This window comes from Rana temporaria, chromosome 13 (genome assembly GCF_905171775.1).
Source record: "Rana temporaria chromosome 13, aRanTem1.1, whole genome shotgun sequence".
Classification (NCBI taxonomy): Eukaryota; Metazoa; Chordata; class Amphibia; order Anura; family Ranidae; genus Rana; species Rana temporaria.
In genome coordinates, this window is record NC_053501.1 from 3,079,255 (window position 1) to 3,358,111 (window position 278,857).

The 278,857-nt window shown below is 51.3% G+C and overlaps 6 protein-coding genes across 23 annotated transcripts; 3 read left to right on the plus strand and 3 right to left on the minus strand.

Moving 5' to 3' along the window:
- Positions 1 to 12,687: 12,687 nt before the first annotated feature.
- Positions 12,688 to 17,531, plus strand: SLC25A29 (solute carrier family 25 member 29). The gene is made up of 3 exons (XM_040333046.1): positions 12,688 to 12,790; positions 13,737 to 13,820; positions 16,632 to 17,531. The coding sequence occupies exon 3, from the start codon at positions 16,665 to 16,667 to the stop codon at positions 17,373 to 17,375; it is 711 nt and encodes a 236-aa protein (XP_040188980.1). The 5' UTR covers positions 12,688 to 12,790; positions 13,737 to 13,820; positions 16,632 to 16,664; the 3' UTR covers positions 17,376 to 17,531.
- A 96-nt stretch (positions 17,532 to 17,627) lies between these two features.
- LOC120920753 (uncharacterized transmembrane protein DDB_G0289901-like) lies at positions 17,628 to 20,837 on the plus strand. The gene is made up of 2 exons (XM_040333023.1): positions 17,628 to 20,436; positions 20,554 to 20,837. The coding sequence occupies exons 1-2, from the start codon at positions 18,892 to 18,894 to the stop codon at positions 20,581 to 20,583; spliced, it is 1,575 nt and encodes a 524-aa protein (XP_040188957.1). The 5' UTR covers positions 17,628 to 18,891; the 3' UTR covers positions 20,584 to 20,837.
- An 18,687-nt stretch (positions 20,838 to 39,524) lies between these two features.
- On the minus strand, positions 39,525 to 57,173 carry YY1 (YY1 transcription factor). The gene is made up of 5 exons (XM_040333036.1): positions 56,407 to 57,173; positions 52,169 to 52,331; positions 44,691 to 44,751; positions 43,582 to 43,740; positions 39,525 to 41,896 (listed from the first exon to the last, which is right to left on the minus strand). The coding sequence occupies exons 1-5, from the start codon at positions 57,005 to 57,007 to the stop codon at positions 41,714 to 41,716; spliced, it is 1,167 nt and encodes a 388-aa protein (XP_040188970.1). The 5' UTR covers positions 57,008 to 57,173; the 3' UTR covers positions 39,525 to 41,713.
- Positions 57,174 to 81,039: 23,866 nt separating this feature from the next.
- EVL (Enah/Vasp-like) lies at positions 81,040 to 206,900 on the minus strand. Of its 16 annotated transcripts, none has more exons than XM_040333000.1 (15): positions 206,662 to 206,899; positions 159,245 to 159,413; positions 142,871 to 143,048; positions 129,369 to 129,441; positions 124,723 to 124,781; positions 117,008 to 118,048; positions 109,610 to 109,857; positions 108,670 to 108,851; positions 96,597 to 96,657; positions 95,751 to 95,811; positions 92,728 to 92,812; positions 92,569 to 92,631; positions 84,488 to 84,554; positions 84,155 to 84,212; positions 81,040 to 81,650 (listed from the first exon to the last, which is right to left on the minus strand). In XM_040333000.1, the coding sequence occupies exons 1-15, from the start codon at positions 206,712 to 206,714 to the stop codon at positions 81,613 to 81,615; spliced, it is 2,436 nt and encodes an 811-aa protein (XP_040188934.1). In that variant the 5' UTR covers positions 206,715 to 206,899; the 3' UTR covers positions 81,040 to 81,612. The 16 variants fall into 16 exon arrangements, with proteins under 16 accessions (XP_040188934.1, XP_040188933.1, XP_040188946.1 ...); XM_040332999.1 differs by having other exon boundaries at positions 84,488 to 84,557; XM_040333012.1 differs by having other exon boundaries at positions 108,730 to 108,851; positions 206,662 to 206,898.
- Positions 206,901 to 214,144: 7,244 nt separating this feature from the next.
- On the minus strand, positions 214,145 to 268,377 carry EML1 (EMAP like 1). 3 transcript variants are annotated; one of them, XM_040333018.1, is made up of 23 exons: positions 268,198 to 268,377; positions 265,800 to 265,829; positions 263,359 to 263,491; positions 260,174 to 260,308; positions 255,006 to 255,034; positions 253,563 to 253,589; positions 244,646 to 244,775; positions 242,063 to 242,212; positions 240,053 to 240,122; positions 235,657 to 235,767; positions 234,209 to 234,304; positions 233,833 to 233,967; positions 232,653 to 232,752; positions 231,488 to 231,639; positions 227,004 to 227,129; positions 225,157 to 225,288; positions 225,003 to 225,070; positions 222,248 to 222,336; positions 219,158 to 219,255; positions 218,990 to 219,077; positions 217,886 to 217,981; positions 217,333 to 217,463; positions 214,145 to 215,726 (listed from the first exon to the last, which is right to left on the minus strand). In XM_040333018.1, exons 1-23 carry the CDS (start codon positions 268,352 to 268,354, stop codon positions 215,601 to 215,603), a joined length of 2,409 nt encoding a protein of 802 aa, XP_040188952.1. In that variant the 5' UTR covers positions 268,355 to 268,377; the 3' UTR covers positions 214,145 to 215,600. The 3 variants fall into 3 exon arrangements, with proteins under 3 accessions (XP_040188952.1, XP_040188951.1, XP_040188953.1); XM_040333017.1 differs by lacking the exon at positions 253,563 to 253,589 and adding an exon at positions 261,369 to 261,419; XM_040333019.1 differs by lacking the exon at positions 265,800 to 265,829.
- Positions 219,201 to 221,636, plus strand: LOC120920751 (trichohyalin-like). The gene has a single exon (XM_040333021.1). It carries the CDS (start codon positions 219,227 to 219,229, stop codon positions 221,195 to 221,197), a length of 1,971 nt encoding a protein of 656 aa, XP_040188955.1. The 5' UTR covers positions 219,201 to 219,226; the 3' UTR covers positions 221,198 to 221,636.
- Positions 268,378 to 278,857: the final 10,480 nt, after the last annotated feature.

Genomic DNA, 278,857 nt, shown 5'->3' on the forward strand with positions numbered 1-278,857 from the left:
ATAATCATCCCTACAGACCCCCCCGTACCGTGCGATACAATGGAATCTTCCATAGAGAGATCCCCCTATAGAGAGATCCCGACATCCCATAATAATCTACAGAGACCCCTCCCCCCCATAGAGATCCATAGAAACCTCCCCCCCATAGAGACCCCAAAATCATCACTACAGCCCCCCCCCCCCCCATACCGTGCGATACAATGGAATCTTCCATAGAGAGACACGCCGATACATAAAGACACATTCATCCCATACAATGTATCTTCTATAGAGATCCCGACATCCCATAATAATCCATAGAGACCCCCCCCCCATAGAGATCCATAGAGACCCCCCCCATAGAGATTCATAGAGACCCCCCCATAGAGATACATAGAGACCCCCCCATAGAGATACATAGAGACCCCCCCATAGAGATCCATAGAGACCCCCCCCCCCATAGAGATTCATAGAGACCCCCCCATAGAGATACATAGAGACCCCCCCATAGAGATCCATAGAGACCCCCCCCCCCATAGAGATCCATAGAGACCCCCCCCCCCATAGAGATTCATAGAGACCCCCCCATAGAGATCCATAGAGACCCCCCCCCCATAGAGATCCATAGAGACCCCCCCCCCATAGAGATTCATAGAGACCCCCCCATAGAGATTCATAGAGACCCCCCCATAGAGATCCATCGACCCCCCCATAGAGATCCATAGAGACCCCCCCTATAGAGATCCATAGAGAGACACCGACATCCCATAATAATCTACAGAGAGACGATTTCTGATGATCAGTATTGATCATATTCATTGATACCCCTCATCAGCCAATCACCTTCCTCGTTCCCAACACCCGGTACTTCCTGTGATTGGTCGGGTATTATGGAGGAAGTGTCGGGATCTCCGGTCATATTGGGGATTATCGGGGGAGGGGAAATGGTTGTATCTCATGATGACAATATGGGGGTCACACCGGGGATATCAACGTGGAAAACCAATAAGAGACGTTGTTGTAACAGCTTATGGCGTCTCGCTCCCCCCCCCCTTCCGATTCCACGGCGTCTCATTCCCCCCCCCCTTCCGATTCCACGGCGTCTCATTCCCCCCCCCCTCCGATTCCACGGCGTCTCATTCCCCCCCCCCCTCCGATTCCACGGCGTCTCGTTTCTCCCGATTCCACGGCGTCTCGTCCCCCCCCCCTTCCAATTCCACGGCGTCTCATTCCCCCGCCCCCATTCCACGGCGTCTCATTCCCCCCCTCCGATTCCACGGCGTCTCGTTTCTCCCGATTCCACGGCGTCTCGTCCCCCCCCCCCTTCCAATTCCACGGCGTCTCATTCCCCCGCCCCCATTCCACGGCATCTCATTCCCCCCCTCCGATTCAACGGCGTCTCGTTTCTCCCGATTCCACGGCGTCTCGTCCCCCCCCCTTCCAATTCCACGGCGTCTCATTCCCCCCCTCCGATTCCACGGCGTCTCGTTTCCCCCGATTCCACGGCATCTAATTTCTCCCGATTCCACGGCGTCTCGTCCCGACCCCCCTTCCGATTCCACGGCGTCTCATTCCCCCCCCCATTCCGCGGCGTCTCATTCCCCCCCCCCCCCCCCATTCCGCGGCGTCTCATCCCCCCCATTCCGCGGCGTCTCATCCCCCCCCCCATTCCACGGCGTCTCGTCCCCCCCCCCCTTTCCGATTCCACGGCGTCTCATTCAATCCCCCCATTCCGCGGCGTCTCACCCCCCCCCCCATTCTGCGGCGTCTCATTCCCCCCCCTCCGATATCACGGCGTCTCATTCCCCCCCTCCGATTCCACAGCGTCTCATTCCCGTCCCCCCCCCTTCCGATTCCACGGCGTCTCATTTCCCCCCCCCATTCCACGGCATCTCGTCCCCCCCCCCCTTCCGATTCCACGGCATCTCCTTCCCCCCCCCATTCCGCGGCGTCTCATCCCACCCCCTTCCGATTCCATGGCGCCTCGTCCCCCCCCCTTCCGATTCCACGGTGTCTCATTCCCCCCCCCCCCCATTCCACGGCATCTCATTCCCCCCCTCCGATTCCGCGGTGTCTCGTTTCCCCCCCCCCATTCCGCGGCGTCTCATTCCCCGCCCCCATTCCACGGCGTCTCATTCCCCCCATTCCGCGGCGTCTCATTTCCCCCCCCCTTCCGATTCCATGGCGTCTCATTCCCCCCCCCCCCTCCGATTCCACGGCATCTCGTTCCCCCCCTCCTCCGATTCCACGGCATCTCGTTCCCCCCCTCCTCCGATTCCACGGCATCTCGTCCCCCCCCCCCTCCGATTCCACGGCATCTCGTCCCCCCCCCCTCCGATTCCACGGCATCTCGTTTCCCCCCCCCCTTCGATTCCACAGCATCTTGTTTCCTCCCCCATTCCACGGCGTCTTTGACTGCTGAGTGAGCCGAGATCTCCCCACATTTCTTATATCAAAGAATCGGGGAAACTCGGCACTGAGATCGTGAGGGAGTTCAATCGAGATTAATCTGCTACATATGTATGGCTTGTACTGCGCCCCGGTATAAGGTGTGCCATGTATGTATGGCTTGTACTGCGCCCTGGTATAAGGTGTGCCATGTATGTATGGCTTGTACTGTGCCCTGGTATAAGGTGTGCCATGTATGTATGGCTTGTACTGTGCCCTGGTATAAGGTGTGCCATGCATGTATGGCTTGTACTGTGCCCTGGTATAAGGTGTGCCATGTATGTATGGCTTGTACTGCGCCCCGGTATAAGGTGTGCCATGTATGTATGGCTTGTACTGTGCCCTGGTATAAGGTGTGCCATGTATGTATGGCTTGTACTGCGCCCTGGTATAAGGTGTGCCATGCATGTATGGCTTGTACTGCGCCCTGGTATAAGGTGTGCCATGTATGTATGGCTTGTACTGCGCCCTGGTATAAGGTGTGCCATGCATGTATGGCTTGTACTGCGCCCCGGTATAAGGTGTGCCATGCATGTATGGCTTGTACTGTGCCCTGGTATAAGGTGTGCCATGTATGTATGGCTTGTACTGCGCCCTGGTATAAGGTGTGCCATGTATGTATGGCTTGTACTGCGCCCTGGCATAAGGTGTGCCATGTATGTATGGCTTGTACTGCGCCCTGGCATAAGGTGTGCCATGTATGTATGGCTTGTACTGCGCCCTGGCATAAGGTGTGCCATGTATGTATGGCTTGTACTGCGCCCTGGCATAAGGTGTGCCATGCATGTATGGCTTGTACTGCGCCCTGGTATAAGGTGTGCCATGTATGTATCGCTTGTACTGCGCCCTGGTATAAGGTGTGCCATGTATGTATGGCTTGTACTGCGCCCTGGCATAAGGTGTGCCATGTATGTATCGCTTGTACTGCGCCCTGGTATAAGGTGTGCCATGTATGTATCGCTTGTGCTGCGCCCTGGCATAAGGTGTGCCATGCATGTATCGCTTGTGCTGCGCCCTGGCATAAGGTGTGCCATGCATGTATGGCTTGTACTGCGCCCTGGTATAAGGTGTGCCATGTATGTATCGCTTGTACTGCGCCCTGGTATAAGGTGTGCCATGGATGTATCGCTTGTACTGCGCCCTGGTATAAGGTGTGCCATGTATGTATCGCTTGTGCTGCGCCCTGGCATAAGGTGTGCCATGTATGTATGGCTTGTACTGCGCCCTGGTATAAGGTGTGCCATGTATGTATCGCTTGTACTGCGCCCTGGTATAAGGTGTGCCATGTATGTATCGCTTGTACTGCGCCCTGGTATAAGGTGTGCCATGTATGTATCGCTTGTGCTGCGCCCTGGCATAAGGTGTGCCATGTATGTATGCATGGCTTGTACTGCGCCCTGGCATAAGGTGTGCCATGTATGTATGGCTTGTACTGCGCCCCGGTATAAGGTGTGCCATGCATGTATGGCTTGTACTGCGCCCTGGCATAAGGTGTGCCATGCATGTATGGCTTGTACTGCGCCCTGGTATAAGGTGTGCCATGTATGTATCGCTTGTGCTGCGCCCTGGCATAAGGTGTGCCATGCATGTATGGCTTGTACTGCGCCCTGGTATAAGGTGTGCCATGTATGTATCGCTTGTACTGCGCCCTGGTATAAGGTGTGCCATGTATGTATCGCTTGTACTGCGCCCTGGTATAAGGTGTGCCATGTATGTATCGCTTGTGCTGCCCCCTGGCATAAGGTGTGCCATGTATGTATGCATGGCTTGTACTGCGCCCTGGCATAAGGTGTGCCATGCATGTATGGCTTGTACTGCGCCCTGGTATAAGGTGTGCCATGCATGTATGGCTTGTACTGCGCCCCGGTATAAGGTGTGCCATGCATGTATGGCTTGTACTGCGCCCTGGTATAAGGTGTGCCATGTATGTATCGCTTGTACTGCGCCCTGGCATAAGGTGTGCCATGTATGTGTGTATGGCTTGTACTGCGCCCTGGTATAAGGTGTGCCATGTATGTGTGTATGGCTTGTACTGCGCCCTGGTATAAGGTGTGCCATGTATGTGTGTATGGCTTGTACTGCGCCCTGGTATAAGGTGTGCCATGTATGTGTGTATGGCTTGTACTGCACCCTGGCATAAGGTGTGCCATGTATGTGTGTATGGCTTGTACTGCGCCCTGGCATAAGGTGTGCCATGTATGTGTGTATGGCTTGTACTGCGCCCTGGTATGAGGTGTGCTTTCCCTGTGCTGACATTGGAGCGTATTGATTGATGTGAGAAGTAGGCCGTTGTTCTATAGTGACCAGGCGGTGGCGTCGCTGAGTGCGGGGGAGGATATAATCCTCGGGTGATTAGGTGGTTAATGCTGATTATGTAGGCGGCACGTGGGTTCTGCCAGTCACCGGCGTTGGCACTCTGCTGGTCGCTCTGCCAGTCTGTTTCCTGCAGTGTGATTCCTGCGCCCGCCTGCATGCTGGTTACTGAATGGAGGGGGGGGGGGAGGGGGCGGAGTGTGTATATATATATATATATATATATATATATATTGGAGTTTGTAGGAGAATTTGATAACTAAAGACGATCCTTCGGCATTCCTATTGTGTCATTTATAAAGGTGACCCCAAAACTCACATCACCTCCAGTATACAGTGTGTGTGATATATATATATATATATATATATATATATATATATATATATATATATATATATATATATATATATATATATATGGGGCTCTGTGTATATAATATATATATATATATATATATATATATATATATGGGGCTCTGTGTATATAATATATATATATATATGGGGCTCTGTGTATATAATATATATATATATATATATATATATATGGGGCTCTGTGTATATACTATATATATGGGGCTCTGTGTATATAATATATATATATATATGGGGCTCTGTGTATATAATATATATATATATATATGGGGCTCTGTGTATATAATATATATATATATATGGGGCTCTGTGTATATAATATATATATATATATATATATATATATATATATATAGGGCTCTGTGTATATAATATATATATATATATATATATATATGGGGCTCTGTGTATATAATATATATATATATTATATATGGGGCTCTGTGTATATAATATATATATATATATATGGGGCTCTGTGTATATAGGGGCTCTGTGTATATAGGGGCTCTGTGTATATAATATATATATATATATATATATATATATATATATATATATATATATATATATATATATATATATATATATATATATGGGGCTCTGTGTATATAATATATATATATATATATATATATGGGGCTCTGTGTATATACTATATATATATGGGGCTCTGTGTATATACTATAATATATATATATGGGGCTCTGTGTATATAATATATATATATATATATATGGGGCTCTGTGTATATAATATATATATATATATATATATGGGGCTCTGTGTATATACTATATATATGGGGCTCTGTGTATATACTATATATATGGGGCTCTGTGTATATAATATATATATATATATATATGGGGCTCTGTGTATATAATATATATATATATATATATATATATATATATATATATATATATATATATATATGGGGCTCTGTGTATATAATATATATATATATATATATGGGGCTCTGTGTATATAATATATATATATATATGGGGCTCTGTGTATATAATATATATATATATATGGGGCTCTGTGTATATAATATATATATATATATATGGCTCTGTGTATATAATATATATATATATATATATATATATATATATATATATATATATGGGGCTCTGTGTATATAATATATATATATATATATATGGGGCTCTGTGTATATACTATATATATATGGGGCTCTGTGTATATAATATATATATATATATATATATATATATATATATATATATATATATGGGGCTCTGTGTATATAATATATATATATATATATATGGGGCTCTGTGTATATACTATATATATATGGGGCTCTGTGTATATACTATAATATATATATATGGGGCTCTGTGTATATAATATATATATATATATGGGGCTCTGTGTATATAATATATATATATATATATATATATATATATATGGGGCTCTGTGTATATAATATATATATATATATGGGGCTCTGTGTATATACTATAATATATATATATAGAGATATTTTACCTGCTGGTTTCCATCCAGCCCTGAGGTTTGCACGGCTCCGTCACACAGCACAGCTCTGACAGGAGACCTGGTTTTCCTTTTGCTGCAGTTAACTAACTCTTATAGGTCTTGTCCCGCCCCCAGCCTGTGATTGGACAGTGAAAGGAGAAGCAGAAGACTGATGAGCTCCCCTCAGGCTCTCATTGGACCTCCGGAATAATCAATAACAGATCAATGTGCTTTGTGTTCAGATGAATCTCCAACCAATATAGTCATTCCAGAGCTGAGGAGTACAAGAGCCAATGAGGGAGCTGGGAGCAAAGCTGAGGAATACGAGGGCCAATGAGGGAGCTGGGAGCGCACATGGAGTACAAGGGCCAATAAGGGGGGTTAGAGCGCACCTGAGGGGTACGAGGCCCAATGAGGAGCTGGGAGCACAGCTGAGGAGTAAGAAGGCCAATGAGGGAGCTCCTGAGGAGTACGAGGGCCAATGGGGGAGCTGGGAGCGCTCCTGAGGAGTACGAGGGCCAATGGGGGAGCTGGGAGCGCTCCTGAGGAGTACGAGGGCCAATCATTTATTAGACGATTGTTGGGGAATGGGGGAAGGTATTGTGTCACAGCCGCTCACAAGGTAAAGCTCAGTGATGACGTCACATGATGGTGATGTCACATGGTAGTGATGATGTCACTGCTACTTTTACACGATCATATCTGGGTTTGCACAGCAAGTAGATTTCTATTGGTCAGGAAAATCTGTAGAATAAAGTGTTGGTGGGCGGAGATATCTCTTTATGACATCACACTGATAAGATGTGCAGATCACATTGTCCTCCATGTCCGGGATGAACGGGGATCATTGTTCCCTCCTGGGGAGGGGGGGGGGGCATTTAAAGAATCAAAGAGCTCTGACCTTCCCCCACTGGGGAGGGGGGAGACCCCCATGGAAGGTGTTGGATGGAGGGGGAAGACCCCCTGGCGGGTGTTGGATGGAGGGGGTAGACCCCCTGGAGGGTGTTGGGGGAGGGGGTATACCCCCTGGCGGGTGTTGGATGGAGGGGGTAGACCCCCTGGAGGGTGTTGGGGGGAGGGGGTAGACCCCCCTGGCGGGTGTTGGATGGAGGGGGTAGACCCCCTGGAAGGTGTTGGATGGAGGGGGTAGACCCCCTGGCGGGTGTTGGATGGAAGGGGTAGACCCCCTGGCGGGTGTTGGATGGAGGGGGTAGACCCCCTGGAGGGTGTTGGGGGGAGGGGGTAGACCCCCGGGCGGGTGTTGGATGGAGGGGGTAGACCCCCTGGCGGGTGTTGGATGGAGGGGGGAGGGGGAGAGTCACTGTGACTTCTCATGTGAAAGTAAATCTCATATTTCGGGTTGTCAGCAGAACAGGAAGAGAGGAGAAATGTTCCAATGGGGACACCAGTTGTGGTGAATGAAGCTCCTCCCACAATGTCCTGATTGGGGGTGAGGGGCAGATCATATGATGAACCTCTCTTTTCTCATACTGTCGCCCTCGGGGGGAGGGAGGGGAGGGGGAGGGGAGAGACGCTCCCTATGAATAATGGATGATTGGCGACTCTCGTATGACCGGTTTCTTGTGATGAATGAGGAGAAGGGAGGCGACAACCTGCAGCTCACACCCCCAAATCCACCAATCACAGCCGGCCTGACACGTGGATGTGGAATTCTATAGACGGCTCCGGAGTATTCCAGGTCACCGAGTCCTTCATTCCGGGGAGATCACATTACACAGACTGCTGGAATTCTATACAGACGGGGGAGGGGCTTCCAACAACAGGGCCGAAAAATGACAAAATAATAAAATCTGATGTGACCCCAAAAAACGGCATTCCAGAGACCCTCCCCCCCCTCCCCCGACACCCCAAACCGACAGGAGAGACCTTCCTATCCACCAATCACAATCCATCCTCAGTGATGTCATCGCTCTCTAGTGATTGGATAGGCTGCATTCTCAGTGATGTCACCGCTCTCTAGTGATTGGATAGGCTGCATTCTCAGTGATGTCACCGCTCTCTAGTGATTGGATAGGCTGCACTCTCAGTGATGTCATCGCTCTCTAGTGATTGGATAGGCTGCATTCTCAGTGATGTCACCGCTCTCTAGTGATTGGATAGGCTGCATTCTCAGTGATGTCACCGCTCTCTAGTGATTGGATAGGCTGCATTCTCAGTGATGTCACCGCTCTCTAGTGATTGGATAGGCTGCATTCTCAGTGATGTCACCGCTCTCTAGTGATTGGATAGGCTGCATTCTCAGTGATGTCACCACTCTCTAGTGATTGGATAGGCTGCATTCTCAGTGATGTCACAGCTCTCTAGTGATTGGATAGGCTGCATTCTCAGTGATGTCATCGCTCTCTAGTGATTGGATAGGCTGCATTCTCAGTGATGTCACTGCTCTCTAGTGATTGGATAGGCTGCATTCTCAGTGATGTCATCGCTCTCTAGTGATTGGATAGGCTGCATTCTCAGTGATGTCACCGCTCTCTAGTGATTGGATAGGCTGCATTCTCAGTGATGTCATCGCTCTCTAGTGATTGGATAGGCTGCATTCTCAGTGATGTCATCGCTCTCTAGTGATTGGATAGGCTGCATTCTCAGTGATGTCATCGCTCTCTAGTGATTGGATAGGCTGCATTCTCAGTGATGTCACCGCTCTCTAGTGAATGGATAGGCTGCATTCTCAGTGATGTCATCGCTCTCTAGTGATTGGATAGGCTGCATTCTCAGTGATGTCATCGCTCTCTAGTGATTGGATAGGCTGCATTCTCAGTGATGTCACCGCTCTCTAGTGATTGGATAGGCTGCATTCTCAGTGATGTCACCGCTCTCTAGTGATTGGATAGGCTGCATTCTCAGTGATGTCACCGCTCTCTAGTGATTGGATAGGCTGCATTCTCAGTGATGTCACCACTCTCTAGTGATTGGATAGGCTGCATTCTCAGTGATGTCACAGCTCTCTAGTGATTGGATAGGCTGCATTCTCAGTGATGTCATCGCTCTCTAGTGATTGGATAGGCTGCATTCTCAGTGATGTCACTGCTCTCTAGTGATTGGATAGGCTGCATTCTCAGTGATGTCATCGCTCTCTAGTGATTGGATAGGCTGCATTCTCAGTGATGTCACCGCTCTCTAGTGATTGGATAGGCTGCATTCTCAGTGATGTCATCGCTCTCTAGTGATTGGATAGGCTGCATTCTCAGTGATGTCATCGCTCTCTAGTGATTGGATAGGCTGCATTCTCAGTGATGTCACCGCTCTCTAGTGAATGGATAGGCTGCATTCTCAGTGATGTCATCGCTCTCTAGTGATTGGATAGGCTGCATTCTCAGTGATGTCATCGCTCTCTAGTGATTGGATAGGCTGCATTCTCAGTGATGTCACCGCTCTCTAGTGATTGGATAGGCTGCATTCTCAGTGATGTCACCGCTCTCTAGTGATTGGATAGGCTGCATTCTCAGTGATGTCATCGCTCTCTAGTGATTGGATAGGCTGCATTCTCAGTGATGTCACCGCTCTCTAGTGATGGGATAGGCTGCATTCTCAGTGATGTCATCGCTCTCTAGTGATTGGATAGGCTGCATTCTCAGTGATGTCACTGCTCTCTAGTGATTGGATAGGCTGCATTCTCAGTGATGTCACCGCTCTCTAGTGATGGGATAGGCTGCATTCTCAGTGATGTCATCGCTCTCTAGTGATTGGATAGGCTGCATTCTCAGTGATGTCACCGCTCTCTAGTGATTGGATAGGCTGCATTCTCAGTGATGTCACCGCTCTCTAGTGATTGGATAGGCTGTGCTCTCAGTGATGTCACCGCTCTCTAGTGATTGGATAGGCTGTGCTCTCAGTGATGTCACCGCTCTCTAGTGATTGGATAGGCTGCATTCTCAGTGATGTCACCGCTCTCTAGTGATTGGATAGGCTGCATTCTCAGTGATGTCACCGCTCTCTAGTGATTGGATAGGCTGCATTCTCAGTGATGTCACCGCTCTCTAGTGATTGGATAGGCTGCATTCTCAGTGATGTCACCGCTCTCTAGTGATTGGATAGGCTGCATTCTCAGTGATGTCACCGCTCTCTCCTCACATGGTCGGCGCTCCCTCTTACATAGTCCACATCAATGGAACTACAGATTTATGTGTGTGAATCATAGCTTGAGCTATTGAGCTCTCTAAACACGGTAAGGAAAGTCTGGAAAACATGAAAAGCCGCAGAGAGCAATACTTCATATTTGAATAGTCCCGGAAATCCCCGCCCATTATTATTATTATTATTATTATTATTATTATTATTATTATTATTATTATTATTCGGCGTCTTGCACACTTCAGCTCCGTACAGCTTGTGACGTGTCTGCGCACACAGGAAACGTGAACAAGCGCCGTCTTTTCTTCAGTAAAACAAAAGAAAAACCTGAATTTTTTTTTTTTTGGTCGGTAATTTTACGCCTCGTGTGCGGAAATATCCATCGGCATTCCGTGAAAGCGAAAATCGGACGCAAAGTTGCGTGAAAATCCATGCGGAAAAGAACGTTTAAAACAGGAATATTGCGAGCAAGACGCCTGAACCCGGGATTTATATAAAGGGGGCGGCACTACAGATACAATACAAGAGGGTCAGTTCCCAGGCACAGGACCATCTAACGGGAGGGGGAGGTGTGGGGGATGGGTCAGTGGTATCCTTGGGAAGGAGATAAGCTCAGATCTCTGTATATAGGTGAAGTGTAGGAAGGTTCCGGAATACACGGCGTGCCGCGCTCACGGTCCATGGTCAGAAAGTGGCGCCGGCGTTGCAGATAAGGTGTTGGAGGAGGGGGGGGGGCGCTGAATGGTAATAGAGGGGAAATGTAACACATTCTGGACACATTTATTGTTTTCTTATATTTGAAGTCTGGCGGGGAGCCGATGAGGGGGATTTTGTGGCGGGGGAGTCAGTGATTTTCTCTCGTTCAGTCGGCGGGGTTGTGTAGGTGAAAATTGAGCCGTGTATGACCAGCGTAAGAGTTGTCACCCGGAGACATGAGGGCCGGATTCACGTAGATCAGCGCATCTTTGTTCCGGCGTAGCGCATCTCATATGCGCTGCGCCGACGTATCCCAGAGAGGCAAGCTGAGTATTTACAAAGCACTCGCTCCCTTTGTTGCGCCAGCGTAACGTAAATCTTTCGGCGTAAGCCCGCGTAATTCAAAGTTGGTGGAAGGTGGGCGTGATTCATTTAAATGAACCGTGACCCCATGCAAGTGATGGTCTGAACGAACGGTGCATTCGCCGTACCGTGGACGCATCCCAGTGCGCATGCTCAGAATCACGTCTAAAATACTCCATAATATACATCGAATCACTGCCTACGATGTGATGTAAGCTACGCCCAGCCCTATTCACGTAGTCCTACGTAAACAACGTAAAATTTGACGGCTGTTCCGTCGTCCATACCTTTTGCATGGGATGCGCCTCCTTTAGGTGGAATAACTTTACGCCGGACGTACGCCTATATTACAGCGACAGGCGTAAGTACGTTTGTGAATCGGCGTATCTCGGTCATTTGCATATTCGACGTGTAAATCAATGGAAGCGCCCCTTGCGGCCAGCGTAAATATGCGCCCAAGATACGATGGCGTAGGAAACTTACGTCGGTCGGATGAAGCCAAATTTCAGGCGTATCTTGTATTAAGAATAAGGCGCATAGATACGACGGCGCATCCAAGCACTTACGCGGCGTTTCAGTAGATGCTTTGTGAATCCGGCCCGAAGTGTTTTGTAAAAACAAAAATCCTGAAAATGGAAAACTGAGCAGAAGATGTTGGTGAGGAGGCAATGATGGGGAGACAATGATGGGGAGACAATGATGGGGAGACAATGATGGGGAGACAATGATGGGGAGACAATGATGGGGAGACAATGATGGGGTGTTGATGATGGGGAAGATATGGAGGGAGGGTTGGCCACATCTAAGGATTGGGGGGGGGGGGGTGTACATCTCCATTATATGACACACATGATCCCGGGACACTGTCTGTATTTAGTGACATGATATACCCGTATACTGAACACAAGGATATATACTGGATGTGGGGAGTATTCATGCTGACCCCCCAATCTCTGTCTTTCCAGGTGCAGCCGGTGTTTTGGTTGGACATCCGTTTGACACGGTGAAGGTGAGTTTATTTCGATGATCATTTTTTATTCGTTGTCATTTTGGGGGAGGGGACTTCTGTACTGATTCTGATAATATGATTGCTCAGTGTGTGGCGTTGGTAAAAAAAAAAAAAAAGGGTGGAGTTTTGTGGATAAAGGCGGAGATTTACCCCACCATTGCTGAGTACATACCGGTATAAGGAATATATAACTCATGAGGAACGGATCGCTGGAAAGGTAAAAGCCAATCACCCGCTTGGCTCTGGTGTCTCTTCTTTGCTGGTTTTGGGCAGTGAAAACCGGTGACCCATCCCTTCACTTCCTGTCCTGTAGACTCAACAGGAAGTGACAGGAAATCTCCTCCCCAGAACGAGTGTCCCCATTGGGAGATTTTCCCTCTATTCCTCTTTTGGTGGCAACTCAACATATTGGATTTCCCTTCCCGGTGATCAGATTCCTTCACACTAACAAAAAACATGCAGGGGCTCCAACCCCCTCCCCCCTCCATCCCCCCCATACTTTAGCTCTGGATAGAAATGGCCACTGTGTGGGAATTTCTCTGCCCTGCACAGGATGTCACCATTGGGGGGGAGGGGTGGAGTGCGCAGGACTGACCCCTGTTGGTGGTAATTGTGATTAGACAATGATAAACACAATGGAGGAACCGCATTATCCGCGGCATTGAGGAGGGGCTGATGTTGACACGCATGCGTTGCAGTACAATACATGGTAAGGGCTGCGTCTGCCTAATGCATAGGAGAAATCTCATAGGACAATGAAATCCCGCCCTTGTACCCCATTATATAATAGCAGTGACCTGGTGTCAGGCTCTTGAGGTATCTGTACAGCGGGGGTGGAGTGTGAGAGGAAGAAGCAGCACAAGGAACCAATCAGTTCATGTCCTGACATCACCGTGTTCTAAGGTGACCCCCTCCATCCAATCACTTCATTTCTCTCTTCTTGTAGGTGCGGCTCCAGGTTCAGAGCGTCTCCAAACCCCTCTACAGAGGAACCTACCACTGCTTCCAATCCATCATCAAACAGGAATCTGTAAGTAATACCGATCAATAATGACCCTGATCAATCACTAGAGAGCGGTGACATCACTGAGAATGCAGCCTATCCAATCACTAGAGAGCGGTGACATCACTGAGAATGCAGCCTATCCAATCACTAGAGAGCGATGACATCACTGAGAATGCAGCCTATCCAATCACTAGAGAGCGGTGACATCACTGAGAATGCAGCCTATCCAATCACTAGAGAGCTGTGACATCACTGAGAATGCAGCCTATCCAATCACTAGAGAGCGGTGACATCACTGAGAATGCAGCCTATCCAATCACTAGAGAGCAGTGACATCACTGAGAATGCAGCCTATCCAATCACTAGAGAGCGGTGACATCACTGAGAATGCAGCCTATCCAATCACTAGAGAGCGGTGACATCAGAGAATGCAGCCTATCCAATCACTAGAGAGCGGTGACATCACTGAGAATGCAGCCTATCCCTTCACTAGAGAGCGATGACATCACTGAGAATGTAGCCTATCCAATCACTAGAGAGCGGTGACATCACTGAGAATGCAGCCTATCCAATCACTAGAGAGCGGTGACATCACTGAGAATGCAGCCTATCCAATCACTAGAGAGCGGTGACATCACTGAGAATGCAGCCTATCCAATCACTAGAGAGCGGTGACATCACTGAGAATGCAGCCTATCCAATCACTAGAGAGCGGTGACATCACTGAGAATGCAGCCTATCCAATCACTAGAGAGCGGTGACATCACTGAGAATGCAGCCTATCCATTCACTAGAGAGCGGTGACATCACTGAGAATGCAGCCTATCCAATCACTAGAGAGCGGTGACATCACTGAGAATGCAGCCTATCCAATCACTAGAGAGCGGTGACATCACTGAGAATGCAGCCTATCCAATCACTAGAGAGCGGTGACATCACTGAGAATGCAGCCTATCCAATCACTAGAGAGCGGTGACATCACTGAGAATGTATCCAATCACTAGAGAGAGCGGTGACATCACTGAGAATGTATCCAATCACTAGAGAGCGGTGACATCACTGAGAATGCAGCCTATCCCATCACTAGAGAGCGGTGACATCACTGAGAATGCAGCCTATCCAATCACTAGAGAGCGGTGACATCACTGAGAATGTATCCAATCACTAGAGAGAGCGGTGACATCACTGAGAATGTATCCAATCACTAGAGAGAGCGGTGACATCACTGAGAATGTATCCAATCACTAGAGAGCGGTGACATCACTGAGAATGCAGCCTATCCCATCACTAGAGAGCGGTGACATCACTGAGAATGCAGCCTATCCCATCACTAGAGAGCGGTGACATCACTGAGAATGCAGCCTATCCAATCACTAGAGAGCGGTGACATCACTGAGAATGTATCCAATCACTAGAGAGAGCGGTGACATCACTGAGAATGTATCCAATCACTAGAGAGAGCGGTGACATCACTGAGAATGTATCCAATCACTAGAGAGAGCGGTGACATCACTGAGAATTGAAAACTAAACAGACATCCCCCATTCTGGCCCAAATTAAAAATAATGGTTCTGATTGGATATTGTGGATCCCAAGGTCCTTAGATGTAGTGGATGCATTACTTTTCTTTTTATCCTGGCTTTTTTGCATTATTTGCACCTGGTGATCCTGCCAGTAAATACTTCCTGTCCTGTGGTGACAACACTGATTGTACTGTATCTAAGAAGGAGCAGTGTTGTCACGGTAGGACAGAGCTACAGAACACCTCACCCGTCATTATCTCCATAGGAGGAGGTGTTCCTGCCTGTTGGCAATCTTTGCTGAGCTGTGTTCTCGGCACGCCTATGTGGCGGGATGAATGAACTACGGGCGCACGCTACGGGATTACTTCATCCCACTACAGAATCCAGAGGAGGAGAAAGATCGCAGTGAGGGGAGGCGTCTATATAGTCCAGCTTTGGGGGAGGCGTCTATATAGTCCAGCTTTGGGGGAGGCGTCTATATAGTCCAGCTTTGGGGGAGGCGTCTATATAGTCCAGCTTTGGGGGAGGCGTCTATATAATCCAGCTTTGGGGGAGGCGTCTATATAGTCCAGCTTTGGGGGAGGCGTCTATATAGTCCAGCTTTGGGGGAGGCGTCTATATAGTCCAGCTTTGGGGGAGGCGTCTATATAGTCCAGCTTTGGGGGAGGCGTCTATATAGTCCAGCTTTGGGGGAGGCGTCTATATAGTCCAGCTTTGGGGGAGGCGTCTATATAGTCCAGCTTTGGGGGAGGCGTCTATATAGTCCAGCTTTGGGGGAGGCGTCTATATAGTCCAGCTTTGGGGGAGGCGTCTATATAGTCCAGCTTTGGGGGAGGCGTCTATATAGTCCAGCTTTGGGGGAGGTGTCTATATAGTCCAGCTTTGGGGGAGGCGACTATACGGTGCAGCTTTGGGGGAGGCGACTATCTGGTGCAGCTTTGGGGGAGGCGTCTATATAATCCAGCTTTGGGGGAGGCGTCTATATAGTCCAGCTTTGGGGGAGGCGTCTATATAGTCCAGCTTTGGGGGAGGCGTCTATATAGTCCAGCTTTGGGGGAGGCGTCTATATAGTCCAGCTTTGGGGGAGGCGTCTATATAGTCCAGCTTTGGGGGAGGCGACTATACGGTGCAGCTTTGGGGGGAGGCGTCTATATAATCCAGCTTTGGGGGAGGTGTCTATATAGTCCAGCTTTGGGGGAGGCGACTACACGGTGCCGCTTTGGGGGAGGCGACTATCTAGTGCATCTTTTGGGTTTAAAGTTGATATAAGTGAAGTTTTTGTTCATTAATGTTCTTTTTTCTCTTTCTTTAGGCATGGGGGCTGTACAAAGGGGTGGGCTCCCCCATGATGGGGCTGACGTTCATCAACGCTCTGGTGTTTGGCGTTCAGGGGAACACAATCCGATACCTCGATAACGACACGCCATTGAACCAGTTCCTGGCCGGTGCGGCAGCCGGGTCCATCCAGTGCGTCATCTGCTGTCCCATGGAGTTGGCGAAAACCCGGATGCAGTTGCAAGGCACCGGGGAGTACAAATCCAGATCCAAAACCTACAAGAACTCTCTGGACTGCCTGGTGAAGGTCTACCGGAAAGAGGGCCTGAGGGGCATCAACAGAGGGATGGTGACCACCTTCCTCCGGGAGACCCCCAGCTTCGGCTTTTACTTCCTGACATACGACTATCTCACCCGATACCTCGGCTGTGACATCAACGATAACCTCATCATCCCCAAGCTGCTGTTTGCTGGCGGCATGTCGGGCATCGTGTCTTGGCTGTCCACCTACCCCATCGATGTCATCAAATCTCGCCTTCAAGCCGATGGCTTTGGTGGTGTCAACCAATACAATGGCATCATGGACTGCGTCAGGCAGAGCTACAATAGTGAAGGCCTCAGGTTCTTCAGCCGGGGTTTGACCTCCACCTTGCTGAGAGCGTTCCCCGTCAATGCTGCTACATTCGCCACCGTCACGCTCTTCCTCATGTACATGCGATCCGAGAACCCCATCGGCGACTGCGACGCCGGACCAGCGTTACAACAGCCAACCAGCATGTAGACTTCCCAGCCGACCCATATGAACAAATATCCCTGTAGACTTATTTTTCTATGTGAGTTGTATAAATTTTATGTACAGAAATGAGATGTAAAATTGGATTTTTACGTGTTTTAGGATTTTATCTGAAGTGTATAATAGAGCGTGGCCTTATCTCGTGTCCGTGGTCCTGGAAATTCGTTGCATGAATGTGGAGATTATAAACATGTGGGAGAATCGCCAGTAGATGAGGCTCGGGGCATCCGTCCAGGGCAGGAGGCATCCGGGCGTCCGTCCAGGGCAGGAGGCATCCGGGCGTCCGTCCGGGGCAGGAGGCTCCGTGCGTCCGTCCAGGGCAGGAGGCTCGGGGCGTCCGTCCGGGGCAAGAGGCTCGGGGCGTCCGTCCGGGGCAAGAGGCTCGGGCGTCCGTCCAGGGCAAGAGGCTCGGGGCGTCCGTCCAGGGCAAGAGGCTCGGGGCGTCCGTCCAGGGCAGGAGGCTCGGGGCGTCCGTCCAGGGCAGGAGGCTCGGGGCGTCCGTCCAGGGCAGGAGGCTCGGGGCGTCCGTCCAGGGCAGGAGGCTCGGGGCGTCCGTCCAGGGCAGGAGGCTCGGGGCGTCTGTCCAGGGCAGGAGGATTCCGAGCGTCCGTCCAGGGCAGGAGGCTCGTGGCGTCCGTCCAGGGCAGGAGGCGCCGGGCGTCCGTCCAGGGCAGGAGGCTCCGGGCGTCCGTCCAGGGGAGATCCTGGGTGGGACACTCCTTTATGGGGGGGATCATGGATGGGACACTCCATTATGGGGGTGGGGATCATGGATGGGACACTCCTTCATGGGGGGGATCATGGATTGGACACTCCTTCATGGGAGGGATCATGGATGGGACACTCCTTCATGGGGGGATCATGGATGGGACACTCCTTCATGGGGGGGGTCATGGATGGGACACTCCTTCATGGGGGGGGTCATGGATGGGACACTCCTTCATGGGGGGGGGGATCATGGATGGGATAATCCTACATGGGGGGATCATGGATGGGACACTCCTTCATGGGGGGGAGATCATGGATGGGACACTCCTTCATGGGGGGGATCATGGATGGGACACTCCTTCATGGGGGGAGATCATGGATGGGACACTCCTTCATGGGGGTGGGGATCATGGATGGGACACTCCTTCATGGGGGGAGATCATGGATGGGACACTCCTTCATGGGGGGATCATGGATGGGACACTCCTTCATGGGGGGGAGATCATGGATGGGACACTCCTTCATGGGGGAGATCATGGATGGGATACTCCTTCATGGGGGGAGATCATGGATGGGACACTCCTTCATGGGGGGAGATCATGGTTGGGACACTCCTTCATGGATGGGACACTCCTTCATGGGGGGAGATCATGGATGGGACACTCCTTCATGGGGGGAGATCATGGATGGGACACTCCTACATGGGGGGGGGATTATGGATGGGACACTCCTTCATGGGGGGGATCATGGATGGGACACTCCTTCATGGGGGAGATCATGGATGGGATAATCCTTCATGGGGGGAGATCATGGATGGGACACTCCATTATGGGGGGGATCATGGATGGGACACTCCTTCATGGGAGGGATCATGGATGGGACACTCCTTCATGGGGGGGATCATGGATGGGACAATCCTTCATGGGTGGAGATCATGGATGGGACACTCCTTCATGGGGGGAGATCATGGATGGGACACTCCTTCATGGGGGGATCATGGATGGGACAATCCTTCATGGGGGGGATCATGGATGGGACACTCCTTCATGGGGGGAGATCATGGATGGGACACTCCTTCATGGATGGTACACTCCTTCATGGGGGAGATCATGGATGGGACACTCCTTCATGGGGGGGATCATGGATGGGACACTCCTTCATGGGGGGGATCATGGATGGGACACTCCTTCATGGGGGGGATCATGGATGGGACAATCCTTCATGGGGGGGGGATCATGGATGGGACACTCCTTCATGGATGGTACACTCCTTCATGGGGGAGATCATGGATGGGACACTCCTTCATGGGGGGGGGATCATGGATGGGACACTCTTTCATGGGGGGGATCATGGATGGGACACTCCTTCATGGGGGGGGGATCATGGATGGGACACTCTTTCATGGGGGGGATCATGGATGGGACACTCCTTCATGGGGGGGATCATGGATGGGACACTCCTTCATGGGGGGAGATCATGGATGGGACACTCCTTCATGGGGGGAGATCATGGATGGGACACTCCTTCATGGGGGGGATCATGGATGGGACACTCCTTCATGGGGGGGATCATGGATGGGACACTCTTTCATGGGGGGGATCATGGATGGGACACTCCTTCATGGGGGGATCATGGATGGGACACTCCTTCATGGGGGGAGATCATGGATGGGACACTCCTTCATGGGGGGGGATCATGGATGGGACACTCTTTCATGGGGGGGATCATGGATGGGACACTCCTTCATGGGGGGGGGATCATGGATGGGACACTCCTTCATGGATGGTACACTCCTTCATGGGGGAGATCATGGATGCGACACTCCTTCATGGGGGGGGGATCATGGATGGGACACTCTTTCATGGGGGGGATCATGGATGGGACACTCCTTCATGGATGGGACACTCCTTCATGGGGGGATCATGGATGGGACACTCCTTCATGGGGGAGATCATGGATGGGACACTCCTTCATGGGGGGGATCATGGATGGGACAATCCTTCATGGGGGGGGGATCATGGATGGGACACTCCTTCATGGATGGTACACTCCTTCATGGGGGAGATCATGGATGGGACACTCCTTCATGGGGGGGGATCATGGATGGGACACTCTTTCATGGGGGGGATCATGGATGGGACACTCCTTCATGGGGGGGGGGATCATGGATGGGACACTCCTTCATGGGGGGGATCATGGATGGGACACTCCTTCATGGGGGGAGAGATCATGGATGGGACACTCCTTCATGGGGGGGATCATGGATGGGACACTCCTTCATGGGGGGGATCATGGATGGGACACTCCTTCATGGGGGGGATCATGGATGGGACACTCCTTCATGGGGGGATCATGGATAGTATTCTCTATAATGAGTAAAGCTTGTGATTGGATACGGCGCCATAGCGGGGCGATTGCGCACTTTGAGGAGGTGCGTTGCGTTAGCCGAAGCTTCTCTATGGAGAAAGTTCATCCTCTGAAGTTGTAGCGATCTCTATGATCCGGCGGGGAGATCCCCTCCCTCCTCAGATTCTGAATGCCCAGAATTGGGGGGATGTACTTGTTGGGGTCACAGACAGCGGCAAAGACTGGCCAGGGGACCCCCATCGTCTTCTCACTCCACTAACAGCTAACAAAAAAAAATCCCCAAATCTCTGCACTTCCCACAGGAAATGACTCCTCCTCCTCCTACAAAGTTACAATGTATAGTCTGATCATTGGGGGAGGGGAGACTGAGGAAATGCTTCCTCCTACAAAGTTACAATGTATAGTCTGATCACTGGGGGAGGGGAGACTGAGGAAATGCTTCCTCCTACAAAGTTACAATGTATAGTCTGATCATTGGGGGAGGGGAGACTGAGGAAATGCCTCCTCCTACAAAGTTACAATGTATAGTCTGATCATTGGGGTGCTTACAATGATCAGCTTTTATTTATTGATCCTTTATAAAAATGTTACTGTAACGGATTATAAAGTGTGAGACGGAGTTTGGCTTCAATTTGTTAGTTTATATAAATCCGCTCGTCTATCTATCACTCCCCCCCCCCCCCTCAGACTGACAATGCTGCTGTCCAAATGTACCTCTTGTGCTCCTTCCTCCAGAGTGGGGCTCAGTTAATGGATGGACCGGTGATTGGATGGGACTGGTGATTGGATGGATCGGTGGTTGGATGGATCATGATTGGATGGGACTGGTGATTGGATGGATCGGGGGTTGGATGGATCGGGGATTGGATGGACTGGTGGTTGGATGGACTGGTGATTGGATGGATCGGTGATTGGATGGACTGGTGGTTGGATGGACTGGTGATTGGATGGATCGGTGATTGGATGGACTGGTGATTGGATGGATCGGTGATTGGATGGATCGGTGATTGGATGGACTGGTGATTGGATGGATCGGTGGTTGGATGGACTGGTGGTTGGATGGACTGGTGGTTGGATGGATCGGTGGTTGGATGGACTGGTGATTGGATGGACCGGTGATTAGATGGACCGGTGATTGGATGGACCGGTGATTGGATGGACCGGTGATTAGATGGATCGGTGATTGGATGGATCGGGGGTTGGATGGACTGGTGATTGGATGGATCGGGGGTTGGATGGATCGGGGATTGGATGGACTGGTGGTTGGATGGACTGGTGATTGGATGGATCGGTGATTGGATGGACTGGTGGTTGGATGGACTGGTGATTGGATGGATCAGTGATTGGATGGACTGGTGATTGGATGGATCGGTGATTGGATGGATCGGTGATTGGATGGACTGGTGATTGGATGGATCGGTGGTTGGATGGACTGGTGGTTGGATGGACTGGTGGTTGGATGGATCGGTGGTTGGATGGACTGGTGATTGGATGGACCGGTGATTAGATGGACCGGTGATTGGATGGACCGGTGATTGGATGGACCGGTGATTAGATGGATCGGTGATTGGATGGATCGGGGGTTGGATGGACTGGTGATTGGATGGATTGGTGATTGGATGGATCGGTGATTGGATGGACCGGTGATTAGATGGATCGGTGATTGGATGGATCGGGGGTTGGATGGACTGGTGATTGGATGGATTGGTGATTGGATGGATCGGTGATTGGATGGACCGGTGATTGGATGGGACTGGTGATTGGATGGATCGGTGGTTGAATGGACTGGTGATTGGATGGATTGTGATTGGCTGGATCGGTGATTGGCTGGATCGGTGATTGGATGGATCGGTGATTGGATGGACCGGTGATTGGATGGACCGGTGATTGGATGGACCGGTGATTGGATGGATCGGTGATTGGATGGACCGGTGATTGGATGGATCGGTGATTGGATGGACCGGTGATTGGATGGACTGGTGATTGGATGGATCGGTGATTGGATGGACTGGTGGTTGGATGGATCGATGATTGGATGGACTGGTGGTTGGATGGATCGGTGATTGGATGGGACTGGTGATTGGATGGATCGGTGATTGGATGGACCGGTGATTGGATGGACCGGTGATTGGATGGACCGGTGATTGGAGGATTTGGATTTTGTGGGAATTCCAGAGACCTGGTTCATCAGCTCTCATGATTGGCTGGCAACCATTCAAGGGTATTCCCTTCATCGCAGGGATAAAGAGGGTAAAAAAGGGGGAGGGGCATATCTATATATCAAGAATAATGTACAAGTGAATGTGAGAGATGACATCATTAAGGGAAGTAGGGAGGAGCTGGGATCCTTATGGGTGGAGCTCCAAAGGGATGAAGCTAAAATAATACTGGGAGTATGCTATAGGCCCCCTAACCTGAGGGAGGAGGGGGAGGAGGACCTCCAATCACAATTTGGATCAGCAGCAAGGATGGGAAGTGTTATCATAATGGGGGGGGATCTTAATTATCCAGACATAGACGGGGCGGAGAGAACCGCGCATTCATCGAAGGCTCGCCAGTTCCTAAATGTCTTGCAGGACAATTTCATGGATCTACTGATTACCAACAATACAGACCTGATCACGGATGTGGAAATTCGGGGCAATTTAGGAAACGGCGATCACAGGTCTATTGGCTTCACACAAATGGCAAACATAAGGGGAATACAAAGACACCGAACTTCAAAAGAGCCGACTTCCCTAAACTACGAACCTTCCTAGAAGATATAAATTGGGATAAAATCTTAGGAACAAAGAACACGGAGGAGAGACGGGTTCACTTTAAGAGCCTATTAAACAAGGGCATCCCATTGGGTAATACATTTAAAAGAGCGAACAAAAGTCCTGGATGGCTTAACTCCAATGTAAAAATGCAAATAAAATCAAAGGGAGAAGACCTTCACAAAATACAAGGCTGAGGGATCATCATCAGCATTCAGACTTTACAAAGAATGCAACAAGAAATGGTAAGGGTGCAATCAGGGCGGCTGAGATAGAACATGAAAGACACATAGCGGAGGAGAGCAAAAAGAATCCCAAGAAATTCTTTAAGTAAATAAATAGTAAAAAAAGAGGACAGACCACATTGACCCCATAAAGAATGAGGAAGGACATCTGGTTACAAAGGATGGGGAGACGGCGAAGGTATTGAATTTATTCTTCTCCTCAGTCTTCAGGGGAATCAGTAACCAAAACTGCAGTGTTTATCCAGTCAGCCTAACATCAATAGTATGTAAGCTCTTGGAGGGGATGATAAGGGACAATATACAAGATTTTAGTAATGAGAACGGTATCATTAGCAGTAATCAGCATGGATTCATGAAGAATCGTTCTTGCCAAACCAATCTATTACCTTCTATGAGGAGGTGAGCTGCCATCTAGATAAAGGAAGGTCCGTAGACGTGGTGTATCTAGATAAAGGAAGGCCCGTAGATGTGGTGTATCTGGATAAAGGAAGGCCCGTAGACGTGGTGTATCTGGATTTTGCACACAGTTCCCCATAAACGTTTACTGTACAAAGTAAGGTCCGTTGGCATGGACCATAGGGTGAGTACACGGACCATAGGGGTGAGTACATGGACCATAGGGGTGAGTACACGGACCATAGGGGTGAGTACACGGACCATAGGGGTGAGTACACGGACCATAGGGTGAGTACACGGACCATAGGGGTGAGTACACGGACCATAGGGGTGAGTACACGGACCAAAGGGGTGAGTACACTGACCATAGGGGTGAGTACACGGACCATAGGGGTGAGTACACTGACCATAGGGGTGAGTACACGGACCATAGGGGTGAGTACACGGACCATAGGGGTGAGTACACGGACCATAGGGGTGAGTACACGGACCATAGGGGTGAGTACACGGACCATAGGGGTGAGTACACGGACCATAGGGGTGAGTACACGGACCATAGAGGTGAGTACATGGATTGAAAACTGGCTACAAGGGCGAGTTCAGAGGGTGGTGATAAATGGTTGGGGGTGGGTAGTGGGGTCCCCCACCCATCTCCCCTATCATCTCTTCCATCCCCCAACCTAACACCACCAACCCCCCCGCCCCCCCACAAAGGTTGGGGAACTCTGCTTTAAAACCTTCGTCGGAGAGTTTTGAAATCATCCTTTTTTGGGAAGGGAGTGGGGGACGTCCCCAAATGCCAGTTTGAAAATGTGGTCACCCTAGAGGGCGCGCATGTGCAGGGATATCGGGACATGGAGACGCAACGAGGGGGGTCGCTCTCTGGAGTCTGGAGACTACGGAGTGTAAGCTCTTGTGCACAGTATGTTAGAACATACTTGGGAAGTTCTCATTGGTGGATCCGGATGAATAAAATAATAATAATACTCCTTTCATTGGATGAGAGATGATTGTTGGCGTGTAGTGCCACCTAGAGGTACTACAAGCGATATACATTGCGAATATGTGGATCGCGCTGACTTACAAAAAAATAAATATATGTATAGATACACCACTTACTTTTCCCGTATTATGCCAGAACAATATATAAAATAAAATAAATTACCAAATATTATGAGCCAATTGCTCTATATATATGACTGGCGTATTAATGGCCTGCTATTCGAGTGTTACTACGAAAATATACATTCCATAAGAGCATGTGCCAGGAATGCAAAGTGCATGTGCCAAATAATATGAATGCAAAGCTCAAATCAATATCTAAAATACTGGTGCAGCAAGTAAATACTTCTACCAAAATGTAAATATCACTACAAAAAAATATTATTACTTAACCACTTCCTATCCGGCCACAAGGTGGCTCTACAATGCCGGGAGGCCGTCAATTTACACCCTCTGGCCTTCTCCCGCCGCCGGGAGGCCGGCGCGCGCTTGTCCGCCGCGTCACTCAGGCGCTGATGCGCGTGCCTGGCGGCCAGCGATCTCCGCCAGGTCCCCGCGATCGGCAGTCACGTGGATCGCTGTGTGTGTGTAAACACAGAGATCCACATCCTGTCAGGGAGAGGAGATCGATGGTGTGTCCCTTATACATAGGGACAACCATCGGTCACCTCCCCCAGTCAGTCCCCTCCCCCCCACAGTAAGAATCACTCCCTAGGGAACACATTTAACCCCTTGATCGCCCCCTAGAGTTAACCCCTTCCCTCCCAGTCACATTTATACAGTAATCAGTGCATATTTATAGCACTGTTCTCTGTATAAATGTGAATGGTCCCAAAAATGTGTCAAAAGTGTCCGATGTGTCCGCCGCAATATCGCAGTCCTGACAAAAATCGCAGATCTCCGCCATAACTAGTAAAAAATAATAATAAAAAAAAGTCATAATTCTATCCCCTATTTTGTAGGCGCTATAAATTTAGCACAAACCAATCACTATACGCTTATTGCGTTTTTTTGTTTTTTTTTACCAAAAATATGTAGAAGAATACGTATCGGCCTAAACAAAGAAAAAAAATGGGATATTATAGCAAAAAGTAATATGTAGAAAAATACATATCGGCCTAAACTGAGGAAATTTTTTTTTTTTTTTAATATATTTTTGGGGGATATTTATTATAGAAAAAAGTAAAAAATATTGAATTTTTTTTAAAATTGTCGCTCTATTTTTGTTTATAGCGCAAAAAATAAAAACCGCAGAGGTGATCAAATACCACCAAAAGAAATCTCTATTTGTGGGGAAAAAAGGACGTCAATTTTGTTTGGGAGCCACGTTGCACGACCGCGCAATTGTCAGTTAAAGCGACGCAGTGCCGAATCGCAAAAAGTGGCCTGGTCTTTAAATACTTAAGACCCGGACCTTTAGGCAGCTAAAGGATCCGGACAGTTTTTGCAATTCGGCACTGCGTCGCTTCAACTGACAATTGTGCGGTCGTGCAACGTGGCTACCAAACAAAATTGGCGTCCTTTTTTTCCCCACAAATAGAGCTTTCTTTTGGTGGTATTTGATCACCTCTGCGGTTTTTATTTTTTGCGCTATAAACAAAAATAGAGCGACAATTTTGAAAAACAAATCAATATTTTTTACTTTTTGCTATAATAAATATCCCCCAAAAATATATAAAAAACATTTTTTTCCTCAGTTTAGGCCGATACGTATTCTTCTACACATTTTTGGTTAAAAAAAAAAAAAAATCGCAATAAGCGTTTATCGGTTGGTTTGCGCAAAATTTATAGCGTTTACAAAAAAGGGGGTAGTTTTATTGCATTTTTATTATATATTTTTTTTTTACTACTAATGGCGGCGATCAGCATTTTTTTTCGTGACTGCGACATTATGGTGGACACTTCGGACAATTTTGACACATTTTTGGGACCATTGTCATTTATACAGCAAAAAATGCACTGATTACTGTGAAAATGACAATTGCAGTTTGGGAGTTAACCACAAGGGGGCGCTGAAGGTGTTATGTGTGACCTCATCTGTGTTTACAACTGTAGGGGGGGTGTGGCTGTAGGTGTGACGTCATCAATTGTGATTCCCTATAAAAGGGAACACACAATCAATGACAGCGTGAAGAACAGGGAAGCTGTGTTTACACACAGCTCTCCCCGTTCTTCAGCTCCGGGGACCGATCGTGGGACTCCAGCGGCGATCAGGTCCGCGAGTCCCGCGGCCACGGAGCTTCGGACCGGGTCGCGTGCACGCGCCCGCGGCTGGGGTTAAAGAGCCACGTACGTGGATGTGCCCAGCCATGCCATTCTGCCGACGTATATTGTCAGTAGGGGGTCCTTAAGTGGTTAAGCTGCATAATGGTCCGGGGCTTAAGTGGTTAATACGCCAGTCATATATATATATATAGAGCAATTGGCTCATAATATACGATAATTTTATTTATTTTTCTGGCATAAGGGAAAAGCAAGTGGTATATATATATATATTTTTGTAAGTCAGCGCGATCCACATATCCGCATTTTTCAGGTACGGCATCCAACCCACCCGGCTGCGCGCTATATCATTTTTTGATTGCAGCAGACAGAATTATTAATTATTTAACATTTCCTTGGCGCCGGTGACATCTTTTCTACAAGCGATACGCATTGCAGGATTTCACTCATGGCTACATTAATAGTGTGTATGGGGGGGGAGGGGTTTGTAGAATTGTCCGTCATGTCTCCCTTCCCCCGGAGCTGACGGTGGGAAATGTTGGAGGTCAGAAGATTGGAAGGTCGTGGAATGAGATGATTGGATGGTGAAGTGGATTCAATAAAGATTGTTTCTCCTTTTCAAATATTGTGACGTGTGGTTTTCTGAGAGGGGGGGACACCGGGGGGGGGGGGGGGGGACCCCGGTGATATTACATTTGTATTGGGTGAGGAGGTGTGTCATGCAGGGGGAGGGGGGCGTGGAATATTCCTAGACGGGGGGCTCTTTAGCCCCCTCAGTACCAGCATGTTACACCCCTTACTGTCCAGGCAAGTGTTCAGCATTGATACTTTGACTGACAATGACTCACATAAGAGGGAACACCAATGAATTGATATCATTTTTGGAGGCAGAGTTTTCTCTTGGTGGTATTTTATTATATAAAAGAAAAAAGACAAAAAAAAAATAAACTTTGTGTAAAAAACATAAAAAAAATCAGGACAGTATGAGGCCCGCCCCTCCCCCCAATGACAACAGACACCCCAAGATGAACTCGTTCTTTGAAAATAAAAACCACATTGGCATTGAGGGGGTTAAAACATGTAGCTTTGTAATTGGTGCACTAGATACAATAATGTACGGATCATACACGGGGGGGAGGGGGGCGAGGAAGGGGTTAATGTTCAGGTCATACACTGGGGGGAGGTGAGGGGTTAATGTACGGGTCATATGGGGGGGGGGGGTTGTGTTAATGTTCAGGTCATACACTGGGGGGGGGGGGGGGGGGTTCCAATGGGGACACTAGTTCTGCTAACCTGGGGGGCCCCCCATACGGAGATTGGCTATAGGACGGGAAGTGAAATCTCTGCAATGGAACACGGATGGCAAGTAAAATATCTGACAGAAGTTATAACCCTCCTTTATTCTATCCAATATGGGGGGGGGGGAGTTAGTCTATAGTTCTACTTTAAGGTGAAAAGGGGGGGGGGGGACACCTGAGAAGAAAAGAGGGTCTAAGCCTCAACAGAACCTCATCTTTGTAGAATACACAGGAAGGTTCTTTACAAGATGAGGCTTCTAAATCAGATCCTCACCTCCGGGGGGGGCAATGAGGAAACCACCTTCCCGTAGACAGAGAATGACCTTGATGGGTTCAAAGAGCAGAGAACCCAACAGAGTCAATCGCGGTTTTCCAGGTGAGACTCTACGCATTCCCTCATCCAAAGGCCTTCACCAGCGAATGAGAAGCAAGCAGTCTGACTCATCACAAGAGCCGATCGTTGTTCTTTGATGGCTCTCAAAAACCAAATCCTGGTCCAGAATTCAGAATATTTCCTGAGATTAAATAATTTTGCTTCATCACGAGATAAATATACTTTCCTTGTGTGAATATAGACTTTGCACAATGTGGATTTCCTATTGGGGGGATTTTGAGTCTGGCCATACCAACGATAGATTAGGACCTGGACTTTACCAACTGTGCCATCCCAACCACCAACCGAACAGAAGGATGGTACGATCTGGGAAATTGGTCCCACAGGAACCAGGAGACTGATGAGGTCAGAGAACTATGATCTGCTCTCCGTTCTTTAGTCTGGTGCAACTCAACATTCTGTCTGTCCGGGACAAGAAAGAACAATTGAGCGAATGAAGGAGGCCACCATCACCATTAAACTCAAGAACTCTTTCGTAAAAACAGAGTTGGATGGTTTCTGGATTGCAAGAATTTTTCTTGCGGAAGAAAAACTGAAATGCATGAGAGAGCCTCCATACATCCCGGGTCTAGTTGAACCACCGACCTTACAGAAGCCTTGAGACCCGTACACACGATCGGATATTTCGACAACAATTGTGTGACGGACGTGTTTTGTCCGATAATCCGGCCGTCTGTACGCTCCAATGTATATCTCCAAACTGCGGATGACATGAACAATGTAGCAATATTTCTCACCGATACCAATGATGGGATACTATTCCTCTTACTATGCAGTGGAATAACGTCCTTACCGGATGTCTCCAATTTACAAGCCAACCTCAATGCTCTGTCTGATTGGGCGACTGAGTGGTAGATGAGGTTTAATGTTGATAAATGTAAAGTTATGCACTTGGGGGCTAAGAATATGCAACATACATACTAGGGGGAGTACAACTGGGAATCCGTAGTGGAGAAGGATCTTGGGGGGGATCCGTAGTGGAGAAGGATCTGGGGGGATCCATAGTGGAGAAGAATCTGTAGTGGAGAAGGATCTGGGGGGATCCGTAGTGGAGAAGGATCTGGGGGGGATCCGTAGTGGAGAAGGATCTGGGGGGATCCGTAGTGGAGAAGGATCTGGGGGGATCCGTAGTGGAGAAGGATCTGGGGGGATCCGTAGTGGAGAAGGATCTGGGGGGATCCATAGTGGAGAAGGATCTGGGGGGATCCATAGTGGAGAAGGATCTGTAGTGGAGAAGGATCTGGGGGGATCCGTAGTGGAGAAGGATCTGTAGTGGAGAAGGATCTGGGGGTTTTAGTTGATCATAAGCTCAATAATTAATATTTATTCTCTCTGGAGAAGAGGAGAATTAGGGGGGATATGATCAACATGAACAAATATAAGAGGTCCATATAGTGAACTTGGTGTTGAGTTATTCACTTTACGGTCAACGCAAAGGACAAGGGGGCGCTCTTTACGTCTAGAGGAAAAGAGATTTCACCTCCAAATACGGAAAGGTTTCTTCACAGTAAGAGCTGTGAAAATGTGGAACAGACTCCCTCCAGAGGTGGTTCTGACCAGCTCAGTAGATTGCTATAAGAAAGGCCTGGATACGTTCCTAAATGTACAGAATATAACTGAGTACTAAGATTTGTAGGTAAAGTTGATCCGGGGTAAATCCGATTGCCTCTTGGGGGATCAGGAAGGATTTTTTTCCCTGCTGTAGCAAATTGGATCATGCGCTGCTGTTTTTTTTTGCCTTCCTCTGGATCAACTGTGGGTATGGAGTTAGGTGTATGGGATTGTACTGTACTATTAGATTGTAAGCTCTTCTGAGCAGGGCCCTCTTAATCCTCTTGTATTTTATTGTATTGTAACTGTTTTGTCTCCCTTTATATTGTAAAGTGCTGCGTAAACTGTTGGCGCCATATAAATCCTGTATAATAATAATACTGTGTTTTTTAATTTGTTTATTTTTTTTTGTGGTTGAACTGGATGGACTTGAGTCTTTTTTCAACCTGACTATTAGGGGCATTACTCCTCCTATTGACCACCAACTCTGAGGTCAGATTTATTCTCACTGATGCTGGGTCCAGGACATTTTCTGCTCCCACTGGCAACAATTCGGCCCTCCTAAAGTCTGAAGGACAATAAACTTGCCCCTCTTTAAAATGTTTTGAGACCTCTGCTCTAGAGCAAGCGATTCCAAACTTTAAAAACAAAAAGGGCCAGTATGCCATCCTTCAGACTTGGGGCTGGGACTGTGGCCAGCATAAGTAGAAAATGATCTGGCATCCAAGGGAGCAAACAATTCTCCATCATTGGTATTAGTGTGTGAATATTTTCCCATTTTGGGATCAGTGTCATATCCAGGGCCGTCTTTAAAATGGTTTGGGCCCTGGGCAAACATTTTTTTGGGCCCCCCAGTGCAATTTTGCTCTTCGCCCCCATGCAATGCCATGTGTAAAATAGAAGAACTTTTTAAAACACTGGAGTGAAAGGGATCCAGGGGATGAGGATAGTGACCCTGAGCCCCCCCTCTAAACTTCCCCACCCCCACATAATAGGAGGGATCCAGGGGATACGGATGAAGAGTGACCCTGAGCCCCCCTCCCCACCACAGGAAGAGAAGGGATCCAGGGATAAGGATGGTGACCCTAACCCCCCAGAGAAGGGATCCATCCAGGGTATGAGGATGGAAGTAGAAGTTTTGGAGGAGTTTACTTTTGAATGGGAGAGTTCACCGACCCGCACCATGCTCTGTCTGTTCCTTCTCCACCACAGCCAACTTTACAGCGCCCAAACTATCACAGCAGCTCCAGATATCGGGGGCTGGTACTCGTCATCATCCCCTCCACAATGAACTTCTATCTTCCTGGCTATGCTGAGACAGGACCATCTCCCCTTATCTTAAAAGACTCCAGGACTCTCCCCGGCGAGAACGAGTGGCGGCTTCCGTTTAAAAATGGCGCCAGGCAGTGACATTACTGCGCATGCACTGCCGAGCTTGTATGATCTTTCCAGAGTCCTGCAGGCTTCGGAACGGCGCATGCGCAGTTGCATGGCCGGCCCGCAGCCATCATTCTTCTGGCACCGGCTGTCCGTAACGGACATTCACGGACACCCCAAAAAAGGGGTGAAATTAACGGACGGTTGGCAACACAGGGCAGCACGCGGGCTTAACGGGCGGCTCTGCTTTGGGTCCCTAACAGTGACAGGGCCCTGGGCAGCTGCCCCGTTTTGCCCTGTGGTAAAGACGGCTATGGTCATATCGCTGGAGTCGGTGGGAGGAACAGTACCCATTAGGCCCGTAACAGGGAAGCAAAGGGTCACCCCGGACCATGGTTTGGAGACCATTGCTCTAGAGTGTAACTGGGATTGCCTCAAAGGGGAGGTCACCATCAGAAACAGAACTCTTTTGAAAATGTGGAGAATCCTTTCTGGATTAGAAAGCTCACATTTCATATTTCGGAGATTGAGGTTTCTTTTCTGGAACACACACTGGCTGAGCCGTGTCCAGGACTAGACTCAAGCACTACGAGCGAGAAGTCGGTTCTAGCAACACTTTCTGAAGATTCACAAGGGGGGGCAAGGAATCAAACTCCAAATTATCCATAAATATTAACAATCCCTCAACAAGTGGGTGCAAAGGATTGGGGGCCAAGCTTAAGGGTCTCGTCATGGAGGGTTCAGGAGAAACAAAAAGGATGTTTCTTCACAGATAAGGAAGAAGACATTGGAGTCTGTTCCTGAGGCTTCTTCTGCTGAGGAAGAAGGGTGTTCTTCCCACCAGTAGCATCCTTGATAATGGACCATGGGATGTCCCCAAGCAATGAATGAGAAGGGAGGGCAACAACTAGGTAAACTGAACGGTGTCAACATGCCCAACAAGTATCAACAGACCCAACTTCACTGTGCCGCTGCGAGAACCTTGCAGTCGGAAACCGAATTCCACAGACGATCGGATGTCTACCTGGTATAATAAAAAGTGTTAACAGAGGACCAAAGCAGGGCAACAGAAGTTTGATGTCGGAATGCCCAGGAAACATCCATAAAACTTCAGGACGTCCCTTGCGAGGTCCTGAGGATAACGAATAGGAAGTCTGGCTTCCTCCAGAGGTGGATCTGGCCAGATCAGTAGATGGTTAGAAGAAAGGTCTGGATTCTTTCCTAATGTACAGATTATAACTGGGTACACATTTTTAGAGGCAGTAAAAACGCCAGGGGGGGGGGGGGGGGGGGGGGGGGTAGCTGATCTTGGGAATTTTCTATTAGCTTTTGTAGATCAGAAATAAATATTTCCCCCCTGCTGGAGCAAATTTGACAGCACTTTATGTTGGGATGGGGGGGTTACCTTACTCTAGACTAACTGTAGGTATAGGATTGTGTATATGGAGGTTCGCCATTTGTGTGGGTTTTTTGGCAGACAGAAATTGCAGCAATAGCTGGTTAGAGTTAGACCTGCAAGTGTAGAAGAGCCTTTCCGAGTGGGGGTTGGGTCCAGGTACAGCTTCCAGTGAAGCCCTGCTCCTGTTCTTATTTTGGAGGACTGTGAGGAGTCGATTAGCTGCTTACCAACCGCATAACATATATAGAGTGGCTCTTCTGCACTGGATCACGTACCAAGTACATCATCAGTGCTTCTGGGTAGGGGGCGTGCCCACCCAGCCAGCTGTACTATGATTCGATACAGCCCAAGCCGATCAGAAGGTTCTGGCCAATGATTGGACCACTTGAACCCGCCGATTGGCTCTGTGATTCACAGACAGAACTCTGTATAGCGACAGGAAATCTTGTTATTTTTCATTCCTTGCCAAGCAGGGAACACAGCAACAAGATCCCTTAGTAAAATCAGCACACAGTTCATGCTAGATTGTCCGCCGCAATATTGCAGTCCTGCTAGAAGGTGCTAATTGCTAGTATAAAATAATAAAAATGTATGTATATATTATTCTGTCAATGGTATATATACACACACACACAATCAATATACAATTATTGGGATGTTATTTACCAAAAACAGGTAGCAGAATATATTTTGGCCAAAATTTAAGACATTTCATTTAAAGATTTTAAAGCAAAAAAATAAAACATACACCCCCCATCCGGTGCTTCTCCATGCCATCAGGGGCCCGGAGAGAAGATCGCCGTCCGCTAGATGTGAAGCATAGAGATGACTGGTGACCAGTCATCTCTATGACCATCGGAGGCCAGGGCGTACCCGTACGTAAACAAGCCGCAATTGTGGCTAGCAAGAATGACATCTGTGATTTTTTTTTCACAATTTCATTCTTTCCAGCCTGAAGGAGACATGTGAGGTCTTATTGACCCCCCCCCCCCAATCTCTCCATAAAGAGGACCCTTCACACACTATTCCTATTACAAGGGATGTTTACATTCCTTGTAATAGGAATAAAAACGATCGAAAAAAAAAAAAAAAAGTGTAAAAAAAATAAATACGTAAAATAAATAAAATTGAGGGAGCTGCGGTGGCTCAACGCGATTGGCACTGCGCTGACAAGCCATTCACCTCTGCAGCCAGGGGTTCGGTTCCCGGTCTCGGCTACATGTGAATTGAGTTTGGTGGTCTCAGCCCGGCTCCCGGTGGGTGTGCTATGCGAGGTAAGCCTACGCTTAGTACGCCCACCCCCCTCCCACAAAAACCACCACACCTACACACGCACTCGAAATTGGGTTAACACACATGCACTTTGACCACGCGGTCTCTAAAAAGAGAGGCGAAGGACTAACGGGGCTGGTTGAGTGGGCTAATCCTCTCACTCCCTTATAGGGAGTCCCTCTGCCCCGTTGGGCTTCAAAGCGGAGCAGGTAGGGCAGGTTGTGTGGGAGGATCCCCTCACACACCTGCCATTGCCACCCGGGGCATGGAGAAAGGTGGCAGATTGCCCCTGGGGGAGGCCTGCCTACTCCCAACTCCTGCAGTCCGGCTCCTCTCTCGAGCACATGCACAAAATACACTTTAAAAAAAAAAAAAAAAAAAGAAAGAAAAAAGTAAAATAAATAAAATTAAAACGCCCCTGTCCCCGGTAGCTCACGCTCAGAAGCAAACGCACACGCAAGTCGCGCCCACGTATGTAAACGTCGTTCAAACCACACATGTGAGGTGTCGCCGCGTGGGTTAGAGCGTGTGCAACAATTCTAGCACTAGATCTCCTCTGTAACTCAAAACTGGTAACCTGTAAAAAAAAATTAAAGCGTCGCCTATGAAGATTTTTAAGTAACGAAGTTTGGCGCCATTCCATGAGTGTGCGCAATTTTAAAGCGTGGCACGTTAGGCATCTATTTACTCGGCGTAACATCATCTTTCATATTTTATAAAAAAATGTGGGCTAACTTTACTATTTTGTTATTTTTTAATTCATGAAACCGTTTTTTTCCCCAAAAAAAAAAGCGTTTGAAAAATTATTGCGCAAATACAGTGCAAGATAAAAAGTTGCAATGACCGCCATTTTATTCCCTAGGGTGTCTGCTAAAAAACATATATAATGTTGGGGGGTTCTGAGTAATTTTCTAGCAAAAGAATGACGATTTGTACATGTAGGAGAGAAATGCCAGAATAAGGCCCGGTATGGAGGTGGGTATTAAAGCCCAGTATTGAAGGGGTTAAAGTAACGCAGTGCCTTTGAAAAAGAAAGGAAGAAGTGCCACATTTTCAACAACCAATAATTCATTCAGCTGTCAGCAGGGTTCCCCTGTTATCAGCTGTCAGCGGGGAACCCCCACCAATGGCAGATAACAGCTGAAGTGTAAACAAAGTTCTGGCAACTAGAGCGGTTAGACCTCGTTCACACCGGGGCGCATTTCAGGCGTTTAACCACAAAAAAAATAGCACCTGTAAGGCGTCTCTCACCAGTGTCATATGCTGAGTGCCCGGCGGCTGCGATGTCCACCGGGCACCCGCGATCACGGCAGGAGTGTGGATCTGTGTGTGTAAACAGATCCACCTCCTATCAGAGGTGAGACCAATGTGTGTTCCCAGTACAGAGAAACACAGATCGGTCACCTCCCCTACAGTTAGAACCACTCACTAGGGAACATATTAACCCCTTCAGTGTCCCCTAGTGTGAACCCCTTCCCTGCCAGTCACATTTACACAGTAATCAGTGCTGTTTTACAGCACGAAAAGCTGTATAAATGTGAATGGTGCCAAAAACATGTCAAAAGTGTCCGATGTGTCCGCCGCAATAAAAAAAAAAAAAAAAAAGGAACAAATATTGTTTTTTTTCAAAATTGTCGCTCTTCTTTTGTTTATAGCACACAAAATAAAAACTGCAGAGATGATCAAATACCACCAAAAGAAAGATCTATTTGTGGTGGGACAAAAAATAAATAAATAATAATTTGGGTACAGTGTTGCATGACCGCGCAATTGTCATTCAAAGTGCAACAGCGCTGAAAACTAAAAATTGGTCTGGGCAGGAAGGGGGTGAAAATGCCCGGTATGGAAGGGGTTAAAACCTAAAAATAAAAAACAGCCAGCTGCTGAAACAAATATAAAAAGAAACATTGTTTCATTTTGTATCTTTCTGTTTCTTCATCTACAGAAGGGACGAACTTCCATCTGCAGATGGCCTTTAAAAGGGGTTGTAAAGATACAAATTATTTTTCCCTAAATATCTTCCTTTACCTTAGTGCCGTCCTCCTTCACTTACCTCATCCTTCCATTTTGTTTTTAAATGTCCTTATTTCTTCTGAGAAATCCTCACTTCCTGTTCTTCTGTCTGTAACTCCACACAGTAATGCAAGGCTTTTTCCCCGGTGTGGAGTGTCGTGCTCGCCCCCTCCCTTGGACTACAGGAGAGTCAGGACGCCCACCAACACACAGATCCTTTCTCTATCTGCAACGTAGAGAGCGTCCTGACTCTCCTGTAGTCCAAGGGAGGGGGCGAACACGACACTCCACACCAGGGAGAAAGCCTTGCATTACTGTGTGGAGTTACAGACAGAAGAACAGGAAGTGAGGATTTCTCAGAAGAAATAAGGACGTTTAAAAACAAAATGGAAGGATGAGGTAAGTGAAGGAGGACTGCACTAAGGTAAAGGAAGAGATTTGGGGGGGGGGGGGGGGGGGAGAGATGCATGTCATAAGCCTCGTCCAATGACCTGACAGCAAACAGGAAGTGGGCTGTATAAGGGATTTAAGCCTATTGGTTTAGTTTATAATAGATTGTTATCAGTCCCTATGGACTTTCTTGTTATTTACTGTTAGATTTTCAGTTTGCGCTCATCATCCTTTATTCATACTGTATAAGGGATTTACTGGCAGAAAAAAAAAAAAATATGTTTTACTGTCCAAAAGATAAAAACAAGAAGGGCAGAAGATTTAATAGATGGAAAAATGACTGAAGTTCTGGGAGTCCGCCATGTCAGCTGATCATCGGATCGGCTCCCGGGTGCTGCCGCCGCCATTCCTGGTAAGGGATTTTCGGCAGTGAAGCCTTTTGGCTCCATAGCTGGTTCCCTACTGCACATGTGCGGAGCACGCTGTGCTTTCCAATAGGCCCAGCGGTGGGGGAATGTGGGGGTTGAACTTCCGGGAGGTCGGGCCATGGCCCCAGAAGTGGGGGAGGGGGGGAGATTTGTCAAATACAGGTCCCCGTTTCCCCCTGAAAGGTGGCAAACATGTCACCGGAGGGGGGGGGAGGGTATAAGTGGAACTTTTTTTCACTTCAGGCTGTACCGCTGTGCAGAGCTGAGAGTGCCGTGTCGTTTCCTCAGAAGAAAAAAAAAAATGCGATGTTCGCGCCGTTATTCCAGGCACTAGAGGCCAAAACATTTCTAAAATGGCCACCGACATGCAGAAAAACAGCATGCAGGCTACAAGAAAATGGCCGCCAACATATAGAGCCGCGGCTCCGGCAAAATGGCCGCCGTACACGTGTATACACACAGTGAAATCAGCAGACACAGAACCTTACAGTAAAAGAATACAGCACCAGTACAGAAAAAAAAAATATATAGCACCCCACAGCAGCACAGTCCCCCCAGGCAGTAGCAGAGCCCCCCCAGGTGGACCAGCCGCCACCCAGCAACAGGGAAGGAGGGAGAGGAAAAGGGAGAGAGGAAAGCAGGGCGGACCCTCAGTCGACCTCCCCAGGAATGCACCAGCCGAAATCACCCTGCCGAGGCAAGGGGACACTACTTACCCGTCCTGTGACCACCGGCTGGAGGCATTCCAGACAGAACCAACGTCCGCTAGCAGCATTGGCTGTCGGCCCGGCACACTGTGACACAGCCATATGAGACCCTGGAACATGTAGTTCACCGGCCGCCCCTGGAGCAACGGGGCATGTCGTGGAAGGCCTTGTTAAAGACCGGAACACATGCTCGATGGCCGAACATGGGGGGGGACTACAAGGATTCAAAATCCAGCCCGTCACCCAGTCGGCAGTTGATAGAAATCTCAGGATCCAAAATCAAATAAAGGCGAAAAATAAATAAATAATAATAATAATGCAAAAAAAATCTCCAGAGCACATGGACTCCATAAAAGGCCAAGCTCCCCTGACGCTAGGCAGATTAAAACTGAGGCTGGATGCTTCCAGAGAGAGGGATGTACCCGGGGGACACGCCCCCTGGGAGGTGCTGTACTGAGAGAAGTGTTTAACACTTAAAGTGCTGTTTTTGTTCTGCCTAGTCTCTCCTAGAGCTAAGGTACATAACCCTAAGGTCAATGCTGCTGTGTCCGTCCATAAAAGGAAGAGAAATGGATTTTACGGTGAGTACAAAAATCCTATTTTTTTTTCACTTCTATATCTTATAAAACGATTATTAATTAAAAAAAACTTTATTTTTTTGTTTGCTTTGGTTGTTAATATTTTTACACCTTTAACATATATTTACACGTTTCACATTGAAAAAAAACGCAAAATTAAAAAAATAAAAAATAAAATGCATTTGTAAATCATTTTTTAATGCTTTGTACGATCGATGACAGCTGAAGTGTAAAAAAAAGACAGTTGAGATTAAGAGATCGACGAGTACTATTAAAAAATAAATAAAAATGGGAGAATCCGAATTGTTTTCAAATAAAATGCAAAAGGTGCGACTAGGTAAGAGGGCCGCGGAGTCACTGCTGGGAGGGGGGGGGGGGGATCTGTATTCCTGCACAGTCCGCGGTCACTTACCATAGGAGGCAATGCAATGGATTTACTAAAACTGAAAAGGTTCAGAATCTGGAGCAGCTCTGCAACAAAACCAATCAGATTCCAGGATTTATTGTAACCGAAGAATAAGGACGAGCTCCGGCGTGTTCGCGCACTACACGTGCAGAGCCCGCCAGGAAGTCAGCACCGCGCTTCGCTAATCACAGGCAGGGAGATGTTTCCTGATCTCTGCAGCCGAGCATCGGGACGTCTACCTGGCTGCGATTAGCGCCGCGCGGTGCCAACTTCCTGGCGGGCTCTGCATGTGTAGAGCGCGAACACGCCGGCGCTCGTCCCTACTGGAGAAGCCGATTGGCTGCCATGTAGAGCTGCTCCAGATTCTGCACTCTCCCCCGATGTATCATTCCAATCACCTCCGAGGACCCCACAACATACATAAACCGCAGTCTGTCTATTGGATCCAACAACTGGGGGCGGGCTCTATCCGCAGGCTGCGATTGGATAAGCTGGTTGGGAGAACAAAGGTTATCTATGGATGACCAGATCCCCCGTCACACAACAAAAGGTCCGAAGACGATCGTTCTCAGTACAACACCAACTTCTCAGCAACGCTCGAGTCAAAAAAAATAGAAGCAGAGATTGTTTTTGGGAAATAAATGTATTTACAGTATTAAAATACAAAAAGTACGCCCGGTGTCTGAGAGGAACACAGGAAAGAAACTTTCTTGACCGACAGTCCAGACCAATCCGAAGGATCCGATCTGCAGATTTCATTCTGAATAAAACGCTCAGCGAGGTGGAGAAATGTAAATCGGTAAAACCTTGATGGGGGGATGGGAGGAGAGGAACAGCCTCATGCAGAGTCTCCATGCAGTTGCTTTCTGAATTAGGACCGGATGGGGGCGGGCATATGCCGCCACAGACCGCCTCCCCCAACGCCCATCACCTGCAGCACACCCTCATTATATATCTGTACATTAGTTCCATTATACAGCTACAATAATGTGATAGAAGCATTGCCGGGGACAAGAACCCGCCACCGCCTTGGGGGGGGGGGGGGATACAGACACCTGCCACCGCCTGGGAGGGGGGACAGACACCTGCCACCGCCTGGGGGACAGACAGACACCCGCCACCACCCGGGGGGACAGACACCCGCCACGGTCGAGGAAAGAGAATCAACAATGCATGACTTCTGGGAGGGGCCAGGGGTGTAGGGGAGGGGTTTACAAGCACAGCCCATTCACCTGTGTAGTACAGCCTTCATACCAGTGGCGGGCGCTAGAGGGAGCGGCAGTCTAAAAGCCTTCGATGCAAGCTGCCATTCACAGGAAAGATGGTGAAAGACTTGGGAGGTTTGGCGGTTCCAATCCCAGGAACAGAACGCACAGCGCCGACTGACGTCTCTCATAGCCGATTGATCGATGTGGAAGCTGAAGACGACTGTAGTAGTCCGTGATACTACAAATATAGCAGCTTCCCCTCTGCACACTAACCGCAGGGAGAGGAAAGGCAGTGACATCACAGTCTCCACCTCATCCAATCAGGGAACCCCTTGTATTCCCACACAAGACATTCGGTGAATGAATGACTAGTCCAGTGATTTGCAGCATGCACAGCGATCGATGGGCAGTTTTTATTGGGTGGTTCCGGCCAGTACCAGACTTCCTGTCTGAGGGTGACAACGCACGCTCATCATACATGCAAGAAGCTGTGTGGTCGCCCAGGGCAGGGCTACAAACACCCCCTTCCCCATATCAGAGGGGGGGGATGCTGTAGTTGGGCACAAAGTGACAGCACAGGAAAGATGGTGGGCACAGGATTTCTGGCAGGATCGACAGGCACTGAAAGGGAAGCAGGTTGTTAGGGGGTCACTTACATGAATGGCAGCTCCCATCAAAAGGATTTGTGACCACAAGCCCATTTGTACTCCTCCTGAAATGGGAATAAAGGCACTACAGGGACTACGAGGGAGGGGGGGGGGGATCCGGTAAAGAGCAACCCCCCCGAGGCCGATCACAGAGAAGCAGCTATGCAATGAATGGCGAAAAAACAAACAAAAACCTCCTAAAATCAGATCTATGCCACTCTCCTCCGCAAACAAACCCCGCCCCCCCCCCTCGGCGGCTGACCATCCCCCCCACCCCCAGAAATGCACTAAAATGGATTTAATCAACACTACCTTAAATCACATCTACTACGAGGTGTTACATGATTCATACAGCGATATACGGTACAATTATACAAAAAGGTGGAACATCTAAAAATACAACCAAATGAAGAGCAAACAAAAACCTATTAGAAACTTTTTTTGTTCTTTTTTTTCTATTTTTTTTTTTCTCGTTATTTTCTTGCAGGAAAAAAATACTTTTGAAGTATTGAAGAATGAAGTATGCTTTGAGTACGGTAAGTGTCCGCGTCTACTGCAAGCAAAGTCCTCAATCACATCCGTCCCCAAGAAGTGTACAATATGCACACCGGGAAAATATACAATAAAATAAAAAAATAATTCAAGAGGTGAGCGCCCAGGGGTGACGTCAGGGGGGGAGGGGTACTTACTCTTCTGCAGGATCAGGCCGGGGTGGGGGGGGACTTTACAAAACAAAAACACTCTGAAATGGGGCGGAGGGGGCAGAACCTGATAAGCACAGGATTGTAAAGTCCGCGTCCGTTGAAGAATTCACTACAGAACTTTATCAAAACTGTCTCTGAGACGAAGAACCTCTTAAAATGTATCCTGGGAATTCATATACAAAGGGGGGAGGGGCGTATTCTGATTATACACCAATCACAACGCTGCACTGGGTGACACGTCTTTCCAAAAAGTCTTACTGGTTGTTTTTGGCTTTGGCGTGTGTTAAAATGTGAGATTTCAGATTCGTGGATTGGGCAAATTTCTTGTTGCAGCCGTCAAAGGGACAAACATAGGGCCGGTCCCCGGTGTGAATCCGCACGTGCGTGCGCAAATTGAAGTCCAATGAGAATCGCTTTCCACAGCCTTCAAATGTGCACTGCAAGAGAAAGGGGGGGCAGGGAGCGTTAGACACACACCAAAATCTAATCTACCCATCATATAGGACACAGCCCACCCGCCCGTCAAGAGAACCAGTCAGTGTGACAACAGCTACTCCTCCCAGGGGGGGGCAGGGAGCGTTAGAAAAACACCAAAATCTAACCTACCCGTCATATAGGACGCAAGCCACCCACCCAGCTAGAGAACCAGTCAGTGTGACAACAGCTACTCCTCCCAGGGGGGGCAGGGAGCGTTAGACAAACACCAAAATCTAATCTACCCGTCATATAGGACGCAAGCCACCCACCCAGCTAGAGAACCAGTCAGTGTGACAACAGCTACTCCTCCCAGGGGGGGCAGGGAGCGTTAGACAAACACCAAAATCTAACCTACCCGTCATATAGGACGCAAGCCACCCACCCAGCTAGAGAACCAGTCAGTGTGACAACAGCTACTCCTCCCAGGGGGGGCAGGGAGCGTTAGACAAACACCAAAATCTAATCTACCCGTCATATAGGACGCAACCCACCCGCCCGTCTAGAGAACCAGTCAGTGTGACAACAGCTACTCTTCCCAGTCCCCCTCTAGAGGAAAAAAAAAAAAAAAAGGACCAACAAGAAAGAAAGAAGGACCAACAAGAAAGAAAGAAGGACCAACAAGAAAGAAAGAAGGACCAACAAGAAAGAAAGAAGGACCAACAAGAAAGAAAGAAGGACCAACAAGAAAGAAAGAAGGACCAACAAGAAAGAAAGAAGGACCAACAAGAAAGAAAGAAGGACCAACAAGAAAGAAAGAAGGACCAACAAGAAAGAAAGAAGGAACAAAAAGAAAGAAAGAAGGACCAACAAGAAAGAAAGAAGGAACAAAAAGAAAGAAAGAAAGAACAACACCAGGAAATAAGAAGGGAACAACAAGAACAAGGAGGAAAGAAGAAGAAAACAACAACAACAACAACAACAACGGGAAAGAAAAAGAAGGAACAACAACAACGGAAAAGAAGGAACAACAACAACGGAAAAGAAGGAACAACAACAACGGAAAAGAAGGAACAACAACAACGGAAAAGAAGGAACAACAACAACGGAAAAGAAGGAACAACAACAACGGAAAAAGAAGGAACAACAACAACGGAAAAAGAAGGAACAACAACAACGGAAAAAGAAGGAACAACAACAACGGAAAAGAAGGATCAAACGAACAACAACAAGGAAGGAAGGAAGGGAGGGAGGGAGGGAGGGAGGGAGGAAGGAAGGAACGAACAAGTAACCAACAACAAACAATAAGAAGGAAGAAGAAAGCAGAAAAGAGAGGGAAGAGGGAGGGGGAAGAGGAATGGGACAGACAGAATAAAAGGAGTAGAATATAGTGGGGGGTGTCGGCTTGCTGTTCTAAGAACACCTTGTATAGCTCGGAGTACAGGGTGCTCTTTCATTGGACAATGCGGGGAGAGAGCAGGGGAGGTGGTCATGATCTTCATATCATCAAAAGAACATCTTGAATTCTATGCCAAGTGACCCTCCTTGTGAGGAGGGGGAGGGGGGGTGGGACCCCTGAAAATGGTGACCCCCCAACCACTCCACTTACTTCCATACAAAAAACAGACGATGAATTACAAATCACAGAAATCCCACCCCATAGAAGAACGATCAATGGATGGATGAATGGGGTATACAGGATCATTACCTGAAATGGTTTCTCTCCAGTATGAACCAGTTGATGTCGCTTTAGTTTTGAACTTTCCACAAAGGCTTTCCCGCACTCGGCGCAGACGTGGACCCGCGGCCCGTGGGTGTGTAGGTGTTTCCTCATGGCGGAGTTATCCCTGAACATCTTGGTGCATCCCTGCAAAACGACAGACCAACACACTGCAATCACAGGACAAACCCTTCCCCCCTGCTGCAATCACAGGACAAACCCCCCCACCAATTTACAGGACAACCCCCCCCCCCCAAATCACAGGACAAACCCTTCCCCCCTGCTGCAATCACAGGACAAACCCCCCCCACCAATTTACAGGACAACCCCCCCCCCCCCCCCCCCCCAAATCACAGGACAAATCTTCATTCTCTGTGTCATCTCATCTGTGTATTATACATTTCTTATCTGGCAAAAATCAGATGCTGCTCTGTTGAGGCGTACACTCCGTGCAAAAAAACGATCCCCCCTCCACCGACTAAACATGCTCCCATACCCCCGACCAAACGCGCTCTCTTCCTGCCCACAACCCTTCTATGGCTTGGCCTGAACACACAAAATAATGAACGCCAACGACTTGAATAGACCAGACTCACACTCCGAGTCATCAGAGCACTCGCCATCACCGATATCAGATACCGATTCAGGTCTCTTATCCAAACTCACAGCCATCCCTTTCATAATGGGAAAGGGAGATTAAGTCTCCGAATGATATGGAGCAAAACACTGACACTTTCTTTTATTGGGTGGCTTTTTCAGCCACTGCACCCCCCGCCCCAAAAAACACAGCTGCCCTTGGTGCAGACCCCCCCATATCACAGCTGCCCCTGGTGCAGACCCCCCCCCCCCCCCCCATCAGCTATGACTAAGCATTGTATAACAATGTGAAACGCTTCAGCTATATCATCCCACCGTTTGCTGTTTCTGCAGTGTTTTTTTACTGGATTAAAGGCTTTTATTGTTTACACTTTCTGGAGTGAGGCTGTCCATACCTTTTTGCTTCTATTTACCCTCCCCCCCCCCCCCATCACATATCACAGCCACCCTCGGTGCACACATCGGCCCCCCTGATACACCGGAGACACACAACAACTTACTTTGTGAGGACAAGCGATCGTTCTTGGCGCATCGTCTTCTTTGATTTTTCTAGGCTTCATTCTTCAGGGGAGAAAAAAATAAAATAAAATATGTGCACATTGTATGCGATCCGTGATTGGCGTAAACACCAAGAAATATCTTCACACCAGCAGAAAACCTTCTAGTGTATAATATATACATAAACACACAGTGGATATAAAAAGTCTACACACCCCTGTTGACCCCTTCAATACTCTTCCCCCTCCTTCCTGTCCAGGCCAATTTTCAGCGCTCTCACACTTTGAATGACGATTACCCAGTCATGCAACACTATACACATGACATTTAATCAGCACTGAGGTTTTTTTATTTCTTGCTAAACAAAACGACTGAAAATATTGATAAAAAAAGGGTAGGGTGTTAGCCTTCTATTAGGTTAGGACTAGGCAGAAACATGTTTAAGTGTTAAAGGGGTTGTGAAGGTATTTTTTATTTTAATTTTTCTAAATAGGTTCCTTTAAGCTTGTGCATTGTTAGTTCACTTACCTTTTCCTTCTAAATGTCCCCCCCCCCCCCCCACCCCGTCTGAATTTCTCACTTCCTGTTTCTCCTCAGTAAACTTGCCACCATCATCCGAGCGGTGGTTAGTCAGCCAAAACAGCTTACTGAAGAGGAACAGGAAGTGGAGAAATTCAAACAAAGAAAAAAAAAAAAACCACAACATTTAGAAGGGAAATGGAAGGAAAAAAAGTAAACCAACAATGCACGGGCTTAAAGGAACCCATTTAGAAAATAAAAAATGAACCTTTGCAACCCCTTTAAATCAACATTAAACTGTACAGTACCGCCCAGGGGGCAATCCCTCTGGATACAACCCCTCTCCCTGCATCCGGTAGCTCAGTTCATCAAAAAGCAGTACAAACATAAAAAAGGAGGAGTGTGTGCTGTGTCCGTCCATGAACTCAGAGAAAAAGATTTTACGGGGAGTACAAAAATCCTATTTTCTCTTGTGTTCATGGACGGACACAGCAGCATATTCTTGACAGTAGGGACGTCCCCAAGCAGTGTAATAATAATAATAATAAAAAAAAAAAAAAAAAAAAAACTACACAAGGGGGTGGGAACAGCAAACAAACAGAGCTCAACGGAGGAGTTGCAACTTCAAACAGCCGACTGCAAAACCTTGCGGCCGAAGCAGGCATCTGATGATGCTCTCACATCAACCTTGTAAAATTTAGTGAAGGTGTGAACGGACGACCAGGTCGCCGCCTTACACACCTGTGAGACAGACGCTTCATGTCGGAAACCCACAAGAGGCACCAATCGCCCTGGTTAAATACGCTGTGACAGAAAAGAGGGGCGCCCGCCCCTTTTGGGCATAACCCTGAATCGTGATCTGTCTGATCCACCTAGAGATGGTGGCTGACAAGACCTCCAGGCATTTCTTAGGACCACCCATCGATACAAACAGCGAGTCCGACCTCCGGAACGGAGCAGTAGCAGACAGGTACACCAGCAGAGCTCGGACAACGTCCAAGGAATGCAACGCAGCCTCCTTAGGGTGCGACGGTCGAGGACGGAAGCACGATGTCCTCATTGAGATGGAAAGCCGAAACGACCTTAGGAAGAAACCGCCTTATCCTTGGAGGATCAGATAAGGAGCCTTGCAAGACAAGGCCGCCAGCTAAGAAACCCGTCTGACTTACGCAATAGCCACTAAAACGGCTACTTTCTGAAAGAGCGTCAATAAGGAAATCTCTCTAATGGTTTCAAATGGCGATGCCTGAAGTACTGAGAGGACCAGATTTAAGTCCCACAGAGGAAGCGGAGGACGGACCGGAGGGGCCACATGTCGAACCCCTTGCACAAACGTACTCACCAGGGAGTGAGCCGCCAAAAGGTCGTTGAGGTTAGCTTTTGGTCCACTCCACGCTGCCAAAAACAGCGGGGTCCTGGAAACCGAATAAGCACATGGATGCCACCGCATCTCCACACACGGAAATGTAGGCCTTCCACGTTCGATGATAAATCTTCCGAGGACGATTTCTGTGCCCTCAGCATGGTAGAAATCACTGAATCCGACAGGCCTCGGTGCCTCAACACCTGGCTTTCAATAGCCATGCCGTTAAAGCCAGCGACTGTAAAGCAGGATGAAGTATGGGACCTTGCAGCAGAAGGTCTTCTCGCATCGGTAGTCGCCAAGGAGCATCCGCCACCAGACACACTAAGGTCGGCATACCAGGGACATCCTGGCCAATCTAGAGCAATTAGGATCATAGGAATCACCTCAGTCTGCACCCTGCGAAGTAGACAAGGGAGAAGCTTTAAGGGAGCCACCAACGCGTCTGCCCAGGGGTCTTTTGACCTGGCCACAAACCTCAACACCTTCCGATTGAGTCGAGAAGCCAGGAGATCCACGTCTGGCGTGCCCAATCTTTGACAAATGAGTTGACACATCTGGATGTAGCGACCACTCTCCCTGGTCCAGCATCTGGCGACTTAGGTAATCCGCTTGCCAGTTTTCTATGCCCGGAATGTATACGGTTGACAGAGCCGACACGCTCTGCTCTGCCCACTGGAGGATGTGAGCGACCTCCGAAGCTGCAGCCAAGCTTCTCATCCCCCCTTGATGGTTGACATACGCCACTGCCGTGGCGTTGTCCGACTGGATCCTGACTGGACGCCCCTGTAGCCTCTGACCATGTGGAGAGGCAATGCCTGATCGCCCGAAGCTCCAGCAGATTGATCGGCAGGCGGGATTCTTCCTGTGTCCAGCGACCTTGTGTCGACTGAACACCACAAACTCTCCCCCCAACCGGTCAGGCTGGTGTCCGTCGTGATCACCGTCCAGTGAAAGGGAAGGAACGACTTCCTGGACCAAAGATCTCAGCCACCAGACCAGGGAAGCACTGACTAGTTGGCTCACCCGGATCTGACAATCCAGGGACAACGGAGATTTGTCCCAGTTGGACAGGATCTCCCTCTGCAAGACACGAGTGTGGAATTGAGCATACAGTACCGCCTTGGAGGCTACCATGAGACCCAGGACTCGCATGCAAAAGCGTAGCAACGACCATCTGCGGGATGCCAACAGCTTCTGTAGAAAGAAATGTTTGGACAGCCGCACTCCGGAAAAACCTTCTCGGTTGCCTTTTATTGATAATAGTTATCAAACACCATACATCACAGCAAAGACAGGGGCATACAGCTGACGTTTCGCACTACAATCAGTGCTTACTTAAAAAAGGTACACCTTCTCTGTGCGGGTCGGCTTACGGAACCCAAAAGGGACCGACATCTCTGTAGATGCGTCCGCCTTATCCTGCAATTTAAGAGTATCCCGCACCGCGGTGATAAAAGTGCTCCAACAAGCGCCCTATAATGCGCTGACCCGGACACAGATTCATCCTCGCTGTCCGAATGGTCGTAGTCCGCATCCTCCGGACACATCAGAACCAGGGCCAGGAGCAGCAGCTGGGCCCGAATCCCAGTCAGAGATGTCCCCGGAAGATGGTTGGGGGGGGGGGGGGGGGGTGGTGTTAGGAGGTTTGGGGGACGCTTTTTACCACCACACCACTTCCACCCTTGCAACAAAAGCCTCCAGAATCGCCAACATAGCGTCCACAGAAACAGCAGGTGCAGGGGCACCAGTTGCTAACACAGGTATGTCTGGGGGAACAAGCATCAGCTTCCGACGCCATGCTGACCCATGCGCCCGACACCCTTAACGACGTAAAGCAAGGCACACAGCCCCCCCTTCTAGCTGCTAGAGATGCCGAGGGGTACCCCCAGAGGACTCACCACCCAAGCCAGGGGCTGTACAGCTGCTGTCCGCACTGTCTAGGAGGTGCGCTCCCCGCACGTGTCACTCTCTCCCTGAAGTGTGCAATAGGCTGTTCGCGCCGTTCAGATACCCATGCCATCGCTAGAGGTCAAAACTCACAAGATAATGGCCTCCGGTCGGCCGCCCTGTAAAAAGAGCGTGCGGGCTACAAGAAAATGGCCGACGAGAGAACCAGTAATATAGCGACAACACCGCCAAAATGGCGGCCGTACACATGGAATAAAAAATAAAGTACACAAAACAGGCAGCGAACAGCCGGGGCCCCCCCACACGACAGCCGGATGGGCCCCCCAGGAGAGCGGACCGACAGCGCAGCCCCCCAGTAGAGAATAGAGCCCCCTTAAGGCGGACCCCCAGCCACACACAGCAAGCCTAGCTCCCAGAGCATAGGGAGGAGGGAAGAAAAGAAAGGAAGGGTGGAAGAGAAAACAGATCCGAGTAGTACGGAAGTAGGTGTCGGCCCGCCACACTGACATGGACAGTAATAGACGGTCCATCCGTGCACCAGGTCACAATTGCGACAAAAAATTGTGACCTGGCGCCCCCCGGTAAATTGAGGCCGCGGCTTTGCGGCCTACAAGGCCGTGGCCTCAACTATCGGCCGCGGTGGGGGTGCACGGAGGCACAGGATCCTGTGTCTCCGTACGCCCCCACCTCCCCTGCCGCGCGATCGAGTTGGCCGGCAATTGAGGCCGCGGCTTTGCGGGTAAAGTGTAAGTCCACCAAGGTCTTCTTAGAAGACTGGTCCACAGACCAACACTTCAGCCAGACAAGGCGGCGCAACACCACGCGGAGGCCCTGGAGAGCAAGGGAAGCGTTTCCATGGCTGACTCACAGACACATTTTAGGCCCTGCATCAACTGGTCGGCCAGCGCCACATAGTCCAGAGGGGCTTGATGCTCCTCCACCTCCTGAAGCAACAACTTTGCCCATTCAGTAAGTGTTTGTGACACTAGAGCCCCGGCCAAGACCGGTTTCATCCCCGACCCCACCACCATGAACATGGAGCAGGCCACAGCCTCAGCTCTCCTATCTGCAGGGTCCTTGAAAGCGGGAGCCTCTTCCACAGGTAACGTGGTAGCCTTGTTCAGTCTGGACACCGGGGGGTCCACTGACGGAGGAGAGGTCCATTTTTTCAGGAAATCCTCCTCAAACGGATAACGGACCGCAACGCATTTTGGAACAGCAAAAACCTTTTGCGGCCGATCCCATTCCTTGTACAAAAACTTTTCCAGATAAGGAACACAAGGAAACACTTTCGCAGTGCGGGCCGGCTTACGGAACCCAAAAGGGACCGACATCTCTGATGTTTCCGCCGAATCCTCAATTTTCTGAGTATCTCGCACCGCAGTGATAAGAGCTCCCACTAACGCCCTATCATGCGCTGACCCTGATGCAGAGTCATCCTCACTGTCCGTGTGGACTAGGCCTGCATCCTCTGACACCTCGGAACCAGGGCCGGGAGCAGTAGCAGGGCCCGATTCAGTGTCAAGAGGCATCCTGTGCCCTTTCTTCTCCAAACGTACCTTTGCTTATTCCGGCCAAAAAGTTCTATTTTAACCTCATCGGTCCACAGAACTTGTTTCCAAAATGCATCAGGCTTGTCTATATGTTCATTTGCAAAGTTCAAACGCTGATTTTTGTGGTGAGGACGTAGAAGAGGTTTTCTTCTGATGACTCTTCCATGAAGACCATATTTGTACAAGTATCTCTTTATAGTGGAATAGTGTACCACAACTCCAGTGTCTGCCAGATCTTTCTGGAGGGATGAATAGTGTACCACAACTCCAGTGTCTGCCAGATCTTTCTGGAGGGATGGTGCAGTCAGACGTGGGTTTTGAATTGCTTTTCTCACAATCCTGCGAGCCGTTCTGTCTGATATTTTTCTTGGTCTTCCAGATCTTGCTTTAACTTCCACTGTTGCTGATGACTGCCATTTCTTAATTACATTCCGAACAGAGGATATTGACATCCAAAAACGCTTTGCTATCTTCTTATAGCTTCTCCAGCTTTGTGAGCGACAACTATTTTTACTTTCAGTTTTCTAGACAACTGCTTAGAAGAAGCCAGGGTGCTGATTGTTGGGGGAGGGTCAGATGAGTCTGGGCATTTACAACCTTTGAGATTGACATCACCCGGTCTTCCCAGACGATGATTGAGAACAATCCATGACACTGGCAGCTCTCAGCTTTGCAAAGGGGGCGGGGCATGCTAGAAATTCTGCAGGGTGCCCAAACTTTTGCAGACGTAATTTTTTTTGTTTTCTGTCATTTTGAAATAAAATGTAACTTTTTTTGACATATTATAAGAATGTCTAATCTGTAATTTGATGCCTTTGAGATTTTTCCTTCTTTCCTTGGCTTCGTTATGCACATTAATACAAATTTTTACCTGGGGTGCCCAAACTTTCCATCCCCACTGTGTGTGGATATAATATCTCACACACACACACACAAGGCCGGATTCAGAAAGACTTACGCCGACGTATCTACTGATACGCCGCGTAAGTTCACGGATGCTCCGTCATATCTCTGCGCCCGATTCTTGAAATAAGATACGCCTGAATTTTGGCTCCATCCGACCGACGCAAGTCTCCTACGCCGTCGTATCTTGGGCGCATATTTACGCTGGCCGCAAGGGGCACTTCCATTGTTTTACGCGTCAAATATGTAAATGAGTGGGATACGCCGATTCATGAACGTACTTACGCCTGTCGCAGTAATCTACGCCGTTTACGTAAGGCTTACGTCCGGTGTAAAGTTATTCCACCACATAGGAGGCGCAAGCCATGCAAAAGGTATGGACGTCGGAACAGCCGTCGTATTTTATGTTGTTTACGTAGAACTACGTGAATAGGGCTGGGCGTAGGTTACGTTCAGTGATTCAACGTATCTTAGGCGTTGGGTCCGACGTGATTCTGAGCATGCGCACTGGGAAGCGTCCACGGGACGGCACATGCGCCGTTCGTTCGGCCATTCATTTGCATAGGGTCACGGTTCATTTAAATGGATCAAACCCACTTCCTTCCTACTTTGAATTAGGCAGGCTTACGCCGGCCAATTTATGTTACGCCGGCGCAAAGTTGGGAGAGAGTGCTTTATGAATACTGTCCTTGCCTCACTGAGTTACGTCAGCGCAGCGCATATGAGATGCGCTACGCCAGTATAAAGATGCGCCGAGCTATGTGAATCCGGCCCATTGTATACAGGGGTGTGCAAACTTATGTTACCAGATTATTATTTTTTTACTTCCCCTGCCTAAAAGATTTCAGTTTGTTGTTCCTCCGAGTTGTATAGTTTATCGGTCACATTAAAGGTGGAAAAAGTTCTGAAATTATTTCTCTTTGTCTCGTTATTTTTTTACATCACAGAAACCTGAAATGTTACCACCCGGGGTGTGTAGACTTTTCATAATATATATATATATATATATATATATATATATATATATATATATATATATATATATATATATATATATATATATATATATATATATATATATATATATATATATTTTTTTTAATAGAAAACCTTTTCTGTAAAGTTGGAACTACCACCATTTTATTCTTCAGGGTCTCTGCTTTCAGGAAATGGATGGGTCAATGGCGGCACTACTACCCCCAACATCGGGCATACATAATCTGGCCCTTACCTGGCAAACTCGGCCAGCTGCTTTGGATCGGAGAGGTCAATGCCCGGGATTCCTCCGGGGGGCAGCTTCTTCCCGGTCATGTACTCGGAATAATCGGGAGGAGAGTTCTCTCCGATGATCTGCTCCTCCACCACCGTCTCATGGTCAATGTCCTTTTTATCATCTACAAGAGAACAAACGTTTCATCACACAATCCACTTCCTTCCTCCTATAGATGGCGCCACTCCTCTACCAAAAGGAAACATTACTGGACTGTCATTGTTAGTGATAAAAAATACGTGAAAGAATAGTAAAAAAAACAACTTCCTGTGAGAGATACAGCAACCAAACATAAAGTTGTGCTAAACAGACAAATAATACAATTCAAATAAAGTCCATCTGATGTGGCACGTTCCGGTGAGGAGACGACGTATCACAATGTACCAAGAAATGAGAGATCATTGGACACGATCATACACGCACCCCAAAGAGAAATAAAAGCCTCCATAGCATAAAATCTTTGTGGTATTTATTGTATTTACAAAAAAACAAGCCGGCCAGATTAGACTTGCATCCCGTCTCTCCAGGACCTGCGTGAACGTGGTGACGTCAGCACGTCACTCCTCCAAACGCGTTTCGTCACAAATGACGTCGTCCAGGGGCACAGGCGGTGTGCCGACTCACCGCAATACACCTCGCTTTTTTTAATTTATTTTTTTTAGGAGAGAGATGTATTTTTTTTCTAGATATTTTTATCACATTTTAATAATCCAGACATGAGTTGGTACAATTGTTTAGCAGTCAGTTAAAACGGAGCTCCACCCAAAAGTGCAACTTCCGCTTTAAAGGAACACTAAAGTAAAAACATTTTTAAAATAACAAACGTGTTATACTTACTTCCACTGTGCGGCTCGTTTTGCACACAGTGGCCCCGATCCTCCTCTTCTGGGGATCACTCGGCTCCCCCCCACCCCCTTCATGCGAGTGAGCTCACATGGTAGAAAGCTCTTGTGAACGCGCTCCTGTGAAATAGCGGCAGCCATAGCCGCCGACTGTATCACTTGGCCCCGCCCCCGGCGTCATTGGATGTGATCGACAGCAGCGTCCGAAGCTCCGTGACCGCGCCCCCAATCGGTCACCGGAGCTGAAGAACGTGGAGAGGTGAGATGACACACCTCGCCCGTTCTTCATTGTGGCGCCGTCACTGATCGTCTGTTCCCTGATATAGGGAAACACAATCAATGACGTCACACGTCTAGCCCCGCCCCCTACAGTTAGAAACATATATGAGGTCACACTTAACCAATACAGCACCCCCTGGTGGTTAACCCCTTCACTGCAATTGTCATTTTCACAGTAATCAGTGCATTTATAGCACTTTTCACTGTGAAAATGACAGTGGTCCCAAATATGTGTCAAAATTGTCTGATGTGTCCGCCGTAATGTCGCAGTCACGAAAAAAAAAAAAAAAAAAACGCAATCGCTGATCGCCGCCATTAGTAGTAAAAAAAAAAAAAAAAGCAAAATTATAAAAAAATGCAATAAAACTATACCCTATTTTGTAAACGCTATAAAAAAATTTTACCAAAAAAATAGGTAGAAGAATACGTATCGGCCTAAACTGAGGAAAAACATTTTTTTTTATATATTTTTTGGGGGATATTTATTATAGCAAAAAGTAGAAAATATTGAATTTTTTTCAAAAATTGGCACTCTATTTTTGTTTATAGCGCAAAAAATAAAAACCGCAGAGGTGATCAAATACCACCAAAAGAAATCTCTATTTGTGGAAAAAAAAAAAAAAAAAAAAACGCCAATTTTGTTTGGGAGCCACGTCGCACGACCGCGCAATGGTCACTTAAAGCAACACAGTGCCGAAACGCAAAAAGGGGCAAGGTCCTTAACCTGCATAATGGTCCGGGTCTTAAGTGGTTAAATATTACCCTTGATATCATCCTTGAGCACAATTAGCTGTGAAATTCTCTATTTGCTGTAATAGGTGTGGGCAATTGCCCTTTTTCAAAATGGAGTTTTGTTTGAAACCGCTATTCAAAGCTCAGAACGAGGTGTTGGTTGTGTTTTAGAGATGTACCGGTATATATTGCGGTGTGTGTGCCCACACACCGCCTGTGCCCCTGGACGACGTCATTTGTGACTAAACGCGTTTGGATGAGTGGCGTGATGAAGTCACCGCATTCGCGCAGGTCCCGAAGAGACCGGAAGTCTAAGCTGGCTTGTTTTTATATACCAGTAACTACAATAAACACCACAAAGATTTTATGCTATGGAGGCTTTTATTTCCCTTTGGGGTGCGTGTATGATCGTGTCCAATCGGGGGGATGGAATTTTACGGACCTGTGATTGGCCCCCGGCTGGGTGTGAGAGATCTCTCGTTATAGGAGGTGGAATTTATCTTTCTGAACATTTCTAGGTGCATTGTGATACATTCTCTCTTCTCCGGACCGTCTTTATTTGAATTGCATTATTTTTCTGTAGCTCGACTCGCATGTCAACCTTCTAGAGCTGGGCCATTTTTTAGAAAAAAAAAATAAAACTTGATTCACGATTCAAAAAAATATTTTGATGGACACCGCACCGGTCCTGAGCAGCTGCGGGCAGGAGTTTTTAGGCGAGGCCGCGGCTTCGGCCTAGTCTGCGGCGGACTAGGCCGAAGCGGCGGCCTCGCCTAAAAACTCCTGCCCGCAGCAGCTCCTGAGAGAATTTTTTTTTAACAAATCTAGTTTTTTACAATATGAATCGATTTGACCTACCAACTCTATTTTAAAATCAAATCGATTTTTTTTCCCCAGCCCTAGAATGTTCCACAGTGTGGGGGGGGGGGTCAGGTATGACACCAGACATCCCCCCCCTCTGACAACACACAACAAATTCTTCCAATGATATTTCCCGTTCCCACGGTGAGTTATGGGGGGGGGAGAAAGAGATCCACGTCTCACTATGGATGGTGATCATCTGAGTCCCTGACTTCCTATTGCAAACTGACCACACTAGGCTAGAGAGCTCATCCATCCCAGCATGGTCAGTTTTCTGGCTGTACTGGGATCTCAGCCTGTCCTATTCCAAGATTGGAAATAAATGTGGAAGCTGCATTGGGGGGGGGGGGGGGGGGGGGGGGGGGGGGGGGGGGGGGGGGGGGGTTGGGCGTGTGTATAATATATATATGGGGGGCTCTGGGTGTACATGTATATATACATATATGGGGGGGGCTCTGTGTGTATATATATATATATATATTTTGGGGGGTCACATTTTCTATATTGTCCCCTTCATATTACACACAGAACCCCCATCTACTCCTCATATAGAGTGGGGGGGGGGGCTCTGTGTATATATATGGGGGGGGCTCTGTGTGTGTGTATATATATATATGGGGGGGCTCTGTTTGTGTATATATGGGGGGGGTCACACATTTTCTATATTGCCCCCTTCATATTACACACAGAACCCCCATCTTCTCCTCATATAGAGTGGGGGGAGGCTCTCTGTGTGTGTATATGGGGGGGCCCTGTGTGTGTGTGTGTATATATATATATATATATATATATATATGGGGGCTCTGTATATATATATATATATATATATATATATATATATATTGGGGGGGTCACACATTTGCCCCTTCATATTACACACAGAACCCCCATCTTCTCATATAGAGTGGGGGGCTCTGTGTATATATATATGGGGGGCTCTGTGTATATATATGGGGGGGGGCTCTGTGTATATATACATATATATTGGGGGGTCACACATTTGCCCCTTCCTATTACACACAGAACCCCCACCTTCTCCTCATAGAGAGTGGGGGTTCTGTGTATATATATGTGGGGCTCTCTGTGTGTGTGTATATATATGGGGGGCTCTGTGTATATATATATATATATATATATATATATATATGGGGGGGCTCTGTATATATATATAGGGGGTCACATTTGCCCCCTTCCTATTACACACAGAACCCCCATCTTCTCCTCATATAGAGGGTGGGGGGCGTTGTCTCCCCCCTCATACCTTTGCATTATCCCCCCTCCCGGTATTTCCGGTCCCCGGTGTGTGAAGTACGCCATCGCGGCCTCCTCTCCCCTCCCCCTCCTGTGTCCGCCATCTTCTCGGTTCGCCATGTTTTTTCGGGCGGCCATACTGGGTGAAGATGGCGGCGCCCAGGAGCGGCTGTGAGGACGGCGGAGAGTGTCGGTGTGCTGTACCGGCCCGTTTCCCGCCCCTTCCCCTCTTACCGGAGGCCCACATGGTGACGGAGAATTCGCCCTCCAGGGTTTTGATCTGGACTTGTTTTTGCTCCCATTTCCGGGGCTCGGTGCCGGTGAGATATCCGCTCTTCTTCCCGGTCCTCTTCCCTCCCCCGCTCCTCTTCCCCCGGTGCGTCCCGCTCCTCCCGGCGGAGGTCAGCAGGCTGTGCTCCATATAATCCTCATCTCCGGTACCGGGAGCCGGGATCAGAATCTGATCGTCGTAGCCGTCCTCCGGGCGGAGATCCTCGGAACCGACCACCTCCTCCCGGGTCTGGACGAGGATCACCTCCTGGTGGTGAGGGGCTTCGTCCAGAGGCTGGAGGGCGATCATCGGCGGGTGATGGAGCGGAGGGCCCCCGCCGCCCCCTCCTCCGGTACTCTCCTCATCATCGTCCTCATCTTCATCGTCATCATCGTCCTCATCATCATCCTCGTCCTCCATCATTATCTCCTCCCCTCCCCCCACCACCGTCGTCTCTATCGTCTCCACCGGGATCGATTCCACTTCTATCTCATGGAGCTCCACCAACTCCGCCGGCATCTCCGAGCCGTCCGCCGCGATGTACAGCGTGTCCCCGGAGGCCATAGCCACAAAACCCGCCACCGTCTGTCCGGTACAAGCCCCTCCCCCCTCCGGTCTACAGCAATGGCGGCTCTCCGCACACAATCCCCGCTCTCCGGGCTCCAAATCCCGTCACCGCGCGCCGTCCGCCGTATTCTCGCGAGAAGCAGACATTTCAACGGCCGGAGGGGCGGGGCCCCCACCACACTGGGTGTCACGTGGGAAGGGACTCCTTCGTCCGCGCCCCCGATACCAACACACACAGGGAGCGCGCTTCAAGTCACACAGCGCCGCGAGAATTTCCTCAGAGATCCCCCCCGACCTCTCTGACTGAGGAGAGACCCCCCCAACACCTGAGAGACTACTGACAGACCGAGAATTTCCTCAGAGATCCCCCCCGACCTCTCTGACTGAGGAGACACCCCCTCCAACACCTGAGAGACCACCGACTACTGACAGACCCCAGACCGAGAATTTCCTCAGAGATCCCCACCCCTCTGACTGAGGAGACACCCCCTCCAACACCTGAGAGACCACTGACTGAGGAGAGACCCCCCCCCCCCCCAACACCTGAGAGACTACTGACAGACCGAGAATTTCCTCAGCGACCCCCCCCCCCTCCCACCCCTCTGACTGAGGAGAGACCCCCCAACACCTGAGAGACTACTGACAGACCGAGAATTTCCTCAGAGACCCCCGAGCCCTGACTGAGGAGAGACCCCCCCCCCCCCCCAACACCTGAGAGACCACCGGCTACTGACAGACCGAGAATTCCCTCAGAGATCCCCCCCGACCTCTCTGACTGAGGAGAGAACCCCCCGACACCTGAGAGACCACCGACTACTGACAGACCGAGAATTTCCTCAGAGATCCCCCTGACTGAGGAGAGACCCCCCCCCCTAACACCTGAGAGACCACCGACTACTGACAGACCAAGAATTTCCTCAGAGACCCCCTCGACCCCTCTGACTGAGAGACCCCCCCCCCCCAACACCTGAGAGACTACTGACAGAACGAGAATTTCCTCAGAGACCCCCTCGACCCCTCTGACTGAGGAGAGCCCCCCCCCCAACACCTGAGAGACCACCGACTACTGACAGACCGAGAATTTCCTCAGAGACCCCCCCGACCCCTCTGACTGAGGAGAGACCCCCCCAACACCTGAGAGACCACTGACAGACCGAGAATTTCCTCAGAGATCCCCCCGACCCCTCTGACTGAGGAGACACCCCCTCCAACACCTGAGAGACCACCGACTACTGACAGACCGAGAATTTCCTCAGAGATCCCCCCCCCCCCCCCGACCCCTCTGACTGAGGAGAGACGACCCCCCCCCCCCCCAACACCTAAGAGATTATAGACAGACCGAGAATTTCCTCAGAGATCCCCCCTGACTGAGGAGAGATCCCCACAACACCTGAGAGACCACCGACTACTGACAGACCCCAGACCGAGAATTTCCTCAGAGATCCTCTGACTGAGGAGAGACCCCCCCAACACCTGAGAGACTACTGACAGACCGAGAATTTCCTCAGAGATCTCCCCTGACTGAGGAGAGATGCCCCCCAACACCTGAGAGACCACCGACTACTGACAGACCCCAGACCGAGAATTTCCTCAGAGATCCTCTGACTGAGGAGAGACCCCCCCCAACACCTGAGAGACCACTGACTGAGGAGAGACCCCCCCAACACCTGAGAGACCACTGACTGAGGAGAGACCCCAGACTGAGAATTACCTCAGAGATCCTCTGACTGAGGAGAGACCCCCCCCCAACACCTGACAGACCGAGAATTTCCTCAGAGATCCCCCCTGACCCCTCTGACTGAGGAGAGACCACCGACTACTGACAGACCGAGAATTTCCTTAGAGATCCCCTCTGACTGAGGAGAGACCCCCCCAACACCTGAGAGACCACTGACTGAGGAGAGACCCCAGACCGAGAATTACCTCAGAGATCCTCTGACTGAGGAGAGACCCCCCCCCCAACACCTGAGAGACCGAGAATTTCCTCAGAGATCCCCCCAGACCCCTCTGACTGAGAGACCCCCCCCCCCAAAACCTGAGAGACCACCGACTACTGACAGACCAAGAATTTCCTCAGAGGTCCCCCCCGACCCCTGACTGAGGAGAGACCCCCCCCCCAAACACCTGAGAGACCACCGACTACTGACAGACCGAGAATTTCCTCAGAGATCCCCCCCCCCGACCTCTCTGACTGAGGAGGGACCCCTCCAACACCTGAGAGACCACCGACTACTGACAGACCGAGAATTTCCTCAGAGATCTGACCTCTCTGACTGAGGAGAGACCCCCCCCAAACACCTGAGAGACCACCGACTACTGACAGACCGAGAATTCCCTCAGAGATCCCCCCGACCCCTCTGACTGAGGAGAGACCCCCCCAACACCTGAGAGACCACCGACTACTGACAGACCGAGAATTTCCTCAGAGATCCCCCCCGACCCTTTCTGACTGAGGCGAGACCCCCGACTACTGACAGACCCCAGACCGAGAATTACCTCAGAGATCCCCTGACTGAGGAGAGACCACCGACTTCTGACAGACCCCAGACCGAGAATTTCTTCAGAGATCCCCCGACCCCTCTGAGGAGAGACCCCCCAACCCCTAAAAGCCCCCCACCCTTCTGATTGAGGAGAGACCCCTCCAACACCTGAGAGACCACCAACTACTGACAGACCGAGAATTACCTCAGAGATCCCCTCCCCGACCCCTCTGACTGAGGAGAGACCCCCGCCCCTCAGAGACCACGACTACTCACAGACCCCAGACTGATAATTACCTCAGAGATCACCAACCTCTGACTAAGTAGAGACCCAACCCCTGAGAGACCACCGACTCCTCTGAGACCCTGACCTCTGTCTGAAGAGCAACCCCTGACAGAGAACCGACCCCTGACAGACCCCGGCCCGAGAATTACTTTAGAGATCCGTCCCAGAGACCACCGATACACGACTGACACCTGAGAGGCCATCGACACCTGACAGAGGACCGACCCCTGAGAGACCATCGAATCCTGACAGACCCCGGACTGAGAATTACCTCAGAGACCACCGACACCTGAGAGACCCCCAACACCTGACAGACCCTAGACCGAGAATTACCTCAGAGATCCATCCCAGAGATCACGACTCCTGAGAGACCTCCGAAACCTGCCTGACCCCTGAGAGACCCCCAACACCTGACAGACCCACCCTAGGCTGAGAATTACCTCAGAGATCACAGACTCCTGACAGACCCTAGACTAAGAATTACCTCAGAGACCACCGACTTCTCTGAGACCCCCAATCCTGGACAGAGAATTTCTTCAGAGACCCTCCAGACCTCTGACTAAGGAGCAACCCCTGAGAGACCACCGACACCTCTGAGATCACCGACTCCTGACAGACCCCAGACCGAGAATTACCTCAGAGACCACAGACGAGACCATGACTCCTCTAAAACCCCCAACCCCTGACAGAGGACCGACCCCCCAACACCTGACAGACACCCTACCAACACCTGAGAGACAACCAACTCCTGACTGACTCCTGAGAGACCAACTCCTGACAGAACCCAGACTGAGAATTACCTCAGAGGTCCATCCCAGAGACCACGACTCCTGACAGAGGACTGACCCCAACACCTGAGAGACCCCCAACACCTGACTGACTCCTGAGAGACCACCAACTCCTGACAGACCCCAGACTGAAAATTACCTCAGAGATCCATCCCAGAGACCACCGACTCCTGACTGACCCCCAACCCCTGACAGAGGACCGACCCCCCCCCCCCCCCCCCCAACACCCTGATAGACCTCCGACCAACACCTGACTGACTCCTGAAAGACCACCGACTTCTGAAAGACCACCGACACCTGACTGACCCCAGACTGAGAATTTCCTCAGATATCCATCCCGGAGTCCACCAATTCCTGACTGAATCCTGAGAGACCAACTCCTGATGGAGGACTGACACCTGAGATACCACCAACTGAGAATTACCTCAGAGATTCGTCCCAGAGACCAACACCCGACTGACTCCTGAGAGACCACCAACATCTGACTGACCCCAGACAGAAAATTTCCTTAGAGATCCATTCCACAGACCCCAGAATTACCTCTGAGATACATCCCTGAGACCACTAACCCCTGAGAGATCACCAACTCCTGACTGACCCTGGACTGAGAATTACCTCAGCGATCCGTCCCAGAGAACCCCAATACCTGACAGAGGGCTGACACATGAGAGACCACCAACTCCAGAGAGAGGAGAGTGACACCCAGCAGAGGACACCTGATTGACCGGACCGACACCTGATAGAACCGACCCCGACAGAGGACACCTGACCGAACGGACATCTGACAGAACCAACACCCGATGGACAGAACCGACACCTGACAGACAGGACCGACACCCAACATGGATGGAGAACTGACACCGGATGGGAATGGACACCGATCATCCCGCACATGTGAGGTATCATCGGGAACGTCAGATCATGGGGCAGTAATTCTATCACCTCTGTACATATGTAGCACTACCCCCGAAGGAGCTGCTGGTTTGTTTTGGGCGGCATGTTACTTCTAATTCTTCGCCGTCTAGGGCAAGGGTGTCAAACTCAATTTCACTGTTGGCCGCATCGGCATTATGATTGCCCTCAAAAGGGCCGGTTGTATATGTAAGATTAGATGTCCAGTGCATCCCCTCCCCTTACATTAGATGTCAAGAGCCACCCCACCACCAGAAGTTGAGTCCTCCACTCTCCCTTACATCACAGTGCACCCCCCTTTTCTTATGGTGCTGCTGCTGGGAAGAAGCTGGATGCATTGCTTGAAAGTAGGGGTCTGGAGGAGGACTGGAGCTCTCCTGCAGCTGCAGGAGAGGTGCGAGGGCCACATGAAATTGCCTGGAGGGCCGGATTCGGCCTGCGGGCCTTGTGTTTGACACCAGTGGTTTAGGGCAGGGACCTCCAAACGAATGGCCTCCAGCTGTTGCGGAACTACACATCCCATGAGGCATTGTAAAACTCTGACATTCACAGACATGGCTAGGCATGATGGGAATTGTAGTTCCTGAACAACTGGAGGGCCGTAGTTTGGAGACCCCTGGTCTAGGGTATCAGATGAGAGTTGAGAAAAACTTCAATGTCCACACTTTAGGCTTCTTTTTCTTTGCTTTGTTTATCCAACGTGGTAAAAGAATAGAAGTAGTAGTTGAAGAGGTGGAAGGGTAATAGGTTCAGGTGTATAACTTTTGTCCGGAAGCACTCCTGCTTCCAGCAACGTAGCGTTCTAGCCAGAGTGGGTACTGTGCTCCTGGATATGAGTCTCTCACTAACCTAGCAGCCAGGACGTCACACGGAAATTTAACAAAGTCTCTGCCACAGACCTTCCCAAAGGTGGAGATATATTCGGTCCAGAATCCTCTCAGCACAGGATTAACCACTTAAGCCCCGGACCATTTTGCAGCTAAATGCCCAGGCCATGTTGTGCGATTCGGCACTGCGTCGATTTAACTGACAATTGCGCGGTCGTGCGACGTGGCTCCCAAAGAAAATTGGCGTCCTTTTTTCCCCACAAATAGAGCTTTCTTTTGGTGGTATTTGATCACCTCTGCGGTTTTTATTTTTTGCGCTATAAACAAAAATAGAGCGACAATTTTGAAAAAAATGCAATATTTTTTACTTTTTGCTATAATAAATATCCCCCAAAAACATATATAAAAAAAAAATTTCCTCAGTTTAGGCCGATACGTATTCTTCTACCTATTTTTGGTAAAAAAAAAATCGCAATAAGCGTTTATCGATTGGTTTGCGCAAAATTTATAGCGTTTACAAAATACGAGATAGTTTTATTGCATTTTTATTAATTTTTTTTTTTTTTACTACTAATGACGGCGATCAGCGATTTTTTTTTCGTGACTGCGACATTATGGCGGACACTTCGGACAATTTTGACACATTTTTGGGACCATTGTAATTTTCACAGCAAAAAATGCATTTAAATTGCATTGTTTATTGTGAAAATGACAGTTGCAGTTTGGGAGTTAACCACAGGGGGCGCTGTAGGAGTTGGTGTTCACCTAGTGTGTGTTTACAACTGTAGGGGGGTGTGGCTGTAGGACTGACGTCATCGATCGAGTCTCCCTTATAAAAGGGATCACTCGATCGATGCGCCGCCATAGTGAAGCACGGGGAAGCCGTGTTTACATACGGCTCTCCCCGTTCTTCAGCTCCGCGGAGCGATCGCGACGGAGCGGCTATAAACGAATAGCCGCGCCGTCGTCCCGGATCGCTCTCCGAGGGAATCCGCCTGCCGCACGCAGCGGGGGGGGGGGGTCCCGATCGGACACCGGACCCGCTAGAAGGCAGGGACGTATATATACGCCCTTCTGCCTGTCCGTGCCATTTTGCGGACGTAAATAGTCGTGCGGCGGGCGTTAAGGGGTTTAGCACCCGGATCTCTCTTGAATAAATTCTTGTGAACTCAGAAGTGACAGGCGACCATCACTCAGCCTTTCAGTAATCGTGCGTCCTTCAATGAAGCTCAAGGCCTCTCCTGAGATACCAGCCTCGTGCTCGGTGCTCTCCAAGACAGGTTCTTCATCGAGTGGCTTCCTCCCTTGGGACGGACAGCACAGGACCACTCTGCAAACGTAGACCCAGTCTGACTACCGGGCCTACTTAGTAGATCACAATTCCGGACCAACGTGGTCCCGGAAAGCCACGAACACGCACCCCCGGCCAGGAGGGCCACGCACGGGGGGGTGGTGGGATGACAACCAGGATCGGCGACGACCCCAAACTAATGACGTCTGTCCCTTAAGTACTCTTCCCCAGCATGCAAAGCGGGACGATCAACTCCCTCTGGCTGCTGAAGGGGAACACCCAAAACACCTTGGGCCAGATTCACAGCTGAGATACTCCGTCGTATCTCTCAGGCCCCGTACACACGACCGAGAAACTCGACGTGCCAAACACATCAAGTTCCTCGTCGAGTTCAGTGTGGAAGCCGCCGAGCAACTCGGCAGGCCGACTTTTCCCATTGACTAACGAGAAAATAGAGAACATGTTCTCTTTTCGGCCCGACGAGTTGCTCGTCGGCTTCCTCGCTGAAAAGTGTACACACGACCGAGTTTCTCGCCAGAATCCAGCTCCGACCGAGTTTCTGGCTGAATTCTGCAGAGAAACTCGGTCGTGTGTACGGGGCCTCAGAGTATCTATGCGGCTGATTCATAGAACCAGTTACGCATAGATAGCCATAAGATCCGATAGGTGTAATTGTTTTACACTGTCGGATCTTAGGATGCAGTACCGCGGCCGCCACTGGGGGGAGTTTGCGTCGTAAACCAGCGTCGGGTATGCAAATTAGGAGTTACGGCGATTAACGACGGATTTTCGCGTTCGCTACGTCGCCGCTAGTCTAGTTTTCCGTCGCAAAGTTAGTCGTCGTTTTTGGTGCCTTAACTTTACACAGCAATCGTATTGCTGTATAAAGTATGGCCGTCGTTCCCGCGTCGAAATTTAAAAATTAACGTCGTTTGCGTAAGCCGTCCGGGAATACGAAATTACGCTACGCGCGTCGCCGTTCGAAAACATGACGGCGCGCAAAGCACGACGGGAATTGCGAAACTGAGCATGCGCAGTCGGTCCGGCGCGGGAGCGCGCCTAATTTAAATGGCACACGCCCATTTGAATTGGCCCGCCTTGCGCCGGAGGCCGCCGGCGTAGGTTTTCATTGCAAGTGCTCTGTGAATCAGGCACTTGTGATGAAAACTTGCGGCGGTGTAACGTATCTACGATACGTTACGCCGCCGCTCACCTACGTGAATCTGGCCCCTTGACCTGACTGCTGCCACCCTCGGCCTGGAGTGATAAAGACACCCCAAAAAACAATAGTGGTCACTCACAGTACAGCCATGGCTGGAACAGAAGCCCAAATTTGGTAAAAAATCATACAGTCTGAGTCAACTAACTCTCATGCCGCGTACACACGATAACTTTTTGGGCTGTAAAAAACATCGTTTTAAAAAAAATGTAATTTAAAATGATGGTGTGTGGGCTTCAGAGCATTTTTCGGGTTCTGAAAAACGGCCAATTTTTTTTTTTTTCGAAAATTCTCTATTTTTTCACGACGTTTTAAACGTTGTCGTTTTTCGGGTTGTAAAAAATTATCGTGTGTGGGCTTTAACGACGTGAAAAACCCGTGCATGCTCAGAAGCAAGTTATGAGACGGGAGCGCTCGTTCTGGTAAAACTAGCGTTCGTAATGGAGTAAGCACATTCATCACGCTGTAACAGACAGAAAAGCGCGAATCGTCTTTTACTAACACGCAATCGGCTAAAGCAGCCCCAAGGGTGGCGTCATCCGCATGGAACTTCCCCTTTATAGTGCCGTTGTACGTGTTGTACGTCACCGCGCTTTGCTAGAGCATTTTTGTTAAACGATCGCGTGTAGGCAACGCCGTTTTAATGATGAAGTTGAAAAAAAATACGTTTTTTTTTTTACAACCCGAAAAATGATCGTGTGTACGCGGCATCAGACTAGCCTCTGAATTGAAAGCAGCGCGGGCTAGAAAGTAGCAGGCTGCTACACATATAATGTGGTGACCTGGAAAAGCTTTTAACCACTTAAGCCCCGGACCAATATGCTGCTAAATGCCCAAAAGCGTTTTTACAATTCGGCACTGCGTCGCTTTAACAGACAATTGCGTGGTCGTGCGACGTGGCTCCCAAACAAAATTGGCGTCCTTTTTTTCCCACAAATAGAGCTTTCTTTTGGTGGTATTTGATCACCTCTGCGGTTTTTATTTTTTGCACTATAAACAAAAATAGAGCGACAATTTTGAAAAAAATGTAATATTTTTTACTTTTTGCTATAATAAATATCCCCCAAAAACATATATAAAAAAAAAAAATTTCCTCAGTTTAGGGCGATACGTATTCTTCTACCTATTTTTGGTAAAAAAAATCGCAATAAGCGTTTATCGATTGGTTTGCGCAAAATTTATAGCGTTTACAAAATATGGGATAGTTTTTTTTTTTTTTTTTTACTACTAATGGCGGCGATCAGCGATTTTTTTCTTGACTGCGACATTACGGCGGACACTTCGGACAATTTTGACACATTTTTGGGACCATTGTCATTTTCACAGCAAAAAATGCATTTAAATTGCATTGTTTATTGTAAAAATGACAGTTGCAGTTTGGGAGTTAACCACAAGGGGCGCTGTAGGAGTTAGGGTTCACCTAGTGTGTGTTTACAACTGTAGGGGGGTGTGGCTGTAGGACTGACGTCGAGTCTCCCTTATATAAGGGATCACTCGATCGATGCGCCGCCACAGTGAAGCACGGGGAAGCCATGTTTATATACGACTCTCCCCGTTCTTCAGCTCCGGGGAGCGATCGCGACGCCCTCGTCCCGGATCGCTCCCCGCTGGAATCCGACCGCCGCGTGTGGCGGGGGGGGGGTCCCGATCGGACCCCCGACCTGCGGAAAGGCAAGGACGTACCTGTACGCCCATCTGCCTGTACGTGCCATTCTGCCGACGTACATATACATGCGGCGGTCGGGAAGTGGTTAAAGCATCTCCTACGGATGGTAACATTTACGTTTGTTGCCGCTGTACGAGTGTGGGCAATTTCAGTGTGACATGTTGGGTATTTATTCACTTGGCGCAACATCATCTTTTATGTTTTACCAAAAACAATTGTGTTATTTTGTATTAAAATAAAAAAAATGCGTGTGAAAAACTGCTGTGCGAATACCACGTGCCATAAATAATTACAAACCCCACCAATTTATTTTAGAGCCTTTACTTTAAAACTATGTGATGTTTGGGGGGTTGTAAGTCATGTCTTCCCTCTTATAACTCCTCCTACTTTCTGTGTCAGGTGATTGCTCAGACTAGTGGGCGGGGCTCTGAAGGAAAACAATCTTTTTGTTTCTATTTCACATTTCCTTTTGATGATATCATCATTGAATTCTGTTAGAAATGTTTGTTTCAGAAATGGTTTCATATTCTGGGGGGGGTGTCAGGTCCGCGATGGTTCTGGATTGCAGCAAAGAGGAAGTGTGAAGGAGCGTCACAGAAACATTTTCTGGTCCATTCCCTCAAAAATTCATCATCCAATGGACGAAGAATTTCCAAGAATTGTACAAATATTCACTCTGCCAGTGTGACATCCGTCCCTGTCTCCATCCATCCCTCTCTCCATCCATGTCTCCATCCCACCCTTCATCCATGTCTCCACCCCTCCTTTCATCCATCCCTCCCTCCCTCCCTCCATGTCTCCACCCCTCCTTCCATCCATCCATGTCTCCATCCCTCCCTCCATGTCTCCATCCCTTCCATCCATCCATGTCTCCACCCCTCCTTCCATCCATGTCTCCATCCCTCCCTCCTTCTATGTCTCCATCTATCCCTCCCTCCATGTCTCCATCCATGTCTCCATCCCTGTTTCCATCCATGTCTCCATCCCTTCCATCCATCCATGTCTCCACCCCTCCTTCCATCCATGTCTCCATCCCTCCCTTCATCCATCCATGTCTCCACCCCTCCTTCCATCCATCCATGTCTCCATCCCTCCCTCCATGTCTCCATCCCTCCCTCCTTCCATGTCTCCATCCCTCCCTCCATGTCTCCATCCCTCCCTCCCTCCATGTCTCCATCCCTTCCATCCATCCATGTCTCCACCCCTCCATCAATCCTTCCCTCCATGTCTCCATCCCTCCCTCCCTCCATGTCTCCATCCCTTCCATCCATCCATGTCTCCACCCCTCCATCAATCCTTCCCTCCATCCCTCCCTCCATGTCTCCATCCCTCCCTCCATCCATGTCTCCATCCCTCCTTCCATCCATGTCTCCATCCCTCCCTTCATCCATGTCTCCACCCCTCCTTCCATCCATCCATGTCTCCATCCCTCCATCCATGTCTCCATCCCTCCCTCCATCCATGTCTCCATCCATCCATGTCTCCATCCCTCCCTCCATCTATGTCTCCATCCCTCCCTCCCTCCCTCCATGTCTCCATCCCTCCCTCCATCTATGTCTCCATCCCTCCCTCCATCTTTGTCTCCATCCCTCCCTTCATCCATGTCTCCATCCCTCCCTTCATCCATGTCTCCATCCCTCCCTCCATCTTTGTCTCCATCCCTCCCTTCATCCATGTCTCCATCCCTCCCTTCATCCATGTCTCCATCCCTCACTTCATCCATGTCTCCATCCCTCCCTTCATCCATGTCTCCATCCCTCCCTCCATCCATGTCTCCATCCCTCCCTCCATCCATGTCTCCATCCCTCCCTCCATGTCTTCATCCCTCCCTCCATGTCTCCATCCCTCCCTCCCTCCATGTCTCCATCCCTCCCTCCATCCATGTCTCCACCCCTCCTTCCATCCATCCCTCCCTCCATGTCTCCATCCCTCCCTCCATGTCTCCATCCATCCCTCCCTCCCTCCTTCCATGTCTCCATCCCTCCCTCCATCCATGTCTCCACCCCTCCTTCCATCCATCCCTCCCTCCATGTCTCCATCCCTCCCTCCATGTCTCCATCCCTCCCTCCATGTCTCCATCCCTCCCTCAATCCATGTCTCCACCCCTCCTTCCATCCCTCCCTCCATGTCTCCATCCCTCCCTCCATCCATGTCTCCATCCCTCCCTTCATCTATGTATCCTTCCATCCATGTCTCCATCCCTCGCTCCATCCATGTCTCCATTCCTTCCTAAATCCATCCATCCCTGTCTCCATCCATCAATGTCTCCATCCCTCCCTCCATTTATGTCTCCATCCATCAATGTCTCCATCCCTCCCTTCATTTATGTCTCCATCCATGTCTCAGCAAGGAGGGTATCGGAATTGGTGGCTCTTTCGTGTAAAGAACAGTATATGATTATTCATGAAGACAGGGTGGTGCTGCGTCCTCACCCAACTTTCTTACCTAAGGTGGTTTAAGGTTTTCATCTGAATCAGGATATAGTCCTAACGTCTTTTTTTCCAGATCCGCAGTCTGCGGAGGAAGAGAGTCTAAGGTTAGAGCGGTAAAGGTTTATCTGCAAGCTACGGATTGTCTATTTATTCTGCCACAAGGCCCAAAGAAGGGTCCAGGCAGCGTCAAAATACACTATTGCTAGGTGGATTCGACAAGTCGTTATTCAGGCCTATGGTTTAGAAGGGAAGATTCCTCCTTTTCAGGTAAAAGCGCACTCGACTAGAGCAGTTGGTGCTTCATGGGCAGTGCATCACCAGGCCTCCATGGCTCAGATCTGAAAGGCTGCTACTTGGTCTTCGGTCCATACATTTACTAAATTCTACCAGGTAGATGTTAGAGGGTACGAGGATGCCGCCTTCGGGCGTGGTGTGCTGCAGGCAGCAGTATAGATCCTCTGGCTCGATGGCGGTCTTATTGTGATCTGTGTCTCCCTCCAATCAAATTCTAGCATTGCTATGGGACTTCCCATTAAGTAATTTAGGATCTGTGTCCCGTGATGTATGAGCAAGAAAAGGATTTTACAGGTAAGGAGCGTGACCTAGGGGATCCCAGGGGTCGCGACCTGCGTCCAGCTGTGGCGAAGGCCATCCTCGCCACTAGAGGCTCTGGTGAACACAAAGCTGGGTCTTAATGCCGCGTACACACGGTCGTTTTTTGTGATGAAAAAAAAGTCATTTTTAAAAACGTCATTTAAAATGACCGTGTGTGTGGGGAAACCGTCGTTTTATGTCTTCTGAAAAACGACAAAAAAAAAAATTCGAGCATGCTTCAATTTTTTATGTCGTTTTTCAAAACGACGTTTTTTGTGTCATAAAAAATGACCGTGTGTAGGCTAAAAACACGTTTAAAATGACGTTTTTAAACCTGCGCATGCTCAGAAGCAAGTTATGACGCGAGCTTGAATGGAACAGAGTGCCGCCGTACGTGCTGAACGTAACCGCGCTTTGCTAGAGCATTTTGAAAAAAACGATGGTGTGTAGGCGACGTCGTTTTTTAAAATGAAGTTTGAAAAACGTTGGGTTTTTTTTCATGAGAAAAAAAGTTTTTTTACAAGACAAAAAACGACCGTGTGTACGCGGCATTAGACTCCGCGCCCTGGGGAATCTTGGGCTCACGCTTCCTCTCTAATCGCAGCAGTCGGCCATAGGGTTCACTACCCTGTGGTGCATCCCTGACCCCAACGGGGTGCACTTGTCACCTGACCAGGTGACCTGACTCTTGTCTCTGTAACTGCCAAACGCGGGTACCTGGCGGACATCGCCCGCGCGCCCCCCAGTGGCCGGGTGGAGCAGATTACGTCAATAGATGGCCTCCCGGCATTGTAGAGCCACCTTGTGGCCGTCATTTTACAATGGCCGGGGTGGCAAGTGCTTAACCACTTAAGCCCCGGACCAATATGCTGCCTAAAGACCCAAGGGGTTTTTACAGTTCGGGACTGCGTCGCTTTAACAGACAATTGCGCGGTCGTGCGAAGTGGCTCCCAAACAAAATTGGCGTTCTTTTTTCCCTACAAATAGAGCTTTCTTTTGGTGGTATTTGATCACCTCTGCGGTTTTTATTTTTTGCGCTATAAACAAAAATAGAGCAACAATTTTGAAAAAAATGCAATATTTTTTACTTTTTGCTATAATAAATATCCCCCAAAAACATATATAATAAAAAAAATTTCCCTCAGTTTAGGCCGATACGTATTCTTCTACATATTTTTGGTAAAAAAAATCGCAATAATTGTTTATTATTATTATTATTATTATTATTATACAGGATTTATAAAGCGCCAACAGTTTGCGCAGCGCTTTACATCAGGGAAGACAGTACAGTCACAATACAATTCAATACAGGAGGGATCAGAGGGCCCTGCTCGTTAGAGCTTACAATCTAGAAGGGAGGGTCAAGTGGAACAATGGGTAGTAGCTGTGGGGGATGATCAGATGGACTCAAATGCAAATACAGTTGTTAGGTGTGGGTAGGATAGGCTTCTCTGAAGAGGAGGGTTTTCAGGGATCCTCTAAAAGCTAATAGAGAAGGAGATAGGCGGATAGATTGGGGTAAGGAGTTCCATAGGCTTGGAGAGGCTCTGGAGAAGTCCTGGAGACGAGCATGGGAGCAGGTGATGAGAGAGCTAGAGAGTAGGAGGTCTTGAGAAGAGCGAAGAGAACGATTAGGTTGGTATTTAGAGACTAGGTCAGTGATGTAGCTGGGGGCAGAGTTGTGGATGGCTTTGTAGGTAGTAGTTAGTAGTTTGAATTTAATTCTTTGGGTGAGTGGAAGCCAATGGAGGGATTGACAGAGAGGGGAAGCAGAGACAGAGCGTTTGGTAAGGTGGATGAGTCTGGCAGCAGCATTCATGATGGACTGAAAGGGGGATAGAGTATGCAGAGGTAAGCCAATGAGAAGGGAATTGCAGTAATCAAGGCGAGAGATGACCAGGGAGTGGATTAAGAGCTTTGTGGTGTCATTGGTTAGAAAGGGGCGTATTTTGGAGATGTTGCGAAGGTTGAGGCGTTTATCGGTTGGTTTGCGCAAAATTTATAGTGTTTACAAAATAGGGGATAGTTTTATTGCATTTTTATTTTTTTTTACTACTAATGGCGGCGATCAGCGATTTTTTTCGTGACTGCGACATTATGGCGGACACTTCGGACAATTTTGACACATTTTTGGGACCATTGTCATTTTCACAGCAAAAAATGCATTTAAATTGCATTGTTTATTGTGAAAATGACAGTTGCAGTTTGGGAGTTAACCACAGGGGGCGCTGTAACATTTAGTGTTCACTTGGTGTGTGTTTACTAGTGTAGGGGGGTGTGGCTGTAGGAATGACATCATCGATCGAGTCTCCCTTATAAAAGGGATCACTCGATCGATGCAGCCGCCACGGGGAAGCTGTGTTTACATACGGCTCTCCCCGTTCTTCAGCTCCGGGGAGCGATCGCGACGGAGCGGCTAGAAAAGAATAGCCGCGCCGTCGTCCCGGATTGCTCCCCGAGGCTTACCGACCGCCGCATGTAGCGGGGGGGTCCCGATCGGACCCCCTACCCACGTCAAGCAGAGGACGTACAGGTACGTTGATGTGCCTGTCTGTGCCATTCTGCTGACGTATATCTACATGAGGAGGTCGGCAAGTGGTTAAACAGGCCGGGGTCTGAACAGGCGGCGGGCGGAGCCAACACTGGTGTGGCGGAGATCAGGAACACTGTTGCCGGCTTCACTATTTGGGTGGCATTGGGACTGGTGTGGCGGCAATCAATAACACTTTTGCTGGCTTACACTGGTCTGGTGACACTGGGGCTAGAGTGGTGGTGACCAGAAAAGCGGTGTAGCGGCAATCGGGAAATCTGTTTCTGGATACACTGATGTGGTGATCAGGGACACGGTGACTGGTGTGTCATTCATACAACAGTCTGGCTTACTACTGTGATTGGTTACAGCATCATATGGTACAGGGCCAAATTCACTGGGCCGGTACTAGGGGTGCAACGGATCACAGTTGATCCGTGATCCGAACGGGTCACCCCCTTCGGATCGGATCACACTGTGATCCGCGGATTGCCACGGCTCCGGAGCTAGGCCGAAGCCGCGGCCTTTCCTAATGTTACGGCGGCGGCTCCGGAGCTAGGCCGAAGCCGCAGCCTTTCCTAATGTTATGGCCGCGGCTTCGGCCTACCTCCGGAGCCGCGACCATAACGCTAGGAAAGGCCGCGGCTTCGGCCTAGCTCCGGAGCCGCCGCCGCCGTAACATTAGGAAAGGCCGCGGCTTCGGCCTAGCTCCGGAGCCGCCGCCGCCGTAACATTAGGAAAGGCCGCGGCTTCGGCCTAGCTCCGGAGCCGCCGCCGCCCTAACATTAGGAAAGGCCGCGGCTTCGGCCTAGCTCCAGAGCCGCGGCCATCTTGGTACACCCGGCGGCGGCCCTCCTCTGTTTACACCCACAGAGGAGGAGCCCGCACTCGGACACACCGCTCGGGGAGTGCCTGTCGGTACTAGCTGAGGGGGGGTCACTGTACTGAGGGGGGGTCACTGTACTGAGGAGGGGTCACTGTACTGAGGGGGGGTCACTGTACTGAGGAGGGGTCACTGTACTGAGGAGGGGGGGTCACTGTACTGAGGGGGGGTCACTGTACTGAGGAGGGGTCACTGTACTGAGGGGGGGTCACTGTACTGAGGAGGGGTCACTGTACTGAGGAGGGGGGGTCACTGTACTGAGGAGGGGTCACTGTACTGAGGGGGGGTCACTGTACTGAGGGGTCACTGTACTGAGGAGGGGGGGTCACTGTACTGAGGAGGGGTCACTGTACTGAGGAGGGGGGGTCACTGTACTGAGGAGGGGTCACTGTACTGAGGAGGGGGGGTCACTGTACTGAGGGGGGGTCACTGTACTGAGGAGGGGTCACTGTACTGAGGGGTCACTGTACTGAGGAGGGGTCACTGTACTGAGGAGGGGGGGTCACTACTGAGGGGGGGTCACTGTACTGAGGGGTCACTGTACTGAGGAGGGGTCACTGTACTGAGGAGGGGGGGTCACTACTGAGGGGGGATCACTTCTACGGAGGGGGATCACTGTGAGGAGGGGGGGGTCACTGTACTGAGAGGAGGGGGGGTGTCTGCACTGAGGGGGTACTATAGTTGGTGGGGGGGGGGGGGACATGTGGATATTACAGTGGGGGAGATTTTTTTTTTTTGCCGATCTGAAAAATGATCCGATCCGTGACTCCTGATCCGAGGAACGATCCGAACCGTGAGTTTTTTGATCCGTTGCACCCCTAGCCGGTACCATGTGATTGCTGTCACCAATCACAGTAGTAACATGGTCTGCATTCATGATTGAATGCGTTCTTTGTTTACTAGTGTGACCACTGCAATTGGTCACAGCGATCACATGGTACAGGACCAATCACAGCGGCCCTTTCCCCCGATCTGTGATGTCCGTCACAGATCGCGCTGCTGAGTGCTCTAGAGATTGCGCAAGCGTGGCAACTGAGAGAGGACGTACGGGTACATCTACCGGCATCACCATCACTCCTGTCTGGCCGGATGGGAGGTTAAAACCTCCTGGATTCAAGCTGAACGCAAACTCCTGAACTTGGTATGATTTTACCCGGCGATTGTCCGTCAGGAAACGTGTTGTGGGCGGATCTAAGAGTCGGAAATTCACCCAAATCCAATGTTGGAAACACGAGGCAATAAAACCCGGTACGCGCGATTGGATTTTCTGCAGACAAAGCGTAGGACTTTTGTGCGAAGGTCGCCGGCCGCGAACTTGTCTTGCATACAAACGGCAAAGAATCGTCAGCCAACAAACACGAAACTGCATCCGGTACGAAGTTTCATGCTCACCCTGTGATCACAGAGAGTACGGGGGACATACCCGAGAGCCGCGGAGTCCACCAACCCGAGGAGAAGGCGTGTCCCGCAGAGGAGAAGGCGTGTCCCGCAGAGGAGAAGGCGTGTCCGGCAGAGGAGAAGGCGTGTCCGGCAGAGGAGAAGGCGTGTCCGGCAGAGGAGAAGGCGTGTCCCGCAGAGAGCAGCACAATGGACACGTCTGGGTTCTTTGTCCCGTCAGAGAACAATGGGGAATAGGAATAATATTTACACTGCGCTTCAATACCTGGAAAATGAAGGCGGGCGTCCGCCATCGCGGGCGGATGTACACAGCGCCACCCGACCCATTAAAGTGGAAATCCTCCCTACAACTAAAATCCTGGCATAAGGGGCGGGGCCACCACTTGGGAAACTCGGGTGCCGCCCACTGCTGTCCCTTCTCTCTGTACAAAGTGACTAAATCTCAGCATCAGCGGGAGGGCGGAGCTTCATTCACACGGAGGGTCCGAGGCGCGGCGGAGGGTGTGTCCCGACTCCCCAATGCATGAAGCAAACATTCCAGGATGGGCGCTGGTGAGGCTGCATTGATGGGTGTTTCGTTAAAAAGGTGGGGTATACATGGACCTGGAAAAAGTATTCATACCCCTCTATACACAGCGCCTGGAAAAAGTATTCATACCCCCTCTATACACAGCACCTGGAAAAAGTATTCATACCCCTCTATAGACAGCGCCTGGAAAAAGTATTCACACCCCTCTATACACAGCACCTGGAAAAAGTATTCATACCCCTCTATACACAGAGCCTGGAAAAAGTATTCATACCCCCTCTATACACAGAGCCTGGAAAAAGTATTCATACCCCTCTATGGACAGCGCCTGGAAAAAGTATTCACACCCCTCTATACACAGCGCCTGGAAAAAGTATTCATACCCCTCTATGGACAGCGCCTGGAAAAAGTATTCACACCCCTCTATACACAGCACCTGGAAAAAGTATTCATACCCCTCTATAGACAGCGCCTGGAAAAAGTATTCATACCCCTCTATAGACAGCACCTGGAAAAAGTATTCATACCCCTCTATAGACAGCGCCTGGAAAAAGTATTCATACCCCTCTATACACAGAGCCTGGAAAAAGTATTCATACCCCCTCTATACACAGAGCCTGGAAAAAGTTTTCATACCCCTCTATACACAGCGCCTGGAAAAAGTATTCATACCCCTCTATACACAGAGCCTGGAAAAAGTATTCACACCCCTCTATAGACAGCGCCTGGAAAAAGTATTCATACCCCTTTATACACAGAGCCTGGAAAAAGTATTCATACCCCTCTATAGACAGCGCCTTGAAAAAGTATTCATACCCCTCTATACACAGCGCCTGGAAAAAGTATTCATACCCCTCTATACACAGAGCCTGGAAAAAGTATTCATACCCCTCTATACACAGAGCCTGGAAAAAGTATTCATACCCCTTTATATACAGCGCCTGGAAAAAGTATTCATACCCCTCTATACACAGCGCCTGGAAAAAGTATTCATACCCCTCTATACACAGCACCTGGAAAAAGTATTCATACCCCTCTATACACAGCGCCTGGAAAAAGTATTCATACCCCTCTATACACAGCTCCTGGAAAAAGTATTCCTACCCCTCTATACACAGCTCCTGGAAAAAGTATTCATACCCCTCTATACACAGAGCCTGGAAAAAGTATTCATACCCCTCTATACACAGAGCCTGGAAAAAGTATTCATACCCCTCTATACACAGAGCCTGGAAAAAGTATTCATACCCCTCTATACACAGAGCCTGGAAAAAGTTTTCATACCCCTCTATACACAGAGCCTGGAAAAAGTATTCATACCCCTCTATACACAGAGCCTGGAAAAAGTATTCATACCCCTCTATACACAGCGCCTGGAAAAAGTATTCATACCCCTCTATACACAGAGCCTGGAAAAAGTATTCATACCCCCTCTATACACAGCGCCTGGAAAAAGTATTCATACCCCTCTATACACAGAGCCTGGAAAAAGTATTCATACCCCTCTATACACAGAGCCTGGAAAAAGTATTCATACCCCTCTATACACAGCGCCTGGAAAAAGTATTCATACCCCTCTATACACAGAGCCTGGAAAAAGTATTCATACCCCTCTATACACAGAGCCTGAAAAAAGTATTCATACCCCTCTATACACAGCGCCTGGAAAAAGTATTCATACCCCTCTATACACAGAGCCTGGAAAAAGTATTCATACCCCCTCTATACACAGCGCCTGGAAAAAGTATTCATACCCCTCTATACACAGAGCCTGGAAAAAGTATTCACACCCCTCTATAGACAGCGCCTGGAAAAAGTATTCATACCCCCTCTATACACAGCGCCTGGAAAAAGTATTCATACCCCTCTATACACAGAGCCTGGAAAAAGTATTCACACCCCTCTATAGACAGCGCCTGGAAAAAGTAGTCATACCCCTCTATACACAGCGCCTGGAAAAAGTATTCATACCCCTCTATACACAGAGCCTGGAAAAAGTATTCATACCCCTCTATACACAGAGCCTGGAAAAAGTATTCATACCCCTCTATACACAGAGCCTGGAAAAAGTATTCATACCCCTCTATAGACAGAGCCTGGAAAAAGTATTTATACCCCTCTATACACAGAGCCTGGAAAAAGTATTCATACCCCTCTATAGACAGAGCCTGGAAAAAGTATTTATACACAGAGCCTGGAAAAAGTATTCATACCCCTCTATACACAGAGCCTGGAAAAAGTATTCATACCCCTCTATATACAGCGCCTGGAAAAAGTATTCATACCCCTCTATACACAGTGCCTGGAAAAAGTATTCATACCCCTCTATACACAGCGCCTGGAAAAAGTATTCATACCCCTCTATACACAGCGCCTGGAAAAAGTATTCATACCCCTCTATAGACAGAGCCTGGAAAAAGTATTCATACCCCTCTATAGACAGTGCCTGGAAAAAGTATTCATACCCCTCTATACACAGCGCCTGGAAAAAGTATTCATACCCCTCTATACACAGAGCCTGGAAAAAGTATTCATACCCCTCTATACACAGAGCCTGGAAAAAGTATTCATACCCCTCTATAGACAGCGCCTGGAAAAAGTATTCATACCCCTCTATAGACAGCGCCTGGAAAAAGTATTCATACCCCTTTATACACAGAGCCTGGAAAAAGTATTCATACCCCTTTATACACAGAGCCTGGAAAAAGTATTCATACCCCTTTATACACAGAGCCTGGAAAAGGTATTCCTGTCTTTACTATTCCTGTACTGAAATCTCACTCAACGGGGGGGGGGGGGGGGCACCCGAACAAACACACTGGGACTGCCTAAAGTCAATCAGCGCCAGTCTGCACCCCTACAGAGACCATTGAGGAAAATCTGAGGACGTTCAAAACTGAGTTGTCCCCAGAAGAAGAATGGAGCCGGCTGATGTTCTTTCTGCACGAAGCGCTTCGGCCGATCCCGCCATCTCCGGATCTTCATTCTGCAATGATGGTTGGCTCGCTTAGAACTTTGATTCTTCGATTATAATCTAATGATTTAGAATAAGAGTATTTTTCTGGTCATTTTGATACTTCTCAGTGATAATGTCTGATGACCGATCTCCAGATTTCTTCCTCCGTCTGGATCTCTGGATAGAAGAAGATCCTGGACTGCCGCACTCCTTAAAACGATGCCTTTATTGTACAAATAAAATCCAAAAAACAACCAAAGCAATGCAGCCAAAACGTAGTGGACAACAGGAAAAAAGTGGCCGACATGTTTCAGTCATTTGATGCTTAGTGGGACGGAAGCAAAGCCAAGGGATCAGCGGTTTTTAGAGCGGTATTATCTCTCACTCCATCTGGATCTCGTTGTGAAGTGAACTTGTTGTAACAAAACGATAAACCAACATTTATAATTGTGCCGTGGCTTTATTTATGTGATAGAGGTGGCATCCCGCGCCCTTCTAGGTGACGATAATAAGGGTTAGAGGAGGACACCCAACATCCCGCAGTCTTCTAGGTTACAGTAATAAGGGTTAGAGGAGGACTCCCGGCATCCTGCGGTCTTCTAGGTTACGATAATAAGGGTTAGTGGAGGATTCCCGGCCTCTTGTGCTCCTGCACATGTGCTCTGCTGCCCCCCTTCTTATCCGGCCAGTGATGACTCCTGCACATGTGCTCTGCTGCCCCCCTCCTTATCCGGCCAGTGATGACCCCTGCACATGTGCTCTACTGTCCCCCCCCCCCCCCCGGCTGAAGGGAATTAAAGTTTCTTCTATCAAAATCTATAACCACATTCTACCTCAGAATATTATTAAAGTGTGATGCAGCTGCTCCTTCCTCAGTACAATGTACCTTGCATGTGCAATGTATTGTGGGTCATTGGTTGGCCCATCCTGAGGTACCCCATGTGTAGTATATACGGCCATGTAAAGGGAGTGACCCCGGTGGAAGAGGGGAGAGTGCCCCTCCCCATCTCCTAGAAGGATGTTGTCCTATATTGCAGGTTTGATTTCAGCAGAGGGGACCCCAAGAGGTACAAGATTCCCACAGGTGTCCCCCCACACTCCGCATATCAGTGATGTTGTCTCCATGTGAGAAACCTCCCCCCCGATACTTCTACTACTTCAAGGACATCGAATGTCAACTTTTACTACCTCTCCTCCCTTCACATTTATGCATGTTGCTTTTGAGTGTTTCTGCAGTGCTTTTTGCTGTGCTTTCTGCGTTTTTGTAACTGCGTTTTTACCTCCATTTGCGTCTTTTTTTTACATTCACTGTATATAGCTGGTTGCTAAGGGTCAAGAAGCCAGCCGCCACGTCCTTAGCAACGGATGAGTCAGCTGTCAGCAGGCTTCACCACTGACAACTGAATGTAAAGAAAAAAAATATTGCTGGGTAAAACAATTCCTGAAAAAACAGCATGGGGTCCGCCCCCATCCATACCAGACCCTTCGATCTGGTATGGATTTGGAGGGGACACCCCCATGCCAAACTGAAAAAAAAAATGACATGGGGGCCCCTAAAAATCCATACCAGACCCTTATCCGAGCATGCAGCCTGGCAGATCAAGAAAGGAAGGGGACAAGCGTGTGCCCCCCCCCCCTTTAACCATACCAGACCGCATGCCCTTAACATGGTGGGTGAATGGGCAGGGGTACGATGTACATGATACCCGTTCACCAAAAAGGCAGTGAAATGTAAAAAAAAAAAACAAGGACCTTTATTAAAAAACACTGCAGTCTTCTCCTGGACCTGCCTTCTTCACATCACAAGGGGCGGGCTCTCTGAGTGACGGCCACGCCCCATGGCTACATACAAAATGTCAGACAACGGAGGAAGGCAGCGTCAGGACAAGAGCGCCCTTTTTTGTTTTTAGCGTGTTACCGGCCGCAGGGAAGAAGACGGCTCGGGGAGAAGACAGACATTTTTTTTAATAAAGGACTTGCCAAAAACTGTCTCTATTTTTTTTTTTTACATTTAACTGCTTTTTTGGTGAATGGGTGGGTGGGCACGATGCCTGATATCCAATCACATGCCTGCTGACAGCTGATGACTCATCCGTTGCTAAGGACGCGGTGGTCGGCTTCCCGGCCTGATCCTTAGCAACCAGCTAAATAGAGGGAATGTAATAAAAAAATTCAAAAAATACACAAATTGGTGCAAGTCGGGGCAAAATGATGGTAAAAACAAAGGGCCAGATTCACAGAAAAAGTACACCGGAGTATCTGCTGATACTCCGGCGTACTTTCAAATTTGCGGCGTCGTATCTTTATTTGTAATTCACAAACAAGATACGACGGCATTTGGCTAAGATCCGACAGGCTTACAGCTTCCTACGCCTTCGGATCTTAGGATGCAATACTTCGGCGGCCGCTGGGTGGAGATCGTGTTGTTTTCCGCGTCGGGTATGCTAATTAGCTGTTTACGGCGATCCACGAAGGTACGCGCGTTCGTCGCATTCTCTTACGTCGTCGCTAGTCGGCTTTTCGCGTCGCAAAGTTACGGCTGCTATTTAGGTGGTGTAACAATAGACAGCCCATGTTAAAGTATGGCCGTCGTTCCCGCGTCGAATTTCTAATTTTTTTTTTCTCCCGGAAGTCGTCCCGGAAGACGAAAGTACGTTACGCACGTCGCCATTCAAAACATTACGTCCGGCGACCTCATTTCGCGCAAAGCACGGCGGGAAATTTCAAAACGGAGCATGCGCAGTACGTTCGGCGCGGGAATGCGCCTAATTTAAATGGTCCCCGCCCCATTTGAATTAGGCGGGCTTGCGCCGGACGGCTTTACGCTATGCCGCCGCAAGTTTACACGCAAGTGCTTTGTGAATCAAGCACTTACGCTGAAAACTTGCGGCGGAGTAACATAAAGGACATACGTTACGCCGCCGGAAATGTCTATGAATCTGGCCCACAGTACTTGCGTTTTGCATGCGGGTCCGTTGAAGTCTATTACATTTTTTTTCCCCCACTTCATTTTGCGGGAGAAAAAGTCCCCGGCCCTTTTTCCAAAAACACAGAGGCACAAAAATGCATTGATGTGAACGTCTTCCATAGGAACCCATGTTAAAAAAAATCCCTGCATTTCTGAAATATGCAAAAAACGCATTAGCGTGAATGGAGCCTTTGAGCTAGTACTGTATGCAGTTTGTGCAGCTTCCATCGGCTCCTTCTCACACAGGACAAGGAAGGAGGAATGCCAGCGGCTTGGACAATAAACAATTTATTACCAATATGAATACAGCTACGGAGGTGCACTGATGTACCATTGTAATATTGTGATGACGTGGAAACTCTCCTTTATTATTTTCATATATATTATTATTATTATTATTTTGTCACCATACGATTTCCGGAAACGTGGCGGATTCTCTCGTGATTCTGAAATAAAATTCCCGTTGGCAAAAAATAAAAAATAAAATAAAAAGGGGGTCCTAACACTGCAGGCTACCGGGAAGTCATCCTAAGAGAAAGCAAATGGCTCACTTCTCTTCTTCTACCAAATGAAAAAAGAAGACATTAAATAAGCAAATCTATCATACAAAAAAAAGGCTGCCGGCGCTGTGTGTGTGCGATGCCAGATGGAGGCGGAAATCAAAAAATGTTTGAAGGTTTTCTCTCATGGTAAGACTTATAAGCGAATCCAAGGCGGCAAGCTTCGAAGTGTCTGCTAAAGGGTCAGAGTGGAAGTGCTGTCCTTCGACCATCCAAGACTCGGCTCAGCGGAGGCTCTCCGACTTCTCTGTACATTCCCACAACGCGTCCTTCTCCGCCATCATTATGTCGTACTGATCCGGCTCAGCTCCTGCCGTATCGCTGGAAGGGAAAGAAAGACCGTCACCAGCGCAGACAATGACACCGTCCCTGAGACACCGTCCCGGACCCACTGTCACCGTCCCAGACACACAGTCACCGTCACCGTCACCGTCCCGGACACACAGTCTCCATCCCTGACACACCGTCACCGTCCCGGACCCACTGTCACCGTCCCGGACCCACTGTCACCGTCCCGGACCCACTGTCACCATCACCGTCCCGGACCCACTGTCACCGTCCCGGACCCACTGTCACCGTCCCGGACCCACTGTCACCGTCACCGTCCCGGACACACAGTGGGCCAGATTCTCAAAGAGATACGACGGTGTATCTCCTGATACACCGTCGTATCTCAGAGTTGCGTCGGTCGTATCAATGCGCCTGATTCATAGAATCAGTTACGCATAGATATGCCTAAGATCCGACAGGTGTAAGTGTGTTACACCGTCGGATCGTAACTGCAATTTAAAAATGTCCGCTGGGGGCATTCTCGCTGATTTACGGCGAGGATATGTAAATCAGCGAGATACGCCAATTCACGAACATACGCGGGCCCGACGCAGTCACTTTACGTCATTTACGTAAGCGTTTTCCCGGCGTATACTTACCCCAGCCAATGTTAAGTATGGCCATCGTTCCCGCGTAAATTTTTTTTTTTTACGTCGTTTGCGTACGTCGATTCACAAAAGCGCTGGACGCTAGTTACGCTCACGCCGAAACCAATGACGTCCTAGCGACGTCATTGGGAGCAATGCACGCCGGGAAAATTTGCGGACGGCGCATGCGCATTTAAATCGGCGCGGGGACGTGCCTGATTTAAATACTACACTCCCCCTAGCCACGGAATTTGAATTCCGCCAGGGGATTTACGATCCGTTGCCGCAAGTTTGGAGGTTGTGTTTTGTGAATTACCCACTTGCCTCTAAAACTTGCGGCGGCGGATCTTAAATCAGATAGATTAGGCGGATCTAAAGATCCGCTGATCTATCTGAATCTGGCCCACAGTCTCCGTCTCGACACACAGTCACTGTCACCGTCCCAGACCCACAATCACTGTCCCGACACACAGCCACTGTCATCATCCCGGACACACAGTCACCGTCCCGGACCCACAATCACTGTCCCGACACACAGCCACTGTCATCATCCCGGACACACAGTCACCGTCCCGGACCCACAATCACTGTCCCGACACACAGCCACTGTCATCATCCCGGACACACAGTCACCGTCCCGGACCCACAATCACTGTCCCGACACACAGCCACTGTCATCATCCCGGACACACAGTCACCGTCCCGGACCCACAATCACTGTCCCGACACACAGCCACTGTCATCATCCCGGACACACAGTCACCGTCCCGGACCCACAATCACTGTCCCGACACACAGCCACTGTCATCATCCCGGACACACAGTCACCGTCCCGGACCCACAATCACTGTCCCGACACACAGTCACTGTCATCATCCCGGACACACTGTCACCGTCACCGACACACAGTCACCGTCCCGGACACACAGACACGGTCATCACTTACTTTGCGTTTCTGAACTTGATGGAAAGAGTCAATTCCAGAGCACCTCATCTACATGAGGGCTGAGGACCAGACACATGAGGATTTTGGATCTGAGGGCTGAGGACAGGGTACCTGAGGGCAGCAGATGGGGATACCTGCGGATGGGACACCTGAGGGCTGAGGCTGGGGGTACCTGAGGGCAGCAGATGGGGGTACCTGGGGGCTGAGGATGGGGTACTTGAGGACTGAGGATGGGGTACCTGAGGGCTGAGGACAAGGACACCTGAGGATGGAGTAGCTGAGGGCGGCAGATGGGGATACCTAAGGATGCGACACCTGAGGCTGGGGGTACCTCAGGGCAGCAGACGAGGATACCTGAGGGCTGAGGAAGGGGATACCTGGGGGCTGAGGAGGGGGTACCTAAGGGCTGAGGACAAGGATACCTGAGGATGGGGAACTGAGGGCTGAGGATGGAGTAGCTGAGGATGGAGTACCTGAGGGCTGAGAATGGGGTACCTGAGGGCTGAGAATGGGGTACCTGAGGGCGGAGGATGGAGTAGCTGAGGATGGGGTACCTGAGGGCTGAGGATGGAGTAGCTGAGGGCTGAGGATGGGGTACCTGAGGGCTGAGGATGGAGTAGCTGAGGATGGGGTACCTGAGGGCTGAGGATGGGGTACCTGAGGGCTGAGGATGGGGTACCTGAGGGCTGAGGATGGGGTACCTGAGGGCTGAGGATGGGGTTTCTATAATTACCGCTGACAAATTACACAGCGCTCTACATACTGCACAGCAGTCTCTGCCCCCAGGAGCTGACACTCTAAAGGTCCCACACACAAGGGACAGCCGTCAATAAACCTTCACTCCTTTCTGTTTTATTATTGAACGAATTGTTTCTCCGATCACAGCTCAGATGTTACTTCAATCGATCGATCACCATGTATCATTTCTCAGGTGAATAGAGGAGGGGAGAGCGGGGACTTACCATCGATGATCTCTTCTTTGACTTTATGTAACTCTCTAACGACTTCCTCTAATATTTCCTGGGGAAGAAGAAGATGATTGGTGAATGGAGAGAAGAGAGAAGGGAGAACCAATCATATGTCCTCAGAGCATCACAGACAGTAAAAACGCAGGAAAAATGTCCTATGGGACTTTTCACCACCACGGCGCTGTGCGATGCGTTTTGGTAAAGTCCTGCATGCCACATCTTTGGTTCAAAAACCTCCATTCAGTGCCAAAAGAGCTGACAATCCAGACATCAAAGGGTTACAAGCATTCCCCTCCCCCGCACTATTAAAGAGACAGACACACTCACTTGTTTCATTCTGTCGAAGTCTAAGGCGTCTGACGATACGTCATTACTGCTATTCACCGGCTTCATCCTGCTTAGAGATCAGACAACGGTGAGAAGAACTCCCAGCAAAGACATAGAACTGACCCCTCCCCCTCCATAGAACTGGCCCCTCCCCCTCCATAGAACTGACCCCTCCATAGAACTGGTCCCTCACAGAACTGACCCCTCCCTTTCACCAAACTGACCCCTCCCTTTCACCAAACTGACCCCTCCCCCTCCATAGAACTGGCCCCTCCCCCTCCATAGAACTGGCCCCTCCCTTTAACTGAACTGACCCCTCCTACTCCATGAGACAGACCCCCTCCCCTTCCATAGAACCAACCCCTCCCACTCCATGAGACAGACCACTCCCCTTCATAGAACTGACCCCTCCCCCTCACAGAACTGACCCCTCCCCCTCACAGAACTGACCCCTCCCTTTCACCAAACTGACCCCCTCCCCTTCCATAGAACCAACCCCTCCCACTCCATGAGACAGACCACTCCCCTTCACAGAACTGACCCCTCCCCTTCCATAGAACTGACCCCTCCCCACTCCATGAGACAGACCCCCTCCCCTTCCATAGAACTGACCCCTCCCCTTTCATAGAACTGACCTCTCCCTCTTCACAGAACTGACCCCTCCCCTTCACAGAACTGACACCTCCTTATTCATAGAACTGACCCCTCCCCTTCATAGAACTGACCCCTCCCCTTCATAGAACTGACCCCTCCCCTTCATAGAACTGACCCCTCCCCCTCCATAAGACTGACCCCTCCCCTTTCATACAACTGACCCCTCCCCTTCCATAGAACTGACCCCTCCCTTTCCATAGAACTGACCCCTCCCTTTCCATAGAACTGACCCCTCCCTTTCCATAGAACTGACCCCTCCCTTTCCATAGAACTGACCCCTCCCTTTCCATAGAACTGACCCCTCCCCTTCCATAGAACTGACCCCTCCCCTTCCATAGAACTGACCCCTTACCTTCCATATAACTGACCCCTCTCCTTCCATATAACTGACCCCTCCCCTTCCATATAACTGACCCCTCCCCCTCCATATAACTGACCCCTCCCTTTCCATATAACTGCCCCCTCTCCTTCCATATAACTGACCCCTCCCCTTCCATATAACTGACCCCTCCCCCTCCATAGAACTGACCCCTCCCACTCCATAGAACTGACCCCTCCCCTTTCATAGAACTGACCCCTCCCTCTTCACAGAACTGACCCCTCCCCTTCACAGAACTGACCCCTCCATAGAACTGACCCCTCTCCTTTCACATAACTGCCCCCCCCCCCCCCACTCCATAACGGATAAATTCTAACCTTAAAGAGGACCTGCCTGCAGGAATATATAGTGGGATGTACTCTGAAAGGGGGAGCAATGGGGCCATATTTGGATACATATGGCTCCATGTTCATGAAACCCCACGGAGCCGCTCTCTCACACATCGGCCACATTTGCAGACAAGTTGCCCTCTGTTAGGGGGGAAGGGAGCACAGAAGGGCCCGGGCTGTGCGGGGCATCCTGGGACCATACAAAAAGTACGCCTTTTTAATGCATTGCATGAATCTATCTATTGTCGCCGCAGCCACCCCCTATTCATGCGTCCGAACCCCTTGTCGGGCGCCGGGCATATGAATTACAGCGGCGGGGGTTTCTTTGGAAGTCCCTGATTAGTGCCGTGGGCTCCAATAAGCTTCCAAAAAGGGTAAACAGCGGGCGCACTGCTGTACGTTCGCCGATTACTCAGTGTTGTGTTAGGAAATCGAATAAATCGCTTTACTAACACTGACCCGCCTCTCAGCCAATCAGATTGCTCGGGTCTGGTTACCTGCCACCCGATTGGCTGAAACAGCAGGCGCCGCTATTGGACGCCTGACGGGAGGAGAAGTGCAGGAGATGCATGAAGGACCCCGCACGTCACCATCACCCGCTGCCCCACCAAGACAGGGTAAGTGCCGGGCAGATGGCGGGGGGGGCACACTGGCAGCATTTGATGGGCACACTGGCTGCAACTGATGTTTTTTTTTGTTTGTTTGCCCCCCCCCCCCCCAAATTTTTTAGCACCAACCGCCACTGGTGGCTGTACTGGGGTAGTCATTAGATGGTGCACATCACTGGGGTGACGAATGATGAAGATTGTCCCATGGTTCAGGGAGTGTGTGTGGGGACTTAGACCCGTAGATGAAGGGATAGATTATCCAGGAGCCGGGCATGCACACCAGCACTGGTAAGAGATGTCTCTATGGTGTGACACGTAACTCTGCCACGTCCTTCCTTCTTCTTAATGGTTTAGAACAGTGGTCTCCAAACTGCGGCCCGAGGGCCAGATGTGGCCCTTTGCTTGCTTTTATCCGGCCCTTGGGGCACTATTTCATTCACTGACACCAACAATGGGGCATAATTCACTGACCCCAATGAAAGAGAACAATTCCTCCCAATGACACCAACGGAGGGGCACAATTCCTCCCAATGACACCAACTAGGGGGCATTGTTTTTTTCCATTGACATCGAGACCTTTTCTACTCCCAATGGCCATAGTCTGGCCCCACAAAAGTCTTAAAGCGGGGGTTCACCCTATTAAAAAAAAAAATTTTTTTTTTTTATTCTAGCATAAAATTCGGCATCGTAGCGCGAGCTTCAGTATGCCGGTCTTACATTTTTTATCCCCGTACTCACTGTTTAATCCTACCTAGACGATTCCGACTGCCCGCGGGGAATGGGCGTGCCTATGGAGACGGAAAGTGATTGACGGCCGGCTCTGGCGCGCCACGCTTCTCCGGAAATAGCCGAAATAGGCTTGGCTCTTCACGGCGCCTGCGCATAGCCTGTGCGCAGGCGCCGTGAAGAGCCGAGACCTACTCCGGCTGTCTTCGGGGAGCGTGACGTGCCAGAGTCGGCCGTCAATCACCCTCTCTCTTGCTAGGAACGCCCATTCCCCGCGGCAGACGGAATCGTCTATGTACGATTAAACAGTGAGTACGGGGATAAAAAATGTAAGACCGGCATACTGTAGCTCGCGCTACGATGCCGAATTGTATGCTGAAATGTTGTTCAGCAGGGTGAACCACCGCTTTAAGGACAATAAAATGGCCCTTTGTTTAGAAAGTTTGGAGACCCCTGGTTTAGAATATCATGGAAGCAAGATTAAATATGGGAACATTTCCTCCACCTTCGGCCTTAATGGCCGAAAATGGGAGAAGCATTGTGAATGTCTCGGTGCCGGTCAGGCGTAGAGTGAAGGAGCTTCTCACTGACCAACTGTATAGTACAAACCATGAACATCATGAAGCACCCCTGTGGCCCTCGATGTCAGCAGTGTTCAGGGGTTCCAGCATCTGCCAGACCCATATTTAATGTAATTGGGCCCCTAAATCCCAGAGGGCCCTTGTCTGCACAGATGGTGTGCCTGCCTCTGGCTGAGGGCCTATCGGAGGTTCTCATGTTGAGTAATCTCAGGACTGGAATGGGAATTTATGAACTTCCTTGTTGTAGAGCAGGGGTCTCCAAACTTTTCAATCAAAGGGCCACTTTTTTTTCTTTTCAGGGCCATATTCTCATAGAAGTTACGATGGAGTATCTCAGGATACTCCATCGTATCTCCCTTTTTTGGCCCGTGTATCTATGCGACTGATTCTTAGAATCATTTTCGCATAGATACACTTAAGATCCGCCATCTGTAAGTCACTTACACTGTCGGATCTTAAATGTAATGACGCCGGCCGCCGCTAGATGGCATTTACGTGAAGGACTCATTTGCGTATGCAAATGATCCTTCTACGCCGATTCCCGAACGAGTTCGCGTCACGTAACCGTCGCTAACGTCGTTTGCGTAAGCGGAAATTTAGTCCTGCTATATGAGGAGTAAATTTCCGCAAGTCCCACGTAGGCCATGTTACGGATGGCGTCGGGTCCGCGTCGTGTTTTTTTCGTCGGGTACGTCGTTTCCGTAAGTCATTCTTGAATACGACTTTACGTCAATGACGCACACGTCGGCGTCATTGACGTTTTCCGCCGAGAACTGGAGCATGCGCACTGGGCTTTTTGAAGCCCGGCGCATGCGCAGTTCATTAGAATCGGGGGCGCGCTTAATTTGAATACAAGCCGCCCCCTTGGAGATCCGCCAGGTTACGCCGGGGCATTTACACTCCGCCGCCCCAAACTACGGAGCAAGTGTTTCGGGAATACAACACCTGCTCCTGTAAGTTGGGACAGCGGAGTGTAAGTGCCTTAAGCGCAGCCCGCGGATTTTTAGAGAGAATATGGGCCACAGACTTTAGGGGGGCCGGATTGTGGCCAGCAGGGGCAGAAAATGTCACAGGCCCAAAATCAGTGAGAATAAATATGGCCTCAGGGTTGGTGGAGTATTCCCCCTATTAGTAGGAGGAATAGTATTCCATCATTGGTATCCGTGGAAGATACAGTGCCCCATTGTTGGTGTTAATGGGAGGAATAGAACCTCAGATCATTGGAAGGCATTGTGACCCAAGGGCCACATAAAGGCTAGCAAAGGGCCACATCTGGCCCTCGGGCCACAGTTTGGAGACCCCTGTTGTAGAGGACTGTAGGCTCTTCCATGATATTTTCTGTGGAGTCGCCCTAATTGATATTCAGAATATACAAGTTCCCTGATCAAAGACTTCAATATTTTCGAAGTCATGGGCCGAGAAGATCCCTACTCCATACTGCCAGTAACTCCAATCCCCCTCTGAGGCTTTATTTCATATTAATTCCCATATACAAATATAAAAAAAACCTCAAACATTGGGGGAGGGGAGCGGGTTCAGAGGGACTGACCCTGTGCAGGAAACGGCTCCTCTAGAATGGGGTGCAGAAGGTCACTTCAATGGATGGGGGGCACCAAGAGGACCCCTTCATGGTAAAAAAGAAAAAGCTGTCCACGCTACAAGAGGTACAAAATAGTCCAAACCTCCAATAAGGAGGCCACAATAGGGCCACAGATATTCCCAGTCTTATCAGCCTTTCTGGAAATTTCCATCTTTACCATTCGGGGGCCTAAAAATGCTTCCAGCATCCAAGTGCGCAAATGGCAGCGGCCTTAAGCGATGAAGCACAGCCAAGTGTAAGCAGCATGGCAAAAAGCTCTACCGATCGGCAGCACAGGCTCTGAAATCATTCAATGAGGCACGGACATTAAAATCGGAGACCTCCAGAGATGGCCACGGAGGCGCCAGAACCACGAGACAACACCATCACGGTACACAACCACACAATCATTGCCAACATACAGTGGAGGGATCTCCTTTTTGGGCTGGACTGGTAGTCACTGCCAGCAGGATCCCCTAGACATTCGGGAAGCTGCCATGTTATATGCACTGGTCTGTACTGGTTTGTACCAGTCTGTCGTGGTCTGTACTAGTCTGTAGTGGTCTGTACTGGTCTGTACTAGTCGGTAGTGGCCTGTACTGGTCTGTAGTGGTCTGTACTAGTCTGTAATAGTCTGTACTAGTCGGTAGTGGCCTGTACTAGTCTGTAGTGGTCTGTACTAGTCTGTAGTGGTCTGTACTAGTCTGTAGTGGCCTGTACTAGTCTGTAGTGGCCTGTACTAGTCTGTAGTGGTCTGTACTAGTCTGTAGTGGTCTGTACTAGTCTGTAGTTGTCTGTAGTGGCCTGTACTAGTCTGTAGTGGTCTGTACTAGTCTGTAGTGGTCTGTACTAGTCTGTAGTGGTCTGTACTAGTCTGTAGTGGTCTGTACTAGTCTGTAGTGGCCTGTACTAGTCTGTAGTGGTCTGTACTAGTCTGTACTAGTCTGTAGTGGCCTGTACTAGTCTGTAGTGGTCTGTACTAGTCTGTAGTGGTCTGTAGTGGTCTGTACTAGTCTGTACTAGTCTGTACTGGTCTGTACTGGTCTGTAGTGGTCTGTACTAGTCTGTAGTGGTCTGTACTGGTCTGTAGTGGTCTGTACTAGTCTGTAGTGGTCTGTACTAGTCTGTAGTGGTCTGTACTAGTCTGTAGTGGTCTGTACTAGTCTGTAGTGGTCTGTACTAGTCTGTAGTGGTCTGTACTAGTCTGTAGTGGTCTGTACTAGTCTGTAGTTGTCTGTAGTGGTCTGTACTAGTCTGTAGTGGTCTGTACTAGTCTGTAGTTGTCTGTAGTGGTCGGTACTAGTCTGTACTGGTCTGTATTGCTCCCATCTTCTAGACCCATCAGTCTTATCTGCCCTGAGTAAAGTGGGCCCACCCCCAGATATATGAAATTTCATTGGAAGTGCACCCTCCATATCTGTACCCAGTGCCCATCATTATCATCGCCCCCCCATCACTTCTTGTGACATCACCAAGGAACCCACCGATGTTCTCTTTGTAAAAGGAATTGTCCTGGTTTTGGTAAAAGGAAGTTCTAATCAAGCAGTGGGGGCCCAAAGACGCCCACCCCACCCCCCGCCCTCAGCCTGGACCCCACTAGGAGCCCCATCCTTAATGATGTGTAAGTCTCTCATCCATATAGTGGTGCCACGTGCACCACCCACCTCTTCTCACCTTCAAGCCTACAACTGGTCCGTAGGTTGGCCAGTCCCTGAATCTTCAAGATGTTCAGCGGCTCTTCCCCCTGCCCAGCACAAAAGCAGGCACAGTCCCCAGCACAGGAGCAGGCACAGTCCCCAGCAGAGGAGCGGGCACAGTCCCCAGCAGAGGAGCGGGCACAGTCCCCAGCACAGAAGCGGGCACAGTCCCCAGCTCAAGAGCGGGCACAGTCCCCAGCACAAGAGCGGGCACAGTCCCCAGCACAGAAGCGGGCACAGTCCCCAGCTCAAGAGCGGGCACAGTCCCCAGCACAGAAGCGGGCACAGTCCCCAGCTCAAGAGCGGGCACAGTCCCCAGCACAGAAGCAGGCACAGTCCCCAGCACAGGAGCGGGCACAGTCCCCAGCACAGAAGCGGGCACAGTCCCCAGCTCAAAAACGGGCACAGTCCCCAGCACAGGAGCGGGCACAGTCCCCAGCACAGGAGCGGACACAGTCCCCAGCACAGGAGCGGGCACAGTCCCCAGCACAGGAGCGGGCACAGTCCCCAGCACAGGAGCGGGCACAGTCCCCAGCACAAGAGAAGGCACAGTGCCCAGCACAGGAGCGGGCACAGTCCCCAGCACAGGAGCGGGCAGAGTCCCCAGCACAAGAGCGGGCACAGTCCCCAGCACAGGAGCGGGCACATCCCCCAGCACAAGAGCGGGCACAGTCCCCAGCACAAGAGTGGGCACAGTCCCCAGCACAAGAGTGGGCACAGTCCCCAGCACAGGAGCGGGCACAGTCCCCAGCATGGGAGCGGGCACAGTCCCCAGCACGGGAGCGGGCACAGTCCCCAGCAGGGGAGCGGGCACAGTCCCCAGCACAGGAGCGGGCACAGTCCCCAGCACGGGAGCGGGCACAGTCCTTCCACAGTTTCCGCTTCCTCCCCCTCCCCCCTATCAATTTTATATACTTTTTTTTGGGGGGGGGGCAGGCACCTGGTCTTAAAAGGTAGCCACTCCCCCTTCCCCTGGGATCGCAGGTCTCAGAAGGCTGTGGGACCATTCACAAAGCGCAGCGCGACCCACGCATGCACAGTGGGAAGTCACAGCCGGCTCATCACAGTAAACATGCCGGTGCCGAGGGGGGCGTGGAAGGACCACCCCGGGTGAGTACGGCGCCGGACCCATGGAGCAGGTAAGTCAGCAGCTCCAGGATTTGTAGAGCATTTGCAGCTGATGACTGAAGTAACACGTTCAGTTCTTGCCCCTCCTCCAGCCTGTGATTGGATAATAAAAAGGGGGAGGAGCTTCATCTTTCTGTCACTCTGCTCTCTCCTCCTATCACCGTGCTGCTCCTTCCTCACCCACTTTGAGCTCTGCTGTACAGAAGTCAAATTCAGGAACTAAATGAAGGGACGGGCTCTGAGGGTCTCCGGGTTCCCCCTCCACTGCTTGTCGGCCTGAAGAACATATAAAAGAGCAAACACGGGAAGGACACCACAGGCACACGAGGTACGGGACACGAGGTACGTGACACACACGAGACAGACAGACGCGTGCACGGAACACGGGCCGCTTTGGTACCTAGAGGGCGGCTGAGATTGTATGGGGCTCTTAGCTTCTGGGCTCTTCACCACTGGAGGGGTTCTATGGCAATGGAATGAGATAGCAGATGAAAAAGAGCGGCAAAAGATCCACGTCATGCAACCAAAAGAAACGCCGGCGGATCCGAGGACCCCTTACCTGGAGAGTAACGAGGGGGCCGGCTTTTCCACCGAGTTACTCCTTTCCCACGGCTTCTTCCCCAAGTCTGCAAGGACGCCATAATCTAAAATTATTAGAACACCCCGTCAGACTCAGTCCCCTCCTCCGCCCGGAGGCAGCACGGCATATACAGTATATAACGATGTACAGTGGAACCTCCGATGACGAGGATAATCCGGTCCGGGAGGACGCTTGTAATCCAAAACGCTCTCATATCAAAGCGAGTTTTCCCATAGAAGTCAATGGAAACAAAGATAATCCGTTCCGGGAGAACGCTTGTAATCCAAAGCGCTCTCATATCAAAGCGAGTTTCCCCATAGAAGTCAATGGAAACAAAGATAATACGTTCCGGGAGAACGCTTGTAATCCAAAGCGCTCTCATATCAAAGCGACTTTCCCCATAGAAGTCAATGGAAACGAAGATAATTCGTTCCGCGTTGACTTCCGTGGCATGCAATACCGCAGGTGGCCAGAGGTTAGGGGGGGCGCCGGAGAGACTCGTAAATAATCAGGGACAGCTCGGCTGATCTCGAAAAACTTCGTAGAGTCTTGGAAACAAAGGGCTAGATTCAGGTAGCTGCGCGCAATATTACGGCGGCGCAGCGTATCGTATTTACGCTGCGCCGCCGTAAGTTAGAGAGGCCAGTGCTGTATTCACAAAGCACTTGCCTCCTAACTTACGGCGGCGCAGCGTAAATGGGGCCGGCGTAAGCGCGCCTAATTTAAATGATGATGAGGGGGGGGCGTGTTTTAATCTAAATTAATGGTGACCCCGCGTATTTTACGTTTTTTACGTGAAAGAATCCCAGTGCGCATGCTCGAAATTCCACCGCAAATCGTCATTGCTTTCGACGTGAACGTCAATTACGTCCAGCCCTATTCGCAAAAACGACTCACGCAAACGACGTAAAAAATTAAAATTCCGAAGCGGGAACGACGTCCATACTTAACATTGGCTGCGCCTCCTAATAGCAGGAGTAACCTTACGCCGAAATAGCCTAACGTAAAAAAAAATTGCGCCGGACACACGTACGTTTGTGAATCGGCGTATCTAGGTCATTTGCATATTCTACGCCGAAAACAATGGAAGCGCCACCTAGCGGCCAGCGTAAGAATTGCACACAATTCTACGCCGCCGTATTCAAGTTACGTCGGCGGAGGAAGCCTATTTTTTCTACGTATCTGCCTTTGAGAATCGGCGTAAAGATACGACGGCGCAGATTTGAAATTACGGCAGCGTATCAGGATTTAATAAAAATAAATAAAGTTGCTCGTCTTTCAAAATGCTTGTTAACCGCGTTACTCGTAAACCGAGGTTCCACTGTATATATATATGATGTAAATATGTATGATATACAGTATCTGACAAAAGTAAGTACACCCCCGAGGCGGCTCTTTAATTCGGCAAATTAGGTGGTCTCCTAAGGCCTCGCACTCACAGGGGCCTCGCGGCCGCCTAATTTGCCTCTGTTTGGTGGCCCCCCCCGTGTCTCATTTTTGCTTAAGGCCTTAAGCAAAACTGAGACACGGAGGGGGGGCCCCACCAAACAGAGGCACACCCCTCGGTGACATGTGTGTGAATCTTTTCTTGTATCTTTTCATGTGACAACACTGAAGAAATTACACTTTGTATCTACAATGTTGTGTAGTGAGTGTACACAGGGGGGGAGGGGTGTACACGGGGGGGGGGGGTTGTGTAGTGAGTGTATACAGGGGGGAGGGGTGTACACGGGAGGGGGGTTGTGTAGTGAGTGTACACAGGGAGGGAGGGGTGTACACGGGGGGGGGGGGGGGGTTGTGTAGTGAGTGTATACAGGATACAGGGGGGAGGGGTGTACACGAGGGGGTTGTGTAGTCAGTGTACACAGGGGGGTGGGGTGTACACGGGGGGGTGTTGTGTAGTGAGTGTACACAGGGGGGGAGGGGTGTACACGGGGAGGGGGGGTTGTGTAGTAAGTGTACACAGGGGGGGAGGGGTGTACACGGGGGGGGGGGGGTTGTGTAGTGAGTGTACAGCTTGTATAACGGTGTAAATTTGCCGTCCCCCCTCAAAATAACTCGACACACAGCCATTAATGTCTAAACCGCTGGCAACAAAAGTCAGTACACCCACCTAAGTGAAAATGTCCAAATTGGGCCCCAAAGTATCAATATTGTGTGTGGCCCCCATTATTTTCCAGCGCCGCCTTCTATTGTAGTGCCCCCCCCCCCCCCCCTCTCTGTGTGCGATTTATAGAAATAAATGCTGCAAATACTTCATTTCACAGCCAAGATTGCGATCACATGACCGGCCAAGCTTTCTCCTCTCCTCCCCCTGAGAGATGCAGTGGGCGGGGCTGAGATTCCTCTGCTGATGTCAGTCTGGAGGAGAGAGAGCTGGCTGGTCATGTGTTCGCAATCTCAGCTCTTAAATGAGGTATTCACAGCAACGGATGGATGGAGGGACAGACGGACAGATATGGATGGATGGACGGACAGATATGGATGGACGGAGGGACGGATATGGAGAAGAGCAGGACAGCGGCTGGATGGATGGATGGACGTACGGACAGATATGGATGGAGGGACGGATGGATGGAGGGACGGACGGACAGATATGGATGGCGGGACAGACGGAGGGACAGACGGACGGATGGATGGACGTACGGACAGATATGGATGGAGGGACGGATGGATGGACGGAGGGACGGACAGATATGGATGGCGGGACAGACGGAGGGACAGACGGACGGATGGATGGATGGAGGGACGGATGGAGGGACGGATGGATGGAGGGACGGATGGATGGAGGGACAGACGGATATGGATGGAGGGACAGACGGACGGATGGATGGACAGATATGGAGAAGAGCGGGACAGCGGCTGGATGGATGGACGGACTGATCGAGGGACGGACGGTCAGATATGGATGGATGGAGGGACGGATGGAGGGACAGACGTACGGATGGATGGACGGATGGAGGGACGGATATGGAGAAGAGCGGGACAGCGTCTGGTCTTACCTGCAGAGTTCTGAGGGGTGGGCCCTCGGGTGTTGGGAGAAGAGGAGAGACTGCTATCGTCCTAAACACAGGAAGAGAAGACATTCCACATTGTAAGATGGCCAGCACCTCCCCCGCCACACACTCTCCGCCCCTCATCATACCTCATAGTGACCGATCTACAGAACCGACCAATCAGACGCCATGCTTCCTTTCCTGATGACAAAGGATACATTGGGGTTGATTTACTAAAGGCGAAAAGACTGAACACTCCGCAAGGGCAGTTCCTCCAGAGTTTAGTGGCTATTCCTTGGAAGCTCCTCCTCCTTTCCTAATCTCCGGAGGACCCGCCCCTGCGGAGCACCCCTGTCTATTTGCCTTTAGTAAATCAGCCCCATTGTATTCCCTTCGGCTCCAATGTAGACACATCAGTCTGAGGAGACGGCTGAACCCACGGGAGCCAATCAGATCCTGCCATTTATAGTCAATCTGGGAAATCTGAGGGGGAGACTTTGACAACCCGAATCGTCCTTACCGGGGTCTTCTATAGACGAGGTCCCCGGGGGGCCCCCCGGAGCCGTACAGCTTATGGGACGGGACAAAACCCAACCTACCGCCCCCCCCCTCCCCTCCCCCACCAATGCTTCTATCTTCACCTCCGTATCACCCGAGACCCTCCCTCCCCTCCCCCTCGTAGGATCGTTCCAAATACTCTAACAAGCAAAATAAAACCATCAATGTTTCTGTAGCCACCAATCAGGAGCTCTGATTGGATTGGCTAGAATGGCCTAGAACTTTCCTGGTGACCATATACAGCGAGATCTCGGGGACATCCAACCAGCAGATCTGATCTGTACATTCACTCACATTTTGGCATTCCTCTTCTTTTTTGTCTCCGGGTTTTTCCGACTGTGAAGCTGCTTTTCTTCTACAACAAGAACACAACACGGGGGGGTCAAAAACCTAAAGCTGAAGTTGAATTTGCTTAGATTTGCCTTCCCTGGTTCCCCCTCCTCCGCCATCAACAAACACAATCATTTCATTTTTACATAAAAACCTTTTCATGACTGGGTCTCTGTGCTTCTCTACGCAATGCAGGCAGATCATGGCTGGTGGGAGGGGCTGTACATATCTTCCTTGTAACATCCCAGCCCCCTCCCTCAGGAGCCCTCAGTCCTGATGCAAGCAGCGGGCACTGGGAGGAGTTATACAAATATTAAACTGAAGTCCAATGAATGAAAGGGACGGGCCAGGGACAGTCATGCTGGGGAGAAAAGAAAGCCCAGCATTGTCCTCCATGATCTAGTGAATAATAAGAAAGCCCAGCATTGTCCCCCGTGATCTAGTGATTAATAAGAAAGCCCAGCATTGTCCCCCATGATCTAGTGATTAATAAGAAAGCCCAGCATTGTTCCCCATGATCTAGTGATTAATAAGAAAGCCCAGCAATGTCCCCCATGATCTAGTGAATAATAAGAAAGCCCAGCCTTGTCCCCCGTGATCTAGTGATTAATAAGAAAGCCCAGCATTGTTCCCCATGATCTAGTGATTAATAAGAAAGCCCAGCATTGTTCCCCATGATCTAGTGATTAATAAGAAAGCCCAGCATTGTCCCCCATGATCTAGTTAAATAATAAGAAAGCCCAGCATTGTCCCCCATGATCTAGTGATTAATAAGAAAGCCCAGCATTGTCCCCCATGATCTAGTGATTAATAAGAAAGCCCAGCATTGTTCCCCATGATCTATGATTAATAAGAAAGCCCAGCATTGTTCCCCATGATCTAGTGATTAATAAGAAAGCCCAGCATTGTCCCCTATGATCAAGTGATTGATAAGAAAGCCCAGCATTGCCCCTCATGATCTAGTGATTAATAAGAAAGCCCAGCATTGTCCCCCATGATCTAGTTAAATAATAAGAAAGCCCAGCATTGTCCCCCATGATCTAGTGATTAATAAGAATGTCCAGCATTGTCCCCCATGATCAAGTGATTAATAAGAAAGCCCAGCATTGTCCCCCATGATCTAGTGATTAATAAGAAAGCCCAGCATTGTCCCCCGTGATCTAGTGATTAATAAGAAAGCCCAGCATTGTCCCCCATGATCTAGTGATTAATAAGAAAGCCCAGCATTGTCCCCCATGATCTAGTGATTAATAAGAAAGCCCAGCAATGTCCCCCATGATCTAGTGAATAATAAGAAAGCCCAGCCTTGTCCCCCGTGATCTAGTGATTAATAAGAAAGCCCAGCATTGTCCCCCATGATCTAGTGATTAATAAGAAAGCCCAGCATTGTTCCCCATGATCTAGTGATTAATAAGAAAGCCCAGCAATGTCCCCCATGATCTAGTGATTAATAAGAAAGCCCAGCATTGTTCCCCATGATCTAGTGATTAATAAGAAAGCCCAGCATTGTTCCCCATGATCTAGTGATTAATAAGAAAGCCCAGCATTGTCCCCCATGATCTAGTTAAATAATAAGAATGTCCAGCATTGTCCCCCATGATCTAGTGATTAATAAGAAAGCCCAGCATTGTCCCCTATGATCAAGTGATTGATAAGAAAGCCCAGCATTGTTCCCCATGATCTAGTGATTAATAAGAAAGCCCAGCATTGTCCCCCATGATCTAGTGATTAATAAGAAAGCCCAGCAATGTCCCCCATGATCTAGTGAATAATAAGAAAGCCCAGCCTTGTCCCCCGTGATCTAGTGATTAATAAGAAAGCCCAGCATTGTCCCCCATGATCTAGTGATTAATAAGAAAGCCCAGCATTGTTCCCCATGATCTAGTGATTAATAAGAAAGCCCAGCAATGTCCCCCATGATCTAGTGATTAATAAGAAAGCCCAGCATTGTTCCCCATGATCTAGTGATTAATAAGAAAGCCCAGCATTGTTCCCCATGATCTAGTGATTAATAAGAAAGCCCAGCATTGTCCCCCATGATCTAGTTAAATAATAAGAATGTCCAGCATTGTCCCCCATGATCTAGTGATTAATAAGAAAGCCCAGCATTGTCCTCCATGATCTAGTGATTAATAAGAAAGCCCAGCATTGTCCTCCATGATCTAGTGAATAATAAGAAAGCCCAGCATTGTCCCCCGTGATCTAGTGATTAATAAGAAAGCCCAGCATTGTCCCCCATGATCTAGTGATTAATAAGAAAGCCCAGCATTGTCCCCCATGATCTAGTTAAATAATAAGAAAGCCCAGCATTGTCCCCCATAATCTAGTGATTAATAAGAAAGCCCAGCATTGTCCCCTATGATCAAGTGATTGATAAGAAAGCCCAGCATTGCCCCTCATGATCTAGTGATTAATAAGAAAGCCCAGCATTGTCCCCCATGATCTAGTTAAATAATAAGAAAGCCCAGCATTGTCCCCCATGATCTAGTGATTAATAAGAATGTCCAGCATTGTCCCCAATGATCAAGTGATCAATAAGGAAGCCCAGCATTGTCCCCCATGATCAAGTGATTAATAAGAAAGCCCAGCATTGTCCCCCATGATCTAGTGATTAATAAGAAAGCCCAGCATTGTCCCCCGTGATCTAGTGATTAATAAGAAAGCCCAGCATTGTCCCCCATGATCTAGTGATTAATAAGAAAGCCCAGCATTGTCCCCCATGATCTAGTGATTAATAAGAAAGCCCAGCAATGTCCCCCATGATCTAGTGAATAATAAGAAAGCCCAGCCTTGTCCCCCGTGATCTAGTGATTAATAAGAAAGCCCAGCATTGTCCCCCATGATCTAGTGATTAATAAGAAAGCCCAGCATTGTTCCCCATGATCTAGTGATTAATAAGAAAGCCCAGCATTGTTCCCCATGATCTAGTGATTAATAAGAAAGCCCAGCAATGTCCCCCATGATCTAGTGAATAATAAGAAAGCCCAGCCTTGTCCCCCGTGATCTAGTGATTAATAAGAAAGCCCAGCATTGTCCCCCATGATCTAGTGATTAATAAGAAAGCCCAGCATTGTTCCCCATGATCTAGTGATTAATAAGAAAGCCCAGCATTGTTCCCCATGATCTAGTGATTAATAAGAAAGCCCAGCATTGTCCCCCATGATCTAGTGATTAATAAGAAAGCCCAGCATTGTTCCCCATGATCTAGTGATTAATAAGAAAGCCCAGCATTGTTCCCCATGATCTAGTGATTAATAAGAAAGCCCAGCAATGTCCCCCATGATCTAGTGAATAATAAGAAAGCCCAGCCTTGTCCCCCGTGATCTAGTGATTAATAAGAAAGCCCAGCATTGTCCCCCATGATCTAGTGATTAATAAGAAAGCCCAGCATTGTTCCCCATGATCTAGTGATTAATAAGAAAGCCCAGCATTGTTCCCCATGATCTAGTGATTAATAAGAAAGCCCAGCATTGTCCCCCATGATCAAGTGATTGATAAGAAAGCCCAGCATTGCCCCTCATGATCTAGTGATTAATAAGAATGTCCAGCATTGTCCCCAATGATCAATTGATTAATAAGAAAGCCCAGCATTGTCCCCCATGATCTAGTGAATAATAAGAAAGCCCGGCATTGTCCCCCATGATCTAGTGATCAATAAGAAAGCCCAGCATTGTCCTCCATGTTCTAGTGATTAATAAGAAAGCCCAGCATGGGCTGCATGGACTTTTCCTTACTGAAGCAAGATATTAAAAACTTGAGAGATAGAGCAGGGGCCAATGAAGAACATGTAAGCGCCCTAGAGGATGTTGTACACCCCTTATCTGCCACTGTGCGGGACCACAAAGGTGAAATGGCGTCTCTCAGCGCTAAAATTGACGATTTGGAAAATCGTTTGCGCAGGAACAATCTCTTTGTGGGGTTTTCCCGAGGGAGCAGAAGGCGCTCACCAGAAAAATTCTTGTACACCTGGCCAAGGGACATTTTTGGTACAGATGCACCCTCTTTCTTGTATGTTATAGAGTGTGAACACTGTACCCGTCCACGTCCCCCTCCTGCAGGAGCCCCCCCCCCGCGTTCCATGATTGCACGGATCCTTAACTTTCAGGATAAGGTTGCCATTTTACGCCTTGCGAGATAGAGAAGGGGCCAATGAAGAACATGTAAGTGCCCTAGAGGATGTTGTACACCCCTTATCTGCCACTGTGCGGGACCACACGAGTGAAATGGCATCTCTCAGCGCTAAAATTGACGATATGGAAAATCGTTTGCGCAGGAACAATATCCACTTTGTGGAGTTTTCTCGAGCGAGCAGAAGGCTCTCACCCAGAAACATTCTTGTACACCTCGCTAAGGGACATTTTTGGTACAGATGAACCCTCTTTCTCCTATGTTATAGAGCGTGCACACCGTACCCGTCTACGTCCCCCTCCTGCAGGACCCCCCCCGCGTTCCATGATTGCACGGATCCTGAACTTTCAGGATAAGGTTGCCATTTTACGCCTTGCGAGATAGAGCAGGGGCCAATGAAGAACATGTAAGCGCCCTAGAGGATGTTGTACACCCCTTATCTGCCACTGTGCGGGACCACACAAGTGAAATGGCATCTCTCAGCGCTAAAATTGACGATATGGAAAATCGTTCGTGCAGGAACAATCTCCCCTTTGTAGAGTTTTCTCGAGCGAGCAGAAGGCTCTCACCCAGAAAAATTCTTGCACACCTCGCTAAGGGACATTTTTGGTACAGATGATCCCTCTTTCTCCTATGTTATAGAGCGTGCACACCGTACCCCTCCACGTCCCCCTCCTTCAGGACCCCCCCCCCCCCCCGCGTTCGATGATTGCACAGATCCTTAACTTTCAGGATAAGGTTGCCATTTTACGCCTTGCCAGAGAGAAAGGTCCTCTAAAAAAAAAAAAACGGCAATACCATCTCAGTCTACCCTGACTTTTCAGCAGACGTCCAACGACAACACATATCGTTTGCGGCAGTGAAGGCCCGCCTACGCACCGAGGGTCTCTCCTACGCCATGCTTTTTCCTGCCAAGCTGCATATCATCCATGATGGCAAAGCCCACTTTTACACCAACCCTAAGGAAGTCATGGAGTGGCTAAACGATCGTTATGGAGTTCTGCCATGGCGCAGGGCTGTACAGGTGACCGGAGCTCTCTGCACGCACACCTATGATACCTACGTGCAACACCCCTACCCCTCACCTCTATAGTCAGGTGGAGGGTGTGCATACTTTGCCTTTAAATATTGTCTATGCTCCTCAGGATGTCTGTTGCCCCGATGTTTACGGAACCGGCACCCTAACATTTCCAGCCCCCCCAGACTGGACCTTTTTAGAATCCTCATGGCCAGACTCCCTATGCCGTAGACAGTATACCGTCATTCACACATTCTTCTAACTATAAATGTTTATTACCCTGTGGCTGGACCTCTTTGATGCTGAAGCACTCTTTCTGCCCCCCTGCTGTGTTGTTCGGGAGCCAAGCCGGATATCATTCACAATATCCCCAATACCAGTTGGCGGCGCGGCCACGGGACACTTTTCACTTCGCTTAAGTGAAGTTTTTACTCGTTTCAAGGATCCAAGGTTTGCTATGTTTGGGACGGCCGAGTGGGGAGGGTGGCACAGGGTTTCTTTTTTCTGGTTGTTTTTTTATATATTTTTTCCTTGTACTTTGGTTTTTCCTGTGTATTTGTCCTTCCTTTACCCTGAATAATGCCTTACGCTTGTTATTATATGCCATACAGAGGAACTTCAGATTGCGAGTAACACAGTTAACTAGCGTTTTGCTAATACAAGCGCTGTAATTTTAAAAATCCTGATTTTGTTTGCGAGTGTTGTCTTGCAATACGAGCAGGATTCAAGCCAAAGCGGTGTGTAGTACCGCGTTTGGCCTGAGGTGGGGGGCTCAGAGCCGCTCGGAATTACTCCGTATCCTAGCCTTTCCAAGGTTTTCCGAGTTCAGCCGAGCTGTCCTCAGGCCTTTCTGAGGCTCTCTGGCGCCCCCCCCCCACCTCTGGCCACATGCGGTATTGCATGCCATTGAAGTCAATGCAGAACCAATTATTTTCGTTTCAATTGACTTCTATGAGGAAACTTGCTTTGATATGCGAGTGCTTTGGATTACGAGCATTCTCCTGGAACGGATTATCCTCGTAACCCGAGGTCCCGCTGTACTCTTATATATCCTGAGTGGCATGACATGCAATGTTATGTCTCTGCCGTCTGCCCCCAGGATGATCGCTATGTTCTGTTTGACTTACTATGGCCAGACCGCTAAAGATAATCTCCTGGAATACTAGAGGGTTGAACTCGCCCCAGAAGCGATCTCTGGTATTCTCGGTCCTGAAAAAATAATCGCCCCCAAATCATTTGTCTCCAGGAAACTCACCTTGTTGATTCTCAAATAAGGTCCCTCAAGCGACCATGGTTACCTCACGCCTATCATGCTACCCATACAGCCTACTCTAGAGGGGTCTCCGTTTTGCTGGCCAAATCTCAGAGGCGGTAGATCTTTCACTTCCTTTACGGACTGGGCCCAGGGTCATGGACTTACTGAGATATGGCGGTGGAAACACCTGGATATGTGTGTCAATATTCTTGCCACTCGGATTCTTTCCACACCATGTCTCGCATTGACCTGGCGCTTGGTACACAAGATACTCTCCCAGTGGCCTCTGCAGTATCCTACTTACTAGGGTTGTCCCAATACCACTTTTTTGAGACCAAGTACAAGTACCGATACTTTTTTTCAAGTACTCGCCGATACCGAATACCGATACCTTTTTTAATGTCACTTGACAGTGGCGTTTTTTTTTTTTTATGTGAATGGACACAGTTAGTAATCACGGACTCTGTCCATTCGGAACAGTAAGGAGCCGGATTTATCGACTCCTACCTCCGCTCTCCATCCTGACAGTTTCAGGGGGTGGAGGAGGAGTACGGAGGGAGAGAGAAACACGGAGGGGGAAACGGAGGAGAAGGAAACATTGAGGGGGACACGGAGGAGAAGGAAACACCGAGGGGGACACGGAGGGAGAAGGAAACACAGAGGGGGACATGGAGGAGAAGGAAACACAGAGGGGGACATGGAGGGAGAAGGAAACACGGAGGGGGAAATGGAGGAGAAGGAAACACAGAGGGGGACATGGGGAGAAGGAAACACCAAGGGGGACACGGAGGGAGAAGGAAACACAGAGGGGGACACGGAGGAGAAGGAAACACCGAGGGGGACACGGAGGAGAAGGAAACACCGAGGGGGACACGGAGGAGAAGGAAACACCGAGGGGGACACGGAGGAGAAGGAAACACCGAGGGGGACACGGAAGGAGAAGGAAACGCAGAGGGGGACACGGAGGGAGAAGGAAACACGGAGGGGGAAATGGAGGAGAAGGAAACACAGAGGGGGACACGGAGGAGAAGGAAACGCAGAGGGGGACACGGAGGAGAAGGAAACACAGAGGGGGACACGGAGGAGAAGGAAACACCGAGGGGGACACGGAGGGAGAAGGAAACACTGAGGGGGACACGGAGGAGAAGGAAACACAGAGTGGGACACGGAGGGAGATGGAAACACCGAGGGGGACACAGAGGGAGAAGGAAACACCGAGGGGGACACGGAGGGAGAAGGAAACACTGAGGGGGACACGAAGGGAGAAGGAAACACCGAGGGGGACACGGAGGGAGAAGGAAACACCAAGGGGGACACGGAGGGAGAGAGACTGCAGCAAAACAGAGGGGGGCTGGAGGAGGACACGGGACAGTCAGCGGTGATCGTGTGTGGGGGAGTTACAAGCACCGATCACCGCTGATTTTAAAGCAGCTGAAAGCCGCGGGGGGTGAAGAGAGAAGCGGAGAAATTACTTTTAAATCTATACAGCAGTGATCCGTGCTTGTAACTTCCCCACGCACGATCACCGCTGACTGTACAAGTATCGGGTGAAGCATCGGGAGAATTTGCCTGAGTACAAGTACTCGGGCAAATGCTTGGTATCAGTCCCGATACCGATACTAGTATCGGGACAACCCTTCTACTTACCTAGGGGTGAATCGGGCCATGCCCCCCTGCCGGTGGATCTCTTTCTTCTTCCAGGCTCAGGCCGAGGGTGTGGCGCCTGAACTCCCACTGGTTGGAGGATGAGATAGTACAGGGGGAATGCAGAAAAGGGGATAGTAGAATACTGGAATAAGAACTCGGGTACAGTGGACCCGCTTACAAAATGGGAGGCCTTTAAGACCATGTTGCGGGGTACTTTTATATCCATCACTAGCATTCTATACATGGGCGTAGCATAAGGGGTTGCAGGGGTCACAATCGCAAACCCCACCCCTAGTTCCAGGGGGCCCCTGCAGCCTCCCTGTCACATTATCATATCCTCCACAAAGTCCAGCTTGGATCTGCCCTACGGCCCCACAGCCACGCTCCAGTACTGGGCTTCTACTTTGCCTTCCACAGTCCACACCCCTCTGTTCTCATTGGCTGGGGAGAAGCTATGAGCCATTTCCTGAATGGAGAGGAGCACAAGGTGAGAACAGCTCAGGATGGGGAATTGTCTGTGCTGTGTCCTGGACACATGGAATGGTAACCAAGCTCAGCAAGGGAAGAGGAGGAGAGCGCCGTCCTGTAGCCACGATGGGACCGATGTCACTGGTGAGGTAAGACACCGCTCAGTGTCTCCCAGTCACCAGCTTGGATTCTCTGTACCCTACACCACCCGGGAATGTCCGCATACCCCACTTCCCTGACAACTGGGGAAACCTCCGGGAGGTGACCTTCCCCCAACACCTTCCAACACTGACAGAGAAACCTTCAGAAATTGCTAAAACAAATCCCTTAACACCTCCTGAGGGGCTGCAGGCTGCAGATTTTGTGTCGCATGGATTTGCCCCCCAGATCTAAGTTGTGACCCCCCTCCCCAAAGCCCCCTGACCACACCCCCCACCCTGGATGGTATGCCCAGCCACTAAGCACGCAGTTATCCCTGTCCTCCGATTCTCCAGTGGTGATCCCCGTCCTCCGATTCTCCAGCGGTGATCCCCGTCCTCCGATTCTCCAGCGGTGATCCCCGTCCTCCGATTCTCCAGCGGTGATCCCCGTCCTCCGATTCTCCAGCGGTGATCCCCGTCCTCCGATTCTCCAGCGGTGATCCCCGTCCTCCGATTCTCCAGCGGTGATCCCCGTCCTCCGATTCTCCAGCGGTGATCCCCGTCCTCCGATTCTCCAGCGGTGATCCCCGTCCTCCGATTCTCCAGCGGTGATCCCTGTCCTCCGATTCTCCAGCGGTGATCCCCGTCCTCCGATTCTCCAGCGGTGATCCCCGTTCTCCGATTCTCCAGCGGTGATCCCTGTCCTCCGATTCTCCAGCGGTGATCCCTGTCCTCCGATTCTCCAGCAGTGATCCCTGTGCTCCGATTCTCCAGCAGTGATCCCTGTCCTCCAATTCTCCAGCGGTGATCCCTGTCCTCCGATTCTCCAGCGGTGATCTCTGTCCTCCAATTCTCCAGCGGTGATCCCCGTCCTCCAATTCTCCAGCGGTGATCCCTGTCCTCCGATGTAAGAAGGAACTCTAGGAACACAAAACTCTTAAGCCACTCTGAGTATCTTGGCGTGCGGAAATGGTGGGGGGTAGTGGGAGGGGGGCCCAGGACACATAAGACCCCAGGCTTAGACGGCTTCCCTGCTGAGTGGTACTCCCAGTTTCAACACTTACTATGCCCATTTCTTCTGTATACTTATAATGAGGCCTTGAACACTGGAGATCTCTCTATGTGGGAGGCTTTGATTATTCTATTATTGAAGCCACGTAATGATCCTCTTAAATACGTCTCATACCGCCCGATTTCTCTTATCAATGTGTATGTTAAAATCCTCGCCAAAGTCTTGACCAATCGCCTGAACACGGTGGTTGCGGAATTGGTCAGAAGCGATCAAGGAGGTTTTATAGCTGGTAGATCCACGAGAATGAAAATCCGCAATCTTCAATATCCCCGTGACTGCCCACCCACCCAGGCCATTGTGTCCCTGGACTTTTAATAGTGTGGAATGGTCTTATCTGTTTCAGGTGTTACAGCGGTATGGCTTCGCCCACACATTATTGCTTGGATAAGGTTCCTTTACACCTCCCCACAGGCGACTTAACGCCCATACTACAGATACTTTTCCCATTACTAGGGGCACTAGGCAGGGGGTGTCCATTGTCACCCGTCCTATGTGCCCTGGCTATGGAGCCTCTAGCTGTGCGTATTCGCTTGGTACTCCAAGTGGTTAAATACCCGGTCATCCGTCACGCTATTAGTGCCCAGTTTGGCACTTTAGAAAACCCGGTCATCATACCTCAGTTAACGAAAATACCACAACACCCCCTGACCCTACTAAACTTATCTCCACATACTATGCTGCCCTTATGACTGACTGTAACCCGAGATTCCGAGTGGCCCCGATGAAATGGGCCTCTATGGACATTACGTTTACAGAAGATGATACAAGTAATTTCCTCCAAAGATCGTATCATAAATTGGCTCCCACAGAGGACGTGGTCAAGTGGCGGACTTCTTACACCGTTTTTGGTCTTGTCCAATAGTCCAAGACTTCTGGATGGAGATCGGGGCCTTCATCTCATCGGCAATAGTTCTCCCGAAACATTCCCCACCCCAAAACCTGCCTTCTAGGTGATCTCCACATTTCATCCCAAGAGACTTCTTCGCATTCTCCATTTCTATGCGAAGAAAGCCATCCTATCGTCCTGGAAAGGATCACAGAAACTTCTACAATCCTTCTGCTTGAAATCGATCATTGAGACTCTTTGCCTCTCTATAGAAACTCACGTCTGAGGTCCGGAAAAGAACCAAAACCTTTCACACAATACGGGGCAGGTGGCTGGCAAGCCCGGTAACCCTCCCCCCATAGTAGATTCACTGCTGTGTGCTGCTCTTCAGGGTACGGGGCACCTGATCGTGTCAACCCCACTGGTGCCTCATGACTAGAAGAATGCACGTCGCTCATTCCCTGTAACATTGCAGTTCATAAACACAAGAGACATGACTATGTATGATGGGAATTGTAGTTCCTGAACAAATGGAGGGCCATAGTTTGGAGACCCCTGGTCTAGTGATTAATAAGAAAGCCCAACATTGTCCCCCATGGTCTAGTGATTAATAAGAAAGCCCAACATTGTCCCCCATGGTCTAGTGATTAATAAGAAAGCCCAGCATTGTCCTCCATGATCTAGTGATTAATAAAAAAAAAAGCCCAGCATTGCCCCCCATGATCGAGTGATTAATAAGAAAGCCCAGCATTGTCCTCCATGATCTAGTGATTAATTAAAAAAAAAGCCCAGCATTGCCCCCCATGATCGAGTGATTAATAAGAAAGCCCAGCATTGCCCCCCATGATCTAGTGATTAATAAGAAAACCCAGCATTGTCCTCCATGATCTAGTGATTAATAAGAAAGCCCAGCATTGTCCTCCATGATCTAGTGATTAATAAGAAAGCCCAGCATTGTCCCCCATGGTCTAGTGATTAATAAGAAAGCCCAGCATTGCCCCCCATGATCTAGTGATTAATAAGAAAGCCCAGCATTGTCCCCCATGATCTAGTGATTAATAAGAAAGCCCAGCATTGCCCCCCATGATCTAGTCGTTAATAAGAAAGCCCAGCATCGTCCCCCATGATCTAGTGATTAATAAGAGAGCCCAGCATTGTCCCCCATGATCTAGTTAACAAGAAGAAAGCCCAGCATTGCCCCCCATGGTCTAGTGATTAATAAGAAAGCCCAGCATTGCCCTCCATGATCTATGATTAATAAGAAAGCCCAGCATTGCCCCCCATGATCTAGTGATTAATAAGAAAGCCCAGCATTGCCCCCCATGATCTAGTGATTAATAAGAAAGCCCAGCATTGCCCCCCATGATCTAGTGATTAATAAGAAAGCCCAGCATTGTCCTCCATGATCTAGTAAACAAGAAGAAAGCCCAGCACTGTCCCCCATGATCTAGTGAATAATAAGAAAGCCCAGCATTGTCCGTACCTCGTTCTACCATCCAGGTTTTCATGATCATTGGATTTTTTCATTGGCGGTTGGACGTACCTCTTGGCTAGCAGTTTGTTCATCTCCTCCATCAGTCCTCCTCCCCCTCCTCCGCTGCTCGTTCGGTTGGCATCGGTTTTGGTCGCCCCGCAGGGACTGGAAGCGCTGGAAACGTCTTCTGGCTTCACATAGAAAAGACGACACAACAAGTGCAAAGAGCAGCCATGATTCAAGAGCCACAGCTCCTACCACGTGACCACCCAATCTCCTCATAAACCGATACATTGTTACCGCTATTCCGGGGGGCGTTTATTATTTAGCGCCAACATTGAGGTTTTATTTTTGTTAAAGATACTTTTAAAAAATCTTTATTGAACAAAAACATTTGACGCACACACACTGCGTAGTCTGCAAAAGGGTTTTCACGTAAAAAAATAAAACTTTGCATGCATGCTTTCCGGCGGACTGTGTAAACTGACTACACCGTGAAAGGGGGTGTGTCCTTCTGAGTCACCTTGCAGTCTGTGTAATCTGATCTTTCCTATTCTATACAAAATGATTACATTTTATATATTTATCTTATTATTTTTTATTTTTTTTGATCAATTTACTACTATTAGGAATAATTAAATATAGGATACTACCCTCTCCCATCCCCCCGTCTCATCACTCCACCCCTGGCATATAACAAAAAGGCAAGACAAACAACAAACAACCAACCTCTATCACTTTCTCATCCTGCCGAAGCCAGCTAATCGTTTAATCATGTGATCTCAGTTTAGGGGGGGGGAGGATCAAAGCTCAGGCAGAGCTGCTGATTGGCTGGATCTGCCTGAGATCGCCCCCTAGATATGGAATGTTGGGAAGCCCAGCCTTGTATACATTTCTTATCAGAATGATGGAAAAATCGATCGTCGCACATTAAAAAGGAAATCCTCACCCGTTGTACTTTCCTCAGTTTGGCACTGGCCAGAGCCGCAGCCAGCCCAGAGGCGGGGCTATCCTCGTACACCACCCCGCCTTGGCTTCCTCCGGCTGGGAGGGGAGGGGCGGGTGGCGGGGTAGCTCCTGTTGGTGGTGGAGGACCCGGTGGCGGTGGAGGCGGGGGCCCACTAGCTGGCGCAGGTAACACCCCGATGGAAGCTACCATAGAAGTTGATGAAGGGTGACCAGGTGGAACCATGGGACCTTAGGAAAGAAGAGAAGAAAAACAGGAACCGTTATATAACCTCTTCAGTAGGAGGACTGGAGAACATTACACCATCAACTGACCAAACTATAAGGACCGTTATATAACCTCTTCAGTAAGAGGACTGGAGAACATTACATCAACTGACCAAACTATAAGGACCGTTATATGACCTCTTCAGTAGGAGGACTGGAGAACATTACATCATCAACTGACCAAACTATAAGGACCATTATATGACCTCTTCAGGAGGAGGACTGGAGAACATTACATCATCAACTGACCAAACTATAAGGATCGTTATATAACCTCTTCAGTATGAGGACTGGAGAACATTACACCATCAACTGACCAAACTATAAGGATCGTTATATAACCTCTTCAGTATGAGGACTGGAGAACATTACACCATCAACTGACCAAACTATAAGGACCGTTATATGACCTCTTCAGTAGGAGGACTGGAGAACATTACACCATCAACTGACCAAACTATAAGGACCGTTATACGACCTCTTCAGTAGGAGGACTGGAGAACATTACACCATCAACTGACCAAACTATAAGGACCGTTATACAACCTCTTCAGTAGGAGGACTGGAGAACATTACACCATCAACTGACCAAACTATAAGGACCGTTATGGATCTGCTGATTACCAACAATACAGACCTGATCACGGATGTGGAAATTCGGGGCAATTTAGGTAACAGCGATCACAGGTCAATTGGCTTCAGTATAAATCACACAGATAGGAAACATAAGGGGAATACAAAGACACCAAATTTCAAAAGAGCCAATTTCCCTAAACTACGAACCTTCCTAGAAGATATAAATTGGGATAAAATCTTAGGAACAAAGAACACGGAGGAGAGATGGGTTCACTTTAAGAGCCTATTAAACAAGGGCATTAGCCAATGCATCCCATTGGGTAATACATTTAAAAAAGAGCCAGCAAAAGTCCTGGATGGCTTAACTCCAATGTAAAAATGCATATAAAATCAAAAGGGAGAAGACCTACAAAAAATACAAGGCTGAGGGATCATCATCAGCATTCAGACTTTACAAAGAATGCAACAAGAAATGTAAGGGTGCAATCGGGGCGGCTGAGAACATGAAAGACACATAGCGGAGGAGAGTAACAATAATCCCAAGAACTTCTTTAAATTTATAAACAGTAAAAAAGGAGGACAGACCACATTGGCCCCATCAAGAACGAGGAAGGACATCTGGTTACAAAGGATGGGTAGATGGTGAAGGTATTGAATTTATTCTTCTCCTCAGTCTTCAGGGGAATGAGGGGCTTCAGTAACCAAAACTGCAGTGTTTATCCTCATGACACATCACAGGAAGCCCCTCCATGGCTAACAGAGGACAGAATTTAAATTAGACTTGGGAAACTCAACATATCATATAATAAATCACAGGGGCCAGATGGCTTGCACCCGAGGGTACTTAGGGAACTCAGTCAAGTAATTGCCAGGCCATTGTTCCTAATTTTACTGACAGTCTACTGACTGGAATGGTACCAGCTGATTGGAGAAAAACCAATGTAGCGCCAATATTTGAAAAGGGGCCCAAAATACATCCCTGGGAATTACAGACCAGTCAGCCTAACACCAATAGTATGTAAGCTTTTGGAGGGAATGATAGGGGACTATATACAAGATTTTAGTAATGAGAACGGTATCATTAGCAGTAAACAGCATGGATTCATGAAGAATCATTCTTGCCAAACCAATCTATTAACCTTCTATGAGGAGGTGATTTGCCATCTAGATAAAGGAAGGCCCGTAGATGTGGTGTATCTAGATAAAGGAAGGCCGGTAGATGTGGTGCATCTAGATAAAGGAAGGCCGGTAGATGTAGTGTATCTAGATAAAGGAAGGTCCGTAGATGTGGTGTATCTAGATAAAGGAAGGCCCGTAGACGTGGTGTATCTAGATAAAGGAAGGCCCGTAGACGTGGTGTATCTAGATAAAGGAAGGCCCATAGACGTGGTGCATCTAGATAAAGGAAGGCCGGTAGATGTAGTGTATCTAGATAAAGGAAGGTCCGTAGATGTGGTGTATCTAGATAAAGGAAGGCCCGTAGACGTGGTGTATCTAGATAAAGGAAGGCCCGTAGACGGGGTGTATCTAGATAAAGGAAGGCCCGTAGACGTGGTGTATCTGGATAAAGGAAGGTCCGTAGACGTGGTGTATCTAGATAAAGGAAGGCCCATAGACGGGGTGTATCTAGATAAAGGAAGGCCCGTAGACGTGGTGTATCTGGATAAAGGAAGGTCCGTAGACGTGGTGTATCTGGATAAAGGAAGGTCCGTAGACGTGGTGCATCTAGATAAAGGAAGGCCCGTAGACGTGGTGTATCTAGATAATGGAAGGCCCGTAGACGTGGTGTATCTAGATAAAGGAAGGTCCGTAGATGTGGTGTAGCTAGATAAAGGAAGGTCCGTAGATGTTGTGTATCTGGATAAAAGAAGGCCCGTAGACATGGTGCATCTGGATAAAGGAAGACTCGTAGACGTGGTGTATCTAGATAAAGGAAAACCCATGGAGGTGGTGCATCTAGATAAAGGAAGGCCCATAGATGTGGTGTATCTAGATAAAGGAAGGCTCGTAGATTTGGTGTATCTAGATAAAGGAAGGCCCGTAGACGTGGTGTATCTAGATAAAGGAAGGCCCGTAGACGTGGTGAATCTGGATAAAGGAAGGCCTGTAGACGTGGTGTATCTAGATAAGGGAAGGTCCGTCCGTAGACGTGGTGTATCTGGAAAAAAGAAAGGTCCATAGACGTGGTGCATCTAGATAAAGGAAGACAAATAGAAGTGGTGTATCTAGATAAAGGAAGGCCCGTAGACCTGGTGCATCTAGATAAAGGAAGGGATAGGGAAAACTGCCGCTCCTGGTGAGCACACCTAAGGCAATCACTGTCCACTCAAGAACCAACGGGTGCCGGCAATGCACGAAGCATGCAAAGGAAGGAAAGTATATGGACAGCCGCACTCCAATGTCTAAAAAAGATGTGCCCTTTATTGGGTAAAAAGAAAATGCACTACAAAAAACAGCATACAGTGGGAAAAAACAGCTGACGCGTTTCACATTGAACAATGACTAAGCATTGAGGTTCAATGTGAAATGCGTCAGCTGTTTTTTCCCCACGATATGCTGTTTTTTGTAGTGCATTTTCTTTTTACCCAATAAAGGGCACGTCTTTTTTAGACATTGGAGTGCGGCTGTCCATATACTTTCCTTCCTTTGCATAGATAATGGAAGGTCTGTAGACGTGGTGTATCTGGAAAAAGGAAGGTCCGTAGACGTGGTGTATCTGGAAAAAGGAAGGTCCGTAGACGTGGTGCATCTAGATAAAGGAAGGTCCGTAGACCTGATGCATCTAGATAAAGGAAGGTCTGTAGACGTGGTGTATCTAGATAAAGGAAGGCCCGTAGACCTGATGCATCTAGATAAAGGAAGGCCCGTAGACGTGGTGTATCTAGATAAAGGAAGGCCCGTAGACGTGGTGTATCTGGATAAAGGAAGGCCCGTAGACGTGGTGTATCTGGATAAAGGAAGGTCTGTAGACGTGGTGTATCTAGATAAAGGAAGGCCCGTAGACGTGATGTATCTAGATAAAGGAAGGCCCGTAGACGTGGTGTATCTGGATAAAGGAAGGTCTGTAGACGTGGTGTATCTAGATAAAGGAAGGCCCGTAGACGTGGTGTATCTGGATAAAGGAAGGCCTGTAGACGTGGTGTATCTAGATAAAGGAAGGCCCGTAGACGTGGTGTATCTGGATTCTGCACACAGTTCCCCATAAATGTTAACTGTACAAAGTAAGGTCCGTTGGCATTAGCCATAGGGGGAGTACATGGACCATAGGGGGAGTACATGGACCATATGTTTACAAGGGACGAGTTCAGAGGGTGGTGATAGATTGGGGAGTACTCGGAATGGTCGGGGGGGGGGGTAGTGGGGTCCCCCAGGATTCTGTGCTGGGACCAATCCTATATAATTTGTTCATAAACGACATGGAGGAGGGGTAAGCAGTGCAATCTCTGTATTTGTGGACAATACTAAGCTAAGCAGAGCAATAACTTCTCCGCAGGATGTGGAAACCTTACAAGAAGATCTGAACAAATTAATGGGGGGAGGGGCAACTACATGGCAAATGAGGTTCAATGTAGAGAAATGTAAAATAATGCATTTGGGTGGTAAAGATCTGAATGCAATCTATACACTGGGGGTAGAACCACCTCTGGGGGGATCTAGGATGGAAAAGGACCTGGGGGTCCTAGTAGGCTCAGCAATAGGGGAGGGAGGAGCTCAGTATGGGGGAGGGAGGAGCTCATGTATGGGGGAGGGAGGAGCTCAGGTATGGGGGAGGAGGACATCTGGGGGAATCTAGGATGGAAAAGGATCTGTGGGAATATTAGTGATGAGGAAAGGTTATGAGCACTGAACTTATTCTCTCTTGCAGAAGAGACGCTTGAGAGGGGAGATGATTTCAATGTACAAAATACCGTACTGGTGACCCCACAATAGGGAGAAAGGGGAGTTTAATAAGACATGTGGCCACTCATTAAAATTAGAAGAAAAGAGGTTTAACCTTAAACTACGTAGAGGGTTCTTTACTGTAAGAGCAGCAAGGATGTGGAATTCCCTTCCACAGAGTAGCCTTGTGAGTCAAGTCAGGGACTGAGCTGGTCAGCAGGGTGAAACTTGAGGAGTATCAGGAGTGCCAAGCTAGGGACCCAGCAGGGAAGCGGGGGAGACGCTTGAGGAGTATCAGGAGTACCAAGCTAGGGACCCAGCAGGGAAGCGGGGGAGACGCTTGAGGAGTATCGGAAGTTCCAAGCTAGGGACCCAGCAGGGAAGCGGGGGAAACGCTTGAGGAGTATCGGGAGTACCAAGCTAGGGACCCAGCAGGGAAGCGGGGGAGACGCTTGAGGAGTATCGGGAGTACCAAGCTAGGGACCCAGCAGGGAAGCGGGGGAGACGCTTGAGGAGTATCGGGAGTACCAAGCTAGGGACCCAGCAGGGAAGCGGGGGAGACGCTTGAGGAAGTTACCACCGCAAAGCTTGGAGGAGCTCCAGGGATAGAGACAGTGAATCAGAGGGTCTAGTGAGAGGTCGGGAGCTCAGTGTTGAAGAACAACAAGGAGTGATTGTAGTCAAGCAGAAGGAACTGTTATGTGTGACTAAGGAACTGTTAAAGACTGTTGCCGTAGGAGACGGCATTCCTGCATGAGCAGATGTGGCGCCTTCCTTGGGCCTTTCCCTGCTGTCCTCCCATTGAAGTCTCGGAGTCTGACAATTGAATGTGCAACTACTTAAAAGGTGTCCTGGCCCTAACCCTCTCTCCCCCAAAAATACAAAAAGAAATAAAACCTCCAAGAAGTGTCTGGCGCCCACCATCTTTGCACCCACTATGCCTCACAACCCCCCACATACAGAAGGAGGTCGGCTGTCTTTGGCCTTAGAGGTCCTCATTAGACTGAAAGAGGCTAAAGACTTTGCCACATTTATTTTCAGGTTTTTGAAGTTACAGAAATGTATTTCCATTGGGATTTTATTACTATTGTGTGGTCATTGGGACAGGAAGTGAGGGGAAATCTCTCCACTGGAAGCACAGACAACGATAACAACCGTCTAGCAGGTAACCCTTTCCTTGCTGTGGCCAAAAAAATTAGGGTTGTCCCGATACCGATACTAGTATCGAGACCGATACCAAGCATTTGCCCGAGTACTTGTACTCTGGCAAATGCTCCCGATGCTTCACCCGATACTTGTACAGTCAGCAGTGATCAGTGCGTGGGGAAGTTACAATCACCGATCACCGCTGTATAGATTTAAAAGTAATTTCTCCGCTTCTCTCTCCCCCCAGCGCACACGGACGCTTGTAACTCCCCCACACACGATCACCGCTGACTGTCCCGTGTCCTCCTCCAGCCCCCCTCCGTTTTGCTGCAGTCTTCCTCCCTCCATGTCCCCCACCGTGTTTCTCTCTCCCTCCGTGTCCCCCCCTGTTTCTCTCTCCCTCCGTGTCCCCCCCTGTTTCTCTCTCCCTCCGTGTCCCCCCTGTGTTTCTCTCTCCCTCCCTGTATCCCTCCGTGTCCCCCCTATGTTTTTCTCTCCCTCCGTGTCCCCCCCATGTTTCTCTCTCCTTCGGTGCTCCTCCTCCACCCCCTGGAACTGTCAGGATTCGCATAACTGAAACATTGTAAACTGTGTTTATGAATGTAGAGAAGCCGCTGTCTTCTCTCCATTCATTTTCAGCGCAACTGAGGCTGCTGAGAAAGAGACTGGGGAACATGTGTCCCTAGTCCCTTTCTCTGTCTCAAAGGGGAGATGTCAGAGGTCTGTTAAGACCCCCGATATCTCACCAAAGCCCCCACAACAGGGCTGAAAAAAAAAGAATAACAACAATTATTATAGAAAATAATAAAATAAATTAAGAAAAAACACACTGACACGGTCCACCCCCCCCCTTTAAAAAAAATAAAGCATTATAAATAAATAAAAAATTGTACAAAATTAAAAAAAAATTGTTAAAGATAAAAAAAAAAAAAATACTGACACATGTGCCGCTGTCACATTAACAAAAAGTATCGGTATTCGGTATCGGCGAGTACTTAAAAAAAAGGATCGGTACTTGTACTCGTTCTTAAAAAAGTGGTATTGGGACAACCCTTAAAAAAAAATGAAGCTAAAATTTTACATTAACAGGAATGAAAAAACATTTTAAAGCCCAAATTGAAATGGGGATGAAGACAGAACACGCAAATTTTTTTGGGAAAAAATATACTTCAATTAATAAAAAAAAAAAAACTAAACAGTAAAGTTAGCCCAATTTGTTTTTGTTTTAATGTGAAAGATGATGTTACGCCGCGAGAATCGTGATCCATGTTCTAAGCAAAAAAAAAAATCATGATTCTCATTTTAGCGCAGAATCGTGCAGCTCTAAGAGATCTACAACAGATAAATGGTAAACCAAATTCCAGAGGTTCCTTGAAGCACATTACAGAAATGGAAGCCAACATCAGCCTGGCTGGACAGACACACAACAGTTTTTTTTGTTATCCCCTCATACCAAAGGTCAAGAAAACATGCCATGCTGTATTAATACACGTACGGAAACACATGTACTTACTTAGGTGGGAAATGGCAGATAAGGTCAAGCAATGCGTGGTCCTCTTGGACAAATGGATGTCAGATACAGCAGCGTAAGGAGGAGGTAGTGCGACAATGTGTGAGGACAGCTGTGGAGCGTGGGAGGAAGGATGGAACGCTTGGGTGGGGGTCAGGGTTCCGGTACGGGTGGTGGTCAGGGTTCCGGTAGGGGTGGCGGTCAGGGTTCCGGTAGGGGTGGCAGTCAGGGTTCCGGTAGGGATGGAAGTCAGGGTTCCGGTACGGGTGGCGGTCAGGTTTCCGGTAGGGGTGGCGGTCAGGTTTCCGGTAGGGGTGGCGGTCAGGTTTCCGGTAGGGATGGAGGTCAGGGTTCCGGTAGGGGTGGCGGTCAGGGTTCCGGTAGGCGTGGCGATGACGGACATTTGAGCTAGAGGTACAGTTTCTAAGCAGGACAGAAAGGAACGCTCGGCGGCTCTAAAGTGGGATCTTGGATTTGGAGGGGCTTGTGGTTCTTCTCCTCGGTCATCTAGGTCTAGTTGAGATAAGTAGGGTTTTTGGAGCGTTTTGTCGGAGCCTCCCTTCCTCCTGACATTCTGAGGATCGGGAATCGGAGAAAGCATCGTCGGAATTGGAGACACACTTTGGTTGAGCGCCGGTGACGCCACTGAGACAGCGGGAGAGGAAGAACGGGAGGAATAGGTCACAGATGGAGACCGGACAGTCTGAAGAGAAGCAAAGGGGGAATGGGTGCCAGAAACAGGGGGTGGGGACAAGGAGATTTGTTTGACGCTTCGCGACAGGGTCCCATTGGTTGGCCGTACTGGAGAAAAGGCGGAGCCTTGGGAAGGCTTGTTTCCGGGAAGGAACTGGGAGGAGTCACCACTGGGGGGGATGTGAGCGGGTTTATAAGTAGCTCCGGGAGCAGCGGGAGAAGCCGTAGAGATGACTTTGGCATAGGAGGGTGGCGGGAAGACACCAGAGGCAGAAGCAGCTCCATAGTTACTATAGTCTGGAGGAGGAGACTGGGAAGGAGAGGAGGACACATTTATCTGAAGGGTGGAAACTAAAAAGAAGAAAGAAAAAAAAATGGGAAAAAAAACAGAAATGAAGAAATAAGACGAGCGGGAACTGAAAGATGGAAACAGAAAATCAAAGATGGCAGCATGCACAATGGTCGTTAGTACAAATTGGATGCAAATTAAACGACTTTCCTCCATAACCAATCACAATGGATCAAAGAATCCCGAAAAATCCAAGAACTTCGACTGGCAGATTACACAATACAAGAGGAATCCGCAATTACCTTAAAGTGGACCCAAACAGTCAACTCCTCGTATTCTTTATCACTCAAAGTGTTTTCTTTATAAAGTGCTAGAAATACCTGTCGATCCTGCCAGGAATCTTGGGAGCTGGCAAGTTTCTGAGAACTTTGCAGTGTTATTATTCCTCTATGAACTACAGAATACCCTCCAGTCCTGCCCCAGGGGGACAATGCTGCCCTCCATAGATACAGTACAGAGGTCTCTCCGACACTACAGAGGGTGGACAGAGGTCTCTTCGACACTACAGAGGATAGACAGAGGTCTCTCTGACACTACAGAGGATGGACAGAGGTCTCTCTGACACTACAGAGGATGGACAGAGGTCTCTCACACACTACAGAGGATGGACAGAGGCCTCTCCGACACTACAAAGGATGGACAGAGGTCTCTCCGACACTACAGAGGATAGACAGAGGTCTCTCTGACACTACAGAGGATGGACAGAGGTCTCTCCGACACTACAGAGGATAGACAGAGGTCTCTCCGACACTACAGAGGATGGACAGAGGTCTCTCACACACTACAGAGGATGGACAGAGGCCTCTCCGACACTACCAAGGATGGACAGAGGTCTCTCCGACACTACAGAGGATGGACAGAGGTCTCTCACACACTACAGAGGATGGACAGAGGCCTCTCCGACACTACCAAGGATGGACAGAGGTCTCTCCGACACTACAGAGGATGGACAGAGGCCTCTCCGACACTACAGAGGATGGACAGAGGTCTCTCACACACTACAGAGGATGGACATAGGTCTCTCACACACTACAGAGGATGGACAGAGGTCTCTCCGACACTACAGAGGATAGACAGAGGCCTCTCCGACACTACAGAGTATGGACAGAGGCCTCTCCGACACTACAGAGGATGGACAGAGGTCTCTGCAACACTACAGAGGATGGACAGAGGTCTCTCCAACACTACAGAGAATGGACAGAGGTCTCTCACACACTACAGAGGATGGACAGAGGTCTCTGCAACACTACAGAGGGTGGACAGAGGTCTCTGACACTACAGAGGGTGGACAGAAGTCTCTCCGACACTACAGAGGATGGACAGAGGTCTCTCCGATACTACAGATCTCCGACACTACAGAGGATGGACATAGGTCTCTGCAACACTACAGAGGATGGACAGAGGCCTCTCCGACACTACAGAGGATGGACAGAGGCCTCTCCGACACTACAGAGGATGGACAGAGGTCTCTCCGACACTACAGATCTCCGACACTACAGAGGATGGACAGAGGTCTCTCTCCGACACTACAGAGGATGGACTGAGGTCTCTCCGACACTACAGAGTATGGACAGAGGCCTCTCCGACACTACAGAGGATGGACAGAGGTCTATGCAACACTACAGAGGATGGACAGAGGCCTCTCCGACACTACAGAGGATGGACAGAGGCCTCTCCGACACTACAGAGGATGGACAGAGGTCTCTCCGACACTACAAAGGATGGACAGAGGTCTCTCTGATACTACAGAGGATGGACAGAGGTCTCTCCGACACTACAAAGGATGGACAGAGGTCTCTCACACACTACAGAGGATAGACAGAGATCTCTCTCCAACACTACAGAGGATGGACAGAGGTCTCTCACACACTACAGAGGATGGACAGAGATCTCTCTCCAACACTACAGAGGATGGACAGAGGTCTCTCCGACACTACAGAGGATGGACAGAGGTCTCTCACACACTACAAAGGATGGACAGAGGCCTCTCCGACACTACAGAGGGTGGACAGAGGCCTATCCGACACTACAGAGGATGGACAGAGGTCTCTCACACACTACAAAGGATGGACAGAGGTCTCTCCGACACTACAGAGGGTGGACAGAGGTCTCTCACACACTACAGAGGATGGACAGAGATCTCTCTCCAACACTACAGAGGGTGGACAGAGGCCTATCCGACACTACAGAGGATGGACAGAGGTCTCTCCAACACTACAGAGGATGGACAGAGGTCTCTCACACACTACAGAGGATGGACAGAGGTCTCTCCGACACTACAGAGGATGGACAGAGGTCTCTCACACACTACAAAGGATGGACAGAGGCCTCTCCGACACTACAGAGGGTGGACAGAGGTCTCTCACACACTACAGAGGATGGACAGAGATCTCTCTCCAACACTACAGAGGGTGGACAGAGGCCTATCCGACACTACAGAGGATGGACAGAGGTCTCTCCAACACTACAGAGGATGGACAGAGGTCTCTCACACACTACAGAGGATGGACAGAGGTCTCTCCGACACTACAGAGGATGGACAGAGGTCTCTCACACACTACAAAGGATGGACAGAGGCCTCTCCGACACTACAGAGGGTGGACAGAGGTCTCTCACACACTACAGAGGATGGACAGAGGCCTCTCCGACACTACAGAGGATGGACAGAGGTCTCTCCGACACTACAGAGTATGGACAGAGGCCTCTCCGACACTACAGAGGATGGACAGAGGTCTCTCTGACACTACAAAGGATGGACAGAGGTCTCTCCGACACTACAGAGGGTGGACAGAGGTCTCTCCTACACTACAGAGGATGGACAGAGGTCTTTCCGACACTACAGAGGGTGGACAGAGGTCTCCCCGACACTACAGAGGATGGACAGGGGCCTCTCCGACACTACAGAGGATGGACAGAGGCCTCTCCGACACTACAAAGGATGGACAGAGGTCTCTCACACACCACAAAGGATGGACAGAGGTCTCTCACACACTACAGAGGGTGGACAGAGGTCTCTACGACACTACAGAGGGTGGACAGAGGTCTCTCCGACACTACAGAGGATGGACAGAGGCCTCTCCGACACTACAAAGGATGGACAGAGGTCTCTCACACACCACAAAGGATGGACAGAGGTCTCTCACACACTACAGAGGGTGGACAGAGGTCTCTACGACACTACAGAGGGTGGACAGAGGTCTCTCCGACACTACAGAGGGTGGACAGAGGTCTCTACGACACTACAGAGGGTGGACAGAGGTCTCTCACACACTACAGAGGGTGGACAGAGGTCTCTACGACACTACAGAGGGTGGACAGAGGTCTCTCCGACACTACAGAGGGAGGACAGAGGTCTCTCTGACACTACAGAGGGTGGACAGAGGTCTCTCACACACTACAGAGGATGGACAGAGGTCTCTCCGACACTACAGAGGATGGACAGAGGTCCCTCCGACACTACAGAGGGTGGACAGAGGTCTCCCCGACACTACAGAGGATGGACAGACATTGGTGGAAGACCATTGGCCATAAAAACCTTCCCGTGGACACGGCAGATCTGTTCGCTCTTTTAGGGATGTTTGTTTTTATGCCTCACCAAGAGACTGGCCACTTCATGGCGACTGCATTTAATGACTCCGAGCGAACAGATCTGTGTACATGGGAACTATGGAATAACTATACTAACATGATGGCCCACTGAGCCATGATAGAGTTATGGATCGCGTCATTGGTCGCCGTGGGATGGTGCGCACGCGCGGTCACGTACAGAGCCATCTTTGTAGTGTTCAAATTGTCTCACAGAAAGCATGGCTCTGCACATGGCCGTTTGCACACGTCACTACTGATATTCTATTTGAATGTATACATGTCTGTGATTGGTTCTTTTGAAAGAGTACAAATGTCTGATTGGCTGTTTTGTGAAGACACCGCCTTCTTTTGTTACTCATGTTGACAGTATAAATAAAAGCAGCTGCTGATGCTAAAGAGGACTCTGCTAAAGCTCAACATGATACCAGGGTCTGTGTTACCGAGAGATACCCCAGCATTATACAAGAGAGCAATATTTTCTATTGTGAATAAAATAGGATTCCTCCATATAGACCCTTTATTACTAGAGGGGTCTTCATCAGGAGGAAGGAGGTCCTGATTCATCTATATAGATCTTTATATCACTAGAGGGGTCTTCATCAGGAGGAAGGAGGTCCTGATTCCTCTGTATAGATCTTGCTATCACTAGAGGGGTCTTCATTAGGAGGAAGGAGGTCCTGATTCCTCTATATAGATCTTTATATCACTAGAGGGGGTCTTCATCAGGGGGAAGGAGGTCCTGATCACCCTATATAGATCTTTATATCACTAGAGGGGTCTTCATCAGGAGGAAGGAGGTCCTGATTCCTCTATATAGATCTTTATATCACTAGAGGGGTCTTCATCAGGAGGAAGGAGGTCCTGATTCCTCTATATAGATCTTTATATCACTAGAGGGGTCTTCATCAGGAGAAAGGAGGTCCTGATTCCTCTATATAGATCTTTATATCACTAGAGGGGTCTTCATCAGGGGGAAGGAGGTCCTGATTCCTCTATGTAGATCTTTATATCACTAGAGGGGTCTTCATCAGGAGGAAGGATGTCCTAAATCCTCTGTATAGATCTTTATATCACTAGAGGGGTCTTCATCAGGAGGTCCCGATTCCTCTATATAGATCTTTATATAGATCTTTATATCACTAGAGGGGTCACCAGATCTATATAGATCCTTAGTGAGACCTCATATAGAATACGGTGTCCAGTTCTGGAGATCTCACTTACAGAAAGCTATTGATAAGGGAAAACGAGTCCAGAGACGGGGAACAAAAATGGTGAAAGGTTTTGGGGGATAAAACATATTGACAGCGACTTGAGGAAGTTACTATGAACAGTCTGGAGGGAAGAAGGGAAAGGATGGACACAAGTGAAAACTTTAAACCCAAGGAAAGGGGTGATGGAAGTTCTGGTTGGTGGAATTTTCAATATGAAGATAAAATGAAGAATACAACTAGAGAAGGAAAGTTCAAACCTAACTGTAGAAAGTGATCTGCAATATATGAAAATCCTCTTCTCGGGATTTTGGACATTTTCATATAGAAGTTCTTCCTGGGAGCCGATAACAGATAACCGATCGATCGATACCGATCGATACCCCTAATCATGATAAAGCCGACCTCCCCGTGCCTCTTTGGTTCAGTTTGACTGGTGACTGACCTCTGAGCTAATTCCCAAATGTCCCCCCCTGTCTGGTCAGAAATATCTCTTGTTGGACAGGTGCAGGTGGGTGGGGCTTAGAAGTCAAGGTGATCGGAGGTGGGGAGTAAAGGTAATAGCAGAGACATCCTCCTCTTAGTGACCTCTGACAATGAAGAGTTAACCTCTGAGTAAAGCTAAATCAGTATCCAGGAGACAGAATATTCAGATTCTTCCCCAAAAATGATTGTTACCCTTTTATCAAGCCCCGCCCTCAATAATCCCCAAATACTGTGTCCAGAGTAAGCCGTGTGTACTGCGCTTGGGTGAAGTCACCCCCTCGTCCTCTCAGCCTCTCGCCCCCTCGTCCTCTCACCCTCTCATCTTTTCACCCCCTCGTCCTCTCACCCCCTCATCTTTTCACCCCCTCGTCCTCACGCCTCCTCATTCTCTCAGCCTCTTGCCCCCCAACCCTCTCGCCCCTCACCCCCTCGTCCTCTCACCCCATCGTCTTTTCACCCCCTCGTCCTCACGCCTCCTCATTCTCTCAGCCTCTTGCCCCCCCACCCTCTCGCCCCCCTGTCCTCTCGACCCTCGCCCTCTCAGCCTATTGCCCCCTCACTCTCTCTCCCCCTCACCCCCTTGTCCTCGCGCCCCCTCACTCTCTCGCCTCGACACCCCCTCGTCCTCTTGCTCCCTCGCCCCCTCATTCTCTCAGCCTCTTGCCCCCTCACCCTCTCGCCCCCTCGTCCTCTCGACTCTCGCCTTCTCGCCCCCTCACCCCCTTGTCCTCTCGCCCCCTCACCCTCCGTCCTCTCGACCCTCGCCTTCTCTCCCCCTCACTCTCCCGCCTCCTCACCCCCTCGTCCTCTCACCGCCTCATTCTCTCACCTCCTCATTCTTTCAGCCTCTTGCCCCCTCACCCCCCGTCCTCTCGACCCTCGCCCTCTTAGCCTATTGCCCCCTCACTCTCTCGCCCCCCCTCCTGTCCTCGCGCCCCCTCACTCTCTCGCCTCCTCGTCCCCTTGTCCTCTCGCCTTCTCTCCCCCTCATTCTCTCAGCCTCTTGCCCCCTCACCCTCTCGCCCCCTCGTCCTCTCGACCCTCGCCTTTTCTCCCCCTCACTCTCCCGCCTCCTCACCCCCTCGTCCTCTCACCGCCTCATTCTCTCACCTCATTCTTTCAGCCTCTTGCCCCCTCACCCCCCATCCTCTCAACCCTCGCTCTCTCATCCCTCACTCTCTCACCCCTCACTCTCTCCCCCCCTCACCCTCTCATCCTTTTGCCCCTCACCCTCTCGCCCTCTCGTCCTCTCGCCCCGTTTGCGGGGATACTTTGTGTAGTGATAGGATCAGGAAACATGAATACAAAAGCAATGACAGTCCAGCATTCTTGTAAAGGAACACCCCATTGGTGCAAACACACATGCACACACCCCAGAGCGGGCCACCACTTGCCTGTGGTCGAAGTCCTCCTCTCCAGGGTCTCTTGGCGCTGTTGCTGCTCCATCATCTGCCTGCACAATGACATAACAAACCATTTATATTGTATGAAAGGAGCAAAAAAAGAATCATAATCAGTTGAAAGGCAACAAATCCCCAAAACAGAAACCTCACATATTGCAGATTACCGATCCTTAGATGTGACGGTCGCATTTGTTTTGTTTTTCCTTCAGGCTAAGAACATTTTCAGCAAGTGCAGGATAATACTTGTTGGTCCTGCCAGAAATGTAGTGCCCTTTCCACTTCCTCTAGGCTACACTGGAAGCAAAACAAGCTTATCTTTGTTCTGCAAACTACTATTCCCAGCGCCCCCTTGTAATGGTGATTACAAAGGCAGACATGTTTGAAATCCAGCCTGGGTGACAACTATGGCTCCATCCATAGAGACAGCGGGGTAAAGCATAGCCAACCAGGAGCAGGAAGTGCGTTCTTCGCAGGATTACCTGGTAAAAAAAAAAAAGAAAACAAATGCAACCACCTCATCTAAGGACCGGCAGGCTGCAATACAGGGAGGACCGGCTCTAGGAGAGGTCTCTTTAAATTGCAGTCTTGCAGCATGTCCTTATCACCACTAGGTGTCCCTGTCTGTCCTTCGAGGATCATTGCACGAGTTCTTAGTGACAATCTATCTTCCAGGTGACATTCAGAAGGACTTAGATACCAGAGACGGGGGAAAAAAATCTGTAGTGAATTAAATTAGACAATCGTCTCTCTGGATTCGATTGAGCGAGGAGTAATCCACACAGTGCCCATTCTTCCTCCTCCCTCTATGAGAACGTCAGAGAATGCCAAAGAGCGTCGGAAAACGTCAGAGATCATCGCAGAGCATCGAAAAACATCGGAGAGCGTCGGAAAATGTCAGAGAACGTCGGAAAACGTCAGAAAATGTCAGAGAACGTCGTAAAAATGTCAGAGAACGTCAGAGAGCGTCGGAAAACGTCAGAGAGCGTCGGAAAACGTCAGAGAACATCGGAAAACGTCGGAGAGTGTCGGAAAACTTCGGAGAGTGTCGGAAAACTTCGGAAAATGTCAGAGAACGTCTTGAAAATGTCAGAGAACGTCGGAAAACGTCAGAGAACGCCGGAAAACGTCAGAGAACGCCGGAAAACGTCAGAGAACGCCGGAAAACATCAGAGATCATCGGAGAGCATCGAAAACGTCGGAGAGCGTCGGAAAACGTCAGAAAATGTCAGAGAACGTTGAAAAATGTCAGAGAACGTCGGAAAACGTCAGAGAACATCGGAAAACGTCAGAGAACATCGGAAAATGTCAGAGAACGTCGGAAAACGTCAGAGAACATCGGAGAGCATCGAAAACGTCGGAGAGCATCGGAAAACGTCAGAAAATGTCAGAGAACGTCGAAAAATGTCAGAGAACGTCGGAAAATGTCAGAGAATATCGGAAAACGGCAATGAATGTCGGAAAACGTCAGAGAGCGTCGGAAAACGTCAGAGAACTTCGGAAAATGTCAGAGAACGTCTTGAAAATGTCAGAGAACGTCAGAGAACGTCGGAGAGCGTAGGAAAACGTCAGAGAGCGTCGGAAAACGTCAGAGAGCGTCGGAAAACGTCGGAAAACGTCAGAGAGCACCGAAGAGCGTCCAAAAATGTCAGGGAGCATCGGAGAGCGTCGGAAAACGTCAGAGAGTGTTGGAGCTTATTGAAGGCCTCTCTGGATCCTCTAGCATCAGATCCATGTATGGTGATCTTGGCCTAGGGTGGAACTCCGGGGGAAAATCACATGTCTACATAATCTAGACATCTCCATCAGCGAGATCTCCAGATTCCCAGGATCACCAACACTCGATGGTGGAAGGATTGGACACCTGACCATAACACCTATATGAACTTGTAGGATATCTCAAGCCAAAACCTTGGCCATTAATATCGAGTTCCTCCCTTTTCTGGGAAGGCTTTCCACAAGATGTGGGAGGGTGTTGTGCCCATATGTGAGGTCAGGGACTGTTGTTGGATGAGACGACCTGGCTCACCATCGGTGTTCCAATTCACCCCAAAGGTGATCAGTGGGGTTGAGGTCAGGACTCTGTGCAGGACACTCGAGTTCCTCCACACCAAACTGGTCACACCAGTATGGAGCTGGCTTTGTACATTGGGGGGGGGGGCACAGTCATGGTGGAACAGAAAAGGTTAGAAGAGCACAATTGTCTCCAATGTGTTTGTATGATGGAGGATTCCCGGAACCCTTCACTGGAGACCCCTGAACTCCGTCATGGGGGGGGGGGGGGGGAGCGGAATGAATGGAGGATAATGATTGGAGGACAGTGATTGGAGGACAATGATTGGAGGACAATGATTGGAGGACAATGATTGGAGGATATGGAATACTGGATGCCAATACACATCTGTATGTTCCCTTCTTTTTGGCGCTCCGGATTCCGCGCACATCCGCAGACAGCGGCGAGAAGGCGAGGGCGGAATGTGTCTAAATTTAACGTGTCGGGAGAAGAGTTTATTTTAGGAGGGAAGTGAGAGGAGCCGATGGGGAAGTTGTGGAGAACTGTAATTCCAAAATTCCAAACCCGACCACACACCCGACGTGCCATGAAATATTCATTGTTTGATCAGATTGGCGACGGCCGGCGGGGGAGGGGAGCTCAGGTGATCAGCTGACAAACGCGAGGAATACGGGGAGAGAGATAAGTGGGAAATAATTAAAGAGACAAAAAAGCGGGACTTTTAAAGTGAAAAAATCTGATTATCACAAAGTATAAAATATATCATTTTTTTTTATAACAAGTTTAAAAAGAAGAGTGGTAAAAATTATCTCATAGACATGTGAGAGGGACGGGGAGAGAGGGATGAGGAGAGGGGGCGGGGAGGGGAAGGGGAAGGGGAGGGGGGACGAGGAGAGAGGGGGACGAGGAGAGAGAGGGACAAGGAGAGAGAGGGACAAGGAGAGAGAGGGACGAGGAGAGAGGGGGACGAGGAGAGGGGGTGGAGCATGCTCGGCCCAGGGATAGGCTTTTCTATTTAAGGAGAATGAAGTGAGACTTTGCATAGCCTGGAATGTATTTGCACTGAAAGTCCAATCAGGCTTTAAAAGGCCTCCAGGGGCGGGAGGGGGGACAACAAGAAGAGGGGGATGAGGAGAGAGGAACGGGGAGGAGAGGGATGAGGAGAGAGGGGCGGGAAATGGAGGAGGAAGGGGAAAGGGGGACGAGGAGAGAGGGAAGGGGAGGAGAGGGGGAAGGGGAGGAGAGGGGGAAGGGGAGGAGAGGGGGACGGGGAGGAGAGAGGGACAGGGAGGAGAGAGGGACAGGGAGGAGAGGGGGACAGGGAGGAGAGGGGGACAGGGAGGAGAGGGGGAGATGGGGAGGAGAGAGGGAGATGGGGAGGAGAGAGGGAGATGGGGAGGAGAGAGGGGGAGATGGGGAGAGAGGGGGAGATGGGGAGAGAGGGGGACGAGGAGAGAGGAGACGAGGAGAGAAGGGGAAGGGGAGGAGAGGGGGAAGGGGAGGAGAGGGGGACGGGGAGGAGAGAGGGAGACAAGGAGAGAGGGGAACGAGGAGGAGAGGGGGAAGGGGACGGGGAGGAGAGAGGGACGGGGAGGAGAGAGGGAGACGGGGAGAGAGGAGACAAGGAGAGAGGGGGACGAGGAGAGAGGGGGACGAGGAGGAGAGGGGGACGGGGATGAGAGAGGGACGGGGAGGAGAGGGGGATGGGGAGGAGAGGGGGAGATGGGGAGAGAGGGGGACGAGGAGAGAGGGGGAAGGGGAGGAGAGGGGGAAGGGGAGGAGAGGGGGACGGGGAGGAGAGAGGGAGACAAGGAGAGAGGGGAACGAGGAGGAGAGGGGGAAGGGGAGGAGAGGGGGACGAGGAGAGAGGGGGACGGGGAGGAGAGAGGGACGGGGAGGAGAGAGGGAGACGGGGAGAGAGGAGACAAGGAGAGAGGGGGACGAGGAGACGAGGAGAGAGGGGGACGAGGAGAGAGGGGGACGAGGAGGAGAGGGGGACGGGGATGAGAGAGGGACGGGGAGGAGAGGGGGATGGGGTGGAGAGGGGGAGATGGGGAGAGAGGGGGACGAGGAGAGAGGGGGAAGGGGAGGAGAGGGGGAAGGGGAGGAGAGGGGGACGGGGAGGAGAGAGGGAGACAAGGAGAGAGGGGAACGAGGAGGAGAGGGGGAAGGGGAGGAGAGGGGGACGAGGAGAGAGGGGGACGGGGAGGAGAGAGGGACGGGGAGGAGAGAGGGAGACGGGGAGAGAGGAGACAAGGAGAGAGGGGGACGAAGAGAGAGGAGACGAGGAGAGAGGGGGACGAGGAGAGAGGGGGACAAGGAGGAGAGGGGGAAGGGGAGGAGAGGGGGAAGGGGAGGAGAGGGGGACGGGGATGAGAGAGGGACGGGGAGGAGAGGGGGAGGAGAGGGGGAGATGGGGAGAGAGGGGGACGGGGATGAGAGAGGGACGGGGAGGAGAGGGGGAGATGGGGAGAGAGAGGGACGGGGAGGAGAGGGGGATGGGGAGAGAGGGGGGACGAGGAGAGAGGGGGGATGAGGAGAGAGGGGGGATGAGGAGAGAGGGGGGATGAGGAGCATGCTCAGCCCGGGGACAGGCTTTTCTATTTAAGAAGTTGGGCGTGCTCACCTCCTCTGTATCTCCATTTCATCCGGCGAGGGTCCATTCTGGATGCTGGGGGCTGGGCGCTGAGCTGCGGGACCTGAGGAGGAAGAAAGGAGTCCCAGGTTACATCCCAAGTACAGGAGAGGAGACTTTACAGTGAAGGAAAAAACCGAGTACTGAACCCTAACACTGATCCCAACACTGAACACTAAGAACGTTACCAATTAGAGATATTACAGGCCACATGGAGTCAGATGTGGAAGGTGTCTGGGGTGCATGAGATCTGGGGTCAGGGGTGGATGGGGTCAGGGGTGGATGGGGTAAGAGGTGGATGGGGTCAGGGGTGGATGGAGTCATGTGTCAGGGGTGCATGAGGTCTGGGGTCAGGGGTGTATGGGGTCAGGGGTGGATGGGGTAAGGGGTGGATGGAGTCAGGGGTGGATGGGGTCAGGGGTGGATGGAGTCAGGGGTGGATGGGGTCATGGGTGGATGGGGTCATGGGTGGATGGGGTCAGGGGTGGATGGGGTCAGGGGTGGATGGGGTCATGTGTCAGGGGTGCATGAGGTCTGGGGTCAGGGGTGTATGGGGTCAGGGGTGGATGGGGTAAGGGGTGGATGGAGTCAGGGGTGGATGGGGTCAGGGGTGGATGGAGTCAGGGGTGGATGGGGTCATGGGTGGATGGGGTCATGGGTGGATGGGGTCATGGGTGGATGGGGTCAGGGGTGGATGGGGTCAGGGGTGGATGGGGTCATGTGTCAGGGGTGCATGAGGTCTGGGGTGGATGGGGTCAGGGGTGGATGGGGTCAGGGCCGCAGGGAGTTCTGGCTATTTTCCTAATTCATTCAATGAATTTCTAATCACAATGTAACATGAACCCGGCCAGGCTGACCTGGAAATCATTTTATCAGACGAGATTATTGCTGCATGTTAGTGGGCTCTCGAACTGAACATTTGTTACTATGGTGATACTTGGCGTCTAGTTCACTAGGCGGACATCTTTATTTCTTCATAAAACAAGACGGCCCACACCCCAGGTTCAACATAAAGACTCGGCTCACCACCAGCATAAACCCGTCCCACAACAGGGTATGGAGTCCCTGCCTGACCTCCAACTCCACAAAAGGTCCCAGAAGTGCAGCAGAGTCTCAGCAGACAGGTGTGCAGCCCCACCCGTCACCCCCTGCCTCCTCCCTGCTGCCTTTTTCAGGTTCCACCCCTCACCCCCCTGCTACTTTCTCTAAGCTCCACTCCTCATCCCCCTCTCCATAGCCTCTTGCTGCCCTCCTTAGGCTCCACCCCTCACCCCCTGCCGCCTCTCTGCTGCCCTCTTCAGGCTCCACCTTTCCCCCCCTGCCTCCTTTCTGCTGCTCTCTATAGGCTCCACCTCTCATCCCCTGCTGCCTTTTTCAGGCTCCACCCCTTCATCCCCTGCTGCCTTCTTCAGGCTTAACCCTTTCATCCCCTGCTGCCCTCTTTAGGCTCCACCCTTCCTCCCCCTGCTGCTCTCTATAGGCTCCACCTCTCACCCACCTGCTGCCTTTTTCAGGCTCCACCCCTCATCCCCTTGCAGCCTCTCTGCTGCCCTCCACAGGCTCCACCCCTCATCTCCCTTCCGGCTCCCTGCTGCCCTCCTCATGTCCATCCCTCATCCCCCTGCCAACAGCTTCATGCTGCCCTCCTCAGGCTCCACCCCTCATCCCCCTGTCTTGTATATGAGAAGACAATTATCAATAAAGATTTGTGAGCAGAAATAAAAATCCTGAACTCCCATCACCACGATCTACAATACAGATCCCAACAAGAACATCGATCGTCTACAAAACGATCATTTTTGTAATGTGAGACGATTATCAACACAACGCCTGGAAATGATTCACCAGAGAAGTTCCCCTTTTATATCAGAAAATAAAAAACGACCCCAACAGAGAGGAGGGACGTCCCAAAACTAAGAGCCGATCGACAAAATACAGACAACAAACGATCGTAACCAGGAGAATATTCCCCCCCACACAACATGCAAAAATAAAATATCAGACGATCGGTCTTTAGAATCAATAAAAAAAAATATCAGACGATCGGTCATCAGAATCAATAATAAAATATCAGACGATCGGTCTTTAGAATCAATAATAAAATATCAGGCGATCGGTCTTTAGAATCAATAATAAAATATCAGGCGATCGGTCATCAGAATCAATAATAAAATATCAGGCGATCGGTCATCAGAATCAATAATAAAATATCAGACGATCGGCCATCAGAATCAATAATAAAATATCAGACGATCGTTCATCAGAACCAATAATAAAATATCAGACGATCGGTCATCAGAATCAATAATAAAATATCAGACGATCGGTCATCAGAATCAATAATAAAATATCAGACGATCGGCCATCAGAATCAATAATAAAATATCAGACGATCGTTCATCAGAACCAATAATAAAATATCAGACGATCGGTCATCAGAATCAATAATAAAATATCAGACGATCGGTCGTCAGAATCAATAATAAAATATCAGACGATCGGCCATCAGAATCAATAATAAAATAGACGATCGGTCATCAGAATCGATAATAAAATATCAGACGATCGGTCATCAGAATCAATAATAAAATATCAGATGATCGGTCATCAAAATCAATAATAAAATATCAGATGATCGGTCATCAAAATCAATAATAAAATATCAGACGATCGGTCATCAGAATCAATAATAAAATATCAGACTATCGTTCATCAGAATCAATAATAAAATATCAGACGATCGGCCATCAGAATCAATAGTAAAATATCAGACGATCGGTCATCAGAATCAATAATAAAATATCAGACTATCGTTCATCAGAATCAATAATAAAATATCAGACGATCGGTCATCAGAATCAATAGTAAAATATCAGACGATCGTTCGTCAGAATCAATAATAAAATATCAGACGATCGGTCACCAGAATCAATAATAAAATATCAGACGATCGGTCATCAGAATCAATGATAAAATATCAGACGATCGGTCATCAGAATCAATAATAAAATATCAGACGATCGGCCATCAGAATCAATAGTAAAATATCAGACGATCGGTCATCAGAATCAATAATAAAATATCAGACTATCGTTCATCAGAATCAATAATAAAATATCAGACGATCGGTCATCAGAATCAATAGTAAAATATCAGACGATCGTTCGTCAGAATCAATAATAAAATATCAGACGATCGGTCACCAGAATCAATAATAAAATATCAGACGATCGGTCATCAGAATCAATGATAAAATATCAGACGATCGGTCATCAGAATCAATAATAAAATATCAGACGATCGGTCGTCAGAATCAATAATAAAATATCAGACGATTGGTCATCAGAATCAATAATAAAATATCAGACGATCGGTCAGAATCAATAATAAAATATCAGACGATCGGTCATCAGACGATCGGTCATCGGTACCAAATTCCGGTTTGTTCTCCATCAACCAATCGATGAAACACTTCAGAGTCCTTCATAGAAACAAAGTACCAATCCATGGAATAAAAATCCCACCGATCACCGCCGATCGATCGCCGACAACACGGCAATCCCGAGAGAAATAGAAACATTACAAGAGAAGACGGAGCGCCGTCACACACGTATTGAGAGGAGACGATCGATCTCCGGCACCTACAAGACATCCGGCACAGGAGCAGGCAGTCCCAGTGGCACAGGCAGAAGCAGCGAACGATCCACTCTCTGCTGACCATGGGGCCCGGAACAATCCTCAATGGAGCCTATTCATCCCCAATCTACCGGACACAAGCAGGTTACAAAGGAGAGTAACCGAATCCTTCACCCAGGAGGAATCTCACCGAATAAATATTTCATGACAACTCTTCCAGCTCACCCATGAATGGCACCAGCCCCCCCTCCCCCCCCCCACCAACCATCCAACACCATCCGAGATCCAGGCGGATATTACAGACCATAATCCACATCTTCTGTATTCATCGAGAATCACTAAAACAGAAAATAACTAGAAACCCGGGGGGGGGTTTGAAGAAATGTCCCCCCAAACAGGAGACGGGCCAAACCTGGAGGTAAGAGAACTGGAACCCCCACCCATGACAGGGCCTTCACCCAGGACAGGGCCTTCACCCAGGACAGGGCCTTCACCCATGACAGGGCCGTCACACAGGACAGGGCCTTCACCCAGGACAGGGCCTTCACCCAGGACAGGGCTGTCACACAGGACAGGGCTGTCACACAGGACAGGACCTTCACCCAGGACAGGGCCTTCACCCAGGACAGGGCCATCACACAGGACAGGGCCTTCACCCAGGACAGGGCCGTCACACAGGACAGGACCTTCACCCAGGACAGGGCCGTCACCCAGGACAGGGCCTTCACCCAGGACAGGGCCGTCACACAGGACAGGACCTTCACCCAGGACAGGGCCTTCACCCAGGACAGGGCCGTCACACAGGACAGGGCCGTCACACAGGACAGGGCCGTCACACAGGACAGGACCTCCACCCAGGACAGGGCCGTCACACAGGACAGGACCTCCACCCAGGACAGGGCCGTCACACAGGACAGGGCCGTCACACAGGACAGGACCTTCACCCAGGACAGGGCCTTCACCCATGACAGGGCCTCCACCCAGGACAGGGCCGTCACACAGGACAGGGCCGCCAAACAGGACAGGGCCGCCACACAGGACAGGGCCTTCACCCAGGACAGGACCTTCACCCAGGACAGGGCCGTCACACAGAACTGGGCCTCCACCCAGGACAGGGCCTTCGCCCATGACAGGGCCTTCACCCAGGACAGGGCCTTCACCCAGGACAGGACCTTCACCCATGACAGGGCCTCCACCCAGGACAGGACCTCCACCCAGGACAGGGCCTTCACTCAAGGCAAGGCCCCCACCCAAGACAGGGACCCCACCCAAGACAGGGCCGCCACACAGGACAGGGCCGTCACACAGGACAGGGCCGTCACACAGGACAGGGCCTCCACCCAGGACAGGGCCGCCACACAGGACATGGCCGTCACACAGGACAGGGCCTCCACCCAGGACAGGGACTTCACCCAGGACATGGCTGTCACACAGGACAGGGCCGTCACACAGGACAGGGCCTTCACCCAGGACAGGGCCTTCACCCAGGACAGGACCTTCACCCAGGACAGGGCCTTCACCCAGGACAGGGCCTTCACCCAGGACAGGGCCTTCACCCAGGACAGGACCTCCACCCAAGACAGGGACCCCACCCAAGACAGGGACCCCATCCAGGACAGGGCCTTCACCCAGGACAGGGCCGTCACACAGGACAGGGCCGTCACACAGGACAGGGCCGTCACACAGGACAGGGCCGCCACACAGGACAGGGCCGCCACACAGGACAGGGCCGCCACACAGGACAGGGCCGTCACCCAGGACAGGGCCTTCACCCAGGACAGGGCCTTCACCCAGGACAGGGCCTTCACCCAGGACAGGGCCGTCACACAGGACAGGGCCGTCACACAGGACAGGACCTTCACCCAGGACAGGGCCGTCACACAGGACAGGGCCTTCACCCAGGACAGGGCCTTCACCCAGGACAGGGCCGTCACACAGGACAGGGCCTCCACCCAGGACAGGGCTGCCACACAGGACATGGCCGTCACACAGGACAAGGCCTTCACCCAGGACAGGGACTTCACCCAGGACAGGGCCGTCACACAGGACAGGGCCGTCACACAGGACAGGACCTTCACCCAGGACAGGGCCGTCACACAGGACAGGGCCTTCACCCAGGACAGGGCCGTCACACAGGACAGGGCCGTCACACAGGACAGGACCTCCACCCAGGACAGGATCTCCACCCATTACAGGGCCTTCACCCAGGACAGTGCCGTCACACAGGACAGGACCTCCACCCAGGACAGGACCTCCACATAGGACAGGACCTCCACCCAGAACATGGCCGTCACCCAGGACAGGGCCTCCACATAGGACAGGGCCTCCATCCAGGACAGGGCCTCCACCCAGGACAGGGCCTCCACATAGGACAGGACCCTCACACAGGACAGGACCTCCACCCAGGACAGGACCTCCACCCAGGACAGGACCTCCACCCAGGACAGGGCCGCCACACAGGACAGGACCTCCACCCAGGACAGGACCTTCACCCAGGACAGGGCCGCCACACAGGACAGGGCCGCCACATAGGACAAGACCTTCACCCAGGACAGGACCGCCACACAGGACAGGACCTCCACCCAGGACAGGACCTCCACCCAGGACAGGACCTCCACCCAGGACAGGACCTTCACCCAGGACAGGACCTCCACCCAGGACAGGGCCGCCACTCAGGACAGGGCCGCCACCCAGGACAGGGCCTCCACCCAGGACAGGACCTCCACCCAGGACAGGACCTTCACCCAGGACAGGACCTTCACCCAGGACAGGACCTCCACACAGGACAGGACCTCCACCCAGAACAGAACCCCCACCTAAGACAGGGACCCCACCTAGGACAGGAACTCTACCCAGGATAGGGCCTTCACCCAGAACAGAGCCCCCACACAAGAAAGGACCTCCACGAGGACAGGTACGCTCAGGGTTCAGATCTTCTTCCATTGGTAGAGTCATCAGAAGTCAGGGGAATCTTAGGGAATTTCTCAGCCACTCAGCTTTCAATCCTCCCAGTTCCCGTCCTCTATACACCCCATTATTATATCCTGCAGGACGCCACGAGAAGAACGCGCAGACCGCTGACAGCGGGAGAACCCATCAGACTTTTCATCACTCGCCGGGGGAGGAAATTCCAGAATTCAGATCTCCCCTCCTGAATTCTAACAATGATCACCTGTCACCCTCCACCATATATCTTCCTCATGGACTCCCAGATATACCGTATATACAAGATATGAGATATACCATATACACAACATAGGAGATATACCATATACACAACATATGAGATATACCATATACACAACACATGAGATATACAAGATATGAGATATACTATATACACAGCATATGAGATATAGAAGATACAGTATACGAGGTATAATATATATGAGGTAGGAGGTGTAAGATCTTCCTTCGTGGTGTTCTCAGTGGGATAGAGATCGTTCTTCGTGGTGCTCTTGGTGGGATGGAGATCGTTCTTCGTGGTGCTCTCGGTGGGATGGAGATCTTCCTTTGCGTCGTTCTCGATGGGATGGAGATCGTCCTCCGTGGTGTTCTCAGTGGGATGGAGATCGTTCTTCGTGGTGCTCTCGGTGGGATGGAGATCGTTCCTCATGGTGCTAACGGTGGGATGGAGATCCTCCTTCGTGGCGCTCTCGGTGGGATAGAGATCGTCCTTCGAGGTGATCTTGGTGGGATAGAGATCGTCCTTTGTGGTGCTCTCGGTGGGATGGAGATCATCCTTCATCGTGCTATCAGTGGGACAGAGATCGTCCTTCATGTCTTTCTCGGTGGGATAGAGATCGTCCTTCGTGGTTCTCTCGGTGGGATAGAGATCGTCCTTTGTGGTGCTCTCGGTGGGATGGAGATCATCCTTCGTGTCTTTCTCGGTGGGATAGAGATCGTCCTTCGTGGTTCTCTCGGTGGGATAGGGATCGTCCTTTGTGGTGCTCTCGGTGGGATAGAGATGGTCCTTTGTGGTGCTCTCGGTGGGATAGAGATCGTCCTTCGTGGTTCTCTCGGTGGGATAGAGATCGTCCTTCATGGCGCTCCCGGTGGGATAGAGATCGTCCTTCGTGGTTCTCTCGGTGGGATAGAGATCCTCCTTTGTGGTGCTCTCGGTGGGATGGAGATCATCCTTCATGTCTTTCTCGGTGGGATGGAGATCGTCCTCCGTGGTGTTCTCAGTGGGATGGAGATCATCTTTTGTGATGCTCTCGGTGGGATGAAGATCATCCTTCCTGGTGCTCTCAGTGGGAAGGAGATCGTTCTTCGTGGTGCTTTCAGTGGGATGGAGATCGTCCTTTGTGGTGCTCTCAGTGGGATGGGGATCGTCCTTTGTGGTGCTCTCGGCAGAGAATATTCATTACAGGTACAATGTAACCTTTCAGTAAAAGTGACACGTGAGACGTGGTGAGAAGCCGCCATTCAGAAAGAAATGAATCTCACTCCGAGATCGGATCGAATGTCACCGACTTCATGGAGGAACATTCTGTAAACACAGGAATAGGGAGGGGGATTGTTATGGGGGGCACCCAGAGAAGTGGAGAGCATCGGGAAGGGACCTCCAAAGGGATGGAGATCGTCCTTTGTGGTGCTCTCGGTGGGATAGAGATCATTCTTCGTGGTGCTCTTGGTGGGATGGAGATCGTCCTTCGTGGTGCTCTTGGTGGGATGGAGAAAGTCCTTCGTGGTGCTCTCGGTGGGATGGAGATCGTCCTTCGTGGTGCTCTCGGTAGGATTGAGATTGTTCTTCGTGGTGCTCTCGGTGGGATGGAGATCGTCCTTTGTGTCTTTCTCGGTGGGATGGAGATCGTCCTTCGTAGTGCCATCGGTGGGATGGAGATCGTCTTTCGTGGTGTTCTCAGTGGGATGGAGATCGTCCTTCATGGTGTTCACGTGGGATGGAGATCGTCCTTTGTTGTGTTCTCAGTGGGATGGAGATCGTCCTTCGTGGGGCTCTTGGTGGGATGGAGATCATCCTTCGTGTCTTTCTCGGTGGGATAGGGATCGTCCTTCGTAGTGCTATTTGTGGGATGGAGATCGTCTTTCGTGGTGTTCTCAGTGGGATGGAGATCGTTCTTCGTGATGCTCTTGGTGGAATGGAGATCGTCCTTCGTGGGGCTCTTGGTGGGAAGGAGATCGTTCTTCGTGGTGCTCTTGGTGGGATGGAGATCGTTCTTCGTGGTGCTCTGGGTGGGATGGAGATTGTCCTTCGTGATGCTCTCGGTGGGATGGAGATCGTTCTTCGTGGTGCTCTCGGTGGGATGGAGATCGTCCTTCGTGGTGCTCTCGGTGGGATGGAGATCGTTCTTTGTGGTGCTCTCAGTGGGATGGAGATCGTCCTTTGTGGTGCTCTCGGTGGGATGGAGATCGTTCTTTGTTGTGCTCTCGGTGGGATGGAGATCGTCCTTCGTGGGGCTCTCGATGGGATGGAGATCGTTCTTTGTTGTGCTCTCGGTGGGATGGAGATCGTTCTTTGTGGTGCTCTCAGTGGGATGGAGATCGTTCTTCGTGGTGCTCTCAGTGGGATGGAGATCGTCCTTCATGGCGCTCTCGGTGGGATGGAGATCGTCCTTCGTGGTGCTCTCGGTGGGATGGAGATCGTCCTTCGTGGTGCTCTCGGTGGGATGGAGATCGTTCTTTGTTGTGCTCTCGGTGGGATGGAGATCGTTCTTCGTGGTGCTCTCGGTGGGATGGAGATCGTCCTTCGTGGTCCCCTCCAAGGATCGTTCTTCCTGTCCCCTCCAAGGCAGCGCCGATAAATACGGTATACATCTTTTGTGGCCCTTGGGGCCACAAACAATATATATATCCAAATCAACAGGGGGGCCATATTAAATCCCCAGGGGGGCCGCATTCGGCCCGTGGGCCGGACTTTGGACATGCCTGGTCTAAAACCTCATTGGGACTCCTCTACTTCCTGCCCCCGCTCTGCCACTCCGCTACTTCCTGCCCCCCCTCTGTGACTTCCTGACTCCCCGCTCTGTGTGACTCCTCTACTTCCTGGCCCCCGCTCTGTGCAACTCTGCTACTTTCTGCCCCCCGCTCTGCCACTCCACTACTTCATGCCCCCGCTCAGTGCGACTCCGCTATTTCCTGCCCCCCGCTCTGTGCAACTGCGCTACTTCCTGTACCTGTTCTGCCACTCCACTACTTCTGTCTCCATACACTCCGGTGATATGTGTGTAATGGGGGAGGGGTCACTGCAAATCTCCATCACAATCCCATGTGACAGAGTGACAACCAATACTTCCAGTTTAGGGGGGGAGGGGCAGGGCACACGTCTAGTTTATGGTGGGGGGGGGGTACTTCCAGTTTAGCGGGGGAGGGGTACTTACAGTTCAGCCTGATAGCTGTGACTCTTCTTCGGGGGTTGGGCTGGTCCCGGTGGTCCGCCATATTGCGGTTGGCATGGAAAGCGGCGCCGAGTTGGCGGCACACGTTACCTGGGAGACTCCATAGATTGTAAGCTCTGCAGCCTAATCCCAGCATGTGAGAACCTCCATTGAAGCGGAGCCAGGCAGAGACTTCACGGGGGTATTTTGGACGGGGAAGTCGTCCAATCGGAGAGGCCGGGGGCCGCACACCATATATGTATAGAGGAAGCCGGGAGCTGAAACCAGATCCCGGCCCGGATCATCTCCCGGATCGGGTGTCACCTGTCAGGGAAAATACGGCTCTCCAGGGACAGCGGACTGAAATGTTCAAGATAAACTCCGGACCCTCACATGACATTCATTGTCCATCCAGTCCTGAGACTTACACAGCTCTGCCACACAGTACAGCTCTGAGACCACATCAAAAACACATACAGGTCCCTCCCCCGTCCTGTGATTGGTCTATAACAGGGGTGTCCAAACTTTTTTCAAAGAGGGCCAGATTTGATGAAGTGAACATGCGTGAGGGCCGACTATTTTGGCCGACATTTTTTGAACCATTACAATTCGGTCTAAGTGTGTTCATCTGAGCGACTAATACACGGCCCGACGGCCTTTGTGGCTGTGTGTGGTGAAGAGATGAGCCCGGGCGTGATATTTGGATATACCGTATATATCGGCATTTAACACGCACAAGCTTACCATTGCCATGAATGCAGCCTCACCATTGCCATACATTGCCATGAATGCAGCCTCACCATTGCCATGAATGCAGCCTCACCATTGCCATGAATGCAGCCTCACCATTGCTATGAATGCAGCCTTACCATTGCAATGAATGCAGCCTTACCATTGCCATAAATGCAGCCTCACCATTGCCATGAATGCAGCCTCACCATTGCCATGAATGCAGCCTCACCATTGCCATGAATGCAGCCTCACCATTGCCATGAATGCAGCCTTACCATTGTAATGAATGCAGCCTTACCATTGCCATAAATGCAGCCTCACCATTGCCATGAATGCAGCCTTACCATTGCAACCAATGCATCCTCACATGTGCCATAAATGCAGCCTCACATGTGCTATGAATGCAGCCTTACCATTGCAACCAATGCAGCCCCACCATTGCAACCAATGCAGCCTCACATGTGCCATAAATGCAGCCTCACATGTGCCATAAATGCAGCCTCACATGTGCTATGAATGCAGCCTTACCATTGCCATCGGTGCAGCCTCAAAGGGCAGAGGGAGGGGGGCGGGACGAGTGCCGACAGATTACAAAAAGGATTATCTCTTGTTTACTCTGTGGCCTCTTTAATACAAAGCCCCGCCTCCTATGATAGACAGAGCAGTCGTCCAATGGCATCCCAGGAGACGGGACTTCCAATACAGACGCTGCTGAGTAAACAGGAGATTCTCTTCATGTAATCTGATGGCGCTCGTCCTGCCTCCTCCCTGTCCCCTCCAAGGCAGCGCCGATAAATACGGTATATATCTTTTGTGGCCCTGGGGGCCACAAACATAATAAATATCCAAATACCCAGGGGGGCCATATTAAATCCCCAGGGGGGCCGCATTTGGCCCGTGGGCCGGACTTTGGACATGCCTGGTCTATAACCTCATTGGGACTCCGCTACTTCCTGCCCCCCGCTCTGCCACTCCGCTACTTCCTTCCCCCCGCTCTGCCACTCCGCTACTTCCTTCCCCCCGCTCTGCCACTCCGCTACTTCCTTCCCCCCGCTCTGCCACTCCGCTACTTCCTTCCCCCCGCTCTGCCACTCCGCTACTTCCTTCCCCCCGCTCTGCCACTCCGCTACTTCCTTCCCCCCGCTCTGTGCGACTCCGCTACTTCTTGCCCCCGCTCTGTGCGACTCCGCTACTTCCTGCCCCCCGCTCTGTGCGACTCCGCTACTTCCTGCCCCCCGCTCTGTGCGACTGCGCTACTTTCTGCCCCCGCTCTGTGCAACTCCGCTACTTCCTGCCCCCCGCTCTGTGCAACTGCGCTACTTCCTGCACCTGCTGTGCCACTCCACTACTTCATGCCCCCGCTCTGTGCAACTCCGCTACTTCCTGCCCCCCGCTCTGTGCAACTCCGCTACTTCCTGCCCCCCGCTCTGTGCAACTGCGCTACTTCCTGCACCTGCTGTGCCACTCCACTACTTCATGCCCCCGCTCTGTGCGACTCCGCTACTACCTGCCCCCCGCTCTGTGCGACTCCGCTACTTCCTGCCCCCCGCTCTGTGCGACTGCGCTACTTCCTGCCCCCGCTCTGTGCGACTCCGCTACTACCTGCCCCCCGCTCTGTGCGACTCCGCTACTTCCTGCCCCCCGCTCTGTGCGACTGCGCTACTTCCTGCCCCCGCTCTGTGCAACTCTGCTACTTTCTGCCCCTCCACTACTTCATGCCCCCGCTCTGTGCAACTCCGCTACTTCCTGCCCCCCGCTCTGTGCAACTGCGCTACTTCCTGCACCTGCTGTGCCACTCCACTACTTCATGCCCCCGCTCTGTGCGACTCCTCTACTTCCTGCCCCCCGCTCTGTGCGACTGCGCTACTTCCTGTACCTGTTCTGCCACTCCACTACTTCATGCCCCCGCTCTGTGCGACTCCGCTACTTCCTGCCCCCCGCTCTGTGCGACTCTGCTACTTTCTGCCCCCCGCTCTGCCACTCCACTACTTCCTGCCCCCGCTCTGTGCGACTCCGCTACTTCCTGCCCCCGCTCTGTGCCACTCCACTACTTCCTGCCCCCCCCCCCCCCGTGACTTCCTGACCTCCGGCTCTGTGTGACTCTGCTACTACCTGACCCCCACTCTGCTTTTCGCTACTTCCTGCTCCCCGCTCTGTGCGACTCCGCTACTCCCTCCCCCCGCTCTGTGCGACTCCGCTACTTCATGCCCCCGCGCTACTTCCTGCCCCCCGCTCTGTGCGCGACTGCGCTACTTTCTGCCCCCGCTCTGCCACTCCGCTACTTCCTGCCCCTACTCTGTGTGACTCCGTTATTTCCTGCCCCCGCTCTGTCACTCCACTACTTCATGCCCCCGCTCTGTGCGACTACGCTACTTCCTGACTTCCTGCCCCCTGCTTTGCCATTCCACTACTTCCTGCCCGCTACTACCTAGTCCCCTGCTACTTCCTGCCCCCCGTTTTGCGACTTCACTACTTCCTGACCCCTGCTCTGCCACTCCACTACTCCCCCCCCCCCGCTCTGCAACTGGGGCAACCTAATATTAAATACCCCATTTCAGCGTCGCTTTCTAGGGATCCAATGTGCGCCGAGATTTATAAAGGGGACCCAAAAGAGAACTGCTAGAACTATAAGTTATGTTTGGAAATAGAGCAAGAAATCTGATCGGTTGCTGCAGGTAAGTGTCTACTCTTGCCCTGGCTACCCAGAACTCTGTAATAAAGAGACATGGGAGGCGGCTGAGGGATCCCGCCTGAGAAGGACCGCCTCCGGTGGGCGGGGTTTCTCACCTCCATCCTGGGAGTTCATGATGTTGAGGGCGAAGAGCATGGCGTTGGAGAAGGCGGTGGCCTCTTCCTTGCTGGCGAAGTTCAAGCCGTACACCTGACGGGCATCCCTCCATTGGTGGAAGGTGGGCGTGGCCTGATTGTATTTCAGTCCTTTCACCAGCGAATAGTTAATGACGACCTGAAAGGGAAAGAAATGAGAGATCATTAAAGTCACCGAGACGAGTGAGTGTAGAAAATGCCCCATCATTGGTGTCAGTGGGAGGAATAGTGTCCCATCATTGGTGTCAGTGGGAGGAATAGTGTCCCATCATTGGTGTCAGTGGGAGGAATAGTGCCCCATCATTGGTGTCAGTGGGAGGAATAGTGTCCCATCATTGGTGTCAGTGGGAGGAATAGTGTCCCATCATTGGTGTCAGTGGGAGGAATAGTGCCTCATCATTGGTGTCAGTGGGAGGAATAGTGTCCCATCATTGGTGTCAGTGGGAGGAATAGTGCCCCATCATTGGTGTCAGTGGGAGGAATAGTGTCCCATCATTGGTGTCAGTGGAAGGAATAGTGTCCCATCATTGGTATCAGTGGGAGGAATAGTGTCCCATCATTGGTGTCAGTGGGAGGAATAGTGTCCCATCATTGGTGTCAGTGGGGGGAATAGTGTCCCATCATTGGTGTCAGTGGGAGGAATAGTGTCCCATCATTGGTGTCAGTGGGAGGAATAGTGTCCCATCATTGGTGTCAGTGGGAGGAATAGTGTCCCATCATTGGTGTCAGTGGGAGGAATAGTGTCCCATCATTGGTGTCCGTGGGAGGAATAGTGTCCCATCATTGGTGTCAGTGGGAGGAATAGTGCCCCATCATTGGTGTCAGTGGGAGGAATAGTGTCCCATCATTGGTGTCAGTGGGAGGAATAGTGTCCCATCATTGGTGTCAGTGGGAGGAATAGTGCCTCATCATTGGTGTCAGTGGGAGGAATAGTGTCCCATCATTGGTGTCAGTGGAAGGAATAGTGTCCCATCATTGGTATCAGTGGGAGGAATAGTGTCCCATCATTGGTGTCAGTGGGAGGAATAGTGTCCCATCATTGGTGTCAGTGGGGGGAATAGTGTCCCATCATTGGTGTCAGTGGGAGGAATAGTGTCCCATCATTGGTGTCAGTGGGAGGAATAGTGTCCCATCATTGGTGTCAGTGGGAGGAATAGTGTCCCATCATTGGTGTCAGTGGGAGGAATAGTGTCCCATCATTGGTGTCCGTGGGAGGAATAGTGTCCCATCATTGGTGTCAGTGGGAGGAATAGTGCCCCATCATTGGTGTCAGTGGGAGGAATAGTGTCCCATCATTGGTGTCAGTGGGAGGAATAGTGTCCCATCATTGGTGTCAGTGGGAGGAATAGTGCCTCATCATTGGTGTCAGTGGGAGGAATAGTGTCCCATCATTGGTGTCAGTGGGAGGAATAGTGCCCCATCATTGGTGTCAGTGGGAGGAATAGTGTCCCATCATTGGTGTCAGTGGGAGGAATAGTGTCCCATCATTGGTGTCAGTGGGGGGAATAGTGTCCCATCATTGGTGTCAGTGGGAGGAATAGTGCCCCACCCACCATTGGAGCACAGGTGTGTGAGGAGGAAGGTGTGTGAGAAGCTGCTGTGTGAGAAGGGAGTTGCCTGGAAATCTCTCCCAGCTCTCCTGGCCCCTTTTCTGGGGAAGCCATGGAGGGCAGCGGGGCCTCTCCTGCTGGAGGCTCTCAGCCATCTCCTGGGCCATCTGCTGGCATGTCTGCCCCTCTACAAGCCTCAGCTGGTGATCTCTCTGCCCCTGGTGTGGATGAAGGCTCGGAGGCCATTCGGGAGCGAGTGGTGGCCGGGATAAAAGTCCTAAACCGGGAGAGGGATAAGCTGTACAAGCTACGTGCGGAGCTGAAGCGCCTGCGAAGGCAACGTGAAGGCTTACATAGCCAGAAACGCGGATCCATGGATCCAGAGATCCAATTGGCCAAGGTCCGTGTGGACCACCAGGAGACCATCGTGGCCATGATGGAAGGAAGGGATGGTCCTTTCAAGGAAAAGTTCTCCAACGAAAGGAGGTTTGCAAAGGTGACAAAGATGGAGGTGGAGGAGGTGGAGACCCCCAGTTCTGACCCCCTGCCCCCCCAGGGAGAGGTAAGCACCCCAATGCCTTCCCAGGACTCAGGAGGCATGCTGAGGGTGATCCAGGTAATGGAGTCTCCTGTGCGGGGGGATCAGATGGTATTTAATGATGAAGATATTGCAGATGGTGTACCTGATAAAGTGAAGCCTGCTAAACCCCATGTTGTGAATAAGACTGTGTATGTACCATCTAGCACCATGACTGATAATGTGCCCAATAATCGGACTGTATGCAGCAATGTTGTGTCTGCTGAGGCTGCAATGCAGCAAGAGATCCGTTTAAAAAATGACATTTCTGTGAAGGAACTGCAAGTCCCAGCAGAACCCATTAACCCTCCTGATGCTGAGACCAGAGCTGATTGCCCCACTGCTGCTCAGGACTCCACAGCGCAGCATCAGGCGACGGCCGGTACTGCAACAGAAACTATAATTATACCTGATGGGAATGTGTGTGTGGCTGATAATAATCATCCCAGTTCAGGTGGGATGGACAATGGTCCCATTTCAGGTGGGATGGACAATGGTCCCATTTCAGGTGGCATGGACAATACTAACTCTGTTCATGCAGATAAAGTGACTTCAGTGTGGGGTCTTGGCCCCAATAAACCCACTTTCGCTCAGGTGGTACGCTCTGCCCCTGGTAGCTCCGCCCCCAAGCAGGGTTTTCCTCTAAGAGCTACTACCTGGAGCCCCCCGGGATATGGTCTTGGGTCTCTGGCTTCTGCTGGGGGCCCAAGACGTAATGTTGTCATCTTGAAATGGGAAGGTGGTGCAGTCCCCCCTGCAAGGCGTGCAGTGGTGGATTTAATCCTGGAAATGGGTTTTGGGGTAAATGATTTGTATGCTTTTATTCATGTGTCAGGGACGCGAGAGTATACAGTCAGTTTCACCAAGCCAGAGGGTCTTGACCTGTTCTGGGAACGATATGAGGCCCGGTGCAGGTCAAGACCCGAATGGGAGAGTCTGGCCCCAGTTGCGATTTCGCAGCAGTCAACAGTAAAAAAGATCACTATCATCCTCACCAATGAGAGCGTCCCTGCCAGGGATCTGGAGGTCTGGTTGAGGAACTACGGGGAAGTTTTGACCAAACCCAGTAAAATATTAGATGAGCGTAACATCTGGACTGGGGGATGGTCGGTAACAGTCAGGCTGGCCAGGGATGGAAATGTTGTCCGTCACCTGCCCTCCTCGGCTTTCATAGGGAGGGATAGGATGACCGTGTTCTACCCTGGTCAGCCGAAGCTGTGCCACCGCTGTGGAGAGAGGGGGCACCTTAGCTCCTCCTGTTCGGCCTTGATATGCTCAGTGTGTCGGGGTCAGGGTCATATGGCCAAGGACTGCACCCAGAAGATCAGGTGCAACCTGTGCCTGCGACTTGGCCACCCTTATAGCAGATGCCCTGAGGCCTGGCACAATATGGAGAAGGAGGTAGTGGATGAGATGTCAAGGCTGGACAGGATGGAGGGGGAGGCCCCTGGTGTACCATCCTCCGCTGCGGTGACCGACCCCCCTGGTCCTGCTCAGGATCCCTCCCCAGTTTCCTCCCCAGTTCCCTCCCCAGTTCCTGTGACCACCCCTTCTGTGTCTGTAAGTACTCTTTCTGTATCTGTATCTGTGTCCCCCCAGCCTACTGTACCCGCTCCTCTTGTGTCAGAACCTTCCAAGTCTGTGCCCCCTGAGTCAGTTACCCCCCAGAAGTCTATCCCTGTTAAGTCGGATTTACCCCCCCCATCAGGAGTGATAGCGGGTACTAAAAAGGTCGCTTCAAAGAAAAAAACAAGGGATGAGGGCATCTCTGAGGCTGACCTCAAGTACCTGGAGGAGAGAAGGAAGGTTGGGCGGCGGAAGAAGCAGGCGGTGAGGACGGAACGGGGGCGGGAAGCTCCGGTGCATGTCTCCACCCGTCGTAGGTCCACTAGGTGGGACATTTCCTCATCTGGCGCTTCTTCAGAGCTGAGCTCTGATTCAGAGATGGAGTTGGAGGCGGCCTCAAGAAAGAGGGAGGCTTCTGGTGATGAGCAGCAGAGGGGAGCTAAGAAGCAATCCACCCAATAACCCAAATGGCGGTTCCCCCTCCGTTAAAAGTGGCGACAATAAATGTCGCCAGCATTAAGTCAGTGAGAGCTCGTTCTATGGCCTTCTTTTTGTTCAGCCAATTAGATGCTGAAATTTTATTTTTGCAAGAGACTAGGCTCACCTCCTTGGCAGATATTCATATGGCCAAGAGAGAGTGGAGGTATGGTCCATCTTACTGGTCTCTTGCGGCCGAGCCTTACGGCGGTGTGGCGGTGTTGTTTAAAACCGGCATGGTAACTGTCCGGCGGGTTATTGAGGTGGAGATTGGGAGATGTATGGTCTTAGACGTCCTTGTGGGAGGGCAGGACCTGCGCCTAATTAATATCTATGGGCCGCACACAAAGTGGGACAGGAAATGCCTTTTTACAAGGATCAAGCCATTTCTTTTTACATCCCGGCAAGTGGTCTTTGGAGGTGACTTTAATACAGTAACTAGGCCCAAGGACAGGAAGGCCTTCAAGGACAGGCTGGGATATGATAGCGTTTTTTTAAATAGTATGGTTAGGGATGCTGGTCTTGTGGATGTGCACATTGCGCACCTCCCGGATGACACCGGGTTCACCTTTCATCGTGGTAATAGTCAGAGTAGGATAGACAGGTTTTTTTTGAAGGAGGCCTCTGCTTTCTCACCCCCAGTGGTGCAGGCAGTAGAGTTCTCTGATCACTGTATGCTATCTGTGGCCCTGAATGCTTCAGACGCCCCTCAGAGAGGAAAGGGCATCTGGAGATTGAATTCGACTCTACTCCAGGAAGAACATGTTAGACAATCCTTTGAGGAATTCTTTCAGGCACAGGTGACCCTCCTGGACTTTTGTAGCAGCAAGGCTGAGTGGTGGGAGCTGACCAAAAAGAGGATCACTGGATTCTTCAGGGGCCTAGCCAATAGAACACAGTTTAATAAATACATGACCTACCAACGTTTGCGGAGGAAGCTGGATATTCTTGTCTCGAGAGGAGGAGATCCTGGGGCAATCTCCGAAGTGAAACTCCTTCTCAGGAAGTGTCAATATGACCGGCATGCCTCTTTGGTTCTGGAGAGGGACTATGGGAAGTACCACTCGCCTGACCCTTACCAGAACTGCAAACAAGGTGTAGCTGTTAAAGCGGTCGTTGGCCTTAAGGACAGTACAGGTTCCGTGACAAAGTCCAGGTCAGGGATTCTGGAGGTCGTGAGGTCCTTTTATGCCGACCTTCTTGGAAGGAAAGAGCTTGACCGTGACAAGATGGAAAGCTTTTTGGACTCTACTCCAGGTCTAAATGGTGGAGATGTTCACTTGATGAATTTGACAGAGGAGATCACAGTTGAAGAGGTGATGAGGGCAATTGAACAGCTTGCCATCAAAAAGTCACCCGGACCGGATGGCTTGACGGCTGAGTTCTACAAAGCCTTTAAGTCTATTCTGGCCCCACATTTGGTAGAGGTTTTTAACAGTTGTCTTGCTGAGGGGGTGCTTTCCCCTTCCATGAGGCACTCGGCTGTGATTCTTCTGTCAAAGGGTAAAGATCCTTCGATGATTGAGAATTGGCGCCCCATCAGCCTTCTTAATGTCGATAGAAAGATACTGGCGAAGATATTTTTCTGGCGCCTGTCGTCAGTAGCAGAGTCTTTGCTTTCTCGCCATCAGCACTGTTCGGTCCAGGGTAGGAGCACCTTCACAGCGGTGTTAGCTGTCCGGGAGGCCTTGGAGCGGTGCAGGGCTGCAGGCTGGGGAAAGTATTTGCTGACATTGGATCAGGCAAAGGCTTTTGATCGTGTTAACCATGAGTACCTGTGGTTGCTCCTTAGTAAGTACGGTCTGCCGGGTGGTTTTGTTGATTGGCTGAAAGTCTTGTATAAGGGGGCAGAAAGCTTCCCTCTTGTTAATGGTTGGGTTGGGCAGTCCTTTGGGGTTGGCTCCGGGGTGCGCCAGGGTTGTCCCCTGAGTCCCCTGCTCTATGTGTTTGCAATCGACCCCTTCATCAGGAGGCTAGAGAGCGGCATGTTGTGTGGGGTACCAGTGGGGCTCCCGGGTGAGCCGCCATTGAGGGTTGTTGCTTATGCGGACGATGTATCGGTGATTGTCACTGGGACGGATGAGGCGGAGGAGGTGGTCTCTCTGACATCACGGTATTCTGAAGCATCAGGCTCCAAGATCAATCAGGAAAAGAGCGAAGTTTTCTGGATGGGAAAGGAAGGTGAGGGGTTTGATCTCCCGGACACCTTTCCAGTGCCCCGGGAAAGAATTAAGATACTAGGCATTGAATTTGGACCCGGCGATTATGGCCTCAAAAACTGGGAAGGCAGACTGGAAATTGCCAATGCTAAGGTGGTCAACTGGAAGAGATGGAAGTTATCTATGAGGGAAAGGGTTGATCTGATTAAGACTTACCTGATTCCGATCTTCTTGTATGTCAGCTTTGTCTGCATCTTGCCAGTGTCTCTCTATGCTAGGGTCAGTAGTGTGTTCTTCCAGATGCTGTGGGGGAACAGACTGAACCCCATCAAGAGGAATGTCACCTACCTATCCAGGAGGGAGGGTGGCTTAGGTATGGTCAACCCAATTCTTTTCTTTTCACTGCTATTTCTCAAGTTTAACATTGGTAGTATGCTTGCAGTGGAACCTCCTGGATGGGCAGGCATATTTAGATCTTGGTTTAGTCCTTTTCTGCGACTTTGGGAAGAAGGTGGCCAAGTGAAGAATCGCAGGGGTCATCGTGGTCAGCTACCAGCCTATGTAGCTCCGTGCCTGAAGTTACTGCGGCAGTGGCGATTGTCGGCTGAAGATCTCAGATCGGTTCCGAGGAAAGACCTTATGAGTCGAGTCTTGAGCGAAGTCTTTCATGACCCACTGGCCTTAAGGGATTGCCCAGGCCCAGTTTTGAGGGCGGGGTTGAGACTGATTAATTTGGATAGAATACCTCCTAAATTTAGGGATCTGGCCTGGTTGTGCTTCCACGGGAGGCTCTATGTTCGGGGCAATTTGAAATTCCGCAGTGGGGTGGATCGTAGCTGTCCTCGGGAGGAGTGTGCAGGTGAGGAGGAGACTATGGACCATTTTCTGCTTCGTTGCCCTTTTAACATAGAAGTGTACAAACAGGTGGGGCGGGCGCTCGGTGTTCCTTTCCTCTCCAGGCTGGGTTATGCCGAGTGGGTGTACGGAGCATTCAGTACCGGTGGATGTTTTTGTTTGGATACACTTTTTTTAGTTAGCCTAGTGGTCCGTTATTTCACCTGGAACGCACGGTGTCAGGTCAGCATTCGGCAAAAAATCCTTCCTGTTGAGGTGGTGGTGTATGACATTGTGCATGAGGTGGGGAAGATTCGGGGGCTTGAGAGAGACAAGCGGGGTCAGGGGGCTTGGCTGAAGGCGTGGAGGGGTTTCAAGCCTCCCTGACTGCCAGGAGTCTCTTTCCCGGGTGTGGCTGTCTGTCTCTTATCACCCTAGATTATTTTTTTTGATACATTTTTGATAAATGGCTGCGTACATAGGTGACGGGTTGTGCCTCTTAGGCCCTCTCTGCTGCTTTGTGTAAATAGTTTTGTAGTAATGTTTTGGTAGTGGTGTATAGTGTATATATTGTATATATTCTGAACCTGGATGTGTATTCCTTAGATTTATGTTTGAAGTTTTGTACTATAGTTTTGTTTTTTACTTTTGTATAAAATTGGTTGCTTGATTCTTTTCAATAAAAGATCAATAGTGTCCCATCATTGGTGTCAGTGGGAGGAATAGTGTCCCATCATTGGTGTCAGTGGGAGGAATAGTGTCCCATCATTGGTGTCAGTGGGAGGAATAGTGTCCCATCATTGGTGTCAGTGGGAGGAATAGTGTCCCATCATTGGTGTCCGTGGGAGGAATAGTGTCCCATCATTGGTGTCAGTGGGAGGAATAGTGCCCCATCATTGGTGTCAGTGGGAGGAATAGTGTCCCATCATTGGTGTCAGTGGGAGGAATAGTGTCCCATCATTGGTGTCAGTGGGAGGAATAGTGCCTCATCATTGGTGTCAGTGGGAGGAATAGTGTCCCATCATTGGTGTCAGTGGGAGGAATAGTGCCCCATCATTGGTGTCAGTGGGAGGAATAGTGTCCCATCATTGGTGTCAGTGGGAGGAATAGTGTCCCATCATTGGTGTCAGTGGGGGGAATAGTGTCCCATCATTGGTGTCAGTGGAGGAATAGTGCCCCACCCACCATTGGAGCACAGGTGTGTGAGGAGGAAGGTGTGTGAGAAGCTGCTGTGTGAGAAGGGAGTTGCCTGGAAATCTCTCCCAGCTCTCCTGGCCCCTTTTCTGGGGAAGCCATGGAGGGCAGCGGGGCCTCTCCTGCTGGAGGCTCTCAGCCATCTCCTGGGCCATCTGCTGGCATGTCTGCCCCTCTACAAGCCTCAGCTGGTGATCTCTCTGCCCCTGGTGTGGATGAAGGCTCGGAGGCCATTCGGGAGCGAGTGGTGGCCGGGATAAAAGTCCTAAACCGGGAGAGGGATAAGCTGTACAAGCTACGTGCGGAGCTGAAGCGCCTGCGAAGGCAACGTGAAGGCTTGCATAGTCTGAAACGCGGATCCATGGATCCAGAGATCCAATTGGCCAAGGTCCGTGTGGACCACCAGGAGACCATCGTGGCCATGATGAAAGGAAGGGATGGTCCTTTCAAGGAAAAGTTCTCCAACGAAAGGAGGTTTGCAAAGGTGACAAAGATGGAGGTGGAGGAGGTGGAGACCCCCAGTTCTGACCCCCTGCCCCCCCAGGGAGAGGTAAGCACCCCAATGCCTTCCCAGGACTCAGGAGGCATGCTGAGGGTGATCCAGGTAATGGAGTCTCCTGTGCGGGGGGATCAGATGGTCTTTAATGATGAAGATATTGCAGATGGTGTACCTGATAAAGTGAAGGCAGCTAAACCCCATGTTGTGAATAAGACTGTGTATGTACCATCTAGCACCATGACTGATAATGTGCCCAATAATCGGACTGTATGCAGCAATGTTGTGTCTGCTGAGGCTGCAATGCAGCAAGAGATCCGTTTAAAAAATGACATTTCTGTGAAGGAACTGCAAGTCCCAGCAGAACCCATTAACCCTCCTGATGCTGAGACCAGAGCTGATTGCCCCACTGCTGCTCAGGACTCCACAGCGCAGCATCAGGCGACGGCCGGTACTGCAACAGAAACTATAATTATACCTGATGGGAATGTGTGTGTGGCTGATAATAATCATCCCAGTTCAGGTGGGATGGACAATGGTCCCATTTCAGGTGGGATGGACAATGGTCCCATTTCAGGTGGCATGGACAATACTAACTCTGTTCATGCAGATAAAGTGACTTCAGTGTGGGGTCTTGGCCCCAATAAACCCACTTTCGCTCAGGTGGTACGCTCTGCCCCTGGTAGCTCCGCCCCCAAGCAGGGTTTTCCTCTAAGAGCTACTACCTGGAGCCCCCCGGGATATGGTCTTGGGTCTCTGGCTTCTGCTGGGGGCCCAAGACGTAATGTTGTCATCTTGAAATGGGAAGGTGGTGCAGTCCCCCCTGCAAGGCGTGCAGTGGTGGATTTAATCCTGGAAATGGGTTTTGGGGTAAATGATTTGTATGCTTTTATTCATGTGTCAGGGACGCGAGAGTATACAGTCAGTTTCACCAAGCCAGAGGGTCTTGACCTGTTCTGGGAACGATATGAGGCCCGGTGCAGGTCAAGACCCGAATGGGAGAGTCTGGCCCCAGTTGCGATTTCGCAGCAGTCAACAGTAAAAAAGATCACTATCATCCTCACCAATGAGAGCGTCCCTGCCAGGGATCTGGAGGTCTGGTTGAGGAACTACGGGGAAGTTTTGACCAAACCCAGTAAAATATTAGATGAGCGTAACATCTGGACTGGGGGATGGTCGGTAACAGTCAGGCTGGCCAGGGATGGAAATGTTGTCCGTCACCTGCCCTCCTCGGCTTTCATAGGGAGGGATAGGATGACCGTGTTCTACCCTGGTCAGCCGAAGCTGTGCCACCGCTGTGGAGAGAGGGGGCACCTTAGCTCCTCCTGTTCGGCCTTGATATGCTCAGTGTGTCGGGGTCAGGGTCATATGGCCAAGGACTGCACCCAGAAGATCAGGTGCAACTGTGCCTGCGACTTGGCCACCCTTATAGCAGATGCCCTGAGGCCTGGCACAATATGGAGAAGGAGGTAGTGGATGAGATGTCAAGGCTGGACAGGATGGAGGGGGAGGCCCCTGGTGTACCATCCTCCGCTGCGGTGACCGACCCCCCTGGTCCTGCTCAGGATCCCTCCCCAGTTTCCTCCCCAGTTCCCTCCCCAGTTCCTGTGACCACCCCTTCTGTGTCTGTAAGTACTCTTTCTGTATCTGTATCTGTGTCCCCCCAGCCTACTGTACCCGCTCCTCTTGTGTCAGAACCTTCCAAGTCTGTGCCCCCTGAGTCAGTTACCCCCCAGAAGTCTATCCCTGTTAAGTCGGATTTACCCCCCCCATCAGGAGTGATAGCGGGTACTAAAAAGGTCGCTTCAAAGAAAAAAACAAGGGATGAGGGCATCTCTGAGGCTGACCTCAAGTACCTGGAGGAGAGAAGGAAGGTTGGGCGGCGGAAGAAGCAGGCGGTGAGGACGGAACGGGGACGGGAAGCTCCGGTGCATGTCTCCACCCGTCGTAGGTCCTCTAGGTGGGACATTTCGTCATCTGGCGCTTCTTCAGAGCTGAGCTCTGAGTCAGAGATGGAGTTGGAGGCGGCCTCAAGAAAGAGGGAGGCTTCTGGTGATGAGCAGCAGAGGGGAGCTAAGAAGCAATCCACCCAATAACCCAAATGGCGGTTCCCCCTCCGTTAAAAGTGGCGACAATAAATGTCGCCAGCATTAAGTCAGTGAGAGCTCGTTCTATGGCCTTCTTTTTGTTCAGCCAATTAGATGCTGAAATTTTATTTTTGCAAGAGACTAGGCTCACCTCCTTGGCAGATATTCATATGGCCAAGAGAGAGTGGAGGTATGGTCCATCTTACTGGTCTCTTGCGGCCGAGCCTTACGGCGGTGTGGCGGTGTTGTTTAAAACCGGCATGGTAACTGTCCGGCGGGTTATTGAGGTGGAGATTGGGAGATGTATGGTCTTAGACGTCCTTGTGGGAGGGCAGGACCTGCGCCTAATTAATATCTATGGGCCGCACACAAAGTGGGACAGGAAATGCCTTTTTACAAGGATCAAGCCATTTCTTTTTACATCCCGGCAAGTGGTCTTTGGAGGTGACTTTAATACAGTAACTAGGCCCAAGGACAGGAAGGCCTTCAAGGACAGGCTGGGATATGATAGCGTTTTTTTAAATAGTATGGTTAGGGATGCTGGTCTTGTGGATGTGCACATTGCGCACCTCCCGGATGACACCGGGTTCACCTTTCATCGTGGTAATAGTCAGAGTAGGATAGACAGGTTTTTTTTGAAGGAGGCCTCTGCTTTCTCACCCCCAGTGGTGCAGGCAGTAGAGTTCTCTGATCACTGTATGCTATCTGTGGCCCTGAATGCTTCAGACGCCCCTCAGAGAGGAAAGGGCATCTGGAGATTGAATTCGACTCTACTCCAGGAAGAACATGTTAGACAATCCTTTGAGGAATTCTTTCAGGCACAGGTGACCCTCCTGGACTTTTGTAGCAGCAAGGCTGAGTGGTGGGAGCTGACCAAAAAGAGGATCGCTGGATTCTTCAGGGGCCTAGCCAATAGAACACAGTTTAATAAATACATGACCTACCAACGTTTGCGGAGGAAGCTGGATATTCTTGTCTCGAGAGGAGGAGATCCTGGGGCAATCTCCGAAGTGAAACTCCTTCTCAGGAAGTGTCAATATGACCGGCATGCCTCTTTGGTTCTGGAGAGGGACTATGGGAAGTACCACTCGCCTGACCCTTACCAGAACTGCAAACAAGGTGTAGCTGTTAAAGCGGTCGTTGGCCTTAAGGACAGTACAGGTTCCGTGACAAAGTCCAGGTCAGGGATTCTGGAGGTCGTGAGGTCCTTTTATGCCGACCTTCTTGGAAGGAAAGAGCTTGACCGTGACAAGATGGAAAGCTTTTTGGACTCTACTCCAGGTCTAAATGGTGGAGATGTTCCATTGATGAATTTGACAGAGGAGATCACAGTTGAAGAGGTGATGAGGGCAATTGAACAGCTTGCCATCAAAAAGTCACCCGGACCGGATGGCTTGACGGCTGAGTTTTACAAAGCCTTTAAGTCTATTCTGGCCCCACATTTGGTAGAGGTTTTTAACAGTTGTCTTGCTGAGGGGGTGCTTTCCCCTTCCATGAGGCACTCGGCTGTGATTCTTCTGTCAAAGGGTAAAGATCCTTCGATGATTGAGAATTGGCGCCCCATCAGCCTTCTTAATGTCGATAGAAAGATACTGGCGAAGATATTTTTCTGGCGCCTGTCGTCAGTAGCAGAGTCTTTGCTTTCTCGCCATCAGCACTGTTCGGTCCAGGGTAGGAGTACCTTCACAGCGGTGTTAGCTGTCCGGGAGGCCTTGGAGCGGTGCAGGGCTGCAGGCTGGGGAAAGTACTTGCTGACATTGGATCAGGCAAAGGCTTTTGATCGTGTTAACCATGAGTACCTGTGGTTGCTCCTTAGTAAGTACGGTCTGCCGGGTGGTTTTGTTGATTGGCTGAAAGTCTTGTATAAGGGGGCAGAAAGCTTCCCTCTTGTTAATGGTTGGGTTGGGCAGTCCTTTGGGGTTGGCTCCGGGGTGCGCCAGGGTTGTCCCCTGAGTCCCCTGCTCTATGTGTTTGCAATCGACCCCTTCATCAGGAGGCTAGAGAGCGGCATGTTGTGTGGGGTACCAGTGGGGCTCCCGGGTGAGCCGCCATTGAGGGTTGTTGCTTATGCGGACGATGTATCGGTGATTGTCACTGGGACGGATGAGGCGGAGGAGGTGGTCTCTCTGACATCACGGTATTCTGAAGCATCAGGCTCCAAGATCAATCAGGAAAAGAGCGAAGTTTTCTGGATGGGAAAGGAAGGTGAGGGGTTTGATCTCCCGGACACCTTTCCAGTGCCCCGGGAAAGAATTAAGATACTAGGCATTGAATTTGGACCCGGCGATTATGGCCTCAAAAACTGGGAAGGCAGACTGGAAATTGCCAATGCTAAGGTGGTCAACTGAAGAGATGGAAGTTATCTATGAGGGAAAGGGTTGATCTGATTAAGACTTACCTGATTCCGATCTTCTTGTATGTCAGCTTTGTCTGCATCTTGCCAGTGTCTCTCTATGCTAGGGTCAGTAGTGTGTTCTTCCAGATGCTGTGGGGGAACAGACTGAACCCCATCAAGAGGAATGTCACCTACCTATCCAGGAGGGAGGGTGGCTTAGGTATGGTCAACCCAATTCTTTTCTTTTCACTGCTATTTCTCAAGTTTAACATTGGTAGTATGCTTGCAGTGGAACCTCCTGGATGGGCAGGCATATTTAGATCTTGGTTTAGTCCTTTTCTGCGACTTTGGGAAGAAGGTGGCCAAGTGAAGAATCGCAGGGGTCATCGTGGTCAGCTACCAGCCTATGTAGCTCCGTGCCTGAAGTTACTGCGGCAGTGGCGATTGTCGGCTGAAGATCTCAGATCGGTTCCGAGGAAAGACCTTATGAGTCGAGTCTTGAGCGAAGTCTTTCATGACCCACTGGCCTTAAGGGATTGCCCAGGCCCAGTTTTGAGGGTGGGGTTGAGACTAATTAATTTGGATAGAATACCTCCTAAATTTAGGGATCTGGCCTGGTTGTGCTTCCATGGGAGGCTCTATGTTCGGGGCAATTTGAAATTCCGCAGTGGGGTGGATCGTAGCTGTCCTCGGGAGGAGTGTGCAGGTGAGGAGGAGACTATGGACCATTTTCTGCTTCGTTGCCCTTTTAACATAGAAGTGTACAAACAGGTGGGGCGGGCGCTCGGTGTTCCTTTCCTCTCCAGGCTGGGTTATGCCGAGTGGGTGTACGGAGCTTTCAGTACCGGTGGAGGTTTTTGTTTGGATACACTTTTTTTAGTTAGCCTAGTGGTCCGTTATTTCACCTGGAACGCACGGTGTCAGGTCAGCATTCGGCAAAAAATCCTTCCTGTTGAGGTGGTGGTGTATGACATTGTGCATGAGGTGGGGAAGATTCGGGGGCTTGAGAGAGACAAGCGGGGTCAGGGGGCTTGGCTGAAGGCGTGGAGGGGTTTCAAGCCTCCCTGACTGCCAGGAGTCTCTTTCCCGGGTGTGGCTGTCTGTCTCTTATCACCCTAGATTATTATTTTTCATACATTTTTGATAAATGGCTGCGTACATAGGTGACGGGTTGTGCCTCTTAGGCCCTCTCTGCTGCTTTGTGTAAATAGTTTTGTAGTAATGGTTTGGTAGTGGTGTATAGTGTATATATTGTATATATTCTGAACCTGGATGTGTATTCCTTGGATTTATGTTTGAAGTTTTGTACTATAGTTTTGTTTTTTACTTTTGTATAAAATTGGTTGCTTGATTCTTTTCAATAAAAGATCAATAGTGTCCCATCATTGGTGTCAGTGGGAGGAATAGTGCCCCATCATTGGTGTCAGAGGGAGGAATAGTGTCCCATCATTGGTATCAGTGGGAGGAATAGTGCCCCATCATTGGTGTCAGTAGGAGGAATAGTGTCCCATCATTGGTATCAGTAGGAGGAATAGTGTCCCATCATTGGTGTCAGTGAGAGGAATAGTGTCCCATCACTGGTGTCAGTGGGAGGAATAGCGGCCCATCATTGGTGTCAGTGGGAGGAATAGTGTCCCATCATTGGTGTCAGCGGGAGGAATAGTGTCCCATCACTGGTGTCAGTGGGAGGAATAGTGTCCCATCATTGGTGTCAGTGGGAGGAATAGTGTCCCATCATTGGTACCAGTGGGAAGAATAGTGTCCCATCATTGGTGTCAGTGGGAGGAATAGTGTCCCGTCATTGGTGTCAGTGGGAGGAATAGTGTCCCATCATTGGTGTCAGTGGGAGGAATAGTGCCCCATCATTGGTGTCAGAGGGAGGAATAGTGTCCCATCATTGGTATCAGTGGGAGGAATAGTGCCCCATCATTGGTGTCAGTAGGAGGAATAGTGTCCCATCATTGGTATCAGTAGGAGGAATAGTGTCCCATCATTGGTGTCAGTGAGAGGAATAGTGTCCCATCACTGGTGTCAGTGGGAGGAATAGCGGCCCATCATTGGTGTCAGTGGGAGGAATAGTGTCCCATCATTGGTGTCAGCGGGAGGAATAGTGTCCCATCACTGGTGTCAGTGGGAGGAATAGTGTCCCATCATTGGTGTCAGTGGGAGGAATAGTGTCCCATCATTGGTACCAGTGGGAAGAATAGTGTCCCATCATTGGTGTCAGTGGGAGGAATAGTGTCCCGTCATTGGTGTCAGTGGGAGGAATAGTGTCCCATCATTGGTGTCAGTGGGAGGAATAGTGTCCCATCATTGGTATCAGTGGAAGGAATAGTGTCACATCATTGGTGTCAGTGGGGGGAATAGTGTCCCATCATTGGGGTCAGTGGGAGGAATAGTGTCCCATCACTGGTGTCTCTTGGTATGCCCGGAAGTTTTAAGCCAAAGACGTGGGACATACATGTGGAAAAGACGGCCATAAAAGTGAGCACCGCCCACCATAGAGACACACTATATTACCAAAAGTATTGGGACGCCTGCCTTTACACACATGAACTTTAATGACGTCCCAGTTTTAGTTGTGGACATAAAATTGTCCATAATATCTCGGTATGCTGACACCTTAAAGCGGTGGTTCCCCCTTAACTTAACTATAACTAACATCGCCGTTCGGCTCCTTTCGCCAATCGTGACGCGGCTTACGCGACAGGGGAGAGCTCGTTTTTGGGCAAAACGTCAATCAACAGCATGTGAGGAACGCCCACTCCCGCGGGACTCGCAACCCGGATGCACGGGTGAATATGCTGTACTAAGGTATGTACAGCAGCAAAAAAATAATAAGAGCCTTAATCGTATTGTAATGTGGGGGGGCAGTGGAATAAAAAAAAGTTGTTTTTAAGGGGGAACCACCGCTTTAAGTGTTCCCTTCACTGGAACCAAGGGGCCAAACCCAACCCCCCATCATAATCCCCCTCCCCCACATCATAATTCCCCATCCCCCCCCTCCCCCATCCCCCCCAGCAGGTACAATTGTGATGCAGATCTGTGGCGGGAACTCACTTGCTGATCCTGAAGTTTGACCCCGACGACCCGGAAGGTGTTGTTGGTGGTGTTGTGGTAGATGTTGATGCGGCTGAACCCCTGCTGGCCGGGTTTGATCGGCACCCACTTCTTGCTGGTGTCATCGTAGATCATGACGGACGCCCGCGCCTGACAAATACTCTGCTCGCTGCAAAGGAAAAGGAGAGCGGCGTCACACCGAGGACTCATCATACAACTCACAGCGACCGCCAGCTACAGCAATGGCCGCCATCAGCCTCTCCCCCACCCCCCAGAACTGGCAGTTTTCAGGACTGACATATGACATCACAGGTCACCACATGACATCACAGGACACCACATGACATCACAGGACACCACATGACATCACAGGACACCACATGACATCACTGGTCACCACATGACATCACAGGACACCACATGACATCACTGGACACCACATGACATCACTGGTCACCACATGACATCACAGGACACCACATGACATCACTGGTCACCACATGACATCACTGGTCACCACATGACATCACTGGACACCACATGTAATATCACAGGATTAAAGTCACACTAAATAAATTTCTAGGAATTGAGACACACAGATATACAATATATGCCCATTGCTCTGCCCGCGCACTCCGCACCCTCTCCCGACCCTTACCTAACCCCCTGACCTCAGGAGAAGCCCCTCCCCCAACCCTTACCTAACCCCCTGACCTCAGGAGAAGAGCCCCTCCCCCAACCCTTACCTAACCCCCTGACCTCAGGAGAAGAGCCCCTCCCCCAACCCTTACCTAACCCCCTGACCTCAGGAGAAGCCCCTCCCCCAACCCTTACCTAACCCCCTGACCTCAGGAGAAGAGCCCCCCCCCCAACCCTTACCTAACCCCCTGACCTCAGGAGAAGCCCCTCCCCCAACCCTTACCTAACCCCCTGACCTCAGGAGAAGCCCCTCCCCCAACCCTTACCTGACCCCCTGACCTCAGGAGAAGCCCCTCCCCCAACCCTTACCTAACCCCCTGACCTCAGAAGAGCCCCTCCCCCAACCCCCTGACCTCAGAAGAAGAGCCCCCCTCCTAACCTTCAGCCTCCCAGCTGGCATGATATTCAATTTCATCTTTACTCAGCGCAAATCATACAATAAACACCCCGATACAGACAACTGCACCCCGATACAGACCTTAGCACACCAATACAGACCATGGCACCCCAATACAGACCCACAGAACCCCAATACAGACCATAGCACCCCAATACAGACCATTGCACCTCAATACAGACCATTGCACCTCAATACAGACCATTGCACCCCAATGCAGACAACTGCACCCCGATACAGACAACTTCACCCCAATACAGACCATAGCACACCAATACAGACCATGGCACCCCAATACAGACCATTGCACCCCAAAAACAGACCACTGCACCCCAAAACAGACCACAGAACCCCAATACAGATCATTGGAGGAGACCTCTGAGGTTCACCTCTAAGTCCCACCCCTGGATTTGGGAGATCTGGATGACAGCGCATGCGACTCCACCTGGGAGAATCTCTGCGTCCGGAGGACTTCGGTTCTCCAATCTCATTGGACAGGAAGTGTCACATTTCTTAGAAATAAAGATCCTTATCTGGTGTTTTTATGGAATGAAGAGAATTGAAAGTGACTTCTCTGGAGGGGTGGGGGTTAGTTCCTAGGACGGGGGAGGGGTGGGGGTTGGCCGTCCACACTGGACTCATTCATCAATAAGGATTGGGGTCAGTCCATTTCTGGTCTTCTATAAATCCCACCCAAGACCCCCATCATCTACGCCCCCAACCCGCTGTCACATGACCACCTGTGGCACCTCTACCAGAAATGGAGGCTGGTGGTGGCAAGCCGTTCTCCACGTAACTGACCACTCATGTTGCCTCCCATCACAATGTGGCGCCAGCGATAGAAGACCCAATGAGTGAGGACCAGCCAATGGGGGGGATTCCACCCCACCGAGCGCTACAAGAAGAACCCCCCGCTCTACAAAAAGAACCCCCCCCCGCTCTACAAGAAGAACCCCCCCCGCTCTACAAGAAGAACCCCCCGCTCTACAAGAAGAACCCCCCGCGCTACAAGAAGAACCCCCCCGCGCTACAAGAAGAACCCCCCGCTCTACAAGAAGAACCCCCCCGCTCTACAAGAATGAACCCCCGCGCTACAAGAAGAACCACCCACTCTACAAGAAGAACCCCCCGCTCTACAAGAAGAACCCCCCGCTCTACAAGAAGAACCCCCCGCGCTACAAGAAGAACCCCCCGCACTACAATAAGAACCCCCCGCACTACAATAAGAACCCCCCGCTCTACAAGAAGAACCCCCCGCTCTACAAGAACCCCCCGCTCTACAAGAAGAACCCCCCCGCTCTACAAGAAGAACCCCCCGCACTACAAGAAGAACCCCCCGCTCTACAAGAAGAACCCCCCGCTCTACAAGAACCCCCCCGCTCTACAAGAAGAACCCCCCCGCTCTACAAGAAGAACCCCCCCGCTCTACAAGAATGAACCCCCGCGCTACAAGAAGAACCCCCCGCTCTACAAGAAGAACCCCCCGCTCTACAAGAAGAACCCCCCGCGCTACAAGAAGAACCCCCCGCACTACAATAAGAACCCCCCGCACTACAATAAGAACCCCCCGCTCTACAAGAAGAACCCCCCCGCTCTACAAGAATGAACCCCCGCGCTACAAGAAGAACCACCCACTCTACAAGAAGAACCCCCCGCTCCACAAGAAGAACCCCCCGCTCTACAAGAAGAACCCCCCGCGCTACAAGAAGAACCCCCCCGCTACAAGAAGAACCCCCCGCGCTACAAGAAGAACCCCCCGCGCTACAAGAAGAACCCCCCGCACTACAACCCCCCGCACTACAAGAAGAACCCCCCACACTACAAGAAGAACCCCCCGCACTACAAGAAGAACCCCCCCGCTCTACAAGAAGAACCCCCCGCTCTACAAGAAGAACCCCCCGCTCTACAAGAAGAACCCCCCCGCTCTACAAGAAGAACCCCCCGCTCTACAAGAACCCCCCGCTCTACAAGAAGAACCCCCCGCTCTACAAGAAGAACCCCCCGCTCTACAAGAAGAACCCCCCCGCTCTACAAGAAGAAGAGAAGAGGAACACTCGCCTTTTTGTAGAGAAATGCTAATAATAAATGTGACATGTGAAGGCGGTACGTACCCGGGCGCCATGGCGGTGTGACGGGGCGCTCAGCGCTCGGCTCTGGAGGACGCAGATTGTACGAAGCTGAACTACATGTACACAGGAAAAGGAAGTCTTCACAGGATGCTGGTCTTGGTTAAGCTGTTACTTATAGCAATGAGAACCGAAACACGGCGGCGCCGAGGTTCACACGTGGGACGCCTCATTACAAACACAGATTTAACCCTTTCTGTGCCATGCAGCATTTACTACAATCCAACTGCCGGGGGCCCTTCTGACAGCCCGGGGGCCCTTTCTGACAGCCAGGGGGCCCTTCTGACAGCCAGGGGCCCCCGTGGTATATACTAGAAGGGGGTTCTACTTTGCACAGAAAACGTTTTCTTTTATTTTCAGGTGAATATGAACATTACACACAAGAAATGTGTTGTCTTCTATCCAGCCACAAGGGGGAGCACTGAGCTGCTTTAATACATTTCTCCTTTTTCTTTGCTCCTTTGTTTTAAAAAAAAAAGTCAGGCCCATATTCTCGTAGATTTCCCGCGGGCGGCGCGTAAGCCATTTACACTCCGCCGCCCCAACCTACAGGAGCAAGTGCTGTATTCCCCAAACACTTGCTCCGTAGTTTGGGGCGGCGGAGTGTAAATGTCCCGGCGTAGCCACGCGTATCTCCAAGGGGGCTGCTTCTATGTAAATTAAGCGCGCCCCCGATTCTAACGAACTGCGCATGCGCCGGGCTTAAAATAGCCCAGTGCGCATGCTCCAGTTCTCGGCGTAAAACGTCAATGGCGCCGACGTGTGCGTCATTGACGTAAAGTCGTATTCAAGAACGACTTAGGGAAACGACGTAGCCGACGGAAAAACACGACGCGGACCCGACGCCATACTTAACATGGCCTACGTGGGACTTGCGTAAACTTACCCCTCATATAGCAGGGGTAAGTTTACGCTTACGCAAACGACGTTAGCGACGGTTACGCGACGAGAATTCGTTCGGGAATCGGCGTATCAGGCTCATTTGCATAAACAAATGAGACCTGAACGTAAACGCCACCTAGCGGCGGGCGGAGTAATTACATTTAAGATCCGACAGTGTAAGTGACTTACAGATGGCGGATCTTAAGCGTATCTATGCGAAAATTATTCTAAGAATCAGTCGCATAGATACACGGGTCAAAAAAGAGAGATACGATGGAGTATCCTGAGATACTCCATCGTATCCTTACTCAGAATATGGCCCACTGTTCACAGAACTCAGAAGCTCAAGCTGAAGTTTTCATACAGAGGTGAATGTAGGGACGCAGCTAAATCTGAGCGATTGCGTAGATGACCTGTATAATAGAGTGAACATCAAAAACATTTCTTCTAGTTCTGGATAGAGTAGTGAAGGGTTAGGCCCCCGTTAGGGTTTTTACTGCTATCCGAGACTCCACCACAGAGATTTACCATCACTTCCTGTCCTTGTGACAACAGTTTTACCAGACAGGAAAAAGAAACACAATCTGACCGGGTTCTAGTCTTTCCCTTTTTCAAGAATTTAATTTTTTTGTCAGTCTGTGTTGCAATGTAACAGTAGTTGAACCTTACACAGCCCTTTGGTGGGATTTGTCAGCAGAGCAGGGTGCCTGATTGGCTCATGGAGCCGCCCCCTCCCTCTTCCAGTCTGAGTGCTGCTGTACAGGCAGGGCCGCCATCAGGGTGGTAGAGGCAGTACACCTGTAAGGGGCCCGGAGATCCCCAGGGCCCCGGATGACAACCCCGCTTTTTTTTCATAAAAAAATTATCTTTTTTTTTATATATTTTTTAAAAAAAAATTTATTTTCATATATATTTTTTATTATTATTATTATTATTATTAATAAAGGGCCCAGAGGGCCCCGGATGGCAACCCCCCTTTTTTTTATACATTAAAAAAAAAAAAGATATTTTATTTATTTCTTCTTTTTTTTATTTCTTTTATATATATATATTATATATACATTTATATATTTATTTATTTTTTATTAAAGGGCTCAGGGGTCCCCAGGGCCCCATGTGGCAAACCCCCTTTTTTTTTTTATAAATGTTTTTTTTTGTTTGTTTATATATTTGTTTTTATTATTAAAGGGCCCGGAGGTCCCCAGGGCCCTGGAACCCCCTCTTTTTTTTTTTTTTTTTTTATAAATGTTTATTTATTTTTATATATATTTTTTATTAAAGGGCCTAGAGGTTTATTTTTTTTTATTTTTATTAAAGGGCCCAGAGGTCCCGGATGGCACCCCCCCTTTTTTTTAATAAATGTTTATTTATTTATTTTTATATATATTTTTTATTTATTTTTTATTAAAGGGCCCAGAGGTGTCTTTTTTTTATTTATTTTATTAAAGGGCCCAGAGGTCCCGGATGCCAACCCCCCCTTTTTTTGTCATTTCTTTTTATTAAAAAAAAAAAAAAATATTAAAGGGCCCAGAGGTGGCCCAGATGGCAACCTCCTTTTAAAAAAAAAATAATATATATTTTTTTTATTTATTTTTATTAAAGGGCCCAGAGGTCCCCAGATGGCTAAACCCCTTTTTTATATAGATTTTTCTTTATTTCTTCTTTTTTTTGTAAAGGCCCCCCTCTTCCCAACTCGCGGCAGCCCCGCCCCGCCCCCCCCGCTTCTCAATTTCAGGCGGCAGCACCCACCCCCGATTCTCTGCTCCAGGGGGCCCATGCCTGAAGCTGTGTAAGGGGCCCCATAATTCCTGATGTACAGGTATCACAGGAAATGAATGTTTGATCTGCTTGGAGTTTGACTCTAAAGTAGAACTCCAGGATTTGGTCAGTTCTGTATTATTTTGAGCCCAGGCTGCTGTGAGGACACACCCCCAGGAGGCGGGTCCATGACAGCCTGGGCTCAGAGGAAGTGGACTGAATGATGCTGCCTGTCAATCATCCGATGTAGGAAAGGAATCATTGCAGGGGGGGGGGGGGGGGGGGGGGCTTCAAATAAAGGTTCTGCCGTTATATTTGGCCCCTGGATTTTCACACGAGAAGCGGGGTTCTTTTTTAGGTATGGGTCCCCGGCCAGCAGAAGGAATGAAATGCGGATGTCACAAGATGGACGCAATAATTCCACCGAAGCGTCTGTAAAGGTCACTGCGATAGATAAGAGTAACACCAAAAACCACACAGTGAGAGGATATCCTCCCCGGGGCCCCTGAGCAGGGGAAGAGTGACCAGGTGATGAGTCAAGGAACCCGCACACATCAGGTGAGCGCTCGGGGGATGGGGACGTCAGGAAGAACGCACTAGACTTGTCCAACAAAAAGATCTTCATTTATTTCTGGGTTCAGGGGGGAAAAAAGCCAACGCACTTCGGGGGTCAGCGCCTTTTATCAGGGCTGTGAAATGATGAACTGCGTCTCCGGGGTCGCCGTCTCTGGGATCTGGGTTTCCAGGGTCTGTCTCCAGGGTCTGGGCCTCCAGGGTCTGCGTCTCCAGGATCTGCGCCTCTGGGGTCTGCGTCTCCGGGGTCTGCGTCTCCGGGGTCTGCGCCTCTGGGGTCTGCGTCTCCGGGGTCTGCGTCTCCGGGGTCTGCGCCTCTGGGGTCTGCGTCTCCAGGGTCTGCGCCTCCGGGGTCTGTGTCTCCAGGGTCTGCATCTCCAGGATCTGCGTCTCCAGGATCTGCGCCTCTGGGGTCTGCGTCTCCAGGATCTGTGTCTCCGGGGTCTGCACCTCAGGGGTCTGCGTCTCCAGGGTCTGCATCTCCGGTGTCTGAATCTCCAGAGTCTGCACCTATAGCGTCTCCAGGGTCTGGGCCTCCAGGATCTGCGTCTCCAGGATCTGTGTCTCCAGGATCTGTGTCTCCAGGATCTGCGCCTCCAGGGTCTGCGCCTCCGGGGTCTGCGTCTCCGGGGTCTGCGTCTCCGGCGTCTGCGTCTCCGGGGTCTGTGTCTCCAGGGTCTGCGCCTCCGGGGTCTGTGTCTCCGGGGTCTGATTTTTCCAGGGTCTGCATCTCCGGTGTCTGAATCTCCAGGGTCTGCACCTATAGCGTCTCCAGGGTCTGGGCCTCCAGGATCTGCGTCTCCAGGATCTGCGTCTCCAGGATCTGTGTCTCCAGGGTCTGCGCCTCCGGGGTCTGCGTCTCCGGGGTCTGCGTCTCCAGGGTCTGTGTCTCCGGGGTCTGTGTCTCCGGGGTCTGTGTCTCCGGGGTCTGCGCCTCCGGGGTCTGTGTCTCCGGGGTCTGTGTCTCCGGGGTCTGTGTCTCCGGGGTCTGCGCCTCCGGGGTCTGGGCCTCGAGGATCTGCGTCTCCAGGATCTGTGTCTCCAGGATCTGTGTCTCCAGGATCTGTGTCTCCAGGGTCTGTGCCTCCAGGATTTGTGTCTCCAGGGTCTGCGTCTCCAGGATCTGTGCCTCCAGGGTCTGCGTCTCCAGGGTCTGCGCCTCCGGGATCTGCACCTCCGGGATCGGCTCCTATATAATCTGCGTCTCTGGGGTCTGTGCGTCCAGGATCTGCACCTCCTGGGTCTGCGTCTCCGGGGTCTGCGTCTCCAGGATCGGTGTCTCCAGGGTCTGCGCCTCCGGGGTCTGTGCCTCCAGGATCTGCGCCTCCGGGGTCTGTGTCTCCGGGGTCTGCGTCTCCAGGATCTGCGTCTCCAGGATCTGCGTCTCCGGGGTCTGTGTCTCCGGGGTCTGCGTCTCCAGGATCTGCGTCTCCAGGATCTGCGTCTCCGGGGTCTGCGTCTCCAGGATCTGCGCCTCCGGGGTCTGTGTCTCCAGGATCTGCGTCTCCAGGATCTGCGTCTCCAGGATCTGCGCCTCCGGGGTCTGTGTCTCCAGGATCTGTGTCTCCAGGATCTGCGCCTCCGGGGTCTGCGTCTCCAGGATCTGCGTCTCCAGGATCTGCGCCTCCGGGGTCTGTGTCTCCAGGATCTGCGTCTCCAGGATCTGCGCCTCCGGGGTCTGTGTCTCCAGGATCTGTGTCTCCAGGATCTGCGCCTCCGGGGTCTGCGTCTCCAGGATCTGTGTCTCCAGGATCTGCGCCTCCGGGGTCTGTGTCTCCAGGATCTGCGTCTCCAGGATCTGCGTCTCCGGGGTCTGTGTCTCCGGGGTCTGCGTCTCCAGGATCTGCGTCTCCAGGATCTGCGTCTCCGGGGTCTGCGTCTCCAGGATCTGTGTCTCCAGGATCTGCGCCTCCGGGGTCTGTGTCTCCAGGATCTGCGTCTCCAGGATCTGCGCCTCCGGGGTCTGCGTCTCCAGGATCTGTGTCTCCAGGATCTGCGCCTCCGGGGTCTGCGTCTCCAGGATCTGCGTCTCCAGGATCTGCGCCTCCGGGGTCTGTGTCTCCAGGATCTGCGTCTCCAGGATCTGCGCCTCCGGGGTCTGTGTCTCCAGGATCTGTGTCTCCAGGATCTGCGCCTCCGGGGTCTGCGTCTCCAGGATCTGTGTCTCCAGGATCTGCGCCTCCGGGGTCTGCGTCTCCAGGATCTGTGTCTCCAGGATCTGTGCCTCCAGGATCTGTGCCTCCGGGTCTGGACTCGGCTTGGTGGGACACGGCGAGGCTCGGGGCCCACTAACAGGCCAGGTTTGCAGGATAACTGAAATACTTCACAGGTGATATCATTTGCTACTCAGTGATTGGATATTCTAGACTGCATCTCCCCCAAGGTAATACATAAAACCTGGCCTGTTAGTGGCCCCGGGGACAGGCGATGAGAAGCGCGGACTTACAACATGCAGAAATACATGAACTTATAAGACTGTACTGCCCCCTGCAGTTCATCCTCTGTAAGTGAAGGATTTGTATTTCTGTCCAGCCAGTCCCGATATCTACACTGCTCTGACCTGTCTGCAGTTCACACTCACAGGTCTTGCCCCTCCCCTCCCCCAGCCTGTGCAATGGGGACACAGACAGAACGAGGGCCCCGATTATCTGTGGGGGGGGGGGGCACTAGATCTCTACCACTTGTGACCCTGATGAAGGGTGAGGTCTGACCCCCGAGACACGATCCCGCTATATCTAGACTATATTTTGTGTGTAGTGGGACCTGCGCGGAGGGGGGGGGGGGTGTGTGTGGGGGGGGGGTGTGTGTGTGTGGGGGAGCACTAGATCTCTTCTTGGGGGGTTGTGATGGGGATAGTGATTGGGGGGGGGGGGGGGTTGTGGTGGAGATAGGGATGGGGGGGTTGTGATGGGGGGGGGGGATAGTGATGGGGGGGGGTTGTGATGGGGATAGTGATGGGGGGGGTTGTGGTGGAGATTGGGGGGGGGGGCTGTGATGGGATAGTGATGGGGGGGGGGTAGTGATGGGGGGGGGGGATAGTGATGGGGGGGATAGTGATGGGGGGGTAGTGGTGGGGGGGAGATAGTGATGGGGGGGGATAGTGATGGGGGAGATAGTGATGGGGGAGATAGTGATGGGGGGGTAGTGATGGGGGGGGGAGATAGTGATGGGGGAGATAGTGATGGGGGGAGATAGTGATGGGGGAGATAGTGATGGGGGGGGTAGTGGTGGGGGGGATAGTGATGGGGGGGGGAGATAGTGATGGGGGGAGATAGTGATGGGGGAGATAGTGATGGGGGGAGATAGTGATGGGGGAGATAGTGATGGGGGGGATAGTGATGGGGGGGGAGATAGTGATGGGGGGAGATAGTGATGGGGGAGATAGTGATGGGGGGAGATAGTGATGGGGGAGATAGTGATGGGGGGGGATAGTGATGGGGGAGATAGTGATGGGGGGGATAGTGATGGGGGGGATAGTGATGGGGGGGGTAGTGATGGGGATAGTGATGGGGGGAGATAGTGATGGGGGGAGATAGTGATGGGGGGGGAGATAGTGATGGGGGGGGAGATAATGATGGGGGGATAGTGATGGGGGGGAGATAGTGATGGGGGGGGTAGTGGTGGAGATAGTGATGGGGGGGGATAGTGATGGGGGGGGTAGTGGTGGAGATAGTGATGGGGGGGTTGTGATGGGGGGGATAGTGATGGGGGGGGTAGTGGTGGAGATAGTGATGGGGGGGAGATAGTGATGGGGGGGGTAGTGGTGGAGATAGTGATGGGGGGGTTGTGATGGGGGGGGATAGTGATGGGGGGGGTAGTGGTGGAGATAGTGATGGGGGGAGATAGTGATGGGGGGGAGATAGTGATGGGGGGGGGGTAGTGGTGGAGATAGTGATGGGGGGGGATAGTGATGGGGGGGGTAGTGGTGGAGATAGTGATGGGGGGGTTGTGATGGGGGGGGATAGTGATGGGGGGGGTAGTGGTGGAGATAGTGATGGGGGGGAGATAGTGATGGGGGGGGTAGTGGTGGAGATAGTGATGGGGGGGATAGTGATGGGGGGGGGTAGTGGTGGAGATAGTGATGGGGGGGTTGTGATGGGGGGGGATAGTGATGGGGGGGATAGTGATGGGGGGGATAGTGGTGGAGATAGTGATGGGGGGGGTTGTGATGGGGGGGATAGTGATGGGGGGGGGGGGTTGTGGTGGAGATAGTGATGGGGGGGTTGTGATGGGGGGGGGGATAGTGATGGGGGGGGGGGTTTGTGGTGGAGATAGTGATGGGGGGATAGTGATGGGGGGGGGATAGTAATGGGGGGGTAGTTGTGATGGGGGGGTTGTGATGGGGGGGGATAGTGATGGGGGGGGGGGTTGTGGTGGAGATAGTGATGGGGGAGATAGTGATGGGGGGGGGGTTGTGGTGGGGGGGAGATAGTGATGGGGGGTGTGTGATGGGGGGGGATAGTGATGGGGGGAGGGGTTGTGGTGGGGGAGGGGTTGTGGTGGAGATAGGGATCTCTCACATTCAGCTGTTGAGGAACCTGATAGGGCAGCACTCTGGGTTGTGGGCGGAGCTCTCCCCGGGAGGCGGAGTTGGGGGGAGACGATCTCTATTAATAGAGAGGTCATGTGACGGACGCGATCTTCACACTTCTATTTCAGGGAGATCCCCGGGGGGCGGAGCTCGGGATCCATCTCTAGAGGAACTCGGAGCCGCGACATATTTTTTTTATTATTAAAACAATCCCCGATGATCCCGCCAGGGCGGTCCTTGTTCAGGCACTTCCTGTTATAGGGTGACAAGCAGCGGCGGCCGGTGTCTGTCAGTCACTGAGAATGCAGCCCATCCAATCACTAGAGAGCGGTGACATCACAGCGCCTGGAAAAAGTATTCATACCCCTCTATACACAGAGCCTGGAAAAAGTATTCATACCCCTCTATACACAGCACCTGGAAAAAGTATTCATACCCCTCTATACACAGCGCCTGGAAAAAGTATTCATACCCCTCTATACACAGAGCCTGGAAAAAGTATTCATACCCCTCTATAGACAGAGCCTGGAAAAAGTATTCATACCCCTCTATACACAGCGCCTGGAAAAAGTATTCACACCCCTCTATACACAGAGCCTGGAAAAAGTATTCATACCCCTCTATACACAGCGCCTGGAAAAAGTATTCACACCCCTCTATAGACAGAGCCTGGAAAAAGTATTCATACCCCTCTATAGACAGAGCCTGGAAAAAGTATTCACACCCCTCTATAGACAGAGCCTGGAAAAAGTATTCATACCCCTCTATACACAGCACCTGGAAAAAGTATTCATACCCCTCTATACACAGAGCCTGGAAAAAGTATTCATACCCCTCTATACACAGAGCCTGGAAAAAGTATTCATACCCCTCTATACACATAGACAGGAAAAAGTATTCATACCCCTCTATACACAGAGACAGGAAAAAGTATTCATACCCCTCTATACACAGAGACAGGAAAAAGTATTCATACCCCTCTATATACAGAGACAGGAAAAAGTATTCATACCCCTCTATATACAGAGACAGGAAAAAGTATTCATACCCCTCTATATACAGAGACAGGAAAAAGTATTCATACCCCTCTATATACAGAGACAGGAAAAAGTATTCATACCCCTCTATATACAGAGCCTGGAAAAAGTATTCATACCCCTCTATAGACAGCGCCTGGAAAAAGTATTCATACCCCTCTATACATTGGTGAAAGAAAGTCATAAGAAGTCCTGTTTGCTCTGATTGAGAAGTAAGCACAAAGGCGTGACGTTTATAAAGCTCGGTGTAAGACCTACAAGAGCCGCAGTATTTGTGTCTAATTACAATGGAGTTTTACGGGTTCTCTTTTCATCCTTTATTACATCTCAGCGCTGCTGATCTCCTGCAGCCTCTGTGCAGACACTTCCCGTCTCACTCTCCATACACTACTGATGGAATGTGTGCTGAAACCATCACTATAGGAAGCCCCTTGTGACCAAATGACAACACTGGAGTACAATTGGGAGACGGGGACAGAGGGTTGTCACGCGAAAACAGGAAGCTCCCGGACAAGGACCTCCATGGCGGGATCACCAGAGATCATGTCTGCAGATCTGAAGGTATGGATGATGAGTCTAGAAATGAGAAGAGATTGAAGTGGTCAGGCCACTCCCACTCATTAACACCCGGGCCGCGCGACATTTCCCGCGCATTCCTTCCCTCAGATCGTTATCAGCTGAGGATTGCCAAGTTATAATTCGAGCCGAGTCCCCGAAATAGACCGGGGGAGGCCGACCCGCTACGTAACCTATCATACCCTACCATACCCTACATTACCTACGTAACCTATCATACCCTACCATACCCATCATACCCTACCATACCCTACATTACCTACGTAACCTATAATACCCATCATACCCTACATAACCTACGTACTCGTCATCCCCCCCTACATACCCTATGTACCCTACATAACCTACCATACCCTACATAACCTACATACCCTATGTAACCTACATACCTGTCATCCCCTTACATAACCCACAGGGTTGATGGAGGGTCAGTGTTGGGGCGTTGATGGAGGGTCAGTGTTGGGGCGTTGATGGAGGGTCAGTGTTGGGGCGTTGATGGAGGGTCAGTGTTGGGGCGTTGATGGAGGGTCAGTGTTTTGGCATTGATGGAGGGTCAGTGTTGGGGCATTGATGGAGGGTCAGTGTTGGGGCGTTGATGGAGGGTCAGTGTTGGGGCGTTGATGGAGGGTCAGTGTTGGGGCATTGATGGAGGGTCAGTGTTGGGGCATTGATTGAGGGTCAGTGTTGGGGCATGGATTGAGGGTCAGTGTTGGGGCATTGATGGAGGGTCAGTGTTGGGGCATTGATGGAGGGTCAGTGTTGGGGCGTTGATGGAGGGTCAGTGTTGGGGCGTTGATGGAGGGTCAGTGTTGGGGCGTTGATGGAGGGTCAGTGTTGGGGCGTTGATGGAGGGTCAGTGTTGGGGCGTTGATGGAGGGTCAGTGTCGGGGGGTAGATAGAGGTTTAGTGTCGGGGTGTTGATGGAGGGTCAGTGTTGGGGCGTTGATGGAGGTTTAGTGTCGGGGTGTTGATGGAGGGTCAGTGTTGGGGCGTTGATGGAGGGTCAGTGTTGGGGCGTTGATGGAGGGTCAGTGTTGGGGCGTTGATGGAGGGTCAGTGTTGGGGTGTTGATGGAGGGTCAGGGTTCGGGGTGTTGATGGAGGGTCAGTGTTGGGGCGTTGATGGAGGGTCAGTGTTGGGGCGTTGATGGAGGGTCAGTGTTGGGGCGTTGATGGAGGGTCAGTGTTGGGGTGTTGATGGAGGGTCAGTGTTGGGGTGTTGATGGAGGGTCAGTGTTGGGGCGTTGATGGAGGGTCAGTGTTGGGGCGTTGATGGAGGGTCAGTGTTGGGGTGTTGATGGAGGGTCAGTGTTGGGGTGTTGATGGAGGGTCAGTGTTGGGGGGGGTGTTGATAGAGGGTCAGTGTTGGGGCGTTGATGGAGGGTCAGTGTTGGGGCATTGATGGAGGGTCAGTGTTGGGGCATTGATGGAGGGTCAGTGTTGGGGCATTGATGGAGGGTCAGTGTTGGGGCATTGATGGAGGGTCAGTGTTGGGGCATTGATGGAGGGTCAGTGCTGGGGTGTTGATGGAGGGTCAGTGTTGGGGGGGTGTTGATAGAGGGTCAGTGTCGGGGTGTTGATGGAGGGTCAGTGTTGGGGCGTTGATGGAGGGTCAGTGTTGGGGCATTGATGGAGGGTCAGTGTTGGGGGGTAGATAAAGGGTCAGTGTTTGGGGGGTAGATAAAGGGTCAGTGTTTGGGGGGGTTGATGGAGGGTCAGTGTTTGGGGGGGTTGATGGAGGGTCAGTGTTGGGGTGTTGATGGAGGGTCAGTGCTGGGGTGTTGATAGAGGGTCAGTGTTGGTGCGTTGATGGAGGGTCAGTGTCGGGGTGTTGATGGAGGGTCAGTGTTGGTGCGTTGATGGAGGGTCAGTGTTGGGGGGGGGGTGTTGATAGAGGGTCAGTGTCGGGGTGTTGATGGAGGGTCAGTGTCGGGGGGGTTGATAGAGGGTCAGTGTTGGGGGGTTGATGGAGGGTGAGTGTAATGGGGGGTCGGTGTTGGGGGTAGATGGAGGGTCGGTGTAGGGGGGTAGATAAAGGGTCAGTGTTTCGGGGGGTTGATGGAGGGTCGGTGTAGGGGGGTAGATGGAGGGTCAGTGTTGGGGGGTAGATAAAGGGTCAGTGTTTGGGGGGGGTAGATGGAGGGTCAGTGTTGGGGGGTAGATAAAGGGTCAGTGTTTGGGGGGGGTTGATGGAGGGTCGGCGTGATAATTGATTAGGAGGCCACACCATTTAAAGCAACTTCGCTGGGTTCAGTTCCTTCTACAAAATCTCTTCAGTTGTCCTGATTTCCCCCAAATCCTTCCAGCACTACGGCCTGGACCGGGGGCCCGTCACCTCTGACATCCGCCAGAAGGGCCAACCTGGAGTCCGGTGGATCATCACCGGGAGACAAAAGATTGTCAGCTCCTCAGGGGAAGGGACCGGTGTCTGGCGGGAGAGAATAGATTGCCAGCTCCTCAGGGGAAGGGACAGGTGTCTGGAGGGGGAGAATAGATTGTCAGCTCCTCAAGGGAAGGGACTGGTGTCTGGAGGGAGAGAATAGATTGCCAGCTCCTCAGGGGAAGGGACCGGTGTCTGGAGGGAGAGAATAGATTGCCAGCTCCTCAGGGGAAGGGCGGGAGAGAATAGATTGGCAGCTCCTCAGGGGAAGGGACCGGTGTCGGGCGGGAGAGAATAGATTGCCAGCTCCTCAGGGGAAGGGACCGGTGTCTGGAGGGAGAGAATAGATTGCCAGCTCCTCAGGGGAAGGGACCGGTGTCTGGCGGGAGAGAATAGATTGCCAGCTCCTCAGGGGAAGGGACCGGTGTCTGGCGGGAGAGAATAGATTGTCAGCTCCTCGGGGGAAGGGACCGGTGTCTGGCGGGAGAGAATAGATTGCCAGCTCCTCAGGGGAAGGGACCGGTGTCTGGCGGGAGAGAATAGATTGTCAGCTCCTCAAGGGAAGGGACCGGTGTCTGGAGGGAGAGAATAGATTGTCAGCTCCTCCGGGGAAGGGACCGGTGTCAGGAGGGAGAGAATAGAGTGTCAGCTCCTCAGGGGTAGGGACCGGTGTCTGGAGGGAGAGAATAGATTGCCAGCTCCTCAGGGGAAGGAACCGGTGTCTGGAAGGAGAGAATAGATTGCCAGCTCCTCAGGGGAAGGGACCGGTGTCTGGAGGGAGAGAATAGATTGTCAGCTCCTCGGGGGAAGGGACCGGTGTCTGGCGGGAGAGAATAGATTGCCAGCTCCTCGGGGGAAGGGACCGGTGTCTGGCGGGAGAGAATAGATTGCCAGCTCCTCGGGGGAAGGGACCGGTGTCTGGCGGGAGAAAATAGATTGTCAGCTCCTCAGGGGAAGGGACCGGTGTCTGGCGGGAGAGAATAGATTGTCAGCTCCTCAGGGGAAGGGACCGGTGTCTGGCGGGAGAGAATAGATTGCCAGCTCCTCAGGGGAAGGGACCGGTGTCTGGCGGGAGAGAATAGATTGTCAGCTCCTCAGGGGAAGGGACCGGTGTCTGGCGGGAGAGAATAGATTGTCAGCTCCTCAGGGGAAGGGACCGGTGTCTGATGGGAGAGAATAGATTGCCAGCTCCTCAGGGGAAGGGACCGGTGTCTGGAGGGAGAGAATAGATTGCCAGCTCCTCAGGGGAAGGGACCGGTGTCTGGCAGGGGGAAATAGATTGCCAGCTTCTCAGGGGAAGGGACCGGTGTCTGGCGGGAGAGAATAGATTGTCAGCTCCTCAGAGGAAGGGACCGGTGTCTGGTGGGAGAGAATAGATTGTCAGCTCCTCCGGGGAAGGAACCGGTGTCTGGCGGGAGAGAATAGATTGCCAGCTCCTCAGGGGAAGGGACCGGTGTCTGGCGGGAGAGAAAAGATTGTCAGCTCCTCTGGGGAAGGGACCGGTGTCTGGCGGGAGAGAATAGATTGTCAGCTCCTCAGGGGAAGGGACCGGTGTCTGGCGGGAGAGAATAGATTGTCAGCTCCTCAGGGGAAGGGACCGGTGTCTGGCGGGAGAGAATAGATTGCCAGCTCCTCAGGGGAAGGGACCGGTGTCTGGAGGGAGAGAATAGATTGCCAGCTCCTCTGGGGAAGGGACCAGTGTCTGGCGGGAGAGAATAGATTGTCAGCTCCTCAGGGGAAGGGACTGGTGTCTGGAGGGAGAGAATAGATTGCCAGCTCCTCAGGGGAAGGGACCGGTGTCTGGCAGGGGGAAATAGATTGCCAGCTTCTCAGGGGAAGGGACCGGTGTCTGGCGGGAGAGAATAGATTGTCAGCTCCTCAGGGGAAGGGACCGGTGTCTGGAGGGAGAGAATAGATTGTCAGCTCCTCCGGGGAAGGGACTGGTGTCTGGAGGGAGAGAATAGATTGTCAGCTCCTCAGGGGAAGGGACCGGTGTCTGGCGGGAGAGAATAGATTGCCAGCTCCTCAGGGGAAGGGACCGGTGTCTGGCTGGAGAGAATAGATTGCCAGCTCCTCAGGGGAAGGGACCGGTGTCTGGCTGGAGAGAATAGATTGCCAGCTCCTCTGGGGAAGGGACCAGTGTCTGGAGGGAGAGAATAGATTGCCAGCTCCTCAGGGGAAGGGACCGGTGTCTGGCGGGAGAGAATAGATTGCCAGCTCCTCAGGGGAAGAGACCGGTGTCTGGCGGGAGAGAATAGATTGTCAGCTCCTCAGGGGAACGGACCGGTGCCTGGCGGGAGAGAATAGATTGCCAGCTCCTCAGGGGAAGGGACCGGTGTCTGGCGGGAGAGAATAGATTGTCAGCTCCTCCGGGAAAGGTGTCGGGGGTTGTATGGAGAAATGCTCAGCGATGCCCCCCCTCCCCCCACAGATATGATGAAGTGACTCCACCACCGGCGTTACTTCGCGTGAAATCCCGTCTGACCCACAAATGTCAGATCTGCCGGATGAACAATGGATGGCGCTAATTGTACCACCAGCTGCAGCCAATCAGAGGGCTGACATTCCCTGGCTGAAGGACATGCAGAATAATGGAATCCTGGGAGGGCGGGCGACCTACCTGAAATCCTCCACCGCCAACATGGCCTGCGCCCGGCTCTGCTCGCCGCTCCTGGGGGGGGGGGGTCACAGCGACGATTGCTGCATTGTCAGGAGGAGGATGAGCGAGGAGAAGATGCAGCATGCAGAGCGAGGAGAAGATGCAGCATGCAGAGCGAGGAGAGACCCAGCTCTACCCAGCTGCAGAGCAACCCGTCATGTGACCAAGGAGGGGGGGGAGGGGGGCCATAGAATCCACAGCAAACCAATCACAGCTCAGCCAGCCACAGGAAACTCCAACCTGACTGGCTGCCTGGGACCGACAAGCACTTTACTGCATTACAAAAGAAGTCATCATAGCACCAACATGTTCCACGGTGCAGTACAAACCCCCGATCTCTGGAATGTCGTTGTAGCAAAGATTCCTATGGCACCGACATCCGCCACAGCGCCGTACAACTTCCACCAATCAACATCATTTTATATATATTGTTATAGACGCATTAATAAAAATATTAAAAAAAATCCCTGGGGACCTCTGGGCCCTTTAATAAAAAGAAAAAAAAAGGAAAAAAGAAAATATATAAAAAAGAATAAAATATATATATATATATATATAAAAACGAATAAAAAAAAAGGGGGGTTGCCATCCGGGGTTCTGGGGACCTCCGAGTCCTTTAATAAAAATAAAAAATATATATATTAAAAAAATTATTAAAAAATCCCTGGGGACCTCTGGGCCCTTTAATAAAAAGAAGAAAAAAGAAAATATATAAAAAAGAATAAAAAATGTATATATATATAATTAAAAAAAACGAATAAAAAAAAAAGGGGGGATTGCCATCCGGGGTTCTGGGGACCTTCGAGTCCTTTAATAAAAACAAAAAATAAATAAAAAATTAAATATATAAAATATATATATATATATATATATATATATATATATATATATATATATATATATATATATATATATATATATTTTTTATAAAAAAAAAAGGGGGGATGCCACCTGGGACCTCCGGGCCCCTTACAGTTGCACTGCCTGTACTTCTCCCTGATGGCGGCCCTGTATATTATTATAGATGCATATCGTCAACATCCGCCACAACGCTGTACAACTTCCACCAATCAACATAATTATATATATATTATTAAAGACACATTAATAAAAAAAAAAATATATATATATATATATATATATTAAAAAAAGGGGGGGGGTTGCTGCCATACGGGGGCCCCTGGGGACCTCTGGGCCCTTTAATAAAAAAGAAAAAAAAATATAGAGAAAATATATAAAAAAAGAATAAAATATATATATATATATATATATATATATATATATATATATATATATATATATATATATATATATATATATATATATATATTATATATATATATATATATATTAAAAAAAAGAATAAAAAGAAAAAAGGGGGGGATTGCCATCCGGTGTCCTGAGGACCTCCGGGTCCTTTAATAAAAACAAAAAATAAATAAAAAATTAAATATATATATAAAAAAATATATATATATATATATATATATTATATATATATATTGTTTTTTTAAATAACAAAAAATAAATAAAAAATTAAATATATATAAAAATAAAAATAAAATATATAATTTTTTTTTATATAAAAAATACATTAAAAAAAGGGGGGTTGCCACCTGGGGACCTCCGGGCCCCTTACAGGTGTACTGCCTGTATTACTCCACCTGTATATTATTATAGATGCATATCACCAACATCCGCCATAACGTTGTACAACAACATATTTAGATATATTATTATTATAGAAGCGTATCGCCAACATCCGCCGCACAAAATGACATAAAACACGAAACTTTTACCTGAGCTTTGATTTCTATAGCGCCAACATCTGCCATGGCGCAGTACAACATCCACCAACCAACATATATAAAGTGAGGGGGAGTATTTAAATCGGCTGCCGATTTTGTGACAAAGAAAAACGATCGGTCTGTCATTTTATTGGTCGGTTTATTATAACAGTGAGAGACGGAATCACAAACAAAAAAGTCTGAAATTCGAAAATGGGAATTTTCAGAATTCCGAACTTCCGAAAATTCTTTATTGTTTTTTGTTTCATTCGTTTTTTTGCTTTTTTTCGGAAATTTGAAAAAAAAAAAAAAAATATGTTGTTTACGTTTTATTCGTTTTTTGCTTTTTCGAATTTCCGGAATTTCCAAAAAAAGCAAAAAAACTATTTTTTTTTCGAATTTCCGAAAAAAAAACCTGAATTAAAATGAAAACAATTTTTTTTTTTTCGGCAGTGCACATGTCTAGTGCCTGGTGGTCATCACGCCCGCCGGGCACTCACATCGGCTCCAGGGGTGAGCAGTGGGCAGGCGCCCCTAGTGGCCACATGGCGAAAAGCGACGTAACATAACATTGTTTCGCTTAGCCGAGCCATGCTGCCGCAGTAAAACTGCGATGGCTGGTTGGCAAGTGGTCAATGAGTGAAAAAAATATTCGATCCCCGATCAATTGGCAATATTTCTGGCTCCCAGGTGTCTTCTATGCAGGTAACGAGCTGAGATTAGGAAAACTCTTATAGGGAGTGCTCCTAATCTCAGCTTGTTACCTGTATAGAAGACACCTGTTCACAGAAGCAACCAATCAGATTCCAATCTCTCCACCATGGACAGATCTTCGGTCTTGGCCAAGGACGTCGGGGAGAAGATTGGAGATCTACACAAGGCTGGAATGGGCTACAAGATCATCGCCGAGCAGCTTGGTGAGAGGGTGACAACAGTTGGTGGGATTGTTCACAAATGGAAGAAACACAAAATAACGGTCCCCCTCCCTCGGTCTTAGGGGTTGCCGCCTCATTCCTTTAAACCCGAACATATGAATTACACGGGTTATGAGGATTTAATGCAGATGAGGCACCAAGTGAGTTTAATCACCACCTTAATCAGCCTCAGAACCTGTGCACTTCATGGCTACATTCTCCCCCCGCTTGAATTCTTTGGTCCCCAAAGAGGTGAGGATATTGAACTAACCCAGTGTTTCTCAATTCCAGTCCTCAGGCCCCCCCAACAGGTCAGGTTTTCAGGATTTCCCTCAGATGAAAAGGCTGTGGTGATTACTAAGGCAGTGAAACTGATCAAATCACCTGTGCAAAATAATGGAAATCCTGAAAACCTGACCTGTTGGGGGGGCCTGAGGACTGGAATTGAGAAACACTGAACTAACCAAACATGAATGACGGAAAAGAGGTGTTCAGGTTTAAAGGGATGAGGTGACAACCCTACTCAGTCTGGGGCTCCATACAAGATCTCCCCTCGTGGAGGTCCAATGATCATGAGAACGGTGAGGAATCCGCCCAGAACTACACGGGAGAATCTTGTCACTGATCTCAGCTGGGACAATCGTCACCAAGAAAACGATCGGTAACACAGAACACCGGGAAGGACTGAAATCCTGCAGCCCCCGCAAGGTCCCCCTGCTCAGGAAATCACATGTACAGCCCGTCTGAAGTCTGATAATGAAGATCTGAATGATTCAGAGGAGAACTGGGGGAAAGTGTTGAGGTCAGAGGAGACCAAAATCGAGATCTTTGGCATCAACTCAACAAGTGTTTGGAGGAGGAGGAATGCCGCCTATAACCCCAAGAACACCATCCCCCACCGTCACACATGGAGAACACCATCCCCCACCGTCATCCATGGAGAACACCACCCCCCCCCACCGTCATACATGGAGAACACCATCCCCCGCCGTCATACATGGAGAACACCATCCCCCACCGTCATACATGGAGAACACCATCCCCCACCGTCCTCCATGGAGAACACCATCCCCCACCGTCACACATGGAGAACACCATCCCCCACCGTCATCCATGGAGAACACCATCCCCCACCGTCATACATGGAGAACACCATCCCTCACCGTCCTACATGGAGAACACCATCCCCCACCGTCCTCCATGGAGAACACCATCTCTCACCGCCATCCATGGAGAACACCATCCCCCACCGTCATCCATGGAGAACACCATCCCCCCACCGTCATACATGGAGAACACCATCCCCCCCACCGTCATACATGGAGAACATCATCCCCCACCGTCATACATGGAGAACACCATCCCCCCCACCGTCATACATGGAGAACACCATCCCCCACCGTCATACATGGAGAACACCATCCCCCACCGTCATCCATGGAGAACACCATCCCCCACCGTCATACATGGAGAACACCATCCCCCACCGTCATACATGGAGAACACCATCCCCCACCGTCATACATGGAGAACACCATCCCCCCGCCGTCATACATGCAGAACACCATCCCCCCGCCGTCATACATGGAGAACACCATCCCCCACCGTCCTCCATGGAGAACACCATCCCCCACCGTCCTCCATGGAGAACACCATCCCCCACCGTCATACATGGAGAACACCATCCCCCACCGTCCTACATGGAGAACACCATCCCCCACCGTCCTACATGGAGAACACCATCCCCCACCGTCCTACATGGAGAACACCATCCCCCCCACCGTCATACATGGAGAACACCATCCCCCCCACCGTCATACATGGAGAACACCATCCCCCCCACCGTCATACATGGAGAACACCATCCCCCCCACCGTCATCCATGGAGAACACCATCCCCCACCGTCATCCATGGAGAACACCATCCCCCACCGTCATACATGGAGAACACCATCCCCGACCGTCATCCATGGAGAACACCATCCCCCACCGTCATACATGGAGAACACCATCCCCCACCGTCATACATGGAGAACACCATCCCCCACCGTCATACATGGAGAACACCATCCCCCACCTTCATACATGGAGAACACCATCCCCCCACCTTCATACATGGAGAACACCATCCCCCACCGTCATACATGGAGAACACCATCCCCCCACCGTCATACATGGAGAACACCCTCCCCCCACCGTCATACATGGAGAACACCATCCCCCACCGTCATCCATGGAGAACACCATCCCCCACCGTCATCCATGGAGAACACCATCCCCCACCGTCATCCATGGAGAACACCATCCCCCACCGTCATACATGGAGAACACCATCCCCCACCGTCATCCATGGAGAACACCATCCCCCCACCGTCATCCATGGAGAACACCATCCCCCCACCGTCATACATGGAGAACACCATCCCCCACCGTCATACATGGAGAACACCACCCCCCACCGTCATACATGAAGAACACCATCCCCCACCGTCATCCATGGAGAACACCATCCCCCACCGTCATACATGGAGAACACCATCCCCCACCGTCATCCATGGAGAACATCATCCCCCCCACCGTCATACATGGAGAACACCATCCCCCCACCGTCATCCATGGAGAACACCATCCCCCCACCGTCATCCATGGAGAACACCCTCCCCCACCGTCATCCATGGAGAACACCGTCCCCCCCACCGTCATCCATGGAGAACACCGTCCCCCACCGTCATCCATGGAGAACACCGTCCCCCACCGTCATCCATGGAGAACACCGTCCCCCACCGTCATCCATGGAGAACACCGTCCCCCACCGTCATACATGGAGAACACCGTCCCCCACCGTCATCCATGGAGAACACCATCCCCCACCGTCATACATGGAGAACACCATCCCCCACCGTCATACATGGAGAACACCATCCCCCACCGTCATACATGGAGAACACCATCCCCCACCGTCATACATGGAGAACACCATCCCCCACCGTCATACATGGAGAACACCATCCCCCACCGTCATCCATGGAGAACACCATCCCCCACCGTCATACATGGAGAACACCATCCCCCACCGTCATACATGGAGAACACCATCCCCCACCGTCATCCATGGAGAACACCATCCCCCACCGTCATCCATGGAGAACACCATCCCCCACCGTCATACATGGAGAACACCATCCCCCACCGTCATACATGGAGAACACCATCCCCCACCGTCATCCATGGAGAACACCATCCCCCACCGTCATACATGGAGAACACCATCCCCCACCGTCATCCATGGAGAACACCATCCCCCACCGTCATCCATGGAGAACACCATCCCCCACCGTCATCCATGGAGAACACCATCCCCCACCATCATACATGGAGAACACCATCCCCCACCGTCATCCATGGAGAACACCATCCCCCACCGTCCATGGAGAACACCATCCCCCACCGTCATCCATGGAGAACACCCTCCCCCACCGTCATACATGGAGAACACCATCCCCCCACCGTCATACATGGAGAACACCATCCCCCACCGTCCATGGAGAACACCATCCCCCACCGTCATACATGGAGAACACCATCCCCCACCGTCATACATGGAGAACACCATCCCCCACCGTCATCCATGGAGAACACCATCCCCCACCGTCATACATGGAGAACACCATCCCCCACCGTCATACATGGAGAACACCATCCCCCACCGTCCATGGAGAACATCATCCCCCCCACCGTCATACATGGAGAACACCATCCCCCCCACCGTCATACATGGAGAACACCATCCCCCCACCGTCATCCATGGAGAACACCCTCCCCCACCGTCATACATGGAGAACACCGTCCCCCCCACCGTCATCCATGGAGAACACCGTCCCCCACCGTCATCCATGGAGAACACCGCCCCCCACCGTCATCCATGGAGAACACCGTCCCCCACCGTCATACATGGAGAACACCATCCCCCACCGTCCTCCATGGAGAACACCATCCCCCACCGTCCTCCATGGAGAACACCATCCCCCACCGTCATACATGGAGAACACCATCCCCCACCGTCCTACATGGAGAACACCATCCCCCACCGTCCTACATGGAGAACACCATCCCCCACCGTCCTACATGGAGAACACCATCCCCCCCCACCGTCATACATGGAGAACACCATCCCCCCCACCGTCATACATGGAGAACACCATCCCCCCCACCGTCATACATGGAGAACACCATCCCCCCCACCGTCATCCATGGAGAACACCATCCCCCACCGTCATCCATGGAGAACACCATCCCCCACCGTCATACATGGAGAACACCATCCCCGACCGTCATCCATGGAGAACACCATCCCCCACCGTCATACATGGAGAACACCATCCCCCACCGTCATACATGGAGAACACCATCCCCCACCGTCATACATGGAGAACACCATCCCCCACCTTCATACATGGAGAACACCATCCCCCCACCTTCATACATGGAGAACACCATCCCCCACCGTCATACATGGAGAACACCATCCCCCCACCGTCATACATGGAGAACACCCTCCCCCACCGTCATACATGGAGAACACCATCCCCCACCGTCATCCATGGAGAACACCATCCCCCACCGTCATCCATGGAGAACACCATCCCCCACCGTCATCCATGGAGAACACCATCCCCCACCGTCATACATGGAGAACACCATCCCCCACCGTCATCCATGGAGAACACCATCCCCCCACCGTCATCCATGGAGAACACCATCCCCCCACCGTCATACATGGAGAACACCATCCCCCACCGTCATACATGGAGAACACCACCCCCCACCGTCATACATGAAGAACACCATCCCCCACCGTCATCCATGGAGAACACCATCCCCCACCGTCATACATGGAGAACACCATCCCCCACCGTCATCCATGGAGAACATCATCCCCCCCACCGTCATACATGGAGAACACCATCCCCCCACCGTCATCCATGGAGAACACCATCCCCCCACCGTCATCCATGGAGAACACCCTCCCCCACCGTCATCCATGGAGAACACCGTCCCCCCCCACCGTCATCCATGGAGAACACCGTCCCCCACCGTCATCCATGGAGAACACCGTCCCCCACCGTCATCCATGGAGAACACCGTCCCCCACCGTCATCCATGGAGAACACCGTCCCCCACCGTCATACATGGAGAACACCGTCCCCCACCGTCATCCATGGAGAACACCATCCCCCACCGTCATACATGGAGAACACCATCCCCCACCGTCATACATGGAGAACACCATCCCCCACCGTCATACATGGAGAACACCATCCCCCACCGTCATACATGGAGAACACCATCCCCCACCGTCATACATGGAGAACACCATCCCCCACCGTCATCCATGGAGAACACCATCCCCCACCGTCATACATGGAGAACACCATCCCCCACCGTCATACATGGAGAACACCATCCCCCACCGTCATCCATGGAGAACACCATCCCCCACCGTCATCCATGGAGAACACCATCCCCCACCGTCATACATGGAGAACACCATCCCCCACCGTCATACATGGAGAACACCATCCCCCACCGTCATCCATGGAGAACACCATCCCCCACCGTCATACATGGAGAACACCATCCCCCACCGTCATCCATGGAGAACACCATCCCCCACCGTCATCCATGGAGAACACCATCCCCCACCGTCATCCATGGAGAACACCATCCCCCACCATCATACATGGAGAACACCATCCCCCACCGTCATCCATGGAGAACACCATCCCCCACCGTCCATGGAGAACACCATCCCCCACCGTCATCCATGGAGAACACCCTCCCCCACCGTCATACATGGAGAACACCATCCCCCCACCGTCATACATGGAGAACACCATCCCCCACCGTCATACATGGAGAACACCATCCCCCACCGTCATACATGGAGAACACCATCCCCCACCGTCATCCATGGAGAACACCATCCCCCACCGTCATACATGGAGAACACCATCCCCCACCGTCATACATGGAGAACACCATCCCCCACCGTCCATGGAGAACATCATCCCCCCCACCGTCATACATGGAGAACACCATCCCCCCCACCGTCATACATGGAGAACACCATCCCCCCACCGTCATCCATGGAGAACACCCTCCCCCACCGTCATACATGGAGAACACCGTCCCCCCACCGTCATCCATGGAGAACACCGTCCCCCACCGTCATCCATGGAGAACACCGCCCCCCACCGTCATCCATGGAGAACACCGTCCCCCACCGTCATACATGGAGAACACCATCCCCCACCGTCATCCATGGAGAACACCATCCCCCCACCGTCATCCATGGAGAACACCATCCCCCCACTGTCATACATGGAGAACACCATCCCCCCACCGTCATACATGGAGAACACCATCCCCCACCGTCATCCATGGAGAACACCATCCCCCACCGTCCTACATGGAGAACACCATCCCCCACCGTCATCCATGGAGAACACCCTCCCCCACCGTCATACATGGAGAACACCATCCCCCACCGTCATACATGGAGAACACCATCCCCCACCGTCATACATGGAGAACACCATCCCCCCACTGTCATCCATGGAGAACACCGTCCCCCACCGTCATCCATGGAGAACACCGTCCCCCACCGTCATCCATGGAGAACACCATCCCCCACCGTCATCCATGGAGAACACCGTCCCCCACCGTCATCCATGGAGAACACCATCCCCCACCGTCATACATGGAGAACACCATCCCCCACCGTCATACATGGAGAACACCGTCCCCCACCGTCATCCATGGAGAACACCGTCCCCCACCGTCATCCATGGAGAACACCGTCCCCCACCGTCATCCATGGAGAACACCGTCCCCCACCGTCATCCATGGAGAACACCATCCCCCACCGTCATACATGGAGAACACCATCCCCCACCGTCATACATGGAGAACACCATCCCCCACCGTCATACATGGAGAACACCATCCCCCGCCGTCATACATGGAGAACACCATCCCCCACCGTCATACATGGAGAACACCATCCCCCACCGTCATACATGGAGAACACCATCCCCCACCGTCATCCATGGAGAACACCATCCCCCACCGTCATCCATGGAGAACACCATCCCCCACCGTCATCCATGGAGAACACCATCCCCCACCGTCATCCATGGAGAACACCATCCCCCACCGTCATACATGGAGAACACCATCCCCCACCGTCATCCATGGAGAACACCATCCCCCACCGTCATCCATGGAGAACACCATCCCCCACCGTCATCCATGGAGAACACCATCCCCCCACCGTCATCCATGGAGAACACCATCCCCCACCATCATACATGGAGAACACCATCCCCCACCGTCATCCATGGAGAACACCATCCCCCACCGTCCATGGAGAACACCATCCCCCACCGTCATCCATGGAGAACACCATCCCCCACCGTCCATGGAGAACACCATCCCCCACTGTCATACATGGAGGGGGAAACATTATGCTTTGGGGGTGTTTTGGGGAACCGGACAACTTCACCGCATCAAAGGGACGATGGGCGGGGCCATGTATTGTAAAATCTTGGGTGAGAACCTCCTTCCCTCGGCCAGGGCACTGAAGATGGGTGGTGGACGGGTCTTCCAGCAGGTCAATGACCCAAAACACATGGCCAAGGCAACAAAGGAGGGGCTCAAGAAGAAGCACATGAAAGTCCCGGAGTGGCCTAGCCAGTCTCCAGACCTAAATCCCATAGAAAATATGTGGAGGGAGCTGAAGGTTCGAGTGACCAAACGTCATCCTGGAAACCTTAATGACTCGGAGAGGATCTGCAAAGAGGAGAAAATCCCTCCTGAGACGTGTGAGAACCTGGAGGCCAACTCCAAGAAACGTCTGACCTCTGTGATCGCCAACAAGGGATTCTCCACCAATCACAAGTCATGTTCTGTGAGGGGTGCACATACTTATTCCACTCATTAAAATGCGAATCGATTTTATGAAATGCGTTCTTCCGGATATTTTTGTCTCTCGCTGTTATAATAAACCGACCAATGAAATGACAGAGCGATCGTTTCACAAAATCAGCAGCCGATCAAATACGTTTTTCCCTCACTGTGTGTCTATAGATATATAGATGTGTATCGCCAACATCTGCCACGGCGCAGTACAACACAGCAGAGCTCCATAGGAAGAATATAGAAAGCAGCGCAGACCCCGGATTGGAGGAAATCTTCTTCTGATACGATCGTTCTTCACGCTAAGCTCCACCCATTATCATAGACCAGCAAAAAATGAGCTGGGATGATGTTATCAGTCTGCTGCAGGCAGGAGGAGGCATTTCCTCCCCCCAGTGATCAGACTGTACATTGTAACTTTGTAGCAAGTCAGTGTAGCAAGGTGAGAGGCTGCAGCAGGGGGCTGATCTGTGTCAGACATTTGTAAACACAGCCAAGCATTGCACAGGCACCAGGATTTACATGATTGTGTCCTCCCTGAGCCGGCATCTCAGTCCAGCATGTAAATGGTGACCTTGGATGATGCCTGAACAGAGATGTCACCATCCTTCTGGAGAGGAGATCAGAAGAAGACCTTGTCAGGGGAGTCCTGGGAAGGAGGAGGAGGGGCGGTGCCTAATGCAGTTCAGGTTCATGAGTGGACAGAAGGAAAAGGGGGTGGTGCCTAGTGCTTTACTGGCTCCTGAATGGATAGAAGAGGGGGTGGTGCCTAGTGCTTTACTGGCTCCTGAATGGATAGAAGAGGGGGCGGTGCCTAGCACGGTGCAGGTTCATGAATGGACAGAAGGAAAAGGGGGCGGTGCCTAGTGCTTTACTGGCTCCTGAATGGATAGAAGAGGGGGCGGTGCCTAGTGCAGTGCAGGTTCATGAATGGACAGAAGGATAAGGGGGTGGTGCCTAGTGCTTTGCTGGCTCCTGAATGGATAGAAGAGGGGGCGGTGCCTAGCACGGTGCAGGTTCATGAATGGACAGAAGGAAAAGGGGGCGGTGCCTAGTGCTTTACTGGCTCCTGAATGGATAGAAGAGGGGGCGGTGCCTAGTACGGTGCAGGTTCGTGAATGGACAGAAGGAAAAGGGTGCGGTGCCTAGTGCTTTGCTGGCTCCTGAATGGATAGAAGAGGGGGCGGTGCCTAGTGCTTTACTGGCTCCTGAATGGATAGAAGAGGGGGCGGTGCCTAGCACGGTGCAGGTTCATGAATGGACAGAAGGAAAAGGGGGCGGTGCCTAGTGCTTTACTGGCTCCTGAATGGATAGAAGAGGGGGCGGTGCCTAGCACGGTGCAGGTTCATGAATGGACAGAAGGAAAAGGGGGCGGTGCCTAGTGCTTTACTGGCTCCTGAATGGATAGAAGAGGGGGCGGTGCCTAGTACGGTGCAGGTTCGTGAATGGACAGAAGGAAAAGGGTGCGGTGCCTAGTGCTTTGCTGGCTCCTGAATGGATAGAAGAGGGGGCGGTGCCTAGTGCTTTGCTGGCTCCTGAATGGATAGAAGAGGGGGCGGTGCCTAGCACGGTGCAGGTTCATGAATGGACAGAAGGAAAAGGGGGCGGTTTATATTCTGGTTTCCTACACAGTACAGCGCTTGTGATAGATAATCTGCCCCCCTCTACACCCATCACTTCCTGTATCCCCCTCTCTAATCTGACCACGATAACCAGTGAAGCTCCGCCCAGATTACCGTGGTCAAAGTGCCTCCCTCTGTGATAGGTTGATTTGCTCTCCTCTCTCCCCCCCCCCCTTCCTCTCTGTCTGTCTCTGCTCAGCCCCGCCGGTCACGTGACTTGTGGCCGCTTTCCAGCTCTAAGACAGGATTCTGCAGGGGAGAAGAGTGATCACGTGACCCCCCCTCCCCGGCTGACATCAGAGGGAGATCATGGCTCCTTCCACAGAAGACATCCATTGGTGCTGGAAAGCGGCCGCGAGTCACGTGACCGGCCTGAAGACAGCTGAATATCGCTACTTACGACGTTCTATGCCGGCCTCTAATAGACGGGTTGGCCTTCAGTCTAAGGGGAGGAGAAATGTGAACGGGACGTGGTGGGGACAGGAGGAGAACGCGTCCCGGGGGGAGCGCAGCGACTCTTCGCATTCCGCGGGGGATGGGAGCTGTCCCGGGAGAAGAGGACGCCAGCGGCCGGACTCTGCGCCGGAACGTCTGACGCAGAATTCTCCGACTTGTCAGGGACAGAGAGAAAGGTGCAATTCATTAGAGAGATGAAACGCGTCGCTCTGCAGACCGACATTCATGTATAACTAAAGGCAAAGGATTTTCTTGGTGTTGGATGGAGGGGGGGGGGGGGAGGGGGGGAGACCCCCCCTGTTGGGTGTCCCCGGGAGGGAGACAAATCCTCTCCATCTCTTCCAATGGGGACACTAATTCTGGTGACCGGGGGGGGGGGGGGAATTCCCTCAATTTGCCGGGATTTCCTCTCACTTCCTGTTTGGCTATGGGACAGGAAGTGAAGGAAAATTTCCCCAAATGGAAAATAAAGTTTCCCCAAGCTACTGAGATCACAAGGATTGGGGACAGGGGACATTGGGCACAATTGGGGAAGGGGTTGAGCTCCCAGCATAGCTAGAAAGCTGACCATGCTGTGCTATCATGTTTAGTGTGGTCAGTTTTTAATAGGAAAGCAGAGGGATTGGCAGGATCACCAGAGATATCACACAAAGGAAGCAACAAAAAGAGAAGAGGAGACTTCCTCATACCGGTACATGGGACAGCAGACACATATCAGGGGGGAGGGGAGGTGGGCTGTCCTATGAGGTCAGGTGTAAGGTGACAATTGGGGCTTTTCTGTATAACACGCCCCTTGTATACCACGCCCCTTGTTTGCTGTATACCACGCCCCTTGTTTGCTTTATACCACACCCCTTGTTTGCTGTACACCACGCCCCTTGTTTGCTGTATACCACAGCCCTTGTATGCCACGCCCCTTGTATACCATGCTGCCTATTTGCTGTATACCACGCCCCTTGTATACCACACCCCTGATTTGCTGTATGCCACGCCCCTTGTTTACTGTATACCACGCCCCTTGTATACCACACCCCTTGTTTTCTGTATACCACACTCCTTGTATACCACGCCCATTGTTTGCTGTATACCACACCCCTTGTTTGCTGTATACCACGCCCCTTGTATACCACGCCCCTTGTTTGCTGTATACCACGCCCCTTGTTTGCTGTATACTACACCCCTTGTATACCATGCTCCTTATTTGCTGTATGCCACGCCCCTTGTTTGCTGTATACCACGCCCCTTGTATACCACGCCCCTTGTTTTCTGTATACCACGCCCCTTGTAAACCACGCCCATTGTTTGCTGTATACCACGCCCCTTGTTTGCTGTACACCACGCCCCTTGTTTGCTGTATACTACAGCCCTTGTATACCATGCTCCTTATTTGCTGTATGCCACGCCCTTGTTTGCTGTATACCATGCCCCTTGTATACCACGCCCCTTATTTGATGTATGCCACGCCCCTTGTTTGCTGTATACCACGCCCCTTGTATACCACGCCCCTTGTTTGCTGTATACCACGCCCCTTGTTTGCTGTATACCATGCCCCTTGTATACCACGCCCCTTATTTGCTGTATGCCACGCCCCTTGTTTGCTGTATACCACAGCCCTTGTATACCATGCCCCTTATTTGCTGTATACCACGCCCCTTGTATACCACGACCCTTGTTTGCTGTATACCACGCCCCTTGTTTGCTGTATACCACGCCCCTTGTATACCACGACCCTTGTTTGCTGTATACCACGCCCCTTGTTTGCTGTATACCACGCCCCTTGTTTGCTGTATACCACACCCCTTGTATACCACGCCCCTTATTTGCTGTATGCCATGCCCATTGTTTGCTGTATACCACGCCCCTTGTTTGCTGTATACCACGCCCCTTGTTTGCTGTATACCTTGTAGGCCGTGTACCGCGGACACACATTTTTGGGTCGTTTCCAGTTGTTTTATTTCCGTGGGAAAACCTAAAGAATAGAGCGGTGAGGAGGAGTGAAGAAGCGGCTCCACCAATCACCTCTTCTACAGAGCAGGTCCCTCCCATGAGGAACGGGGAGCAGCACAGCAGATGCCCCGAACCGCCCCTCCTGTCCGTCTATTTTTGTTAATGATGTTTGAGAACCGGGCAGTCGCTACAGCCCCCCCCCCCCCACACCGGGAGCCGCATAACACGGATAATGCTTTAAAGTGAACCTGTCATCTATGAAATTGACCTGCATGTGAAACGCGTAGGACCCGCACGGCATTTCTGTGCGGTTCATTTTGAAGTGGCTGAATCTCCACCATGCGATCCGGTGCAGGAAAAATCGCCACTTTGCATTGACACCCGCAATTCCTGAACGTTTCCCCGCGCTGTGAACCGAGGATCAGCTCCCCCATCCCCCAATCATCCCCCCGATGACCCCACCCCCATTTTTTTCATACCTCCCCCTTTATCTTCTAGTTGGCCCACTGGCTGTAGATCCTCCTATTCCGTTCTTCTCTCAGTGGGCGGTCCTGAAGATGATGATGATGTCAGAGTTGGGGGGTGACACCCCCAAGGAGCGGACCCAGGACACCCTCCAATCACAGCATCCCCTCCGTCTTCTGATCTGAGGAGCGCCGAGTGTCACTCAACGTAGAAGACTGGGGGGTGGGGAGAGAGGGGGAGGGGCATCTTGTGGTGGAAAAAAAATGGGGGGGAGAGGAGAGAGAGAGAGCGAGGGGGAGAAGGAGAGGGAGGGGAGAGAAAGGGGGAGGGGCAGCACAGACCTTAGGAGGCGGACCCAGCACACATGTGAGGATCTCTATGGAATCTGGCGGATTCCTTTCAGCGATCGATCCCATTGGTCACCGGGAACGATGCGTTTTTTTTTTAGCAGCGCACGTGGTGGGTTTTCTTTTTTTTTATTGGTCGGGGGAGGGGTTGTAATGTACGTTTATTATTTGATATTAGCCGATAGGATTTTGATTGGTTGGGAGAGCACCTGGCAAGGAAACGATCGATGAAGCGCCGTGCGGGAAGATATCGGGACGCGACGGTGCCGGGATATTGAAGAATTCGCACAGCTGGTTTCCATGGAAACAGATTTTCCGTCTTACATTTTTATATAGAAGGCGGGGGAGGGGAGGAAAGCTGCCGGATGTCAGAGACCCAATAAAAGGGACGTTCTCATTGGACCAACGTTATTACCGGCGATCGATCGTCTTTCTTCATCTATGTATGATCGGCGATCGATCGTCTTTCTTCATCAATGTATGATCGGCGATCGATCGTCTTTCTTCATCAATGTATGACCGTCGATCGATCGATCGTAACCTGGAGGACGGCCTCTTCTCTTCTCCTCTCCCAATCACAGAAGAAGCTTTCCTGGGGGATGGAGAACGTTCATACAAAGTATCGATCTGTGATCGGTTTGGGTCTGAGCGATCGTAGACGAGACGTCTATAAAACGCGCTTTGTGATCGCCCGAAAACGATCTTCTATACGTTAAATGGAATCCGATCGTCAAAATGTCGCCATTGTCAATCAACTCGGCAGAATCCACAGCTGATCGCTAAAATCGATTGGGAAAAGATCGATTGTTGGCCGATTCTTTTATTCTTCATGAACGATCGATTTACTGACAGCGATCCCTGAAAACTCATCTCTTCAGGGACGCCCATCCCCCCTCCACCTAAAAAACTGAATTTCTACCTTCTCCCTCAGCCCATCCCCCCCCCCCCCCCCCCCCCCCTGTTCTCACCTTTTGTATCACTTCCCCCCCCCCATTAGATTGTCAGCTCTCAGGACCAGAGCTCACCCAACCCCCATGTATAGAACTGTTCTGTCTGCCATTATAATGTACGGCACCGAGCCGACCGTCACTGAGCCGACTGTCACTGAGCCGACCGTCACTGAGCCGACCATCACTGACCGTCACTGAGCCGACCATCACTGACTGTCACTGAGCCGACCGTCACTGAGCCGACCGTCACTGAGCCGACCGTCACTGAGCCGACCATCACTGACCGTCACTGAGCCGACCATCACTGACTGTCACTGAGCCGACCATCACTGACCGTCACTGAGCCGACCATCACTGACTGTCACTGAGCCGACCGTCACTGAGCCGACCGTCACTGAGCCGACCGTCACTGAGCCGACCATCACTGACCGTCACTGAGCCGACCATCACTGACTGTCACTGAGCCGACCATCACTGACCGTCACTGAGCCGACCATCACTGACTGTCACTGAGCCGACCGTCACTGAGCCGACCGTCACTGAGCCGACCGTCACTGAGCCGACCATCACTGACCGTCACTGAGCCGACCATCACTGACTGTCACTGAGCCGACCATCACTGACCGTCACTGAGCCGACCATCACTGACTGTCACTGAGCCGACCGTCACTGAGCCGACCGTCACTGAGCCGACCGTCACTGAGCCGACCATCACTGACCGTCACTGAGCCGACCATCACTGACTGTCACTGAGCCGACCATCACTGACCGTCACTGAGCCGACCATCACTGACTGTCACTGAGCCGACCGTCACTGAGCCGACCGTCACTGAGCCGACTGTCACTGACTGTCACTGAGCCGACCGTCACTGAGCCGACCATCACTGACTGTCACTGAGCCGACCATCACTGACTGTCACTGAGCCGACCGTCACTGAGCCGACCGTCACTGAGCCGACTGTCACTGACTGTCACTGAGCCGACCGTCACTGAGCCGACCGTCACTGAGCCGACCATCACTGACTGTCACTGAGCCGACCATCACTGACTGTCACTGAGCCGACCGTCACTGAGCCGACTGTCACTGACTGTCACTGAGCCGACCGTCACTGAGCCGACCGTCACTGAGCCGACCATCACTGACTGTCACTGAGCCGACCGTCACTGAGCCGACCGTCACTGAGCCGACCGTCACTGAGCCGACCATCACTGACTGTCACTGAGCCGACCGTCACTGACTGTCACTGAGCCGACCGTCACTGAGCCGACCGTCACTGAGCCGACTGTCACTGACTGTCACTGAGCCGACCGTCACCGACTGTCACTGAGCCGACCGTCACTGACTGTCACTGAGCCGACCGTCACTGAGCCGACTGTCACTGACTGTCACTGAGCCGACCGTCTCTGTCACCTAGCTGACTGTCACTGAGCCGACTGTCACCTAGCTGATTGTCACTGAGCCGACCGTCACTGAGCCGACTGTCACCGAGCCGACTGTCACCGAGCCGACTGTCACCGAGCCGACTGTCACCGATAAGAATTCTGAAAGGGGTCGTCACCCCCCCTCCTACCAGTTTGGGGATTTCGGGATACAATCATAGGTCCTCAATGGAAGATTCTGTGAGCTCTAAAGTCCCAAACTGCATCCGCATGGCAGAAAAAGATGTTTGAAAGAATTTATTATCAAAGGAAACAAAAATGTTATCATTGACTATGTGAGTAATGTACACTATACAATCTGATTGTACAATCTCTGCACAATTTCTTTTAGGGTTACCAAAACTAACGCCAATCCAACAATCACTAACCTGAGTGTTCGATATTCCGATCCATGTCGGCAGTGTTTGACTTGGTGTTCTGGATTTTTATGACTGACTTTTCCTGTACTGGGCTCCTAACTTCCTGTACTGAACTTCTTATTTCCTGTACTGGGCTCCTAACTTCATGTACTGGGCTCCTAACTTCCTGTACTGAACTTCTAACTTCCTGTCCTGGGCCCCTACCTTCCTGTACTGGGCCCCTACCTTCCTGTACTGAACTTCTTATTTTCTGTACTGGGCTCCTAACTTTGTGTACTGAGCCCCTTACTTCCTGTACTGAACTTCTAACTTCCTGTACTGGGCTCCTAACTTCCCGTACTGAACTTCTTACTTCCTGTACTGAACTTCTAACTTCCTGTACTGAATTTCTAACTTCCTGTACTGAACTTCTAACTTCCTGTACTGAATTTCTAACTTCCTGTACTGAGCTCCTAACTTCCTGTATTGAACTTCTTATTTCCTGTACTGGGCTTCTGACTTCCTGTACTAAACTTCTAACTTCCTGTACTAAACTTCTAACTTCCTGTACTAAACTTCTAACTTCCTGTACTAAACTTCTAACTTCCTGTACTGAGCTCCTGACTTCCTGTACTGGGCTCCTGACTTCCTGTACTGGGCTCCTGACTTCCTGTACTGGGCTCCTGACTTCATGTACTGGACTCCTAACTTCCTGTACTGAACTTCTTATTTCCTGTACTGGGCTCCTGACTTCAATGTAACACGAGGACACATGAGGACACACATCAGCAGTCCATTCAAATAGTAGCCAATCAGGTAAGCCTTTGCATCATCACATAGCTGATAGTAGATCTGAATGTGATTGTACAATCAGATTGTATAGTGTAAGACCAGCCTAAGGGGGGTTAACACTATGAGAAAATGGGTAGGACGCCATCATAGGTGTCGCAGTGTGCCGTCCCTCCGACGCGTTTTACCCTGCCTTGACCTTGCTGTATTCCATTTCTAGAAGGAACACCTCATTGAGTATTTATACCTCATCGCTACGCCGCCGGCCGGCCTCTCCTCCTCACTTTATAAAATTGTAAAACTCTTGGCGTTCTGCCCGGACGCTCTTGGCCACGAGCTGCACTTCGGGGATTAAACCTAAATCTTCTGAGTAACCCTTTGCCACATTATAGGGGCAGCTGCCGGTATTACCTCAGGAGTGCGCCACACAAGAGTCCTGCCAGGTGAGAACATAAACCTTAGAGAGCTTACAGTCCAATTTCACCAAAAACGTTTGTCAGGACTAAAAAATGCCCTTTTATACATTCTACAATACAATCTCATTTCCCCATGATGGTCTAGGAGACATCCAGTGTGTTCCTTACTTCCTGCACTCGGCTCCTTACTTCCTGTACTCGGCTCCTTACTTCCTGCACTCAGCTCCTTACTTCCTGCACTCAGCTCCTTACTTCCTGCACTCGGCTCCTTACTTCCTGCACTCGGATCCTTACTTCCTGCACTCGGATCCTTACTTCCTGCACTCGGATCCTTACTTCCTGCACTCGGATCCTTACTTCCTGCACTCGGCTCCTTACTTCCTGCACTCGGCTCCTTACTTCCTGCACTCGGCTCCTTACTTCCTGCACTCAGCTCCTTACTTCCTGTACTCAGCTCCTTACTTCCTGCACTCAGCTCCTTACTTCCTGCACTCGGCTAGGGTCATGTCCTTTAAATCCTCTCCCAGTTCCACATGCTAAGGATCCCGGAAGATCAGAGCAATGTATGGCGCTGCCTATATACAGCGGCGGCTGCCAGCGAGCCAAATGTCAACCGGCATATAAATCCGTGGAAGGTCGCGCTTCGTTTTCTGGGCGCCCTGCAAAGCCGAGTTCCCGAAATGATATTTATTGAACGAATGGGGCGAGATGTTCTTTCCTGGAGAGGAAAAAGTTTGTAGGAAAGAATTTCAACAAAATATTGAACAATGATGACTCTGGGAACATTCATAACGGATGAAATATGGAGGCCAGGCTCCGCCCACACAGGGCTTCTTTGCGGCTAAATTTGACTCGATCCCCAAAACCCAGAAGTCCCGGGAACCTGTTTCACCTAAACTGGGAGAAACACTTTAATGTGGCCCCCAAACCTGGGAAAGAAGAGACCAGGGCCACCATCAGGGGGGTACAGGCATTACACCTGTAAGGGGCCCGATGGTCCCCAGGGGCTCCCGCTGACCCCCTCCCGTTTTATTTATTTTTTGCATTACACTTGTAAGGGGCCGATGGTCCCCAGGGCCCCTTACAGGCCTGGCTTCCCCCCTCCCGTTTTTTTTGCATTACACCTGTAAGGGGCCCAATGGTCCCCAGGGCCCCTTACAGGCCCGGCTGACCCCCCTCCCGTTTTTTTTTTGTTTGCATTACACCTGTAAGGGGCCCAATGGTCCCCAGGGCCCCTTACAGGCCCGGCTGACCCCCCTCCCGTTAATTTTTTTTATTTTTTTTCACTACACCTGTAAGGGGCCCAATGGTCCCCAGGGCCCCTTACAGGCCCGGCCGGCCTCTCTCCCGTTTTTTTTTGCATTACACCTGTAAGGGGCCCGATGGTCCCCAGGGCTCACGCTTCCACTCTGATCACAGCAGTCGGCCATAGGGTTCACTACACTGTGGGGCATCCCTGACCCCAACGGGGTGCACTTGTCACCTGGCCACAGGTGATCTGACATAAAGGACCTGGCCAGTTTTTGCGATTCGGCACTGCGTCGCTCTAACTGACAATTGCGCGGTCGTGCGACGCGGCTCCCAAACAAAATTGGCGTCCTTTTATTCCCACAAATAGAGCTTTCTTTTGGTCGTATTTGATCACCTCTGCCGTTTTTATTTTTTGCGCTATAAACAAAAATAGAGCGACAATTTTGAAAAAAAAAAGCAATATTTTTAACTTTTTTCTATAATAAATATCCCCCAAAAATATATAAAAAAAATGTTTTCCTCAGTTTAGGCCGATACGTATTCTTCTACATATTTTTAGTAAACGTATAAAAAACTTGCAATAGGCGTTTATTGATTGGTTTGCGCAAAAGTTATAGCGTTTACAAAATAGCATTTTTATTAATATTTTTTTTTACTATTAATGGCGGCGATCTGCGTTTTTTTTCGTGACTGCGACATTATAGCGGACACTTTTGACACATTTTTGGGACCCACTGTCATTTTCACAGCGAAAAGTGCGATAAAAATGCACTGATTACTGTGAAAATGACACTGGCAGTGAAGGGGTTAACCAGGAGGGGGCGCTGTAGGGGTAAAGTGTGCCCAAAGGGAGTGATTCTTAATGTAGGGGGGCGTGGCTGGGCGTGTGACGTCACTGATCGTCGTTCCCTAACACAGGGAACAGACGATCGGTGACGGCCACACTAGGAGGAACGGGGAGAGGTTTGTTTACGCTCACTTCTCCCCGTTTTTTCCTCTCTTTGACCCGATCGCGGGACACCGGCTGCGATCGGGTCTGCTGGGTACCCACGGAGGAGAGGACCGGGTCACGAGCACGCCGCCGGTGGCGCGCTGCACGACCCACGGCTGGGATCTTAAAGGGGACATGTACGCCCTTGTGCCCAGCCGTGCCATTTTGTCGACGTATATCGTTGTGCGTCGGTCCTCGAGCAGTTAAAGGATCACTAAAGGATTTTTTTTTTAAAATAACAAACACTCTGTGCAGCCCGTTTTGCACAGATTGGCCCCCGATCCTGGTCTTCTGGGGTCCCTCGTGACTGGCCAGTGCCCAGCAACGCAGCCTCACCAGTGCCCAGCAACGCAGCCTCACCAGTGCCCAGCAACGCAGCCTCACCAGTGCCCAGCAACGCAGCCTGACCAGTGCCCAGCAACGCAGCCTGACCAGTGCCCAGCAACGCAGCCTCACCAGTGCCCAGCAACGCAGCCTCAAAAGTGCCCAGCAACGCAGCCTGACCAGTGCGCAGCAACGCAGCCTGACCAGTGCCCAGCAACGCAGCCTGACCAGCGCCCAGCAACGCAGCCTCACCAGTGCCCAGCAACGCAGCCTGACCAGTGCCCAGCAACGCAGCCTCACCAGTGCCCAGCAACGCAGCCTCACCAGTGCCCAGCAACGCAGCCTCACCAGTGCCCAGCAACGCAGCCTCACCAGTGCCCAGCAAAGCAGCCTGACCAGTGCACAGCAACGCAGCCTGACCAGTGCCCAGCAACGCAGCCTGACCAGTGCGCAGCAACGCAGCCTGACCAGTGCCCAGCAACGCAGCCTGACCAGTGCCCAGCAACGCAGCCTCACCATTGCCCAGCAACGCAGCCTGACCAGTGCCCAGCAACGCAGCCTGACCAGTGCCCAGCAACGCAGTAATGCAGCCTGACCTGTGACCAGTTATGCAGCGTGATCTGTGCCCAGGAATGCAGCCTGGCCAGTGCCCAGCAACGCAGCCTGACCAGTGCCCAGCAACGCAGCCTCACCAGTGCCCAGCAACGCAGCCTGACCAGTGCGCAGCAACGCAGCCTGACCAGTGCCCAGCAACGCAGCCTGACCAGTGCCCAGCAACGCAGTAATGCAGCCTGACCTGTGACCAGTTATGCAGCCTGACCAGTGCCCAGCAACGCAGCCTCACCAGTGCCCAGCAACGCAGCCTGACCAGTGCGCAGCAACGCAGCCTCACCAGTGCCCAGCAACGCAGCCTGACCAGTGCCCAGCAACGCAGTAATGCAGCCTGATTTGTGACCAGGTATGCAGCGTGATCTGTGCCCAGCAATGCAGCCTGGCCAGTGCCCAGCAACGCAGCCTGACCAGTGCCCAGCAATGCAGCCTGACCATTGCCCAGCAACGCAGCCTCACCAGTGCCCAGCAACGCAGTAATGCAGCCTGACCTGTGCCCAGGAATGCAGCCTGTCCAATGCCCAGGGATTATTAGAAAGAGGGGCGCTGACGGACTTACTGCTATCAACAGACAGCCATGAGGAGAATCCTTGTGAAGCTTTCCCGTGCTGGCACGGGCTCTCTGTGTCTCCGCCCCCACCCTGGACAGTTCCCGGAGATTGGTCCCGTTTCCCTCTATGAAGCGGGGTCTGCGGGGAATGGACCTCTCCGGGCGGAACGCACGTTGTGGGGGCTTCTGTGCCCAAAAGGCCAGGAGGGCCGGGCAAAAGACCTTGGCGGGCCGTAGTTTGAGGACCCCTGTCCTATGTCTTCAGGGTTTCTGGTTAAACTCTTCAAGGGACCCGATCGATCCCTTTTAGAGAGGGCCACGCGTTGGGAGACTTATGCCCCGAACACACGGACGGTTTTCCAGTCGGAAAAACCTGCGATGAGAGCTTTCGGCCGGGAATCCCGGCTGTGTGTGTATGCTCCTTCGCAGCTTTTGTGCTGGAAAAAAAAAATAGAGAGCAGGATCTCTTTTTTTCCCGTCAGGAAAAACTCCTAGCAGGAAAATCATTCGTCTGTATGCTTTTTCGACTGGGAAAAAAACGTGCATGCTCGGAAACAAATCGACGCATGCTCAGAGGCATAGAACTTAATTTTCTTGGCTCGTCGTAGTCTTGTACGTCACCGCGTTCGTGGCAGGCAAAAGTTCAAAAGACTTTTGTGTGACCGTGTGTATGGAAGGTGGGCTTGACAGGAATTCCTTCGGGAAAACCGGTCGTGTGTACGGGGCATTAAGGAAAGTCGTTATTTGAATATTGGAGCTCCCAGGTCTTCAGGGTTCCCAGGAGACTCTTCAAGGTCCCCGATCGATCTCTTTTATAGAGGGTGGAAAGTCGTTATTTGAATATTGGAGCTCCCAGGTCTTCAGGGTTCCCGGGAGACTCTACTAGGTCCCCGATCGTTGTCTCCTAGAGAGGGCCACACACTGCAGACCTAGGAATGGAAGTCGTTATTTGTATATTGGAGCTCCCAGGTCTTCAGGGTTCCCGGGAGACTCTTCAAGGTCCCCAATTGATCTCTTTTATAGAGGGCGGAAAGTTGCTATTTGTATATTGGAGCTCCCAGGTCTTCAGGGTTCCCAGGAGACTCTACAAGGTACCCGATCATTGTCTCCTAGAGAGGGCCACAGGCTGTAGACCTAGGAAGGGAAGTCGTTATTTGAATATTGGAGCTCCCAGAGCTTCAGGGTTCCCGAGAGACTCTTCAAGGTACCCGATCAATCTTTTTTATAGAGGGCTGAAAGTCGTTATTTGTATTTTGGAGCTCCCAGGTCTTCAGGGCTCCCAGGAGACTCTACAAGGTCCCCGATCGTTGTCTCCTAGAGAGGGCCACACACTGCAGACCTAGGAAGGGAAGTCGTTATTTGTATATTGGAGCTCTCAGGTCTTCAGGGTTCCTGGGAGACTCTACAAGGTCCCCGATCGTTGTCTCCTAGAGAGGGCCACACACTGCAGATCTAGGAAGGGAAGTCGTTATTTGAATATTGGAGCTCCCAGGTCTTCAGGGTTCCCGGGAGACACTTCAAGGTACCTGATCGTTGTCTCCTAGAGAGGGCCACACACTGCAGACCTAGGAAGGGAAGTTGTTATTTCTATATTGGAGCTCCCAGGTCTTCAGGGTTCCCGGGAGACTCTTCAAGGTCCCCGATCAATCTCTTTTATAGAGGGCTGAAAGTCGTTATTTGAATATTGGAGCTCCCAGGTCTTCAGGGTTCCCGGGAGACTCTACAAGGTCCCGATCATGGTCTCCTAGAGAGGGCCACACACTGCAGACCTAGGAAGGGAAGTCGTTACTTGAATATTGGAGCTCCCAGGTCTTCAGGGTTCCCGGGAGACACTACAAGGTACCCGATCGATCTCTTTTATAGAGGGCGGAAATTCGTTATTTGTATTTTGGAGCTCCCAGGTCTTCAGGGCTCCCGGGAGACTCTACAAGGTCCCTGATCGTTGTCTTCAAAGAGGGCCACACACTGCAGACCTAGGAAGGAAAGTCGTAATTTGAATATTGGAGCTCCTAGGTCTTCAGGGTTCCCGGGAGACTCTTCAAGGTCCCCGATCGATCTCTTTTATAGAGGGCGGAAAGTCGTTATTTGTATATTGGAGCTCCCAGGTCTTCAAGGTTCCCGGGAGACACTTCAAGGTACCTGATCGTTGTCTCCTAGAGAGGGCCACAGGCTGTAGACCTAGGGAGGGAAGTTGTTATTTGAATATTGGAGCTCCCAGGTCTTCAGGGTTCCCGGGAGACTCTTCAAGGTCTCCGATCGTTGTCTCCTAGAGAGGGCCACAGGCTACAGACCTAGGAAGGGAGGTCGTTATTCGAATATTGGAGCTCCCAGGTCTTCAGGGTCCCCGGGAGACTCTACAAGGTCCCGATCGTTGTCTCCTAGAGAGGGCCACACACTGCAGACCTAGGAAGGGAAGTTGTTATTTGTATATTGGAGCTCCCAGGTCTTCAGGGTTCCCGGGAGACTCTACAAGGTCCCCGATCGTTGTCTCCTAGAGAGGGCCACACACTGCAGACCTAGGAAGGGAAGTCGTTATTTGAATATTGGAGCTCCCAAGTCTTCAGGGTTCCCGGGAGACTCTACAAGGTCCCCGATCGATCTCTTTTATAGAGGGCGGAAAGTCGTTATTTGTATATTGGAGCTCCCAGGTCTTCAGGGTTCCCGGGAGACTCTACAAGGTCCCCGATCGTTGTCTCCTAGAGAGGGCCACACACTGCAGACCTAGGAAGGGAGGTCGTTATTTGAATATTGGAGCTCCCAGGTCTTCAGGGTTCCCGGGAGACACTTCAAGGTACCTGATCGTTGTCTCCTACAGAGGGCCACAGGCTGTAGACCTAGGAAGGGACGTCGTTATTTGAATATTGGAGCTCCCAGGGCTTCAGGGTTCCCGGGAGACTCTACAAGGTCCCCGATCGTTGTCTCCTAGAGAGGGCCACAGGCTGTAGACCTAGGAAGGGAAGTTGTTATTTGAATATTGGAGCTCCTAGGTCTTCAGGGTTCCCGGGAGACTCTTCAAGGTACCCGATCGATCTCTTTTATAGAGGGCTAAAAGTCGTTATTTGTATATTGGAGCTCCCAGGTCTTCAGGGTTCCCAGGAGACTCTACAAGGTCCCTGATCGTTGTCTCCTAGAGAGGGCCACACACTGCAGACCTAGGAAGGGAAGTCGTTATTTGAATATTGGAGCTCCAAGGTCTTCAGGGTTCCCGGGAGACTCTACAAGGTCCCGATCGTTGTCTTCTAGAGAGGGCCACACACTGCAGACCTAGGAAGGGAAGTCGTTATCTGAATATTGGAGCTCTCAGGTCTTCAGGGTTCCCGGGAGACTCCACAAGGTCCCCGATCGTTGTCTCCTAGAGAGGGCCACACACTGCAGACTTAGGAAGAGAAGTCGTTGTTTGCACTTTGGGGGCACCAAAGGAGAAGAATTCAGGGAGACGTATAATAATGGTCTCTTCTGCCCCCATGGACAGAGGATGGGGGGATGTGAGGACGATCCCCGGAGATAACAGGAGAAGAATTAACTTTTCTTATTCACAGGGAAGGAAATATATAAACAGACGTAGAAGATCCCTTTAAATAGAAGTAAACCCGGCAGGGGAGCCACAAACAAACCCAATGTACAAGCTAAAGTAGAACTGAAGGGTTGGGTTTTTTTCTTTTTGGATGGAGTTGGGGGAGGGTTCTAACCCCTTTCAGTTTTTGCTGTCTGTGCCCCATTGGGGGGCTTTCCCTTTACTTCCTGTCCCATAGTGAAGACAGGAAGTGAGTCGAAATCCCTCCAAAGTGAGAGAATCCCTGATTGTCACCAGAACTAGTGTCGACCACTGCAAGATGTCTACGGGACAACGACCCTAAAGTACAGCCAGAGCTACAATGGAACGGTTTAGATCAAAGCCTATTCATGTGTTAGAATGGCCCAGTCACAGTCCAGACCTAAATCCCATTGAGAATCTGTGGACAAGACCTGAAAATTGCTGATCACAGACGCTCTCCATCCAATCTGACAGAGCTTGAGATATTTTACAAAGAAAAAGAATGGAGGAGAAATGTCCCTCTCTAGATGTGCAAAGCTGGTAGAGACACCCCCAAAAAGACTTGTAGAGAAAGGGGGTTCTACAAAGTATTGACTCCGGGGGGCGCCATACAAATGCCCCTCCCCCCCACACTTTTCACAGATTTATTTGTATCATTTTCTTTCCACTTCACAATCGTGTGACACTTTGTGTCTCTCACATAAAATCCCAATAAATTACATTTATGTTTTTGGGTGTAACATGAGAAATTGTGGGGAATGTCAAGGGGTATGAATACTTTTTCCAGGCACTGTATATCCTTACTGGTGTGACCGGCCCATCCCCCATCCAGTGGGCAGCTCACTCCCGGGGGCCAGTGAGTGGATCACATCTGAGGCTGTCAGACCCAGACTGGGGGCCCTTACAGAAGGGAGGTCCCGGGTTCTCGAGACCATCTGAGGCCAGAAACCAAACATTCAACTCTACAGCGACCCCAGATCTACAGTGACCCTGGATCTACAGCGACCCCGGATCTAGAGCGACCCCGGATCTACAGTGACCCTGGATCTACAGCGACCCCGGATCTAGAGCGACCCCAGATCTACAGTGACCCTGGATCTACAGCGACCCCGGATCTAGAGCGACCCCAGATCTACAGTGACCCTGGATCTACAGCGACCCCGGATCTAGAGCGACCCCAGATCTAGAGCAACCCCAGATCTAGAGCGACCCCGGATCTACAGCGACCCCAGATCTAGAGTGACCCCAGATCTAGAGCGACCCCAGATCTAGAGCGACCCCGGATCTAGAGCGACCCCAGATCTACAGCAACCCCAGATCTACAGCGACCCTGGATTTACAGTGACCCCCGGATCTAGGCTGACCCTGGATCTACAGTGACCCCCGGATCTACAGCGACCCCGCATCTACAGCGACCCCAGATCTACAGCGACCTCGGATCTACACTGACCCAGGGTATACAGCGACCCTGAATCTACAGTGACCCCTGAATCTACACTGACCCCGGATCTACAGTGACCCCAGATCTACAGCGAGCCTGAATCTACACTGACCCTGGATCTACACCAACCCCCGGATCTACAGCGACCCCGGATCTACAGTGACCCCGGATCTACACTGACCCCTGGATCTACAGCGACCCCAGATCTACAGCGACCCCCGATCTACAGCGACCCCCGGATCTACACTGATCTTGGATCTACAGCGACCCCCGGATCTACAGCGACCCCGGATCTACAGCGACCCCGGATCTACAGTGACCCCGGATCTACAGTGACCCCGAAGCTACAGCGACTCCCGAATCTACAGTGACATCCGAATCTACAGCGACCCCAGATCTACATTGACCCCAGATCTACATTGACCCCAGATCTACATTGACCCTGGATCCAAAGCGACCCCCAGATCTACAGTGACCCCCGAATCTACATCGACCCTCGGATCTACAGTGACATCCAGATCTACAGTGAACCCCCGAATCTACAGTGACCCCAGATCTACATTGACCCTGGATCCAAAGCGACCCCCAGATCTACAGTGACCCCCGAATCTACAGTGACCTCTGCATCTATAGTAACAGAAGATCTACAGCGACCCCCAGCTATAGCAGATCTACAGATGTAACAGAGTGACAATGTGTCCATCCAAGCGCAACATATTCTTCATAATCACATTTTCTACCGATCGTCCCCCATCACCCGGTCCTGACACCCGGGGGCCGGTATTTCTATATATATTTGGGCAACCAATCAGGACACTGCCTGCAAAACAATTCTACTCATCATCATCATCCGATCTCTATATACTGCGGTTCTATATATATCTCCAATGACAGCCGATCTCTACAACCCCAACCGTCCTCTCCTCCTCCCTCCTCCCTCCTCATCATCATCATCCTCATCATCATCATCCTCATCACCTTCACCTTCCTCATCCTCATCATCCTCATCCTCCTCCTCATCATCCTCATCCTCCTCCTCATCATCCTCATCCTCATTCTCCTCCTCATCATCCTCATCCTCCTCATCCTCATCACCATCATCACCACCATCCTCATCCTCCTCATCCTCCTCATCATCCTCCTCATAATAATATCATTTGTCGCCTTCTATGAAAACATCCACATGACGGATTCCTGGTGACAGATCCCCTCCCCCATACATGGTATATACAGTATATATATATATATATATAGAGATGATGATGTCGCGGACTTACTGTAAAAGCATATCTGCCGATGTCCTCAGCACTGCGCGGCGCGTTCGCCGAATGATGTCATCGTGAGGACAGCACTACATTGGTTTGCCGGAATGACGATTTTTTTTTATTAACCCTTTCCCAGCCGAGGAGCCGAGGACAACCCACCGAGAGGAGGAGGAGGAGGGGGGGGGGGCACATTCTGCTGTCAGAGGGTTAAATCTGCTCCCCTCCCCCGCTCACACAGGCTATGGATGGGGCTGATGAGGAAGGGGTTAATGGAGATAATTACCCCCCTCCCCCTGGTGGTAGTGAAGAGAATCACACCCTGTGTATCCCCCCCCCCACCCCACCACCACCAATGAATGTCCCTCCATCCCCCCCCCCTGTCATACCTCATGCTTGCAGCTCTCCTGTGTGTCTGGCTGTCAGATGTCAGGCTGATCATACATGTGCTGCTGCAGGGTGCTGCTGATGTCCTGTCCTGCTGCTAGACTGGGTGCCGGCTGCTGGGAGGCTCATGTTTGGTCCAAGCTAGAGATGATCCTTCCCTGCTGACAGCTGATCCAGAGATCCTTCCATCTTCTCCAGGCTGCAGCACTACATACAAAGACAGCCTGAGCTCTGCTGCCCCCAGAGGCCACCTCTGGTACTACAGACTGAGCTTTGCTTCCCCCAGAGGCCAACACAGGTACTACAGCCTGAGCTCTGCTGCTGGTACTACAGACTGAGCTTCCCCCTGCGGCCACCTCTGGTACTACAGACTGAGCTCTGCTTCCCCCTGCGGCCACATCTGGTACTACAGACTGAGCTCTGCTTCCCACTGGTACTACAGACTGAGCTCTGCTTCCCCCAGAGGCCAACACTGGTACTACAGACTGAGCTCTGCTTCCCCCCAGAGGCCAACACTGGTACTACAGACTAAGCTCTGCTTCCCACTGGTACTACAGACTGAGCTCTGCTTCCCCCAGAGGCCACCTCTGGTACTACAGACTGAGCTCTGCTTCCCCCAGAGGCCACCACTGGTACTACAGACTGAGCTCTGCTTCCCCCAGAGGCCAACACTGGTACTACAGACTGAGCTCTGCTTCCCCCAGAGGCCACCTCTGGTACTACAGACTGAGCTCTGCTGCTGGTACTACAGACTGAGCTCTGCTGCTGATACTACAGACTGAGCTCTGCCTCCCCCAGAGGCCACCTCTGGTACTACAGACTGAGCTCTGCTTCCCTCAGAGGCCACCTCTGGTACTACATACTGAGCTCTGCTGCTGGTACTACAGACTGAGCTCTGCTGCCCCCAGAGCCCACCTCTGGTACTACAGACTGAGCTCTGCTTCCCCCAGAGGCCACCACTGGTACTACAGGCTGAGCTCTGCTGCCCCCAGAGGCCACCTCTGGTACTACAGCCTGAGCTCTGCTGCCCCCAGAGGCCAACACTGGTACTACAGACTGAGCTCTGCTTCCCCCAGAGGCCAACACTGGTACTACAGACTGAGCTCTGCTTCCCCCAGAGGCCACCTCTGGTACTACAGACTGAGCTCTGCTGCTGATACTACAGACTGAGCTCTGCTTCCCCCCAGAGGCCAACACTGGTACTACAGACTGAGCTCTGTTGCCCACAGAGGCCACCTCTGGTACTACAGACTGAGCTCTGCTTCCCCCAGAGGCCACCACTGGTACTACAGACTGAGCTCTGCTGCCCCCAGAGGCCACCACTGTCCACTGGTACTGCAGACTGAGCTCTGCTTCCCCAGAGGCCACCACTGGTACTACAGACTGAGCTCTGCTGCCCCCAGAGGCCACCACTGTCCACTGGTACTGCAGACTGAGCTCTGCTTCCCCAGAGGCCACCACTGGTACTACAGACTGAGCTCTGCTGCCCCCAGAGGCCACCACTGTCCACTGGTACTGCAGACTGAGCTCTGCTTCCCCCTGCGGCCAACACTGGTACTACAGACTGAGCTCTGCTTCCCCCAGAGGCCAACACTGGTACTACAGACTGAGCTCTGCTTCCCCCAGAGGCCAACACTGGTACTACAGACTAAGCTCTGCTTCCCACTGGTACTACAGACTGAGCTCTGCTTCCCCCAGAGGCCACCACTGGTACCACAGCCTGAGCTCTGCTGCCCATAGAGGCCACCACTGGTACTACAGACTGAGCTCTGCTGCCCACAGAGGCCAACACTGGTACTACAACCTGAGCTCTGCTTCCCCCAGAGGCCACCACTGGTACTACAGACTGAGCTCTGCTTCCCACTGGTACTACAGACTGAGCTCTGCCTCCCCCTGAGGCCAACACTGGTACTACAGCCTGAGCTCTGCCTCCCCCAGAGGCCAACACTGGTACTACAGCCTGAGCTCTGCTTCCCACTGGTACTACAGACAATCATATCCCCTCCTTATGTATTTATACATGGAGATCATATCCCCCTTATGTATTTATACATGGAGATCATACCCCCCTTATATATGTAGCGCCTGTGTACTTTATGGTACCGGTGATAGTCAAATTTAAGGGTAGATCGGAGTGTTAGTTAAACTCTGATCCAGATTGATAAGTGCAAAACACGGTCTCTGTCTCAGCTTGGCTGTGCTGTGGGCTTATTTTGTTGCGCTGGGGTGTTCTTCCAGCCCCGGTGCTGCAGGTGGCAGCAGTGGAGTCAAGGTTTGGGTGCTCTTTCCCAGCAGCCAATCCGGAGGGTTTGACCTTTGCTGTGCATGCTGGGGAGGGGTATTTATGAGGCAGACGCCATTGGTTCTGGGTCTTCTTCGTCCAGTGTGGCGCCCACCTTTAGGGTGGCCACATCCCCCCTTCAGTCTTATATCCTCCCCCCATCCCCCCTCCAGTCTTATATTCTCCCCCCATCCCCCTCCAGGCTTATATCCTCTCCCATCCCCCCTCCAATCTTTCCCCGGTGTATCGGCTCTTCTCCCGGATTGATTTGGTTTCCTCGGATTTCGCTGCACACTGTGACCGGCCCACCTACAACACTGCCTCTTCATTCATGATGTTCGGATGGTGCAGCACTGCGGGGGAGGGTACATTTAGAAGCACCGGCAGATAAATCACACAGAGCCACCAGCTGCACGGATCTCCAGAGCGCCCCCTGCTGCCAGAGACCGAAACTGTCCAGCTGTGCTGCTTGGGAATGTCAGGACAGTTCTACACAATCTCCAAACTTCTCCGTACGAGGGCCACAAAAAAGGTTCCCCTTACATCATCATCAGAGCCCCCCTTACATCCAGGAGTGCCTATCAGAGCCCCCCTTACATCCATCAGTGCCTATCAGAGCCCCCCCTTACATCCATCAGTGCCCATCAGAGCCCCCCTTACATCCAGGAGTGCCCATCAGAGCCCCCCCCTTACATCCAGGAGTGCCTATCAGAGCCCCCTTACATCCAGGAGTGCCTATCAGAGCCCCCTTACATCCAGGAGTGCCTATCAGAGCCCCCCTTACATCCAGGAGTGCCTATCAGAGCCCCCCCTTACATCCATCAGTGCCTATCAGAGCCCCCCTTACATCATCAGTGCCTATCAGAGCCCCCCTTACATCATCAGTGCCTATCAGAGCCCCCCTTACATCCATCAGTGCCTATCAGAGCCCCCCTTACATCCATCAGTGCCTATCAGAGCCCCCCTTACATCATCAGTGCCTATCAGAGCCCCCCTTACATCCATCAGTGCCTATCAGAGCCCCCCTTACATCCATCAGTGCCTATTAGAGCCCCCCTTACATCCATCAGTGCCTATCAGAGCCCCCCTTACATCATCAGTGCCCATTAGAGCCCCCCCTTACATCCATCAGTGCCTATCAGAGCCCCCCCTTACATCCATCAGTGCCTATCAGAGCCCCCCCCCCTTACATCCATCAGTGCTCCCCTTACATCCATCAGTGCCTATCAGAGCCCCCTTTACATCCTGGAGTGCCTATCAGAGCCCCCCTTACATCCATCAGTGCCTATCAGAGCCCCCCTTACATCCATCAGTGCCTATCAGAGCCCCCCTTACATCCATCAGAGCCCCCCTTACATCCAGGAGTGCCTATCAGAGCCCCCCTTACATCCATCAGACCCCCCCTTACATCCAGGAGTGCCTATCAGAGCCCCCTTTACATCCATCAGTGCCAATCAGAGCCCCCCTTACATCCAGGAGTGACTATCAGAGCCCCCCTCCTTACATCCGGGAGTGCCTATCAGAGCCCCCCCCCCTTACATCCGGCAGTGCCTATCAGAGCTGACTGGGGGAGGGGCCTAGTTGGCATATTACGGTACAGAGGATGATGATTCCACTGCTGGTGTTTTTATAGATTTTATAAATGAAGTGGCTTTCTGTTGCCGCCATCTTGGTACACCCCGCACTCCCCCACAGTAAGGATACACGGCGGACATCTTTGTACACCCACCAGACTTCTATAGAGATATTCAGGATTTAGAAATCCATCTGAATGTTTTGATGTTGAATTATAAAATCAGCGATGTTCTGTCAGAACAGAAGACTCGCCGATACTTTTAAAATTCAACATCAAAACAGTCGGACGGATTTCTATCTCCTTATAAGATCAGATATATGAAATGTCAGACTCTGCTGGGTGTACCAAGATGTCCGCCTGCTGCCTTCTCACTGTATCCTTACTATGGAGGAGCGCAGGGTGTACCAAGATGTCCGCTTGCTGCCTTCTCACTGTATCCTTACTATGGAGGAGTGCGGGGTGTACCAAGATGTCCGCTTGCTGCCTTCTCACTGTATCCTTACTATGGAGGAGTGCGGGGTGTACCAAGATGTCCGCCTGCTGCCTTCTCACTGTATCCTTACTATGGAGGAGCGCAGGGTGTACCAAGATGTCCGCCTGCTGCCTTCTCACTGTATCCTTACTATGGAGGAGCGCAGGGTGTACCAAGATGTCCGCTTGCTGCCTTCTCACTGTATCCTTACTATGGAGGAGCGCAGGGTGTACCAAGATGTCCGCTTGCTGCCTTCTCACTGTATCCTTACTATGGAGGAGTGCGGGGTGTACCAAGATGTCCGCCTGCTGCCTTCTCACTGTATCCTTACTATGGAGGAGTGCAGGGTGTACCAAGATGGCCGCTTGCTGCCTTCTCACTGTATCCTTACTATGGAGGAGCGCAGGGTGTACCAAGATGGCGGCGACAGAACGTCACTTCTGTTACACATTCTGACGCGTCGCCTGAACTGATGGAACACCGGCCAGCAGGGGGAATTCTCGTGGACATTCGCTGTGGGTCTGACAAGATCGTATAATGGGCCGTGGGCGGCCCTGTGGGCCGTAGTTTGGAGTTCTTCTTTAACATTTGCGGTGCGGGTGTTTCGGCTTCCTTCCAATCAAACAAGAATGCCGGGGGAACTTCATAGCAAACATGAGATTTATTCCTCTCCATATATTCCAATGTAAACAATGCATTCAAGACTTTTCTTAACAATCAGATACAATAAAGTTTTGTTGAATACAATCTCTCCTATTAAACATAAAAAGCGACCACGCCTCCAGAGCGGAAGAAGGCGGGATTCCGAGGACATCCGTCTTCAAGTTCCTTCCATGCAAATATAATATTACTGTTATAAGACATTACATGCGTTTTGCACATTTTAGAATACAAATGTAGAAGATCACAGAAAGAGACATAAAGCCGGGCTTTACCCTTCAACATGCTGGATAGAAGCTTGTGGGAAAAGCTTGGGGCTGGGAAAGCTCGGTACAGTGAAAGCGCAGTGTAGGGGAAAGCTCGGTACAGTGAAAGCGCAGTGTAGGGGAAAGCTCGGTACAGTGAAAGCTCAGTGTAGGGGAAAGCTCGGTACAGTGAAAGCTCAGTGTAGGGGAAAGATCGGGAGGGGGAAAGCTTGGTGTGGGTGAAAGCTTGAGGTGAGAAAGCTCGGTGTGGGGAAAAGCTTGGTGCGATGGAAAGCTCGGTGTGGGGGAAAGCTTGGTGAGGGGGAAAGCTTGGTACAGTGAAAGCTCGGGATGGGCAAAGCTCGGTGTGGGTGAAAACTTGGTACGGGGAAAGATTGGGGGGGGGGGGAGCTCGGTGTAGGGGAAAGTTTGGGACGGGAAAGCTTGGTGCGGGGGATAGGTCAGGACGGGGAAAGCTTGGGGGGGGGGGGGGGGGGGAGCTCGGTGTAGGGGAAAGCTTGGTGTGGGGGGAAAGCTTGGGACGGGAACGTTTGCTGTGGGGGAAAGCTCAGGACGGAAAAGCTTGGTGTGGGGGAAAGCTCAGGACGGGAAAAGTTTGTTGTGGGGGAAAGCTCAGGACGGGAAAGCTTGGTGTGGGGGAAAGCTCAGGGTGGGGGAAAGTTTGCTGTGGGGGAAAGCTCGGGGTGGGAGAAAGCTTGGGATGGGAAAGCTCGGGACGGGGGAAAGCTCGGGGCGGGGAAAGGTCGGGGCGGAAAAAGTTTGTTGTGGGGGAAAGCTCGGGGTGGGGGAAAGATCGGGGCGGGGAAAGTTTGTTGTGGGGGAAAGGTCGGGGCGGGGAAAGGTCGGTGTGGGGGAAAGCTTGGGATGGAAAAGCTTGGTGCGGGGGAAAGATCGGGCTGGGAAAGGTCAGGCGGGGAAAGCTTGGTGCGGGGGAAAGCTCAGGGCAGGGTAAAGCTCGGGACAAGGGAAAACTCGGGCCAGTATCAGTAACAAAGTACCATTCTGCTAAATTAAAGGGTCAGTCCACCCAAATTGGATTTTTCAGTTTTGGGTGAAGGTGGGTGTGCTGAATCCAGCCGTCATATCTCCTGGCTCCACCCACTTACTGTATTGTCCAGTTAGTTCTTGTATTGACAGATGAGTATGTGGGCGGAGCCAGGAACCCCAGTGTGGATATCTGACTAGAGGAAACCTAAAAAGCAGTTGAGGTGACCGACCCTTCAGAAGCGTCATTCCTTCATCAGGTTATTGCAATAATTTATCCTTCAAAAGCTCAATTCTCAAAGTGCAGCTGAGCAAAACGTAGGAATACACGGAAGGCACTTGGCTTTATTCTACATCAACATCTTCATTAAAAACTGACGTCTGCATTGGAAGTCTTTACATAGAAGATCTGAATATGATGAAAAGACAATGCTGTGCCGAAACGCGTAGCAACTAGACACCATTCTAGGTTACTCTCGATGACTTCTAGGCAGATCCTGGCAGGCTGCGGCCTCGGTCACACTGAATGCGCACCCCACGTGAGCGCTGTCCCACTGATGTCATATGGGACACACCCACTGCTTCCGATGCGGCATCTCTGCCGGTGAACACGCCCCTCATGTGGGGCACAGAGTCACACTCCAAGCGTGGTATCGGCTGAATTTGTCCATGCTCGTCCAGAAGGGACAGTGAAAGGTCGACACCCATTGTGAAGGAGGCGGGGCATGGAGGTGTACTGAGCGCGGTTACATTTGGACTTTTTTTGGCCCTAGTATCATCAATTGATAGGCTGTTCGCTGATCCTACCCACAAAATGGCTGCCTCCCCTACGGGTGACGTCAGACGTTTATTAGTCTTTTTTTTTATTCGAACAGGATCTGCAAGGAGGAGGTTGTGAGACACCGCGAGGGAGGAGCGATTTTCACACCTTCGATGATCGACAAATCTGATCAAACTTGATGGGCGGGGAACATCAGTAATGCGCAACACCGAACAACTGGACTCGAAGATGTGGTTACAAAAACACCTATCTGACCCCGCCCCACGAAGGTGACCCCCGACTTGAAGGTGACCCCACCCCAAAAGTGACCCCGCCCCGTGGGTGACATTCCACTTTAACCATTACTGTTAGCACCCAGCGCAAAATAAAAAGTTTAAAAAACATTATTGCAATTTAAAGTGCCCCGCCCCCCCCGATACACACAAACGTCTGGAAATACATTCCGTGGAAATAAAACCGTCACAATGCCCAAATATCTGAATATTATTATGATCTGCAATGTGGATATGACTGACCAAGAAATTCACTACAAGCCGGGAACTGATACACAACACCAATAGAACATGGACATAGATCGATTGTAGGATGGGTGATCGCCTGTAATGTACCGATGGGTCTTCCCATCCCGGACTGAATACTGTCTGCGGTGAAAGAAGAGGAAGAGGGATTAGGGTTCAGGAAAGGTTATAGTGCGTTATAGATGGAGGACGTGACATCTAGATAGAAGACCTTCAAGCTTATCGAGTTATGGTGCAATGCGTGAGTCTTTACACCAGTGGTGAGCCAACCACCCCGGGCTCCGGGGGTTCCTACATACCGGCCGGCACACCAGTAGGACATGAAAATTGAGTAACGGAAAAAAGAAAAATCGTTTTAGTGTTATTCTTCATCAATTTGTAAGTTCGACTTTACACCCGTGGTGAGCCAACCGCCCGGACTTCAGGGTGCAATGCGTGAGACTTTACACCAGTGGTAAGCCAACCGCCCGGACCTCAGGGTGCAATGCTCGAGCCTTTACACCAGTGGTGAGCCAACCCCCCCCCGGACCTCAGGGTGCAATGTGTGAGACTTTACACCAGTGGTAAGCCAACCGTCCCGGGCTCTGTGGTGCAATGCGTCAGACTTTACACCAGTGGTGAGCCAACCACCCGGGCTCCGGGGGTTCCTACATACTGGCCGGCACACCAGTAGGACATGAAAATTGAGTAACGGAAAAAATAAAAATCGTTTTAGTGTTATTCTTCATCAAATTGTAAGTGAGACTTTACACCAGTGGTGAGCCAACCGTCCCGAGCTCTGGGGTGCAATGCGTGAGACTTTACACCAGTGCTAAGCCAACCGTCCCGAGCTCAGGGGTGCAATGCGTCAGACTTTACACCAGTGGTGAGCCAACCACCCAGGCTGCGGGGATTCCTACATACCGGCCGGCACACCAGTAGGACATGAAAATTGAGCAACGGAAAAAAGAAAAATCGTTTTAGTGTTATTCTTCATCAAATTGTAAGTGAACTGCTGATTCTCTGAGATGCGACTCTAACAAATGAAGGCCGGGCACCCTCCTGACCGCTGCAAGCCTGTGAACAACGACTGCACCGAATTAGCTAGCGGCACAATATAACCATTTGCAGCTTCTCATTCCATTCTCTGATCCACCTTCACGTCTTTGTGTTACTGGATAGAATAAAAGAAAAAAAACATTAACAAGACTTTTTTTTCCTATTAGGGCCCCAAGGGCCCCCACAGTTGGGCACCACTGGTATAGATTCTTCCCCCGTTGGAAATCTGAGAGGTGATGTTGGGGGGGGGGGGGGGTCAGGTGACCAGTGAAGGGGGTGTTGGGTTCCTGAGTTCTTTTATAAGAGGTCCCGACACATCAAACTCGAGAAGGCAAGCGGTGGTGAGAATCTTCTCCAAGGTGGCCTCAGAGAAGGCGCCATTGCATGATACTCATGTCTTTCCCTCCGGTGGAGATCAGGTGACTGTCCTCGTGTAGAAAAGTCACATTCGTGACGTGGCTGCTGTGTCCACCATAAGCGTGGCTGGATGCCTGAGGAGATAAAAAACCGACAATTAGTTGCCACCTTCATACTGTAAGACTCATCTGGTGATGGGGACTCGGATCCCAAGTCAAATTCCTACCAGGGATTCTAAGTTTGTTCTGATTTCCTGCACGGGGTCCGGCTTCCTTTCACCACCCAAAACAATATATTGGTAGGTCAACTGACTTCTGACCAAACTGGCCCTAAAAGGTGGGGAAAAGGTGACCCGCACTCCGGTCGTTGCTCTTAAACAATTGACAAGTCAAAGTAGACAAACTCAAGTAGGAAAGGTTGACGCGTTTCGGCCTATAAGGCCTTAGTCATAACCATGGTATAGGCTGAAATGCGCCAACCTTTCCTATTTGCGTTTGTCTACTGTGGCTTGTCAATAAATACGTTAATTGTTTAAGAGCAACGACCGGAGTGCGGATCATCTTTTCCTCATTATTCTACGCAGCCGGCGACTGTGGATCGAGCACCCGGAAGCTCTGCTTTCCATGTAATGTATGGGTGGTAGCACTGACTTTTTTGTTTATATTCTGGCCCTAAAAGGTACCTATGGTTGTGGAAGTGACCAAAGCTGATAAAACTCCTCAGGGGCAGGGCTTGCATAATATGCCATCACTATAAATGGGAAATTGTCACCATGCCCTGATGTGATGTGCCCCCTACGTGTTGTGCCCCGCCTCAATGTGCTGTGATGGGCCCTGTACGTGTTGTGCCCTGATGTGCCCCGTGCCCTGTACATGTTGTGCACCGCCTCAATGTGCTGTGATGTGCCCTGTATGTGATGTGCCCTGTACGTGTTGTGCCCTGCTGTGCCTCAATGTGCTGTGATGGGCCATGATGTGATGTTCCCTGTACGTGTTGTGCCCTGTACGTGTTGTGTTGTGCCCTGTACGTGTTGTGCCCCGCCTCAATGTGCTGTGATGGGCCCTGTATGTGTTGTGCCCTGATGTGCTGTTCCCTGTACCCTGAAAGCTCTGCTTTCCATGTGATGTATGGGTGGTAGCACTGACTTTTTTGTTTATATTCTGGCCCTAAAAGGTACCTATGGTTGTGGAAGTGACCAGAGCTGATAAAACTCCTCGGGGGCTTGCATAATATGCCATCACTATAAATGGAAAATTATCACAGTAATTAGAATTCTACAATTACATGGTATGTGTTGTGCCCTGATGTGCTGTGCCTCAATGTGCTGTGATGTGCCCTGTACATGTTGTGCCCTGATGTGCCCCGTGCCCTGATGTGATGTGCCCTGTACATGTTGTGCCCTGATGTGCCCCATGCCCTGATGTGATGTGCTGTGTACGTGTTGTGCCCTGATGTGATGTGCTGTGTACGTGTTGTGCCCTGATGTGATGTGCCCTGTACCCTGAAAGCTCTGCTTTCCATGTGATGTATGGGTGGTAGCACTGACTTTTTTGTTTATATTCTGGCTCTAAAAAGGTACCTATGGTTGTGGAAGTGACCAGAGCTGATAAAACTCCTCGGGGGCGGGACTTGCATAATATGCCATCACTATAAATGGGAAATTGTCGCCATGTAATTGTAGAATTCTAATTACAGACTCATCTTAGACCACAATAAGAGCAGCCAGTATGTGTAACGTACCCGGAACTGCGAACAAGGGTACGAGAAGAGATGGACTTTTCCAAAATCATCCCCCGTGGCCAAGAGCTTCCGATCTCCAGATCTGCAGATGGCATTGAGGTCTGTTCCGTCCGAACCTTCAGGCCACACCCCTGCGGGAGGGAAAAAAAAAACATGGGGGTCAGCAGTGCCGATCCTGACCTCCCTGGGGCCCTAAGCAAAATGACACCTTACATTACAGTGAGAAGCGGGGGGTGCTGACTTCTTACCTCTTCTCCTATGCAGCCAGCGAGTTGAGAAGCGGGGTGAGGGGCCGAAAATGACTTCTCACAAGGCGGGGGCCTCTAGTAATATGCGGCTCTCATAGTGAGCCTATTTTTTTTCTGCAGACAAGCTGAAAATGTTCTGCGTCTCCTCTTGGAGATGTTGGAGGGGGAGGGGGGGGGGCTACATACCCAATCACAAGTCGCTGTTCTCACCATGTGGTACAAATATGTACTTATTACTCAATTCATTCAAATCACATTTTAAGTTCCTGGAACAGCTACAAAGGCCTGTTTTCAGAAGAACTTACCGAAAACCTGGAATCCCAGGGTGCAGGTGAAGGTCGCCCATTCCAGATCCCGGGTGGTTTCCACACTGACCACTTGCTTGCAGGCTGTTGGGATCCCTGGAAGGGAAAGCAGTGATGTGTAACTTTGTGTGCCAACCCATATGTATGACTTCTGCAATTCAGAAGGCAACTACAGATACTGTACATAGAAACATGGAAGAGTGACGACCCAAGAAAGACCCCATTAGGGGGAGAATAATAAACTAGAATACGTACCCCATTACCTCCCCCCCATGGGCTGCCCGCCAAAGTCGCTTTTCTGCGCCTCTGTTCACAGACTTCCTGATGTCATCACACACAATGCAGGACCAGCAGCCCTTCACTGTATATAAGGACATGGAGGCAGGGATGGACTGGCCATCGGGACTACTGGGAGATTCCCTGTGGGCCGATGGCTCAGCGGGCCGGTCGGAGGTCCGCGGCGATCTACCCGTCAGCTGGCGCCTGACGGGTAGATCAAGATTTAGCGAGCCTGCAGAGTAGCGCAGGAAGCGTATGTAATATGTTCTCTCTCCTGTCACGGCACTCACTCAGCTCCCCTGTGGCCCCTCCTATCCTCTCTCCTTGTCCATCCCCATTTGCTTGTGATATCATCTGGGATGGACGAGAAGAGAGGAGGGGCCACAGGGGAGCTGAGTGAGTGCAGTGACAGGAATGAGAACATATTACACACGCTTCCTGCGCTGCCCTGCATGCTGGCTGGTAAATGATGTGCACCATAATGTGCCCTGTGCCCTGATGTGCTATGTGCCCCGTGCCCTGATGAGCTATGCCTCAATGTGGTGTGATGGGCCCTGATGTGATGTGCCCCATGCCCTGATGTGATGTGCCCCATGCAATGTGCCTCAATGTGCTGTGATGGGCCCTGATGTGATGTGCCCTGATGTGCCCCATGCCCTGATGTGATGTGCCCCATGCAATGTGCCCTAATGTGATGTACCCTGATGTGCCCTGTACGTGTTGTGCCCTGATGTGCTGTGATGTGACAGGGTGATCAATGAGTCTCCCCCGGGACAGCATGTGACAGGGCGACACCAATCACAGGCCGGGGTCAGATATACTCACAGTATAGGATTTCATAATCGCCGGAGTTGGACATCAGATACTGGGAGGTGACAGACCAGTCCAGGTGGGTGATGAAGCTGGAATGGCCCTGGGGGGGGGGGGAGAAATGTTCAGTTAAAGGGGAACTCCAACCCGAGCTGAATCTTCTTCTGTGCCTTCAAAACTCACCGAACATTTACCAATCCGGCTGTATTTCCTTCCATTCTCATTAACGGCATAAATATAGATGTAGTTGTCATGGGAACCGATTGCGAGGAAATTTCCATCTATTCAGAGAAAGGTGAAAAGAGAAGATTAGTCAGCAAAAATGAAGAGCGATCCGAGAGAAAGAAGAACGAGAGAATCGCTCAGCAGATCCGAGAGAAAGAAGAAGAACGAGAGAATCGCTCAGCAGATCCGAGAGAAAGAAGAAGAACGAGAAAATCGCTCAGCAGATCCGAGAGAAAGAAGAAGAACGAGAGAATCGCTCAGCAGATCCGAAAGAAGAACGAGAGAATCGGTCAGCAGATTCGAAAGAACAACGAGAGAATCGCTCAGCAGATCCGAGAGAAAGAAGAACGAGAGAATCGCTCAGCAGATCCGAGAGAAAGAAGAACGAGAGAATCACTCAGCAGATCCGAGAGAAAGAACAACGAGAGAATCGTTCAGCAGATCCGGGAGAAAGAAGAAGAAGAACGAGAGAATCGCTCAGCAGATCCGAAAGAAGAACGAGAGAATCGTTCAGCAGATCCGGGAGAAAGAAGAACGAGAGAATCGCTCAGAAGAAGAAGAAGAAGAAGAAGAAGAAGAAGAAGAAGAGAATCGCTCAGCAAACCCAAAAGAAAGAAGAACGAGAGAATCGCTCAGCAGATCCGAGAGAAAGAAGAACGAGAGAATCGCTCAGCAGATCCGAGAGAAAGAAGAACGAGAGAATCGCTCAGCAGATCCGAGAGAAAGAAGAAGAACGAGAGAATCGCTCAGCAAACCCGAAAGAAAGAAGAACGAGAGAATCACTCAGCAGATCCGAAAGAACGACGAGAGAATCGCTCAGCAGATCCGAGAGAAAGAAGAACGAGAGAAAGAAGAACGAGAGAATCGCTCAGCAGATCCGAGAGAAAGAAGAACGAGAGAATCGCTCAGCAGATCCGAGAGAAAGAAGAACGAGAGAAAGAAGAACGAGAGAATCGCTCAGCAGATCCGAAAGAAAGAAGAAGAACGAGAGAATCGCTCAGCAGATCCGAAAGAAGAACGAGAGAATCGCTCAGCAGATCCGAAAGAACGACAAGAGAATCGTTCAGCAGATCCGAAAGAACGACAAGAGAATCGTTCAGCAGATCCGGGAGAAAGAAGAAGAATGAGAGAATCGCTCAGCAGATCCGAGAGAAAGAAGAACGAGAGAAAGAAGAACGAGAGAAAGAAGAACGAGAGAATCGCTCAGCAGATCCGAAAGAAGAACGAGAGAATCGCTCAGCAGATCCGAAAAAAAGACAAGAGAATCGTTCAGCAGATCCGGGAGAAAGAAGAACGAGAGAATCGCTCAGCAGATCCGAGAGAAAGAAGAATGAGAGAATCGCTCAGCAGATCCGAGAGAAAGAAGAACGAGAGAATCGCTCAGCAGATCAGAGAGAAAGAAGAACGAGAGAATCGCTCAGCAGATCCGAAAGAAGAACGAGAGAATCGTTTAGCAGATCTGGGAGAAAGAAGAACGAGAGAATCTATCAGCAGATCCGAGAGAAAGAAAAAGAACGAGAGAATCGCTCAGCAAATCCGAGAGAAAGAAGAACAAGAGAATCGCTCAGCAGATCCGAAAGAAGAAGAAGGAGAACAACGAGAGAATCGCTCAGCAGATCCGAGAGAAAGAAGAAGAACGAGAGAATCGCTCAGCAGATCCGAGAGAAAGAAGAACGAGAGAATCGTTTAGCAGATCCGAAAGAAAGAAGAACGAGAGAAACGCTCAGCAGATCCAAGACAAAGAAGAACAAGAGAATCGCTCAGCAGATCCGAGAGAAAATGGAAGAAGAACAGGAGAATCGCTCAGCAGATCCGAGAGAAAGAAGAACGAGAGAATCGCTCAGCAGATCCGAGAGAAAGAAGAAGAACGAGAGAATCGCTCAGCAGATCCGAGAGAAAGAAGAACGAGAGAATCGCTCAGCAGATCCGAGAGAAAGAAGAAGAATGAGAGAATCGCTCAGCAGATCCGAGAGAAAGAAGAACGAGAGAATCGTTTAGCAGATCCGAAAGAAAGAAGAACGAGAGAATCGCTCAGCAGATCCAAGAGAAAGAAGAACAAGAGAATCGCTCAGCAGATCCGAGAGAAAGAAGAAGAACGAGAGAATCGCTCAGCAGATCCGAGAGGAAGGAGAAGAACGAGAGAATCGCTCAGCAGATCCGAGAGAAAGAAGAACGAGAGAATCGCTCAGCAGATCCGAGAGAAAGAAGAACGAGAGAATCGCTCAGCAGATCCGAGAGAAAGAAGAAGAACGAGAGAATCGCTCAGCAGATCCGAGAGGAAGGAGAAGAACGAGAGAATCGCTCAGCAGATCCGAGAGAAAGAAGAAGAACGAGAGAATCGCTCAGCAGATCCGAGAGAAAGAAGAAGAACGAGAGAATCGCTCAGCAGATCCGAGAGAAAGAAGAACGAGAGAATCGCTCAGCAGATCCGAGAGAAGAAGAAGGAGAACAACGAGAGAATCGCTCAGCAGATCCGAGAGAAAGAAGAAGAACGAGAGAATGGCTCAGCAGATCCGAGAGAAAGAAGAACGAGAGAATCGCTCAGCAGATCCGAGAGAAAGAAGAAGAACGAGAGAATCGCTCAGCAGATCCGAGAGAAAGAAGAACGAGAGAATCGCTCAGCAGATCCGAGAGAAAGAAGAACGAGAGAATCGCTCAGCAGATCCGAGAGAAAGAAGAACGAGAGAATCGCTCAGCAGATCCGAGAGGAAGAAGAACGAGGGAATCGCTCAGCAGATCCGAGAGGAAGAAGAACGAGAGAATCGCTCAGCAGATCTGGTGAATAGCACATGGCGGGATGAAAGCGACACCTACCTGGTGAATAGCACATGGCGGGATGAAAGCGGCACCTACCTGGTGAATAGCACATGGCGGGATGAAAGGGACACCTACCTGGTGAATAGCACATGGCGGGATGAAAGGGGCACCTACCTGGTGAATAGCACATGGCGGGATGAAAGGGACACCTACCTGGTGAATAGCACATGGCGGGATGAAAGGGACACCTACCTGGTGAATAGCACATGGCGGGATGAAAGGGACACCTACCTGGTGAATAGCACATGACGGAAAGCTGCTCGTTGCCGTCTGTATGAACCGTCACCAGATCTTTGGTCTCGGTGTCCAACACAAACCACCTGTCAGAAGAAGAAGATCTCCAATCAGATAAGAGAGCCGGGAACGTCTGCCATCAGATCTTCCTCATTACATCCCTACTCATCAGGAAGGACACCCAACAAAAGACTTAAAGGGACAGTACATCGTATTTAAAGCTACAAACTTTGTAACTTTTGTTGATGTGAAAAAAATGTAATCTCCCCATAAACATCCCATGTGAAAGGAATAGACGGTGACAGGTCCTCTTTATGGAGAGATCTGGGGTCTATAATGTAAACATCCCATGTGACAGTAATAGGAGGTGACAGGTCCTCTTTATGGAGAGATCTGGGGTCTATAATGAATGTAAACATCCCATGTGACAGTAATAGGATGTGACAGGTCCTCTTTATGGAGAGATCTGGGGTCTATAATGAATGTAAACATCCCATGTGACAGTAATAGGAGGTGACAGGTCCTCTTTATGGAGAGATCTGGGGTCTATAATGTAAACATCCCATGTGACAGTAATAGGAGGTGACAGATCCTCTTTATGGAGAGATCTGGGGTCTATAATGAATGTAAACATCCCATGTGACAGTAATAGGAGGTGACAGGTCCTCTTTATGGAGAGATCTGGGGTCTATAATGTAAACATCCCATGTGACAGTAATAGGAGGTGACAGGTCCTCTTTATGGAGGGATCTGGGGTCTATAGTGAATGTAAACATCCCATGTGACAGTAATAGGAGGTGACAGGTCCTCTTTATGGAGAGATCTGGGGTCTATAATGAATGTAAACATCCCATGTGACAGTAATAGGTGGTGACAGGTCCTCTTTATGGAGGGATCTGGGGTCTATAATGAATGTAAACATCTCTTGTGACAGTAATAGGAGGTGACAGGTCCTCTTTATGGAGAGATCTGGGGTCTATAATGAATGTAAACATCTCTTGTGACAGTAATAGGAGGTGACAGGTCCTCTTTATGGAGAGATCTGGGGTCTATAATGAATGTAAACATCCCATGTGACAGTAATAGGTGGTGACAGGTCCTCTTTATGGAGAGATCTGGGGTCTATAATGAATGTAAACATCCCCTGTGACAGTAATAGGTGGTGACAGGTCCTCTTTATGGAGAGATCTGGGGTCTATAATGAATGTAAACATCCCATGTGACAGTAATAGGAGGTGACAGGTCCTCTTTATGGAGAGATCTGGGGTCTATAATGTATGTAAACATCCCATGTGACAGTAATAGGGGGTGACAGGTCCTCTTTATGGAGAGATCTGGGGTCTATAATGAATGTAAACATCCCATGTGACAGTAATAGGAGGTGACAGGTCCTCTTTATGGAGAGATCTGGGGTCTATAATGTATGTAAACATCCCATGTGACAGTAATAGGGGGTGACAGGTCCTCTTTATGGAGAGATCTGGGGTCTATAATGAATGTAAACATCCCATGTGACAGTAATAGGTGGTGACAGGTCCTCTTTATTGAGAGATCTGGGGTCTATAATGAATGTAAACATCCCCTGTGACAGTAATAGGTGGTGACAGGTCCTCTTTATGGAGAGATCTGGGGTCTATAATGTAAACATCCCATGTGACAGTAATAGGGGGTGACAGGTCCTCTTTATGGAGAGATCTGGGGTCTATAATGTAAACATCCCATGTGACAGTAATAGGAGGTGACAGGTCCTCTTTATGGAGAGATCTGGGGTCTATAATGAATGTAAACATCCCATGTGACAGTAATAGGGGGTGACAGGTCCTCTTTATGGAGAGATCTGGGGTCTATAATGTAAACATCCCATGTGACAGTAATAGGGGGTGACAGGTCCTCTTTATGGAGAGATCTGGGGTCTATAATGAATGTAAACATCCTATGTGACAGTAATAGGTGGTGACAGGTCCTCTTTATGGAGAGATCTGGGGTCTATAATGTAAACATCCCATGTGACAGTAATAGGAGGTGACAGGTCCTCTTTATGGAGGGATCTGGGGTCTATAATGAATGTAAACATCCCATGTGACAGTAATAGGGGGTGACAGGTCCTCTTTATGGAGAGATCTGGGGTCTATAATGAATGTAAACATCCTATGTGACAGTAATAGGAGGTGACAGGTCCTCTTTATGGAGGGATCGGGGGTCTATAATGTAAACATCCCATGTGACAGTAATAGGAGGTGACAGGTCCTCTTTATGGAGAGATCTGGGGTCTATAATGTAAACATCCCATGTGACAGTAATAGGGGGTGACAGGTCCTCTTTATGGAGGGATCTGGGGTCTATAATGAATGTAAACATCCCATGTGACAGTAATAGGGGGTGACAGGTCCTCTTTATGGAGAGATCTGGGGTCTATAATGAATGTAAACATCCCATGTGACAGTAATAGGGGGTGACAGGTCCTCTTTATGGAGAGATCTGGGGTCTATAATGTAAACATCCCATGTGACAGTAATAAGAGGTGACAGGTCCTCTTTATGGTGCCGTTAGGATGTCAGTAAAGCGGGAAGTGATGTCACTTCCGGGTTACTGGATGAGAGCTCTTATTGGTTGTTTTATTAGAAGGAAGCCGCCCCCCGCCGGCTCTCCGGAACGGTTTCGGGGTGACGCCTGCAGTACCGGCTACAACCACTTGGAGAAATTTGGGTAACATGGGGAAGTTTCTGACCAATAACCTCCGGAGGTCACCTACCTTCCTGTAAGAGTCCCAACCGCTACAACAGACCCGTTAGGATGGAATCCAGCAGACTGGGCCGGGTCCTGGAAGAGAACAGATCCCGTTATAGGGGGTCCGAATCCCCCCCCCCCCCCCCCCTCCACTCACCTCATAGGACATGAAGACTTACCTCTAGAACTTTGCTCCAGACCGGCCGATGGATTGCCGAATCCCACAACATGATCTGCTTGTCATGGCCACAGGTCAGGAACTGAGGCTTCTGGGAATGCGCGCCCAACCCCCACAGTTCATCCGTATGGCCCTGAATGATAAAACACGGACAATGGTAGGTGGATGGAGCAGAGAGGACCTTCCCTGGGGTCCCCGGAATGACCTTCCCTCGGGTCCCCGGAATGACCTTCCCTCGGGTCCCCAGAATGACCTTCCCTCGGGTCCCCAGAATGACCTTCCCTGGGGGCCCCGGAATGACCTTCCCTGGGGGCCCCGGAATGACCTTCCCTGGGGGCCCCGGAATGACCTTCCCTGGGGGCCCCGGAATGACCTTCCCTGGGGGCCCCGGAATGACCTTCCCTGGGGGCCCCGGAATGACCTTCCCTGGGGGTCCCGGAATGACCTCCCCTGGGGTCCCCGGAATGACCTCCCCTCGGGTCCCCGGAATGACCTTCCCTCGGGTCCCCAGAATGACCTTCCCTCGGGTCCCCAGAATGACCTTCCCTGGGGGCCCCGGAATGACCTTCCCTGGGGGCCCCGGAATGACCTTCCCTGGGGGCCCCGGAATGACCTTCCCTGGGGGCCCCGGAATGACCTTCCCTGGGGGCCCCGGAATGACCCTCCCTGGGGTCCCCGGAATGACCCTCCCTGGGGTCCCCGGAATGACCTCCCCTGGGGTCCCCGGAATGACCTCCCCTGGGGTCCCCGGAATGACCTTCCCTCGGGTCCCCAGAATGACCTTCCCTGGGGGCCCCGGAATGACCTTCCCTGGGGGCCCCGGAATGACCTTCCCTGGGGGCCCCGGAATGACCTTCCCTGGGGGCCCCGGAATGACCTTCCCTGGGGTCCCCGGAATGACCTTCCCTGGGGGTCCCGGAATGACCTCCCCTGGGGTCCCCGGAATGACCTTCCCTCGGGTCCCCGGAATGACCTTCCCTCGGGTCCCCAGAATGACCTTCCCTCGGGTCCCCGGAATGACCTTCCCTGGGGGCCCCGGAATGACCTTCCCTGGGGGCCCCGGAATGACCTTCCCTGGGGGCCCCGGAATGACCTTCCCTGGGGGCCCCGGAATGACCTTCCCTGGGGGCCCCGGAATGACCTTCCCTGGGGGCCCCGGAATGACCCTCCCTGGGGTCCCCGGAATGACCCTCCCTGGGGTCCCCGGAATGACCTCCCCTGGGGTCCCCGGAATGACCTCCCCTGGGGTCCCCGGAATGACCTTCCCTGGGGTCCCCGGAATGACCCTCCCTGGGGTCCCTGGAATGACCTTCCCCTGGGGTCCCCGGAATGACCTTCCCCTGGGGTCCCCGGAATGACCTTCCCCTGGGGTCCCCGGAATGACCCTCCCTGGGGTCCCCGGAATGACCTTCCCCTGGGGTCCCCGGAATGACCTTCCCCTGGGGTCCCCGGAATGACCTTCCCCTGGGGTCCCCGGAATGACCTTCCCCTGGGGTCCCCGGAATGACCTTCCCCTGGGGTCCCCGGAATGACCTTCCCCTGGGGTCCCCGGAATGACCTTCCCCTGGGGTCCCCGGAATGACCTTCCCCTCGGGTCCCCGGAATGACCTTCTCCTCGGGTCCCCGGAATGACCTTCCCTGGGGGCCCCGGAATGACCTTCCCTCGGGTCCCCGGAATGACCTTCCCTGGGGTCCCTGGAATGACCTTTCCTGGGGTCCCTGGCACGACCCTCTTGGGGTCCCCGGCATTACCCTCCTTACTGACAATTTCTCTCTGTTACCCGGATCGCCACCAATGAAACATCAGAAGAAGTACCTACCTGGGTGATAATCAGAAGAAGTACCTACCTGGGTGATGGTGGTGAAGTTTCCGGATAAAGTTCCCTGAAGGACAAAGTTTCTTGTGGTTCCAATTAACACGACGTCCCCTTTCCCCTCGGCCACCGTCCGCACCGGTCCAAACTGTTCCGGGATCTTATGGGGGACAAAATTCAACACAGTGAGTGCCGGAAATACTGCGACTACCGACTACAGACACCCCGACCTCCAACTCTACAGCACCCGACCCCCAACTCTACAAACACCCCCCCCCGAACCCCAACTCTACAGCACCCCCCCCCGACCTCCAACTCTACAGCACCCCGACCTCCAACTCTACAGACACCCCGAACCCCAACTCTATAGCACCCCGAACCCCAACTCTACAGCACCCTGACCTCCAACTCTACAGCACCCCGACCTCCAACTCTACAGAGACACCCCGACCTCCAACTCTACAGCACCCCGACCTCCAACTCTACAGCACCCCGACCCCCAACTCTACAGACACCCCGACCTCCAACTCTACAGCACCCCGACCTCCAACTCTACAGCACCCCGACCTCCAACTCTACAGCACCCCGACCTCCAACTCTACAGACACCCCCCGACCTCCAACTCTACAGCACCCCGACCTCCAACTCTACAGACACCCCCCGACCTCCAACTCTACAGACACCCCGACCTCCAACTCTACAGAGACACCCCGACCTCCAACTCTACAGACACCCCCCGACCTCCAACTCTACAGACACCCCCCGACCTCCAACTCTACAGCACCCCGAACTCCAACTCTACAGACACCCCCCGACCTCCAACTCTACAGACACCCCCCCCCCGACCTCCAACTCTACAGACACCCCCCCGACCTCCAACTCTACAGACACCCCCGACCTTCAACTCTACAGACACCCCCCCGACCTCCAACTCTACAGCACCCCGACCTCCAACTCTACAGCACCCCGACCTCCAACTCTACAGACACCCCCCCGACCTCCAACTCTACAGAGACCCCCCGACCTCCAACTCTACAGAGACACCCCGACCTCCAACTCTACAGAGACACCCCGACCTCCAACTCTACAGACACCCCCCCGACCTCCAACTCTACAGAGACCCCCCCGACCTCCAACTCTACAGAGACCCCCCCGACCTCCAACTCTACAGAGACCCCCCCGACCTCCAACTCTACAGACCCCCGACCTCCAACTCTACAGACACCCCCCCCCGACCTCCAACTCTACAGCACCCCGACCTCCAACTCTACAGACACCCCCCGACCTCCAACTCTACAGACACCCCAACATTCATATCTACAGAACCCCGACCTCCAACTCTACAGCACCCCGAACCCCAACTCTACAGACACCCCCCCGACCTCCAACTCTACAGACACCCCCCCAAAATCCAACTCTACAGACACCCCCCCGACCTCCAACTCTACAGAGACCCCCCCGACCTCCAACTCTACAGAGACCCCCCCGACCTCCAACTCTACAGAGACCCCCCCGACCTCCAACTCTACAGACCCCCGACCTCCAACTCTACAGACCCCCGACCTCCAACTCTACAGACCCCCGACCTCCAACTCTACAGCACCCCGACCTCCAACTCTACAGACACCCCCCCGACCTCCAACTCTACAGACACCCCAACATTCATATCTACAGAACCCCGACCTCCAACTCTACAGCACCCCGAACCCCAACTCTACAGACACCCCCCCGACCTCCAACTCTACAGACACCCCCCCAAAATCCAACTCTACAGACACCCCCCCGACCTCCAACTCTACAGACACCTCAACATTCATATCTACAAACACCCCAACATTCATATCTACAGAACCCCGACCCCCAACTCTACAAACGCCCCGACCTCCAACTCTACAAACACCCCCCGACCTCCAACTCTACAAACACCCCCCGACCTCCAACTCTACAAACACCCCCCGACCTCCAACTCTACAAACACCCCCCGACCTCCAACTCTACAAACACCCCCCGACCTCCAACTCTACAAACACCCCCCGACCTCCAACTCTACAAACACCCCGACCTCCAACTCTACAGACACCCCAACATTCATATCTACAGAACCCCGATGTCTGACGAAGGCAGTGCTACTAAAAAAAAAATCAGACTGTAAAAATGAACATGAAAAGTACGTTTGGGATCATAAAAAAACAAACATTTCTACTCGCCTAGATGGCCACAGAACCGACCCGAACCCAACCTCTGATTGCAGGAAAGAAACGAGTCTATGGCCTGCATAAGACTGAGAACTGAACGATTAAACGCCGCTAATTGTTCAGCCTGCAGAGAGAAGGGACGGTCCGGGTTCCGGCTCTCTGCTCTGCCCCTCCAGCACTTACTGGATCACTGGGCTGTGAAGGGGGTGGGAGGGGCAGAGTAGTCCTCCAGCTGCTGGTCCAGGCATCTGGGTGGATCTTTTCTGAGCCTGGACCGGCTGAGAACCAACCAGGACAGGGGACTTTGGAGGGGATTGCAGGGTGGCCTCTTTCCCAATGACGATGGGCCCTGGCTTTTGAGAGGTCTCTATTCTTTGGGAGGTGGGTGCTTGGGGGGGAACTTGGAGTGGTCTTGCTTTGGATTCAGGTCCATGTCTCCCCCGAAAGACCCAGATACAGATTTGGGGCCTTTATGCCCAAACCAGCACTGATCTAGAAGCAGAGTAGATGTTAATATAATCAGCTCATAACAACCTGATGTTGGGATTTCCTGCTATAATCTGTCTCTCTCTCATAGTAGAACTTCCCCATTGTGTGTCTCCTAGGTGTGAATTACCATTTGTTCAGGCCTCGACAAAATCCGGGCGCCAGGTCGCAATTGCGACAAGAAATTGTGACCTGGCGCCCGCCGGTAATTGAGGCCGCGGCTTTGCGGCCTAGAATGCCGCGGCCTCAATTACTGGCCGTCGCAGGCCCGCCACGATCGTGCGGCGAGGGAGGTGGGGGCGCAGGGCCTGCGACGGCTGGTAATTTAGGCCGTGGCTTTGCAGCCTTGTGAAGGCCTAAGCTGCCTTCTGTGACCTGGCGCCATATGGTGGTGGCCGTTGGCATTACAAGTAAAACAGCAGTTCTAATGTGTGTGTGTTTTTTTTTTTTTTACTGTTTTCACTGCCATCTCCTTCCCTCTAATTAGAACCCCCCAAACATTATATATATTTTTTATTCTAACACCCTAGAGAATAAAATGGCAGTTGTTGCAATACTTTCTGTCACACTGTATTTGCGCAGTGGTCTTACAAGCGCACTTTTTTGGGGAAAAAATACACATTGTTTAATTAAAAAATAAGACAGTAAAGTTATCCCTATTTTTTTTTATATCGTGAAAGATAATGTTACGCCGAGTAAATTGATACCCAACATGTCACGCTTCAAAATTGCGTCCGCTTGTTGAATGGCGACAAACTTTTACCCTTTAAAATCTCCATAGGCGACGTTTAAAAAATTCTACAGGTTGCATGTTTTGGGTTACAGAGGAGGACTAGGGCTAGAATTATTGCTCTCGCTCTACCGATCGCGGCGATACCTCACATGTGTGGTTTGAACACCGTTTACATATGCGGGCACTACTCACGTATGTGTTCGCTTCTGCGCGCGAGCTTGGTTGGACAGGGTGCCCCTAACTTTTTTAGCTGGCTTCTAGATTGTGTCCACTTTAATTTGTTACCGAACTACTGTGGGGTGTTTATATATTTAAGTAATTAGATTAACGTTTATGGTAGCTGATCATTCAATGTACTGATATTACTGTTTACAGTTTGTATTGTTTAGGGTAATGTGATCGTGCTCCTCCCTGATCCTGTGTACTTTATATTCTTTGTGAATTTATAATAAAGTCAGTTACAGTTTGTACCTAATCTATTGTCGTCTAGTTCTCGGGTGCAATGCTCAGCTATAGAGTAGAGGAAGCTGGATCTTGATGGAGGCACCGAGGCTGGGTGCCAGGCGCTCCATCGCATTTGGTTGACAGCGGTGTGATGCTTCCAACAGTTATTTGTATCATTTTCCTTCCACTTCACAATTATGTGACACTTTGTGTTGGTCCGTCACATAAAATCCCAATAAAATACATTTATATTTTTGGTTGCAACATGTGGGAAATTTCAAGGGGTATGAATACTTTTTCAAGGCGCTGTATATAGAGGGGTATGAATACTTTTTCAGGGCGCTGTATATAGAGGGGTATGAATACTTTTTCAAGGCGCTGTATATAGAGGGGTATGAATACTTTTTCAAGGCGCTGTATATAGAGGGGTATGAATACTTTTTCAAGGCGCTGTATATAGAGGGGTATGAATACTTTTTCAAGGCGCTGTATATAGAGGGGAATGTACTGTATGCAGCACCGCATGTGATCACTCCGAGGCCCTACAGACCTGAGATTCAGGGAGAGAAGGAACGTGCCGGGGCAAGGAGTCAGGAATGTAGACCAATATGGGGCATAGAAGACGGGGGGGGGGGGGGGGGGCGCGATGACGTCTCTCACCTCCGCTGTGCTGAGTCTCTGATAATTTCCAGCCCAGGAGAGAAGTTTTCTGTCTTTTCCTCCAGAAATCAGAGTGCCGTCTCTCTGCATGCACAGCGCGAAGATCCCGCCCTCGTGGGCTCCCTGGACAGCATGGCTGATCCTATTGGTTCCTATAGAAATACACAACCTCATCACCACATCAAAATTCTCTCCTACGCTGCTCACACTTTGTCCTCACCCGGCGCACCCTAGAATGTCTTCCCCCACCACTCGCATACCAATCCAGGTGCACCCTACAATGTCTTCCCCCACCACTCACCAATCCCAGGGTACACTAGAATGTCTTCCCCCACCCCTCACATACCAATCCCGGGGCACACTAGAATGTCTTCCCCCACCCCTCACATACCAATCCCGGGGCACACTAGAATGTCTTCCCCACCCCTCACATACCAATCCTGGAGCACACTAGAATATCTTCCCCCCACCCCTCATATACCAATCCCGGTGTACACTAGAATGTCTTCCCCACCCCTCACATACCAATCCTGGAGCACACTAGAATATCTTCCCCCCACCCCTCATATACCAATCCCAGTGCACACTAGAATGTCTTCCCCTAAACCTCACATACCAATCCCAGCGCACACTAGAATGTCTTCCCCCACCACTCGCATACCAATCCCGGTGCACACTAGAATGTCTTCCCCCACCACTCACATACCAATACCAGCGCACACTAGAATGTATTCCCCCATCCCTCGCATACCAGTCCCGGCGCACACTAGAATGTATTCCCCCACCCCTCGCATACCAATCCAGGCGCACACTAGAACATCTTTCCCCACCCCTCACATACCAGTCCCGGCGCACACTAGAATGTATTCCCCCACCCCTCGCATACCAATCCAGGCGCACACTAGAACATCTTTCCCCACCCCTCACATACCAATCCCATACCAATCCCGGCGCACAGTAAAATGTCTTCCCCCCCACTCCTCGCATATCTAATCCGGCGCACACTAGAATGTCTTCCCCCACCCCTCGCCAATCTCGGCACACACTAGAATGTCTTCCCCCACCACTCACATACCAATCCCGGCGCACACTAGAATGTGTTCCCCCATTTTTTTAACCTTTTCTAAATTCTTAAGGACAGAATAAGAAAAAAGAGAGTTTTGACCTTTTCCCCAAACCAGAAGGTTCCCGCTGGAGTCTCCTGTGATGGTGTCCCCATTCTCCGAGAAAGTGACGCACAACACGAACTTCGGTTTTTCTTGTTTCTGTGGAACGATAAAAAACGTGGTTTTTGGTTTGCGCAAAATTTATAGCGTTTACAAAATAGGGGATCGTTTTATGGCATTTTCATTAATATATATATATATTTTTTTTTACTACTAACGGCGGCGATCAGCGATTTTTTTCGTGACCGCGACATTATGGCGGACACTTCGGATAATTTTGACACATTTTTGGGACCATTGTCATTTTCACAGCAAAAAGTGCTAAAAAAATGCACTGGTTACTGTGAAAATGACAATTGCAGTTTAGGAGTTAACCACAAGGGGGCGCTGTAGGGGTTAAGTGTGACCTCATTTGTGTTTCTAACTGTAGGGGGGGCGGGGCTGGACGTGTGACGTCACTGATCGCCTTTCCTTATATCAGGGAACACACGATCGATGACGGCGCCACAGTGAAGAACGGGGAAGCTGTGTTTACACTCACCTCTCCCCGTTCTTCAGCTCCTGTGACCGATCGCAGGACACCGGCGGCGATCGGGTCCGCGGGTCCCGGAGCTTCGGACCGGGTCGAGGGCGCGCGCGACCCACGGCTGGGCACTTAAAGGGGACGTACAGGTACGTGCCTGTGCCCAGCCGTGCCATTCTGCCGACGTAAATGTGCAGGAGGCGGTCCTTAAGTGGTTAAAGGGGGTGTAAAGGTAAAAATGTTTCCCTAAATATCTTCCGTTCCCTTAGTGCCGTCCTCCTTCACTTACCTCATCCTTCCATTTTTGCTTTTAAATGTCCTCATTTCTTCTGAGAAATCCTCACTTCCTGTTCTTCTGTCTGTAACTACACACAGTAATGCGAGGCTTTCTCCCTGGTGTGGAGTGTCGTGCTCGCCCCCTGACCTTGGACTACAGGAGAGTCGGGACGCTCTCTACGTTGCAGATAAAGGAGCTGTGTGTTAGTGGGCATCCTGACTCTCCAGTAGTCCAAGGGAACCCAGAGCTCATGGTGATAGAACAACCACTGATTGGCTGTTCTATCACGCCACCCCCAGACACTTTTCAGGTGACATATAAAAGTTTTCTCCTAAAGAAAAAAGTCATTTTTCAGAGAATGACGAGCGATCGATCGTACCTCAAACAATCCTTGCTTCTTAATCAGAGCGCTTCCTTCCAGCGTCCAGAAGTAGAGGTGCGATTTTCCGCAAGTCACGATGATGTTTGTGTCCGTCGGATGGAAGTCGGCTACAAAAACCGCTTCATTGGAGCACTGCGAAGGAATAAAACGCGACAAAAAACATGATTTTCCGAAATAAACTCCCATAGAAAAATAAAAGCATCACTAAAGGTCCGGAATAAACCGGTTACAGCGAGTCCAGGAGTCGGCATGGTTTTAAGGCTTCTTTAATGCATAGTAATCTATCTATGATGTCATAGTGCACAGGCCTCGGATTCTACAACTTGGAGCGTCTTGATAAAGTTTGCTTTCACAGATAAAGAGAACCTGTTACCTTCACATCGGCCAGCTTCTCCTCCTTCTGCCAGTCCCACATGGACAGCACGTGGTCATTGGAGTCGTCCACCGCACACAGGCTTCCTCCGCCATTCTAAACAAAAAGAAGAATATTATCTGAAGTCCCGCCATAGGAAGTCCCAACTACAAGGAGAGCATTAGATACACAGTGCAGGGGTCATATTTGTCAGTTTACCTGTCCTTAGATATGGTGGCTGCATTAGTTTTCCTTTTTCTAGGCCATTATCTATATGATCCTGCCAGTAACACACTTGCAATCGTAGGGTGACACTCGCCATACTGTATCTATGGAGGAGCAGCATTGTCACCATAGGGCAGGAAGTGGTAGGACTATGGAACACCTCCCTCTCTGCATAATGTGAAGGGGATGTTCTGCAGTCCGAAGGAATGACCTGGGCAGAGCGGTTGGCACTTCACACAAATCTACAAATGTACCGTATCAATCGGCGTATACCGCACACTTTTTTGCCCTGAAAATCAGGGCAAAATCACGGGTGCGCGATATATGCCGATACCCGCGCTGTGTTTGAACCACTGCGCCGACATATACCGAGCGCAGTACACTCGGGCAGGCTCGGCTTCTCTCGCGGTCACGTCCTGTGCGTCCTGTACGCTACGCGAGAGGAGCCGAGCCTGCCCGAGTGTACTGCGCTCGGTATATGCCGGCGCAGTGGTTCAAACACAGCGCGGGAAGCGGGGATCGAGCGGGGAGGACACCACGATGGCCGCAGAAGGACGCCGGACCGGACGAGGCCGCCAATGGACGACGGGCAGGACACGATGGACGACAGGCAAGACACCGACGAGGGGCATCCAAACTGTAAGTATTTTTTTTTTCCAGGAATTTTCCTTCAAGTTCGGGGGTGCGCGCTATACGCCGGGGCGCGTTATAGCACGATAAATACGGTACTTCTGTACGGACGATGGAAGCAATAGGAACCCCGCACACAGACCATAATCTCCTTCCTGTATTCCAGCAGGAGCGGGTTGTGTCCTGAGAAAGCGCTGTGCCTAGTAGGAAACATGTCAGGACAGAACTGGCCCCTGAGGGCCCCTATAATAAAGGAAGGTTATTATTCTGCACCGCTCATGTTACAATTGATGGATTTTGTGGAGACAAGACAGAGATATGATTGTAGAGTGTGGAGTTGGATCTTTCCGGGAGATCAAGGACACAAGCGTGTCATATGATGATTTACATGGCCACGCCCACTTATCCATGGTCGAGTAAAGAGACCTTTATTATTATATTATGTGGATCTGCGTTCGAAGAGATGACGGATAATTGTAGAAACGACGTATACAAGATCTGAGGTGTTCCACAAGAAACCATTACAAACACCATTAGGCCCACGTGGTCGGTCATTACACGTGGCCTTCCAGGAAAAAGGACACAACCAGACATCAGCTTCTGCCATAACTTACCGATTTGGAGAACGCCACACAGGTGACAGCGCGATCGAAGTAACCCATGCCAATGACGTGCAACGTGTTGAGGGTCACAGAATCCCAAACACGGACATGTGGTGGTAATTGCTGGAAAGACAAAAGATGATAATCCCGATCACAACCAATTCATTAAGGAGCATCATGGGAAAATTCTTATGGTTAATCTGAACATATTGTTATCTATGAACACGTTACAGTATCGGTAAGAAAGGGCGCCGCGTGAAAGGTTCAATCAAAATATAATTCCTTCAATTATCGGGTGGCTGAAGAACTCGTCAATCCCATCCCAGGAGAAACCCAACCATTCCCTCCACATACCGGCACCACAAATCCTTCCATTCCCTCCACATACCGGCACCACGAATCCTTCCATTCCCTCCACATACCGGCACCATGAATCCTTCCATTCCCTCCACATACCGGCACCATGAATCCTTCCATTCCCTTCACATACCGGCACCATGAATCCTTCCATTCCCTTCACATACCGGCACCATGAATCCTTCCATTCCCTCCACACACCGGCACCATGAATCCTTCCATTCCCTCCACATACCGGCACCACGAATCCTTCCATTCCCTCCACATACCGGCACCATGAATCCTTCCATTCCCTTCACATACCGGCACCATGAATCCTTCCATTCCCTCCACACACCGGCACCATGAATCCTTCCATTCCCTCCACATACCGGCACCATGAATCCTTCCATTCCCTCCACACACCGGCACTGTGAATCCTTCCATTCCCTCCACATACCGGCACCATGAATCCTTCCATTCCCTCCACATACCGGCACCATGAATCCTTCCATTCCCTCCACATACCGGCACCATGAATCCTTCCATTCCCTCCACATACCGGCACCATGAATCCTTCCACTCCCTCCACATACCGGCACCACAAATCCTTCCATTCCCTCCACATACCGGCACCATGAATCCTTCCATTCCCTCCACATACCGGCACCACAAATACTTCCATTTCCTCCACATACCGGCACCATGAATCCTTCCATTCCCTTCACACACCAGCACCATGAATCCTTCCATTTCCTCCACACACCGGCACCATGAATCCTTCCATTTCCTCCACACACCGGCACCATGAATCCTTCCATTCCCTCCACACACCGGCACCATGAATCCTTCCATTCCCTTCACATACCGGCACCATGAATCCTTCCATTTCCTCCACATACCGGCACCATGAATCCTTCCATTCCCTCCACATACCGGCACCATGAATCCTTCCATTCCCATACCGGCACCATGAATCCTTCCATGAATCCTTCCATTTCCTCCACATACCGGCACCATAAATCCTTCCATTCCCTCCACATACCGGCACCATGAATCCTTCCATTTCCTCCACATACCGGCACCATGAATCCTTCCATTCCCTCCAAATACCGGCACCATAAATCCTTCCATTCCCTTCACATACCAACACCATGAATCCTTCCACTCCCTCCACATACCGGCACCATGAATCCTTCCATTCCCTCCACATACCGGCACCACGAATCCTTCCATTCCCTCCATATACCGGCACCACGAATCCTTCCATTCCCTCCACATACCGGCACCATGAATCCTTCCATTCCCTCAACACAACGGCACCCATCATGTGAGTCTCAGCTGTCCCTCCACCCCATCATGTGAGTCTCAGCTGTCCCTCCACCCCATCATGCAAGTCTCAGCTGTCCCTCCACCCCATCATGTGAACCTCAGCTGTCCCTCCACCCCATCATGTGAGCCTCAGCGGTCCCTCCACCCCATCATGTGAGCCTCAGCGGTCCCTCCACCCCATCATGCGAGTCTCAGCTGTCCCTCCACCCCATCATGCGAGTCTCAGCTGTCCCTCCACCCCATCATGCAAGTCTCAGCTGTCCCTCCACCCCATCATGTGAACCTCAGCTATCCCTCCACCCCATCATGTGAGCCTCAGCGGTCCCTCCACCCCATCATGTGAGTCTCAGCTGCTCCTCCACCCCATCATGTGAGTCTCAGCTTCCCCTCCACCCCATCATGCGAGTCTCAGCTGCCCCTCCACCCCATCATGTGAGTCTCAGCTGTCCCTCCACCCCATCATGTGAGTCTCAGCTGTCCCTCCACCCCATCATGTGAGTCTCAGCTGCCCCTCCACCGCATCATGCGAGTCTCAGCTGTCCCTCCACCCCATCATGTGAGTCTCAGCTGTCCCTCCACCCCATCATGTGAGTCTCAGCTGCCCCTCCACCGCATCATGCGAGTCTCAGCTTCCCCTCCACCCCATCATGCGAGTCTCAGCTGCCCCTCCACCCCATCATGTGAGTCTCAGCTGCCCCTCCACCCCATCATGTGAGTCTCAGCTGTCCCTCCGCCCCATCATGTGAGTCTCAGCTGTCCCTCCGCCCCATCATGCAAGTCTCAGCTGTCCCTCCACCCCATCATGTGAACCTCAGCTATCCCTCCACCCCATCATGCGAGTCTCAGCTGTCCCTTCACCCCATCATGCGAGTCTCAGCTGTCCCTCCACCCCATCATGCGAGTCTCAGCTGTCCCTCCACCCCATCATGTGAGTCTCAGCTGTCCCTCCACCCCATCATGTGAGTCTCAGCTGTCCCTCCACCCCATTATGTGATTTTCAGCTGTCCCTCCACCCTATCATGTGAGTCTCAGCTGTCCCTCCACCCCATCATGCAAGTCTCGGCTGTCCCTCCACCGGCCATGGGTGCTCAACCTGTGGCTCTCCAGCTGTTGCAGAACTACAATTCCCATGAGGCATTGCAAGCTACTGACTGTTACAAGCATGACTCCCAAAGGCAGAGGCATGATGGGACTTGAAGTTCTGCAACAGCTGGAGAGCCACAGGTTGAGCACCCATGCTCCACCCCATCATGTGAGCCTCAGCTGCCCCACCACCCCATTATGTTATTTTAAGCTGTCCCTCCACCCCATCATGCGAGCCTCAGCTGTCCCTCCACCCCATTATGTGTTTTTTAGCTGTCCCCCCACCCCATCATGTGAGCGTCAGAGTGGAAGTGGGGAATTTCCCATCATAGGGCTGAGCATTGTGTTCTGGTTCAGGCCTGCTTGGATTTGATATGCTGGTGGGGAGGGGGGGGGGTATTTCTGTAGCTAGGAATATTTTCTGATGTTCACCAACTGGACTCTAGAGGGTGCCAAATAACTAAAAGGAACAGATTGGGTCTGGATGAGAACGCACAATGCAGATGCATGTCACTCAGGGAGACGCATTCAGAGAACATCCAATAACAAATATCACTCTAAAATGTTTGTGGATAACAACATTTTAATGAACAGATAGAAATGTAAAGCTCTGCACAGCAGTTGTCTGGTAAGGCATGCATATAGAACCCCATGGGCCCCTGCTCTCTACAAATACAGGGGCCACCGTCTGGTCTGGCCTGCCCTTCTGTGATCACAGCCTACCTACCTCGAAGAAGTGTGATATGAGGGGTGAAGATGCAGGAATTGGGGTGATCAATTTGAGACACTCCCTCTAGACCCGGGACACCAACTATAAACCCGGGCTATAAACCCGGGACACTCCCTATAAAACCGGGACACTCCCTATAAAACCGGGACACTCCCTATAAAACCGGGACACTCCCCATAAAACCGGGACACTCCCCATAAACCCGGGACACTCCCTATAAACCCGGGACACTCCCCATAAACCCGGGACACTCCCTCTAGACCCGGGACACTCCCTCTAGACCCGGGACACTCCCTATAAACCCCGTGACACTCCCTATAAACCCCGGGACACTCCCTATAAACCCCGGGACACTCCCTATAAACCCCGGGACACTCTCTATAAACCCCGGGACACTCTCTATAAACCCCGGGACACTCTCTATAAACCCCGGGACACTCTCTATAAACCCCGGGACACTCTCTATAAACCCCGGGACACTCTCTATAAACCCCGGGACACTCTCTATAAACCCCGGGACACTCTCTATAAACCCCGGGACACTCTCTATAAACCCCGGGACACTCTCTATAAACCCCGGGACACTCTCTATAAACCCCGGGACACTCTCTATAAACCCCGGGACACTCTCTATAAACCCCGGGACACTCTCTATAAACCCCGGGACACTCTCTATAAACCCCGGGACACTCTCTATAAACCCCGGGACACTCCCTATAAACCCGGGACACTCCCTATAAACCCGGAACACTTCCTATAAACCCGGAACACTTCCTATAAACCTGGCACAGCCCCAAGGATCCTTTTTGAATACAAGGCTGCTGCAGAATAAGTAAGTAATCCCCCCCCCCCAGGCTGATGCAGAATCGGTCAGCCTCGGGAGATAATGCCAGGGAGAGCTGATCTCACTTTATTGGAATCACTTACTTTGCCATCCTTGGATGTCCCGGCAACCTGGCCTGTTGCTATGGTAATTTTATCAGGATGGACCGCAAGGCTAAAAGAGAAAAAAGAAAAAAAAAAAAAAGAAACTTCTGCAGACTTCAGCAAGGTTATTAATAATGAATGCGGCACACTTCTAAATCTGAGGACATGGCGGGTGAGTCACTGTCTGCCTGGCATGGTGCCCACCCTTCTCAGCTTCATAGAGGAATATTAACCCTTTCCCACCATGGGAACATCAGACGGTCAAAAACGATGGCCAAGCTGTGCAACCAGAGAACAACTACCCCCAGCATGCTCTACCAGCTGGAAGTTGTCATTCTAGATTGGGAAAATCTTTATCAAGTGCAGAGCTCAAGATCATTATTTTACTTTTAGACAGAGAAGTAAAAAAATATTAACAAGAAAGTCCGAAAAATGAAAAACCTCCCCCACCTATACGGTACAATATGTGCTTCTCATCAATGATAACCAGAGGGTATCAAATATTGCTTAGAAGGCCGGCCATACATTATACAATTTTCCTTTAGATATTTCCATATCATACAAGGTCACACCTAATGTCTTTCAATATATATACAATCAGGCCGGCTCTTACACTACATAGTCAAAGGTAAATCTAAAGGGAATTGAAGAAAATTGCATAATGCGGTCTGACGTCCCCCTGCGACTCAGCAAGGAGCAGGAGCTTCGCACAATGGAGGGTTGTGACTCACAGGGGGCATCCAGGACCACAGCAGAGAGGACACTGCTTACTCACAGAGCACAGTGGCCAGGATTTGCTGTGACTCTGAGCTGCTTTATCATCTATTGGAACAATAAGGTTCTGCTTATTTACTATTAAAATGGCGGCTATGGTTGGGTATAGGCAGTATGGGTGGCTATGGGCAGTATGGGAGGCTATGGGCGGCTATAGGTGGCTATGGGCAGTATGGGTAGCTATAGGTGGCTATGGACGGCTATGGCCAGTATGGACAGCTATGGGCAGTATGGGCGGCCATGGGCAGTATGGGCGGCTATGGGCAGCTATAGGCTGCTATGGGCAGTATGGGAGGCTATGGGCAGTATGGGAGGCTACGGGCAGTATGGGAGGCTACGGGCAGTATGGGTAGCTATAGGTGGCTATGGACGGCTATGGGCAGTATGGCAGCTATGGGCAGTATTGGTGGCTATAGGTGGCCATGGACGGCTATGGGCAGTATGGGTGGCTATAGGTGACTATGGATGGCTATGGGCAGTATGGACGGCTATGGGCAGTATGGGTGGCTATGGGCAGTATGGGTGGCTATGGGCAGTATAGGTGGCTATGGGCAGTATGGGCAGCTATAGGTGGCTATGGGCAGTATGGGCGGTAATAGGTGACTATGGGCAGTATGGGCGGTTATGGGCAGTATGGACGGCTATAGGTGGCTATGGGCAGTATGAGCGGCTATGGGCGGCTATGGGGAGTGGATCTGACAGTTTTGGGATTTAGGGGTTTATACGTTTTTAAGGGCCTCTCTGACCACTTTTTTTTATAAATTGCCATTTTTTTTTACACATCTGGCTGCTTACAAGACATTCTGGCTGCTCTCTCTCTTCTCCGGCTCTGGACGCTCCTTGATAAAGTGTGAATATAATGATGTCAGCGTCACTCTCTGAATCATTGTACTAGGAGTGCAGATCGCCATGGAAACACACTCCCAGGGGGAGGGGCCATGACACCCTGCATTCACAGGAAGTGTTCTGAATGAGTGTCATTCACCCATAAAGAGGATCTGGTCAGGATCGCAGAGCAGCCAGTCCACAAAGGACAGCACCGGAAAAGAGGGGAGTATCGCAGCGAGAGCAGATTTATTCGTTTTTATATTTGCTGAGCGACGAATTATAAAAACTAGAACAGAGCTTTAAACTGAAGGCAAAGATTTGTTGTACTACATATCATCTTTTCTCCACATTTTCCTGGTGTGACTCCCCGGTGGTGCCGCGCTCAGAGAGGAGTAATGGCGGACTCACCACTTGACGTCATCGTTGTGACCCGTGTAATGGCGCTGCAGCTGTTCTTCGACATTATACAACACAACAACAGAAGCTATAAAGTAAACCGTTTCTCCGGTGGGTAAAAGGTACAGATTGGTGCGGCAGTCTCGCCCGCGGTAGCCGTAGCTGGAATATTGGTTAAGGAAGCGCCAAGTCTCACAGAACGTTTTCTAAAGACTATCTGAGGTTGGGAAGGCGGCACCCCCAGGGCGGAGCACGCCATGCACAGAACGGAGGAGATGAGCAGCATGGTGGGCACTGCCAAGACTACTTACCCTACAGCAGTGGCGTAGCGTGGGGGGTGCAAGTGGGGGAAACCGCCCCGGGCGCAAAATTTTGAGGGGCGCTGTCACGAGTGTGGAGAGCAGGCAGCACCGACAACAGATGGGACATAGGAACATATGCATGAGGTCACCACTCCAGGCTTCACCAGTCATTATCAAGCACGCTCTGCTCTTCCCTACAGCCACCGCTGTCTCACACAGTGGATCATGTGACCAGACTGGAGCTAGCGGAAAATAGGTAAGGTCAGGGGGGGGCGCAAATTACTTGCCTCGCCCCAGGCGCTGACAACCCACGCTGGTTCTTGGTATGCTGACGCCTTAAGAGTTCCCTTCACCGGAACTAAGGGGCCAAGTCCAACCCCTGAAAAACAACCCCTGCATCATGATCCCCTCTTCACCAAATTCACTTGGACCAGTGCGCATAAAGACATGGGGCCGGATTCAAGTAGATTTGCGCATTTATTACGGAGGCGCAGGGCAACGATTTTGCCCTGCGCCCCCGCAATTTTTTTTTGCGCTGGCGCAAGAGCGCGCAATTTAAATGATCCCGTAGGGGGCCGGAATCATTTCAATTAGGCGCGTTCCCGCGCCGATCGTAGAGCGCATGCTCCGTCGGGAAACTTTCCCGACGTGCATTGCGGCAAATGACGTCGCAAGGACGTCATTTGCTTCAAAGTGAACGTGAATGGCGTCCAGCGCCATTCACGATTCACTTACGCAAACTACGTAAAATTCAAATTTCGCGACGCGGGAACGACGGGTATAAGTAACATGGGCAGCCTTGCGCGAAAACCGCCGTACGTAAATGACGTAAATTGCGTACGCAGGGCTCGCGCAACGTTGTGAATCGGTGTTAGTATGCAATTTGCATACTATACGCTGAGCACAACGGGAACGCCACCTAGCGGCCATCGCAAGAATGCAGCCTAAGATATGCGGGCATAAGAGCCTTATGCCGCGCAGATCTTAGGCTGCAGTCGGCGTAACGAGGTTCCTGAATCAGGAGCATTCGTTACGCCGGGGCAAGTAAGCAATTGCGCTGTGTAACCTATGGTTACACAGGCGCAGTTGCTTCTTGAATCCAGGCCATGGATGAGAGTCCTGACCTCAATCCCATAGAACACCTTTGGGATGAATTCGAGTGGAGACAGCGTGGAGAACCACCCCCTCAAAGCCCCGACCTCTAAGGGTCCCGGTGGTCCCCAGATGGCATCCCCCTTCTTTTTTTTTTGTTCATCAGCACCCAAAGCCCCCCTGACTTTAATTCGTGGCTCCCCCCGCTTCTTAACTTGTGACACTCCCCCCACTTATCAACTTGCGTCACCCCACCCCGGTTCTCTGCTCCGGGGGGGCCATGCCTGAAGCTGCTTCAGGGGACCCAAAATTCCTGATGGAGGCCCTGCTTACACCCATAGTAGTGAAGAACGGCGGGAGATACACGAAACCCCGCAGGTGAAGAAGCAGATTTGTCATTATAGAAGGTAACAGCTTAGGTGACGCGGGAATATTGACCCGATTTAACCAAAGTAAGAATCTGGGGCCAGATTCAGGTAGAAGTGCGGCGGCGTAACGTATCGTAGATACGTTACACCGCCGCAAGTTTTCATCGCAAGTGCCTGATTCACAAAGCACTTGCGATGAAAACTACGCCGGCGGCCTCCGGCGTAAGCCCGCGTAATTCAAAGGGGCGTGTGCCATTTAAATTAGGCGCGCTCCCGCGCCGGACCTACTGCGCATGCTCCCTTTTGAATTACCCGCCGTGCTTTGCGCGACGTGACCTCATTTTTTCGAACGGCGACGCGCGTAGCGTAATTCCGTATTCCCGGACGGCTTACGCAAACGACGTTAATTTTTTAATTTCGACGCGGGAACGACGGCCATACTTTATACAGCACATACGTGGGCTGTGTAAAGTTAGGGCACCCAAAACGACGACTAACTTTGCGACGGGAAACTAGACTAGCGGCGACGTAGCGAACGCGAAAATCCGTTGTGGATCGCCGTAACTCCTAATTTGCATACCCGACGCTGGTTTACGGACGAGAACTCCCCCCAGCGGCGGCCGAGGTACTGCATCCTAAGATCCGACGGTGTAAAACAATTACACCTGTCGGATCTTAGGGCTATCTATGCGTAACTGATTCTATGAATCAGCCGCATAGATACTCTGAGAGATACAACGGCGTATCTCCGCTGTGAATCTGGCCCATTGTGCCCGGAGTCCGGCTTTAAGGCCGCCTTGAAGTTCATGGTGGACGCCATCAGAAAAGGATACACCCATTCCAGTTTGAGCCGCGACGTCGGGAGCTCCCCCTTGGCCTCCAGGTTATAGGATTCCACTTGGTCTTTGGGCATGTACATGGTGACCGGCCGTCCCCTCAGGAACATCTTCACATATCCTTCCTCTAGAAAAAAAAGAAAGAGAAAAAGTTTTCTTCTAGAATCCAGAAAAAAGGCGAAACGCGCCAACTTGTGAAATGAAAGTGTTATGGAGGAAGAAGCGTGAAAAGAAAACACGAGACCCGGGCAGCAAGTTTAGTAATTCTTTAATAAAATGAGTGACAACATGCAGAGTGAGAGATCACAACACTACAGATGAAGAATGATACAAAGAAAAATCGGGAATATACAATCTCTGTCATACGATCACTCCATGGACGTGTGTGGGTGGAGCCATGGATCACGGAGAAGATATATTTAACCACTTAAGGAGCGCCTAACGCCAATATACGTCGGCAGAATGGCACGGCTGGACACCGGCACGTACAGGTACGTCGCCTTTAAGAGCCCAGCCGTGGGTCGCCGTCACACGCGACCCGGTCCGAAGCTCCGTGACCACGGGACCTGATTGCCGCCGGTGTCCCACGATCGGTCACAGGAGCCGAAGAACGGGGGGAGAGGCGAGTGTAAACACACCTTCCCCGTTCTTCACTGTGGCAATGTCAACGATCGTCTGTTCCCTGATATAGGGAACGACGATCACCGATGTCACACGTCCAGCCCCGCCCCCCTACAGTTCGAAACACACATGAGGTCACACTTAAACCCATACAGCGCCCCCTAGTGGTTAACTCCTTCATTGCAATTGTAATTTTCACAGTTATCAGTGAACTTTTATAGCACTTTTCGCTGTGAAAATGACAATGGTCCCAAAAATGTGTCCAAATTGTCCGATGTGTCCGCCATAATGTCACAGTCACAAACAAAATCGCTGATCGCCGCCATTAGTAGTAAAAAACAAAAAAAAATATTAATAAAAATGCCATAAAACTATCCCCTATTTTGTAAACGCTATAAATCATAAAACTATGCCCCATCGTTGGTGTCATTGCGAGGAATTTGGCCCCATCATTGGTATAATTCAAAGGAATTGTGTTCCATTGTTGGCATCAGTGGGAGGAAAAATGCCCCATTGTTGGTATCAGTTGATGAACTAGTGTCCCAAGGGCCGGATAAAAACAAGCAAAAGGGCCGCATCTGGCCCCCGGACCACAGTTTGGAGACCACTGCATTAGAATGATAGATCTTCTTTAAATCACAGTTCTCTCCCCCTGAAGATCCTGCCAGTGAAGTCCTCCTAATGCAGATTCCTGGGATGGGGGGGAGGGGGGGTCACAACTCTGCTCCTCTAACACAATTGTCACCCACATGTAGTCCATGGCCCAGATTCAGGTAGCAATTGCGCCTGCGTAACCATAGTTACGCAGCGCAATTGCTGACTTGCGCCGGCGTAACGAGTTCTCCTGATTCAGAGAACTCGTTACGCCGACTGCAGCCTAAAATCTGCGTGGCATAAGGCTCTTATGCCCGCATATCTTAGGCTGCATTCTTGCGTTGGCCACTAGGGGGCGCTCCCATTGTGATCTGAGTATAGTATGCAAATTGCATACTAACACCGATTCACAACGTTGCGCGAGCCCTGCGTACGCAAATTACGTAGTTTGCGTACGGCGGGTTTCGCGTAAGGTTACACATCCTAATAGCAGGCGCAGCCAATGCTATAGGATACCCACGTTCCCGCGTCGCGATATTTAAAATCTACGTCGTTTGCGTAAGTGAATTGTGAATGGTGCTGGACGCCATTCACGTTCACTTTGAAGCAAATGACATCCTTGCGACGTCATTTGCCGCAATGCACGTCGGGAAAGTTTCCCGACGGAGCATGCGCTTTACGATCGGCGCGGGAACGCGCCTAATTTAAATGATTCCCGCCCCCGGCGGGATCATTTACATTGCGCGCGCTTACGCCGGGCAATTTTGCCCGCGCGCCCTCGCAATTTACGGAGCTACTGCTCCGTGAATCGAGGGCAGCGCAAATTATTTGCGTGGGCGCAGGGCAAAATCGTTTGCCATGTGCCTCCGCAAATAAAGCGCAAGTCGTACCTGAATCTGGGCCCTTATTCTTCAGCTACAGTGGGAGGGGGCGTGGCTGCACCTGGTCACACCCAGTCCTGCCAGCACCGCCTGTTTTTTTCAAACCCCTCCCACTGTGAGCTGCAGTGGCTGGGAGGGGGGAGTGTGTGAGACCCATGGGGGGAGGGGCATATACATCACTAAGTGACTGGATTGGGTGGTTGGGTTCATCGATAAGGTGACCCGTCTGTCTGTGTGTGGAGCGTATGACAGAGATTGTACAAACCTGCTAAAAAGAAGCCATACACAACACATGAGAAATCAGGAGCCGCTAACAGAGAGAAGTTACCATGCAGAAAAAGAAAACAGTTAATAGCAAAGCTGGAAGTAGCTGCTGGGGGACTTGGGGTTTTTGAAGCTGGGCGATCGGGGGAAGGGCACAACGCTCGGACTGTTAGTCAGCGGCAGTGACATGTTCTTGTCCAATGAGAACTGCCCGCTCTCGGGACTGGGCAGTTCCTGTGTCAGCTGGTCAATGGATTCAGCCTGGCTCTTATAGGCGTCAAGCAGTTGCGAAGCCATCAACACCTGAACGGTTACTACAGAACACGGCACATACCAAAGAAAACACAAAGAAAGGAGGGGGAGGCGTGAGGTCCATGGTAACAGAATAAGCAAAAAGAAAGAAATAAAAGGGTTTTCTATTTATTGTGTGGGGAAGATATTATGTGCTGCACCAATAATTCACTAAATAAACCTGAATGTCTAATAGGTCAGTCCACCCAAAACTCATATTCAATTCTCCATTCCTGCCGGGAACTAAACCAACCAATAGTTTCTTCGGGACTCCCAAGTTCTCGGGTCTGTACACCCGCTGTGCCCATTATGAGGGGTTCCCACCATCCCTGTGCTGAGTTCCCGGGTCTGTACACCCGATGTGCCCATTATGAGGGGTTCCATCATCCCTGTGCTAAGTTCCCGGGTCTGTACACCCGCTGTGCCCATTATGAAGGGTTCCCACCATCCCTATGCTAAGTTCCCGGGTCTGTACACCCGATGTGCCCATTATGAGGGGTTCCATCATCCCTGTGCTGAGTTCCCGGGTCTGTACACCCGCTGTGCCCATTATGAGGGTTCCCACCATCCCTGTGCTGAGTTCCCGGGTCTGTACACCCGCTGTGCCCATTATGAGGAGTTCCCACCATCCCTGTGCTGAGTTCCCGGGTCTGTATACCCGCTGTGCCCATTATGAGAGGTTCCCACCATCCCTGTGCTGAGTTCCCGGGTCTGTACACCAGCTGTGCCCATTATGAGGAGTTCCCACCATCCCTGTGCCGAGTTCCCGGGTCTGTACACCTGCTGGGATGATTAGGGATCCTGTCTTGCCTGGACTTTATTAGTGAAATGGTAACCAGAGGCGCTGGACACTGGCCACTTTTGGATGGACTGACCCCTTCAAGGACAACTCCTCAGAGGCTACACAAGTGGAAAGTTGTGACGAGTTCAGTCGGCAGTTGCTTTCTGGAGACTCATCAGGCCGGATCTCATACAGAAATGTGCTGGGAAAGCAGACAAGCCGTGTCATTGGACCGCTGACTGGCAGAACCGCGTTGAGTCTAATGCAACGTTTATCTTCATCACCAACACTTTCTATGGGGAGTTGTCCTTCAAAAAGCTGCAAAACAATTTATCTTAAAACTCCCCTGAAGAGACACGCAGAGAGAAGTAACCAAATGTGGGCGTTTCCCCTGCGGACATCCCGCCATGCCTTCATCGGTAATTGGATGTTTGAGACATTTGTCCATTCTGGGACGATATTTCACCAATACAATGCAGAGAAGACTGAACCATTCCCATCAGTAGAAGGATCTGGAATCCAAAGTCATGGCCACACACCAATGCCGACCCCCCAATTCCAAGTGGATCCCCAATAAACCGATCCTTCTTACATTTTGAGATTTAATGCAATTGAATAGAAAGTGGAATCAAATATATCCTGAGAATATCCCTCGGATTATAAACGTCCCTCAACCTTTCCCTGACCCGAGATCACTGAAGCCAAATTAGCACCATCAGTAGGCTAACCCTGAGGCTTCCCCAATCAATTTTATATACTTTTAAAGGAAAGATTAGACTTTTATTTGGTATTTTAATATTATCGTCAAACTTCTGTAAAAACATGTAAAAAAAACAAGTTTAATACTGTAACTGTATCAGACATTACAGTATTAAAGAGAGGTAAACTGCTATCTTCAGTCTGAATAAAGCTTTCCCCGCCTGCATGTGGTCAATATGCCATAATGGACAGTGATCACATGATCAGGAACCTTTCTGATTGGTCCTGATTGTTAGAGGAAGTAAAAAGCCACATACTGGACCGTGTGCTAGTAGAAAAGAAACGTTCACCCGTTTCCTACCAAGTCTTCTATAAGATGCCCAGAGTCCATTGTTACTATCAGAGGGCCTTCTATTTAATAGGAAGACGGTTCATCTTTACCAGCCAGTGATTGGTTGAAGCGGTGCGGCGTCTCGTCTTACAGTGCGGAGGAGGCAGGGATGGACTGGCCATTGGGACTACAGGGAGTTTCCGATGGCTCAGTGGGCCGGCTAGCGGACCGCCGCCCCCCTCCGCTCCTCTGTCTCTCCCTTCCCGCAGCGCTCACCTCATCTCCCTGCCCACAACGCTCAACTGGGGGGGGGGGGGAACAAAGAAGCAGGGGGAGGACCAGAGGAGCAGGGGGGACGACAGAGGAGCATGGGGGAGGGGACAGACAGCTGACTCAACAGCTATGGCCTGGGAGTTTCTCACTTCTGCCTAATCTTGTCCCATAAGGGGGGCACCAAACTGATTCTTTGCCCCGGGTGAAATAATGTCTACCTTCCACACTGGTACTGCCTACAAGAGTACCAGTACCAGCCATTCTACTCTAATAAAGTAAAACGGCTAGTGAAGGGGCTTGGGTGGCCGGGGGGGGGGGGGGGGTGCGGGAGTTGTCCAGCCGCTGTGGGAGAGACCTGACGAAGTGGGCCAGTCTGGATGAAGTCCAGGGCCAAATTTTTGTCCCAGTCCAGCCCTGGGAGGAGGACATCGGACTACAATCACATGGTTTGTAGATTCTCCTTTATGATGGCTTCCTCCCTCCGTCCACACAGATACCAGCGGGCCAAAGGACTTCACCGAGTGTGACCGATAGAAACATTAGAATGTAAGCTCCTGTGGCCACAAGGACTGCCGTGAATGGTTCAGTCTCTGCTGTGAAGTGTCAGGACCATAGAAATGAATGGGGGTCGCGGACGGAAACTTCTTTCTTTATACAGAGAGGAGTTTTAAAATAAAATGTTTGAGATTTTAGGCCTTCAGGTGTCACCATTAAAATAATTATTTATAACATAAAATCTTTATTACAAATCTAACCAAGATGAACGGCTGGAGTATAAAATTCTACAATTGGAACCATAATTATGCTACAAGCCGACATACAGCATTTCATCTTTGTGGGGGGTTTTCTTACAGGGATCTCCCAGAGCCGGCCAATCAGAAACACAGAACTGACCCCTCCTAGGAAGGGAAATGTCATGAAAGTACCAAGAAAGGAATTCCCAAGTCTGGAGCTGCAGAGCGGCCAATAGATTTTCAGCAATGAGCTGGATGTGCACCTAGTGGCAGAGAGGGGGATGGGTGGGCGATTTATAGCGAAATTCTGCGACTCAGATAAATTTGGATAAATAATTTTTCTAGGTTTCTTTTTTTTCTAGTTAACTTTTTGTATGTAAGAGAACCTCAGAGTTCTCTAACCCGGACATCTCAGTCCTGGTTTGTTCCTCCACTAACCATTCAGAGACATCCAGGCCGTTCCTTTTCCTGGAGCTAGGAAGCGAGAGGCTCAATCCATTCCAACAAAACCCTTTCCTGGAAAGCTTCCTCACCACTACGAGAGGTCCAATCCATTTCAAGTCCCTTTCCCTGGAGAGCTTCCTCACCTCTATGAGAGGCTCAATCCATTCCAACACGTCCCTTTCCTGGAGAGCTTCCTCACCACTACGAGAGGCTCAAGCCATTCCAAGTCCTTTTCCCTAGAAAGCTTCCTCACCACTACGAGAGGCTCAATCCATTCCAACAAGTCCCTTTCCTGGAGAGCTTCCTCACCACTACGAGAGGTCCAATCCATTCCAACACACCCCTTTCCTGGAAAGCTTCCTCACCACTACGAGAGGTCCAATCCATTCCAAGTCCCTTTCCCTAGAAAGATTCCTCACCACTACGAGAGGCTCAATCCATTCCAACACGTCCCTTTCCTGGAAAGCTTCCTCACCACTACGAGAGGTGCAATCCATTCCAACACGTCAATTTCCCTGGAAAGCTTCCTCACCACTACGAGAGGTCCAATCCATTCCAACACGTCCCTTTCCTGGAAAGCTTCCTCACCACTACGAGAGGTTCAATCCATTCCAACACGTCCCTTTCCCTGGAAAGCTTCCTCACCACTACGAGAGGTCCAATCTATTCCAACACACCCCTTTCCTGGAAAGCTTCCTCACCACTACGAGAGGTCCAATACATTCCAACACATCCCTTTCCTGGAAAGCTTCCTCACCACTACGAGAGGTCCAATCCATTCCAAGTCCCTTTCCCTAGAAAGCTTCCTCACATCTACGAGAGATCCAATCCATTCCAAGTCCCTTTCCCCGGAAAGCTTCCTCACCACTACGAGAGGTGCAATCCATTCCAACACGTCCCTTTCCTGGAAAGCTTCCTCACCACTATGAGAGGTCCAATCCATTCCAACACGTCCCTTTCCTGGAGAGCTTCCTCACCACTACAAGAGGTCCAATCTATTCCAACAAATCCCTTTTCGCTGGAAAGATTCCTGACCACTACGAGAGGTGCAATCCATTCCAACACGTCCCTTTCCCTGGAAGGCTTTCTCACCACTACGAGAGGTCCAATCCATTCCAACACGTCCCTTTCCTGGAAAGCTTCCTCACCACTACGAGAGGTCCAATCCATTCCAACAAGTCCCTTTCCCTGAAAGGTTTTCTCACCACTACGAGAGGTCCAATCCATTCCAACAAGTCCCTTTCCCTGGAAAGCTTCCTCACCACTACGAGAGGTCCAATCCATTCCAACACGTCTCTTTCCCTGGAGAGCTTCCTCACCTCTACGAGAGGTCCAATCCATTCTAACAAGTCCCTTTCCCTGGAAAGCTTCCTCACATCTACGAGAGGTCCAATCCATTCCAACACATCCCTTTCCCTGGAAAGCTTCCTAACCACTACGAGAGGTCCAATCCATTCCAAGTCCCTTTCCCCGGAAAGCTTCCTCACCACTACGAGAGGTCCAATCCATTCCAAGTCCCTTTCCCCGGAAAGCTTCCTCACCACTACGAGAGGTCCAATCCATTCCAAGTCCCTTTCCCCGGAAAGCTTCCTCACCACTACGAGAGGTCCAATCCATTCCAACACGTCCCTTTCCCTGGAAGGCTTCCTCACCACTACGAGAGGTCCAATCCATTCCAACACGTCCCTTTCCCTGGAAAGATTCCTCACCACTACGAGAGGTCCAATCAATTCCAAGTCTCTTTCCCTAGAAAGATTCCTCACCACTACGAGAGGTCCAATCCATTCCAACACGGAACCAACTGCGTGCCCACAAGGGAGCCAATAAGATCTATTATATTGTACAGAGATTTTTCCTCCATAAGAAAATGTTAACCGAAAATTCTGATGACAGCCATGATGTTCCTTCAAAAGGAAACGTCCCGGCACCAGAAACACTCCGGAACCACCGAACATTTGGCTGTAAAATGAATTTTGTTATACATTTTTGATATTGGCTGAACATTCCATTTCAGATTTTATGAATCCCTACCCCTTCAAAGTTATTGTGCCTCAATATCATATCCAAACAACATAGGATCTTCAGTCTGGGTCCCCCCGTTTTCAGGGACACCCCACGTGTAAATTGATTTGTCTACTGAACCCGAATCCAGCTCTACTTGTTCCAAGTTTCCATTGCTGTCTGGGCCCCTGGAGAGGAGGATTCGTTGAATTTCCTTGGTAACGGTGATCAGAGGGACAAAGTATGGGGGGCTCCCTACAACTGGGACAAAACAATATTTAGTAGAGGAGGATTAGAACCTCTGCCAGGTGTTTACTATTTCCATCCCCACTGATGGTGGTTACTGAAAGTAGAATCTTACCCAAGAGGGAAACAGTAAGAACTGACCAGGGTTCTAACCCCCCCTCCACTGGAACGTGCTTTCAATGAGAGACAGCCAGAAAATGAGCCCATTCTGGAGGTTAGCAATGGCAGCTCCCCGCTGGTCTCCTGGAGGCCACCATATTGGAGCTTCATAGGGAGAGGACAATGAAAAGATTGGTGAAATGCTGTATGTTGGCCAGACATTGGTGAGAATCAAGCCTTGTGAGGTGAGTGTGGATTATATACCAGATTAACAAAATCAAAAGCAGCAGACGCTAATCGCTAGCTACCGGCTACAAGCGCTAAGCTACGGGTCTACACACGGGACGTCACACAGACAACGTGGCTGCACAAGCAACATCTCTCCAGTGCCAAGATATTTCAGGATTTGGTTTCTGGATGGCAGGCTTTATTCATATACTGTAAACACCGTACATGAAGAAACTCGCCATATTCTGGCTTTTCCTCAAAAACAAGGTCACCATTCTGTCACCGAAAACCCCACGTCAGGGACATGGATATCAACCGTCCAATGCCTTGGGGCCGAGTGACAGTATTGGTGCCGAACCAAAACTCCTGATCACCTTGGCAACAGTGTGGTTTAGAGCGTGCACCAAGCCTAACGTAGCAATCCTACCTTTGCAGTGCGTCACTCTCCGCTTCCCTTGTGATTACAGAAACAGAAAGAGAATTCCGGGTAAAGATGTGTTTACAGCACCGCGGTCACATACTGACTGCCCCACCCCCAAGGAGGTCACATACTGACTGCCCCGCCTCCAAGGAGGTCACATACTGACCGCCCCACCCCCAAAGAGGTCACATACTGACTGCCCCACCCCCAAGGAGGTCACATACTGACTGCCCCACCTCCAAGGAGGTCACATACTGACTGCCCCACCCCCAAGGAGGTCACATACTGACTGCCCCACCCCCAAGGAGGTCACATACTGACTGCCCCACCCCCAAGGAGGTCACATACTGACGTCCCCTGTGTACAAAGCCAGCTCCATAAAGACATGACTGTGCCCCCCCCATGGACAAAGCCAGCTCCATAAAGACATGACTGTGTCCCCCCCCCCCCCATGTGTACAAAGCCAGCTCCATAAAGACATGACTGTGTCCCCCCCATGTGTACAAAGCCAGCTCCATAAAGACGTGACTGTGCCCCCCCCCCCCTGTGTACAAAACCAGCTCCATAAACACATGGCAGTGCCCCCCCCCCTCGAGTACAAAGCCAGCTCCATACAGACATGACTGTGCCCCCCCCGTGTACAAAGCCAGCTCCATAAAGACGTGACTGTGCCCCCCCCCCCCCGTGTACAAAGCCAGCTCCATAAAGACGTGACTGTGCCCCCCCCCCCCGTGTACAAAACCAGCTCCATAAACACATGGCAGTGCCCCCCCCCTCGAGTACAAAGCCAGCTCCATAAAGACGTGACTGTGCCAAGCCCCCCCCCCCCCCCGCCGTTTACAAAACCAGCTCCATAATAACAGGACTGTGACCCCACTGATCACCTGACCTCATCTCTACTTTTGGAAGACCTTTGGTATAATTTCTTCTCATTCAGCATCAGTACCTGCCCTTAACTCTATGGAACACCTTTGGAATGAGGTCTTCCCATCTAAAGGTGTACAGAGTCCTGACCTCAACTCTATTGAACACCTTTGGAATGAGGTCTTCCCATCTAAAGGTGTACAGAGTCCTGACCTCAACTCTATTGAACACCTTTGGGAAGAATGTGTGAGCCAGGTCTTCTCATCCAACATCAGTACCTGAGGTCCACCTGATAGTGGACACTGATAAGAGGGACAACTCCATATTGATAACCATGGGGGGGGGGAGGGGGGCAGTTTCATGATAATGGCCATGGGGGGGGGGGGGGTTAACAGCTCTATAATAATGGCAATAGGGGGATGGGGGACAGCTCCATAATACACAACCATGGGGGGGAGGGGAGACAGCACTGTAATACGGGCCATGGTTTTGAAACAGAATGGGGGTGAAGGGGGCACACTGTGTAGGAGACCCCCAAGAATTGGGAATATATACGAGACATAAAGGGGGAAGGTCCACACTCACCAGCACTGAAGACCGGATCTTTGGGTTTGCTGAAAAACAATGGAAGATGAAAGTTATTGTGGAACATGAAACGTTTCTTTTCTGTAGAAGAGACGTGAGCGCCCCCCGAGGAGCGGAGCGTGGACCATTCTCCCCCCCCCCCCCCCGAGGAGCGGAACGTGGACCATTCTCACCCCCCCCCCCCCCCGAGGAGCGGAACGTGGACCATTCTCACACCCCCCCAAGGAGCGGAACGTGGACTATTCTCAAAACACCCCCCAAGGAGCAGAACGTGTATTATTCTCACCCCCCCCCCCCAAGGAGCGGAACGTGGACTATTCTCAAAACACCACCCCCCCCCCCCCAAGGAGCAGAACGTGTATTATTCTCACCCCCCCCCCCCCAAGGAGCGGAACGTGGACTATTCTCACCCCCCCAAGGATCGGAATGTAGACTACTCTCACCCCCCCCCCGAGGAGTGGAACGTGGACTATTCTGCCCCCCCCCCCCGAAGAGCGGAACATGGACTATTCTCAGACCCCCCCCCGGAGGAGCGGAACGCGGACCATTATCACCCCCCTAAGGAGCGTAACGTGGACTATTCTCACCCCCCCGAGGAGCGGAACGTGGACTATTCTCACCCCCCCCCCCGAGGAGCAGAACGTGGACTATTCTCACCCCCCCCGAGGAGCAGAACGTGGACTATTCTCACCCCCCCCGAGGAGCAGAACGTGGACTATTCTCACCCCCCCCAAGGAGCCGAATGTGGACTACTCTAACCCCCTCCCCCCAAGAAGCGGAACGTGGACTATTCTCCCACCACCCCCCCCCCCCCCCGAAGAGCGGAATATGGACTATTCTCGGAACCCCCCCCCCCCCCCCCGAGGAGTGGAACGTAGACTATTCCCAGACCACCCCCCCACCCCCCGAGGAGCGGAACATGGACTACTCTCACCCCCCCCCCCCCACTCTCACCCCACCAAGGAGCGGAATGTGGACTACTCTAACCTCCTCCCCCCAAGAAGCGGAACGTGGACTATTCTCCCCCCCCCAAAGAGCGGAATATGGACTATTCTCAGACCCCCCCCCCCGAGGAGCGTAACGTGGACTATTCTCACCCCCCCCCGAGGAGCGGAACGTGGACTATTCTCACCCCCCCCCCCCGAGGAGCAGAACGTGGACTATTCCCCCCCCCCCCGAGGAGCAGAACGTGGACTATTCTCACCCCCTCCGAGGAGTGGAACGTGGACTATTCTCACCCCCCCCCCCGAGGAGCAGAACGTGGACTATTCTCACCCCCCCCGAGGAGCAGAACGTGGACTATTCTCACCCCCTCCGAGGAGTGGAACGTGGACTATTCTCACCCCCCCCCCCCCCCGAGGAGTGGAATGTGGACTATTCTCACCCACAGAGATCAGGAAGAGGAAATGTTGGGGGACATATTCTGTCACTTTGGTTGGGTTCCCTCCCCCTCCATCAATGGATTTCTATGGGAGATCATATCAGTGTGTGGAAAACGTACAACCAGCCTGCCCATTCATGGATGGCAATTCAGCCGATCCCTGCTGAACGATCCGTGTATATCTGGCTTATCATGTGACCTCCTCCCTTCCCCCAGTGCATGGCGTATTCACAAACCAGCGGCCGGCATCTGTCATCCCACGCAGAGCCGACTTCCTGAAGAGATCCCATCAAAAGAATCTCTGGAGCCGGAAACATCCGACTAAAAATAACATTGTCCGGCCGGCGGTGAGGAATTCATAAACATTGTACAAGAATGCTGCACAACGTCTCTGCATGGCGGCTCCACCACAGCCCAAATATCTCCAGATCAAGGGAGGCCGCGGATCAGGGGGGGGTGGGAGGCAGATTGGGGGAGACCACGTATTGGATGGAGGCCGCGGATCAGGGGGGGGGGGACATGGATGGGGGGGGGGGCTTGCCATCGGGAGGAGGCATGGATCAGGAGAAAGGCAGCGGATCGGGGGAGGCCGGGGATTCGGGGACAAGCGTGCATTTGGGGGGAGACCGCGCATCAGGTGAAAGGCCGTGCATCGGGGAGGGGCGGATCAAGGGGGGCCATGGATCAGGTGAGAGGCCGTGCATGGAGGGGGCAGATCAAGGAGGGCCATGGATCGGGTGAGAGACCCTGCATTGGGGGGGCGGATCAAGGGGGGCCATGGATCGGTGAGAGGCCGTGCATTGGGGGGGGGGGGCGGATCAAGGGGGGCCATGGATCAGGTGAGAGGCCGTGCATTGGGGGGGCAGATCAAGGAGGGCCATGGATCGGGTGAGAGACCCTGCATTGGGGGGGCGGATCAAGGGGGGCCATGGATCGGTGAGAGGCCGTGCATTGGGGGGGGGGGGGCGGATCAAGGGGGGCCATGGATCAGGTGAGAGGCCGTGCATTGGGGGGGCGGATCAAGGGGGGCCATGGATCGGTGAGAGGCCGTGCACCGGGGCGGATCAAGGGGGGCCATGGATCGGGTGAGAGGCCGTGCATCGGGGGGAGGGGTGGATCAAGGGGGGCCATGGATCGGTGAGAGGTCGTGCATTGGGGGGAGGGGTGGATCAAGGGGGGCCATGGATCGGGTGAGAGGCCGTGCATCGGGGGGGAGGGGTGGATCAAGGGGGGCCATGGATCGGTGAGAGGCCGTGCAAGGAGGGGACAGATCAAGGGGGGCCATGGATCGGTGAGAGGCCGTGCACCGGGGCGGATCAAGGGGGGCCATGGATCGAGTGAGAGGCCGTGCATGGAGGGGGGGCGGATCAAGGGGGGCCATGGATCAGGTGAGAGGTCGTGCATTGGGGGGGGGGAGGCGGATCAAGGGGGGCCATGGATCAGGTGAGAGGCCGTGCATGGAAAGGGGGTGGATCAAGGGGGGCCATGGATCGGGTGAGAGGCCGCGCATGAAGGGGGGGGGGGGGAGTTTGGGGGAGGTCGCACATAAGTGGAGGCCTGTGGGGGGGGGGGGAGGCTGCAGCCACTGCAGGAGATATAAACCCACCTGGAAGACATTTCTTCTGTCACAGCGCTGTATATAATGAAGAAATGGCAGCTACACCTGGATTTGGAGTGCAACATGTTACTATGCAGCCCCCCCCCACTCATCCTCCCCCCGTGACAGTGAGTGAAGGAACCCCCCCCCCCCCCCCACAGCATTGGCTGTGCGGGGATTTAGGTGAACGGATCAGGCCGTTCTCCGGCTATAAACCTTCGCTGCTCCTCTGCGGACCCCAATATTAGAATTGTGGGGTCTCTTCAGTGCTTGATTCTATTGAGTGGCCCAACTTATTACTGGACTTTGGTAAAAACTCGGCTCAGATTGCTTTCTACTGAACCGACTGCTGGTTCAGGGGTTACCGTAATCATCAATTTAGGGACACCTTTCCCCATGTATGGTGCAACTAGGCAGGGTGCCCTCCCCTCCAGAATCCTGATGTCCCCCCTCCAGAACCCCCAATGTCAGAGGGTGTATGTCCTAACCCTCCCCCACCAGAACCCCGATGTCCCCCCCTCCAAAACCCTGATGTCCTCAGTTATATGCAGACAATAGGCTTCTTCACTTAGCAGACTCCGGGACACCCCCTTATTGATGGGGTTCAGGTTCTATTTGGTTTCGAGTCAATTGAAATCAATCCGGCAGAGTGCCCTTTGACCCGTTCTATAGGCCGGTGCGTCCCTCGGAAATTCCGCTCCCTCTGCACACTTCTATTGCCAATAAAGTTTTTCCTCTTGTACAGAGACTGAAAGACTGTCTAGGGACTTGGAAGACAGGAGAGCCCGCCCCTTCCTGGAAGATCCACCATTCACAGAGGCCATTGTACAGAGTCTATGACTGACACGGGATCTCTGAATGGATGGGTGGAGCCATCACCTTGCCCAGCCCCCATTGTGGTGGATCCGCTAGGAAAGGGCGGGAATAGTTGGGTTCTCTCAATGACAACTCCTGACACTCCTGACACACCAGAAGATTGCATGGAGGGGGTGGGGCAGAACAGAAGAACAATTCTACTGAAACAAGAAGAATCAGCACAAGGGACACAAACTGACTGGAAGCGCCAAACTGATGTCCCTTGTGCTGATTTTTCTCTTTATTTTAGTCACGGTTGTATTCTCATCCAAAGTGACAGAAAGACAGAAACCGCTCAGCTTCACTCAGCAAGAGGAATGAGGCCAAATACACGATCAGTACCAGAAAACCGCCAGACAATTCCTGAACCCAACCTCCTCCCACCAGCGCCCAACCTCCTCCCACCAGCGCCCAACCCAACCTCCCACCAGCGCCCAACCCAACCTCCTCCCACCAGCGCCCAACCCAACCTCCTCCCACCAGTGACCAACCTCCTCCCACCAGTGCCCAACCCAACCTTCCACCAGCGCCCAACCCAACCTCCCACCAGCGCCCAACCCAACCTCCCTACCAGCGCCCAACCCAACCTCCCTACCAGCGCCCAACCCAACCTCCCTACCAGCGCCCAACCCAACCTCCCTACCAGCGCCCAACCCAACCTCCCTACCAGCGCCCAACCCAACCTCCCTACCAGCGCCCAACCCAACCTCCCACCAGCGCCCAACCCAACCTCCCTACCAGCGCCCAACCCAACCTCCTACCAGCGCCCAACCTCCTCCTACCAGCGCCCAACCTCCTCCTACCAGCGCCCAACCCAACCTCCCACCAGCGCCCAACCTCCTCCTACCAGCGCCCAACCCAACCTCCCACCAGCGCCCAACCTCCTCCTACCAGCGCCCAACCTCCCACCAGGGCCCAACCTCCCACCAGGGCCCAACCCAACCTCCTCCCACCTGGGCCCAACCCAACCTCCTCCCACCTGGGCCCAACCCAACCTCCTCCCACCAGGGCCCAACCCAACCTCCTCCCACCAGGGCCCAACCCAACCTCCTCCCACCTGGGCCCAACCCAACCTCCTCCCACCTGGGCCCAACCCAACCTCCTCCCACCTGGGCCCAACCCAACCTCCTCCCACCAGGGCCCAACCCAACCTCCTCCCACCAGGGCCCAACCCAACCTCCTCCCACCAGGGCCCAACCCAACCTCCTCCCACCAGGGCCCAACCCAACCTCCTCCCACCAGGGTCCAACCCAACCTCCTCCCACCAGGGCCCAACCCAACCTCCTCCCACCAGCCCCCAACCCAACCTCCTCCCACCAGCGCCCAAACTCCTACCTTTCACTGTTTTTCTTGCTGCTGGTAGAGCTGCTGGTAGATCCAGCACGATTCCGGCTACTTTTGGCATCACCAGTGCTTTCTCTTCGGCCTCCAGATGAAACGCGTTCAGTAGAGTTCGTTCTTTTAACATTACTAAAAGAAGGCAATAGACTGAAATCACAGAGGGACGAGGGCAGCAGTACTATATACAGTATAAACAGTGCTAGCTATATGCAGTAATATTATATATAAATATATATACACACATACACACACACACACACACACTGTGTATATATATATATATATATATATATATATACACACACACACACACACACATACACAGTGCTATCTATATACATATAGGTGCAAATTTGTATTTTATATAGATGATTATGCACAGAGCAAAACATTATTTAATTTTGATGATTACGGCGAGTGACACCCCGAAATTCTGTATCTCAGAAAATTTGAATATTACACAAGACCAATAAAAAGTGGTCCAACCCGGCAGTCCAGCCAACACCCGGCAGTCCAACCCTACAGTCCATCTAACACCCAGCAGTCCAACCCTACAGTCCATCTAAAACCCGGCAGTCCATCTAAAACCCGGCAGTCCAACCCTACAGTCCATCTAACACCCTACAGTCCATCTAACACCCGAAAGCCAACCCTACAGTCCATCTAACAAGCGACAGTCCAACCCGACAGTCCATCTAACATCCTGAAAGTCCAACCCGACAGTCCATCCAACCCTGCAGTCCATCCAACACCCGGCAGTCCAACCCTACAGTCCATCCAACACCCGGCAGTCCAACCCTACAGTCCATCCAACACCCGGCAGCCCAACCCTACACCCGACAGTCCATCTAACACCCTACAGTCCATCTAACACCCTACAGTCCATCTAACACCCTACAGTCCAGCCCTACAGTCCATCCAATGCCCTACAGTCCATCCAACGCCCTACAGTCCATCCAACATGGTTTCCTATGGGTCATGTTCACATCTGTGGAAAGAAAAAAGTTTTGGAAAGGGCCAAGGACTTTTCAGATTTTTGGTTCCATAAACTTCAATGAATCAAAAACATGTATTAAAAAATGCCCCCGGAATATACAACCTGCAACCTATATAGGTGTGACCGGCCTCAGAGGATGAACATCAGTAAAGAGTCACAATCATGGAAAGGAAAGTAATGAAAAGCATTTACCTGGATGTGGCTTTAGTTATTTTACATGTATTCACGAGACGCACAGACTTGCTAGAGCCAGAATGATGCAGGAAAGAAGCAAAGTGTAAATGAGTGCAAAAACAGATCAGCAGACAGATCAGCAGACAGATCAGCAGACAACGAGACAGGAGGACATACAGAGCTATCCCAACATTACAAGAGATCTACAGAAGAACACAAAGACCACTGAAGACAAGAGCTATAAATATATAACAAAACAACATTTTTAAAAAGTTCTGAAAAAAAATTTTAGACAGTAAATAGGCAAAACTGGACTCCTCCACCCATTACTCCCGCCCACGAGGAAGTCGGAAGAGCCTCTTGTAACCCCCTAAATGCTGAACTACCATACCACAACCTCATGCACTGAGTGCTTGCAGTATGGTCCCATGTTCAGCAGACAATAGTGCCCCCCGATCAAACAGTGACAGTGGATAGAATACCTACATAGAAACAAAGCATCACAGCCCCAGCACGTCTACGCCCCCCAGCGTGCCTATGTCCCCCTAACACCCCTACGTCCCCCAGCACGCCACGCCCCGGGCATGCCATGGGCGCGTCTACGTCCCCCAACACGCTTACGCCCTCAGCCGCCGCCTTTCCAGTGAAAAAATCACCTGGGATGCCGACATCTTGGGATCCCTGGACATGAAGTGTCCTGATATTAAAAGTCCCCTGATGAAGTCACATGTTGACGATACGCGTCGGGATTGGAGGGCTTGACACACTCCAGCATCCGACCACTGGATATACGAGTTCGCCACTCGTCGGATTGATGCAGCAATTCCGATTTTAAATGTGAGTTTTTAAGTGTTTTTAAAATAAACTTTTCACGTCTGACTGGGCTACGCTGTGGTTGTTTATTCCACTTCCCCCCATGTATGACTGCCACATCTGAGTGTCTGGACTGAGCCACAGATAGAGGGGAAGTGTTGGAGGCACAGATTTATTGCGAGTCCGCACTCGTGGAGGAAGGTCTTTTATGTTATATTGTTCATGTGAGTGCATTACTACCTGGGCATTCCTGACTGAGCGACCATGGATCAGGACCCCACGTTGTTTAGTTATTTTGCCTTGGGGCTTCCCCTCAAAATTCATACCAGACCGAAAAGTCTGGTATGGTCTGGGGGGGGACACCACATTTTAAAAAAATTTTCATTTTTGCATGGGGTTCTCTTTCAGGATCCATACCAGACTCAAAGGGCCTGGTTGGATCTGGGGGGCCCCCATGCATGGTGTGGGATTCCTTTTCAAGATCCTCAGAGCACAAGCTGTATGCCACAAGACAGGTCAGTTCCTTCAAAATCAATGAGCTGAAAGTTGGATCAGTTAAGACGGCTCTCATAGGGAACCATTGATTTTGACATGCCATAAACAAGGACAAGGAGAAACAGGAGCAATGCTGAGACAATGTACAGCACACATTAATGTTGGTAGCAGAATTCTTAATGTGGAATGGATGTTCTTTGCTACAGAACATCATTTTTATCAAGCAGTTATGGGTAAAGATCAGCCTCGGAGATGAGAGAGCGGCCATGGATCAGAATCCCCAGCCTCTGAAATGACAGAGCGGCCATGGATCAGGACCCCCAGCCTTGGAGATGACAGAGCGGCCATGGATCAGAATCCCCAGCCTCTGAATTAAAAAAGAGCGGCCATGGATCATGACCTCCAGCCTCGGAGATGACAGAGCGGCCATGGATCATGACCTCCAGCCTCGGAGATGACAGAGCGGCCATGGATCAGGACCCCAAGCCTCGGAGATGACAGAGCGGCCATGGATCAGAATCCCCAGCCTCGGTGATGACAGAGCGCCAATGGATCAGGACCCCAAGCCTCGGAGATGACAGAGCGGCCATGGATCAGGACCTCCAGCCTCGGAGATGACAGAGTGGCCATGGATCAGGACCTCCAGCCTCGGAGATGATTGAGCGACCATGGATCAGGACCTCCAGCCTCAGACACTTACCTTTTGGATGTTAGTGGAACGATGTCTTTCCGGGTCCCCGAAGGAGAAGGGAGAGAGCCAGTAGGTTTCTTTGGTAAGATGGTCTCGCTGTTTACGGCGTTCCTCATTGTCAGTCCCTGGACCAATGGGCGAGCTGTAGAATCAAAGAAATATATCAAATGCTCCGTCTGCCTCTAGTGTCAGAATGACAAGCATGCGGTTAGCCGCCATCACATGATAACAATATTAGGGTTGCACTGATTAGGACCGAGAACAGATTTTTTTTATGTCATGTGACAAAGGCACTAATATGCAGCACTGATGGGGCGTGTCAGTTGTTTATTTTTATATTTTTTTACAATTAATATTTTTTCTGTTATTTTTCTTTTTCTGTTTTCTTTTTGGCGGGGAAATCTCCTCTTTGAGACATGGAAAGGGAGTGATTCCCCAGTCCCTTTCTCTGCAGTCTCAGCTGCACTGAGGATGAATGGACAGGTGACAGAGGCTCCTCCCCATTCATAACCTGAAGAAGAGAAAACTGGTTACAATGCTCTGTTATGATTGGACAGTCAATGATCATAGACTCTGTGCATTTAGAAAAGGAAGGAGATGATAAATTACAGATATACCAGCCCCTTCCTCCACTCTCCATCCTGACAGATCCAGGACAGGGGGAGGGGACTGGAGGACACAGGGAGCCGGAAAGGGAAGACACCGGGAGCCGGAAGATGCAGAGAGCCGGAGGACACCGGGAGACCGAAGGAGCACACAGAGAAGGACACCGAGAGCCAGAGGAGGATGACGTGGAGAGCCGGAGGAAGACACCGGGGTGACTGGAAAAGGACAACGTGGAGCCGGAGAAGGACGACGCAGAGAGCCGGAGAAGCACACAGAGGAGGACACCGAGAGCCGGAGCACGGCAACGTGGAGAGCTGGAGGAAGATACCAGGAGACTGGTGAAGGACAACGTGGAGAGCCGGAGGAGGACACGGGGAGCAGAAGGAGCACACAGAGGAGGACAACGTGGAGAGCCAGAGGAGGACACGGGGAGCAGGAGGAGCACACAGAGGAGGACAACGTGGAGAGCCAGAGGAGGACACGGGGAGCAGGAGGAGCACACAGAGGAGGACAACGTGGAGAGCCGAAGGACGACGTGGAGAGCCGGAGGAAGACACCGGGAGACTGGAGAAGGACGACGTGGAGAGCCGGAGGAGCACAGGGAGGAAGACACCGGGAGACAGGAGAAGGACGATGTGGAGAGCCGGAGAAGGACGATGTGGAGAGCCGGAGAAGGACGACGTGGAGAGCCGGAGAAGGACGACGTGGAGAGCCGGAGAAGGACGACGTGGAGAGCCGGAGAAGGACGACGTGGAGAGCCGGAGAAGGACGACGTGGAGAGCCGGAGGAGCACACAGAGGAAGACACCGGGAGACCGGAGAAGGACGACATGGAGAGCCGGAGGAGCACACAGAGGAAGACACCGGGAGACCGGAGAAGGACGACATGGAGAGCCGGAGGAGCACACAGAGGAAGACACCGGGAGACCGGAGAAGGACGACGTGGAGAGCCGCAGAAGGACGACGTGGAGAGCCGGAGAAGGACAACGTGGAGAGCCGGAGGAGCACACAGAGGAAGACACCGGGAGACCGGAGAAGGACGACATGGAGAGCCGGAGGAGCACACAGAGGAAGACACCGGGAGACCGGAGAAGGACGACATGGAGAGCCGGAGGAGCACACAGAGGAAGACACCGGGAGACCGGAGAAGGACGACGTGGAGAGCCGCAGAAGGACGACGTGGAGAGCCGGAGAAGGACAACGTGGAGAGCCGGAGGAGCACACAGAGGAAGACACCGGGAGACCGGAGAAGGACGACGTGGAGACCTGGAGGAGCACACAGAGGAAGACACCGGGAGACCGGAGAAGGACGACGTGGAGAGCCGCAGAAGGACGACGTGGAGAGCCGCAGAAGGACGACGTGGAGAGCCGGAGAATAAAAGTCTTCCGGCAGCGTGCAATGATGTGCGGTCACGACTCTCAGCATTCCCCGGCAGGCTCACAGGAAAAGAAATGAATGAATGACACTGGGAGTCACACAACCCAGATAAGGACCATTGGTTTTGGGAGTGGTGATCCTGCAGGGACAGCACTGGAGATACGGGGAGTACGGCGGCAAAGGCGGGGTTTTTTTATTTGGAGGAGAGATTGATGAAAGAAGAAGCTGGATTTGGGCTTTAAGAAGTAGGAGACGCTTTAATACGGAAGTGCAAAAACCGACATTCTATAATAAAAGCACAAGAAGCAGCAAGGCCGGTCCAAAAATTATTTAGAATTATCCAAAAAGTTAAAAAACTAAAAGTTGAAACATAAAAAACAAAAACACTCTCAGGATTCATGCAATATGGGAGCCGTTCTGTTAGTGCTGCACAACACAAGAAGAATTTATCGATGAAGACGAGTTACCTTTCTGCTTCTCTTTCCCAGCAGAGGGCGCTGTATACAGAACAGAGAACACCTCACATTTCTAGAAGATTGGATTTACAATTCTCATTTCAATTAAAAAGAAGAAAAAAAACTGAATATAAGAGAAAAGTCGGCACCAAGTTACTGCCAGGGTCCCCATTGTAGGGACAGCCCTCACTTCCTGTTCTAGAACAAAAAGGTGACAACAGGGTCAAAGCAAACATAACAACCATAATTCCCCTCCCCCTCTCCATAGCGTGGGCCGATACCTCCCCGCCATACCGTGGCGCGGCCCGATACCTCCCCGCCATACCGTGCCGCGGCCCGATACCTCCCCGCCATTCCGTGCCGCGGCCCGATACCTCCCCGCCATACCGTGCCGCGGGGCGATGCCTCCCCTCCCCACCTTGGCGCGAGACGATGCCTCCCCTCCCCACCTTGGCGCGAGACGATGCCTCCCCTCCCCACCTTGGCGCGAGACGATGCCTCCCCTCCCCACCTTGGCGCGAGACGATGCCTCCCCTCCCCACCTTGGCGCGAGACGATGCCTCCCCTCCCCACCTTGGCGCGAGCCGATACCTCCCCTCCACACCTTGGCGCGAGACGATGCCTCGCCTCCCCTCCCCACCTTGGCACGAGCCGATACCTCCCCTCCCCACCTTTGCGCGAGCCGATACCTCCCCTCCCCAACTTGGCGCGAGCCGATGCCTCGCCTCCCCTCCTTGGCACGAGCCGATACCTCCCCTCCCCACCTTTGCGCGAGCCGATACCTCCCCTCCCCACCTTGGCGCGAGCCGATACCTCCCCTCCCCACCTTGGCGCGAGACGATGCCTCCCCTCCCCACCTTTGCGCAAGCCGATACCTCCCCTCCCCAACTTGGCGCGAGACGATGCCTCGCCTCCCCTCCCCACCTTGGCACGAGCCGATACCTCCCCTCCCCACCTTTGCGCGAGCCGATACCTCCCCTCCCCACCTTGGCGCGAGCCGATACCTCCCCTCCCCACCTTGGCGCGAGCCGATACTCTCCCCTTTAGCCATTATTCATTGGTTGTTTTTATTAATTCAGCCTGTTGGAAGGATTTCCTGTTGGGTAATTTCCTGTGTGAAGGTAATTTGCTGTGAGGTCACTTCCCATGGAGGAAGTGATTGGCTGTTGGAGTCATCACTGAGAGTAGGAGGGGGTTACATTGGCCCGGAGTAAGAGGGGTTACATTGGCCCGGAGTAAGAGGGGTTACATTGGCCCGGAGTAAGAGGGGTTACATTGGCCCGGAGTAAGAGGGGTTACATTGGCCGGGAGTAAGAGGGGGTTACATTGGCCGGGAGTAGGAGGGGGTTACATTGGCCGGGAGTAGGAGGGGGTTACATTGGCCGGGAGTAGGAGGGGGTTACATTGGCCGGGAGTAGGAGGGGTTACATTGGCTGGGAGTGGGAGGGGGTTACATTGGCCGGGAGTAGGAGGGGGTTACATTGGCCGGGAGTAGGAGGGGGTTACATTGGCCGGGAGTAGGAGGGGTTACATTGGCCGGGAGTAGGAGGGGGTTACGTTGGCTGGGAGTAGGAGGGGTTACATTGGCTGGGAGTAGGAGGGGTTACATTGGCTGGGAGTAGGAGGGGGTTACGTTGGCTGGGAGTAGGAGGGGTTACATTGGCTGGGAGTAGGAGGGGTTACATTGGCTGGGAGTAGGAGGGGTTACATTGGCCGGGAGTAGGAGGGGGTTACATTGGCCGGGAGTAGGAGGGGGTTACATTGGCCGGGAGTAGGAGGGGGGTTACATTGGCCGGGAGTAGGAGGGGGTTACATTGGCCGGGAGTAGGAGGGGGTTACATTGGCCGGGAGTAGGAGGGGGTTACATTGGCCGGGAGTAGGAGGGGGTTACATTGGCGGGAGTAGGAGGGGGTTACATTGGCCGGGAGTAGGAGGGGTTACATTGGCCGGGAGTAGGAGGGGGTTACATTGGCCGGGAGTAGGAGGGGTTACGTTGGCTGGGAGTAGGAGGGGTTACATTGGCTGCGAGTAGGAGGGGTTACATTGGCTGCGAGTAGGAGGGGTTACATTGGCTGGGAGTAGGAGGGGGTTACATTGGCTGGGAGTAGGAGGGGGTTACATTGGCTGGGAGTAGGAGGGGGTTACATTGGCTGGGAGTAGGAGGGGGTTATATAGCTGGGAGTAGGAGGGGTTATATAGCTGGGAGTGGGAGGGGTTATATAGCTGGGAGTGGGAGGAGTTAAATAGTCTGATGTCCCTGCAGCCTTCTCAGTGTCCAATCACCTGGAAGTAGCTGCATATAACCCGATAGCAATAATTAAAAGTCCAGGACCCCGTCATGTAAAAATACACAGGCGGGGGCTGGGCTACACCTGGTGACCACAATGGATACACAGTGACACCAACGCACCTTTGGTGGGTCCCTTCCGGGTCTGTAGTGCCTGCTGCTCCTCCGACGCGTTCAGCCTCCTCACTACATCAGCCAAGGCCGACTTCAACAGCTGGATCTCGTCCTCCTGGATCTGCACCCGCTGCTCCAGGGACGCAACGCGCTCCGTCACCTCCATGCTGCTGGACGCCGAGGCGCTGTCATCTGAAACGACATAAAGAAAAGCACAATTCAGGACAGAGTCAGGCAATGCGTCCCCCGAATGTGGTGCAGCCAATCAACTTCTAACTTGATAATAAATCCTGGAAGCCGATTGGCTCCCACACAGCTGCACCACATTCTACACTCTCCAGTAAATCCCGCCCCTCCGTGTTTTCACCATTTCCACACAAATCACCCGAATATTCTGCGTCTCCTCCATGTTATTGGGACGGAATTCTCCTCTGGACAACCGTCTTCCTGAACGATCCCTAGCAACGGCTCCGAGTTATGACACATACTGGAAGACCCGCCCACCTCTCCTGAAAATACCGACCAACCAGAAAACGTCAACTGTCCTCAAAAAATGTATTGGAGTGGATTTACAACGCGTTTCGTCTCTGACGTCATACACGAGAGGTGATGGGTCACCGGCGGAGTTTAGAAGGATTGTATTGGAGGAAAGGAGACACAGGGACGGGACGCATTCTTCACACATGGGACTTTATTCTGATTGGTGGATGAAGAGGCGCTCGTTTTATTTGGTGACGATCATTGGCAGAACATTTTCTAGGTGCCGATTGTCTATATCTTCCTGCCGGGGGGCCCCTGGGCCTCGTTTTTACCGCGGAAGGGATTTTTTGTCCTGGTGATATTTTGGGAATATATGAAAATACTCGGCGCCTGGCTGTCAATCTGTTCTAATGGTCACTGACCCGGCACAAGAAACCCGGAGCTGCGACTTCTGCCCGACTTTCTACATTTTTGTCTTCATGACGATTTCCAGCCAAACGGTGACCAGAAAAGCCCCCCTCCCCCGTGTTTTCTGCGTCTCCCTATGAGGATCATACGAGGAGTTCAGTCAGAATCGCACAATGGAAATAGAAACTGCGTCATAGAAGGGCTCCGGACACACGTATGATCCTCATAGGGAGACGCAGAAAACACGGGGGAGGGGGGCTTTTCTGGTCACCGTTTGGCTGGAAATCGTCATGAAGACAAAAATGTAGAAAGTCGGGCAGAAGTCGCAGCTCCGGGTTTCTTGTGCCGGGTCAGTGACCATTAGAACAGATTGACAGCCAGGCGCCGAGTATTTTCATATATTCCCAAAATATCACCAGGACAAAAAATCCCTTCAGCGGTAAAAACGAGGCCCAGGGGCCCCCCGGCAGGAAGATATAGACAATCGGCACCTAGAAAATGTTCTGCCAATGATCGTCGCCAAATAAAACGAGCGCCTCTTCATCCACCAATCAGAATAAAGTCCCATGTGTGAAGAACGCGTCCCGTCCCTGTGTCTCCTTTCCTCCAATACAATCCTTCTAAACCCCGCCGGTGACCCCACACACCGATCACCTCCGACCTCTACGAGGGTCATCCACACACCAATCACCTCCGACCTCTACGAGGGTCATCTATACACCGATCACCTCCAACCTCTACGAGGATCAGCTATACACCAATTAGAAAGCGCAGCGTGCGTCGCACATGCGCAGTAGGGAACCTGAAGTGAAGACGAAAAGGCTTCACTGCCGGATTCCCTCAGCACGAATGGTGGTGGCCGATCCGAAGATCGGCGGTGGTCTCGACATGGTGGACTCCCTGGACAGGTAAGTGCCCTAAAAGTCAGCAGCTCCAGGATTTGTACCGGATTTGTAGCTGCCGATTTCATTTTTACCCCCCCCCCCCCCCCTCGTTTTCCTTCCACTTCACATAAAATCCCAATAAAATACATTTTTGGTTGTCACATGACAAAATGTGTGAAATTTCAAGGGGTATGAATACTTTTTCCAAGCACTGTATATACAGGATCCATTCCATCATATGTTCTTTGCGGGAGAGGAAATGTAAAAAAATAAAACAAAACACATACAAGATCAAGGTGTGCAAGGTCAAGATCAAGATCAGGAGCAAAGGTCAAGGTCAGTATATTGTGGTTCCAGGTGTCAGTTGGGGGGGTCGGTGTTTATTAGGGGGGCCACATTCCAGGCACAAAACACCGACTAATATACATACAGTATGTGAGATCGCAGGAGAAAATATAATCACAAGAAATAGAAACGCTACATTTAAAAATTATTTTTATTTTTTTACTATTTTGAAACAAATTTTTAAATAAAAAAATAAAAATAAGAAAAAGATGATCTCAGCGGATTCACCAACTCGGGTCAAAGTTGCAAAATTGTGTCAAACGGCCAAAATGTGAGAAGAAAAAAAAAAGAAAACTTTCCCCGCTGAGCGACTCCTAAAACAAAGTTCATCAACCTGTCCGGGGTCAGAGATCAGCTACTGGGAAGTTCCAAAGTTCACTGCGTCCAACCCGATCGTTCATCATTCTCACCGCATTCAGAACGAGGAGGATTCCGCCCCTCACATGGCTCCTCCCTCGCTCCTCACATGGCTCCTCGCTCGCCCCTCACATGGCTCCTCGCTCGCCTCTCCCCCCTCATGCTTCTTGCTCGCCCCTCACATGGCTCCTCGCTCACCTCTCCCCTCTCACGCTTCTTGCTCGCCCCTTACATGGCTCCTCGCTCGCTCGCCCCTCACATGGCTCCTCCCTCGCTCCTCGCTCGCCCCTCACATGGCTCCTCGCTCGCCTCTCCCCCCTCACGCTTCTTGCTCGCCCCTCACATCGCTCCTCGCTCGCCTCTCCCCCCTCACGCTTCTTGCTCGCCCCTCACATCGCTCCTCGCTCGCCTCTCCCCCCTCACGCTTCTTGCTCGCCCCTCACATCGCTCCTCGCTCGCCTCTCCCCCCTCACGCTTCTTGCTCGCCCCTCACATCGCTCCTTGCTCGCCTCTTCCCCCTCATGTTTCTTACTCGCCCTTCACGTGGCTCCTCGCTCACATCGCTCCTCGCTCGCCTCTCCCCCCTCATGTTCCTCACTCGCCCCTCACATCGTTCCTCACTCGCCCCTCACATTGCTCCTCGCTCGCCTCTCCCCCCTCATGTTCCTCACTCGCCCCTCGCTCACCCCTCACATCGTTCCTCACTCGCCCCTCACATCGCTCCTTGCTCGCCTCTTCCCCCTCACGCTTCTTGCTCGCCCTTCACATGGCTCCTCGCTCGCCCCTCACATGGCTCCTCGCTCGCCTCTCCCCTCTCACGCTTCTTGCTCGCCCCTCACATGGCTCCTCGCTCGCCTCTCCCCCCTCACGCTTCTTGCTCGCCCCTCACATGGCTCCTCGCTCGCCTCTGCCACGTTCTCCCCTCACCCTCCTGGCTGTGCCCGGGGATTGGCTCCGAGAACACCAATGTCGGGACACCTTTTTATAATACAATCAGTTGAAGACCGGGGGATCGACTTCTTGTAGTCCTCTGCAGCAGAGCTGGAGTGCAGAAGAAGCAGCACAAGGAGCCAATCGTGTGCTCAGAAGGGACATTCCTGATAGGAGCAGAGAGAGGAGCTCATCAATCTGCTGTCACCCAACCCATAAAATGGATCCCGGACCGTAAAAAGGAGATCTTCACCTTCCGATCATTTCTATATCCTGCAGCGAACTCTGCCCATCCCCCGAGAATGAATGAAGATCGGAGTCTTCCTATGTACGATCGTTGGCCCTAACCTCTGCCCATCCCTGAGAATGAATGAAGATCGGAGTCTTCTCACGTACGATCGTTGGCCCTAACCTCTGCCCATCCCCCGAGAATGAATAAAGATCGGAGTCTTCCCAGGCAGGGATCAGAACGCGCTGCACTATCTATAGGTCGGAGGAATTTGGCTTCCATTTTTAGAGAGTGGAAAATCTGCGACCTTTCTGCATACAGAGGAAGCGTCGCCCAGCGGCGGGCTGGATTGTGGAGCCGATGATGTCATTGCTGAGCTCTTCAGCCCCCTCATTGGATGACCACCAACCCCGAGGAGGAAGAATTTACTATCTTCAGTGGAAAATCTGAATACTAAATAAGTCAGATTAGAGATTTTGTATCCAGAAGTTTCCGAAGACTCGTGTACAGAACTTCCACCCCTAAATCTGCTCCCGCCTGTCTCCATGGTTCTAAATATGCTTGCGCATTGCTCTTCCGCGCGTGTCTCCATGGTCTAAATGTGCTTGTGCGTTTCTCCGTGGCTCTCCCGTGTATCTCCATGGTTCTCCATGGTCTAAATGTGCTTGAGCATTGCTCTCCTGCGCGTGTCTCCATGGCTCTCCCGCCTGTCTCCATGTTCTAAATGTGCTCCCGCATGTCCCTGTGGCTCTCCCGCGTGTCCCCGTGGCTCTCCCGCGTGTCCCCGTGTTCTAAATGTGCTCCTGCATGTCCCTGTGGCTCTCCCGCGTGTCTCCATGTTCTAAATGTGCTCCCGCGTGTCCCCGTGTTCTAAATGTGCTCCCGCATGTCCCTGTGGCTCTCCCGCCTGTCTCCATGTTCTAAATGTGCTCCCGCATGTCCCTGTGGCTCTCCCGCGTGTCCCTGTGGCTCTCCCGCGTGTCTCCATGTTCTAAATGTGCTCCCGCGTATCTCCATGGCTCTCCCGCGCGTCCCCGTGGCTCTCCCGCGCGTCCCCGTGCACACATGGACTGTCATGAACTGTTTTTGGCTGTAACAAAACCCTCAAAACTAGGAGGGTTCTGAGAGGAATTTTTTCCATCTGTAAAAATGCTCTTACATCACAAAAACGCAGATAAACACTCAAAAACGCGACTCGCCTGCTTTTTTTAAAGCATTGACATTTTTTTTTAACTAAAACGCCAAACGCGGAAAAACGTTAAAAATATCGCTGCAAAGCTACCGCCATTTTTAGAACGTCCAGCGTGAAGGGCCACAGAAAGTACTGAAGAGCGTTTACAAATCGGGAATCTACCTTCACTTCTCGGAGTTCTGAGGAGAAAGGTGCAACGTTCTGCAGACTTGGATAGAAGCTGCGCCTGCAGGACGACTATCGCAAAGAAAGAGAAATGCAAACGGGCAGAGCCGGGATCATCCCGGAAAGATCCATTTTCAAACTCTCTTTTATTGACAGAAAATTCTTCTACGGAAAACTCAGATCCAGAGGAAGTTCCGTCTATTACTACACATGACAATGGATAGCAAAAAGAAACCAACGCGTTTCAGGGGCTCAACACTCCTTTTCATCAAGAAAAATAAAATTCTCAGGTCACCAGTCATTTTTTGAGGAAGGAGTGCTGAGCCCCTGAAACGCGTTGGCTTGTCCTCTCATTGCACTCTTTAGGGCAAGGCTCGACAAATCCCGGTCGCCAGGTCGCCATGGCGACTAGAAATAGGGTCCTGGCGACTTGGCTTGGAAGGAGGGGCAAAAAAAAAAAAAAAAAAGGTTTTTTTTGTGAGCTGGCGCCATCTGGTGGTGAGCCATTGGTATTAGAAGTTATTACCACCAGATGTGTGAGCTGGCGCCATCTGGTGGTGGCCGTTGGTATTAGAAGTTAAACAGCAATTCTAATGTAATTTTTCACTATTTTCACTGCCATCGTCTTCCCTCTAATTAGAACCCCAAAACATTATATATATTTTTTATCCTAACACCCTAGAGAATAAAATGGCGGTCGTTGCAATACTTTCTGTCATGCCGTATTTGCGCAGCGGTCTTACAAGCGCACTTTTTTGGGAAAAAAATACACTTTTTTTTAATTAAAAAATAAGACAACAGTAAAGTTATCCCAATTTTTTTTAATATTATGAAAGATAATGTTACGCCGAGTAAATTCATACCCAACATGTCACGCTTCAAAATTACGCCCGCTCGTGGAATGGCGACAAACTTTTACCCTTTAAAATCTCCATAGGCGACGTTTAAAAAAATTCTACAGGTTGCATGTTTTGAGTTACAGAGGAGGTCTAGTGCTAGAATTATTGCTCTCGCTCTACCGATCGCGGCAATACCTCACATGTGTGGTTTGAACGCCGTTTACATATGCGGGCGCTGCTCACGTATGTGTTCGCTTCTGCGCGCAAACTCGTCGGGACGGGGCGCGTTTTCTGGCTCCTAACTTTTTTAGCTGGCTCCTAGATTCCAAGCAAATTTGTCAAACCCTGCTTTAGGGGACCCCTCCTCTCCCATAGGGACCCCCTCTAATATAGTGCTGCCTCTAAAATCCAGATCCAAAAACCTCATCCCCCCTGTTTTTAGGTCCAGCCCCCCAACCAACCAACCCACCATTTAAAGGAACATGTCCTATTTATGAAATCAGAAAAGACTCCGAGAACGTTCAGTGTCACTAGTGATGTCTGAGATTTATGTATTCCCGACATGTCCCCAAATTACCCCCCCTCTACCATACTCCCGGCATGTCTCCAGACCACCCCCCCCATCATACTCCCGCTGTGTCTCTGGATTGAGTCCTCCCGGCGGCCCCCTCCCCTGTACTCCCAGCAGACCTGCACTGAGTCACAGAGCTGTACATAAAACGCGTCGATATCAGAGAGGAGCACATGTGGGATTTATCAGAGTCGCCACAAGCCGAGCTGAAGCCAAGTCTATGCCAAACCAGAGCCGAGGGAGACGAAGGAACCAATCCATGACGTTCCCGGTTAGTTTTCCTCGGACGAGCTCATCAATAATAATGGAGAGCAATCCATTGGTGGAATCAATACACATAACCTAGAATGAGATTCTCATCATCCGGCTCAATTACGGGAAATCCTGACAACCTACAATAAGGATACAAATGCTGAACCCCCCCTTCCCCCTCTACCGTACTCCCGGCATGTCCCCAGACCACCCCCCTCTACCGTACTCCCAGCATGTCCCCAGACTACCCCCCCTCTACCGTACTCCCGGCATGTCCCCAGACTACCCCCCTCTACCGTACTTCCAGCATGTCCCCAGACCACCCCCCTCTACCGTACTCCCAGCATGTCCCCAGACTACCCCCCCTCTACCGTACTCCCAGCATGTCCCCAGACCACCCCCCTCTACCGTACTCCCAGCATGTCCCCAGACCACCCCCCTCTACCGTATTCCCGGCATGTCCCCAGACCACCCCCCTCTACCGTACTCCCAGCATGTCCCCAGACTACCCTCCCCCTACCGTACTCCCGGCATGTCCCCAGACCACCCCCCTCTACCGTACTCCCGGCATGTCCCCAGACTACCCCCCTCTACCGTACTCCCGGCATGTCCCCAGACCACCCCCCCTCTACCGTACTTCCAGCATGTCACCAGACCACCCCCCCTCTACCGTACTCCCGGCATGTCCCCAGACCACCCCCCTCTACCGTACTCCCGGCATGTCCCCAGACCACGCCCCTCTACCGTACTCCCAGCATGTCCCCAGACCACGCCCCTCTACCGTACTCCCGGCATGTCCCCAGACCACCCCCCTCTACCGTACTCCCAGCATGTCCCCAGACCACCCCCCCCTCTACCGTACTCCCGGCATGTCCCCAGACCACCCCTCCTCTACCGTACTCCCAGCATGTCCCCAGACCACACCCCCTCTACCGTACCCCCGGCATGTCCCCAGACCACCCCTCCTCTACCGTACTCCCAGCATGTCCCCAGACCACCCCCCTCTCTACCGTACTCCCGGCATGTCCCCAGACCACCCCCCTCTACCGTACTCCCGGCATTTCCCCAGACTACCCTCCCCCTACCGTACTCCCAGCATGTCCCCAGACTACCCTCCTCTCTACCGTACTCCCAGCATGTCCCCAGACTACCCCCCTCTCTACCGTACTCCCAGCATGTCCCCAGACTACCCTCCCCCTACCGTACTCCCAGCATGTCCCCAGACCACCCCCCTCTACCGTACTCCCGGCATGTCCCCAGACCACCCCCCTCTACCGTACTCCCAGCATGTCCCCAGACCACCCCCCTCTACCGTACTCCCGGCATGTCCCCAGACCACCCCCCTCTACCGTACTCCCGGCATGTCCCCAGACCACCCCCCTCTACCGTACTCCCGGCATGTCCCCAGACCACCCCCCTCTACCGTACTCCCGGCATGTCCCCAGACCACCCCCCTCTACCGTACTCCCAGCATGTCCCCAGACCACGCCCCTCTACCGTACTCCCAGCATGTCCCCAGACCACCCCCCTCTACCGTACTCCCGGCATGTCCCCAGACCACCCCCCTCTACCGTACTCCCAGCATGTCCCCAGACCACACCCCCTCTACCGTACCCCCGGCATGTCCCCAGACCACCCCTCCTCTACCGTACTCCCAGCATGTCCCCAGACCACCCCCCTCTCTACCGTACTCCCGGCATGTCCCCAGACCACCCCCCTCTACCGTACTCCCGGCATTTCCCCAGACCACCCCCCTCTACCGTACTCCCAGCATGTCCCCAGACTACCCCCCTCTCTACCGTACTCCCAGCATGTCCCCAGACTACCCTCCCCCTACCGTACTCCCAGCATGTCCCCAGACCACCCCCCTCTACCGTACTCCCGGCATGTCCCCAGACCACCCCCCTCTACCGTACTCCCAGCATGTCCCCAGACCACCCCCCTCTACCGTACTCCCGGCATGTCCCCAGACCACCCCCCTCTACCGTACTCCCGGCATGTCCCCAGACCACCCCCCTCTACCGTACTCCCAGCATGTCCCCAGACCACGCCCCTCTACCGTACTCCCAGCATGTCCCCAGACCACCCCCCTCTACCGTACTCCCGGCATGTCCCCAGACCACCCCCCTCTACCGTACTCCCAGCATGTCCCCAGACCACGCCCCTCTACCGTACTCCCAGCATGTCCCCAGACCACCCCCCTCTACCGTACTCCCAGCATGTCCCCAGACCACTCCCCTCTACCGTACTCCCGAGACCACCCCCCTCTACCGTACTCCCAGCATGTCCCCAGACCACCCCCCTCTACCGTACTCCCAGCATGTCCCCAGACCACCCCCCCTCTACCGTACTCCCGGCATGTCCCCAGACTACCGCCCCTCTACCGTACTCCCGGCATGTCCCCAGACTACCGCCCCTCTACCGTACTCCCAGCATGTCCCCAGACTACCCCCCTCTCTACCGTACTCCCGGCATGTCCCCAGACCACCCCCCTCTACCGTACTCCCGGCATGTCCCCAGACCACCCCCCTCTACCGTACTCCCAGCATGTCCCCAGACTACCCTCCCCCTACCGTACTCCCAGCATGTCCCCAGACCACCCCCCTCTACCGTACTCCCAGCATGTCCCCAGACCACCCCCCTCTACCGTACTCCCGGCATGTCCCCAGACCACCCCCCTCTACCGTACTCCCGGCATGTCCCCAGACCACCCCCCTCTACCGTACTCCCGGCATGTCCCCAGACTACCCTCCCCCTACCGTACTCCCGGCATGTCCCCAGACCACCCCCCTCTACCGTACTCCCGGCATGTCCCCAGACCACCCCCCTCTACCGTACTCCCGGCATGTCCCCAGACCACCCCCCTCCACCGTACTCCCGGCATGTCCCCAGACCACCCCCCTCTACTGTACTCCCGGCATGTCCCCAGACATTATATATATACACAATGTATTCTGTGATGGTTGTAGAAGACTCTCTATGCAGCTCATAGTGAAGACAATGAAGATGCATTGATTGACCTCCTGATGGCGCTCTCCATAAGGAATGGGAAATATTATCCACTCAGGAGAGGTCATTAGGAAATGGCTCTGGTGTTTCTGCATCCCTTTGCTGATTGGTCAATGTTTATAGTGAAGGGTGATTAATGCTCCTCTGCTAAAAGCATTGCGCGGATCTATGCGGCCGTTCATCCCGCCATGACATCATTCCACCGCATCTTCCTAATTGCTCTCCATTAGTCTGATACAGGAAATGAGAAATCCATCAAAAAATCTCAGAAATAAATTAAATGGCCAGCGGAAGGTCTAACCCTGCCCCCCGAAGGTGGGACTCCCATTGGACCGCGCCCAGACAGACAGGCGGGGGGGGGGTAGACTCCCATTGGACCGCGCCCAGACAGGAGCGAGGGACTCCCATTGGACCGCGCCCAGACAGGCGCGAGGGACTCCCATTGGACCGCGCTCAGACAGGCGCGAGGGACTCCCATTGGACCGCGCCCAGACAGGCGCGAGGGACTCCCATTGGACCGCGCCCAGACAGGCGGGGGGGGGGGGACTCCCAATGGACCGCGCCCAGACAGGCGCAGGGGACTCCCAGTGAACCGCACCCAGACAGGGGCGGGGGGGGGGGCTCCAATTGGACCGTGCCCAGACAGGTGGGGGGGGGGGGACTCCCATTGGACAGCGCAGAGACAGGCGGGAGGGACTTATTGGACAGCGCAGAGACAGGCGGGAGGGACTCCCATTGGACAGTGCGGGAGGGACTGCCATTGGACAGCGCAGAGACAGGCGGGAGGGACTCCCATTGGACAGTGCAGAGACAGGCGGGAGGGACTCCCATTGGACAGTGCAGAGACAGGCGGGAGGGACTCCCATTGGACAGCGCAGAGACAGTGCGGGAGGGACTCCCATTGGACAGCGCAGAGACAGGCGGGAGGGACTCCCATTGGACAGCGCAGAGACAGGCGGGAGGGACTCCCATTGGACAGCGCAGAGACAGGCGGGAGGGACTCCCATT

Excerpts from the sequence above, each read along its gene's own strand:
- SLC25A29 (XM_040333046.1), top strand. The coding sequence starts at position 16,665 with ATGATGGGGCTGACGTTCATCAACGCTCTGGTGTTTGGCGTTCAGGGG.
- LOC120920753 (XM_040333023.1), top strand. The coding sequence starts at position 18,892 with ATGGGGGGAGATCATGGATGGGACACTCCATTATGGGGGGGATCATGG. Across the intron at positions 20,437-20,553 it reads CATGGATGGGACACTCCTTC|ATGGAGAAAGTTCATCCTCT; the intron begins ATGGGGGGATCA and ends CGAAGCTTCTCT.
- YY1 (XM_040333036.1), bottom strand. The coding sequence starts at position 57,007 with ATGGCCTCCGGGGACACGCTGTACATCGCGGCGGACGGCTCGGAGATG. Across the intron at positions 52,332-56,406 it reads CGTCACCATGTGGGCCTCCG|ATGATAAAAAGGACATTGAC; the intron begins GTAAGAGGGGAA and ends GTTCTCTTGTAG. Across the intron at positions 43,741-44,690 it reads CGATCGCTTGTCCTCACAAA|GGATGCACCAAGATGTTCAG; the intron begins GTAAGTTGTTGT and ends GTCGTTTTGCAG.
- EVL (XM_040332999.1), bottom strand. The coding sequence starts at position 206,714 with ATGATCAGCCTGACATCTGACAGCCAGACACACAGGAGAGCTGCAAGC. Across the intron at positions 129,442-142,870 it reads CATGAACTCCCAGGATGGAG|GTCCCGCAGCTCAGCGCCCA; the intron begins GTGAGAAACCCC and ends CTTCCTCCTCAG. Across the intron at positions 109,858-117,007 it reads ATCTGCCATTTCCCACCTAA|GTCCCATGGTTCCACCTGGT; the intron begins GTAAGTACATGT and ends TTCTTTCCTAAG.
- LOC120920751 (XM_040333021.1), top strand. The coding sequence starts at position 219,227 with ATGGGAACCGATTGCGAGGAAATTTCCATCTATTCAGAGAAAGGTGAA.
- EML1 (XM_040333017.1), bottom strand. The coding sequence starts at position 268,354 with ATGGAGGTGACGGAGCGCGTTGCGTCCCTGGAGCAGCGGGTGCAGATC. Across the intron at positions 222,337-225,002 it reads GTTGGGACTCTTACAGGAAG|GTGGTTTGTGTTGGACACCG; the intron begins GTAGGTGACCTC and ends TTCTTCTGACAG. Across the intron at positions 217,464-217,885 it reads CCTGGGATTCCAGGTTTTCG|GGGTGTGGCCTGAAGGTTCG; the intron begins GTAAGTTCTTCT and ends TCCCTCCCGCAG.